General features: G+C 32.7%; 38 protein-coding genes, 1 long non-coding RNA gene, 2 other non-coding genes and 1 pseudogene across 52 annotated transcripts in view; 21 read left to right on the top strand and 21 right to left on the bottom strand.

Annotated features, from left to right (window-relative positions):
* LOC123889811 overlaps positions 1-363 on the top strand; it is a 962-nt gene extending 599 nt beyond the window's left edge. Inside the window, exon 1 of the mRNA XM_045939309.1 lies at positions 1-363. This exon is cut by the window's left edge and continues 599 nt beyond it. Coding sequence (XP_045795265.1) covers positions 1-71 — 71 coding nt within the window. The 3' untranslated portion in view covers positions 72-363.
* Positions 364-6,447: 6,084 nt separating this feature from the next.
* On the top strand, positions 6,448-11,548 carry LOC123889492 (phosphatidate phosphatase PAH1-like). Its single transcript, XM_045938841.1, has 11 exons — positions 6,448-6,663; positions 6,801-8,220; positions 8,323-8,912; positions 9,009-9,082; positions 9,761-9,845; positions 10,345-10,431; positions 10,564-10,636; positions 10,739-10,782; positions 10,890-11,018; positions 11,121-11,222; positions 11,313-11,548. Exons 2-11 carry the CDS (start codon positions 6,912-6,914, stop codon positions 11,364-11,366), a joined length of 2,547 nt encoding a protein of 848 aa, XP_045794797.1. The 5' UTR covers positions 6,448-6,663; positions 6,801-6,911; the 3' UTR covers positions 11,367-11,548.
* Positions 11,549-15,515: 3,967 nt separating this feature from the next.
* LOC123888746 (ankyrin repeat-containing protein At5g02620-like) lies at positions 15,516-19,107 on the bottom strand. Its single transcript, XM_045937901.1, has 3 exons — positions 18,122-19,107; positions 17,243-17,652; positions 15,516-16,564 (listed from the first exon to the last, which is right to left on the bottom strand). The coding sequence occupies exons 1-3, from the start codon at positions 18,414-18,416 to the stop codon at positions 15,704-15,706; spliced, it is 1,566 nt and encodes a 521-aa protein (XP_045793857.1). The 5' UTR covers positions 18,417-19,107; the 3' UTR covers positions 15,516-15,703.
* Positions 19,108-21,840: 2,733 nt separating this feature from the next.
* Positions 21,841-25,173, bottom strand: LOC123888745 (ankyrin repeat-containing protein ITN1-like). 2 transcript variants are annotated; one of them, XM_045937899.1, is made up of 5 exons: positions 24,426-25,173; positions 23,594-24,003; positions 22,549-23,394; positions 22,368-22,467; positions 21,841-22,289 (listed from the first exon to the last, which is right to left on the bottom strand). In XM_045937899.1, the coding sequence occupies exons 1-3, from the start codon at positions 24,928-24,930 to the stop codon at positions 22,570-22,572; spliced, it is 1,740 nt and encodes a 579-aa protein (XP_045793855.1). In that variant the 5' UTR covers positions 24,931-25,173; the 3' UTR covers positions 21,841-22,289; positions 22,368-22,467; positions 22,549-22,569. The 2 variants fall into 2 exon arrangements, with proteins under 2 accessions (XP_045793855.1, XP_045793856.1); XM_045937900.1 differs by having other exon boundaries at positions 22,390-22,467.
* Positions 25,174-26,330: 1,157 nt separating this feature from the next.
* TRNAR-UCG lies at positions 26,331-26,404 on the top strand. The gene has a single exon. It is a non-coding gene; the product is annotated as a tRNA-Arg (tRNA).
* A 2,695-nt stretch (positions 26,405-29,099) lies between these two features.
* On the top strand, positions 29,100-31,490 carry LOC123892757 (protein SODIUM POTASSIUM ROOT DEFECTIVE 2-like). Its single transcript, XM_045942617.1, has 3 exons — positions 29,100-30,143; positions 30,459-30,534; positions 31,064-31,490. Exons 1-3 carry the CDS (start codon positions 29,517-29,519, stop codon positions 31,222-31,224), a joined length of 864 nt encoding a protein of 287 aa, XP_045798573.1. The 5' UTR covers positions 29,100-29,516; the 3' UTR covers positions 31,225-31,490.
* A 4,124-nt stretch (positions 31,491-35,614) lies between these two features.
* On the top strand, positions 35,615-36,316 carry LOC123891666. Its single transcript, XM_045941579.1, has one exon. The coding sequence runs from the start codon at positions 35,615-35,617 to the stop codon at positions 36,314-36,316; it is 702 nt and encodes a 233-aa protein (XP_045797535.1).
* A 727-nt stretch (positions 36,317-37,043) lies between these two features.
* On the bottom strand, positions 37,044-40,524 carry LOC123890504 (probable serine/threonine-protein kinase PBL7). The gene is made up of 5 exons (XM_045940123.1): positions 39,875-40,524; positions 38,530-38,720; positions 38,217-38,406; positions 37,732-38,123; positions 37,044-37,592 (listed from the first exon to the last, which is right to left on the bottom strand). Exons 1-5 carry the CDS (start codon positions 39,984-39,986, stop codon positions 37,326-37,328), a joined length of 1,152 nt encoding a protein of 383 aa, XP_045796079.1. The 5' UTR covers positions 39,987-40,524; the 3' UTR covers positions 37,044-37,325.
* Positions 40,525-44,091: 3,567 nt separating this feature from the next.
* Positions 44,092-48,293, bottom strand: LOC123890642 (WRKY transcription factor 44-like). Of its 7 annotated transcripts, none has more exons than XM_045940281.1 (7): positions 48,101-48,293; positions 47,824-47,933; positions 46,770-47,038; positions 46,401-46,499; positions 45,187-45,833; positions 44,910-45,068; positions 44,092-44,735 (listed from the first exon to the last, which is right to left on the bottom strand). In XM_045940281.1, the coding sequence occupies exons 3-7, from the start codon at positions 46,986-46,988 to the stop codon at positions 44,564-44,566; spliced, it is 1,296 nt and encodes a 431-aa protein (XP_045796237.1). In that variant the 5' UTR covers positions 46,989-47,038; positions 47,824-47,933; positions 48,101-48,293; the 3' UTR covers positions 44,092-44,563. The 7 variants fall into 7 exon arrangements, with proteins under 7 accessions (XP_045796237.1, XP_045796238.1, XP_045796243.1 ...); XM_045940282.1 differs by having other exon boundaries at positions 44,228-44,735; positions 48,072-48,245; XM_045940287.1 differs by having other exon boundaries at positions 44,247-44,732; positions 48,101-48,263.
* A 1,183-nt stretch (positions 48,294-49,476) lies between these two features.
* Positions 49,477-51,303, top strand: LOC123892991 (60S ribosomal protein L21-1). The gene is made up of 2 exons (XM_045942902.1): positions 49,477-49,800; positions 50,919-51,303. Exons 1-2 carry the CDS (start codon positions 49,564-49,566, stop codon positions 51,174-51,176), a joined length of 495 nt encoding a protein of 164 aa, XP_045798858.1. The 5' UTR covers positions 49,477-49,563; the 3' UTR covers positions 51,177-51,303.
* Positions 51,304-54,346: 3,043 nt separating this feature from the next.
* On the bottom strand, positions 54,347-56,525 carry LOC123891580 (adenylate kinase 1, chloroplastic). The gene is made up of 4 exons (XM_045941465.1): positions 56,168-56,525; positions 55,604-55,744; positions 55,195-55,467; positions 54,347-54,860 (listed from the first exon to the last, which is right to left on the bottom strand). The coding sequence occupies exons 1-4, from the start codon at positions 56,420-56,422 to the stop codon at positions 54,717-54,719; spliced, it is 813 nt and encodes a 270-aa protein (XP_045797421.1). The 5' UTR covers positions 56,423-56,525; the 3' UTR covers positions 54,347-54,716.
* Positions 56,526-57,815: 1,290 nt separating this feature from the next.
* LOC123888542 (thioredoxin-like protein AAED1, chloroplastic) lies at positions 57,816-60,198 on the top strand. The gene is made up of 9 exons (XM_045937618.1): positions 57,816-58,076; positions 58,543-58,684; positions 58,800-58,845; positions 58,972-59,031; positions 59,108-59,144; positions 59,236-59,315; positions 59,455-59,546; positions 59,627-59,687; positions 59,808-60,198. The coding sequence occupies exons 1-9, from the start codon at positions 57,893-57,895 to the stop codon at positions 59,865-59,867; spliced, it is 762 nt and encodes a 253-aa protein (XP_045793574.1). The 5' UTR covers positions 57,816-57,892; the 3' UTR covers positions 59,868-60,198.
* A 175-nt stretch (positions 60,199-60,373) lies between these two features.
* LOC123888541 (pentatricopeptide repeat-containing protein At5g02830, chloroplastic) lies at positions 60,374-68,252 on the bottom strand. The gene is made up of 12 exons (XM_045937617.1): positions 67,684-68,252; positions 65,994-66,081; positions 65,539-65,743; positions 64,633-64,740; positions 64,017-64,181; positions 63,282-63,857; positions 63,002-63,067; positions 62,808-62,888; positions 62,315-62,412; positions 61,852-62,062; positions 61,535-61,595; positions 60,374-60,910 (listed from the first exon to the last, which is right to left on the bottom strand). The coding sequence occupies exons 1-12, from the start codon at positions 68,237-68,239 to the stop codon at positions 60,549-60,551; spliced, it is 2,577 nt and encodes an 858-aa protein (XP_045793573.1). The 5' UTR covers positions 68,240-68,252; the 3' UTR covers positions 60,374-60,548.
* A 1,298-nt stretch (positions 68,253-69,550) lies between these two features.
* Positions 69,551-71,261, bottom strand: LOC123888540. The gene is made up of 2 exons (XM_045937616.1): positions 71,013-71,261; positions 69,551-69,933 (listed from the first exon to the last, which is right to left on the bottom strand). Exons 1-2 carry the CDS (start codon positions 71,146-71,148, stop codon positions 69,662-69,664), a joined length of 408 nt encoding a protein of 135 aa, XP_045793572.1. The 5' UTR covers positions 71,149-71,261; the 3' UTR covers positions 69,551-69,661.
* A 3,148-nt stretch (positions 71,262-74,409) lies between these two features.
* Positions 74,410-77,455, top strand: LOC123893109 (APETALA2-like protein 2). The gene is made up of 10 exons (XM_045943031.1): positions 74,410-75,165; positions 75,269-75,294; positions 75,379-75,409; positions 75,487-75,574; positions 75,673-75,818; positions 75,947-75,991; positions 76,085-76,188; positions 76,311-76,453; positions 76,566-76,679; positions 76,787-77,455. The coding sequence occupies exons 1-10, from the start codon at positions 74,657-74,659 to the stop codon at positions 77,042-77,044; spliced, it is 1,464 nt and encodes a 487-aa protein (XP_045798987.1). The 5' UTR covers positions 74,410-74,656; the 3' UTR covers positions 77,045-77,455.
* An 18,289-nt stretch (positions 77,456-95,744) lies between these two features.
* On the top strand, positions 95,745-100,777 carry LOC123888943 (probable LRR receptor-like serine/threonine-protein kinase At1g67720). 2 transcript variants are annotated; one of them, XM_045938112.1, is made up of 15 exons: positions 95,745-96,010; positions 96,541-97,072; positions 97,153-97,655; positions 97,836-97,968; positions 98,084-98,155; positions 98,244-98,312; positions 98,386-98,457; positions 98,548-98,616; positions 98,795-98,949; positions 99,034-99,272; positions 99,378-99,504; positions 99,572-99,640; positions 99,755-99,941; positions 100,087-100,222; positions 100,306-100,777. In XM_045938112.1, exons 1-15 carry the CDS (start codon positions 95,926-95,928, stop codon positions 100,639-100,641), a joined length of 2,784 nt encoding a protein of 927 aa, XP_045794068.1. In that variant the 5' UTR covers positions 95,745-95,925; the 3' UTR covers positions 100,642-100,777. The 2 variants fall into 2 exon arrangements, with proteins under 2 accessions (XP_045794068.1, XP_045794066.1); XM_045938110.1 differs by having other exon boundaries at positions 95,794-96,010; positions 98,795-99,272.
* A 4,001-nt stretch (positions 100,778-104,778) lies between these two features.
* Positions 104,779-109,497, top strand: LOC123892681 (nuclear transcription factor Y subunit B-10-like). The gene is made up of 7 exons (XM_045942530.1): positions 104,779-104,969; positions 105,096-105,322; positions 105,409-105,538; positions 105,769-105,774; positions 105,892-105,963; positions 106,134-106,184; positions 109,084-109,497. Exons 2-7 carry the CDS (start codon positions 105,108-105,110, stop codon positions 109,120-109,122), a joined length of 513 nt encoding a protein of 170 aa, XP_045798486.1. The 5' UTR covers positions 104,779-104,969; positions 105,096-105,107; the 3' UTR covers positions 109,123-109,497.
* A 6,711-nt stretch (positions 109,498-116,208) lies between these two features.
* LOC123889488 (probable DNA helicase MCM8) lies at positions 116,209-123,802 on the bottom strand. The gene is made up of 17 exons (XM_045938835.1): positions 123,492-123,802; positions 122,352-122,492; positions 122,137-122,254; positions 121,796-122,018; positions 121,534-121,697; positions 121,033-121,296; positions 120,432-120,527; positions 120,164-120,316; positions 119,510-119,580; positions 119,306-119,424; positions 118,850-118,979; positions 118,121-118,172; positions 117,840-118,008; positions 117,556-117,730; positions 116,933-117,103; positions 116,730-116,843; positions 116,209-116,650 (listed from the first exon to the last, which is right to left on the bottom strand). The coding sequence occupies exons 1-17, from the start codon at positions 123,678-123,680 to the stop codon at positions 116,600-116,602; spliced, it is 2,400 nt and encodes a 799-aa protein (XP_045794791.1). The 5' UTR covers positions 123,681-123,802; the 3' UTR covers positions 116,209-116,599.
* Positions 123,803-123,860: 58 nt separating this feature from the next.
* On the top strand, positions 123,861-127,331 carry LOC123891665 (PKS-NRPS hybrid synthetase cheA-like). Its single transcript, XM_045941578.1, has 3 exons — positions 123,861-124,158; positions 124,442-126,291; positions 126,372-127,331. Exons 2-3 carry the CDS (start codon positions 124,444-124,446, stop codon positions 127,329-127,331), a joined length of 2,808 nt encoding a protein of 935 aa, XP_045797534.1. The 5' UTR covers positions 123,861-124,158; positions 124,442-124,443.
* A 1,597-nt stretch (positions 127,332-128,928) lies between these two features.
* LOC123891664 (protein MAIN-LIKE 1-like) lies at positions 128,929-131,880 on the bottom strand. The gene is made up of 4 exons (XM_045941577.1): positions 131,572-131,880; positions 130,667-131,145; positions 129,866-130,582; positions 128,929-129,786 (listed from the first exon to the last, which is right to left on the bottom strand). The coding sequence occupies exons 2-4, from the start codon at positions 131,141-131,143 to the stop codon at positions 129,007-129,009; spliced, it is 1,974 nt and encodes a 657-aa protein (XP_045797533.1). The 5' UTR covers positions 131,144-131,145; positions 131,572-131,880; the 3' UTR covers positions 128,929-129,006.
* A 1,778-nt stretch (positions 131,881-133,658) lies between these two features.
* On the bottom strand, positions 133,659-135,368 carry LOC123893097 (60S ribosomal protein L32-1). The gene is made up of 4 exons (XM_045943017.1): positions 135,255-135,368; positions 134,708-134,804; positions 134,080-134,261; positions 133,659-133,982 (listed from the first exon to the last, which is right to left on the bottom strand). The coding sequence occupies exons 2-4, from the start codon at positions 134,795-134,797 to the stop codon at positions 133,853-133,855; spliced, it is 402 nt and encodes a 133-aa protein (XP_045798973.1). The 5' UTR covers positions 134,798-134,804; positions 135,255-135,368; the 3' UTR covers positions 133,659-133,852.
* A 2,540-nt stretch (positions 135,369-137,908) lies between these two features.
* On the top strand, positions 137,909-140,467 carry LOC123891663 (annotated as a pseudogene).
* A 6,584-nt stretch (positions 140,468-147,051) lies between these two features.
* Positions 147,052-150,932, top strand: LOC123892956. Of its 2 annotated transcripts, none has more exons than XM_045942856.1 (8): positions 147,052-147,359; positions 147,465-147,632; positions 147,737-148,006; positions 148,109-148,143; positions 148,558-148,656; positions 148,795-148,936; positions 149,042-149,694; positions 149,939-150,932. In XM_045942856.1, exons 1-8 carry the CDS (start codon positions 147,230-147,232, stop codon positions 150,713-150,715), a joined length of 2,274 nt encoding a protein of 757 aa, XP_045798812.1. In that variant the 5' UTR covers positions 147,052-147,229; the 3' UTR covers positions 150,716-150,932. The 2 variants fall into 2 exon arrangements, with proteins under 2 accessions (XP_045798812.1, XP_045798813.1); XM_045942857.1 differs by having other exon boundaries at positions 147,102-147,359; positions 148,795-148,933.
* Positions 150,933-153,549: 2,617 nt separating this feature from the next.
* LOC123892955 (40S ribosomal protein S23-2) lies at positions 153,550-154,942 on the bottom strand. The gene is made up of 4 exons (XM_045942855.1): positions 154,793-154,942; positions 154,227-154,382; positions 154,008-154,134; positions 153,550-153,860 (listed from the first exon to the last, which is right to left on the bottom strand). Exons 1-4 carry the CDS (start codon positions 154,795-154,797, stop codon positions 153,720-153,722), a joined length of 429 nt encoding a protein of 142 aa, XP_045798811.1. The 5' UTR covers positions 154,798-154,942; the 3' UTR covers positions 153,550-153,719.
* On the top strand, positions 154,796-157,726 carry LOC123891662 (protein MAIN-LIKE 1-like). The gene is made up of 4 exons (XM_045941576.1): positions 154,796-154,808; positions 155,528-155,772; positions 155,991-156,674; positions 156,840-157,726. The coding sequence occupies exons 1-4, from the start codon at positions 154,796-154,798 to the stop codon at positions 157,581-157,583; spliced, it is 1,686 nt and encodes a 561-aa protein (XP_045797532.1). The 3' UTR covers positions 157,584-157,726.
* A 65-nt stretch (positions 157,727-157,791) lies between these two features.
* Positions 157,792-160,734, bottom strand: LOC123892954 (PKS-NRPS hybrid synthetase cheA-like). The gene is made up of 3 exons (XM_045942854.1): positions 159,450-160,734; positions 158,684-159,366; positions 157,792-158,582 (listed from the first exon to the last, which is right to left on the bottom strand). Exons 1-3 carry the CDS (start codon positions 160,685-160,687, stop codon positions 157,882-157,884), a joined length of 2,622 nt encoding a protein of 873 aa, XP_045798810.1. The 5' UTR covers positions 160,688-160,734; the 3' UTR covers positions 157,792-157,881.
* Positions 160,735-165,762: 5,028 nt separating this feature from the next.
* On the bottom strand, positions 165,763-170,062 carry LOC123892953 (interactor of constitutive active ROPs 2, chloroplastic). 2 transcript variants are annotated; one of them, XM_045942853.1, is made up of 4 exons: positions 169,681-170,062; positions 168,791-168,879; positions 168,409-168,595; positions 165,763-167,619 (listed from the first exon to the last, which is right to left on the bottom strand). In XM_045942853.1, the coding sequence occupies exons 2-4, from the start codon at positions 168,808-168,810 to the stop codon at positions 165,970-165,972; spliced, it is 1,857 nt and encodes a 618-aa protein (XP_045798809.1). In that variant the 5' UTR covers positions 168,811-168,879; positions 169,681-170,062; the 3' UTR covers positions 165,763-165,969. The 2 variants fall into 2 exon arrangements, with proteins under 2 accessions (XP_045798809.1, XP_045798808.1); XM_045942852.1 differs by having other exon boundaries at positions 168,409-168,604; positions 169,681-169,884.
* Positions 170,063-172,091: 2,029 nt separating this feature from the next.
* On the top strand, positions 172,092-176,368 carry LOC123892952. The gene is made up of 6 exons (XM_045942851.1): positions 172,092-172,768; positions 173,643-173,831; positions 173,993-174,232; positions 174,573-174,790; positions 175,374-175,628; positions 175,817-176,368. Exons 1-6 carry the CDS (start codon positions 172,366-172,368, stop codon positions 176,060-176,062), a joined length of 1,551 nt encoding a protein of 516 aa, XP_045798807.1. The 5' UTR covers positions 172,092-172,365; the 3' UTR covers positions 176,063-176,368.
* Positions 176,369-177,976: 1,608 nt separating this feature from the next.
* LOC123892951 (protein IQ-DOMAIN 2) lies at positions 177,977-182,072 on the bottom strand. Its single transcript, XM_045942850.1, has 6 exons — positions 181,726-182,072; positions 181,153-181,240; positions 180,753-181,058; positions 180,143-180,364; positions 179,927-180,046; positions 177,977-179,083 (listed from the first exon to the last, which is right to left on the bottom strand). Exons 2-6 carry the CDS (start codon positions 181,210-181,212, stop codon positions 178,388-178,390), a joined length of 1,404 nt encoding a protein of 467 aa, XP_045798806.1. The 5' UTR covers positions 181,213-181,240; positions 181,726-182,072; the 3' UTR covers positions 177,977-178,387.
* A 1,682-nt stretch (positions 182,073-183,754) lies between these two features.
* LOC123891661 (protein FAR1-RELATED SEQUENCE 5-like) lies at positions 183,755-186,851 on the top strand. The gene is made up of 4 exons (XM_045941575.1): positions 183,755-183,843; positions 183,967-186,218; positions 186,305-186,382; positions 186,465-186,851. Exons 2-4 carry the CDS (start codon positions 183,969-183,971, stop codon positions 186,849-186,851), a joined length of 2,715 nt encoding a protein of 904 aa, XP_045797531.1. The 5' UTR covers positions 183,755-183,843; positions 183,967-183,968.
* Positions 186,852-188,692: 1,841 nt separating this feature from the next.
* Positions 188,693-190,138, bottom strand: LOC123892950. Its single transcript, XM_045942849.1, has 3 exons — positions 189,981-190,138; positions 189,193-189,532; positions 188,693-189,095 (listed from the first exon to the last, which is right to left on the bottom strand). Exons 1-3 carry the CDS (start codon positions 190,001-190,003, stop codon positions 188,838-188,840), a joined length of 621 nt encoding a protein of 206 aa, XP_045798805.1. The 5' UTR covers positions 190,004-190,138; the 3' UTR covers positions 188,693-188,837.
* A 6,385-nt stretch (positions 190,139-196,523) lies between these two features.
* On the bottom strand, positions 196,524-200,498 carry LOC123892949. The gene is made up of 3 exons (XR_006803316.1): positions 200,253-200,498; positions 199,960-200,046; positions 196,524-196,850 (listed from the first exon to the last, which is right to left on the bottom strand). It is a non-coding gene; the product is annotated as an uncharacterized LOC123892949 (long non-coding RNA).
* A 1,443-nt stretch (positions 200,499-201,941) lies between these two features.
* LOC123892948 (beta-1,4-xylosyltransferase IRX9) lies at positions 201,942-204,994 on the bottom strand. Its single transcript, XM_045942848.1, has 3 exons — positions 204,088-204,994; positions 203,254-203,479; positions 201,942-202,387 (listed from the first exon to the last, which is right to left on the bottom strand). The coding sequence occupies exons 1-3, from the start codon at positions 204,741-204,743 to the stop codon at positions 202,253-202,255; spliced, it is 1,017 nt and encodes a 338-aa protein (XP_045798804.1). The 5' UTR covers positions 204,744-204,994; the 3' UTR covers positions 201,942-202,252.
* Positions 204,995-206,853: 1,859 nt separating this feature from the next.
* Positions 206,854-212,125, top strand: LOC123892947 (pentatricopeptide repeat-containing protein At3g53360, mitochondrial). Of its 2 annotated transcripts, none has more exons than XM_045942846.1 (3): positions 206,854-209,905; positions 210,604-211,043; positions 211,724-212,036. In XM_045942846.1, the coding sequence occupies exon 1, from the start codon at positions 207,417-207,419 to the stop codon at positions 209,655-209,657; it is 2,241 nt and encodes a 746-aa protein (XP_045798802.1). In that variant the 5' UTR covers positions 206,854-207,416; the 3' UTR covers positions 209,658-209,905; positions 210,604-211,043; positions 211,724-212,036. The 2 variants fall into 2 exon arrangements, with proteins under 2 accessions (XP_045798802.1, XP_045798803.1); XM_045942847.1 differs by having other exon boundaries at positions 206,934-209,770; positions 211,724-212,125.
* Positions 212,126-214,371: 2,246 nt separating this feature from the next.
* On the bottom strand, positions 214,372-220,660 carry LOC123892946 (DEAD-box ATP-dependent RNA helicase 57). The gene is made up of 12 exons (XM_045942845.1): positions 220,460-220,660; positions 218,982-219,099; positions 218,763-218,884; positions 218,566-218,657; positions 218,267-218,363; positions 218,040-218,120; positions 217,725-217,957; positions 216,430-216,624; positions 216,231-216,321; positions 215,676-215,798; positions 215,168-215,318; positions 214,372-214,977 (listed from the first exon to the last, which is right to left on the bottom strand). The coding sequence occupies exons 1-12, from the start codon at positions 220,538-220,540 to the stop codon at positions 214,748-214,750; spliced, it is 1,614 nt and encodes a 537-aa protein (XP_045798801.1). The 5' UTR covers positions 220,541-220,660; the 3' UTR covers positions 214,372-214,747.
* A 7,821-nt stretch (positions 220,661-228,481) lies between these two features.
* Positions 228,482-229,772, top strand: LOC123892944. Its single transcript, XM_045942843.1, has one exon. It carries the CDS (start codon positions 228,722-228,724, stop codon positions 229,649-229,651), a length of 930 nt encoding a protein of 309 aa, XP_045798799.1. The 5' UTR covers positions 228,482-228,721; the 3' UTR covers positions 229,652-229,772.
* Positions 229,773-241,747: 11,975 nt separating this feature from the next.
* On the top strand, positions 241,748-243,993 carry LOC123892943. Its single transcript, XM_045942842.1, has 3 exons — positions 241,748-242,031; positions 242,140-242,321; positions 243,809-243,993. Exons 1-3 carry the CDS (start codon positions 241,953-241,955, stop codon positions 243,827-243,829), a joined length of 282 nt encoding a protein of 93 aa, XP_045798798.1. The 5' UTR covers positions 241,748-241,952; the 3' UTR covers positions 243,830-243,993.
* A 2,593-nt stretch (positions 243,994-246,586) lies between these two features.
* On the top strand, positions 246,587-250,489 carry LOC123892942 (cell number regulator 8). The gene is made up of 3 exons (XM_045942841.1): positions 246,587-247,032; positions 247,430-247,644; positions 249,985-250,489. The coding sequence occupies exons 1-3, from the start codon at positions 246,759-246,761 to the stop codon at positions 250,222-250,224; spliced, it is 729 nt and encodes a 242-aa protein (XP_045798797.1). The 5' UTR covers positions 246,587-246,758; the 3' UTR covers positions 250,225-250,489.
* A 1,720-nt stretch (positions 250,490-252,209) lies between these two features.
* LOC123892940 (DNA-binding protein S1FA-like) lies at positions 252,210-253,665 on the bottom strand. Its single transcript, XM_045942840.1, has 2 exons — positions 253,510-253,665; positions 252,210-252,573 (listed from the first exon to the last, which is right to left on the bottom strand). Exons 1-2 carry the CDS (start codon positions 253,561-253,563, stop codon positions 252,376-252,378), a joined length of 252 nt encoding a protein of 83 aa, XP_045798796.1. The 5' UTR covers positions 253,564-253,665; the 3' UTR covers positions 252,210-252,375.
* A 1,688-nt stretch (positions 253,666-255,353) lies between these two features.
* On the bottom strand, positions 255,354-257,166 carry LOC123892939 (DNA-binding protein S1FA-like). The gene is made up of 2 exons (XM_045942839.1): positions 257,007-257,166; positions 255,354-255,745 (listed from the first exon to the last, which is right to left on the bottom strand). Exons 1-2 carry the CDS (start codon positions 257,034-257,036, stop codon positions 255,545-255,547), a joined length of 231 nt encoding a protein of 76 aa, XP_045798795.1. The 5' UTR covers positions 257,037-257,166; the 3' UTR covers positions 255,354-255,544.
* Positions 257,167-272,528: 15,362 nt separating this feature from the next.
* LOC123892938 lies at positions 272,529-274,176 on the bottom strand. Its single transcript, XM_045942838.1, has 2 exons — positions 273,516-274,176; positions 272,529-273,296 (listed from the first exon to the last, which is right to left on the bottom strand). The coding sequence occupies exons 1-2, from the start codon at positions 273,777-273,779 to the stop codon at positions 272,757-272,759; spliced, it is 804 nt and encodes a 267-aa protein (XP_045798794.1). The 5' UTR covers positions 273,780-274,176; the 3' UTR covers positions 272,529-272,756.
* Positions 274,177-275,884: 1,708 nt separating this feature from the next.
* TRNAP-AGG lies at positions 275,885-275,956 on the top strand. Its single transcript has one exon. It is a non-coding gene; the product is annotated as a tRNA-Pro (tRNA).
* Positions 275,957-280,338: the final 4,382 nt, after the last annotated feature.

Genomic DNA, 280,338 nt, shown 5'->3' with positions numbered 1-280,338 from the left:
GTATCTTCAGAAGATTCTTGTCTTGCTGTGCTAGTGTTGATGTTGTTGATCATGAAAATTATCACTTTTAATTAAGGTTTGTTTTGATGTTGTTTTCTTTTTTCTATTTATAATCAAGAGATTTAAATGATTTATGGGTGTTGTATAAGAAATAAATTTAGCTTTAATTTGTGTAAGATATAAGAATGTGGGAAATTTAAATGTAGAGTTCGAGATGTGAATGTTGGATGGTTAAACATTCCACTCGCACTAAACTTTTTTCGTGGTTGATGGTACTCTCCGAACTTGTATGTACGGTGTAAGTGTCCATTTTTGTGTTTCAAAGCTGTGAAAGAGATGACATGAGTTTATAAGTAGAGACAATATTAATTTTATAAATTGGTTTTGTATGGTTGAGTTAGATTAAATTCTTAATTTTAAGATAGATATCAGAGGTCAGCTCCCATTAGATTCTCACTATTGGGCCACCCACCTTTTATATCTAAGCATCAAGTCTAATAGTGTTGGGCGTGAGCGGATGTGTTAAGAGTCTCACTTCGGATGTGAAAGGGATTGAACATGAATTTATAAGTAGAAACAATTTACACCTTACAAGTCAATTTTGTAGAATTGAGTTAGACTTAATTCTCAATTCTAAGTAAAAACATCCTCCCCACAATCTAAATTTTTTAAAACAGGAAAATAAAGATATAGAGGTCTAGATGATAACATTCTAGTTAATACTACTCTTCATGTGTGGATCTCTTAAATCAATTGTGTGGTGTAGCAACTATGACGATTGTTTGATCTAGAAAGAGACATTTTCTCTCATTAGACCGAATAATCATCATAGTTATTGCACCATGCTATTAGGCAGAGACATAACTAGTAGGGGACTAGCACAGGTTAGATCCCTTCTAATTTTTTTTATTAGTCTAATATTATATTATTGGATTAATTTCACTTTTAATCCCTCTATTTTTATTATACTCATGAAAATGGTCCCATTTTTAATTCAACTTTTTGGCTCAATTTTGTCATTTGGTGTAAAAAAATATTTGGTATTCATTTGGTGTAAATTTAATCCCAACATATGTTTTTTCAACTAAAGTATTTTTTTTTGTACAAAAAAATGTGATTTATTAACATTGAATTTAATGACAAAATATCTCTTTTGAGATTAGAAATCACGTTTTTATGCAAAAAGTGGAAATTTTTTATGGTAAAGTGCATGAATTTAGACAAAAATTACAATAAATATGAAAATAAAAAGGTCAAAATGTTTGACCTTAAAGAAGTGGTCCACAAAATGCAGATTCATACTATTAATTTGAGATTTATCTTATACTTTGTTGTATGTTATACTTTCAAAATTTTACTTTTTTTTTTTTATTTTACTAAATTATGTTTTTAAACTCGACCCCCATAAGCAAAATTCTTGCCTCCGTTCTGTTACTAGGTACAAAGCTAAACATGGGACCAATTTGAGGCCATGAACTCCCTTTAAAGGCTTGAATTTTGATGATTTGACATACTTCTACGTCTTTTATTATAAGATATTTTTAAAGCATTTCTTTATATACAAGATCTTTTACAAATTTGTATTTGGATATTCAAAAACTAATCCAAATTAAACCACACTAAATTGGACAAAATTAGATCAGAACACTCTGTATGGACCTATAAGAGATTGTGTCAGACTAGACTTCTTTTAAATACAAAAAAGATTAAGACATTTTTAAAAACCTATTCAGATGGGGTTAGAGATCACAAATTTTCGGTTATTATTAAAGTGTCAACTAATATTACAATTTTTTTTTGTTACATGTAGAGAAAAAGAAACAATATTTTAATTTAATATTAACAAAACATTGGAAAAAAATAGCAGCAAAATAATAGTAGCAGAACAAAAATCCCTTCATGGAAAGCAAAACAACCATTAAAAGAAGAATGCATTGAACGTTTATTGGCGTAACAAGTGTAAACCCAAAAGAATAAAGGTGGTTAAATATGCACCGATATTTTTTTTTACTACAGTTTAATGTGGTTCGGAGTTCAATTGTGATATTAATGCCTCGTTTGGCCCAAATTTTTTTAGAGCTTATGCAATTTTTATATACTATTATAAGTTCGTCAAGGTAGTTTATGATAAAATAACTGATAAAATTACAATTTTCACTGGTGTGAACTTATAAAATAGCATAAACCTAATTTATATTGAATAAGCTGTTTGTATAAGCTCTAAAAAAAGTTGGGCCAAACGAGCTCTAAGTGGTTTCAGTCTCCTTCCGACCGCAATTGCAGGGGATCGAACCATGATCCGCACTACTAAATTTAGCGTCAATCCCCGCTAAACCAACTAATAATATGCAGGAAATTTTAAAGCAACAAATTCTAGCAATCAGGTCAATAAGAGTCAATAAAGATGGAGGAAATATTTAATGCGAAGAAAACTCATCCATAGCGAAGTGAATATAAACAAAGTAAAAGCTAATTCAAATTTTAGATGGAAGTGTGTAGTGTGATTTTTTAAGTAAAAATTTGTTTTTTAAGGATAGCTAATTATAGTACGAGGGAGGAGATCGATGCTTTTTGAGAAATAAAAAGGATTTTCGTGACATTTGAATTAATTTTAAATAATGGAACTGAGTGTAATTTTTCCAAAAATCAAAAGTCTTACTAATATAATGTGTGTCTTAATGTTAAAAAAATTTAAATATAGAAATTTTGTCATAATTTTTATAAGGACTTTTTGTTTGAATCAACTACTGGACGAATTATATTAATAAACACTCTATATTTAAGAGATTGTGAATTCGTGAAGGGCTTATGAAAATCACTTGGATTCACAAACCACACTTTCTTCCAAGAAAATAACTTATATAGCTGGTTGCGACATAGCATCGACGGGCCATCTGTTTTTCAGTTTCTAGCTACGGTTTGGTGGTTATGGAGAGCAAGAAATCATATGTGCATGGAAAACAAGGTTATGTCTTACTTTACTCTCAGGATGTACATCGATAATTATGCACATCTTCTTAAAAAATGCTTTTTCAATCTTAATGTGAGTCTGGACACTCGAATGGTTCGCTGGAATGCTCAGGGGGTACATGCATGATCTTGAACGTTGATGGAAGTAGTATCGATAATCCTGGAATTTCCGATTTCGGAGGCTTGATTCGGAACTCGGATGGTGCGTGGGTACAAGGTTTTGCTGGCAATATAGGATTCTCGAATATCCTTCACGCGAAATTATTGACAATTTATCACGATTTAGCTTTGGCTTGGGAGCTGGACATCAAAGAGCTTTGGTGCTATTCTGATTCCAAGATCGTTATGAAGTTGTTAGAAGATCATGTTAATGATTGACACCACTATGCAGCTATTATTTATAATATCAAGGATCTCCTTGCTAAAGACTGGAGGGTTAAAATTGTCCACACCCTTCGAGAGGGCAACGCCTGTGCGGATTATTTAGCCAACCTTGAAGCACGAAACCCTAAAGTTTATTCTCCAATAGCTATTCCACCTAATGGAATGAGTCTCCTTCTGCTAGCTGATGCTTGCGAGACTTTATTTTCTAGATAATTTGTTTGTTGTTTGTTTTCTCTTTTCTTTCCCTCCTTGTACGAAAAAAAAATCGAGAAACGATAAACAAAAGTCACACTACATTAACAAATTAAACACAAAAAATTTACAAACCCTCATCCCCAAACAAAACAAAGGGTTGGTGTCCAACAAGTTAAAAGCACAATCAAAACTTTTTTTACTTTCGTCTTGAACCACCACCAAACTTAAATTTTTATATTATCTATCCACATAAAGTGACCTCAAAATCATTATTATTAAACACAACATCTTTGTAAGCTTTCTAAACCATGCAAATTGTTGCCAACTAAATATAACTTGAAAGCACTTTTTAATCTTCAATAATCGAACCTGTAACCCTCTAAATTGACGAGCATATATGTACGAGCACATTATTAAGTATATGTTTGGTTAGGCGTTGGAAAATTGTAAACGCGCGTTTAGCAGTCCAAACGTGAGTTTTTTCTTTTTCAATGGTGTTTGGGTGATTGGTGTAAAATCAATTTTAAGGACCCAAACGCGATTCAAAGTGAAGCTAATATTCCTAGCTTATGCGTTATGGTAAATCGATTCTGGTTGGTGTGTCATTAAATACATACAAATATTCCTTTATTGCCCTTCTTCCTGCTTCATTGTTCTTCTTGTAGCAGTTTTTTCTTTTTCCATTTCTTTCTCCTACGTTTTTTCCTGCAATACAACTACAAAAACATTTTTTTTTGCAAGCAAACTACAGTAACCATTCTGCTGCGGCTGGTAGGTTGAAGAAGAAGAGGAAGAAAATAATTGGACTCTCTTACTTTGACCCGGCCCATTTAAATTATTTGTGTGTTTTTTATTTGGTCTTTTTTATTGGGTAATGACCATTTAAATTACTCTGACGGTCTGACCCAATTGCTACTTTTATTTTATTTAATTTTTTATAATTACTTTTATTTTATTTTAAAAAACTAGAAACATGTTTACCTTGAATTACAGCATCTTTGAATTAAGATTTTTGTTTTTAAGGATCATGAATTAACCTGAATATAATTTTCCGTTGATAAAATAATGTAAGAAAGAAAATAAATTCAATTTGAAATCTAGTTTGAAATAAATTAAAAATTAATATCCATTTTGGTAATTAAACATTCAAAAGCAATTTTAGTTCAAATTATCCAAACAACATCAAATGTTGAGAATCACGTTTACGTTAACGTATCCAAACACAAATCAATTCTGCTCAACTCACTTTTAACCAAAATCAATTCTTTCAAACTCAATTCTACCAAAATCAATTATTTCTACCTCATAACCAAACACACACTAAGAAGAGCACTTTACACACCTACCCCAATTCGACACTCCACACCAAACCTTGTAAGCACAGTCACAAAAAAAAGTGTGGTAAAGATTCAATAGAATCACAACCAAGAACACAATTTTGAGCATTTAAATTCATAATGCCCCTTGTTAAGAGATTAATTTTAGTCGGAATCCAATTAGTTATAAAACGCCAAACAAAAATAAAAACTTTAAGATGAATAATTTTATTCCAAGCCAAAGCATTATTCTTCATCGCAACAACATCATTCCAACAATTCTACCTCGCATACAAAAAGAGGACGTCTCGAACACCACCCTCCACCTCCAACCCCCTATTCCCTATTGTCACTCCCGACTCCATAAATAAACTTGCTAATCAAGAAAACAGTCCCTCAAAGAAACTTCTTTTCAACTAAGGATTATCCCAAAACAAGAAATCCACAATTACCCACTTCTCTAAATTAAAAAAAAAAAATTCTTAAACAACTCATCAATTCCATTAAAAGACCATTTTTTAATACTCCTAATATGTTTTCACCATCCGAAGTTATCCTCTATTCATATCAATTTATTACTATAAGTTAATTATAAATTTCTTACTTTGTGTTACATAAGTTAATTTCAAAACTACATTTTAAAAATAACATACAAATATTTAAGTATAGAAAATCTGATTGCTTTAAAAATTAAAACTATTTACTATATTGTATGTGTACATTTTTCTCATACAAGTAATAAGTAAAATGCATACAATTATAATTATTATATGTACTATGGCCTTTAAAAAGCCAGGCCCCCCGACAGGCATATGGTACATAACCTCCTTTATGGTTATGCACACTATGGGACATAACATAACCTATTACCTACCTTAAGATCCATGCTTTTACTAATTTATAGATCCACTCTATGTTATATTTTTTGGACACAATACACTACGTTATTAGAGTATTAGTTAAAAGAGTTTTATAATATGATAGTTTTACTTTCTGTCTAAACAATTAAAATATTGTTTTGGCCAAACCAATTTGAAGTCAAACCAAAATATTTCATGATAGAAGAAGCCAAACATGATTTTAGGCTCAAATTTTTTAACTGAACCCGCATTTCACACTCTTGATATTTTATTGTAAGATATAAAATAAAGAATTATGTTAGAAACACATTCTATTTTACACTCTTTTTTTAGAGAAGGAATTACATGCAGTCAAGATCGGTGCAGTCAACTCTTTTAAACGGTCAAAATTATTGACAACGTTACTATATGCCCCCTCCTACCGCGTATAATCCAGATCCATTTTTATAGATTGAAAATTCATATAAATCCTACACTATAAAAGAGTAAAAACTTGATGACGAGATCCTGACTTTTGTGAATGAAAAAAAAATCAGTTCATAAAAGGTAATTTATCTTTTGTGTCTCATAAATTATCAGACACAAATTAATCACAATTAAATAACAGTAAAAATTTCGTATCTATTAAACATAAAGAAAAAACTCGACGATAAGAACCACGAGGTGGCGCACACACATAGTAGCATGGCTAGTATTATATGAAATGACTAAAAAGCCCTCATGGGGTTGAAATTATGGGAATAGAGAAAGATTAGTTAGGAAGAAATGCATATATTTAATGCTAGTTCCTGATTTTGTCTGTTTTATCCAATTTTCCAACCCATTGCAAAGAAAAATCTTATAACTTGGTAGTAGCCCACAACAAATTAAAACTGCATTCAAAGAAGTACTGCAAGAAACCTCATTGTAGCTATCTCCCACAAGCAATCCCTTAATCTGTAAGTCTCTTCTCTTCAAATTTCAGTTAGACATTTTATCAAACATTTCATATGAATGTTAGTTCTTTTCAAATTTCAGTAACTTCAATTTGACTTAGTCAAAATTCATTGAATCTTTCATTTTCTTTTGTTGCAAGAATTCATAATCATTGTAAAGAAACCAAGAAATTCAGTTATATTCACATTCTTGGGTCAAACTCAAGAATCTTTGAGACTTTGTGTTTTGGGCTCCCAAAATACTGTACAGAATGAGTGTGATGGAAAAAGTTAGAAACTTGATAGGAGGTGTTTATTCAGTTGCTACCCCTTTTCACCCCTTTGGTGGTGCTGTTGATGTCATTGTTGTTCAACAACAAGATGGGAGTTTTAGGAGTACGCCGTGGTATGTTCGGTTTGGTAAATTTCAAGGTGTTCTTAAAGGTGCCGAAAAGATTGTTCGGATAAATGTTAATGGGGTTGAAGCAAATTTTCATATGTATCTTGATAATTCCGGTGAGGCTTATTTTGTAAAAGAAGTGGATGACAATGAAGTTGCTACTAACTCTGATTCTACTGATAATAGACTTGATGAAATTATATCTGATTCAGGGGTGCTTCAGTTGACAGATGTAGATCATTCTTCAGTTTCGCCAAAATTTCAAAAGTCAGAATCTGATCTTGATCGGAGGTTTTATGATTTTCAAGATGATCAGCCCACAATTGAAGGTTCAGCTGATTTGTTGGAATACGAGCGTAGTCAACATGACAATCTAGATGGAGAGAATCCGGGGGTGACCTTGGTTAGTGTTGACGGTCATAAATTTACAGTCCCTATCTTAGAATCAGAGCCAACTGAAGAAAATTTGCAGTTGAATATTCCTCAAATTCATTTGGTTCCAGGTGAAGGGACTGATTTCGATGAAGGGAATGAGGAGTTTGGTTCTGGCGAAAATGTATGCGCTGCTGATTATGTTAGTGGGAAGGATGATTCAACTGATGTTCCATCCAGTATTTATAGCTCTAATATCGATAATTGTACTTCCGAGGTTCAGCCGGAAGATTGCCAAAGAAAAGAGGGGCCTATTTGTCACACAGAGGAAACTGACACAGAAGAAGCCACATCATGTATAAAGACGGAGAATGTCTTCAAAAGTTGTTTAGACTTCCATGAACTTGCTCAGCAGCAGGATGAAAATGACAATTTACAAGATAAAACGACGTCCTCGTTGGTGGATCAAAATTCAGCAAAGGAACCTAATGAAAACTGTTCAAATGTTGATGAAAATGAACAAGAAAACATCAAACAATCTAGACATATTGACGAGTTATCTTCCCTTAGCGGGGCTACTTCTTCACACGACAGTAATTCTCCAAAACTAAAAGTAGAACTTCAAGGGGTTGATAAAGATGCATCAGTGGAAGTTGACACTGGTTCTGGCAGTCATTCTGGTACTAATGACGTGGAGGGGAATGATAATCAACAAACCATTGTACTTGAAAATACTAGTGAGGAAGATATTGTAACGGCACCTCAGACAATAACTTCCAATGAGGAGGATCAAAGGCATTTTGGTTTGAGTAAGGACTAAGAATTGTGCTTCGAATTATTTTATCTTTTATTATATAGCTATTATTTGACTAAGTCAATTGTTTATTTAATTTTCTAATTAAATTTTGCAGGATTTGATATCTCACTTTGTGGTCACAAACTTAAGGCGGGTATGGGTTTTATCGCAGCTGCTGAAGTGTTTGAAGCACATCGAATATCGGCTGAGGAATTTAGAGTCTCTGCACCATCTATAACTAAGAATGAAAATCTTATTGTGAAGTTCAGAGAGAGCTATCTACCGTGGGAAAAGGCCGCCCCTCTTGTTCTTGGAATGGTAGCATTTGATTTAGACTTACCTGTTGGCCCTGAAGATACAATTCCTGTGGGACAGGATGATACGTTGAAGTCCAGCGTTGATGATCCTGGACCATCTTCATCGGGACATAGGTGGAGATTCTGGCCTCTTGCTTTTCGAAAAGTGAAGACCGCTGAGCACACTAGTAGTGATGAATCAAGTGAAGATATATTTGTAGATTCCGCATCTGATTTTTTCGGTTCTGTTGGTGAGCCATCTCCAACCTCTGGTAGTCGTGAGTCTCCTCGCAAGCAATTTGTAAGGACAAATGTTCCCTCTAGTGAGATGATAGCATCATTGAATCTCAAAGATGGTCAAAATATGGTAACATTCAGTTACTCTACAAGGGTTCTAGGAAAACAAAAGGTTTGGCATTCTATAACAACCAAGTTCCCATATCACTATATATACATTGGTTGGGCATTTAGCTTATTTCAGTGTGAATTTTTAATTACATTACAGGTTGATGCTCATGTATACTTATGGAAGTGGAATGCAAGAATAGTAATTTCAGATGTGGATGGAACTATTACCAAGTAAGACTAGCGACAGAACTTCTTAGGCTATTAACTATTCTTTTAAACTTGACAAAATTACTGCTTTGAGATTGTTCTTTACATTATCTCTGTTCATTACTTCCCTACTTAATTGGACCTTTATTTTATAAAATGAAATCCCAGTTTGAACTTACCACGCAAATTTCGGTTAATTTTTTACACTTCAAAATATTTTACTTCATGAAAGAAAATAGGAAAATCAAATGCAGGTTCTGGTATATGGTTTGGCTTTGAGTAATCTTACGGTGCATTAAAAATAATTTCATTCAGTCAAAGTGAGATAAATGTAAACATCTATCTTTAATGGTGTGCACATTTCCCGGTGACCGTTTCTGTAAATTTTGAAAAGAAAATAATTGTATTCTTTAACTTTTTCTGGCTATTTTTGGTGATGATTAACGGACTAGTAACTACTCTGGCAGTTTCTGGTTCTGTATGTAGATAGTTGGATTTCAACCAGATGTGTTCTAATTGATTACATTTGTTAATAGACTAGACAGACATGTTTTAGTGCAAGCTGAACAAAATTAAGAAAAAATTGCAGCTGGAACAGTCTATGGACATATTCGTTTTATTTTAAAAAGCAAATTTATTAATCATTTATAATACTAGCACAAAAAATGCTAGATTCATATTTTACTATTTTCTTCCTTTCAGATCTGATGTTTTGGGGCAGGTCATGCCTTTAGTTGGAAAAGATTGGAACCAGACTGGAGTGACAAGGCTTTTCTCTGCTATTAAGGTATGTATTTAATTGTACATTCCCATCTATATTTGTTGAGATGGAGGTAAATGGTAGAAGACATTTCAAGGGTAATTCTTTAAAAAGCATCTTGTGTCTTGATAAGAATTTAAAGCAATTTCTTTGGAACCTAAAGCCTGGTCAAGTCTGGTTGTGCTCTATGAGCAATCACAGTCACGGTTAATGTAAAAGACTAGTCAGATAATTGCTCTTTTGCAGCCATATAACTGAAATGCTACATCTGTAGTCCTCTTTTATGACTTTACAATGTTAACACGTCTTTCCCTGTTTCTCTTTGCACACCTAATGAACATTTGATTTAGTGCTATATTTTTGCTTACCTTCCATTTAGTGGTTATCAGCACTCTGCGTTACCTTGTCTGTCTGTTTGATATGAAATGTTCCCCAGTATGCTTGTTGTTATCATTATACCTATTGCTTGATTGAATTTTATCTAAATAAGATTCATGTCTAATACTAGATTCTGATTGTGTTCTAGGAAAATGGATACCAGCTACTGTTTTTGAGTGCCCGTGCTATTGTCCAGGCTTATCTAACCAGGAAGTTTTTGGTTAACCTGAAACAGGTATTCAAAAACAATCTGGCTTTCTGTAATGCATACCCTTATTTTCATTTTTTTAATCCTTGCATCTTGACAGCCCAGTTATCATTGTTAAAATACTGCATTAGCTGATACCTGAAGTTTGTATATTTGCAGGATGGAAAAAACTTACCAAAAGGTCCTATGGTTATTTCACCTGATGGATTATTTCCCTCTCTTTACCGAGAAAGTAAGGAAATTTTAATGTGAGAGAAATTAAGGTTATTTTTTTATATTTTATATATACACATATCTGACTTGTATAAATTTTTGTCTTATTTACTTATGACAGTAATAAAAAGAGCTCCTCATGAGTTCAAGATTGCTTGTCTAGAGGTAATTTCCTAAACACAAATCCTCATCACTAATATGCAACTTGAAAACTCCATTAAAAGGTATTTTCTTACTAACACCATGCATGTTTGGGTAATGATGTTTTGCAGGATATCAAAAGACTTTTCCCTTCTGATTATAACCCTTTCTATGCGGGGTTCGGTAATAGAGACACAGATGAACTTAGTTACAGTAAGATAGGAATTCCAAAGGGCAAAATATTTATCATTAACCCTAAGGTATGCATCCATCCTGGATTATTGTTATTTCTGACAAAGTGACAATTGCTATTTTCCTTAGTTTTCACAGGATACTAACTAAAGGTTTATGAACACTAATAGGGTGAGGTGGCAATAAATGATCGTAAGATCGATGCAAAATCTTATACATCACTACACACATTAGTCAATGACATGTTCCCGCCTACGTCTTTGCTTGAACAGGTAAGAAATCATCTCTACAAAACCGGGTTGATTGCCTACTTTTGAACTTCAAAACTAACAAATTTGGTCTGCAATTTCCATTTGTGGCAGGAGGACTTCAACTCTTGGAATTTTTGGAGGGTGCCTTTACCAGATATTGATTAGTTCTATGTTCATTTCAGTTAGAGTTTTTACTAGGATTCTTTGGCAGAGGGCTATCCAAGATGTTAACAGAAATGCTATATTTTCGACCTACATGACACAGTTGTGTTATGCTTGTAAAATGTAAAGTAACTTACTACACTGAAATTCATTAATGACATACATACAAGTTTCTCAGGGGTTCACAATTTTCCCAAATCATTATTTTTCTTGCCACCTAATTTAAAAATGTGCCACGTCATTGCTTTTTGGATAAAAAATATGGGTTGAGGCCAAAATTGCAAAAAATGTGATAATTGAGGGACCAAAATGTTTAATTTTAAGATAGGAAGACCATTTTTTGTGAGATTGCCAAAATAAGGGATAAAGTATGCAATTAAGTCTTTATCATCAATTAATTGAAGTCATGTTAATTGAAGTATGAATTAACCGTACGTATAAGGGGGGTGAGATGAATAAATATAAACTATTTTGCATATATTAATTAATAATATAACTTAAACAATTTTCAACCATGGTAATTTTTTAATATTTAACTTTACAGTGAAGATCAAGCTCACTTAATTATGTGCATGTGGATGATAGACAACATATTCTCAAGAGAGAACCATACATGTTAAAAACATCATATATGGACAATTAAGATTAGAATTTGGATATCAGCGACACAAGTAGTAGATACTTGGGTCCCTTAACCATTTGGTCGTGGGTTCGATTTTCGGCTAGTGCACATGGAGAAACATTTATTGGGAGAGACCAACCCCTTAAATAGATCTCAGTCACCTCGAGGGAATTAGTCTCTGCAGTTGTAGAAAGTAGAAGAGAATATATTTTCACGAGAAAGTTGATCTTAAAAGTATAATGTTTGTTTTCGATTCTTCTTTATTTTAAATTGTCGTATGCTGAAAGACAATTTTTTTCCTTCTGTAAATGTGCCCCTAACCACGCATTTTTTTCCGTTTGTATTGGAAACATCATAAACAAACACGTTAACAATTATATTTGGACGACTGAGATTTTATTCATTAACATTGATCTTGGCTTTATGTATGAATCATCAACACAATTTTACGTAAACCTAATTCTACAACGTATAGTAGGAGAAAGTCTATTTTCACGAGAAAGTTAATCTTAAAAGTAGAATGTTTGTTTTCGATTCTTCTTTATTTTGAACTGTCGTGTGCTAAAAGACAATTTTTTTCCTTCTGTAAATGTGCCCATAACCACACATTTTTTCCGTTTGTATTGGAAACATCATAAACAAACATGTTACCGATTATATTTGAACGATTGAGATTTGATTCATTAACATTGATCTTGGGTTTATATATGAATCATCAACACAGTTTTACGTAAACCTAGTTTTAATCACCAATTACGTTCTCATGATAAAGTTATAAAGACTATCGAGTGTTCTCCATATTACACGAGTACACGCTATCGATTTCTTGGCTTGCCTCGCAAATTCGCCATCACATGGTTTGCATTTTCTTCTATTCTCATCCTCAATGCGTATTCATGGTTTTGTGAAATATATCGTTAAAATGTACCAAGAAGCAATATTCAATTAAATGTTTATGTAAAATTATTTTACATTGTCACCGTAAATTAAATTCTTTTATTTTAACAACTTTTCAAACCCCAATTACGAAAAATAATAAATAACTCCGATGCGTATAAAAATAAATAAAAGCAAGTTGTAATTGCTCTCGAAATAATAATAACATTTTTTTTCTTTGGTTTTAACCCTTCAATTTTTAGAGGAAGAGGATCCCAGTAGTCCAAAGTAGGGATATCAACGGAGCTAATATTGAGTGGAGAGTATTTTATCACTCCCTTCCCCCGCCATCTAAAATACTCCCCATATCCATCTCCACCATTCCCCACTTTGGGGGCTATTTTTCCTCTATCCCCATCCCCGCGGTTCAACACAGTTCTCGCGGGGATCTATCAACATTAAAAAAATATATTAAATTTATATTATTTTCAATCAAACTAATTGTAAAAGAAAAATAAAATTTATTTAGGAAACAATTAAAAAATTGGAGACATTAATGTGAGTCTTGTGATAATAATAAATATCTCATGTAAACAAATTTATACACATATTATGTGAAAATATAAATAAATATATATAAAGTACCCCCGTCTCAAAATATAAGCAAAAATAAGTTAAAGAAACTTGATGTATTTGGTTAAAGATTTGAACCAAATACATTCACTTTTGTTGACCAACTTTTGCTTATATTTTAGGAGGGAGGGAGTATATCAATTATGAATATATGTTATATTAATAAAGTGTTCGGGGATGAAATCTCCGCGGAGCGGGGGATAAAACTCCATTACCATCTCCAAACCTTTTTCGGGGGGATTTTCTCCCCCATTCCCACGAGGAAAAATTCCTCGTCTTTGTGTCCTTAAACGGGACAATCCCCACAGGAAGCCTCATATACAGATCAACTTGACATCCCTAATTCAGAGTTTAGCCAAAAGATAAGGAATATCTTCTTTTTAAAAAAGATATATTTATACGTCTTTAACAAAACAATAAAAATTGCATAAAAAAATAAGAAAATAAAAATAGTAAAAGAGGAGTACAATTAATTATAACTTATACTTTTTTTTCTTTCCAATTTTTTAAATAAATAATTTTTTTTTTCCCTTATATATAAACACCCTTAGGCCACATCTTTCCTCACAAATAACATGAAAGAATACATTGTTCCTTTGCTCTTTCCCTTTAGAAAATAAGCTCAATTTCCCATTAGGCCATAACCATATATCCATTTTTTCAAAAACACAAATAGAGATCAATACCTTCATCACTCACATGAAATGGCCACACATAAGGTACCATTGGTTCGTATAGATGAAGAGTACATTGACATGCTAATGAGTCCTTATACCAAACTATCTCCTCAACAACAAAACAAAGACTTGTTAATGCCTCTTCCTAAGCTCCCTAAGAAGGTGAAACATGCTAAGAAATCCATGCTGGTTCAAAAGCTGAACTCTTATAAAGCTTACTTAAAATCTTTGTTTGCAAAAACTGCCTGTTCAGCTGATAAGTCTAATGTAGCTGAATCGACTTACAAGCCAAAATGTAACCAGAATGATGAGGGTGGTAAGAGAAAATCATTTCAGAATTTTAACGATGAAAACAATGTCGTTAACCAAAACAGGAGATCTTCATCTTCAACTTTTTCGATCAACTTGAATTCTGAGATGGAAGGTTCAATTGTGGATGCTATTGCGCATTGTAAGCAGTCTCAGCAGGGGAGCGGTTCAGCTTCAAACAAAGACTTGCATGCATGATGTCAAGGCTTGCTGAAAGTTAGCTTCGGAAACTGCAGACCCGGTGGAAAGTAAGAAACGGACAAAATTTGGCTCGAGTGTGTTCAAGAAGAATGGATTTTATATTTGAAATAAAGTTTGTCTATTAATGATGTTTAATGCCGTAATTATCAGAAGTATTAAAAAATGTATTAAAATAATAATATAAGATATCAAGATTTATGTTGAAATTATTAATGTACCAAAAAAAATGTTGAAATTATTATATATATTTTTGGTTTTAAGTTTCATCTACCTGCAATTGAGAGATTAATAATTCCTTTAAGAGTGTGGAGCACATTTAAAAGTTTGTTTCTTCCAAATTATAAATTTTGATAAGCATGAAGAAGGGCGAATCACGATAGTTTGCAGTTGTAATTTTCTGCAGATGTAGATCACACGCATACTAATCAATCTTGATCAGACAGCCTGTGATCCACAATTGCAGAAAATGCGGCAACACGCAATTGTGTTAAACCTAAATCCGCAGCAAACTATTCAAACCATGCCAATTTGATAGTTTATCTTGATTCTTTTGATTGGTCATGCTTATATAAGAAACAAAATCTGTTATCATCAGCACAGTGGAATGCAATGACTTCAAAATGATGCACTGCTGTGACAAAGTTGATCACAGGCTACCAACAATCAACGTCTAAGAATTTTATACGTTGATTGTTCTTTTGACTAGGAGCGAGTAGTAATTCTTAGAAAAATTACAATTATATATACCAAATATTTCACTAATTGCATAGTTGTTGCCAGCCATAATAGCTTTAGTATAAAAAATTGTGTTATATATGACAGTTAACCAATAGGTTTGAATGATTTTCAAATGAATCTAAATATTGTGAAAATGAGCATGATCCAATAATTCAATGTAAAATGACATATTTACTTATCATCTATACTATGAATACATTCTTTGCCTGTATTTTCGAAAGGCATGCTACAGAGCAGTAAATGCCTGCATCTATGTTAGCATAATTTGACAAAAAAAATCAAATTTATATTGCGTACACTGTTTTATACTCATTCTCGGAAGCTGACATAGCTGACATAGCCAATGAATGCCTACTGCTTGTCATTGTTCTTTGACTTCGTAATCTGGAGGCCTCGAGTCGGTGAGCAATCACCCAATAACAAAGTGTTCCTAGAGTAGCCGCCATAATCACCGTTCCTAGAGCCGTGGCTGCAATAGCCAATTCTTTCTGATCCCCAACAACTATGTATGACATTGCAAGGAATGCCACAGAAATTAACACACATGCTATCCACATTAACTTATTTATAATTGCCGTCATTTGTTTCTTTGCTTCCCTCTCAATAACAACCACCGATGTTTGGACAATCACAACAGCTAATGATATGAAAAGGGCCGTAGAATCAAATATTACGAATATCAGGAACTCAATATTTGGAGCAATATTGGCTTCCCCAGGAGACATTCCAGGCGCGAGATTCTCAGTGTTCTCAGGATACTGGCCCGGGACAGTAAATATGGCAGCAAAAGCAACTGTTGCAATGAGGACAGCAACAACGGTGTTGGAGTTGATTGCATTGTTAAGCCCCTCAGCATGCATCTTGTTAATTCGCTTTGCTATGCCTTTCATTCGTCTTTGCGTTTTAAATGTGTGTTCCAGCTGGTTATGCACCCCACTTTTTATGTCACTCACAGTTCGTTTGAGTTCAAGGGCTCTGTTTGCTGAAGGCGATTTGATGGATCTAGCATTTTGAGCTCCACGGTCCTGCAAATATTTGGCAATGTCCAAGCGACCAGTTCTCTCTGCAATATCCAAAGCTGTTTCTCCAGATTTATTAATAACATCAGTGTCTATTTCTTTGCATTCTAGTAGCTTCTGAACAATCTGCAAGATTAGCACAAGAATCCTAAGATAAGTTTGCATACTACGGTTGCAGGATAACGCGACCTAATATACTGCTCAAGTTGCTCAACTAGAAGTTAAACTCAGGACTACTACAAACAGTTGAGGATAGTACTTTTTCAAAAAAAAAGTTGAGGATAGTAAAATTTGCAAGGAATGTAAAACTTATTTCAAAACAAAAAACACCACACTTTCTATCAACTATTATGTTTATTTACACCAACCATTTACCAGACGACAATAACTGAATTCATTACTTGCATTTACAACTCTAGTGACATGCATACGTACACCGTACAGCCACCACAGGTGTCGAAAAACTAAGTTGATAGTTTATATATCTTTTATCAACCAGGCACAACATACACAGGTAGAAATTCCTTTTGAATGTTTTCTCACTTTTTGAATTAATAAAATATTCTAATAATATCATTCTTGTTAATATATGGTATTTTTTTTTTGATGCAATGTTAATATATGGTACAAAAGCATACATTTTCTGACGTATCAAAGAGAAATAGTATTCTTGAACTAATGAGGATATCGAGTTTATGTTGTTTAAGGTCTTGGAAGATGAAGAACTCTATAGTCCAATGTCTAGTAGTAAAGAACACAAGTTCAGTGCTTCATAAGAAAGAGAAAAAAAGGCATTTTTCAAACCTGTAGACGACCCTTCCGAGTTGTTATATGCAGAGCAGTGTTTCCCTTGGCATCCACCATATTAGCAAAAGATGGGTTCAGTTTCAAAAGCTCGTCTACTACCTCCAGATTTTGTCCTTTAACAGCCATATGGAGGGCAGTTTGCCCCTTCTTATCGATTCTCATTGCAATTTCAGGTTCGCTGTTAAGCAGGGCCTTGATGACCTCCACATGTCCATTTCTTGCAGCAGAATGAAATGCAGTTTTCCCGTTGCTCTTCGCAATAGTTACGACGCTACTACTTTTCTCTAATAGAAAATTTACTATTTCAATATGTCCTTGCGACACAGCAGTGTGCAGTGCAGTCGTGTTTGTCAGATCAACCGTCATTGAAATTTCAGGAAATGCCTCCGTGAGCACCTTCAATATCTCTACAAACAAAAAACAAGAACTCAGACAGATTCCAAAGATTAAATTGGTGAAAACTCGTAAGTTTATAAATCGTGTGATCAATAAAATAAGGGTCAATGGGAAACCAAGAAAGCTGGCATACATAACGATTTCGTATATTTGGAAACAAGAGCTCAAATCATAGTTCAAAACATAACCAAATTCCTTGCCGCATCGAGCAACCAATTGATAATAACCATTCATCAAAATTTAGTTTAATCAGCTTAAAAGTAAAATCAAATGGATTAATCAAACACCCTAAGGCCTAATCATATGTTAGAGCAATGATGTACTTGTATGGACCACAAAAGATACAACCAAGATATGAAATTATTGTTACTATTTCAGTTACCTTAATTGCAGTAAATCCAAAACCATGAAAACAATATATAGTAAAGATCCTACACCTAACTTCTAAGCATTGTATACATTTAAATTTAACAAACATACCCAAGTTTCCATTTTTAGCAGCAACATGAAATGCATCAAATCCATTTCTAGCTTTCAAGCTAGCCAATCCAACATCATGATATTTGATCAATTCCTTAACTATATCAAGATGACCATTTTCAGCAGCTATATATAAAGCAGTTTCACCAGAATTATTTTGCTTAGAAAATAACTCCTTTAACTCTTCTTCACCTTGATTCTCAGAGATTGTTTCCAACACCGATTCCGAATTTCCAACTCGAATAGCCGAGTGCAAGTGAGAATCACCCCTTAAACCTGTCAATTGTTTCTTCATCTTTCTCTAAGAAAGTTCTTACCTTTCCTACTTTTATGAAATCCCAACTTATCAAAGTTCACATTTTTCTCAACACATAATCAAGTTACAATTATTGAATATCTCCCATATTATCTATCAATAAGGGGAAAAGTAAAACCCTAAAATTGGGATACCAAAATTGATATTGATTGAAAAAATCTACAAAATTGAGGAATTGGGTTTTGTTGATTGTTTATAGAAATGAAAAGAAAACAGTCAAACACCAACCAACAAATTCATAAACAAGAAACTATAACATATGTTTGTTGTTTTTGTTGTTATTAAGGTGGTGGTGTTTCTAAGATCTAGAAAGTGAAGAAGTAAAATAGTATCAGTAAGATATTTAGAAATGGATTAGTGGTAATTAAGCAACATAAACAATAATAAATCCAATTATTGGAAGCATAATAATCAATATGCTTCAAATGAATAGGGAAAACAAAATGCACCAAAGTGAGGTTTGGTTTTTTGGTTGGTTTGGTAAATGTTGAACTTTAGCTATACATTATACAGGTCCCATATTGTTTTTGCGTGTATTTTCCACTTAGTAAGACTACAATGATGTTTGCATTTTTATTTGTTTTTTTTTCTTAATTTCTTTTTCTGGTTCTGTCCTATGTGACCTCAAAGTTCCGTTTTCCTTTTTGCTATGTTGATTGATAGTTTAGTATTATTATGCAGATGTTAATGTTGATTCTACGTTGTACTAATGCAATGTGCTGTATCAAATTTGTTTGACTTCACTGTTAGATTAAGACTTGGTACTAATTTAATGGTAAAAAAACTTATGCAAAAATACTATTTTACTTTTTGTATTAATATAGAGTATCGTGTGCTTTTGAGGGAGAATATAGTATTTTTATATGTTTTGTATGTTTAATCTCTTGAATTTTACTTTTTGTACCACTTAGAGCTCAAGAATTCAAAAGTTTGAAACTCTAAATCAGGGTCTTGAATATGCCACTGTCCAACTCGCAATGGCTAATGAATTTATAAATAGCTATATGATTTCGACATTAGTGAGTGTCGTTTATAATATAATGACTTTTCTATCAATATGGAACAACTTCTCTTCAGTATCTATATAAACAAGTCGTTCACAACATAACAAAATACGGTATTTTTACTCAAAATTTTTCTAGCTTTTCTTTACTTCATAGAAATACCACTCTATCATTATAAATAAAAAAAAAAAACCACTCTATTATCAGTAATAATAGTAGATAACAAACCTTACATGGTGGCTAATGATTTGTAATAATGAGTCAATATGATATTGGTAGCAAATGGAGTTGAAATCTGACCAAAATAGTTGTGAAAATGACTATGAACAAAATGGTAACCATACGTAATGTTTTCCCGTACGTACAGCCGCCCTAGTAGAAGAATCAAGACGATGTTCTACAATCCATATGGCCTTGTTGTCATATAATATAATATAATATAATCCAATAATATAAACAAATTCCTTTCATATTTTAATGATTTTTTTTTTTCAAAAACCAACAATTACAAAATACTAATACACAGCCAACTGGCCAGCACCCCCATCCCATAACAACATATCAAATATTATTTATAGTTGAACGGTATAGAATATAGATTTTAAATTAAATATGCTTAGCTTATAAAATAAAATAAAATATGCTTAGGCATTTCATTCTTGCAAGCCTCATGTTTGAGAGGCGATAGACCATCATAACCGTTGATTTGAGATAAAATGGTTCAAATTTAAAATACAGTTGCACACTATAGTCAATCATAACCGTTGATTTGAGATAGACGGTTCAAATTTAAAATACAGTTTTATAAATAAAAACAATATCAGCCGCTTATTAGAGATCAATTGCAGGTGTAATAGAGATTAGAGAGAACTAATTGGTGTAGGTGTTGTATTGGGTGTTTGAGATTTGAGGCCACGCCAATGCCACTTCCCTCATTTTTCTTCTTACTCATCAACAACCATCGTTTTCAATCACTTTCAGTTTTGCCAAACACCAAATCCCATATATAACTGTTTGTCTCCTTGTTCACACTTGCACTCAGCTAACCTGCCTTAGGCTATGTTTGGATTGATGGTACATAACGGAATGGAGCGGAATGGAATAAGATGGAATGGAGCGGAGCGGGATGGAATGGAGCATAAAATGTATTCCATTGTTTGGACATTTTGTATTCCATCCCATACACCCCAAATTGGAGGGGAAGAAAAATAAGAGAAAATGATGGAATGGGATGGAATCCATACCATCACATACCACTCCATTCCATTCATTTTTAAAGAATCCAAACAATGGAACTTCACTTCATACCACCACATACCACTCCATTCCATCTCATACCACCAATCCAAACAAAGCCTTAGTGTCCCTGTTTGACCGTCTTTGCATGACAAGATTTGTCAAATTAAAATGCAAGTTATACAAATACATTAAAACACTTTTACAAATACTTTTATTTATTTAATTGTCGATATTAATAATATTTGTCAAAGTGTCTCATAAGTCCTAGCTCAACTGACAAAAAATGTCGAAATTGTTAGGCTGAACGTCGTGACCCAGATTCGAACTCGTGATCTCACAATTATATAAGTTTAATTTCACTAGATTATCATTTCATCTAAGACCGGAAAATAAAAATTTGCCAAAGTAATGAGACAATTACTTCTTTTTGAAACTGTGGTTTTAAATATTTTTTCTACTGATTATTTGACGAAATTTTGTACGAGCTACCTACCTTTTGGATTTTAGTAGCTTGCTATGGAGTAATAGATGTATGATCTTTTTACACGACTTTGAACTACTTTTTACTATGGGTCTATTTGCCGAGTCAAAAAAGCTAGCTTTTAGCTTTTGTCTTATGGCTTATAAGCTAAAAGACATGTTTGGATCACAGCAAAATTTCCTAAACACTATAGTTAATATGGAATTTCCTTAATTTTAAGTTAATCTCAATAAAAGCTACCCTATAAATTTAAAACTATATTTGGTTGATCAAAGAAGGCGGATGAAATGAATGAAAATAAATAGAAAATCAGATAGTACTTTTTAGTTGTTTGGATGGATAGAAAGTGAAAATAAATAAATACAATACTTTTATTTGATTCCTTTTTTAAGTCTAGAATCACTTTTGAGTTTTGACTCCAAACGCATAAAGATTCCTTTTATAAGTCTAGAATCACTTTTTGACTCCTCTTATCATAAAACTAAGGAGAGCGGGGAAAAACTTTCCTCCCAAGCCATATCCTTTGGACTCATGGCTTTCCCATGTCATACCAACTAATCACCACAACCTCGAGAAATGTAAAGCATTCAGCTAAATCAGATCAGGTATAGGAAAAAAGACACCAGACCAAAAAAAAAAAGACACCAGACACAAGAAAACCATATATGTAATCATCATATGATTCAACTTTCAACAATTTCATTTTCTTTTCATTAGATATAAATGGTTATTTTTCATTTTGTCTCCATTGAATGAACCCTCAACCCTTTATTCCTAGGAAGTGACTTTGAGACTTGATGCTGACCTTCTCAAATTCTATCTCCTTACAAAACTCAAAACTACCCCATAAGTAATTATTTTATGAAAAATTTGAATATTTTATCCTCTTTAACATCATAGTTATTGATTGGAATGTTTGATGATTGTCCTTTTGGACAATTTTATCAGCAATCAACAATTAAAATTGACATAGTGTAAGTTTCAGAAGGTGCTAAAAGCGTGTTCCTTGCCTAACAAGAAAGGAGTAGCTAAGAGATCAAGGATGTGGACCTCACGGCAGATTTCATCTCAACCAACACAAGCTAGTTGTTTCCTCTTTATGGTGCTTTACTGCGCCTTGGACTACACCTAACAAAACAAGCGCAAAATATTATGTTGACGGCATAAATGATAAATATGACAACTAATGTCTGGTGTGAAACCAACCTTCTAAGAAAGTGTAACTGACCGATTTGGCTCTCTTCGTTCTTTCCCTTTTAAACACAGCCAAGAAGCCATTTACTTCCATAAAAGCCATCTTTTTTCTCTATAAACAAAATAAACCTTAGAGGAGTCATTTTCACTGTTTGTCATATAAAAAAACATTGAACAAGGGTATCAAACTTACATTGTAAGTGCAAATTGAACATTAAATAGCATAAATTGGATTTACTTCTGATTCAGAATCAGAATTACGCATTGAATATGTTCCATTCCTTGATAGCTTCTCTTTTTTCCTCTCTCTTCGGTGACGTTTTGATTTGACAACATAGTATGTCATTGCACTAAGAACACCACCCATTATAATCGCCCCAACAACAGTAACAAGGATTGCAGCCCACTGGCTGCGCCGACCAACTACTATATAAGATGCTGCAATGAATGAAATTGAAGTACAGACAGAGGCTAACCACATCATCTTATTGATCACCTCCACAACCCTCCTCTCGGACTTTATCTCCCCTCTGACAACTGTTATTTGAACTACCACCACAGCCAAAGAAGTGAAAAGCGCAATAGCATTAGCAATAAAGAAGGTCTTGAAAGATGTTTTGTGCACCATCACAGCCTTCCCTTGATTATCATCCCCACCAGGGACCGTGAAAAGCGCTGCAAATGCCACAGTTGCAAATAGTACTGAAACCACAGTTACAGAGTTGGTAGCATTGTTGATTCCTGCTCTATGCAACTTGCGTAGCTCCTTGGCAATCCCATTCACATTCTTGTTTGTTTTTCGAGTTTGTTCAAGCTGAAAAGACACATCTTTCTTAATCTGTGTCATGGTTTTCCTTAACTCGTCCCTTGGCTGGTTGAGATCATTGGCTTTAACTGCACCATAACGAATCAGGGAGTCCTTAATCTCCAAAATTTCTTCCGATATTGGAAGTGCTTCCGCAAGGTCAAGAGCTGTTTTGCGGTCTCTTGTGAGGGCATTCACATTGGTGTCACGTTGAAGCAATAACTCGTTCACTATCTGTATGAATTTTTGCATGTCATAACTACTTCACTCTTATTGTTAAAATCATATATTCCTCAAAGTAAATACACTATTGAATATATAAAAATATATAAACTACAGGACATATATATAATTAGCGATCTCCTCATGGTTTTACAGTTATACTATTGTATGTAGCTTATCATTGTTTAAAGTTGAGCATCTACGATATTACCTCTACCCTCTTCTTCCTGGTGGCTACATGCAAAGCAGTGTTTCCAAACTTATCAGGAAGCATGACACTTGCAGCATCAGCAGCAAGAAGCAACTTCACCACTTCACAGTTAACCCCTTTGACAGCCATATGAAGCGAAGTTTGTCCTTTCTTATCAGTCCTTCGAGCAAGTTGCGGATCCTTCCCTAACAAAATCTTGACAACATCAACATAACCTTGACGTGCAGCTAAATGGAGTGCATTCTTTCCATTGGATCTAGCTATCTCCAACTGACTAGGATCATATGATAGTAAGAGTTCAACAACATCCGCATGCCCTCTTGTAGCTGCAGATACAAGAGGAGTTGCATTTGACTGTGCAAATGTCTTAATTAGCTCCGGATCATGGTCTAGCAAGAACTGCACAATATCTGCCCCAACACAACAATATATAATAACAGTGTCTAAAAAAAAACTAATAAACAATATCTAAATCATAACCTAACTGTTTACATAAACAACTTATTTAATACCTTATATCACATGTGTTTATTTTTTAAATTTTATTTTGGGTTACACGAAGTTACCACCGTCATTACAGATGACTAATCTCCGTCACGGAACCTGTGGGACACAAAAGTGGATTATCTACTCCCAACCGAATTCTTTCCATACACACAGGAGCCAAAAATCGAACCCCTGACCACCTCCTGCTTAAGGGGCCCAAGACCCTTACCACTTGGACCAATTCATTGTTGGCATATCATATGTGTTTATAACATAAGTGTTCATGTGTATGCTATTCTATAACAAAATATAAAATAAAGTTATTTTATTTTCATAATTATTGTACCTTTGTGACCTTGGTTTGCTGCAATATGCAAAGGATCAAAACCAGAACGGTTTTTAAAAGAAAGTGCTTCTTTGGTTGTATAAGGAAGAAGCTCTTTAACAACATCAAACTGTCCTTTATCAGCAGCTGTAAACAAAGCAGTTTCACCCAACTCATTAACCTCATTAACAATAGCAGACCTAATTTCAGCAACCTCAGCATCAAACTCAGCACCACTTAACGTTCCCATCATTTGATCATCAATTTCAGCCAAAATCTGCCTAACCGCACTAGCATCGCCGCGTTGCGCAGCGAGATGAAGTTCGGTATCATTATGTCTGCCGGTAACCTGTTTGACATATTTTTTCTTACTATTGGTGTTATCGAGACGTTTGCCTGAATTAGAAATGAGGGATTTGTTGGAGTTAGAGACGAGAAGGGCTTTTCCGGAAGTGGAGAGGAATAGGGTGGGTCTTGGGGTGGTTGGGGTGTTGGGTTCGGAAATAGGACCGCCGTGATAATCCATTTATTGTGGTGGTGGTGGTGGTGGTGGTCGGCGTGAGAATGTTGGGAAGTGCTACGGCGGGGATTGGATTGGGATTGGGATTGGGATTGGGTGACCCATTCCTCCAGAATCCTCGAGAACACAATGCGTCCAATCCCTTCTCCTCTGTTGTTTCGATCTGCTGCACCATTAGCGGAAGGAAACTCCTTACCAAATATTGTTGCTTTCTTTGGTCCTTTCTTCCCTCATATATCGAACCATTTCATTTCATATTTCATATCACCTCTTTATATATAGTGTCTATTATTTATTTATTTATTATTCTCATTTTTATTTATCAAGTTTATTATTAGTAAGGTAGCTACCACGAACATTATTAGAGTGACCGAGATTCGAATCACGGATTTCATGTTTTCTCGCATTTAAATGTGTGAGTCTTGACATTAGGCTATTTGACAAAAAAAATTATGATTTGTTTGAAATAAGAAGGAGAGTTTGAGTTCGAATAAAACATTTATATCGGTTGACACTAATTTACAAAAGTGAGTTGGACACCACACTTTTACCGAAAACCTTAAAATGTTAAGTTTATGGGTTATCTTACTTATAAACCATTCGAGATTCACTTTTTCATCTGATGTGGGACTCAACTCACACTTGAAATATCAACCGTGTTAATCTCATATTCTTATGTAGAAGCTTAAAATCAGCAACTCTACCATGTGAATTTATATTCAACTCAACTCCCGTATAACCTTTTGATCTAGCTAACGTGAAACATTCATATAAACTCATAACAAATCCACTACATATTACATTTTCCAATCATTTGGAGAAAAACCACAAAACCAATTTTCATCCATCTTTACCTCATGTCACCACTCACCATGCCACCATAATTCGATATCATCCATCCCTTACTAGCTTCATATGTATTCCAACTTAATCCACCTCATTGTTGAAAAGGCCAACTAACCTTAACCTGCATCTTACCACTACATGCCCCTTCAATTTCCTACTGCTGCATCGAAAGAACATAATTTCCTACTGCCTTATGAGATATTAGCTTGTTAGACACATTCAAAGGCTCATTGATTTTTATTGCGAAGTTGTAGTGCACCATTCTTATCGTGGAGCAAACTTTTGTGTGGATACATTGACAAATTACGGGTGTTTATTGGATCAAAAGATGAAATTTTAAGAGTCTTATCCGGTGAATTTTAGTCATTTGTTAATTACTAATGTAATGGGGAGAATTTCTTCCGCTAGATTACTCATGTGTAATCTTTTTTCTCTTTGAGCTCTAGCCCTCTATGTTATAAAAAATAAAATAAAACATGTCATAAATTGGCTTTGGTGCCAGTGCATTTTGATGAACGATAAACTATATATAGCTTAATAAAACACTATTTAACACCAAAGACCGCATAGCGCAGTGGATTAGCGCGTTTGACTTCGGATCAAAAGGTCGTGGGTTCGACTCCCACTGTGGTCGTTCAATATTTTTTTTTTTCTAATCTAAAATAGACAGTGGAACGAAGCATTTCCTTGGGCCTAGATGTTTTTTGATATGACGGCCCATTTGCATTCAACAACACTCTCGTTAAAGCCCAAACAGTTTTTTCCACTTCATAATAATTCTCTCTTTTTTCTTTCTGAAAGTATTTCATAAACATAAACGGAATTGAAGCCTTTAAGTAACATAAAAAAAAAAATGGTTGGGAGGTTGAATATGGTTAGTCTAAGCTCTTTGATAAAGATTAATACTATTATCAAAAAAATTGATGAATATATTTCACGCCAATATTAATTCGTAAAGAATTCTCAGAGAACCTTAAAAGATCAACAAAAGTTGACGAATATTTCACACCAATATTAATTTGACTCTACCGGTGTGTCTATATGTTTTTCAGCGTTTAATCATCGGAGAATGGAGATCGACAAAAGTTTGACAAATTGTCACTCTCGTGTATGGATAGAAGACTAGTGAAAACTCTAACTAGTAATATCGACCATGATCGTGCCTTTAATAAGTGAGTTGAAGTTTAGGACATAATATGAGTTTTTAAGACCAATGAGTGAATCGTTTCAAAGTGACGTGGAAATAGAGTCAAATTTTCTTTGATGGGTCAATTATTTTTTTTAAGCTGATAGAATAAAACATATGTAGGGGTATAAAATAAACCAAACCCAAAATAAAATATTGTTATGAAAATTACTCCTAGAGCCGATATAAAAGATTTTTGGAAAACTGGAATAAAGGGGAAAAGGGAAGAGAGAATTTTAGCTATCGATTAAAAATGGAATAAGCAAGGAAAAGTAAAGAGGAAAAGAGAAGGAAGAAAGCTATAGAAGCATCCGATTCTATGGAGTTATGGAGAAAACTTTTTTTTGTGTTCTAAGTTTAATGGTAAGAGAGAAAGAAAGTAGCTTTGCATCTCATCCATCCACAACAAAGCAAAATTCCAAATGGTTTACTAACTGGCCGAATTTGTTCCATTAGAATCTTAATAATACCTTTATTGTGTTCAAGTGCCACTAGAATCAAATGTTTATGCTAGCTACTTTGATGTTTTCCTAGTTTCCTTGATCTTTTGCAGGAGTAAACGTATTGTTAAAGAAGTTTCACATCAGTTGCGACAACATCAGTTGTGAGAACATCTGAATATGTGTTTTTAAGTGAGACAGTCATCACCTTACAAGCTGATTTTGTAAGTTAAGTTAGGTTCAACTCTAAATTATAAGATGATATCAAAACATTTTTCACAATATGTTGGATAGTCGGCTATCATCAGATTTTTTTATTGAGTCATTCACCATTTATATTTGCACACTAACCCCAACATCGTTGGGCACGAGGGGTGTGTTAATAGCGAGCAACCTTAGTACTAATCATGCATTATATCATTTATATGGATCAAATGTTTATGCCAACTAGTTTGATGTTTTCCTAATTTCCTTGATCTTTTGCAATGAGTAAATGCATGTTTGATATCCTAACGGGTTTGTGAGGATCATAGCGAGCAACCGTAATACTAAACATACATTATATGAAATATTAGTAGTTTGAAATTCGGCTAAAAAGTAATTAAAACGTGAAAAAAGTATTATTTTTGTCAAAGACTGAACTCGGCTAGATCACTTTCGTCGATGGAATCTGACCAAATGTTCAATTCTAAAAAGGATTTTAGGACAACTTGCTATCATGTGACTTGGTAAGTACTGAATTGATAAGCCATGTCCAACAAGCATGCAGGGTCACACAGTGTATTAACTAAATTAACAGTGTTTTGTGCCAGCAATTTTTTTATCCTTTTACTTCAAGCCAGTGCTTCAAACGGAAATTCATGTCGCTGGAATTTCACGTCAAGCCAATAGAATCATTTTTATAAGGAATGATTACAAATTAGAATAGTATATTAGTGTTATGCAACATTTGAGAGCAGTAATAATTACAAACACCCGTGAAATAAAATAGTACTCTTATGTCGTGGAATATGTATACATTTATCTTTTTATATGTGATATAGAGATAAAAAAGATAATCTAAAGTCTAAACTATATTGAAAGTAAATACATTTATATGAATATGAGACAAAAATGTTCATACATGTAGGTTAAATATTATTTTTTTACTATATTATAGATACAAAGTTTCCATCCCCCGCCATTAATGGTGACTTCATAAAATTGATGAACTTCCACTCTTTTAATAGGAAATATAACCATTTATATATGCAGGACATTCTTCCTTTCTTTTCTGTATTGACATCAATACATTTTTAACGTATAGTGAATGGAATACTACTATAATGATATTATCTTTACTAGCATACTTTGTTTATTAGTAGATTTTCTAGTGATTAGGATTTCATAAATTTCTATTATAGTTTTACATTGAAAAAACATATTAAATTGAAATGTATTGTCAATTTAAGAATAGTTTACACATATATCATCCGAGGGTGGATATAGAAACTTATTATAACACCATTATATTTTATACTAGTATATTACGACCAACATGTGACATAACTGATAGATATTTAACTCTCTTAATCATGTAGTCTACGGTTGGATCATTGCCATAACCCAATGCGAATGCAAATAAATTTGATTCGGATATGAACCTCTACAACTGTGGGTAGAAGATACTTGGATTTTATATATGATAAATCAGATGTCATTTTGTTGATTGTTGATACTTGATCATTGAGAGGTCCTCGTCTTTGATCGTTCATTAGAACAAAATTCACACTCGATTGATCAAATAGATTAGTCCACTATAGTTTAGTTGATGGCTATCGAAACCTTATGAGGGTTTGATTTCTCACTTCTCTACACTTAAAAAGTAAAACCTACTAGTCTGTCATATCACTAACTATTTGAAAAAGAAAAAAAAAAACTCTACTTAAACAAAGAATCTAAATTGAATTATGAATTTTCCACTTCCATACCTCTTATCTCTTTCTCTGTTTTGTTTCTCTCCATTTCAGTCCCTCACTCACACTCCTCAAAATACCATACCACACCAACCTTCCTTATATCTTCCTTCATAACAGAATCTCTACAAACAATCACTTCTTCTGATTAATCATAATCCAAACATGAAAGGCATTGAAATCTTCTGTGCATCACAAGCCTCAACAGCAATATGTCTTACCACTGATCATGCATCCTCCTCTTCTTCATCTTCTTCCAACACCATTCATTTTGGTGGTAGAGCCCTCGATCGTCACAACCCGATCATCACAGATCCAAAAAGAACACCAGCAAGAGATTTCACTTCCCCTAGTTCTTCTTCTCAATCACCCATCAACCCAAAACCTCTCCATGATCACAAAAAATCCAAGAAAAAGAAAAATGTAACAAAGGCTACTCATGATCAGAAGAAGAAAACTACTACTACGACTACTACTGCTGCGGAAAAATTAACTGAACATGTTGCTAATAATTACTCTTCAAAACCAATTAATAGTATTTTAAGAAGGAGTTGGGTTAAGCCACCTTCTGATTTAATCACTCCTCCTACTATTTCATCAAGATATTTGCTTGGTGACACAATTTCTTTGGATGGTGTTGGTGGTGTATTAGATTATGACCCTGTTTTGAGTTTAAACAAGGTTGATGATAACAAAAAGAAAGCTCAAATTTTTCATGAAGATGAAAAGAATTATTCATCTAAACAACAACACTCTAGTTCCTCTGTTTCAAAGTCTGATTCCTCAAACCAGGTTAATATCCATCTCTATCTGAATTCTGTTCATATGTGTATAAGCAAGATTTTCATTGTACAGTATGCTATGAAGCACATACACTTCTTAGATTAAGCGTCTTCTGGTGCCGGACCCTGGTGTCAGACCCGTGTCAATGTCTAACACAACACCAACACATATATGATTTTCTTATATCATTATCTGTATGAACATGTCAGTGTTTGTGTTGTGTCTGGTTTATGGTGTTTGTGCTTTATAGATAATATGGACTCAACATCAAGTGAGTGTTGTCTCATCATGTATGATGTGATTTTTGAATGAATTTTGTTGCAGGTTGTGGTATTGAGGGTTTCTCTGCACTGTAAAGGTTGTGAAGGGAAGGTTAGGAAACATCTCTCTAGAATGCAAGGTATGCAAATCACATGAGAACGTTTCTCATAATTTTTTCAATAGTTCAAATCATAAATCAAATGGTATTGAAGAATATTTAGTAAAAAACTAGTTCTTAAATTTCAAGCTAATCATCTATCTATCTATAAGTTATTTTTGTCATTTTCACATATAAGAAATAGTCTTAGTAATTTAGAATTCGGCAAGGAATAACTAAAATCTGATAAACATTTGTTCCATTCAGGATTTAAATCTAAGTTTTATTGAACAATTCCTTAACTAAATTTCATTAATCACGTCTCGTGAGCTTAACTCAGTCGGTAGAAACATCATATTTTATATGCAGGGACAAGGGGTTTGAATCTCGGACACTCCACTTATCCACTTTAAGAGTAAAATTCGTAACCACTAGACTACTTGACAAAAAAAAATCATTAATCGCACGAGTCTTATTAATTGCCAAAAAAAACTTTTCTTTATATCCCAATATTTACATGGTTACAATTGTTTATTGAAGTTTTCTTTTGTATTGGTAATTAAATTGGCAGGGGTTACATCCTTCAACATAGACTTTGCAGCAAAGAAGGTAACAGTTGTTGGAGATGTGACTCCATTGAGTGTAATGGCAAGCATATCAAAGGTCAAGACCGCACAAATTTGGCCAGAATCACCAATTGGATCTACAGGTGCTGCTGAATCAAAGAAATAGATTGTTGGTGTTTTTGAATGCTTTGAGTCTAAATCAGGTAGTAGTTTAATTAGTATAAATGTGAACGTTAGCAAGTGAAGTTGTGGCTTGAAGAGATATTAGAAGGAACTTTATCTTTGTATAAGGATTGGCTTATGCCGTTTTTGAGGCACATGCCTTGGTGCTTGCTTTATAACTGCCCATCTTCTTTGTAGAATGACCTAATTTTTTTTTTTATATATTATTTGTATAAGTGGTAAGGTGGAAGTCAATTGAAACCGATTTTCATAAAGGACCAAACTTATGTACAGTTCCATATACACAGTTTTTACTGTGCTAGATACATGGGGGAAGTTATTTTTATTTAAAAACATTTTTCTTTTTCTTTTTTTAATTAAAAAATATAAATAACTACCTTTTTGTGAGAGGAACAGGAAAAACAGCATCTAAAGAAATGCATATAAGTTTTCTCCTTTCATAAATGAGTTTGATTTAGGGGTGGGCAAAAAAAACTAAAAACTAAACCGAACTGCAGAACTAAACCGAACCAAACCAAAAAAAAAACTGAACCATAACTAACAGTTTTAAAACTAAAATGAAACAGTTTGGTTCGGTTCCTGATTATCAGTTTGGTTCGATTCAGTTCTCTTAATGGCTCAGTTCTTTTTAGTCAAAAGTTAGTTATAGTTTGGTTCAGAACCATAAAACCAAACCATTTTAACAGTTCGGTTCGATTCGGTTTAAAAGACAAACGGTTCAGTTCGGTTATTATGAATTTTGAAAACAGTTTGGTTCAGTTCGGTTCGATTTTCCTTAAAAACCGAACCATGCCCACCCCTAGTTTGATGTGTGGATATAAGGAGTGGGTCATATTAGGGGTGTACGTGGGCCGGATTGAGTTGGGTTTGGCCAAAACCAAAACCCGAACCACATAGGGTACTCCGGATTGGGTCCAAGAAAATAACCACCCGTTATAACATTGGGCCGGGTTGGGTAAACCCACTAATTTCCGGGTTGGATTGGGTTGGGTAGTGGGTTACCCAAATGATTTTTCTATTTTTTTTTAATATAAAATGATAGTATCAAAGTAATAAATTACTTGCAATTTGCAGAATTGCAGATGTTCATCATAAAATAATCATACCAAATGTTCAAGAGACTAAAATTGCACTAAGCAAATCAAAATAGAGAGAGTGATCCGTTGAAGTTTTTAGAAATTAGAGAGAGTGAGAATCTGAGACTGAGTATTGTTATTATATAACCAGAGAAAGAGATTATTATATAATCAGAGAAAGAGAAATAATTTAGGGATTTTGCCTTTTTGATTGCCATCATCGATCTACTCTTCTTATTTTGGAAGTTGGAATACATTAATTTGGGTTTCTCTTTCTTTGTACCAGTAATAATGAAAAAAAAAACGGCACAAAAGCTAAAAAGTAGGAAAACTTTTGGGGTTTCCATTTAAAAAATAAATCAAAACCAGGTCAAGTGGGTTTTTGAGTCCGGGTCCGGGTTTGCCCATAACCCGATTTTTTTTAGTGGGTTTTCTAGTTTTGGGATCTATATCCACCCAATTACCCGACCCAATCCACTTTTTTGAGTTGGGTTGGGTGGGTTTGACCGGGTCAAGTGGGTTTGTCCAACCCATGTACACCCCTAGGTCATATAAGATATTAGGATCAAATAATATTATATTATTCTTTCCGGTCTAAAATATAAGCAAGGATTATCTTTTAAATTCATTGAATATTTAATATATTTGATCTATATTTTAGTTATTCTATGAACCTAGAAAAAGAACATTTGCTTATATTTGAGAGCAAAATAGTAGATTTTTTTAGAGAGTCTAAATCATTCTTACAAATTGACTCGTAAAATAAAAGATATCACTTTTTGTAAATTCATTTCGAAACAAAATTAGTCATTTCTTTCTAACTGTATCCTAAGAACATTATTATATTTTGACATGTTAAATGAATAACAAAACAAAAACCCAAAAAATCCTCATCTAGAGAATGTAGGTGTTTAGTGATATCCTCCAACTCTGAGAACAGGAAAAAACACAACAGTAAAAATATTACTAATGAAGTTAGTATGTTAGCTTATAAATTACTAGAATGTAGATTAATCTTGTAAACTAGTTTTTTAAAAATATATATTTTAGCTTGCATAAAAATATATTAACGTAAATTTTATTTGTATGTCTATTTTTTATAACGTTGTTTAATATAATTTAATTTTATCATAATTTATTTTATTTTAATAAATTTATTACTTTTATTATCAAAATTATTTTTTTTACTTTTTAATATTTTTTGAATTTTCAATATTTTTTAGGACAAAACTTAGAAACAGTATGTTATCCACGTTAAACCCAATCCTCTCATTATTCTGTTAACCCCCCCCCCCCCCCCCCCCCCCCCCCCGTTTTATCTCTGTTACCCAAATTTCCTCGTTGAGTTTTCCAGAGAAAATACACACATAACATAGGATAAGTATACCACATCAGCATTGATAAGTGCCAAATATTAGTAAAAATACACTTTGAATTTGGGCACTTGATAACATGTTTTGAAGGAAAAACAAGTAAAACTTCCCTATTTTATGAAGATATTATCATGATCAAAAGTTTTTCAAATCCAAACATTTTGTTAGGAATTGCTGAAAAATGTGCAAAAATTGAAGCCTTCGCTCAGCGAAGTCTGGCGAACATTGGCGAGCAAAGTCAGTGCTCCAAGGGTCCATGGCGAGAGTTGGCGAGCCTCAGCGAACAACATCAAGAAAGTTCGCTCAGCGAACCTTGGCGAGAGTTGGCGAACTCAGGCAGAGTGTTCTGGGTAGCTGGCGAGAGTTGGCGAGCAGTGGCGAAGAAATGCTGAGTAAGGCTGTTTTGTGCTACGTGTCAGAAAACCTTTAGGTGAAGTAACAATTTCGCTCAGCGAACCTAATATTCGCTCAGCGAATTCAGCAATTCAGAAAGTCTATAAATAGCCATATGTTATTTGAATCAAAGGTTAAAATAATCACTTATTAAATTTCAAAGTTTAGACATAGATTTTGAGTTTAATAACCACTTCAAATATCGGAACTTAAAGCTATTATGTCGATTAATGATTCGAGACATCGAAGGTTAATGAATTTAATAGATTTCACGGCGTAATCCGGACACGGATACGTTCGACGTGTGATATGTGGTAATAATGATTGGTGAATGAAATATATATACTAATGGTTGATTGATACATGTTAATGAGATAACGAGTCTAAATCCCGACAATTTCTTTTCTATGAAAGTTTAACCTTTTTAATATCTCGCACTTTTTATGTTTTTAAACAAAAATCTCACAAAATCCGCACTTAAAATCATGATCTTGAGAATTAACGTTTAATATCGCACTAGTCGTTGTGGATACGATATATATTGAAAATACTTGCTTTTTGTACTTTCATCAAGCATAGGCCAAAAAAAATTATAATATGGAACATTAAGCACAAGAAACAGAATATAGGATTATACCACAACAGAAATATCAAATGTCTTCTCTTTATCTGTTTCTAATACTAATCTCCTTCCCTATTTTCACTCAACTGCCTTCGTTTTATTTCTCACTCTTACTTCTAGACTCTAGTCTGGACACTTGATAAGGATTAACTAGTTTCTTATAATATACGGAGTAATTATTAATTTATCTTTGTTAATTACTATAAAAAAAAAAAAATAGATGAAGACATTTTTGTCCTGGAAGATGATGATAATATATTGAGTGTATTAACATTAAGATGTAAAATCTGTTTGAATAAGTTATCATTATAAATAAATTCTTCAAAGAAAAAAAAAAGTTATCATTTAAAAAAAACAAACTTTTTGAATTAATGTATAACTAACATATCCTACATATTGAAGGATAACTCTATCTGTATGATATCAAGTATATCCAAATTAATACCTAGTTCAGTTGATATATATATATATATATATATATATATATATATATATATATATATATATATATAATCTTCCTTCCTTCAAATCATTCAAACCACCAAATCCAATCTCCCTCTTTTCTTTCTTTCTTTCTTTCTTTCTTTCTTTTCTTTCTTTCAGTTTCTTGCTGCACAAGAAAGAAAGAAGAGCAACTCAAAGATGACTAACCATGATCATTCTGATGATGCTCTTCATCATGAAAACATTGATGCATCATGGTTAACACTCTCACTTCCACAACCAGCTTCATCCTCTTCATCATCATCATCATCATCACCACCACCATCACCACCATATTCATCATCGTCGTCGTTGTCAACACCATCACCATCATCCACAACATCTTCATCAACATCATCATCACCCCATCCACTAACACCCTCCACAGACCTTCCTATTACTCTGAAAACATTCCTTAATTCAAACATGGTGAACCATGATGCTGCTGCTGCACGTTCTTGTGATGCATCATGGTTTACACTTTCACAACCATCATCATCATCACCAACTTGGCCTTCACCATTTGAATACACGCCGTTAACACCTCCAACATGCCTCCCTATTCATCCTCAAACAATCTTTCCCCTCCAAATTATCTCTCCAGCTCAACAACACTCTAAGCCATATCCTGATCTATCTAAAGAAAAAGATTCTCATCAAGAAAAACAAGAACAAGATCATGTTTCTCTTCCTAATCCTATCACTAGCACCAGCAATAAAAAGGTGTCGGGACGTCGTAAATGCAGTCAACCATCTTCTTGTCCCGCGAAAAAGAGAAAACTAAAGACTGAGACAGTACTAAAGAGTGAGACAGTACCACCACCATTCCCATGGACAACTTCAAAGCGCGCCACCGTGCACACACTCGACCACTTGCTATCCGAATTGAAACTGCAGACTATCTCTGGAACTCTTCAATGCAAATTCTGCAACTTTCAACAAGACAATATTCAATTTGATTTGGTTGAAAAGTTCGAGAAAGTGAAAAGGTTCATCGAGGAGAATATACACGAGATGCATGACCGTGCACCGGATGCATGGACTAACCCAGTGCTGCCAAGATGCGAGAGTTGCAGAAAAGAGAAAGCAATGGAGCCATTGATTACAAAGAAGAGAAACATCAACTAGTTGTTCATGCTGTTGGGAGAGATGATTGGATGCTGCAAGCTTAAGCAGTTGAAGTATTTCTGCAAACACAATGATATACACAGAACAGGTGCAAGAAATAGATTGATATATCTAACCTATTTAGGTTTATGCAAACAGCTACAACCAGAAGGACCCTTCAATCCATAGACTACAAATTCAATATTTTTGGTTTGATCTTCATCAGTACTAGTATCTCCTAGACGCTTAAGAATGGCGCTTTTTTATGAACTTTGTAGTGTGATAGTTTTTCCTTTTTGAGTGAACATTTTGTTACCCTATTGGGTGTGTCAGTTTTTATCTTAATGATCATAGTTACTTTGTTATTTCTTTTGCTTGAATGAACGTAGTTTACTTTGAATAAGTAGTAGTATTTGTTATTTTAGATTACGACTTATCAGTTGAATTTTGATCTATGAATGAATACGTAAATTTGATGCATAAATAAAGTGTTCGTCCAAAACTGCAACAATAAAGAAAACAATAACATAAACTAAGATGAATTATGAATATAGTGATCATGATTCTAAACACATTGGCATGTCGTAGATATCCCAAATTTAGAAAGGAACCTATGCTACTAGCCTACTACAAATGAAGTTTAGATCATCGATCGATCTTAATATATTAGAACAATCTTTGGTGAATGGCAGGGACATGAAATTGTGGAAAGCTTACTAATAAGAATGAGAATGAATAAGAACATCAATTATGAATTAAAAAAATTGCTCATTAATAAATAAATATTTAGAGAAAATAACATCTTAGCTCTAAATAGAAATAGGAGCAGTTTTGAACACCAAAAAGTCGAACAAAATTCCACAGGTTTTTTTCGCAACTATCCATATTCTATGAGCTGAGAGAACACCACAAAAGACGATTGATATTAACATCTATAAACCTATATTTTGAAGCATGTTGTGACCGCATTAAACAACATATTTGAAATTTTCACTGGACTATTTTATACCCCCAAACATTGAGCTCCATGTTATCGCCCCCTCCGGACTCTAGAGGGAGTACCAGGAGAGAGGCGAGAGTTTTGGACCGTCTGTGTATTGTGATCATGTCTTTGCGAAGCAAGGTAAGACAAAGCTGTGACAACATCAGCTATAACCGGACGCATATTAGCTTGTTCTTGAACACACATTGCTGCAACAGCAAGAGCCTGGTATAGCCCTCTCGAAGGATACTGACCTTGAAGCATAGGATCAGCCATTTGCGAAAATTTCCTTCGATCTTTGAACAACGGTCTAGCCTGCAATTATATCACAGTAGTCCATTCCAAAATTATTACTCAAATGAAGATTAAAAACAAACCATCTAACAAATCTCATTATGAAGTGCTTCAATAATCAAAGGCCATTTAAAAAGCCAAAAACTGAAGACTTTCTTACCCATGCAACAAGATTCTGCTCTGCTGCAGATTTCGAATTGTCAATAGCTTTCCTTCCTGTAATTATTTCGAGAAGGACTACACCAAAGCTATAAACATCTGATTTGAGAGTAAGTTGACCGGTCATTGCATACTCTGGAGCACAATATCCATAGGTGCCCATAACCCTTGTCGATACATGGGTGTTTTCTCCGACCGGGCCAAGTTTGGCCAAGCCAAAATCAGATAACTTGGGGTGATACCCTTCGCCAAGCAAAATGTTGGAGCATTTCAAATCTCGGTATATGACCGGAGGATTAGCTTTGTCATGTAGATACTCCAATCCCTTTGCAGCCCCAGCGGCTATTTTCATTCGCATGTTCCAGTCAAGTCGTTTCTTGGTAGGAGATAAATCTGCAAATCAAACACATATAATCCATAAATAACAAGACGAGAGAGAGAGAGAGAGAGAGAGAGAGAGAGATTTGCATAGTTGAAATGAAATACCATGCAAGTGGTCTTCCAAGGATCCTAATGACATATATTCATAAACTAGAAGCCTCTGATCTCCATCAGCACAATAACCGATAAGGTTGACAAGGTTAGGATGGTGAAGTAGACTTAACATCAACACTTCAACAAGGAATTCTCTATTCCCTTGGAGACCATTTCGATCAAGTTGCTTGATTGCGACAACCTATATTCAATATTAGAAAGGATGAAACATATTATTACAAACTCAACCTTTCTGAAGAGTTCAATGTTGGCAACATTCAATCTATTATATTTTAGAAATTAAATCATGATAAACTATATTGACCTGATTAATACTTTCGAGATGCCCTTTGTATACTCTACCAAAGCCTCCCTCCCCCAAAAGACATTCAGCTCTAAAATTTCTAGTTGCAATTGCCAACTCGCGGAATGAGAAAGTTTGTGCTGCAATGTGTTCATTGTTCCCATGTTTAGATGTATCCTTGGAATTTGTTGATGAATTCCGCTTCAATTTCCCTGTAATCAAGTGATGTAAGAACAACAATTTAATACCATATATGTTTCGCTTTCAAAGCTCCGAAAAACAAATAACTAAATATTATTAGTATAATATGAATCATGAACTGATTTTACACACACACTGCATCGTTTCAAAGTCATCGCCACGGTGCATACAATTTTGAGTTAGGATTATATTGTGTGACTGAGAAGCTATACAGCTGCAAGAAAATAAAATAAAACAGAAGCCTCATATTATTACATCCGTCCCTAAATATATGACCTTGTTAATATTTGGTTGTTTTTCTAAGCTTACCTTTAAGGAGACAGAATTGATTTATATTCCTCATACTAGTATTGTTACTTAATTATTGGTTAGTACAAAAGGGTCTTATAAAAAAGGACAATACTTTTTTTCCCCAAGATTGTCCGATATTTAGGGATGGACCAAATATTCAGAAAATATAACAAGATGATTTAAGCTGAGAGAAGTCTTCTATACAAATTTTGCTTGGTACCATGTTCACTCTAATATGAAAATTATGGATTGCCTATTCTCCATTCTCATACACTTTAGAGCTTCAACAGAATCACGGTGCCATTGTGACTTTACCAAACCCACCAGAGTTTTTACAACAACAATTTTCATATTCTGACTTGATAAATCAGTAGAAACCGGGGACTAATCCTACACAACTACATTTCTGTCAATTCATAGTCGATGTCAGACTAACTACTCGGACTTGAATCCAACAGGCATAACATAAGCCTAAAACACTGTAATAGACATGTTTAGATTGTTATGATCTGTATATATCAAATGTAAATGTTTCTCTTGCTGCTAGTTTTGTACCCTCTTATAAACTCCACCATATCAAACACCAACCCTCAAAGCCAAAAAAAAAAAAAAAACAGCCATGTTTGGTCAATCACTAAAAAGATTGCAGTCCTTAACCACATCAAATTCCACCTAAAAAAATTATACTTTAAAAAAAAAATTGCAAGAAACCCTAAATAGATCAATTCGTACAAAAATAATACAAAAAAACAACATATTGATAAAGTGAAAAGCTCAATTATTTCCAATAGGGTCTCTCACAAATCACAATCACAACCATAAACCCAATTGATGAATCTTCAAAACCAATCAAAAAGAAAAATTTTAGCAGTACCTTGAGAAGCTGGAGTAGTTTTAATTTGACGAGTGAGACTGTCTTGAACTTCCATCTTCTTCACAATCTTCTTCTTTGTTCCTGAATTTCCAGAACATGGAATCCAACCCATTTTTCCTCTTCCCAAGAACAAATTCAACGACCCTTTGAAGAACCGACCCGACCCAGAACACGGTGCTCAAGTAGCAACTACGGCAACTTTGAAAAGATCCTCTTTTTCTCTCTTTTTCTCTCTCTCTCTCTCTCTCTCTCTGGCTATGTCACTTTTATCATGTGTTTATGTTTTCGGTTTTATGTTTTTTTGTCTTTAAATTTTTAGTTTAAGACCATTAATTTAGTCATTGGTTTATGTTTTTGGTCGGAAAACATCATAATTGGTTCAAATGCGTTTCACTGGATCACCTCCTAAACCAACTTCAAAATAATTTATTTTATTTTTTTGACAAAACTTCAAAATAATTTAGTCTATAGAATAATTGGCTTTTATTTTTTCTAATTTGGTTAAGTATAAAATAATTGCTTTTGAATTAAGTCAAAGTTATTAATTTATTTATTTGTGTCATAACATGTCATGCTAGCCACTACTCTATGCTCCTTACTGTCTCAACCTTAAGAATCTAAAAATAAATATTATACCTAATACATTAATTAGAATAAGTCCTAAACTTCCTTCAAAAAAAAAAAGTCCTAAACTATATGGAGAAAATTATATGGCACAGATTTCTTTTTCCTTAATCAAGGTCTAGGTTCGATTTCAACCTTAAGCATGTAGTAGTGTTAGATAAGTTTGATTCGTAAAACAACAAAAACGGGACAAAACAAAATAATACAGGACAGAACAAAACTGTATCGAAGAGATATATGATGATAATATCTTTATATTCGAAAATAAAATAGGTATTTTCGTAATTTTTATAGTTGTATTGTAGACAAAAAGTTGTCATGTTGTTCAGCGTGTCCCTTACTACCTAATTTGTTTAGTCCCATAACCAGTTCAAATCAAACAGTGTACAACAAAAGTTGTTCAGTCTAGTCTCTGTTTTTTAGCCGATCAAACGCACTTATCATTCATTTAGATCCTATAAAGTTTAGGTATTAATCCATGCGGTTACGAAATACCTTATTTATAAAAAAAAATGTGATGACCATTTAATTTATATATATATTGTAGCAATGTATAATTCAATTATCATAGTTTTGGCCGACTTTGAAAATTCAACTTTCTTGACAATAATAAGTGAACAACCACAAGTACTAATAGCTGTAAATTTTGAAGACATTCCAAAAATTATTGGTACAAGACATAAGATGGGGCTCATGACACCATCTAAAATAAGTTCATGTTAGTTTCTTTCATTTTCACTTTTCTACCTAATGAGAAGTAGTTATTTAGAGGGAAACCAACTGCATTAAGAAAAGAAAAATTGAAGGGAAAAAACCAAGGGAGTAGGACAAAGTTTGGATATGTTTCGATCTTTCCATGGTTAACTTAAGTGAAGGAGGTTGCAAAATAATAGTGTACAAAGAAAGTGAATTTGGCAATTTCACAATGGATCATATTCAAAATTATGAAAGAAATTTTTACGGTTCAATCTCCGACTCTTATGTAAAAAAATAAAAAATAGTTGAAAAAGGGAAATTCGTATTTTACAAATTCTTTGAAGCATTATTGTTCCTTGGAGGGACAATTTTTTATTTTTTCTATTCTACATTTTTTAAAAATAGGAAAAAAATAGTTTTTCTATTTTAAAAAAGTGTAAAAAAAATTTCATTCAAATATAAAAAAATCTATTTATTAAAAATTTCATTCAAGTAGTAAGGATTTTAGGTCTCTTAAACACATAGTAAAAAATTTGAATTTTAAATTATACGTATAAAATAAAAATCGATTGAAGGGAAAAGGAAAAACAGAAAAAACTATCGGTCGCGAAGATATGCGACACTCATAACAGAGTTTAACTGGAGGATAAGAACCATCAATAGTTTGCTCGTAGATCTTATCTCAAGCTTTGCTAAATAGTCCGCATACATATTATCTCTATGAGTAAATGACACACTTGAGAAATTTTTCAATAGAGCTATATTGAAAATTGTAATAAAAAAAAATGTTTCTTCATATAAAGAATAGCAAAAACAGCAGATATCAAACTGCATATAAATTTTGTCCCTAAGAAAAATTAGTACATCAAAACACTTGGCATGAACTAAACGGCTCTCTAAGAAAGTGCCATCTGTTATAGTGATAGTCATACAACACGTTACACAATTATGTATTTCCTTTTCCCTTCTTTAATAAAAATCAATTATTCATGCTAGATTTGGTAGAGAAAGATCATGGTTTATATCCACAACTGTAATTAAGAAGAGCTAAAACAACTTGATGACAGAACTAACTGACCCTCGAACCAAATTAGGCGATTCAATGGATATGATACTGGTGGTGAAAACAAAACAAAAAAATTAATGACACCAATCGTTAGTTGTTTCAGTGTTGATTAGACCACAATTCGTCCATCACAACTGCGATCGAAGAGAACCGGAATCACTTAATACCAGAAATGACCCCAAATCAAATTAAATGGACCAACAGACCGGATATGAGACCGATTTGGATCTTCGGGGAATAAATCCGAGACAATCCTCTACTTCAAGCGGGAAATTCAAGTGAAAGAATGAATTTCGGTGGGAGGAATAGATTAGAATAATTTTAGAGAACCCTAGAACACGAGAGAGAATAATTTGTGAAATATTTTCTATTATGATTTCCTTTGCTCACAATCACAACAGAGCTAATATAGCAAAATTTGTTACTCGATTGGCCTACATGGCCAGCTCATCAATTCAAAACAAAATTGTAAACTTATCTTTTATATTATAAGCTTGTATACACAAGCAAACTCTAAACCCTAATTTGTTTTCCATATTTTTCCTCCATTTTATCTTGCAATTTTTATTAAAAAATAATACAATTTTGTCTTGACTAGGATTCAAACTCGTAACCCTTCAATGCAAGGCAATATTTCCAACCATTATGGCAACTATACCAATTATGATTAAAATTATGTGCAATAATTGATAAGCACCATCAATTTTAAAAGTATATCATATCAAAATTATTGTTGACTATATTATTCATCGCGAAATATTTTTATGTCTTTCCTGATCAATGATTTTTTTTCTACCGGATCATAAATTTAGAGAATAATTATCATGTAAGATTTGGAAAGTTATTATCACGTGTAATTTGAAAAGTTATTATCAAACTCAATTCTACTAAATCAATTTTTTTGCAATACAACCAAACACAACCATAGTCATGTCACTAATCACATTCATTATTTTGTTTTTAATATTGCAGATTTAATATTAACCGATGATCAATTGATATAATATGCACTAGCAGACCAATTGTGATTTAAATTATGTCCACAAAGTGTTAAGCTCCATCAACTTTCATAGGAAAGATTTCATACGACAATTAAGCACCATCAATTTTCATTGCACAATTTAAACAATTAAAAACCGATAATCTCTTATATTATAAGCTTGCTAACATAAGTTAACCCTAAACCAAAATTTTTTCCCCTCATTTTCTCTTTGTTTTTATTGCAGCTTTATATTAAAAATATACAGATTTGTCATCGAACCTGCATCTCTTACTTACAATAAAACATTTTAACCGCTAAAACATGTGCTTCAATTATGAAAGAATTTAGGAATCCTAATATGTTAACCCTGTTTTCAATAAATTTGAACGGCGGAATTAATCACAATTTTTATTTATTTATGGATGTCTACTTAAGTTTATGTTCTTGATTACGTCTTTAATTTTTTTTTAACCTTTAATTATCATCAATTTTTGAACCTTTAGTTATCAGCAATTTTTTTTTAATAAGTAAACAAAACGATGGGGTTCAAAAATTATTTAAAAAATATATAAAATATAAAATAAGCACATAAACAAATATAGAATAATTAGTCCATGAAATTCCCTATACTCTTATTGAAAATGCTCTTAGAATTTTTGTATTTTATTTTTTATTATTACATATTACACCTAATTAGACTCATGCACCGCATGGGTCAAAGTTCTAGTTAACAGTAAAATCAAATTATAAACTATAAATAGTTATTTTTACTATGGTATTTCCTGTGACAGGATATTTGTAGTGAAAACAAAACAAAATCAATTTAATGAACAACAAGTTTAGGGTGCATTTGTTTTATTTATTTTTTAAATGGATTTTTATAATGTATTATTTTTGCGTGAAAGAATTTTTAGTTAATCACTTCATCACAATCACCTGGTTAAACTATTGTCTTAACTAATAAAACATGAAGTGTACTCCTACATTTTATTTAAAAGAAGTTATTTTATCATAGCAATCGGTATATTAATAATTTCCTTAAAATATACACATTACATTACATTACATTAATAGATAAATACTATGAGACAGAGGAAAGCACTGATAAATAGGTTCATCTCATGGTGATTGCATTGCAGTGGCTTACAATAAAATTGATTACCATATTAATTAATCATGTTCCAAAATAACTATAACGTTATTTTTTTTTACGAGAAAACGTACGACACAAACTTCCTAAGAGGTCATTCATCCAGTATAATTCTCGCTCAAGTATACTTAACTGCAGAACATAACTATAATGTTATTGAGTCAGTATCGTTTATGAAGCCTGTGAATCTTTTTCAGAAGACAAAGTTGTTGTTGTGTTCTTGAGTGGCATCTCATGGTTGTGTTTTCCTTCATATGTAGTCACAAATGATTTTGGATCATCTATTGCTCTTTCCACATGTTTGCGAACGTTACACTTGATATTAGTACATCTATAGTAACTTCTACAAGATAAAGAAATTTAATATTGTTACAAAAATAATAAGATGAGATCAAAGAAAAAATATATTAGGATCAATGCATTGCAGAATTCGCAACCTTCGTCTACAAGTAATCTTGAAGCAACTAATTTATAAAATTTAATTTGAAGAAGAAAAGTATATATAGGAAGTATGAACCTGGGATATGGATTTCCCTTCACCACCTTCTGCCCATATTTCCTCCAGCGAAAGCCGTCTCCAAGGATTTCAGAATCCACAGAATTTTGCATCACAATGCGCGGCTCTACTAAACCTTCCTCTGATACTGCCCCTTCATTGGATTGATTCTCATTTTTCCTGATGAACAATGCACAAACATAATTAACTTAATGCTGAAAAAATTGTGTTAAAAATATCATATCTACTGAACATGAAGCTGCATATACGACGAGTTAAAACTATAAATATTTTTCACCTTCTTTTACTTCTAGGATCATCTTCTTCTGCTTCAAATCCTTTGCTTCCTTCCACACATTCCCCACTTAGACCGCATGAATTTTCTAGACCAGAATCATTAGGCTGTGAAGCTTTGACATCATTCTCCATTCTTCCTTCAATCCTTTCATTCTGATTATTATTCAATATATCTTGAACCAATCCATCAGAAACCATTCCTGATCCTTGTGACGCTCCCGCGTTACGCTTTTGAAGTTGCGGCTTTCCATGATTGTGTTCACCTTTATAAACAATTTCTGCAATCTCACCATCAAATGATCTTTCAACTTTCTTTTTAACTGGACAGTTAGGATGTGTGCACTTGTAATAACTTCGAGGATACTCGCTTCCTTTTACTTGCTTCTGTCCATATTTTCTCCAGTTATATCCATCATAAGAAGGTTTATCAACATTCATTGTGGATGGTGTTAGAGCTTTTTGATCCTCTTCCATGTTCTGCTGTGCCGTCTTACAAGGTTCAGTGACCTGCTGGTATGTTTCTTTTGGAATGGTAATGTTCTGATGAAAATTTGAGCTCAAATTGGATCTAAATTTGTCATGGTTTAAATGTTGAAGATTGGTGTCCACTGATTGCTGTGATTGTTGCTGATTAGTACTGCAAATTCCCTTAACCAAAAGAACAGAAAGAGATATAAGTATTGATTTTAAAGCCTATTAACAATCATGGACACAAGTATAAAGGATGGTTTTTGGAAATTTCTATTATAATTTAATTTTGGAGCTAACTCAACCTCGTAAGCTAGCTCATAGAGTGAGGGTTTGTCCCGCACTTATAAACACTGTTCATATCATACCATTGTCCAATGCGCTGATGTCCAGAACACGGCATATGGTGCTTAAAGTTTGCATGCCTGACAGGTGGCCCAACAGATTTAAGATAGGCTTAAGCTAGCTTATCGTATGCGAGTTGCCCTCGCTTATAACCCTTGTTCATATCACATTCAATGTCCAGAACACCACATTTGGAGCGTAAAGTTTGCAGAATTGGACGTTTGGAGGTGGCCTAACAGATCTAAGATTTGGACCTAACTTAACTCTATATGCTAACTTATACGAGTTGCCCTTGCTTATAACCATTGTTCATGCTTAATATGAATCTCAAAAATCTCAAAAAATCTAAGATTCATATGCATGAGAAAAAGAAGAGTACTATGTGTGTGTAAATATACTGACCATGTTTGCCAATAGAGAGACGGTTGTCTTTGACACAAATTTTGCCGTTGGCTTGTAAATGAGAGACTGATTGGCGTCAGGTTTGGGATCCATGTCAGACTGTAATTGTAAAAAACATAACAGATGTTAGAACTAGAAACCAAGAAGCACTTCAAAACAGTATCATAATGTTTTAAAAACTGAATGAGACGTTAAACCAGCGTGACCTCTAGGTCATGATTCAACCGCCTTATTTGAATCAGGACTAAACCACAATCAAACCATCAAAATAATCGAACCGTATTAAAGGCTTGTTGAATTGGTTCAACCCTTCCAATTCCGTTCGGATTTTAAAACAATATGGTTTAATTTATTGCACTGAATGTTCACCTGAGAAGAAATAGAACCAGCATGGGAGGGATTCAATGTTGGCTTGAACCTCACTGTTTTTGGTCTAATGGCAGAAATTGTAGTTTGAGAAGATGCAATTGGAGGAGTGTCATTGATTGCACCTACTAGAAGCTCTGAGAAAGATTTGTAAGTAGAACATTTTGGTCTTGAAGCAACTGGTTTGGCAACAACTACTCTTTCTACTTCTTCAATATCCATCACTATTTCCTATGTTTTGCAATGTATGATTCTGTTTGCAAGACTTTCACCTTCAAAAACAAAACTGATAAAGATTACTTGGTAGGCATGTATAATTAAATAACATTAAAAGTTGCAAACTAAAGTACTGAAATATGTTTAATTATAGTTCCTAACACAACTGTTTATATTATTTTAAAAGCTTCAATAACTCAAAGTTTCAAAGGACAATAATACAGCAACCATAATCATAGTAGACTATAAAGTCCTAGTAATGTAGCTATAAACGATTTAAATGATTCCTTTTCAATATTATCTATCGATCAGGCCTACACTACCCTTTGATAATAGAAAAGCGGGTGGATCTATGTGTATGTTTCGTTCACCGGAGATAAAAATTTATGTGTATCTATCAGTCAGGCCTACACTACCCCCTTGATAATAGGAAAGCGGGTGAATCTTTGTGTATGTTTGGTTCACCGGTGATAAAATTTTATTTTGCTGAATTGATTATGTAAAAATTATTCTGGCTAACTAAAAGTGATTTCAATGTAAAGTTATCTATATGTGAATATATTCATGTAAAATTGAGTTGAACAAAATCAACTAGAAGTAAAAACTCCACATTCTAACTTCAAGTTAGATACAATTCTATAACTAAAGGCAATTCTAATCAAGAACATGTCAGAATATAAATTATACACCTTTAAAATTAATGTTGACTCGGATAACATGTTGGACATATAAGGTGAGTTCTAAAGAAACTCTGACCATTTATTTAAGGGACCAATTATGTTTCTTATGGATACTATTAAGATAACAAAGTGAGAAGAAAAACATCAACAAACAAACTAACCTGAAGAAAACCAAATATATGAGAAACTTTAACTTGCTAAATAGAGGTAGCTTGGCTGCGGTTACTTCTCATTTCCCAAAATATATAAAACTGAGTTTAATCAACCACTCCTGCATTACAAAGCTCAAAATTTCATAACAAAAAAACAAATGTTGCTATAATATAAAAATTAAATAAAAAATGAGAGCTTCGTTATCATTTATTAATACTACTACATAAAAAAAATACTAGTGTACTTATTTTATTACACTATTATGTGTATATGCTAGATACAAACCAGACAGAGAATGAGTGAGAGAAGATAGGAGAAGAAGTGGTTTGATTCCAAAAATGAATGGGACACATGCTGTGGTGGTTACATTAGATTTACAGTGAACAAATAATAAAACTGAAAATGGATGGATGAAACATTGTTGTTATTGGGAATTGTGATATATTATTAAGATTAAGTGTTGGTTGTTCCAACCCCCGCCATTGTACGGACAACTAACTGTCAATGTTTCTATAGCTTTGACTGGTTGTTCAAGTTCATTTTCATAGACATAGTGCCCATCATGAAGATTTTTTCTGGCATTAATATTTCTTCTTCCCTTATTACAAGACATTAAATTTACCGGCTGTTGTAATGAGATGCTGCCTGCCTTGTCTACCCATAAATTTCTTTTTTAAAGAGTCTAACAATAATCAATCAAACCACGGAAAAATCTGATTGAACTTCTTTACAAAAAAATGTAAGTATTACAAAATTGTGAAGCGTGATCACTAATAATATTTAATAGATTAAAGTGACTAAAATTCAAAGATAGTTTTAGTGACTAAAATATATATGATCGTCAGATAGTTTAGTGACTAAAATTCAACTATTAAAGTGAATAAGTGAAGTATATGAAATTCAAATCCAACTTCTAGTTATAAAATGAGGTGTTCCTACCGATCAAACTAAGTTGACAAGACCAAAAAATAATATATCTATTTACCGGATAAAAAACTTTTTAACCCATTAATGCCGTGTCAAAAAATAAATAGGGAATTGCTATTCGTCCCCTTAATTGCTTAGAGCCCTCCCAAAAAAATTTAAATTTCCCCTAAGTGTCTATCGGGGGTTAATATCCGGTGACATCTTACCAAGAGATAAAATCCAATAAACTAAAATGCAGAACGCAAATGTATAATTTTAACACCTACCATATTATATCTCCCGGTAGTTATGAATTTTAACACCTACCAGATTTTATCTCTTGGTAGGCCTGAAATCACTTTTCTTATGTCTACTAAGGGTTAAAACCTGGTGGACCTTTGTCAAAACAAAAAAAAAACTGATGGAACTTACCAGGAGATAAAATTCGGTAGGCTAAAATGCAGACCCCAAATGTCTAATTTTAACACCTACCGGGTTATATCTCTCCGGTAGTTATGAATTTTAACATCTACCGGATTTTAAAATAATCAAAAGGTGGGAGGGAATTGCATTTTACCCTGCCAGATTTTATCTCCCAGTAGATACTTTTAGAGCATTTTTGGAAATTTGGGGGCTCTAAGTTATGAAAAAGGGGGGCTGAAGAGCAATTGTCAAATAAATGTAAGAAAAAAAATCCAGCCCATTAACAGAAACCAAATAGAAAAGCCCAATAAAAAAGCCTAATCCATCATCCACAATTCCTTAAGGTTTGTTTGTTTGGACGAGAGAGGTTAACAAAAGCTTCTTCCGGCGACTAGACAGAAACGAAAGAGTAGAAAAAAATGCCGGCTGGTCATGGTTTAAGATCTCGCACTCGAGACTCTTTCTCTCGTCCATTTAGGAAGAAAGGTACAATCGCTCTTGCTACTTATCTCAGAACCTATCACATCGGCGATTATGTTGATGTTAGGGTTAACGGCGCCATTCACAAAGGTATGCCTCACAAGTTCTACCATGGTCGTACCGGCCGTGTCTGGAACGTTACCAAACGTGCTATTGGTGTTGAAGTTAACAAGCAGGTTTAAATCGCATCTCAAACTCGTTTACCAATTTTATTTAGTTTCCTAGTTTTTTTGGTTATAGCTGAAATGTTAGTTGATAGTAGATGATAGCTTATAGCTGAAAAGTTACTAAAATGAAATTAAAGTGTTTGCCAAATTTAGTTGTTGTAACTGTAAGATGACATAAGTATATGTTTAGTGGCTAGTTATTGATATTTTTAAAGAAATAAAGAAATAATAAAATGAAAATAATAAGGGTAGAATGGGATAAAATGTAAAAGCCATAAGCTATAAGCTCAGATGCTACTTGAAATAGCATCTCAAAAAAAGCTATAAGCTAATTGGGAAGCTTACCAAACACGTCTCATTTTGATTAAACAAGCTTATATGTTAGTCCAATTAGCTATAAGCTAGCTTGTTGAATTTACCAAACTGAAACTAAGTATATGTGTAATCGCTTTCATTTCATAATTTTGGTGATATTTTGTTATTTTGTATGTTTTATTCTATGTGTATTTGCTTTTGTTGTAATTTTAGTGATATTTTGTTTTGTTCCCGGTATTATTTTATTTTCTTGTTCTTCAATTTGTTACTTGATTCTTGTTTGGATTATCACTTATAGGTTAGGTTTTCAATTTCAAATGAAATAATTATTTGCATCTTGTAAGGTTTATAGGTGGGATTTAAGCTGTTCTATTATGTGCCATTAGGTACTTTAATGTATACGATTTTTATTCAAATCTTCTTGGTGTTCACTTTTGATGTTTAAGTTAGGGAATCCATTTCTGATGTTTAATTGCTTGTTTGCTACCTAGTTTTTTGGTTCAGTCTGTGTATTTTTGCATTATTTGATTATGTTAGTTATATTTTGTTATTATCTTGCATCATTTTATTGATTTGTTCTCTGTTTCAATTCGTTGATTCTGTTTGGATGAGCGCATTGAATTTGAATGTTGTAAGTATATTTGGGAGAAGTTAGGTAATAGGTCTGTTTTTTAATTCTTGAGAATACTTGTGTTTATTGCAAAATTATTTCACTCCAAAGTTTTAACAAGTTTTGTGAAACAGTTTATGGACTCTGGTTCTTCTTCTGCGTGTGTTTAACATCTTGAACTGTTGTTGTGTATGTGGTCCAGGTTAGGAACAAGATTTTGAGGAAGAGGATTCATGTCCGTGTGGAGCACGTTATGCCTTCTAGGTGCACTGAGGAGTTCCGTTTGAGGAAGATTAAGAACGATCAACTCAAGGCTGAGGCCAAGGCCAAGGGTGAGGTCATAAGCACCAAGAGAAAGCCAGAAGGACCCAAACCTGGTTTCATGGTTGAAGGAGCTACATTGGAAACAGTTACTCCAATTCCATATGATGTGGTTAATGATCTCAAGGGAGGTTACTAATTTTGTTAATGTTTGTTAGACTGAGATTTTGTTTGGAAATTTTATCATCGTTTGTAGTCATTCAAACATCATCAGACTCGAGTTTTGTTTTGTTTATTTAGTTTGAATACATCTATATTATCAATTATTCTCCAGATTTTATCTCTTTAATAATGTGATTTATGAATATTGCTTTGCTGCATTGCTGCTAATGTGGTTGAAGATGTTATAAAAGATATTGAGCAAGTGATTTTCATCAAACTAATTTATAAGATTTTTAACAATAGTTTAGTACGATCACTCGGCCAAAGAGGGTTACAGTCACTTGAAGTTTAGATACTTCGAACAGGTTTCTTGCACATTGCTGTCAATTACTTCAGATATTGTAATGTTGTCTTACAAATGTAATTGTGCTCAGGTTAAAGAGCGAATGGGTATTTTGAGCGAGATGAGATCTTGTCTATATTTTAAAATAAATCATCATCTCTATTATTATAGTTTTTAATAGAAATGAAGAGGATATCAACTCAACTGTTTGTGTACCATAAAGGAAGTATAAAATCATCCATAGGTTAACCGATTTTACCGCCCTTCGTGACATATTGGATGTTGCATTCACAAGAAATTTGTTGTGAAGAACTTGCTTTGATTTACATACTATCTTTACAATTTTGTTAAAGAATAGAGCATGCTACATTTGAATATTTGATACTCCCTCATGTAAGTTATGGATGCGAAGTATATTTGGTAAAGAATAGAGCATACCTTTGATACCTCCTTGTATGTTTTGTTATAATATATGAGAGGTTACAAGCATTATCCTTTGTTTTAAAATTCAAAATTTTTTTTTTATACTTTACTTATCTGGTCAAACACTAGATTATCGGGATTCCTTTTCTCTGGAAACCTAAAGGTTAATACAAAAAAATAAAATCTAAATTCAACTCGAATTTATTATAAGTAAGACTTCAATTGAATAATTCCACGTCAAAACAAGTCAATCACAGTTAGTAATCTATCATTAAAAAGGCCCCAAGTACGTAGTGATGTCTCAGAGAGAGACACCAATTTGTTCCAAGTAACATCACAAACTGGCGAGTTCTCAAAGTTGGCATAATCTCAAGTTATTATATGATAAGCTTCTTTGACTTAATAAACTTCACCTAAATTCTGGTTCTAAATCCAAGCATATTTTCCATTTTCTTGCAAAGAAACGTTTAGCCAGAAAAAACCTATACCCCACTAAGTCCTCCATTGAAATTACTTTTTCTCAACTCCTAACTCCCACCGCTCAATCCAACTCCAGAGTTAAACACATCATCCACTAATACCTGCTTGTTACCAGATAAACTAAAAAATCTACCAAACTTATCCTTAAGCACCATATATCTCGCCCACAAATCAAATAATAAAAGAAAATCGTTAAAAGTAGCGGATATTATAAAAATGAAAAATTTAGAAGACAAAAAAAACTCCAAACAAGACATTTTCAAGATTTTACAAATAAGTAGTGGACGTCATGAAAATGATAACATTGAAAAACAAAACACTCTCGTAACATGGAATTTTTAGTTTCAAGATTTTAACACCATGTTTTTTAAGAGGACTGATTTTACCATTTAAAAAAAGTTAGCAGCGCAGCTTGTTGCCCATTTACCTTTCATTAAAGTGTAATTATCATACGATATATAAATAAAAGTATAAGTGATTGACAAAATAATTAATATTTTATGTTGATTTTCTTGTTGGTTTCTCTATCCCACAAGAAAAGTGATTCTTAATTCTTTGGGAAAGAGTTTTCTTTCCTTTCTTCAAAGAAAAGTGCTTTTTTCATCTCAACTTTACCATTCCTCTTATATTTAGAGGCAAAATTATTTTCTTAAAGAATGCTTAAAATTTGAGACAAAAAGACCATATCATGTTCAAGACTTAGCCGAACACTAAAGGTAGACTCCACAAAGATTTCACCAAGATGTGAGAAACTAACTCCAGTTGTGAAAATTCTTGTATAATTAGATAAAATCCTCTCCAAAGTATTATCTAGAATTTATACTCCTGATATAGCTGATAAAATTCAAGTGAAACAGACCGCAGTTCCACCATAACCAATCACTCTTGGGAGCTCCAAACTTGTATTGCAAAAACAAATATAACAATTTTATAAAGGAAAGTGCAGATGCAACAGGCAAGTAAAATTAATTATACCATTTTATTCCCATAAAAAGAAATTAACCATTCCTAAATTCTTAAATCAATGGCAAAAGACTACAAATATAACCATATAAAATGTAGGGCATAATCTATCTTGCACCAAGAAAACTTATGCAGTCAAGAGCTGGTATTGTGCCTTGTTTTAGTTTAGCAGCAGTTTAAACTTCCCAGCTGGCAAATACTAAAGCCAACCAGCTCGGCCAGCTGCAACATTATACAATTGGACCGGGTTAGGGGGGATAATTGAATGCTTCAAAACAGATGTATCAACTAAAGGAAAACAATTCAGACAAAGAATCAGACATGTGAAATGCACATAACTGATAACAAAAACGAATTGCTATAATACGAACTCACATTGAACCTTTGGTGTAATGCCATGTAAAACAAAGCATAGTCAATACAAAGGAATCGTTGGTGAGTATTTGTGAAATCATCAAGCACAAAAAGAGACTAGATCAATTAGAATTACCTGGAAATTACACCAGCAAAAAGTCTTCTGTATGGACTAATGCTGATTAACATTTGAAAGTTTGGGAAAAAATCTAGAAGGAAAAGGGACTTAAAGGAACACAAGAGTAACTAAAAAGTAACAGCATAAAATGTACGGCACAATCTATCTTGCACCATGAAACTTATGCAGTCAAGAGCTGGTACTGTGCCATGTCTTATTTTAGCAGCAGTTTAAACTTCCTGGTTGGCAAATACTAAAGCCAACCAGCTCGGCCCGCTGCAATGTAATAGACCTCCACCCTGTCACAATCTGGATACGGGAGGAGGAGGATCACTGAATATTTTTGAAAACCATGTATCAAATAATATTAAAGAAAAAAAACCAGACAGGAATCAGATATGTGAAATACTCATTACTGCAAAAATAATAAGAGAATTGCAAGAATCTGCACTAACATTGAACTTGAACCTACAAACATATGGTATTCAAAACAAAGTATAGTCAACGAAAAGGAGTCATTGGTGAGTATTGTGAAATAAGTAAGCTAAGTTAATAGCGTCCATAACAGTTACAACACAATAATTCTGTGCCAATCCTGTTGAAACTTATTGCAAACAAACATCTATGCAACAAGCCAACAACTATGTCGGAAACTCTGTTCCCAACAACAATAAATAACATTGTAGTATATAACTGGAATAAAATATGGAATTCCAAATTGGGTATAAGTTTCATCAGATTATGACACTTTCTGATATCATTATTTATTCAAATAATTCTAATTTGAGAAGCCGACCTTCGTTGGTTCTATTTCCTGCAAAATTTTACAACATGCAGTATCCGCATGCAAAGAATGAAATACTTAATAACTTAAATATATGGTACACTTTTATATCTTATGCTGCAGCAGACTGCTTCTCTTCATAATCATCTAGATTAAGAGCTTGCAGCAACTTCGGCCAAGATTCCGGGATCCCTCCAGGCAGCTCAAACTCCAATAGTTTTCCTCTGCTACGATAAAATCCCTCCACAGGTTGACTCTGCAGTCATGATAGAGAACAAATCATAAACACTAAGGAATGAAAGAGAACAAAGTTACAAAAAGAGATTGCAAGAGACAGAAAATTAAACAAGCATTTATCAACTTCACTCAGAACTATCAATGCGCCATAATTAAGATGCATATATATATATATATATATATATATATATATATATATGTGTGTGTGTGTGTGTGTGTGTGTGTGTGTGTGTGTGTGTAAACAAATTTATTTATTTTTTTATATTTTTCATCTGTGTGTAAACAAAATTGCTTATTGACATCCCTCAACAACAACAACGGCAGCAAATAATAATGATAAGAGGGAAAAATACCAATTCATTGTATATACGAAGCCTTTCTTTGACTACTAGTTCAGTATCATCGGCACGAGTAATGAGCTTAGACATGCAATGCTCAGGAGGAAGAAGTGGAGCCATACTCATACCAGGAGCTCCATTCTCACCCTTTATGTCAATGGAAGCGATGTTAAAATTTCCTCCACACTGACTGCAAGTTCTCCTACCAAGGCATTTTGCAAGGAGTGCTTCTTCTCGGAGCTTCAGATTGACCACCAAGTCAATGTCAGTCACTCCTTCCAAAATTTCCTGAGATCACAAAAAAGTAATGCAAAATTAATCATATTTTAAATAACTTGTAAATTTACTAGTATCAATATAAAAAGTTCTTATAAACTACGACACGGGTGAGGGGTTAACAACAATTAAGTACAAAGATACTCACTGCTTGCTTTATCGTTCGAGGAAAACCATCAAGAATGAAACCTGATTCGCCTTTAGCTTGTCCATCAGCCAGTCTCTTAGACAACAAGTTCATAATAATTTCATCTGACACTAATTGACCTTGATTTACAATTTCTGATAGCTGCAAAATGAGACAAAAATTGAAAATCAGAGCAATTTTTTTTTATAAGTGACATGTGGAAACTTGTGATCCCTAATTACAGCTTATTACATGCAACAGAATTCAAATATTTAAAATCACCATGATTTGAGTCCAAAGCACAATTTTTTTAGACTATTTCATAAGAAATTGCGCAAATCATGCATTAGGGTTCATGAATTTGAAACATTGACTACATTAAAAGACAAATCACAAGCCAGAAATTAATCCCTTTTAGTGAATCTACTAATCGATTTGAGTTCTACACAGCACAACACATCAAATAATAAAAACAACAACAACCCAAAATCAAATTCAACCAACAAAACCAAATCATGCAACAAAAAAGTATCTTTTTTTTTTGTAATTTTGAATCAAAAAAACAAAAAGGGAAAAAGATGAAACCTGGGAAGAAAGTGGGCCATTAGAGGAAAGCTCATGACGAACAAGATCTCCGGTTGCGATGTGAGGAACGCCGAGGAATTTACAGAGACGGCTGGCGTAGGTGCCTTTACCGACGCCGGGACAGCCTAAAAAGACCCACTGAATATTCCTATTTTGAGAGGGTGGCGCGTGAGTATTAGTGGAGGAGAATCCACGCGCCAAGGAATAAAAAGGTGTTGTTGTTGTGCGTTTAACGAGGCGGGTTATGGCCGCCATCGGAATCGCAGCGAAGGTAGTAAGCTCAAAGACAGGAAAAAGGAAGAAAGAGATGTAAGATGCAGGCTGTACTGCTATGTCTATACGATGACCTAATAATTACCGGTTTTTTTTTCTGCTTAATAAATAAATAAATAAATCACGTGTTTTATTTATTTTTATTTTCTTTATAAAATTTTCCTGTCAAATTTCAGTAGGAGCTTACGTAATTTTTTCGGATTGATGAGTAGTTTTTTTTTTAAGAAAAAAATCAATATCAAATTATCAATATTAATAATTGATAATTTTTTACATTTGTTTTTTTTTTCAAACTTTTTTTTTCAAAAAAATTGATAATTTTTTTTATCATTATATTGATACGAAATTTTCATTACCGTTAACTATGACTAATCTCTTTCGAAGAATTTGTGTGGCACATAAAGTAGGTTCTTTCCTTTCGAGTCCCAATCAAACTTTTTTCATGAGTCAGAAATCGAACGTCTGACCACATACTTAAGAGGAGGACAGTCACATTTACCATTTCGATCAATTCATGTTGATACATCTTTTTGACAATAGTTTTGGTACATCATTAAATATAAAGAATTTTATATGTATTGCTAAATTATTTTTCTCAATTAAAAATTAAAAGGTTAACTGCTATTTTGCTAAAAGTTAAAAGGAGAAATAAAATGTTGGAGAAGGATGTAGAATTTTGTTTTGTAGTAGATTATTCAAATCTCGTGAATTGATTTTTTTTTCTTTTGATTATGAGATGAGTTTAATTTTTTTTTACACAAGCAAACTCAATATATTTTATCCATAATAATAAATTCAATATAAGATGGATAATAATTATAATTTTGATGATTAGCGATAAAACGAATCATTTGAGTTAATTTATGAACTACTCAGTTTGTTTTGCCGCATGACATAACTGACCTTCCAATAAGTTACTGCACATATCTATAATAATACCAAACTCTGAGTTTAATTTTTAACCACACATGGTACTTAGTATTGTGCTAATAATATATTCTTTAATATATATATATAAAAAGAGGATACATAAGTTTTGGTGTGGACTTTTCATAATACCAATAATACCCTTGATTTTTTTTAGTAGCAAAAAAAAATTATTAACAAACTTACCATAACATAAGACAATCTTTTTTTAACAGCAAAAATCTTTTATTAACAAACTCACCATAACATAATACATATCTTTTTTTTTGGACATAAGTTAGACACAGACGGACGTGGAGCGCGCTTGTCTGTCCCGCTAATAATAATAATAATAATAATAATAATAATAATAATAATAATAATAATAATAATAATAATAATAATAATAATAATAATAATAATGTATAGAATTTTGAAAGAATTATTATGTCATAGAACATGCCACGTTTGATGATTTTGTCATGGTTCCAATCTTAATGATGCAAACAAAATTTTGTAGTTGCGGTTCCTAACTCCACATTTTCCATGGCGTGCTCTCCTTCTACAACACTTTTCTCAAATTCTCTTCACATTAACCAAATTGCAAATCCCAGTAAACTGTTACATCTATATTCTACCACACTTTCACTAAACCAAAACCTTCCAATATATTCTAAGAATCCACTCAAACTTTCAACTACCACCATACCCTTTGCTTCTGGTTCTGCAGGCAAGTTTTGTCTCACTCACTCTTTGTTCTTTTCCCTTTGTTGATGAATCTAATTTCAAAGGATGACAAATATGAGATGATAAGAAGAGTACATATAACTTATTATGTAGTAGTATAAGTTATTTCTATAACAAAGGATATAATAAAGTTGAATTGTTTTCATATAAGCTATAAGTTGTTTTCATAAGTATTATGGAGAATTTATGGACTTCTTTTAAGAACAGTTTATAGACATGTCATAAGTTGTTTACATAAGTTGTGTCTCAAACAGTCTCACATGTTTGTGGCAGTAGATAAGTTCAAATAAGTCAATTCAAACATGTCCAATTGCATTGCAGAGGAATTATCCTATTATACTTTCGGTTTTCTTTACGCATACATTGTCTATATATCTTCATTTCTGTATATTGAACACTTTCCTTTTTTATAGCTAAGAATTGTTTCAATGTGTGGTGGATATGAACAGGAGTTGAGTCTCCAGTGTTAAGTGAGGATAACTCAAGTTCACTGGATTTGGTGAAAGTGTTTGATTTGGAAGGAAATGGAATTCCAATTTCTGACTTGTGGAAAGATAGGAAAGCCGTTGTGGCATTTGCTCGTCACTTCGGGTGATTTTCTCTTGTTTGATTCACAAATCAAGCTTACCCTTTAGCTTAATCTAATTAGCTCTTGTAATTGAGTTGTGTAACAAAGTAACAATTGCGTATGTATGTACTTTTACAGGTGTGTACTTTGCCGCAAAAGGGCTGATTATCTTGCATCCAAGAAGGTAAAGTTTTCAGCTCGTCTTATACTATCTTCTGAGATTTGATCGATTGTGTCAGCGTGATATTGCTTCCTTATGTTGCAAGCTGTATTTTATATTCTCTACTTCTGATCATGCTCTATCAAACAGGATATAATGGATGCATCCGGTGTAGCACTTGTATTGATTGGACCTGGCAACATTGATCAGGTATGCTGCATTTTCTGCAGTCTCCTAACATCTTAGAATGCTGGACTTTTGTACCTAATACCTATATTTAATACAGGCCAAAGCCTTTGCCGAGCAAACAAAATTCAAAGGAGGTAACTGAAAAACTGATCTAATGCTTGTGCTAGTTTCTGTAATGTAGTCTTCTTATATCGCCACTTAACAGAACCTTGTTACCTGTTTTAGAAATCTATGCAGACCCTGCTCAAGCTTCATATGAGGCCTTGAGATTTGTTTCTGGAGTTCTTACCACATTTACCCCCAAAGTAAGAGGAACAGCCTAATCTTTTATTAAAAAATAATTCATAAAAAAACACCTGTGATTGAATGATATACGTTTATGAATCGAAATTTTCGTTAACTATACAAATGACACCTATGTTAATTTTAGCCATTACCCTACAGGCAGGTCTTAAGATAATAGAATTGTACATGCAAGGTTATAGACAAGATTGGAAACTATCATTTGAAAAGGATACTGTTAGCAGAGGAGGCTGGTATGTAAATCGACACTTGATTGAATTATGATCTTCGTTCTGTGGTTTTCCTTAATATTATGAACTTTGTACTGTGGCAGGCAACAAGGAGGAATTATAGTTGCAGGTCCTGGTAAAGGTAACATCTCATATATTCACAAGGTATGTACATGAAACCCTATACTCGACTTTTTATAGAATACGCCTTCCTTGGAATATTTCATGGTATACATGTTTAACATTTTTATGATATCATTATGGGAAATGTGTTCACATGAGCAGGACAAAGAAGCAGGCGATGACCCGGAAATTGAAGATATCTTAAAAGCATGTTGCTTGTGAAGAAGAGACGGGGGCTTCTTTTTTCATGCTTCATGAAGTGTGCGCAATACCATCTCATCATAGAGCTTTGTACACTATATCGTCTAAAAGCACTGATCTTAGGTTCAGATGGTGAGACAATAGTAGAGTCATCCTCCAATATTTACCTGGTTAGATAAAAAAAGATGAAAGTATGGAACCTATTCTATTGCTTGTTTCAAAATCTTGTATATAATAATATTTTCTGTTTACAGTCGAATGTACTGTACTTCTAAAGAAAATTGTGTTCAATAACGTTCGAAAATTATGTTAAGCGTCCTAGCCTATGTGCACTTGCATGGCCAGTTATCCATTTTTGTGTCCCGAGACATGTTTATTTGAGAAGCTACAAATTGTCGTGCGGTGGATTTTTCTTCTTCATATTGTTATTCTTATTTCAGTAAGCGAGGGAATTGGGAACAGAATGCTTTTAATTTGCTCGAGTTAACCTTGCAATTCAGAATAAGTACAACCGAGAAAAAGAATACTGAAGAAAAAATATGATTTTATTCCATGACAGTTTATATTTTAGATACAAAATACATTTGCAGCTATACCATGATTATATATACACATCGAAGCAGCCATTGCGAGGAAAAGAATGGCATATCTAACATTTGTACATAATTCCTACGGGTTCTTACATAAACAATGAAGAGATTATCAACTCTGAAAAACATTAAAGAGGTTGTCCAAAACTTTCCTCTGCAACCAATGGTGTAGTGATTTTTTGGTGACCTTCAGTCTTTGCAGAACTGCAGGTCTCCTTGTGTGAAACCCCATTGTTGTGGTTAATGCATTCTCTCCTGGCAGTGCTTCTATGGTTTGATTTGAAAGTTTTGGGGTCCTTAACTTTGGTGTGTCACTTGGTGCAAATCTGGTTCTGGCTGGAATAACCTCAAGTCCCAATTCATTTCTAAGAAGTTTCATCATGGCCTCTTGCACTTCTAATATGTTTTTGGATGGACTTTCATCGGCTTTGGTAGCTCCTATGATGATCAATATGTCATCATTCACCGAATGCCCTGTATTCATAAAGGCCAACAGCATATGTTAGGTCATGATTGGATAAAGATATTAATTAAACACTTAGATCAAAAGCCCTTATCATATAAGTGCTTATGCATAAGCTGTTTCTATGGAAAAAATAAAACAAAACGGTTTTATATAAGCTATAAACTATAAACTGTGTTCATAAGCTATCAAATAAGTTGAAAACAGTTTATGGACATGTTATAAACTATTTCTATAAGCTCTTCCAAACAGACTCACAAGTATTTATAGTTTTATACCAATAGATAAGTTCAAATAACCTAATCCAAACAAGCTCTTAGCAACACTTTTTTGGGGTCTCTACTTGCTTACTTCGTTAGTTCATATGACTATGAATGCTTATGTAGACAAAAGGCAAAAACTTGTTTTCATAAGCTATCAATAAGTTGAAAACAGTTTATGGACATGCTATAAGCTACAGACAAGTATTTATATCTATAGATAAGTTCAAATAAGCTAATCCAAACAAGCTCTTAGCAACACTTTTTTGGGGTCTCTACTTGCTTACTCGTTAGTTCATATAACTATGAATGCTTATGTAGACAAAAGGCCATGAAAAAAATGAGACAATGGCATTGTAATGTAGCATTACATACCAATAGCATAGTTCTCTTTGATCATTCGAAGAACTGCAAGAATGACCAAGCGAGCTTCAACCTATTGACACAGAAGGTTTGATGAGGAAAAAATTAAGAATTAAGACTCCATAAAGATCAAATATTTTGCATACAAGCTATATTGTTTTATTTTCTAAATTGAAGAGTTGTAACAGAAAGTCAGAAACCAATTTTTTAGATAAGATATGGAAACAAATGAAATCCTTTTTTAAGAAAAATTATCAACAATTTTTTTAGCTTTGGGCCATGCTTGAGACAGGTTTATGGAAAATAATAGCTGAGGAATTTATTTGCACCTTTGTGAGTCCTTGAACATCAATTGCCAAGATGTCAGCTACTCTCTTTAATAGATGTGCCGCAATTGTTTCAAGAAGTATACTCTGAGGTCTCTCTATTTCAGATGTCTTGCTGGTAGAATATTCTCCTTTGTAATCTTCGTTGTCTTGTATTACTCCTTCACACCACTCCTCAATCAGCCCCTCCAGATAGTAGTCATTGGCTTTGTACCTATAACATATACGCTATTTAGTTCAAAACCGAAGCAATGCCCGTGTCAAAGGATATTCTGGCCTTTTTATTATATGTAGCATCAAGTGCTGCTTTGTATGCTTATAGCTTGAAAGTTGAAACCATTAATCGGGTATACCTTTTCGTGAAACCATTAAACATGGACCAAACATGGTACGCGTGACATTTCTCAGGTACACATCAAAAAGATAATTAGTCCATATTAATTATAGAGAATATAGGCCAACATACCCCGCCTTTCGCATATCCTGATATACAACCAAGCACTGTTGCACTTCACGTAAGGATCCGTATTTACTGCGTGCCCTTAGAAGTGTATTATATGTCACCTGAGAAGATAATTAAAAAAAACCAACAGAGATTAACTTCATGAAGCATATCCTTCTTTTTTTTTTCCCTCCCAATCCAGGAAAGTTAAAATTTTCAAAAGTTATGAGGTCCTAACAAATATTCTAACCAGTTCCACTGTAATCCCTTCTAACTACCTACCTTATCTAACTAATAAGCTAACTGACTAACATAACAGATATCCTTATTAATCTTAATGATACATCCTGATAGAAACAATGAGCAGATACATCAACCATGCTATGTATATTTTAGATGATTTTAATGGATGAGGAATCTTAGAGCAGCACCATCCAAATCGCATTGAGTTAGAGGATAGATCTAAATTTATGATTTTGTGAAAAATAGAAGTGCAACAAGATAACAACTCACTCACCAAATTTGGATGTGTTCCGTAGCTTTTCATTTCTTCATATAATTTTAATGCTTGCGTAAAATTCTTACTTTCAACACAAACCTGTAAACCAAATGAAAAATTCCTATATGTCAAAAACCAAGTAATTTTGAGATTGTGAAAAATGTCCCCTTCAAGTGTAGAACTAATTTTATAAAATGACGTCAGGTTTGGACCTTAATGGCTGTTGTATATGCAACAACATCAGGTTTAATTCCAGAATCCACCATGGTTCTCAAAATCTGCAAGAGGACATGGTCATCTTATCAGAGAACTGATATCATATTATAATTTATACCCAAAAATGGTCAAATATAATAACTGATAAGAAACCAATAATTTCCTTGTGGCAATGTAACCAAAGTACCAATTCAAACGCAACTTGACCGACAAGGTTTCCAAAACATTGTGCAAAACCAAAACAAAAATGTTACACTCTAATTAGTTAAATTTTACCTCCATGGCACCCTCCACATTTTCTGATCCTCCGCATATATCTATCAAAATAGACCAGCTTATTTGATTAGGGGAAAGACCTACTGTTCTCATCTCGTTGATTAACGCTTTTGCATGATAGTAATTAGTACCACAGGCCTTCAGTAAAATATTGTATGTTGACGTAGTTGGTTTGAAAGGGAACCTCTCAGTAAAATTCAAGATATGTGAACTAGAAATGCCTTTTGGCAATGTGGTAACATTATCCATATCTCCCTGCTCTGAATTACTATTGTAGTTTTCACCAGAGGACACTAGCATCTTATTTCCCTTCCAAGAATTGAAAAACCGAAAAGCCCTGTCATATTGGCAGCCTTCAACGCATGCATGTAAAATGATGTTGAAACACTGTGTATTAGGTTCACAGCCTGCCGACAGCATTTCTTCAAATAACTGAATTGTCTGCTCTACAAGCCCTGCATGCGCACATGCACTGATTAATGATGACCATGCAACAGTATTAAGAGAAACACCAGCAGACTGCATGTCACGCTTGATTCTTAGAGCCATTTGCCACAATTTTGCATCTGCAAAAACCTGAAGTTGGCATCGGTCAGGACATGCCAAATAGTTTGTACAAGAATGTGTGACATATTCCTTCAGTGTCAGTGCATAGGATTGAAGAAGGTCCTAGTAGGTACCATGCAAAATCAATGAAATTGTGGAGATTCCATGTATTGATCTTCAGTAATATACCTTTATAATTGTGCTGTAGGTAAAAACATCTAATTTAAGATGTCCCACTGATTCCAAATGCTTGAGTTCCTTATACATGTCTTGGGCCAAGTCAACTCTTCCAGCAACACAGCATGATTTCAGTAGGATGTTATAGGATGCCATATCTGGTTTCAGGCCTAGCTTCTGGATTTGTAGAAGGAATTTAGCAAATATATAGCATTGGCTAAGATGAACAGAAACTTCAATGTTTATGTCAACTCTTGGTATCAAAATGAAAGCATATCCTTTCAATTAATATGTAAAGTTATGCAGAAGATAATCTAATTAGCCTTCTTTTCTCATTTTTCAAGGGAAACAGAATCGATGGTGGTGTATAGACGTGTCTTGCTTGACGTAGTTTATTTAGCACATGAAAGAAAATTTCATGAGAAGACAGGAACAGTAAGAATAAGTGATGCCTTAAGCAAGTTTTTAGAATCACGGTCAAACTAGCTATGCCTATGCATAAATAAACATATCTATTCTAGAATTCTGTTTTCTTTTCTTCTTTTTTTGTGGGGAACCGGGGGGGGTGTTCATGCTTTGCATTTGTGTGTGTGTGGGGGGGTAAGGCATAATAGACGGTAGGATTCACCTGCATATTCTGATATAGATTTAACGAGTAGTTGAAATCATGGGCATTCGCATTCATGAGACTGTTGAACACATATATATTTGGAGTGATTTCCTGATTAAGCAAATCCTGCGCCAGAAAATGTGCAAGGTGAACGCTATAATACGCAACTTAGAAGTGAAAAATAGTACAAGACTTTAACAGAATAATCAAGTTTAAACTTCATCTTTTGAAAATCTAAGACAATGCTTTAGGAAACATGCAAAAGCTAAATCACAGAATAAGTTGAGAAGTTATTAAAATTTAATTACTACTTCTATGTCTCTAGGGCCTAGCCTAAGGAATAATGGTGTAAGAGCTTTACTTAGTCACTGAAGCCAAATGGACAAGACTTTAATTTGATTTGGTTTTTAGGTGCTCGAAGAAGTTTGATATGTCCCCAAGATTTAATTCCTGGCTCCGCCCCTGCACATATTATTCTTGCTATAAGCTTAACGCCATTCTTTCTTTGTACCTCTAACTGTATTAATAGTTGTTTACTCAATCGTATCATTTCTCTTGCCATTTCTTCCCACATAACAGGACTCTAATTTAACTAAAATATGGTGATTGAGGAGATTACATATTTACTGAGTAAGTAGTTTAAAATAATCCATATAGTGTAGCACCGAGGTGCTAAAATTTTACTATTTTATGTTTATTGTAAGTCCATGTCTCACGGAATTCTCAATAAAGAGAAAAGGGGCAAGACTCGAGCAAAAGAGAGAATAAACTAATAGGTTGTAACTTGTAAATAAAGTGCATTTGCATCATAGCAACATCTGGGAATGTAAAGTACTAAAATAAAACCCATAATTCAATAGGACATTTGCTTTAAGTCTCGGCATACAAGTTTGAGTAAGAAAATGTAAACTGATTGAAAAGTACCTCATATATGTACCTAGATTTCATGAAATCGCCACAGAGACCACAAGTGTCAATTATTGCCCGGTATATGTACATATTGGGTCTTTCCAATTTCTTCTTCATTGCATCATAAGCTTTCAGAGCAGAAGCTAAATCCCTACTTTTGCCAAATTCAGATATGATGTTGCAAAATAATATGTGCGCCTTTGGAAGAAGGGACGCATACCTGAAAAGTGTAACACTATCATATAAAACAAATCTGACTATATAAAGAATAGTAACATATATAAAGTATTTAAAAAACCACAGGAACCAGTAGTTTAGAAAACATATATAAATTTAATCACGCAAAAGAAAACATAAGCCGCAGAAGTGTAAAACTATTAATTAGAAACCGAAGACTAGACAACACATTTCAATAGCATCATCAGCATCAATGTGCTTAAGAAATTGAATCAATATAAAATCATACACACCTCACAGCTAAAGTTGGTTTACGACTAAGAACACATCTTTTTATAATGTAAGATGGCCGAACAAGTTGTGCAATTGATAACTGGAAACCTGCAGGAAGAAATCCATGTATTTTAATTCATCACCACATCAAAAAATGTTAATCATAAAGAAACTACTCCATTTGTAACATAAACATTATAGCTCTGTTTGACAAGACCAAACCACTAGCTTATTTTGGATAGCTTACAACGTACAAGCTCGTATCATTAAAGTAAAACTATTTGGCAACGGTATGTTCTCACAAACATAAAGGCTTTATCAATTTGTTCAGCCGCTAATCTTACCAAACACTTCAAATTCAATCTACTAGTTTATCAGCTATCTTCTAATTTATCTACTTCTAGAATTGGGAGTTGGGCGTAACTCAACCCTACAAAACCGGCTTGTAAGGTGACGATTACCCTCACTTATAAACATATATTCATGTCATCTTACAACCGATGTGGGACTCTTAACATCTACAATCAACTAACTTCAAATACATGTATTTTTAATTTATCACCACATTGAATAAATGTCAATCATAAAGAAACTACCCCATTCAAAAACTGTCAAATTACCGATTATCCCAAAAGCTTAAGCTTTTAGGATAGGGCCACATCAATGGTTTTATATTATTTCTAACACGCCCCCTCACGCAAGAGCCCACTTGGGCCTGAAGCGTGGATAAAGCATAGGTCCACCTACCATATGCTTAAATTTCACTTTTTAATTAGAAAGTGAGGGGAGCGGGGATCGAACTTTAGACCACTTAGTCATAGAGGCTCTGATACCATGTCAAATAACCGATTATCCCAAAAGCTTAAGCTTTTTGGATAGGGCCACATCAATGGTTTTATATTATTTCTAACAAAAACATTATAGCTTTGTTTGGCAAGGCCAAACCACTAGCTTATTGAAGATAGCTTATAGAGTATAAGTTTGTAAAATTAAAGCTGTAACACTCTTTTCTCATCTCACGAGCTTAAAGGCTTTATCAATTTGCTCAGCCATTAATTTCACCAAACACTTCAAATTCAGGGTTGTTTGTTTCAGCTTTAAAAAAATGGATTTTTCCTTTGTATTTTTTTAAATAGATTTTCAAAATATTACAAGTTTTTTTATATTCGTTTTTTCTAAATTGAAACACTAATTTTGACATCATATAACATAAACACACATTATTGGAGATTAAAACATAGTCAAAATCACAATTTTTTGAAAAAGTTGTATTTCAAAAATGATTTTTATGAAAATCTATTTGAAATAGCTTCAAAATTAAATGATTTTTCGAAATTTTGATATCCAAATTTTTTTTCAATAAAATGATCAAATACCTAAAATAACATTTTAAGAATAACTATTCAAACCAAATTTTCATTTGAAACTTTTATAAAAAAAAAATTGTAAACTTTTTTTACTCAAAATTATGTAACACTACGAGAATCTATTTTGAAAAAATCTATAACAAACAGACCCTCAATCTACTAGTTTATCAGCTATCAACTAACTTATTGATTATCCGCTAATTTATCAGCAATACACAGAACCTATTACCTCACTCATCTTAAAAAGAAATTCAATCATAAATGTTAAATTTACAAAGAATAAACATCTCTAGATTCTAGAATTGATTGCTATTAAAGAAAAACCAGAAAATAGAAAAATTACGTGAGAGAACCTCCATCAATTCAACAGCTTCTTCAATGTGACCACATGAAACCATATGACAACACTCATTTGCAATGGTAGAAGCATGAAGATGAGTAGACAAAGAAACTTCACCAAGACCCTCCTCCACTTTATTCAAAGCATCAATCACAGTCCTAACATTTCTGTCTTTAATACCCATAAGAACAGCATTAGCTAAGAGTTCAGCATCCACATCAGAATCAACAGTTTCAAATTCTTTGAGAAAAAGAGGGGTTTGAAGAAGAGTAGTGGAAGTGTTCTTGGGAGATAAAGGAGGGAACTTTTGAAGAGAGGTTTTGTGGGGTTTGATTGTATGACGGTGTTGTGGAGTGGAAGAAGATGATGATGAAGATGGTGGTTGTGGGTTGGGAGGAGGAGTGATGATGGAAGAACCGAGGATAACAAAAACTCTCATCCTTTGTGCAACGTTTTGTGAAGTGTAGTTGAATGAATGAGTGAAGAAAATGAGGTTTATATGATGGTTTTGGATTGGTTTTTTTTGTATGGATTGAAATGATAGTGTCCTTAGGAACATTATCGTACCAACAAAATGTAGGATTTTTTAGAAAGATTATTTTCTTGTAGAAAAAATAATTTTTTAAGGAAAGATAATTTTTTAGTAAAATGTGTTTATCAATCAAAATCTTGAAATTAACTGATAATCGACTGTATTAACTGTAATCTCGTTAGTTTGTTTCTACATAAACTCTATACTAAAAAATGAATAACTTTCGGTACTCCTATTTTGATAAGGTATGTTTCATTAAAATGAGAGGGGAACTAAAAAAAATGTTGACTTTTAAAATAAAATGACTAAAAAGCTGATTTTAGAAAAAGGGCGATCAAAACTTTAAAAATATCAAAATAGAAGGACCAAAAGTACATTTAAGTCTAATAATTAAAGAAAATAAATTTACAATGATCAATTCGATAAAGTCTTGTTGTGAAAAATTGAAGTTATTAATCACTCTCTTTGAATCCAACTTAAACTCCACCGATCTTAAATTCAGCTCGTGTACCCGATTAAGAATGAAATGCAACTCATTTCATGAAAAAAAAATTTAAGGGTTTTACTTCCTTTACTAGATAAAATAACGGTTTATGTAACCAAAAAAAAAAAAAGATAAAATAACGGTTTTTAAAAATATGTTACTTTAAGTAACATTTGACTGTTAATATAGTAGATTATAGTGTATTCTCTACGTCTTTAATTTTTGGTTCTTTCTTTAATATAGGAGAACTCGGATTCGACTCCTGTGTGGAATAATTTCTTAGTCAAATTTTACTTATCTCGCGGCCGAACTCTGGACTACTAGGACCCCTTTGCCCTAGGAACCAGAGGATTATAAAAAAAAAAAAACACTCTTTTCACATGTGCTAACAATGTTTTTACAAACAATTTCCACATTTAATTTACCTTTGGAAAATGAAAATTATTTTTCTCCATTTTATGATATATCATTAAGAGGATAACTATATAAAAGTATTGTACAAAAAAAAAACTATATAAAAGTAACAAATATTTTTGACAAACTTATTACTCTAACTATTTTCTTAATACTCGTGAATTTGTTTGGAGATCTTATAGGAGTAATAAAGAAAAAGAGAGTATCCTTTTATTTGTATCAATTTTACATTCACTATTTTAATTGAACAAATGACAATGTTTTTTGTCATATTATATTTATCAATTAGTACAACCATTAAATTAATCAAACATTTGAAATTAATCAACCGACTTATCTAGTACTCTACTATCAAGTATCAACTACTCCCTCGACCTTAGACATATTTTATTTACATGAACTATAAAATACTAGAGCCCTTTCCACTAAGAACCGAAGGATTAACACAAAAAAAAATATAGAAACGCGAAGAACCGGAGAAGCCATCAGTTACAATAATATGCATTTTGTGTGAGACAAATATTTCACTATTTCCAAATTCTATATTTCAATTACTTATTGATTGGTGCAAGAAGGGTGTACAACAAAAGAAATATGAGAATTATAAGTGCTCCACCTAGAGTAAAAGTAGGACTATTCCAAAACTTGAGGTTTGATCTCTCTGTTCTCTTGATAGGATCAACCTCTTCAGAAAGTGGGAAATCTGAACGCCTGGGATTCCAGCTTACATACTTATTTGGAGAAAAATTTGAGAAGAGAGTTTTTTTCCCTTGCTTCTTAAAGTTTGACCATGCCTTGTCCCAATCAGTTGAAGATTTATCACCTGAGACATTTAACAAAAAGTTAGAATCAACATGAAGATTACATATGTTCGGTCGGACTGTCAGTCAGTGAGTTTGGCAAAATTACGAAGTGCTGCCTGCAAAAAGCTACACTTCAGAACTACGACAAAATTATGATATTGTCTTCATTTCAAATATGGACTCGCCGTCACGCTAAACATGTACTTAATTTAACAAACTCCCTTTGATATGAAACAGTTGATCAAAATTAATTGGACAAACAAGAGATTCATGAAACCAGATTGAAACATAAACTGAAATGCGCGCAGAGTAAAAAATTGCAGAAAGTAGACGGACACACAAGATTTATATGAGATTCGAAACAATTTGAATCCTATATAGTCACTGAAGTCAATCATATCGCTATGATCATACCAAATGTTGCAGCACCGGTGTAACGTGACTTTCTAGGAAGAAAATCACAACTTCCTTACTTGAACACTCTATGTTCTCTTGTGATCAATGATTCTATGAAATCTCTCTCATACTACCCTTTTACAAGGATACATCATAGGTACAAAGTTAGTTATAATCGAATCAATAACTAACTTATTCAACAAGCTAAACAGGCTCAACTAATTAACTAACCAAAAAATCCACTAGAACTAACACCCTTCTTGTAAATACATTGTGATATAATCATGATAGTCAAGTATACTTGAGGACCAAGTTATTACTAATATTATGATCTCTAAGGCAAAGTCATTTTCCAACAAATTATTATGGTGATTTTAGCAATTTCAGATTAAAAAAAAAAAAAAAACCTTATGCAGCATTTGTTTTGAAAAATATAGAATTATTTTTTTTGTCTCCGTCATAAACTCACACACAACTGCGAGGTTCGGATTTGAACCTGGATGAAGGTATACAGCCTAACAATATCAGCATTTGTCAACTGTCCAAAAATAACTAACTAGTGACATTAATTTGGTCTCCGTACACTAACATGATAATGTTACTCTGAATTTCTAAATTGAGAAAATCTTCACTCAGCAAAGAAAACTAAAATGAACAATAAATAAATTGAATAAAAGATTGAATATATTGATAAGAAGAATACCTTTGTTATCGTTATCGGCGTTTCTACTAGGATCCCTTTTGGAACATAGAAATTTGGAGGAAAAATAAGAAGATCGTAAAGTTTGGGTTGTTGAAGAGAAACGAGGTGATATTGAAATGCATGTGTGAATATCCATTTGATTTGAATGATAGCAATGAATGAAGATTGCAATTTGGTTCTTCCTTTGCTGCACTCATCAAAACACTTTCTTATCTTTTGCCAATCTCACATTATTACACGTGTATCTCGTTCTGTGATTCAATGTCTATTTATTTTTAAATAAATGGCAGCCAATACAAAACAAAAACACAAATAATTAAATGTTAAATTATATATTTTCCCCATTAATTTTTTTTTATTTTTTTTTGTTTTGGTTTCTTATATATATTTTGGTTTTTTTTTTTATCATACTATACTTATGCCCAGGGATAACTAAAATAAAATGTGAATATCTAATAGATAGAGTTCGTATGTTATATTGTAAACTGTCTTTTATTGAAAAGTGATGTGATAGTAACAAAACAATCACGTTTTTACAATATTTCCTACTTGAGTTGTGAACTCAGTTCACACCTTAAATAACAACAGAATATTTTGAGAAATTCACCAGGCGAGCAAATACTTATATGGGCACGAAAAGAAAATTTTCTTTTAATAGGAGGCTTGCATATTTAATGGGCTTAGACGCTTAGTGAAGTGAGGTCAAAACATGTTCCTTATTAAATGGGATTACCACTTACCAACAACAACAAAAAAAAACTCAAATGAAAAAATGTAAATTACTTTAACCTACTCCTCATCTTCATCTTACTCGTTATATTGATACTCTCTTTAGCTATCTTAAAATATAAATAAAAATTGGTTAACAAAAATAATATATTTTATGCAAACTTTTTTAACTCATTTTTTGTTATATTTTAGAACGGAAAGAGTATACCATTAAATCATCTCTAAACTTAAAATCAAACATAAAAAACTAATAACACTATTTTGGATTAATATGTGTGATGTGCTTTTGTTTTCTTTTTTCCCATCCATGTCACAGCCTTATTCCATTTTCTCAAATTCCATCATGTATTAAGTCTATTTAATTAAACTGAGGCATTTGGTTTAATTGCATGTTCAAAATGGAATTCAACTTGTAATGTATAGGCTAAAAGGAATGTATAAGTTAATGAAAAAAATTAAAATACTAGTGAAAAAACTCATATTTGAGAAAACAAATCTTGTTTTGATTTTTTGAGAAAGAAGTTTGTTTTGATCTTGCCATATGAAAAAAAAAACATTTCGATGAAAAACGCAGAGTCTTTGTGAACCTCAATGCATGTGTGTGGTTTTATTCATCTGGTTCGACTTCTCATTTACTTGTTCATATGACTTCATAATCGTTCTTTCATATTTTTGACAGCGATGACTTCTTCCAAAACCACTAGACATCTTTGTGTTTTGGTCACTCCATCATTATCTCATTTGAGATCTAATATATTTGTTGGTGTTTATGGTTTTCCTGTTATATTTAATTGCTTGTTTTCTTTCTAGTTTGATTCAAGATTTTACTATATGGTTGTTTTAATGTATGAGAAAGACTTTGTTTCGTCAATGTCATCAACTATCACTAAATTCAAAATCCTTTCGTAAATGACTTGTCAACATGTAGTTGAATTGATCATATTAAAGATCATCTAAAGACAAAATGAACAAACACCTTAAAATATTATTTTCTTTTAAAAATATGAGTTTAAAGATTGCAGATCTTGTATTCGTAACCTTTAGCCATATATGTGATAGAAATTTGTTTAATCTTTAGAATTAAGATTTTGGTTAGTTAATTTTTCATTAGTTTTCGAAATATTCATATAAACTAGCATCTATCTCTCTAATGAACAAGACCCTATCTCTTATTTTTACATAAACATCACTTGTGTCCTAACATAAGGTCACGTTGATTACTTTATTTAAAAAACAAGTTTTAAATAAAACTTTTTTTTTTTAAATAATGTGATAACCTTTTAGTAATAGTATTTTTTTTTACACATTTTAGTAATAGTATTAGTAAGCATTTTTATTAACAAAATTCATACCATATATAATAGCAACAATATGCCCGAAAACTTTTAATAAAAAATCTAGATAATATATCACTATATTTATTTTTTTCCTTACATGAATGGCCAAGAAAGAATCCATGGACAAAAGGGGTGTGCTGAGGAACAAAAGGAGGCCAATGTACTGACAAAGTGACATTGTCACCACAAAGAGTGTCCAAATATGAGACGTAGAGCCCAATTTTGTCATTCAAAAACAAAGTTTTGTCTCATTCCATTTAATTAATATGTGCAGGAATTCGGGTTCGAATTCAGAACACTTCGCTTATTCACCTTTAAAGTGAATTTTTTAGCTACTAAACTACGTCACAAAAAAAATCTCCATTTGCATTAACAATTACAACTATTTCTTGTACTTTAGTATAGTTTACACTCACTCTTGTACATTTCCCTTTTGTGACCAAAAAAGACAAAGCACACACTTGACACTAATAAATTTATTTATTTTAATTTTAATTACAATTTCTAGTACACACACAATTTTATTTTAGTACATCATAACAATGTATATATTATTAAATTAGATATGTCAATATCAACTTAGGTTAAATCTAACAGAAGATATAAACTACTACAAACATAGTGAATTAGATTCAAATATCAACTTAGAAATATATATATTCACATTTAAAAGAAATTTTAGATGACACTAATTTGGTCACACTATTTAGACACACACTTAAAAAAAATTAAAAATAATTAGATCATATATATATATATGTTCAAGTTGGCACTTGCTGACTGAGCGGGTGTAGGCTGTTGGTCAGGGGTTCGATCCTTGGCAGCAGCAATTGTAGTATTTTCTTTGTAAATAAGTTGGTGGTACTTATAAACCATCAACTTTTTATTAAAAATATATATATATATATATATATATATATATATATATATATATATATATATATATATATATATATATATATATATATATATATATATATATATATATGTTCAAATAATGTATGTAAAGAATTACGAACACGAAAGATATTTTTTCACTTACTTTTTTAGATAAGTATTTTAATTGTTAGAATTTCATATTTTTAAGACGAATAAAATGATTGTACAATTGCTGCTGCCAAGGATCGAACCCCTGATCAACAGCCTACACCCGCTCAGTCAGCAAGTGCCAACATGATAAATATTTCTTTCAAAAAAATGTCATTAAATACGTGAATACCAGATTACCAGTCTTAAGCCAAGTATTTTTGTTCCTTTGTAGGCCCTGACCCTCTTTCAGCTACCAATAAATAGAACCTCAAAAGTGTGAAAAAAATAAGGAAACAAAATAAATTAATTAATTAATCCATTATTATATTAGTATAAGGTAAGTGGCAAAGAAAAGGAATTAAGCTCAGTTCACACTCACATTGGTGATGCAACTTTCGTTCATGCTACGAACACTCACACAATGAACAAGTGAAACTGAGAGCATTATTTTCCTTTGAATCCTTCTCTTTCATTCTAACTAACTAAACAAACTCACTTTATATTTTTTCCCTCCAAACTTCAATAACTAAATCGTAACAAACTCTAACAATGTTGGATCTCAATCTCAACGCTCATTCCGCTTTTGATAACTACACTTTCCCACTCTCCTCCGCCACCGCACAAATGGAAAGCTCCGGCAGCTTTGATTCATCCGTCGTCAACACCGCCGACACTGAAGATTCATCCTCTTACGGCGATGCCTACGCTTACAACTTCGCCATACTCAACAACAACACCAACAACAACAGTTCCGTTGAGAACGGTTCAATCTCCGGTGAACTTCAAGTTCAACACTCCGGCGCCGGTGAATCTGGTGTACGGACAATTCAGCTTTTTCCAGCTAACGAATCTGGATTAATCTCGCCGTCTGAAAATAGAGGATGGATGAAGATGAATTTTCCGTCGGATCATCACGGCGGTGTACCGGAGCATACTGTTGTTGTTGCTCCACGACCACAGCAAGTGAAGAAGAGTCGCCGTGGACCGAGGTCACGAAGCTCGCAGTATCGTGGCGTTACTTTCTACCGGAGAACAGGACGATGGGAATCGCATATTTGGTTAGCATTTAGTAATCGATTATATTCTGTTTTTCACTTTTCACTTTTACACGCTAGTGTTGTTTGTTTCTGAATCCACTCTACTCTTTTTCTTTTTTGGTAGGGATTGTGGAAAACAAGTTTACTTAGGTGAGAAAGCAACACAACACCGTTGATTTGAAATTGTGATTGATGATTTCATTTTGTTGATCGTTATTGATTTGTTATTTTCAGGTGGATTTGACACTGCACATGCTGCAGCAAGGTGATTTTCATATTCAGTTTGAAATGTTTTTGATGGATTGATTTTTGTTTATTTGTTCTATGTTGATTGATTTTTAGAGCTTATGATCGAGCTGCGATCAAGTTTCGTGGAGTTGATGCGGATATTAATTTCAATGTTAGCGATTATGATGAAGATATAAAGCAGGTTTGTGATTGTGAGCATTTGTTGTTGTGATTGATCTTATTTGAAATCTGAATGTGAGTTCTAATTGTAGCTTTAACTTTGATTCTATTGTTGTGTAGATGAGTAACTTTACCAAGGAAGAGTTTGTGCATATTCTGCGTAGACAGAGTACTGGTTTCTCAAGGGGAAGCTCTAAATACAGGGGAGTTACTCTGCATAAATGTGGAAGATGGGAAGCTCGTATGGGACAGTTTCTTGGGAAGAAGTGAGAAGATCCTTTAGTTTAATTTGATTAATATTAGTTGACACTAAAATGCTTGATCTAATTTGTGATAAACAATTATTCAGTTCTTAATTTTATTGATCTGGGTTTATTTCTTGCTTGTGTTGTAGGTATATATATCTCGGGCTTTTCGATAGCGAGATAGACGCCGCAAGGTTTAATTTAATTAGATTCTTTCACTTCTATATTTTCTTTTCTACATGTTATTGTTGTGATATTTATTGAATTGTTTGCTGTATTAATTCAAGAGCCTATGATAAGGCTGCTATAAAATGCAATGGAAGAGAAGCAGTGACAAATTTTGAGGCTAGTACTTATGAAGGAGAGTTAATTTCCCATTGTGATAATGCAGGTACTATTGGTTTAGTTTACCGTTGAGGCTTATTTATTTTTTTGGTTTTATAATCTGCTTAGTGATTTAGCTATGAAGTGAAATATATTAACATCACATTGATTTTGTGCTTTATTTATCAGATAGCAAGCAGAATCTTGATCTGAACTTAGCTATAGCTCCTCCTTCTAACTCTGATGTTCAAATGATGAACATGCAACACAATGGAAGTGGTTTACAAGTTCAGCGTAGCTGGGATGATATGCCTGTTGATAAGAGTGTTATGGTAAGGTTCAAAAATGTTGTTATATTTATATCCATTCTGTACTTTAATTTCACATGAATTCAAAGTTTGCATACTTTAACTTACACAACACATTTTAAATTTGCTTCAATAGTTTGAGGACTCTGGGTCAAGATCAGTCAATGTTCAGTCACCTTATGGTTTTTCCATATCATCTGAGAATCAACCTCCAGTTTGGAGTGGTAGCAATTACTTTCCCATGTGTAAGGTGATTTTCATAAAATCCTAGTTATCATACTAATTTTGCTTATGAATTACTAAGTGTCCTCTTTTGGTTATGAATTATAATTATTCAAAGTTTGTTTCTATTTACAGGAAAGAGCAATAGAGAATAGGATGGAATCTTCTCCAGTTCCAAATTGGGCATGGCAACTTCAAAGTCCTTATAACAATGGGTCAACTTTGATTCCACCTAATTTCTCTGCTGCAGCATCATCAGGATTCCCTTCAAATACAACAATACCAACAGCTGCAGATAGTCAAATTCATTTTGCAAACATGAATTTCCACCCTCATTTTCCTCCTCAAATGACTAACTCCAGCACCATACCCCCTTTCTACTGCAGAAGCTGAACTATAGCTCCCAAAGTAAAAACCAATTCCAAATCTTCTAGACATCTAGTCTTTGTATCAAAGGATAAGAATATCAATATGGTTAAAAAACTTGTAGGGACTAAAAGTAGGAATTGAAATTGCTTAGTTCAATTCAAGTGATAGCTTTCACCATTTATCCTTTAAATATACCTATTTTCTTCCGTGTAAAAAAAAAAGCCCTGCCACCAAGGCATGGTGTAAAACTCTGCTTTTGCTTTTATGAGACAATTCTAATGAGGAAATTAAAGCATTTCCATTCCCTTCCTTTGGTATGTATCATCTTTCACTCTCCGGGCCTTTCTATCTTGAAAATATGATGTTGATCGTTTGAAGAGATTGATTGAACTGTACAGTGATCCACATGCTAATTAAATTAAATTCCCATATTAATTTGTGGGTTACTACAGTATAATTTTGAGATTATCATAATTCATAAGTGTTGTTTGGTTATTAGTAGTATCCACCACCATTTGTTATTGCCGACATATCACTTCACAATATTTGGCTTTGACACTCACGGCACATGGTTATTGTTATATTTAAGGCAACACCAAAGGTGTCTTTTAGGTTTTTTGTTATGATGCCTTGCCCTATACCAAAAGTTAATACTCCATATGTGTTGTGCGCATGGTAGGATGTCTAAATCACTTTACATAGGAGTACTACTAGTTTCTCGTTATACTTCCTTACTTCTTTCACATTTTTTTATTAATCTTAATTACTACACCTTTCACTATCAAAAGTCAGTTGTTAGTAGTACCAGTAAATGTGCACAAGCATCATTGTCAGAGTTAGGAAACTCTGTCCAAGAAGATAATGAAAGCTTACTTTGCATACAAATCTTTAACAGGGCGTTTAACGATTTCCAATTTGTATATACCACCGGGAGTTCTTTTCCGTCTGTATGGGTCAAGCTGCCGATAGGGGGAATACTATTTTGGCCTTTATTAGTTTAATCAAAACAAAATTTATACTACTAGTATATTTTATCCAATTTTAATTCAGATAAATTAATTTTTTGATTTATTTTTGCTTATAATTAAAGTTCCATAAGAGATAAAATTGCGTATAGAAAAAAATTTAATTGAGTTCCATTTTATGTAGTCTTCAATAATAAGGTTCATGATGCACATATGTTTATATTTAAAAAAAATGTAAAATGTTAACGAGCGTCCCTGGACACTCTTTAAGCATTTTAAATAGTAGTAAGTTCTTTAAGCATTTTAAATAGTAGTAAGTTTTTCTGTCAAAAAAAAATAATAATAAGTTTTTGTGAAATTTTTATGAAAATAAAAACATATTAAAAATTGAAATATTTCACTTTTTAAATATACTATTTCTTAAATTGAATGCTTAAAAAAATTTCACTTTTTTAATATACTTTTTGGCCGTGTTGTAGCCGGATTTTGAACTTGTTGAGTTAGAATAAACTCGAATTCAAAGATAATACTCGTTTTAAAATGAATGATGTTTAAGATTGTAATTTCTCTATTTATTTGAAGGTTGTTCAATATAATAGTGTTTCGGGTTGGCCGAGAGCTCAATACAATAGAGGCCCAATTACATGGGAGGTGTGTTGCCCTCGACCATAGATAAAAAATTCGACCACGGATGAGAGCGTATAGTTCTAATACATGTTATCAAGCATTAGATAAATGACACTCATAGAAGACATTTGTAACTCATTTCTTGCACATGAAGGACCACAACTTATGATTATTCCTCGAATATCATTATATATACATGCATGCACTTTCTACCTCAATTTAACATTTTCTCTCACCTTAAACACTAACTAACTTGAGCATTGAAGTGTTAACAATGTTGCAGTATCTTCCCCTCCCCCCTTTGTTGGTGCTTGAAGATCACATAACATTCAAATGATTCAATCCAATATAGATCTGAGTATTCGATCGCACCAGAGAAACATTTTCATCTGAGCACTCAATTCAAATAGATTACCGACAAAAGACAACTTATTTCGTATTTGGCATGATTATTTTTGGACCAAAATTAATGTTTTTGTTCTGTTGTATGTACTGTAGTAATTAGAGGCCACGTGTAGAAGCAGGGGTTATCTACATTCTGTCCCTTTCCTTCCTTGTAGTAAAGCAATTCCGCATTCCTCGGCTTTTGTCAGTGCCTTAGTATATCGTACACCTGCAATTGCCAATTTTATAAATGACCTTAATAAATACTCCCTATAGCAAGACAACAATGGGGCCAAAAGGGAAAGTAAAAAAGAAGAAGGAGATGCATCTCTCTCTGTACTCACTACTGTAATGTTAATTACTCCTAATATTAATTTTCCTTTTTTTGAAAACTTATATCCGGTCATAGCACAGACTAATTTAAGAGAATCAATTTTACCGCCTATTTGCGAGGAGCTTCATTTAAAGCCAAAGTTTTTATTTTCTGTATGGGTTTAGTCACCGAAATTGGCACCAGAGGGAATCGAACCTGATACCTTAAAAGGATCATACTTTAAGGACTCAAGTCAATACCACCAGATCAACTCAAGTGGGTTCGTAATATTATTAAATCTGTATCATAAGCAGCAACAAAAGCCTGAACCTCATCTACTACTGTAGTAGTTTCTTTACATGTGAATAGTTAAAAGTTGATTATTCTAGCAGCAGCCCCACACACATTAACACTTTCTCTATAAAATAGCTGACCTATCAAATCTGTACTAAGTTTACTGTCCCACCCTATACTATACTACTATCTCTGTTCTGTTTGTGTGTTATCTACAAACTTCAATGTTGCGAATGAATGGGCTAATCTGAAACTGTTGGTAGTAACTTTGGTTTAGTATAGTTGACAGTTGTTTGTTTAATCTTTTCCTATTGTTGGGCTCTATGCTAGACTAACTAGGGTGTGGTGTGCTACATTATATACATCACTTTGCAATATGACTATTCAACCACCTCAAATTGTTCGTTCATTCACATCATGATTGGATTTGGAACTGTCCATCCATTTACTATAGCTGAGCTGTGTAACAATAACATCATTGTATATATCCAGGACCCATTATTAGTACAAAAATCTTGTTCCGTTTTTTTTTTTCTTTGTTCAGCCCCTAATTAGATTAGATTAGATTAGATTAGATTGGATGGTAAATTCTAATATGGATTATTTCATTAAGTTGTTTATGGTGGATCAGTCATAAATAATATTATAATAATATGAATTTTACAAAATTTATCGTTGGATTAAAAGTTTATATCATATAGATCATCCATAGAATAATTTAGAAAAATTGAAAATCATTTGATATGATATTGAGACACATTAAGATTAACGATTTATTAAATAACGTAAATCTTGATGGGTCTCAATAACATATCAAATGATTTTCAAAAAAATTTAAAAAATTTATGGATGATCTATACGATATAAACTTTCAATCCAACAATGAATTTCGTAAAATTCATATTCGGTAGATCATTTGTCCGCGGTGGACCACTTGTAAAGGTGGTCCACCGTAGCATTAGCCTGGATTGGGTTGGAACTTGAAACTCAAACTTAATTGTATTTGTATTAGGTTTATGTTCTTTAATTTTGACGCCTAATGAATTTCTTAAATATCATCCGCTATTTAAGTAGGAGATGGTTTTTTTTTTTTTCTCAAATTTTTCATTTTATAATATCCGCTATTTAAGTAGCGGAAGAGTAAAAATAGAGCTTGTGAAAAATTTATAAGGCGCCAAAAAAAACTTTCTTATATTTAGTACTCCTTATGGGAGGTATTTGACCCAATGTAATTTTCTAAAGATGATATTTGCAAAATCACATTGGATCACCATAACATATTTTTTCATAATATCAAAAAATATTTTTATCGATAGTTCAATAAATTTTATCATTAAATTAAAATATCACATCACATTTTGTGTGATTTAATAATAAACCATATCAATCAAATAGTAAAGGGTCAAGCTAAAGAAAGTCGAAAAAAAAAAAATAAGAAATTTTCTCTGTTGAAACAAACATTATTTATATTTACCTAGCATTTTTTAATTGTAAAAAAAGTTTGGTCATTATGAATTGACCGTAATATGAGATTAACACTGCTAAATTTTTAACCCACTTAGATTGGTTTAAGTGATGTTGGCTTCAGATCTTGAAGTATGTTTCTATTAATGTCTTTAATTTTTATTCAATTTCAGGAGACTATTCCATACAGAGCCAATAAAAATTTGGTTTTAAATGGGGTCTCACAATTGAACGGTGAAATTAGTCTTCTTAAATTAGCCAAGCATTGGATCGGATACCAAATTTTAACAACAAAAAAAACTGCTCCTACATATATATAATGAGATGTCGAAGTTCGACCGCCAGATAAGTAAAACCTCGCCAAAAATTATTCCCATCAAGAGTTGAACTCCAATTCTCCCGAATAATTCGTCTTAAGAAGAGCTGTTAACTACTTGAGATCAATATCTTTGGTCAATTACCGGTGAACTTTGTTAAAACTACTGCTAAGAACCAAAACCTATGAGTCAAAATAGCAAAATAGATTTAGATTAGATCGACAAATTTCATATACCATGTTTATATATTTTAAGACTAAATTGAAATAGTATATAAGTTAACAATTAAATTGATGCTTCATTCATTGATAGATACTTATATGCATTAACTAAGATACTATATACTACTATAATCCCTCTTCTATATTTGAAACATATAATAGAAGTTAAATATGGGGCTAATGCTACGGTAGACCACCTTTATAAATGGTCTACCGTGGACAAGTAATCTACCGAATATGAATTTTACGAAATTCACTGTTGGATTGAAAGTTTATATCGTATAGATCATCCATAAATTTTTAAAATTTTTTTTAAAATCATTTCATATGTTATTGAGACTCATCAAGATTTACGTTATTTAATAAACCGTTAATCTTGATGTGTCTCAATAACATATCAAATGATTTTCAATTTTTCTAAATTTTTCTATGGATGATCTATACGATATAAACTTTGAATTCAACGGTGAATTTTGTAAAATTCGTATTCATTATAATATTATTCATGACTTGATGAAGTGGTCCATATTAAAATTTACATAGTGTGTTTATCAATTCTAAACCTAAAAAAACCATTTAATTAAGCTGTAGTTTGTTTTGTCCATTCAGCAAAAACAAAATAAGAAGTCTGAATTTAATTTATATATTCCATAGGAGCCTTACCACTACCTTCAAGACTTGTTGTGTCTGATCTCATCACTGCTTACTAGTAAAACTACTAGTGATACAATCACACTGCTTTTAGGTCTAATAAAATCTCGCGTGCTTTTAACCAAGCTAGTTGTAGTGGAAGAAAATTGTTAATTTTTTTTTCTTCACCACAATATTTGGTCCACTGAACTGCCCATCTGATTCGGAAGTCAGTTATAACATTAAGTCATTTTAGCCTTCTTTCAATCGCAGTTACAGAGAATCGAACCATGCCTCCGATTGTAAACTATTCTTTGTTCTCTTGTTACTCACTAAATTAACATTAAATTGGTATGTCATACATATATTATTGGCATGGCCCTTCACTGTGGGATGCATTCAAAGCATCAAAGCGACATGTCTGCAAAGTAACACTATGCAAATACAAACAAGGAGTTACACTTACACCAACCTATATGTCACAAAATTAAATTTCCTTGTATATATTTAATATTTGCCAGAAAATAATTAATTACAATTGAACTACATACACTTCACAACCGCAAAATAGCAAAGATCATAGGTTACCTACACATTTACTAATACTAGTACTATAACTACAGTAATAATGATAGTTTACTTTATAAAAATATTTTGGAATTTTATATTTAAATAAATGTTCATTTTAAATTGCGAAAAATGAGATGAAAAACTTGTGCAGTGAATTGTGATAAAAAAAAAAGATAAAGAACAAAATAATAGATTGATCAAAGTGGATAATGACTAATGAGCTTGATACTTGATTCTGCTTGTATATCAATAAAGTTTGGTTGAAAGGAAAGATTGCAACAGAAATTAGTCACTGATGAAAAAATTCATAACTATAACATGTTAACTCAACGGAAATTAAGAAGAATGCTTTTTTAGGAAAAAAAAAAATTTATAAAATAAAATGATGAGCAAATTATGAATCTGTATATTATTTTTAATGTTTATTAATTGAAATTAAAATAAGAACAAGAAATATAAGAAGTAAACATACCCCTATAATATTTCGCTTCATTCAGGTCTATTTTTTTTAAAAGGCTAAAATTTTATAAATGACTTGGCTTAAGTGATGATGGAGATTTATGAAATATTATGCTAAGTATATATATTTCAAAAATTATTAGGTTTAATTGCACTATATATATACTATAATTAATTGATAAATATATTTCATTTCTTCACTACAAAAATGGGGGGAAGTTTTATGTGAAGTTAGCTACATACAGTAGCAAAACCACTTATTAAAACATTAAAAACGAATCTATAAGTGGCTAACTCAATTTGAGATGTCATTCATATTAGACACACCCTGACTCCATAACAACGAAACCGAATTTATTTTATATATACTTTCTTCATAGTATAATATATTTTTTCGTTCACGAAATGTCAATTTTGTAGTAATAGTTTAACATTGTAACTTTCTACGTAAAACAAGAGGGATCACCTAGACGGTGATGGGAACTCAAAGTGTGGTGTTGCAATATTTCTTTTCTAACACTCATTCTCTTAGTAAATGGTGTATTAATCTGTTTGATTGTATAGCTAGCTAAATAGTTTCGGGTGGTATATTGCTAGATAGTTCAACTGAGTTTGACTTGATTTGATTTTTGTTTAGGTTTAATACTATATGTACCTTACTAAGTTGATAGAATACCTATATATTGTACTTATTCCTTTATATATAGTTAAAAAAAAAAAAAAAAAAACTCATTCTATTTGTTAGGATGCAATTGAGCTTGTTTTCTCCTTTTAAAGTAGACTTCTTCGGTGCTAGACCCAAATATTTGAATTGGGCCTTTAAGACTCGTACCATCACACATAACTTTAATGTACCGGTACATTCGAGTTATTTTAATGGATCATAGATGTTCCCTTTTTAACATCATGATATTGGTATGAAGTTTTCACCACCATTAGCGATGACTAATTTCAATCGGAAAATCTTTTGGGCACACAAGATGAGTTCTCCCCTTCCAACCGAATTTTCTCCACACGCATTAGTCAGGAATCGAATCCCTGACCACATGTTTAAAGGGACCAGACTCTTACTACTTAGACCAATTTATTGTTAGTGACATGTTCAAATTCTATCAGAGATAATTATATTACGCATGAGCCAAACGTTAAACCTTATAAATTAAAAGAGAAATGTTATATGACAATAAAGTAACAAACAAAAATACAACATGCACCGTACTATTCAGTACAAGAATCAGTACTATACTATTCACGGAAGAATCAGGTCTAGAAACAATTCTATATACTCTCCAAAACAACATAAACATATGCTAATACACACACATAATGTCCAACCACATGCATGTACTCTTTAGACTTTGGTACCATTGGTAAAATCAAATTTTCACATGCTAACTAATGTTCCTGTTAAAAATAGTAGTATAATTATTTTAAATTTATGTAATCAATATTTTTAAAATATTAAAAAAAAAGTTTATGACACTTAGAAAACGTCCTTAGCTTGGAAAATTCTTTTACAGGCATAAATATAAATAAGAGGTGTTAGGCAACACCCACAAACAAACAAAAATTAAAGAAAAAAAAATAAAATGATGTTGATTGATTTGACTATATTGTTTTTTATTTAAATTTTTGTATTAGTGTGTGTGCGTCCAAATAAAATATGATTTGGATTTGTGCCTATCCAAGTCTTTCATCCTTAAGCTGTGGCTCCAAAATACTGGCCCACACGTTGGATTAATTATTTAAAGCAAACTTTTTGGGTCAGAAATGAATTGAAAAATTGGTTTGGGATAAATAAGAGTGTCCTTGTCCCCTAATGTATCTATCATTTCCATTGATGAGGTTGTTTTATTGTTGGATCTTTAGACAAAACCGTGTATGCATGCATGCATGCATGTGTATGTCATATCATGCGAGAACATTGAGTTTGCTCTATTTCTCGTTGAATATTTTGGAGCATCTTTATATATCTCATTTCTTATATTCCATTTCTGGCCAAACATGGTCGTTGAATTTAATTTTCAACACACAATCACTAATATTAGCGCAGCAATAGCAGCATGCATGCATGCATGCAACTCCACTGCATCAACTTATCTTCCACGTTTCATCTTTCAGCTATTGAAGAGTAATTGGTAAACACAATTTGCCTTGATTCAAGCTGTAAAGTGATTCACACATTTAACCATTGGGTTTTTGTGCTCTCTCTAGCTATATATAGTTTAATTTTAAAGGAGTAATTGTATGCACTTCATTTCATATAGCAATTTTTAACTTATAAACCTTTAATTAATTGTTAAAAACGTTAATCAATTAGCAATTATGAAAATTGATATTGTTCTGAACAGAACTCGAAATTATATACGAAGAGGATAAAAGAGAGGTAGATGACTCACAGTGGTGGATTAGTGAAAGGATGCTCCGGGTTGAAGGTCGGAATTCGGGCAATTAATGGAGACGGTCGGACATGGTGAGGGGGGGGAGGGAGTATAACGCTCTGACGCTCAGTCAGTATAATGTTTAAGGTGGAGATTGAGTTTACAGTGAAAGCATATACCTTAAGAGGTGGTTGAGGGTTGTATATATATATAGTCCAATGGATGTGGCATTGAGTCGATGGATATATATGACTTTAGGCTTGGTACGTTCAGCCCAAATTATATCTCAAAGCACCACAAAACAATTCACATTATATGCTATATTTTGTATTATTACGTGTGCTTAGTGTTAAAGATTTGATTAAAATTAGAAGGAATAATTAAAATCCATATCAGTTCTCTTCTTTAATGTTCAAGTTATAAAATGAATTTTTTTTCTCTCATCTCATAAGTTCTAACCCTAGCCGTCACCTTTTTTTTTCTTCTTAGTTTATCAAAGAGGTGTGATTTCAGGTCAAATCTTGACCTAAAATCACCCCTCCAAATTGTTTTTTCTTTCTCGTTATTAAATAAGTGTGATTTTTCACATATTTGTTTGGTTTTGTGTTATTTGTTATCCCGTCCTTGTGCGGTGTATTCTGTTGTGCCGTCTCTGTGCGGTGTATTTTGTTTTCCCGTCTTTGTGCGGTGTTCATTTGTTTCAGGTTGAAGGATTAGATCCGATCAAGTACAAATCTATCCAATGTCGACTTTTGTGTCATAAACGCTGCAGATCTGGGGGCATGGACATTCCAGACACTTCAATATAGTCATATATGTAGGCTTATGTAATTTGCCGTTTTTATGCTATTAACATGGATGCTGTGAGTTTGTTTGCAGATTCATCCTTTTTGTTTTTAGCAAATTTGAATTTGTATTACATCGATGTACTCTATCAGTTTGAATGAATGAATATCTTTTATTTTTAGTCAAAAAAATTAAAATCCATATCAATTTATTTTATTTTATCTCTTACAATTTTATATATTCATTTAAATATAAAAACACAATTTATGGAAGCAACAACAATATGCCAAAATAAATTCGTCAAAAAAAAATAAAATTTCCCAAAAAAAAAAAATTATTAAATTTATAATTTAATTACCTTTTTTCCTGTGGGGACGTGACTATGTACATAGACAAGTCATTATAAATGACATTTGGACCCACTTGATGTCACATTTTTGCATTTATATTCCCAAAACTATATAATAATGGAGGAAATGGAAAGAATTGGAAATGGAGAGGATCCTAACTCCTTAAAATATAGATAATAATTATTGTAAATGCATAAAAAATAAATTCAAAAAACAAGAAAGAAGATTTGAGAGTTCTAGAAAGAAAGAAAGGAAAAAAAAAAAGGTTTTGAAGGAAAATGTCACTTCTTCCTTGTGTTGAAGGAATGGGTAATCCTCTACTATATACCAGTCAACCATTATCAGTTACATGATCAGCAAGATCATATTGTGAAATCATGTAGCAGTATTTGTCGGCTGCCATCTCACACAGCTCACATTATGCAATTATATGTTTGGCTAATGAAATGAAATTTCGAACACATCATTATTAAATAAAACTTTTTTACTGTAATTGTTGACTGAATTTAATCCACATACAAGGCAAAAATTGTCCTACTAGATAGTTTTATTTTTTAAAGTAGTTTTAATTTAAAAATTACCTATATTTGATTTTTTTTTTTTTTTTTTTTTACAATTCTTAATCATATAAAAATACCAATTTTCAAAACGACCTCTGAAATATTTATTTATAGAACATGTCATTTTTTGTGCGAAGAAAATGAAATGAAATTAATAGTTGAAAATTGCTCTTCTGGCCTCAAAACTTATGATATTACCTCTAAGGTTATTTTGGAACCTCCCTCTAAGGTTATTTTGGAACATAGGTTCAAAAATACGCATAATTTTGTAACTTTGGATACAAAATAGCTTTTTTTGAGATTTTTTTTATAATTTTGAAACGTAGGTTCCGAACAGATAATGAATGTTTTAAACCATTTTTTAAAATTTTAAAGCATGTCTATTTACCTATATGTTTTGGAATTTAAATTCAGAAATATGTTTTTATCCTAGGATCCGAACTTATGAACGTAGGTTCCAAACTAGATTGATATGTAGAAATCTGTAGTTTTCTTATGTTGTTGTTATGCAGGGACGGATCCAGAAACTAATCAAATCGGGGGCTGACCATTTTCTTAATAAATATTACATAAAATTTAATTGTAATTTATATAAATAGAGATCAAATTATACCGATATAAAACTATTTTACATTGATTTATTTATCGGAATTAATTTACACTATGATTATTAATAGAAATTATAGTCAATTAATAATAATTATGTATAAAATAACAACTTTAAATATAGTATATACAACATTAGGGGTGGGAGGGAGGGGCCAAAGCCCACCCTTGCCACACCTTGAATTTGTCCCTGTTGTTATGATCGTTAACTATAATTCACCCTTCGGAACATAGGTCTTGAATTTAAGCGATTTCTGAACATAAGATCCTAAAATATACCCAATTTGTAACGTAGTATCCAAAACAAATTGAGATAATCAAGGGGTATTTTTTAGGTTTGGGGGGGGGGGGGGCGTTGGACGAAATGTGAGGGCTTAAAGAGAAATTTTCTTAATAGTTTGTGCAATTCATAAATTTGAAAGAAGAGACAATAGTTAATGTGAATTGTCTTCTCCCCAATTAAGACTCTTTATTCTCTTGAAAAATACTTTTTTGCCTTAAAAAGTTCGGAACGTATTTTTCGAAATTTTTTTGCTGTTGAAATTAATATTTTACACTGGTAAAAGTTCGAAAAATAAATTCCGAACTATTTTGCATGGACATAAAAGTCTTTTTGGGCGGGGTGTGGGGTGGGGGAGAGCCTTAGGGAGAAACGATAATTTTTCTAAGATGTTTTCTCTTCCCCCCTCCCATGAATTTTTTATACCCTTTAATATTCCAATTTTGCCCTTGCAGAAAAATTCGGTTCGCAGAAACCGAATTTTTTCTAGTGCAAATTCAGAGTAAATTTCGGTTTTTAGAAACCGAAATTTGTTTTCAAGGCAAAAAAAAACTTCGATTTCTACGAACCGAAGTTTTTTCAAGGGCAAAATTGGAAATTCAGGGGGGATAAAAGATTCATGGGGGGTGGGGAGAGAAAACATCCTTTTTCTAATGTGAGATGCAAATTAAAGTCCGCTTCAGAAAGTGTAGGCAAAAATTAAAATGGGCCAAAAATATTGGCCCATGTTACCCACAGATTCTTAATATACCCCTATATTGGTTCAATTATACCACTAAGTTTAATTTCATCACATTTTCAGAAATTTCGTCAACCATTTCCATTTTTTCCCAGTCACATTCTCTAGTAATATTTACATTACACTTTTTTTAAACCACTAAAATTAATAATTACCGTACTTGTCAAGTTAATATTTTTCTCCTTTTTCCGGATTTAAATCAACGACCTGCAATTCATTTAACCCTTATTTCAATAGATAATAACATTGTTTCATAATACTATAATTCAATCGGTGTCGACTAAGAATATTATTATAGAGGTCGGAGTTCGAAATTCAATTTTTTTTACTTCTACACACTTTTTTGACGCACTTCTACACACTTAAAATATCATAAACTTATAGTTTAGAGATAAGAATGCGAGGGAGTATATTTTCATGATGTTTTCTCTCTAGACCTCCGTGTTTCTTTTATACCCCTGAATTTTCAATTTTGCCCTTGCAGAAAAATTCGGTTCGCAGAAACCGAAGTTTTTTTTTTGCCTTGAAAATAAATTTCGGTTTCTAAAAACCAAAATTTACTCTGAATTTGAACTAGAAAAAATTCGGTTTCTGAGAACTGAATTTTTCTGCAAAGGCAAAATTAGAATATTGAGGGGTATAAAAGAATCAGGGGGTCGGGAGAAAAAACATCTATTTTCAAGGGGTAAACAACTAAACATATGTCCTCAACTATATTCATTCTCAAATATGGGCCGAACGCTCGCTCTTAAACATGATGCGTATTTGAGTATTTGACCAAAAAAAATAGGGGAATTTCTTTGTCTACCCCCTATAATAATAGGGTGTCTCTACGCATAAGCCTATGTAGTGCGTATAATAAAAAAAGACTTTCTTAAAAATTAATGTTATTAAAATACCATTTACTGCTTGTAATAAAAATAAAATAAAAAACTTTCTTAAAACTTAAAACTACCCAAGACAAGTACAGATCTACCTTATAATTTGGAAATGAAAAAGGAAAATGGGTGTATACATATGTAATGTTTTTGATTCCAACAAAAGTCCAAAAGCAAAAGTTAGGCGCATGCAACAAAAAAAACATTATAATTCATTTTGTCATCTTTTTGAAAGTTATAAAATGCTACGGTCACAAACAGCTTCATACCCCACGTTGGAGTAGTATTTTTGCATCTTATAAGATACGTAATGACTAATGAGGGAATAGTGTATGTATACATAAAAAAAGATAAATGGATGAAAAATAAAGTAGTAAGAAATTAGTGATGTGATTTTGATAAAAAAAAAAGAACTATTATAGATAAGATAAGTTAACATGAAAATTTAAAAGCATTTTTGTTTAGGTCAATTATATTTTAGTACTAGTATGAAAAAGATTGATTAATTGTGCTTTTTAGGAAGGTCGCTAAAATGGGTGATTAAGCATGATAGAAAAGGCATTGTGCATATAATGGTCATTTTGTTTCATCCTCTTCTTAAAAAGGTGCAGCCATCCATGTCTTAGTCTTTGACAATAATTTGCCATTGGATTTTTTTTATCCTTCTTGATTAAGAAACGCATTTTCCATATATTTAAATATGTATAGTATACATATACTCATAAAATTGTAGAAACCAATCCTTCCAAAAAAAGTATACTAAGAAATATTTTTGCATGAGTTATTATCTGTCGATTTAGATCATACGATATAAAAATAATAATTAAATTCCATGTTTATTAAAAAAATGTTTATCAAAAAAATGTTTGTTCATGATATATAAAAATTCCAGTTAGTCTCCAGAAATTTAAAATCTACCATCAATTTTATATACATTCATCTGATAATAGTTTTTTAATTCACAAACTCAACTCGTATCATATATAAAATATTTGAGTTCAATTTCACTCATCGATATAAATACTTTAAAACGTCTTTGTTGTTGTTATATATTTAGGAAAGTGATTAAAAAAATATATACTATTAATATAAAATTATTTTACACTAACACAACGCATAATCTCTTTTTACTTGAAAATTGTGTCGGACTCTAACACAACGCATATACACTATTAATATAAAATTATTGTTGCTTGGATTTTCTTTGAATCCGAACTGTTGTGATAAATGACAATGAATGTTAGAGTCTGTTGATACTTTTACGATAAAATTTGTTATAACATGTTTTTACAACGTGTGGTAATTTCGATGTTATTTCCTTGCATTTACTAGCAGCTATTAGAAAGCTTTGAAAGAATGATTTACCAGCAAAAGTGAGAGTGTTTGATGGCGTTTACTGCTAGAGAAATTACTTACCATAATTGCCCTAGCACTTAGAGGCATTGAAGTTTCACGTATGATTTAAATTGTTTTTCAACTATCTTCACAACTAGTCTTCTTTGAAAGTTTCACTGAACATTGTTTACAACGATTAGCATGTAGGATATTATTACTTTATGCACTTTGGTTTCCATGGTGAAAACTAAAAAGGGATAAAAATTTATCATTTAATTTGGTTGGCAACATCGTATAGTGTATTGACAAATGATGAACAATATCATCTTTAGAGACGAAGAAGCAATTTTTTAGGGCATACTCAATTGGATTAAAATTATCACTTGGTATTGATTCTTAGATGTCGCCATTGTAATTTTATTTTATTTTTTTAATTGGTGTAATAATTCCTTACCCATTCCATCATTTGTTTACATAAAAACAAAAAAAACACATAATCTATTTTTATTTAAAAATTGTGAAATATGACTAACAAATTAAAGAATGGTTACGAAATATAGGATATACATACAGTGTAAAACTAACAACATTATTCCGTTAAATCACTCGCCTTCTTCTTAATACGATATAAAAATTAGATTATTATTATTAGAAAAATGTTAAGTAGTGTCCCAGACACCAACATACCAAACACCAACATACTAATAAAAAAAGTTTATCTTAAAAGTTGTTTATTCAATACCTTAAAAATATAAAAACAATGGAGGGTTCATCGATTCAGACATTGGATTTACTCAAAACCGATCCAAACCGGTCCAATTACACGAAAGGATGGGAGGACTTTGGAGGAAATGGGGAAGTTGGAGAAAAAACAGAGTGATCTTCTGTATTTTTTTTTTTTAAAGAGTTTTTTTTGTAGATAATGATAAATGAATACAATATTATTAATATATTTTTAATATCAAGTATTATGACAACACGTGCATTTTGGGTTTCACTTTTTGGGTGAGGTTAGAAGAATTGGGTAGAGGTCCTAAAAACACATGTCATTTTAATATACTCCAAGTCTCCAACAAGGCCATGGGCAACTTGTTTTTACATCTTTTGATAGCATTGACACTAACATTAACCAAACTAAATAACAATTGTTCTAAGCATAAAATATGACTTTATTAAAAATGTTTAAAAATTTGTGTTTTTGCTTCTTCATTTGTGCAATATAGGTCTGGAATTTGAAAGGCACCTCTCGTGCAGAGTGCTAATTTGACCTTCAATATCAAATCCCGATAGATGATTCTTCAACTTGCCTCAGCGATGAATTTTATAAGCCATTATGTAAATATAGTACCCAATTCCGACCGAGCCCAAAGCCACTTGATGTTTTTGGCACGCTGACAACAATATACCTTGCATTTGTCCCCGATTGACGAAACTGTGTCCAATTTGCTCGTAGGCAGTTTTAGTAAGCCACCGCTATGACAACAGTCGGCAATAATCGTAAACACATATTTACATTCATCGCGATTTATAACAAACAATTGCAAATCTTTTCCTTCACAAGCACAACCACAAGTTCTCCAAAAATTAATAATATTATTTTTACAAACTCACTTTACTTTATTTCATTTATCCGTAAAAAAAATAAAATTTATTTCATTTACATAAAATACAAGAAGTACAACGTAAAAACTGAGCACAAATAATTAACAAAAAAAATATGCCCAACAATAATTGACAAGCTAAATTATAATATGGATAAAAATAGTACTTTAATAAGTGTAGAACTTGTTTAAAATCATGTTTGGCCCATCTTCTCGTTTTTTAAGTGAAAAAATGTTTCAAAAAAAGTTAGGTCGGTATAGTAGTGAGGGTTTAAATAGAATGTACAAGTTCATCACGTTGACTTTATTGTAGATCTAATTTTGATTGCAAAAATAAAAAACCTACATTTTACGAGTTTTACCTGTGATACCCAACTTATCACTCGTAAAAGGAGCTGGGTAACCTTTTTTGTTAAGATATCCATGTCCATTGTAGTAGAATAGTAGAACATCTCCCGATTTAGTTATTTCTTCGAAATAATTTAGTTGTCAAATTATTGCATCACAACTGACCATATCAAGCTGGCTGTGTTTGTCATCAATGATTTTACAAATGTTTTGTGGAAGAAATCCACAATGCTTAATTATGCATTTTTCGAACCGGCGGCAACTAATATGTGATTCAATCATATTCGGTTCATTAGATTTCACGGCTACGAGTAATGCTCGTTTTGTCATGTTGTCAAAAAAATAGGATTATTGTCAATAAATTGTTTGGGTATTATGAGGTTGGGTATCCTATTCCTAGTGTGTCTAGTAGTGCATCCTCAAGTCATTATACACAAAATAGCACAAATAGTTAAACTTTTGATGAAAGTGAGGATGATGTTGATTAGGATGATGCATTTAATTTGAAAATGAAGCAAAAACAAGTTGATGTGAAAAAGAGTGAGTTAGAGAGGTATCTTGCAGCCGACAATGAAGATTGTAAGGATCCTTCATTTAATATTTTGGCTTGGTGGAAAGGAAAATCTACAAAGTATCGTGTCCTTTTCGCATGGCTAGAGATATTTTGGCTATACCGGTTTCTACTGTTTCTTCTGAGTCGGCTTTTAGTACGGGTGGTTGGGTACTTGATACATTTCGTAGTTGTTTGAATTCCAATACCGTTGAAGCGTTAATTTGGACCCAAAATTGGATAAGAAAACCTAAAGTGATTGATTTACGACAACAAATGGATGAAGTGCAACAACATGAAGAAGATATAAAAAAATTTAAACTTTTTCTTTTTATTGTTTACTTTGTTGATATCATCAAAATAATCGTGTGTGTTTGTTTATTGTATGTTTAAATTATTGGAAATTGTCGGAATACGCCTTACAAGTGGTGAAGTCAACATTTATGGGATGATGGCATGATGGTCTAGAAGCATTGGTGATTTTAGTTGGGACTTGAAGAACTTATGGTTGTATTATGCATTTTATGTTTGTATTATGGTTATATTTGAAGAACTTATGGTTGTATTATGCATTTTATGTCTGATGAACTATTATGAACTTAATGGTTGTATTGTGTATTTGATGAACTTATGAGAATTGTATTTTGGATTTGATTTTAATATGGTTGTTTTATGTATTTGATGAATTTATGGAAAAAGAGATGTTATTTTGTATTTGTTGTATATCGGGAAAAAAAATAGCACGGAAATACATCGGAAATAATGATCGGAAAAAATGCCATATAAAACCGATCAAAGTATCCGAACCAAACCGACGAGTTTGGCTCAGATTCACTTTTGAAAAACACTAAAAATCGAACCGAACTAAACCAATCGAAGGTTCATTGATTCGGACATCTGATTCACTCAGAATCGATCCAACCTGGTCCAATTACACGATAGGATGGGAGGACTTTAGAGGAAATGTGGAAGTTGCTGAAAAAATAGAGTGGTTGCCTTCCGGTTCGGGGTCGTTTAGTGCAAAAAGGAATACCATGTAATAATAAATATCCTCATTGTGATAGCTATGCAGAGAATGAGTGACATTGCTTTTTCAGTTGTGAAACAGCCTATGAAGTGTGGCTAGAAACTGATGAATGACAGCAGATAAATCATTTCATGACAGACGCGAGAGGATTTGTATCGATGATGTTTGAGATGATTGAAAAGATTGAACTTGTAACCATGTCAAAAATTGCTATGATGCTTTGGACAATTTGGTGGAGAAGAAATAAAAAATGTTGGCAAGATAGAAGTCCAACAATCTTTGAGGTTAGGAGAAGAGCAAAAGAGAATTTGCAAGATTGGTTGAAGGTACAACAACAGAAAAATACGAGCTGCAGAAACATAGCACCAGAGGATTATAAGTGGACAAAACCATCTCGAGGGATGATTAAGTGTAACATCGACTCTGCGTGTTATATGGAGCAAAATATCTACAATGTTGGAGCATGCATTTGTAATGAACAAGGCCAATTTGTACAAGCTTACGCGAAGCGATCTGCAGGCTGCCCAAATATTGCAGAAGCCGAAGCCATGGGCCTGCTAGAAGTATTACGTTGGTTGAAGAGTACAAATAGAACAAGTACACCAATTGTCATTGAAAAAGATTGTATGCAAGTAGCAAAAGCCATTCTAGCAAAACCAGTAAACAAGACTGAATTTGGCAGCATAATTGAGTTGTGACTTAGAATATTAGCTGAGTTTGATAACTGCAAGGTCAGTTTCGTTAGGCGACAAGCCAATCGAGTAGCTCATGAATTAGCTCAGGCGACTCGTATTTTAGCTAGTCCTCAAGTTTATAATTTTTGTCCACCTTGTATTGAACTTATCATTATGAATGAAATGCACTAAATTTGTTTGCGTAAAAAAAAAAGTTAATTTTATCATAAATTTTCTTTTTTAGTATGTTTAACGAGTATCCTAACCCATATTTTTATTAGATATAGTGTAAAATTAAATACTTATTCATTAAAATCAAATTAAATACAGAGTATATTTGTTGATACACAGGAACATGGATATTGGGTACTATACTATATGCATATGCACTACAGCAATATACTAGTACTATAATATTTGGTAAAGGTGGTTTTTTTGGTGTCCCTTTGGAGTTGGCACTGAGAGATATATATATATATAAAGTGGCTTTCTATCTTCTCTGTTGATTTCCACCATTTTCATGGTTCCATCTTCACACACTGGAAAATGGAGAGTCCCATACCCTTCTTCTTCTACTCCTCTCTCGCACTCTCACTTTTTCTTCCTTTCTCCTCTTCTCAGATCATGCAAGGTTATCTCTTTTCTTCTCTGTTTTATATATTACTATTTCTTTTCATGTCTCTTCAATGCCCTAAGCTGTTGTTTTAGATGAAAAATCTATACTTTTCTTACTCTTCAATTTAAAAATCTTATTTTTTTTTCCATAGAAGCAACTCAACTATAATCAATAATCATTGTCACTTTGTCATTTAGTGCATACATAAAAGTTACTAAGAAACTAAGGTTTAAGCTTTGATGTTTTTGATTTAGGGTTGTCTGGACTGACTTATTTGAGTTTATCCACTTACATAAGCACTTGTGAGATTGTTTGGAAGAGCTTATGGAAATGGCTTATGACATGTTGATAATTTTGTGTTCAACTTATTTCCATAAGTTCTTTAGGATAGCTTGATAAAACAGCTTATAGCTTATATGAAAATAATTTGTCTTTATTATATGATATCATTGATATGCGCTTAAGCTACAATTAAGTTGTTTGTCCAAACCAGGCCTTAGATACATTTAGGACATTTTGCTGAGTAAGTATGTGATTTTGAGCAGGTTTTATAAGTTTGGATTGCGGAGGTACAGAAAGTTTCACCGATGAAATTGGTCTTGAATGGACTCCTGATAATAAGGTTAATTATGGTGAAACAAGTACTATATCGGTTGCGAATGAGACACGAAAGCAATACACGACACTACGGCACTTTCCTGCGGATTCCAGGAAATATTGCTACACGCTCGATGTTGTCAGTAGGACAAGGTACCTACTAAGGGCCAGTTTCTTGTATGGCAACTTTGACACAAACAATTTTTATCCGAAATTTGACATCTCGGTCGGTGCTACCCACTGGTCAACAATTGTTATTTCTGATGCGAATAGTATAGAAACGAGAGAGCTAATATTTTTGGCTTCAAGTTCAACTGTTAGTGTATGTTTATCAAATGCAACAACTGGGCAACCATTTATATCTACGCTTGAACTTCGACAATTCAACGGTTCAATTTATTTTACACAATATGAGCAACAGTTTTACCTTAGTGTCTCTGCAAGGATCAATTTTGGTGCGGAGAGTGATGCTCCAATCAGGTATCTTAAGCCATTCTATATCATGTGGTTTTGAGACTTTTTTTTTTCCTTATAAGAGGCTTACATATCTTCGGTTTCAGGTATCCTGATGACCCTTTTGATAGAATTTGGGAGTCTGATTCTGTGAAGAAAGCAAATTATCTTGTTGATGTTGCTGCTGGAACTGAGAAAATTTCTACCAATTTGCCAATTTTTGTTAACAGTGAAATGCCACCAATGAAAGTGATGCAGACTGCCGTAGTTGGTACAGCTGGATCTCTAACTTACCGATTAAATTTGGAAGGTTTTCCTGGCAATGCTTGGGCAGTCACTTATTTTGCAGAGATCGAAGATTTGCGTCCAAACGAGTCTAGAAAATTCAGGCTTGTGCTTCCAGGCCAGGCTGAACTTAGCAAGGCTATTGTAAATATCGAAGAAAATGCTCTAGGGAAGTATCGGCTTTATGAACCAGGATATACCAATTTAACCCTACCCTTTGTGCTTTCCTTTAAATTTGGCAAGACATCTGATTCATCCAAGGGACCTCTCGTAAATGCTATGGAGATAAATAAGTATCTTGAGAAAAATGAAGGTTCACCAGATGGTAAGTCCCTCAATCACTCAATGAGAAGCTTAATCTGATTGTTGTTTGGCTTATTTGAAACTGTGTAGAATAGAAAATCCATTAAAGCAATATGTTGGTTGAAATGCAAAATGTTACGAGGTAGACGTTGTTTGAGGCATTAGAAAATTTTAAGTTGTAGACGGGTTGCATATTTTGCAGTTGCAGCTATTTCTGGAGTGCTTTCTCGCTACTCTTCAGCAAACTGGACACAAGAAGGAGGCGATCCATGTCTTCCTGTTCCATGGTCATGGGTCCGCTGTAGCTCAGATCCACAACCAAGTATAATTTCAATGTAATGGTTAATCTTTTTTAGGTTTTAACTATGCCTATATGTGGATTCCTTTCTATTGATAACGGATAAGTGCAAGTGAGTTATAATTGTTGCCTTGTGTCTCTTGTGGTGGTAGCTCGTTATCCGGTAAAAACTTGACTGGGAATATTCCTTCAGATATTACCAAATTGGTTGGTCTGGTTGAACTGTAAGTTTCATCATGCTTTCTATTCTCGTCTCTTGTTTAATATGTCCAGCTTATATTGTGACGGGTGAAATTTTATTCATGGATACAGATGGCTTGATGGAAATATGTTGACTGGCCCAATACCAGATTTTACCGGGTGCACAGATTTAAAGATCATGTAATTCCTGATAACTTCTTTTCTTCATCATGCTATGTAGTATTCAGTTAATTACAACCTTTTCCTCTTACAGTCATCTCGAAAATAATCAGTTCACGGGCGTGCTCCCAGATTCTTTGGCGAATCTTCCAAGTTTGAGGGAACTGTAAGCTATCTTGAACGTAGTATTACTTGTGTTGCTTCATTCATTTGTTTTATTTTGTTCTAATACCGTTAATGCCTATGATGTTTGCAGATATGTTCAAAATAATATGTTATCTGGAACAGTGCCATCAAATCTTCTAAGCAAGGATTTGGTTTTTAAGTGAGTACAGTTTTTACTTTCTAACTTAAGCATAAGATGAAATTGTGCAGCATTACACATGAGAAAGTGGTTCAAATTAATTTAAGTTTTTTTAGAGCATTATCTTCTGTTCCAAATTTTTGAATTTCCTCTAAATCATATTTACACGACAACCACTAATTGTTTTCCCCGTCATCAGCTACTCTGGAAACATTAACCTCCATAGAGGAAGCAAAATAAAGAGCCATATGTATATTATTATTGGTTCAGCAGTTGGTGCTTCTGTTCTACTTTTGGCTACTGTTATATCTTGCTTGGTTATTCATAAAGGCAAGAGAAGATATTATGAGAAAGGTAGGATTCTAAGCACAATTATGTATTCCGTTGTCAGATATTTGAGACGATCAAACATGATTTACTTGTTTGCACTCTTTATAGACCACATAGTTTCTGTCCCTACTCAAAGGCTAGCTTCTTGGAAGAGTGATGATCCTGCAGAAGCTGCTCACTGCTTCAGTTTAGCTGAAATTGAAAGTGCTACAAACAACTTTGAGAAAAGAATTGGTTCTGGTGGTTTTGGAATTGTATACTATGGGAAACTGAAAGAAGGAAAAGAGATAGCAGTTAAAGTTCTAAGGAATAATTCCTATCAAGGCAAGCGCGAGTTCTCAAATGAGGTAACTTGCCTTAAATAAACCTTTCTAAATATTTCAACATTGCACTATCCTTATTACTTTGGTTAAATGAATTGATGAGTTATATTATATCTTTCTTTGAACCAGGTGACTCTTCTATCAAGAATACATCACAGAAACTTGGTACAACTTCTTGGATATTGCCGAGAAGAAGAGAATAGTATACTTGTGTACGAGTTCATGCATAATGGCACTCTCAAGGAACATCTTTATGGTAAGCCTACACGATTTAAATCTAAGAACAGAAGTCAGTGTCCTGATATTTGTCGAACTTCTTGCAGGCTCTTTAGAGAACGGACGGAGTATCAATTGGATTAAACGCCTTGAGATCGCAGAGGATGCTGCCAAAGGTCTACATTTTATAAATTTTAACGCTATGTGTTATTTAAGATGATAGAATCAAATATCCCTTCCCATATGATAAACTACATGTTATTAACTACATCACTCTCATGCTTGTCTAGGAATTGAATACCTTCATACAGGTTGTAATCCTGTAGTTATCCATAGAGACTTGAAAAGCAGCAATATTCTTCTTGACAGGCAGATGAAAGCCAAGGTTTCAGATTTCGGTCTTTCCAAACTTGCTGTTGATGGAGTCTCCCATGTTTCAAGCATAGTTCGCGGGACAGTAGGATACCTGGATCCTGAGTAAGGAGGCCTTTTGTCTATTTTCCATGAACATTTGTGTTTTAGCAAACAAAGTTTATTATTTCTTGCTCATTTTTTAATAACTTATGGTCTAAGTAACCTTAAATATTGTCTTAATTTTTTATTTCTTTCTTTCTCAATATAGGTACTATATTTCCCAACAGCTAACTGACAAGAGTGATGTTTATAGCTTTGGCGTAATTCTTCTAGAACTCATATCTGGTCAAGAAGCAATATCGAATGAAAGTTTTGGTCTTCATTGTCGAAACATAGTCCAATGGGTGAGTTTTAATTTTTCTACAAACTTAAATTTTGCAATTCGGAGTACTAAAAAGTGTATTTTTCTGCATCAATTGTTTCATAGGCCAAATTACACATTGAGTGTGGAGATATACAAGGCATTATTGATCCCTTGCTAGGTAACAAGTATGACCTACAATCAATGTGGAAAATAGCAGAGAAAGCATTGATGTGTGTTCAACCACATGGTGATATGCGGCCATCGATTTCAGAAGTTTTAAAGGAGATCCAAGATGCAATATCTATTGAGAGAGAAGCTGAATCATTAAGAGAAGGCAATTCTGATGAGGCGTCGCGAAATTCTTTTCATTCTTCCATGAATATAGGTTCAATGGATCTTGGTAGAGCTGAGAGTTTCCTTTCAATTGATGAATCCGTTGCACAGCCTACGGCAAGATAGATTTTTCTTTTCTGATAAAAAACAGAATATTTTTCTATTATTTTTTTCTCTGATTTTCTATTTTTCTAGTGTGTTCATATTGTGTATGTTAATTATATTTAATGTGTTATGCATTTCCAAAATCAATGTTGCTGTATACAACTAACTATACATTGAATTGTTATGTTGCAGTTTTTATTTGTTTGCTGAGCATAGGGGTAATTTTTATCCATGATGCTATGCAAACAAATAAAAGTATGACCTCAATTTCTTTTTTGTTGCATTTGGGTTATGATTATGAACACTTTTACATGATATTGATTAAATAGTTTTATAAGTATTATTTTTAAATTTAATAATGAACAACTATTAAATGAATGTTGAAAATAGAAATTACATTTAAAGTTGAAGATGATATTTTAGTTTACTTATTATACATCTCATTTTACCATATTAACGGTAAGACTACTTCATCTTCAACATTTTTTGTTTACCAAAATTCTTCAACATAATTAAGGAATACGCAAAATGACAAACTTTTAGATTAGATATCAATGTGTTAGACTATTGGTCAAAAACAGAGTGTTAGACTAGACTTTCAAAATGCTATAACAATCAAATTCTATGATCAGTAAGGAAGGACAACGGATAGTATCCATGGATCGGGAAGACCAACTCATTTAAAGAAACGGACCGGTGGCGACAACGAAAGGAAATATAAGGGAGAATTGTCTAAAAAATTGTCTCGAATAGTTGTATAAATATTATTTTTCTTAAAAAAATAGAGGGAGTATAAATTTTAAATTGCTATATTCTTTAATGAAGGGTATTTTTATTTAAAATGGAATATAAGACTACCTCTAGTTTTTTTTTTCTTTTGTTTTTTTTATGTAAGAGTGTGTAGCAATTTGAAAGTACCTATAAGTATAATGAAGGGCGAAGGGGTATACCGTATATGCAATGCAACAAATTTTCTGAATAAGAGAGGAGCAAGCAAACAACGTTGTGTGAAAATGTCACAAGTGCTGAGTCACAAACAGCCAACACGTGGTCGAATAACACACCTTGTTAGAATCTTAAATGACATTCAGCCCAGAAATACCACAAACTTTTTTTTTCTTCCATAATTTTTCTAATGGCAGGCTCTTTTATTTGTAACTAAGATATGCATAAAATATTATATTCCCTCGGACCCTAAACATAACAAAAAATGGACAAAGGTGACAATTGAAGCACTCTAACATTCGTTAATGCTAAAAGTTTTTAAGATAAAAATTACATAGTCAATTGTGGAAAGACATTTATATAGATCCCAGAGAGAAGTTGTTCACCGGTGAAAGGGGTCATTACGAACGGCAAAAGTTAATATGCATAAGCCTTTTCTTATGTATGGTGCATAAGTCATTCACAGCCATCAGATAATTTTACACATGTAATAATCATAATTGAAGAACTTTCTATTTTTGCTTGCTCAATTTCGGCCACATTTTACATGCGATTCGATCGCCGATTTCGAAAACTAATACCGGAAACATTCATAAAATCGAACGACGATCAAAACGGTATAAAGAACGTCGAGTTTCGTTGATTATTGAGGGAGAACGAACCGGGTCGACGAACCGGGTCGACGTGACCCGTTTCTGCAGAAAATGGGTGAGGAAGATGATTAATAGTGACGCACGTCCACGCCCACTCTCACTGGCGGCGCGTGGGGGCGCGTGCGGTGCCAAGGAGACCCCAAATGTTTTTATTATTTTTACATAAAAATAGTAAATAATTTTCTGAGAATTTTGGGACCGATTTGGTATTTTTCTGAGACCTGGAACTATTTTTAGTTAATTAAATGAGGTAAATATGCTTTTATAAATATAAGATATTAATAAAAATTTCCCAAAATTTTATTTAGGGTATTTTGAATTATTTGGAACGGTTGAGGATACCTCACTCTCTTCGGTTTTATATCGTCTTAAAAATTTAAATTTATTTCACAATTTTTATTAAGGGTTAAATATGTTTTTGGAGAACAACTCTTTGAAACCATTCCACAGCAAAAATGGTTTCATACCGTTATACACTGAAACCATTAGTCTAGTTAAATGGTTTCATGGCGTTATACACCGAAACCATTATTATAGTTAAATGGTTTTATATGAGCATTAGTGTCAACATGTTATACACTGAAACCATTAGTCTTGTTAATTGGTTTCAAGATGTTATACACTGAAACCATTTGTCTAGTTAAATGGTTTGATACCGTTATACACTGAAACCATTATTATAGTTAAATGGTTTTATATGAGCATTAGTGTCAAGATGTTATACATTGAAACCATTAGTCCTTTTAATTGGTTTCAAGATGTTATACACTGAAACCATTTGTCTAGTTAAATGGTTTCATACTGTTATACACTGAAACCATTATTCTAGTTAAATGGTTTCATAGCGTTATACACTGAAACCATTAGTCTTGTTATTTGGTTTCAAGATGTTATACACTAAAATCATTAGTCTAGTTAAATGGTTTCATAGCGTTATACACTGAAACCATTATTTTAGTTAAATGGTTTCATATGGGCATTAATGCCAAGATGTTATACACTGAAACCATTGTTATTAAGTAAAACATCACATAACCATTTTACAAAACCATGCTACATAAAACAAAAAATCATATAAAGCAATTAGGGTTAGTTTAGTTGAAAAAAATTTGGATAGTATGCATGAGATATTGGATTCGATCATTTTTTTATTGTAAAGAAAAATCGATATATATATATATATATATATGTAATTAATGTATGAAATTTTATTTATATTGTGATTATGATTGATAAAACTTAAAATTAAATTGTATGTTTGACAAGTATGCTTTATATATACATGAACCATTCGTTATTATGTTGGGCTTCGAGGGGGTGTATGACGAAAATTAATTAAAAATGGATTTTTATAATATATACTTCAAAGGAACAAAAATTATTATTTAATTGGAAACGGGGGGCGCGCTAAAAATTTGGGGGAGGGGTGCGCTAGAAGTTTGGAGGAGGGAAAAAAATTGGGGGCGCGCTAGAAATCTAGGGGAGGAAAAAAAAAATTGGGGGGCTCACAAGAAATCTAGGAGAAAAAGGAAAAAAAAACTTGGGGGTGCGCTAAGCAAAAGGGGGGCGCGCAAGTAATGGGATAGTATATGGGGGGCGCGCGAGTAATGGATTGCCTAATTTTGGGCTTAGGCTGACCTTTGGTTGACTTTTGATGTAGGAAGCAAATATGGTGGGTGTAGGAAGCAAGTTTATGCATGGTGCATAAGTTTAGGCTTATGCACCATAACCACACCCATTACGAACAATGCATTGTCAATAATTTGATATGTTGGTTGTAAACGGTTCATTGACCGCTGAGGCGTTATCAGTTGCAAGTGATCTAATGTAGATGGAGAGATTTTTGTGGAATTAGACATTAGGATGATGAGCTTTAAAGCGATGACTAATCAACCCATTGAATTCACGTCGGTTCAAAACAATCAACAATAGAAAAACATGCTTATAAAAAAAAAAATAATAGAAAAACATCATATTTAATTTTTTTGATGTCAACAAATCAGCTCTCTTTATTTTTGTTAAATTATGCAATTACAACAATTAATTTTTGAATGTTACTAAAATTCAATTTATCTTTCTTAAAATATACATTTTTATATACACCAACCAATAATCAAATTTCATATATCAAATAATTATTAATTAAAGATTTCAATATTATTGTCCCATAAGTGTAGCTCAAATGGTAGCTATAAGAGACATTATTGGAGTGGTCGGAGTTCGAACCTTGAATTTCACATTTCTCCATATTTAAATGTGCCACTAGACTACTTGACAAAAAAAAATTCAATAATACTATTTGTATCTTGTTGGATATTTATTTAGTTGAATTTTTTTTTGTTTTTTTTTACTAGAGAATATTTTTTTAGGTTAAATAATTTTTTTGACAAATTTTTTAGGTTAAATAATTAGTTATTATATATTTTAACTTTTTATAGGTAAGATGAACGGTATCTAGAATTTTCATCACTCAAAAAAATAAAAATCAAAACAAATAAAAACAAAACAAAATTAAAAAGGTTAGGAAAAAGAAAAAAACACACGGGGTCAAAAAAAGCAAACAAGAGTGTGTTGTGCTTGTGGTGTTTTGTTTTGTTTGTAATAAAAGAGAACGAACGGTGGTGATAGGTCTCCTTCTCTCATCTCAATCGTCTCCTCCTTCCTCTCTTTTCCAGCGTCCGATTCCCACTCCATTCTTCCCGATCTCATCTTAATCACACACCAACACGCGCCAAATACAAATTTATTCAGGTATCATATTATCCCTCCAAAACTAACTTAACCTCTTTTCTCTCTCAAATCTCAAATTAGGGTTTCACTTTCACCTCTTTCTCTTCAATTCTTCAATTTCAACATGTTTTTCCTTTCTCATATTAGGGTTCCGCCGATATGTCCGAAGCTCCGGCGAGTCCTGGCGGTGGTAGCCACGAAAGCGGCGAACACAGTCCTCGTTCTAACATCCGTGAACAAGATAGGTTTCTTCCAATTGCTAACATCAGTCGTATCATGAAAAAAGCTCTTCCTGCTAATGGCAAAATTGCTAAAGATGCTAAAGAAACTGTTCAGGAATGTGTTTCTGAGTTCATAAGCTTCATTACTAGCGAGTAGGTTTTGTTAATTTTGTTTGATTTTTTATTTTATTTTTTTTGGTTATACAGTGATTTGATTGTGAATTTGTTGAATTGTGTAGGGCCTCTGATAAGTGTCAGAGAGAGAAGAGGAAGACGATTAACGGCGATGATTTGCTTTGGGCTATGGCTACTCTAGGGTTTGAGGATTATATTGATCCTCTTAAGATTTACCTTACAAGATACAGAGAGGTTATTGTTAATTTCAATTTACTGTTTTTCTAAATTTTCAATTTTTTTTTTTGCTTTTACTTTACATACTTTTCTGGTCCCAGTAAAAATAAATGAGAATTGAATCCTCTGACACCGTATACGGAATGATTTTTATGCTTTTAGATTTATTATTTCTGTTGTGCTTTTCACTGATGGTAATTTTTTTTCTTCATTGTTTTGAAATCATGGGTCAATTGGAAATGTTGCAGATGGAGGTAATTTCAAATCCTTACTTATCTACGTCGATTTACGATTGTTCTTATCGACTAGGTTTTTGTGAGTTTTTATGTTCTTACATCTATGTTATGTCTTTTTAATTTGTGGTGTTCCAGGGTGATACTAAGGGCTCTGCTAAGGGTGACACATCTGCTAAGAAAGATGTTCAACAAGGTTCCAACCCTCAGGTAGTAAACACACACACACACACACACACACACACACACACACACACACACACACACACACGCACACATACACATGTATTATGCACGATTTTATTGCTGGTGAACACACACTTACTGAGGGGAAAAATAATAAATGTATCCGTTTTTGACATATTTTGTTGAAATTGCAGCTTGCTCATCAAGGTTCTTTCTCACAAGGAGTTTCTTATGCAAATGCTCAGGTAACTCTATTCTCTTTGTAAAATGCTGGGCTGTTGTGCTAAATGTTAATAAATGAAAATGCCAATGCTATTGCTGAAATTATTAATTGGAACGTCAATATAAAAATATAATGATATATTTTTCTCGACTTTACATCAATATTGCCCCCTACTTACACCCCAATGCATAAAAATATTAATCATGACAGAACTAAAATGTGACTTATACTCACTGATACTTCCGTTTTACAGATCTTTGATATGTTTAAATCCCATTTTCTGTAAAGACTTTTTTAGTTAGCTTTTATTACAATGTTTCATGCATTGTTTGCTTTCATACTATTTTGGTTCGATAATTTAATCTGCCCATAGAAAAGGGTCCATGTTACAATTGAAGGTCCTGATAACCCATCAATGAGTTGGTTCCTTTTGGTTGGTAGCACACATCAATGCACCCATCTAAGAAAGTTGTGTGGGCTACAGTGTATTATTTAGGTTGAAAGGGACTCTTTCTTTCTCTACTCTGTACTCTCTCTCATTTTCTTAAGTTTCTTTTTGGTTTTGTGATTATTTAGTATGTAGTCCATCCTTGAAGGACAGTTTTTTGTATCTTCTTGGGTTCTGAGAGTTGTTTTAGATTCTTCTTCCCACATTAATTCTATTAACAATAAAAAATGTTAATGCTGCTATAAAGTCCCTGGGCTTTCTAAAGTAAACAATTTTACAAAATGCATTAGGATTAAATGGGGTTTTGTAGATCTAATAATTGTTCGCTGGAGATTTTCCTAATGGTACAGACCCCAATGAAAAAATTGGCTAGTCAGTCTGGGTGTGTGAATTTTGGGGATATTGTTATCATATGTGAACTTATGTAATAACTATTTCAATTCAGTAAGTTATTTGTGTTTGAATACGTATGTTGGAACATTTGTTTTTTTCACTGTAAAAATAAAGTTTGATGGGAACGGATGGGGAATAGGCTTTGCATAAACCGTTCCATAAACTGTATAGGTGAGTTTATTAGAATAAGATGGGAACAGCTTATGAGTATATTAATATTATAATTTATAAGCTATTTTTATAAACTATAACCCAACTAATTTTTTCCAAACTATATATTTAATCCAACAAGGGATCTCTTTAGTCATGGTTGGGCACAACAAAAGTCAGGTCTTTTTCCTATGGACTGCTCTCTAAGCTTGGCTGTTGGAATTTTGATTTGGATAGCCGGATCTTAGCTCCCCAATTGTATTGTTACCAAACTATTCACTAAGTTTTGGCGGGCTAATTTAACTTGACCTATTTTTTGGATCACAAAGGACATATGATTATAACTTATAATTGATTGAATAGGTAAAGTCAGGATATTTTTTGAAAATTATTTATTGGTATTTATCATCCTGTGCTTCTTTTCAGTTTCAAATCTACCAAAACACTAGAGCAGCAATGCTCTTATCTATGCACTAGAGCATGGCCACCGCCACCTGAAAATGGTGCTTCATTTCTGCCCATTGCTATGACTGGGACTTGGAAGACCTAAAAAAATATATATATTGGAGTCAATTAGAACCTCAAAATTAAAATACATATAGAAATTAGTCAAGTCCCTGCAATCTATGGTTTATATATGAAACCTGAAAAACAACCATGAAAATCATCTCAAAGACAATCTATGACCCCAACAAACTACTCATAAACCCAGTATCCAACAACTGTTATCAACATACTTAACCATTGTTAATCATGCTACTATTTCCCATCCTCGCTGGAGCACAGACCAGCAAAAAGCTACAAATCCAACACACTGGACCCCAAATCTGCTCCAACATTTGGAGGCAGCGCTCCTCAACCATAGCTCGACCCAAGTTCCTCAAATCCCTTCAGTGCACTGTGCCGCTGTGATAGGCCTCTGTTTGTGCTTCTATGAACACGATGCTCAGAGTCATATCCTAATCTCTAAAAGGACCAATTTATAATTTGATAATTTATAAATACTGATATATGAAAGATTTTGAATTAATTTGTAATACTTTCTATTATAGCCATTCCTGCTATACAATTGAAGTCTAGAAACCACTATTAGAACTATATTTTCAGTGCTGGAACAATGGTTTTGAAATTAACTGTGTTTTTTAAAATAATTGTTACTCAACCGTTAAAGGTGGAATTGGTGATGTTAATTCAGATTAAACTTTTCGGGATTGCTTTTCCCCACATGAGACAGATTGGTTTGATCAAGCTCATAAGTAGAGCCTATCCCAAAAAACTAGCTTATTTGGTGGATAGTCTGATAGCTCATGTACCACCTCACTGTCTTGATACATGTGGATCATGACATTGCATACCGCTTCAAAAGTTGGTGCCACTGTGTCACTTGCGACATGAAATCTAAAATTATATATACTAGCACCCCATGTCAAAAAACCAGCTTATTAGATACTGAATTTCACTTCGACACTTCTAAGTCTATCCTTTTCCTAGGTTACTTCCTTGTAGGTTGTCCCTTTTTCATTGGCCGACTTTTTGCGTGGAAGTAAAAATTTACGACTTGAACTCTTGTGAGCACACCCATCCCAAAAGATGCCATATTTTACGGGAGAGCCTTTATCTGTTAAAACATGTCTTTATGTTAGAGGCCAACCATGTTTGAGGAGCTATCAGACACTAGATGTATGTCTTTTCTGTTGGGGGCTTTGAACCGCAGTTTGATGCATCGGGTTTAGACTAGCCTCTCCTCTTGGCCCATCCACCATGAGAGAGCTGTGTGGCTTAACGAGCGTACATAATATTGAACATTCATGATATGGATGTTTTTCCTCTTCAGTTTATAATTTTATCAGTTTAAGGATTTTGTTGACACAGGCAATATAATATGGATATGATTTTTTTGTACTGATGTTTTTTTATTCTTCAATCTCAGGGTCAACATATGATGGTTCCTATGCAAGGCCCAGAATAGGTAATAAGCCAATTGACCTGCTTACGGCGGTTGTTGTGTTTACAGTGCTGGTAGAGCTTTACTGAATGTTCTCGGCATAATTGAATGTATTTTATGTTATATTAATACCGACATAAGACACATTAGTTCTTGTGTCCTGATTTTTTTAAATTAAGGTTTGTATATTATGTCTGGAGTGAAATTATTATTTCAAAGTTACATTTGTAAGTGTTGGAGCCATGTTAGTCTGATTCCTTCTGGCGGCTTGGCAAAGGCTGTAGAATTTAGGTAACTGATTGTAAGCATAATTGTTTTCCTTTTTAAAGCTTATTTGGGTGTACAATCATGGATGAAGATGGTTTGAGTATTTAAAATACATTTGTTAGACATTTGGAAGTGATGTGGTATTTTATTTTGAAACGGCATGTGGTATTTTTATTAAGCATTTTAAATGAGTTTTTCTTGACCAAGAAAAAAGAGATTTTGAATCAGCTAGATTTCGTTGATTATAAAGTGCCTCTCTCACCTTCAAAGGAGGGTCATTATAAAGATTCATATTGGTTTACATCTCGTGTTTGCAAGAATATCCTGATTCGTCTGATTAAGGCAAACCTCCTAGTTAAGCTTCAATAGACTCCTAATTTTCTTCAGAGTCCACTTGTACTTCCAATCTCTGCCATATATGTTGTTGTAGGACTACCAAATTTGGAGAGTCCTGCCATCCAAACTCCATTCTCATTTCTGAATATCCATCCCCCCACACCCAACAACACCATCTTCCACCTTTGCAGTTCCATCGGTATTCAGCCGTACACACCCAGGTGGAGGAAGCTGCCATTGAATTCCTCTGACTTCTGTGTCGCGTATTTGTTCATAACCTCTCAAGGCCTTCGTGTTATTGTACTCCTTCACCAAATCAAGGATAAAGTAACAATGCTTCCAAGGACTAACATAGTTCGGATCATGAGTCCTTTTATTTCTCCATTTGCAAAGCCAATAACATCTAGTTGACCACAGTGCATCCCATTGCAAGTCCTGGGTTTCCCATCGATATTGTCAGGTTTGCTTCAATCCATTGATGCAATTGTTCAACGAAAAAGCTCCCTCTATGATCATCATCAAGTAGGTGTTGCCAAACCTCAATAGCTAGTGGACAATCTCTTAAAACATGCAAGACAAAATTTAATTTGAAGTAAAATGATACGTGTTTAGATGATTTTTTTCTATAAGGTTGAACTTTTCATATACAATTTTTAAATCTAATGTGAACATATGTTAACATTTAGTTAAACAGTGTTTTGGGATTCGACTTTGCTAAAGTAAATAATTGAAGTCATTGATTAACAAATTAAAAGTATATAGGTACACTATTCTTTGCTAAAGTAAATAATTGAAGTCATTGTAACAAATTAAAAGTATATAGGTACAGTATTCTTTCTAATGATGCATTTGTTTGGTCTTTTTTTTTGGAGAAATAATTTTTCCAGCAGCGAAAGTGAAATTGTTTCATTTGAAAAAAAATTGTTCACCATCAATTTTGGGATGGATAAAATTGATCTGAGTTAAAAAATTGTTTTAACTTTTCTCGAGTAAAAAAAGCGTGGAAATAAAAAGAGGTAAGTTGATGATGTGATGTTTTTGGCTTTTTGCCATAATACTAATGGTTTTGTCGATTTTTTTTTGTCTTTTAGTGATTTGATTTATAGGAGAGAAAATTATTTCCAGAAAAAAAAAATCAACTTTTTTGTTTTAAATTGTAAGTAAAAAAATAACTCCATTTTTATTACTTTTTTGATTTATATTTACTTATTCTCATGAAATTAAATGTAAATTGCCTTTAATTTTTCTCTCTCATTCCTTTTTCCTATAATCAATAACTAATATAATTTATTTTTACGTTTTATCATAAAACTTATTTTAAGGAAATACATATAAAAAATCATACTTCAAAGTTTTATATTTTGTTTTTTTAATAAGTGTGATTTTTTTTACTTTTTAGTTATAATTTGAAACGAGAAGAGTAAGTAAAAATTGATGTTTTAGCCGGACTTAGAGCATGTTTGTTACAATTTTTTTAAAAAGGTAAATTTTTTAAATAATTATTTTTATAGAATAATTATTTAAAACATCATAATATAAAGGAAAAATCAATAAACAGTTTTAAAATGAGAAGTTGTTACAAGTTCTAAAAGAAATTAAAGGAGAGTAAAATAAAGATCAAAAGATAGGGGTGTTTTAGAGGCAAAAAAATATACTCCAATTTTAAAGGAGTATATATTATGGTTTTAAGTTCCAATTAAACGGGGAAAATACACTCCATACGATTATCAGTACGATTATCTGCAAAACACTGTGACTTTACAAAACCTAAATATCTTGATGGCGGTTGGCATTACACTTGACATTGAATTTAGAATTGATTCTGCATTCTTACGCTAATTCTTATCGTTTTAATCTTATTACATCTTAAGGTCATCAGTATGATTGTGGTTGACATTACACTTGACATTGAATTTAGATTTGATTCTACCTTCTTACGCTAATCCTTATCATTTTAATCTTATTACATCTTTTACCGAGCATCAATATTCCTCTAATGTTTAGCACCAATTTTATTTTGCTTAGATTTTATTATTAGAAATTAATATTATTAAAGTAATATGATGCATTTAAATCCAAATGTAATTTTATCCTATTAAAGTAATATTCAAGACTGTCTCCAATGTGTTTTTGAAAAATTCAATATCATCTTCACCTATGGATTTTGGAGTGAATGGATATTGAGGGTTATAGTGGTTTTTCGATACTGTTACAAACTAATTATGTTTTATTGATTTGATATTAATGTTGCTCTTTACTCGAATCTATTATGTCATAGAATATTTTTAGTTGTAACAAAAAAAAAAACTTAGTGACTAAAAATTCTTTTGAGAGTTTAATAACCACAAATATTTGTATAATTTATGATTGGTCATGCCGACTTCATCTAGAACAATTAGCAAAAATCCACATGGATTAATGATTTCTTTAAAAAAAAATGTTCCTATTTAATTTACCAATGAAAAACTAAAATTGTTTTTCTCCATAGTATGATATAAAAAATTGCATGAGGTGAATATGTAGCAATACACATTTTGAACAAATTTATTACCACAAATGTCTTTATTAATATCAGTGAAATTTATCAAAGGGTCTTATAAGAAAGGACTAACTTATACCCAACACTTTTAGAATTTCATTTTGAAATAATAAACTTGAGTATTTTGTGTTTTCTAAATTGAGAATGATTATATTACTACATATTTCAATTTGTAATATTACTAATAGGTTAAAAATTGAGTAAATAATAATAATAAAATAATAATTTAAAAATTTACAATAAAGGAATTCTATGATGAAAAAGTTTTTGATTTAGAGAAACGAAAATTGACTTTATACAATTTATTGAAGAACATAAGATCTAGAGAGAAAAATAAAATTGACCATTTCTACGTTTCTAAGATATAAATAATAGATGCAAATGTTAAAAACATTTATTTTACAATGAATAAAACATGATATTTTTTTTATAGATAAATAATTAAAGTGAAATGATGATACTTTGTTCCATAAAATTTTAGGACTCAAAGAGCATCTATAAAAATATTTATGTTTATCTCCTATAAAACATGATATTTTGTAGCAAAGAAATAAACTGTGTCATAACTCATTCTTCAATGTGAACAACTCATTCTCTAATCATATGATACAACAGAAATGCTATTGGGACACAAAATCCAAACAAAAATACAACAAATAAAGGGTATAATGGTCAATTGCTTTTCAGTATACCTTTAGTATTTTTATTTTTATTTTCCTTCTCACTTCCAGTTCCACTGCGCAAACACAGAAACACGCGAGAACCTTCACTTCTCATCGCAACCTTCATCGTTCCTTCATCGTTTTCCTTCTCACTTCTCTTATTCTTCCAAAAACAATCTCCACCTTCATCGATTCATCTTCATCTTCATCTTGCTCACACATCTTCAAACCCTAAATTGTTGTTCTTAACACCTCTGTCACCCAGGCTCGAACACTAGATTTGTCGCCCTCACGCCCTTCTTCTACGCCTTTAGTTGACGGAACGAGAGAAATTACCACGCAAGGAGCTTTCTGCCAACCCCTTCATTGACGACGTCCAACCCTCATACACTAAATTGCTTTTAGTTTGAAACCCTAAATTGCTTTTTCAATTAATTTATCGTTCTTTTAGTTCGACGTTCAACCTCCTTGATTTTTTCAATTGCTTGTGTTTATACAATGTGTAACCTTGTAAATTTCAGGTGTTGTTTTCTTTGAGCTTTCCCCTGTGGACTAAACTATTTGATTGGATTTTAGTGTGATATCCAATATAGTATCATCTTTCAGTTTTCATTGGTTTGTTTGTTCGTTCTCCTAATCTTAATATTGTTTATTGTTTATTTTGAGGTGTGTTCATTTCAGCTAATTTATTTCTTAAATAAAGATAAAAATTGAAGTTTGTAAATTAATCCATGTTTGCATTATTTTCTTGCCATATAATAAATTAGGTTGTTCTATCTTTCTGTGATTTTAACCGTAGATTGTTGAGCATCTTTGCCACATGAAAAAGTATTAATCTGTTAATCTTGTTGTGTTTAAACAGTTGGAATGGTCCTTGTAAAAGAATGGCTACTCAAATGCATCTTCTCCATAAATTTGCAGGTTACAATTTAGGTGATGTTTTTAAATTTAAGTAAAAAAGCTAAGTTTATAACCGGCAATTAGCTTTTTTACTTAAATTTAAAAACATCACCTAAATTGTAACCTGCAAATTTATGGAGAAGATGCATTTGAGTAGCCATTCTTTTACAAGGACCATTCCAACTGTTTAAACACAACAAGATTAACAGATTAATACTTTTTCATGTGGCAAAGATGCTCAACAATCTACGGTTAAAATCACAGAAAGATAGAACAACCTAATTTATTATATGGCAAGAAAATAATGCAAACATGGATTAATTTACAAACTTCAATTTTTATCTTTATTTAAGAAATAAATTAGCTGAAATGAACACACCTCAAAATAAACAATAAACAATATTAAGATTAGGAGAACGAACAAACAAACCAATGAAAACTGAAAGATGATACCTATATTGGATATCACACTAAAATCCAATCAAATAGTTTAGTCCACAGGGGAAAGCTCAAAGAAAACAACACCTGAAATTTACAAGGTTACACATTGTATAAACACAAGCAATTGAAAAAATCAAGGAGGTTGAACGTCGAACTAAAAGAACGATAAATTAATTGAAAAAGCAATTTAGGGTTTCAAACTAAAAGCAATTTAGTGTATGAGGGTTGGACGTCGTCAATGAAGGGGTTGGCAGAAAGCTCCTTGCGTGGTAATTTCTCTCGTTCCGTCAACTAAAGGCGTAGAAGAAGGGCGTGAGGGCGACAAATCTAGTGTTCGAGCCTGGGTGACAGAGGTGTTAAGAACAACAATTTAGGGTTTGAAGATGTGTGAGCAAGATGAAGATGAAGATGAATCGATGAAGGTGGAGATTGTTTTTGGAAGAATAAGAGAAGTGAGAAGGAAAACGATGAAGGAACGATGAAGGAACGATGAAGGTTGCGATGAGAAGTGAAGGTTCTCGCGTGTTTCTGTGTTTGCGCAGTGGAACTGGAAGTGAGAAGGAAAACAAAAATAAAAATACTAAAGGTATACTGAAAAGCAATTGACCATTATACCCTTTATTTGTTGTATTTTTGTTTGGATTTTGTGTCCCAATAGCATTTCTGATGATACAAAGAGAAGGAGAATTTTCATTCTACGAATAAAAGATATATTTGTGTCCAGAGAAAAACGTGATATTAGATGTATCATAGCACATTCATCTTAAAGTATAATTTTTATGACTCATTATCTAATCATGATTTTGCAAATAGCAATAAAAGTTTCATTCGTGTGAATACCCGTTTTAGTCAATGAAAATAAATAAAAAACAACTTTTTCTCTTCATTAAAAATAAAAATTGCATTGATGCATTCCAATAAGGTGATTAGTAATTCTAAGTGAGTTCAACGCGAGAAATAATGAAAATGAAGGTAAGTCGGTGATGAAAGTTCAACAGAATATTAAATTAATGAATAATCTTATAATTGTAATCCCATAATGAAAATTATGGATGTAGATTCTCACTAAAGCTTCATAATCTACCAAAGTGACAAGATAATACCAGATATTATGAGGTCAAAATCTGATTTTCCTACATGTGACAGATTGGTTTGATTATTTTCTCATGCTTATGACTCAAGCAAGCTCATAAGGAGAGCCTATCCCATAAAACTAGCTTATTGGGTGGATAGTCTGATAGCTCATGTACCTCACTGTCTTCAATACATGTGGATCATGACATTGCATACCACTTCAAAAGTTGGTACCACATTATATACTGCTAAGAAACTTCTTTGAAAATTACTTTGTTTATACAAATTTTACTGTAATTGATTTTCTTATGCTTACTTCTTATTTAGGTGAAATTTTAATAGAATAATTGAGTATTTTTTCATTGTTGAACTGGCAACTTTAAAAAAAATAAAGCGGGACAAAATAATAAAATAGATGAAGACAGAAAGGGTTAGGGTCCTTTGGAAGGGAGACAATATTGTGAATAAGAGAAAGAGTATGAATTTCAGATTCCAGATCCATAAACACATCAGTTTAAAATTCATAAACACCTCTTAAAAAATATCTAAGAGGTGATCCATGGATTAGGTGCATATTTGTCACCATAATTCCCAATCAACATTGCAAGTAAAAATCTCTAAAAAAGAAAAAGAATAAAAGTGAGGGAGTATGTAAGGATTGATACATTGTCGCCACATATCTAGCTCCTCTAAAGTAACAATTCACTTTAAAATATATAAAGTGAGTGATACCCATTAATTAATTAACATATCAAAATTAAGTAGAGATACATCAACAGCCCTTAATTTTGCCAATTTACATTTTAATCACTTTAGAGGATGAAAACCTCTGTCGTCACATTAACTCCCAATCAACAATATAAATTTAGCATTGTTTGGGTCATGCTAGCAGGGGCACTATTTAGCATTTTATTTTATTATTTGTTTACTTGATGGCAAACAAATATGTTTTTGAATGATGGCAAATAAATATTTAAGTGGTTAAGGATTCAAATTCTAACTATTGAGAATGAAAAAAAAAACTGGTTGGTAAAGGACTCTGTCTTTAAAGATTGCACAATGCAACTAAACTGCCCAGAAATTACTACATGAAAGATTACCAGATCAATTTCATCGTCCCCTCGTAAAATTGCATATTCGATTACAGTCATCAGAAGATGAAGCACATTCCCAGTATTTCAGGGAAGGGAAATTCAGTACAGGTACACCTTTTTTGTCGGATTCTTAAACACAACAAATTAATGAAAAGCCCCTGTAGTCCGGTACATAACTTAACTTCAGTTTAGCCCCTTGACTTAGATGATTGGCTCCGCGAGTAAGAAGAGGATAACACCTGCACATGTCAAAACGATTCTATAAGATGGAAATCATCAAACAAACCGTTAGAGTGGAGAGTAAAAATCTCATCTCACCTGGTATGTTTTTGGTCCTTTTTTGATTAGATAACCAACGATGTTCAAATTTTCAATGAAAGTATCCATATCAGGTACTTTCAAGGAAATCCTATCTGCCAGACTGTATATTTCCTGAAAAGTAAACAACAGATACGTCTTTTATTGAAGACAAAACCCTTGACAGCAAATGCAAGGAAAAATAGAATGCAGTAAGCACATACAGATACTGAAAAACAATCTTTCTGTTCCAGCTCTGATTGCTTATTGAGGGCATTTAGAAAGCGTTTTGCTTCTTTCTGCTGACTCATCCCCCCACTTCGACCAAAATCCACAACACCGTGTTCATCAACATATTTATCATACAGGGATTCCTTCATGATTTCAACAACATCCTGCACCATCAATGATAATGTCATTACAGGAATGACTCGATGAATTCATGACAAGAAAAAAGTTGGTTGTTTAAACTTTATGGACAGAAAACAATTCCACTGTTGACATACTCCTCAGTTGGTATTTCAAAGTCTATAAAATTAGTGTTGTGTGACATTAAAGTAGAGGCTAGAAATTATTTTGACATGTTTGACGCTGTATTGAAACCTTTTGAGTAAAATGCATTGATTTCCTAGTTTTGAAAAAAGGAAGGAAATTTTGTTGACCTCTGTTTGCCTTTCATCTATTTGCAAAGATTATCAATGTTTAAAAGAGCTTTTCATCTATATATCAATGATGGCATTTTGGCTGCTCCAAATTAGCCTTCACTTGTACTTCATTGAAGTTGAAGAACCAAAAGAGGATTGGTGCTCGTAACATTGTTCAGGTCATACTATAATGTAATACTAACCATTGCATCTTGGGCCGTTATTTCTACTCTCAAGTCCAGCCGAGCACGAGCTTCAGCTAGCCTTACTAGACTTTCCAGCTGCCTTGCTGTTATAGGAGTACCATCAGCCGAAACGTTATGATCTCTAAGTTTTAGGTAAAAATTTTGTATGATATCTGCTGCTGGCTTGGACATCCTTATTAAGAGAAATCAGAAGAGAGGAAGAAATTAAATACTTTGAAATTTCCTGAGGGAATACTTAGACCAGAGTCAGAAGGTAGATATGACATTGATGATTGAACAACCTGGGAAAGACAAAACTCCTTGCATAAGCAATGTATTTGCGAAGAAGTTGACCGGGTAATGGAGCGAATTTGCTATCTTTTCGTCTGTCAAGTTTCAACCTTGAAATTAAAGAACCAGATCTAACACTCAAATCTACCACTTCAACATTCTGTGATGCAGAAGGTGGATCTGGTCAAGAAGAATATATTCCATTAGTGAATCTGGATTTGCCAAAATACAGGATGATCTACTCTAGCTAATCTAAAATATAATGTAAGAGGGGGAGGAGAGGAGAGAAAACCTCCACGTCGCTTTTTAGATGCATGTGAGAGTTGCCCGCTCCCAGCATGAAGCTGCGTGATACATTTGAAACATCAATCTTTAGTACCAACAGAACCGTATAGAAACACAGGATCAAATGAAAAATAATAAACCAAGAAGATTTGTATACTGTGAGAAAAAGATTTGTCGTGCAGCATAAACACCTAGATATAACATGCAGAAAACACATATGATTGCATCTAAGCCATTTGGCAAACTTATTTCCTTTTCAATATTCTTATAACTCTCCTCGTATTTTTCTGTTGGTATGTGTGTGTATCATGTCGTATCTTTAATACATCATAAGTTCAAATCTATTTACCAACTTAAGTCATTTACTTGAGAAGAAGAGTAGCTTCTACATCAAGAAATCCAGGACAAAATAAGAAGGGATTAACCTAGAATAATTATGCAGAAATAAAAATGACCAACAGTTAATAATTCATATCCTTGACACAAGCAGATACATTTGTTGTGTTAACTGTTAAAGAAACTAAAGTTTGTAGATAGCCTCATCTAGCAACTGAAAAATTCAAACCATTAATGGAAACTCAGTAGTACACTTAATCATCATTACCATAGTCGTTATTTATTAAAATGCATCATGATGAGAAGCAAATATGTCATTCCCATCAACCATGAATAAGATATGAACGTCATGTGTACAAAAGTGAACACCAACACAAAGTAAGAAGACAGTAAGACTTACCGACATAATGTGCTCCGAAACTCGCTTGTCCAAAAGTTCATCAGGCTTGTCCAGCAATATGAAAATTAAATCAAAACGGGACAATAGTGCAGCGCTCATTTTTAAATTTTCATTTACAGTTTTTGCCCGGCTGCGATTTCCATTTAAAGAAATTGTCAGAAGAAATTATTTGCTTAATTACATGACTAGCATTATGTGATAGTAAAGAGGGTATGTTTGGAGTGGTGGTAGAATGGAGTGGAATGAAATAGGCTAGTTATATTTTAAAAACTTGACGTTCGATCATTCCATTCCACTCTTTACCATTCTATTCCACCAATCCAAACATACCACCTGATTGAAAGAGAAAATTAAAATAAGGGATAATAGTGAACTTATATAACTTACTAAGAATGTTTAAAATAAAAATAGGACACTAAGGAAAATTACTGGGATAATGAATATTAAAAATGTTACTTATAATGACCACCGACGGGGTTTGCAGCTGCTAAGACAGAAGTCCGGGATGATAAACTAGCTACCAATCCTGCCTTTGCAATAGAGACACATTGTTGCTCCATTGCCTCCAGCAAAGCCTGTATTGTTACAAATTTTCAATAAGGCTTCAGTTAAGATATAGTAAGTAACCAGAAATGGATCACCAGTAACCAGAGAACAAACCTGATGCTCTGAGGTCATTTTATCAAACTCATCAATACAGCACAATCCACTGTCAGCCAGCACCATAGCACCTGTCAGGAATTGCAACAATTATTCACAGAAAATAAGAAGTAATTTTTGCAAATGATCACGGAAAAATCAGTTAGACCCAAGCATATCCTTATCAATAGCATACAAAAAATAACATTTCCCCCTCTTCTCCACTATATCAAAAAGTCATTATGTCAGACACTATCCAAGATAAACTAACAAAAATATGAAGAGCGTAAGAAAATAGAGACAGGCACCAGAAAACTATGTCAACATTCAGCCTACCAACAAGGAAGCAACCCATGGTCCCATACAACTTGGCCAGAAAAGAACTGCAGATAACTTAGCTTCCTGACTTATCGAACATACACTTTAAATTCCACATTTATCATAAAGAAACAAAGATTTTTAACATATTGAACACAGAAGAACAACTTGCAGAAGTAAAAAATAAAAGGTAACACCACCAAAACACAATTCCAAGTCATATTCCATAAAGAGGAGTACTATAAATTATGACCAATGACTAGTAAACAAGTATTTCTGGAAATATTGCAGTGCACATTGAATCGCAAGTTCACAATTTCATTGAGTGCAACATAAAAAGAATTTAAAAGCACATACCTGCCTCAAAAGCATAGTCATTTGTCATAGGATCCTTAACTACAGCTACTGTGAGGCCAGCTTTGGTTGTGGCATTACCACAAACATAAATACCGCGTGGAGAAACAGCTGCTGCTGCTTGTAACAACTGGCTCTTACCTAGACCAGGATCACCTAGAAAATTGAAATTGCAATACAGCCAGTTTGTAAATTTTTATCCTGTCTCAGTTTTGCAAATTTCTAATTGAAGGTTTGATTTCATTCAAAGTTGCAAAGAGATTAAGCATACCTACAATTAAGACATGAATATCTCCCCTCACAGGAACCTTATTCTGATCCATAGAATGCTTTCGTACACCGCCAAATAATGCTAGAGTTATCCCAGCTGTCAAAGTAACAGCAAACTATTATTAGATTCCCACCTCGATTGCCAACTTTGTAACATATGCCCCAAATGACATTGAAGTATCAGAAATAGCTTGAGCACATTCTTTTCCCAAACAATTACCAACAATGCACATGCCAATCATGAGATCAATAAGTCATGAAAGTGAACAAAAATATGATGGACTGGTGAGATTGTGAACCTTCCTAAGGAACTAGCAAGGTTATACTAACAATTACGGAAGACATAAGAAACTGGTCATAAAACATGTAACTAAAAGGGCGGACAAGGGCATGAAACTTATGTCACTGCGTGCTCTAAGAAAAAGCAAGTGTAGGCAACCTCGCCCTGAGCAGAGATGCTATTTCCAGCAACAGAACCAATGAACGCCAGCACAGTGTCACAAGACAGCAATGTTACATTGTGGCATTGCGCTAAGGCTCGCCCTCTCACCAAACAAGTGACTGAGGGAGGAGGCACATTTCATAACGAGATGCATATTTACCTTTAACAAGCTCGTGCCCATAGATGGAAGGGCATATAGAGTGAAGGATTTGCCGAAATAAATCTGAACGGTGCTCCCCCGCAAATTTCACAACAAATTCTAAATCCTTTGAAGAAAATGAAAACAAATCAGACAGCTCAGTTGGTCTTGCATTTGCATTAGAGTCTTGTGAATCATCAGATATGGACTGTGACTTTGAATTTATTATGGATACAGCTTCAAGATACAAATAGTAAAATCCTTGGTTTCTGTTCTTCGACTTTCCTGAAAGCACGGATATATGCCTCAAAAAAGAATAAATTTTCATTTTATGTAAAATAGTTGAAATATTTAAAGCAGGGCAACATATATTTAAACAAATAAAGAAGATTATAACGGTTTAACATATATTTCAGGTACAATTATAGCTTGCTTTCACATCAACATCTGAGCAAGTTATAACTTGTAATACAAGCCAGCATGCAAGGTGGATAACTAAAACCAGCAGTTATAAAATCATACCTCCTCCAATATCCATGTAATTGTTAATTCCTCTGATAATTCCTGCAACCGTCACCACATCTCCAGGAATGCATGAATCAACGAGATCTTGGGTAAGTTCACATTCCACTGTTCGAGGCACTCGTCCTTCCTCATGATCTTCATGCTTTAATAATTCTTGAACTCTAGTCCACACATGCATTGAAAACGGGTCTCAAAATGAATGACCTGGTAGCCAAAGTATGTAAAACAATAGAGATTATGAATCAAGATCTAGGCTCACCTTATTTTCTGAAAATCAATAGTTTGAGCAGTAGATCGCAATGGATTGAAGATTTTGCTTTTGCAGCCATTCAAATTGCAAGCTGATGGTGGTGAATATTTTCCGTCAGGAAATATGCGTGTAATACTTTGTTTGCACTTACTGCATTCAAAACTCATTTCTACCACAAGAGGTCTAACAGTGCTGGCTTTCACAGTGGTACCACGCACTGAGACAAGCTTGTCTGTCAAATCAGCAAATGATGTTAAAATGCCTCTTTTTATACATACAATGGGAAATATCCAAATATAGCTAGCATGCATGTGTGGGGGTGGGGGCGCTACAATGATCTTATTATATACCTATATAAGCTGCTTTTAAGTTCTTCAGGGCAATCATAGTTTCAGGACAGTTATGAAGACGGATGTCTACTTTTGCAGCAAGCTCCAGCTTGTCATTCTCCCATTCAGAAAGCAGAACCTGTTTCCAGTTTATTGTTATTCAAGTCATATAAAACCTTGGTAAATCATAAGATATGGACTTGTTTGTGAAATAACAGAAGCGACTTCAAGCATACCTTATGAATGGCAGCACTCATGCATAAGAGAGCAATTTTAGGCTTCTCCATTAACATTTCATAAAACTCCTCAACATGACACGTATTTTTGAGCTGCTGAAAATCAAGTGACAATACATAGTTTCCAAATTCATTTTTCACCTGTCAGCATAATTCAAAAGTTATACTTATACCCGGGATGGATAATAACAGAAATCAAAGAATTTTCCTATTTCAGTCACCTAAAAAGATAGTAAAACGAATAAATCACTTCTACAGTTTAAACTATATAAAATACATGCATCCAACAGAAACGTTCTTGGAAAACTTTAAAATCCAGGGAAGGGGAAACAATTCAAGCGCTTAAGAGATAGGAGGTGTCTGAAGAAACTTATATGGACTTATTTTATGATATAAGCACTTACTAAAAGTTTAAAAGAGCTTATGAAAATAATTTATGATACATTCATAAGCTGTTTTTAGCTTACTTTCATGTTCTTTTCCAATCTTACTCCAAACCGTGTTGGATCTAGGGCCGGTTTGGATTAGTTTATTTTTGAGCTTATGCAAACAACTTATGCAATTTTTATGTATTATTATAAGTTTGTTAAGATAGTTTATGATAAAATAGCTTATAAAAAGACAATTTTCACTAGTGTGAACTTATAAAATAGCATAAAACCTAATTTATATTGCATAAGCTGTTTGCATAAGCTCAAAAATAAGGTAATCCAAACAGGCCCCTAGTTTATCTTCATTCCATCTTCAATTCTAAAAATAATTTGTACATAAACTCTTATAAATAAGAGCTTATTGAATAAGCACTTAATTGTATATCCGAACGTGATAAGCACTTATTCTTAGTAGCTCCAAATGTTCTCAAAACACTACACATTCTTTTAGTCACAAATTAAAGCTACAAAAATTAAATTGAAAAAGAATAAAATTGCACTGTCAAACCAATCCTTGCTCTATTCTATTTCTTTGTACTATACTCGGTATCAGTAATCTAAGTTTTCATAATTTAACTTGAAACTAGAAACCTAATAATATTAGCATATAGTATTAATTGAAAATTGAAATTACTAACTAACATAGAAAAGCGATTAAACTTTTAACAAATTTGTATAATAATTGAAAAGTAGAGAGTGGTTGAAATACCTGAGAAACGATGTTTTGGCCTTGAGAAGAAAAGAAGGAAAAAAGAGAAGAAGTGAGTTTGAGCCAGGTTTCTTCAACAGTGAAGAGTTGTTGAGGAAAGTAAAAATCCATTAATTCGTATGTATCCATGGAAAATGATCCGGATCCATATCGGATCATCTTATCCGTTTCTTGTGAAGTTCTGTTCATTCCGTTTCCGGCGAACTCCTCTCACCGTGTTCAGAGTGATTTTCGCGGGAAAATGTGAAGTAGAAATAAAGGAACTTCCATTCTGGACCTGTTTTAACGATTGGGCCTTTGCACTGAACCGCCAGTGTGCCAAAAAAAGGAAATGGAATAACATGTGGAACGAAAATTTCTCTTCGCACCCACCCATTTTCTCGCGCACCCCCCAAACTTCCAAAATTGCCCCTGCAATGTTGACTTCGGGGACTACGACTCGAATTTTTTTTGGTTCGGAAAACGTTTTCCGCTCGCTCTTTTTTCGGAAAACGTTTTCCGAACGACTGGGTTTTATACCAGAACGTTACAGCTTTCTCTCATTCACCTAATCACTCCATCTAAAACTCTCACCCAACAAAAATTTTGTTTCCTTCGAATTTTGGCTCAAAATCAAGATTGCAACCTTGCCTAGACGTTTCAATACTCGTGGAGGCTCCAAATCCAGGTAAATTTTAGTTTGAACCGTTGTTTTTTTTGATATCCATGCTATATGTAGACTGTCATTCGTAACCCTTTTCTGACAAAATCGCTCGGAAAACGTTTTCCGAACAAACCTCAAAAACGGTCGGAACGTGTTTTCCGAATGTCTGGGAGTTTGAATTTTCAAATTTGCAGCTACTGTACTATTTTATATGATCATTTTTTATTTCCACATTAATCTAACAATTCATAATGGAATGCCTATTTGTGTTATTCATAATAACAAGATATAAATGTGTTATGTGTAGATATGGATGATGATCACGAGCTTCCAAAAAAGTCGAGGGAGGTTGTACTTGGCTTACGTAAACAAGATCCGGTAGAAGATGCCGAACCTATCAACTGTGCAATTCCAGTCAAATATGAAGCTACTGAGTGTGAAGCACCAGCTATTCACATTGATACAAGTGAGCATTTTGTGCCGGAAGAAACATATAAGGATCGAGATGAGTTGATTAAGTGGGTTAAGGGTCAAGCTGAAAAGTTACATTTTACAGTTGTAACTGTAAGATCGGACCAAGGATTGGTAAGTGGGAAGCCAAGTTTTGTGTTGGGTTGTGAAAGGGGAGGTGCGTACAGACCATCGAACTACAAGGCAAAGAAAAAGGTATCAATCGAAGAGAGGGGATCGAGGAAAATTGGTTGTCCGTTTAGACTCCGTGGTTATTTGCCGAAATCAAAGGAGTGGAATCTTACAATTGTGTCCGGCATTCACAACCATGTGTTGGATAAAGCTTTAGAAGGTCACCTAGTTGCGGGGCGTTTGAAACCCGAAGAGAAGGAGATGGTTGTCGAAATGACCGGAAATCAAATCCCACCTAGAAACATCATGTCTACATTGAAAAAGAGAAATCCAGATAGTGCGACAAGCATCAAGCAATTGTACAATGCCAAGCATAGATTGAAACTTGCAGCTCGGGGGCCGAGGAGTGAAATGCAACAACTTTTGAAATGTTTGGAGGAAAACAACTATTATTTCGAAGTTCGAACAGTTGGTGAGTCTGATACTATTCAAGACCTTTTTTTTGCACATCGTAAATCTATCGAACTGTTCAATACTTTTAGCGATGTTTTGCTTATGGATTCCACATATAAAACCAACCGGTACAAAATGCCATTGTTTGAGATTGTTGGCTGCACATCGACTAATAAGACATTTGGACTTGGTTTTGCTTTTCTAAGTAATGAAAAACATGACAATTTTGTTTGGGCTCTACAACAAGTGCAGCAACTTTTAGTGGACGAAAACAGTGCACCGAAGGTTATTGTGACTGACCGGGATGCCGCATTGATGAGTGCTATTCCCGATGTATTTCCAAATGCAACACCGCTAGTTTGTCGCTTTCATGTTAAGAAAAATGTCTCGGCTAGGTGCAGCGTGCTTTGTAAGATCAAACATGGTGAGGAGGAGAAGCAAGGGGACGTTGTTAAAAACATAATGTCTCAGTTTTACGAAGTGTTGAATTCTCCAACCGAGGAAGCATATTCTGAAGCGGTCTTAAAGTTTAGAACCGTATGCGAAAGGTGGCCTAGATTTTATAACTATGTCAAAAAAACGGTTCTAGACACTGATGAAAAGAAAGTTGTGAGCGCGTGGACAAACCGTGTAATGCATTTTGGTAATACTACAACAAACCGAGCTGAGTCATCACATGCTGTGCTAAAAAAATACTTGTTAGATACAAATGGTGATTTTGTCAAGGTTTGGGGAGCAATACATGATATGTTGGTTAACCAACACACTGAGATTCAAGCAACTTTTGGGATCAGTCTGTCGTTACAAGAGCACAGATATGATGATAATCCGATGTACAATTTAGTGGTTTATAAGGTTTCAAGAACTGCATTGGGTTACATTCATGAAGAAGCCAAGAGGGCTGAGGAAGTTGGCATGGATAGCAAAAAGTGTGGTTGTGTGTTACAACGCACCCATGGATTGCCGTGTGCTTGTGTTCTTGCTAAAAAAATTCGCCACAACCGACCTATTAGGCTGGATGAGATTAACAACCATTGGAAGAAGTTGGTTTTCAATGACCGGGAGGATGTTGAACAACAAGTTGATGACTATTCTTGCTTGGCGGAGTGGAACGCTATTCAGGTTCGTCTACAACTAATAAAATTATCAATAAGTATTTATATAATGTGTTAGAATGATAATTACTTATATATTTTTTTTAGGAGCGTTTGAGAACAGTCGATGTCCCAATGAAAATACAAATTAGAGAACAGCTGCGACAGATTGCATTCCCACAGTCTACGTCATTGAAACCTCCGGTTGTGGTTGGAAAGAATAAAGGGGTAAAAAGAAAGGGTGCTTGCGGGGAAAGTTCGATGACTCGGTCTCCTTCCTATTGGGAGCATGTGGAGGTGCAATTTCCGCCTAGCCAATCATCACAAGCAACACCATCGTCTTCCAAACAAAAGGGTGCACGTACCGGTAAAGTTAATCCAATCGAAGATCGACATATTCCATTTCTTGATGCAATGCCATTGTTCATGCATTCGCATATTGAGGATATAGTTGATGTCGATGGTGATGGTTTCTGCGGATTTCGTGTTATTGCTTTGGATACTCGCAATAATCAAGCTGATTATGAGCTAATTAGACTAAACTTGCAAAAGGAGCTAAGTAAGCACAAGGACGAATATTTGACGATATTTGGTTCTATGGAGCGTTATCAATATCTATATGACGCTTTCTTTCCACCGACGAGAAGGTCTAGTCGGCGCATGGCACCTAGAGAAAAGTGGCTAACGTTTCCAGACATGGGGCACATCATTGCCTCATACTTCAACAAGGTAGTAGTGTTGCTGACTAAGAGTGAAAGGTCTGGAGCTAGTGAAACTTTTTTTCCATTGCGAGGCACTCCTCCACAAGACCCGGATTCTAAGATTTTATGTATCGGAGGGGTTCCAGATCATTTTGTATATGTTAAGTTGAAGCAACATTGTCCATTACCTCCGACCTGTAAGACGTGGACTAAGTATTGTACGCAGGAAGCTTCTTCGTGGCAGAGTAGTTTCGTGGATAGACAAGCGGATTTCGTGGCATTGATGGATAATGAAAAAGGCGCTGTTGTTCCGAGACGTAAACTTCAAAAGGGAGACTCTAAAGAATGTCCAATCGATTGCTTGTAGTTTATGTTATTTAACTTAATTAATGTTTTTTGATTTAGCGCGATTGCGGCGTAGAATGTCACTTTAGGATGTCACTCTAGACTCATTTTGTAAGTGAACACATTTTGAACAAATTTTGTAAAGTAGGTGAACATTGGACATTTTGAACACATTATGTAATATTCGATGTTCGATTTGATTGTCGAAATATTTATTTGTATTGGTGCACGTCTGTTTTTGATGATTATAAATGTGGCTTAAACAAGTTATTTGCGAGAAATACAATATTCAGAGTAGTAGGTACTCCACTACTTGGTTCTGTCCAGCAACTGGTTTTTATGAATAACAGTCCCAGTAATTCGGAAAATATAATCCGATCAAATTGTCTACTCCTAAAAATTCAGTTTCTGCGTTCCGAATTGACCTGTTATACGAAATGCAGAGTTTCTTTCTCCTAATTATAGTTATATTTTACCGTCGAGATCGCACCGACACTTTTAATGGTCGAGAATGCACCGACACTTTTAACGATCGAGATCACACCGACACTTTTAACGGTCGAGATCCCACCGACACTTTTAACGGCCGAGAACCCACCGACACTTTTAACCAAGGTTTAATATAAATACGTCTATGCATATTCAGTTCTAAAAAATACATGTTTACAAAATGAATGTTTCAACTCGTCCAATTCCTAATTCTGTACCAAAAGCGCATCAGTTTTCTGTCAAGTTTCGCGGCAATGACCAGCCGTTTTACATTGAATTGAATAACACTTTAACAACTCTTCGCTCTCTCAAACACAGGATTGAAGTCATGTATCATTATAAATATGCAAGGCAGATCAAAATCGATAAACTAGCGTATTCGGAGTCATACATCGATCTGGCATCGGACCATGTTGGAGGATACGATGATGCACCACGGAAATACGAGTGGCATGAGTTGAAGAATGATGAAGATGTGGAAGAAATGTTCAACTGCATAGAGATTGATCCAAAATTTCCCCGTATGTATGCTACATTAATAGTTGCAAAATGATGCACATCCCGTTGAACATGTTTTATTTGTATGGGTTTATTTCTATTGTATAAGTTTATTTCCTTAATGTATTGACGTCTGATTTTAATGTATTCGCGATTTAATATAATCAATGTCGTATGGTTTTTGAAGTATCGTAATGTGTTAAATAATAAAAAGTTCAAGATTAAATTTTGTCGGTGTAGTTTATAGATGTGTATTTTGGAATTGTTAAAAATTACCGCAATTATTAAAAATTTCCTTTGCTTCTTCTTTTATTTTAAAACTCCCAGTAATTCGGAAACTATAATCCGAACAAATGTGTCAACCGTTCGGAACGCAGAATCTTTTTTTTTTGAGACGTTAAAAAGTTCGGAAAACATTTTCCGAATTCTGGGCACACATGATCAGAACATTTTGACTTATGTTATAACCAAGTTATGTTATATAACTTAATTCAAAAACCTGTAAAACTTCAATAATCCATCCAATAATCAAAGTTAGATGTCCCAAACATAAATTGTGATACACAGGTACGCAAAACACATTATGCAAACGAAATTATATATATCAAAGTTAGATGTCCCAAACATATTACAATCTAATCAAAGTGACTTAACACATTACAAAATTTAAAAGTAAACAAATTAAAATTCAAATACACACAAACTAGTTATCACTGAGTATTAAAGCGTCTTGCAGCATCATGTGGGTCAAATCTTCCTCTACCCGGTAGTCTGCGCCTTGATCGATACAAAAATGCTGGTTCGACAAACCCAAGCACCCTGTTCACAGTTTCATAAATCGGAGTTCCTGGCAATGCCTCATTTGCTTCAAGTGCGCGTCGTAGCTCAGTTCTGACATTGCGGCATATATCGAAAGTATCGGGAACTGACTGCGATTCTTGTTCCTCTATCAGTACCTCTAAGTTTGCTGGTCTAGGTGGTGCTTCCGGGGCAGCGATCGGACGCATAATCGGATGGGAGACTTTGTAGAACCATGATATATAGCCAGGTACATGATCCCATGCTCTCACAACAGTCGGTCCTCTCATTTCTTCGTCAATCATTCTCATCTCAACTTCTTCCATAAACACTCGATCAATCTGCAACAAACTCATCCCAGCTGGAGCACCCGCAGCAGGGTCTCTTGGAATGCCTTGAACATGACCAAATTGTCGCAGCACACGTTCAGGTAAATGTTTTGCCTTCAATGACCCGCACCTCAACCAACCAGAAAACCAGCAAACATCAATCAAGGGTCTCACATGACGGTGACCATCGTATGGACAAAATTCAAAATCAGAAACCTGCATGTTATCCAAAAATTGCCTATACAGGACAGGATCCCTATGTCCTTGTCCAGTGCTGAAGGTGGCATTACGTGGCATCTCCTCTCTGTAGTTCGGATCTCTACGCCACACAGTCATTTTTGGAAAGTGCATCATTATCCATCCCTACAAACAAAAACAATAAAATTAAATTATTTCGAAAAGTATAATTATGAAAATAGATGACAACCAAAATACTAATTACCTGATAAAAGGACAAGTATCCGGCTACTTGCATACCACCGGCCTTGCACGAATCATCCAAATAGTGCTGCAGATATGTTAAAGCAGCCACACCCCAATTCCACTGATTCACATCCGACAAATCCTGAAAGTAGCTCAAATAAACTACGTCGACGTAGAATTGGCTTTTGTTGCTGAAAATGGTAGTGCACACCAAAAACAGCAAAAAAGCCCTAATACACTGCTGCCTCAACACCGTAATTTCATGCATCGGTCGGTTTTCACTCACAGCTTTGTCAATTTCCTCCCATCTTGTAGTGTACACAAATGCTAGCCCTCCATAAGTTATATGCGGACCGTGTGTATCAATAAAAAATTCCCAACATTTGGATTCAGGCACTCCAAGATATGTATTCACAAGTTCAACTCCTTCAGCTCTTGATATCTTTCTGTGGTTCAACAGCTTTCCCTCGATCGGTAGATGTAACAGACATTGGACGTCATCCAATGTGATGCCAACCTCACCTATTGGTATGTGAAAGGTGCTAGTCTCCGAATGCCATCTTTCGGCAAATGCAGTGAGAACCCCGTGGTCTATTATGCTGTAATTGGTCCTCGTTAGCGGCTCTAAGCCGGTTGCTTCTATGGCTCTCCAAAACCAGTCCACATTCCGATCCATTTTTGGAAGGTTGATAACCCTCTTCCCGTTGGTAATGGCCCGCATACTTTTCTTCAAAATCTGAAAATTAATACATAAATTTATATCAAGATATAAAAACAAATAATTATTTAATAAATCATATGCAATTAATAATTTATATACCTTTTCATCACCAGGCTCTGCATTCCATATCGGAATTGCCCTATGTTTGTGGTATTCCGTTAATAAGGAAAAATTACTAGGTCCTCCCGGATAGCCATCCTCTGGTTGCAAATTGGGTGCATGTGGTGGTTGATGTGGTGCTTCATGTGGTGGTTGTTGTTGCATTTGTTGTTCCCGTGGTTCTTCATCTTCATCTTCATCGAGCCAGTCTGCATCATCGGCCAAATATTGACCAACATTTACATTCCCATCCTCAGCTGCATCTACGTCAACATCATCAACTTGTTGTCGCCTTGAACGTGATCGTGTCGCACCTGACCCCCCCGCTTCATTATCATGTGTTCCTTGAGACGGAGGTTGTCCTTGTCTACGACGACCTCTTTTAGCAGGAGGATTGCCGGCAGCAGCCTCTCGTCGAGCAGAAGAATGTGCCTGACTCGGTCTACCAAGCCTGCTTCTTCCAATATTGTGTTCCATATCTAAACAAAAATAAAAACAAAACAAAACACCATGATAAATAATTCAACAATATTTGGTTATTTCCAAACTCAAACATATACATTATGCATTCCATTCTAATTCAGTAGTTTTCACGAATTATATTGCACACAATTTCAAGCATATGCATTACCAATCTTCATTCACACATTTTTACAAACACATAGAGTACGAAATCCAAATCTACAACATATGCTTGAGTTTATGCTACAAGTCAGCCAAACACTTGTCTTAAAAAACGAATGATCAACAATTTAATCACTTAATAACGAATGAATTTTCATATGAACAATGGATAACAACAAAATTTTGATGCAAATGAAACTTGATGAAAATTGGATGAAATTTGTTGAGGAAAATTGGAATTGGATGACAATTAATAAGAATTCGAGATAACAGTAACTTACTAATTGATCAGAGGTTGATGATATTTGTTGATGTAGATGCAAGCTATGCGTTCCTTTTCTCCCTTTGCAACCCTAACCTTTCGCAGAAAATGGAAGAAAATAGAAACTGACAAGAGGTCTTAACGTTCTGGTATAAAACCCAGTTGTTCGGAAAACGTTTTCCGAAAAACGAGCGAGCGGAAAACGTTTTCCGAAAAAAGAGCGAGCGGAAAACGTTTTCCGAACCAAAAAAAATTCGAGTCGTAGTCCCCGAAGTCAACATTGCAGGGGCAATTTTGGAAGTTTGGGGGGTGCGCGAGAAAATGGGTGGGTGCGAAGAGAAATTTTCATGTGGAACGTATTGTAAATAAAAATAATTTTGTAGTCCCTACAAAATTTTGTTTTGCATTTTCATAAAGGAAATACATTTTTTAGTCCTTCAAAATATTTTGGTATACCATTGGAAAATTCAAAATTGCAATTCCTTTCCTTCAAAATATTTTCATAAAGGAAACATGTTTTTTCGTGGCAGTAGCTGCAAGGACAAGCTAATATGCAATAGTTCAAGTTTAAATCTAGAATTTCAAATTTAAAATGTGAGTCTAGCCGCTAATATGCCTTGAATTTTTTTATTTATCCAACACCAAATTAGATACTTTAACCATTTCAATAATTGAACTCGTATTATGATCTTGCTGACCAAAAATCAAATTATTCGGATACTTCCATATAGATCACATGTACTCCCTCCGTCCCAAAATTTAAATAAATATGAGTCAAAGAAACTTGATGTATTTTGTTAAAGATTTGGAAACAAATACATTCACTTTTGTTGACCAATTTTTATTTATATTTTGTTGCAATCGGGAATTTTTTTATAATTTCTATGATAAACAGTCAAGGAATTCAAAGCTTCCTCAAAATCTTCTGCTAGTTTTCACCTCTTTCCACCAACACAGCTTTTGGAAAAGAGATCCTCAAGTATGAAAGTTGCAAGGATGAAGAGGAAGAACATTATTAGCCAAAAAAGCTATGCAATACAAATGGTTCTATCTTGGTAAACGTGTGAAAATGGTTCTAACAGAAATACAAGCTCTAAGAACGGTGGAGCACTGCCGCTGGGAGACTGAGATCAGGGTGCAGTGCAAGATTCACAGTAAATTTAATTTGTTGACTCCAAAATCCACAGTAAGAGAAGGGGAGGGGATGGTGGAGAGAAGTTGGAGCTACTCTTTTTTCTTTTTTGACTAAAAATTATGAGCTGATTCCTCTAAATCTAATGATGATTGTTGTTAACTACTAGTAGACCACAATAGTCAAAAACATTTACTTCTCCATTCTCTCTTGATCAATGGTAACAAACCAGACTCTCAAGTGTAATTTACAATTGAGAGAATCCATTCCCCACATACAATGATATGAATTTCTTGATAATCAAAATAGAGGACTAAGACAATAAGATACGCGACTTTTCAAGGAGTATGACTATGTCATACTGTTTTGTTAGCCGAAGATAAAGAGGATGTTGATGCAATTATGCAAGTAGCATGCCTTTCAAAAAAGCAGTTGAGGAAAAATTTGACCAACAGTTTAGAAAGTTAGTGGTTGCATTTTTTGGTAATGAACCACACATGAAAAATCGAGTTCTTATTCTTAAAACATACGTAATATTTAGTCTGCGAAGACAAATTAGATTATATATTGCAGTGAGGCAGAGTCGTAGATACAATCTTGAAGAAAACACAAAAGAAATTATGAAGCATAACAAATTCAGTGTTGGTATTCATTACAAGACTCAAGACAGCTGCAATGCACGGAAGAAGATCATAAACACAGATCTTAAGTGAAACCTATTAATTTGAATTGGCAACCTAGCTCCCTATTGTGCAATACCAGAACACCCCTTCAACCTTATCCATTACTGAGTTGAACAATGGTGGAAACTCAGAAAACCATTGATCATATGACCATTGCAAATCATTGAAAAGTCAAAACCTCTTTAAAATTTTCTTATATAAGATTGAACAAATTGATTTCAAGGGCTAGGTTATGCCACATTATCGCAGAAAAAAAAACAGGGACGCAAAAAGCAATCAGGGCAAAAAAAATATGGGAAGAGAGCATTAGATGACTATTAATATGAATGTCAACAGACTCAAAATAAATAATAACTCAAGCAGTCAATTCTAAAAGCTCTAGATTCAAAATTGCAATCCATCAAACAACTAAGATAAAGGTTTTCTGCAAAGTTTGTATCATAAACAACAAAAGCAAATAAATTTGATATATATTGCAAAAGCAATCACTCGTCCTCTTGGCTGCGCAACCTAGCAAGCTTGTTGGTGACAACAACATCCAACTGTGCTGCACGTTCAACAATCTCCTTTCTCTTCCTTGTTGACACATTGTGTGCAATCTCAGCACAGTATGTTCTGATGTTTTCCATGTAAAAAAAACAAAGTCAGGATATTCCATAACTAATAAGGAAATGAGAAATTGAGAATCAAAATGCAAACTAAAATCTGTTACCTGTTATGCATCATGAGAAGTTCCAGATCCTTAACATTGTGAACAAGAAACTTCTTGAATCCATTGGGCAGATAGTGGCGGGTCTTCTTGTCTGATCCATAACCAATGTTGGGCATCAAAGTAACTCCCTTAAACTTTCTTCTCACTCGAGAATCAATACCCTTTGGCCTGCGCCAGCTTGGCTACATACCAAAACAGAAATAAGTTACAAAAGTTATAAAACGATGGAATCAATTAGCTCGAATATTCAACTAGTAGGAGTGGGTAGAAACATGGACATGTTTTAGTTTCAAACTCCAAAACAAAAATTGGTACAGACCAAGACCTATCACCGAACAGGTTAAATACAAAACAATGTCAAACATGGAAATGGCAAAACATTGTCATCAGAAATATTAAATTATACTATAGGAATCGGCAGAGTAAAGCTTCATACTACATGAATCGGGTTAAATATTTTACGGTTGAATACAAAACTTGCTTTTAACTATAATAGCAGGGTATTACATTATGATAGTGGACAAATGAGCCTAAGAAATTAAAAGCACCAAACATAACTGAGGTTTCTCAAATTGATTTCCAGACATGCTCGACATCGTTTGATAAAATACACACAGAATCGACATACCTTAACACATATTTTCCTGTCACTTTGAGGCCTAATGAACCTCTTGACACGCTTCTTCACGATCTTCTTGTCTAACAAAGGAACGGCCATCTTGTCTCTATAAAACACATAAAAATATTAAAAAACCATAAAGAAATACTGTAAATAAAAACGAGGTCAAAAAAATAGAGATCTAAACATAGAACATATATTACTGCAAACAAATGCATAAGCAATAAATCCAACAGAAAACCTAATATGAAATGGATGTTATTAGTAAAAAAAAAAACTGTGAAATTGCTATTAACAAAAAAGGTGGTTAATCTCGCATTGAGAAAGAACCAAAGGTGTATAACATTTATTAAATTGATAATAGATTGGAATGAAAATCTAATCGTTAAGCACGTTGGAAAAACATGGAACTGAATTGGGAATCAACACAGCACATAGTAAATAGATTAAAACAAAGTGTGGCATCACTAAGGAAAAAAGATCAAAAATCGATTACTTGATACAGCGAAAGGAGAAATGAAAAATTGGAGAAGTGAGAGTGGAGCTAAGACGGTACCTTTCTGAAGCCTCCTCCTTACTGTGAAGAACGAAACAGAAACGATGATGTGATAAGAACGCTTTTTATATCAACAGCGGCTACAAAACCCTAATCCTTTTTTTTATTTTAAAAAATGATTGATTGTAAACTTGGGTCGGGTTTGAAGGCCCAATATCAATTGCCCATTATTCGAAGTGGAAACAAGTGTTGGTTGATCCAACCTTCTCTTTCTACCAGACAAATTTATTTGAAGTTAATAAATAAAAAAATTTGTTTTATTTTTATAGAAAAAGAGAAGAAAAGAAAAATTCTCTTGAGAAATAAAAAGTTTCACCCATGTCAATTCTAAAAAGATTAAAAATATCTTTTGACGGAGAAGTGTGAATTAATAGACATTTGAAGAAGCCTCGAACTTTGTAAAAAGTTTGTAAGTTGGTTTATCTCTCTAAGATTGTGACAACTTGTAACATAAATGTGAGAAATCAGTCAGCTGATGTTTTTAACAAGGTTGATAAGTGACACATAGTAACATGAATGTGAAAAATCAGTCCATTGATCTCTTTAACGATACAGATGATGCAAGAATGACTATTATTATTCACTTGATGAAACTATCAACCGAATTGTCATTGGAATTGGAAGAAAATCAAGACTTGAAGGTTTTTACCATAGTCCAAATGTTGAAAGAGAGCCGATTTAAGAAATTTCAAATAAAAAAAATATCCCTGAATTTTCACCTGTCAACCTTTTCCTGTTTAATACCATATCATTTTTAACCGCAAAAATAGTTTGGAAAATAAGTTCCGAAATTAGCAAGGAAAAAGATGTAACTTCATGGGGATAAGAGAGTGTTGGGGGAAGAAAAATTTTCGATTCTGCATGGATTTTTAAACAGTCCATACTAAAGAGTTGATCAATCAGGTCGACCCATTGACATCAGTCGTATCTAACAACACCTAAAACACGAGCAATTTACCTCAATGCGAGATTAACCACCTAATATTCGCAATTTACCTCTCTCATTACTTAGCGTCTGTTTGGTTTGGAGTTTCACAACCCCAAACGTGAGTCTTCTCTTTGCAAACGCGATTCTGCAATTTAATGGCTTGTTTGGCTAAACTCAAAATTGGATCTCTTTCACGCGATTTCCTTCCCAGACATGAGTAAACTTGAAGCCAGTATTCCTAACTTTTGCGTCAACGAAACGTGATTCAGACTTTTTGGGTGGCAGGTATTCTTTTATTTATTACCCATAAATTATTCTTAATTTTCCAACACAAACAATTACTCGTGGAAAGAAACATACGCGTCTTCTTCCTCCTTCACTACTACACATCAACTCAACTTCAATTTCTTCTTTGAGAAAGGATTTCTTTGCATCTGTTTTCAGATTTGGTGAATCTGCACATGACCTTTTATTTATTTTTGCCAATTGTTGTCATTACTCATGTTAGATTGGTGTTTGTTGGATGAATTTATTGCTATTGTTTCTTCTATGCATAGTATGTGTTTGATAAAAAGTCTCTAAGAAGAAAACAAGGTCTTGCTTTATTTTAGGTTTTTAAGTTCTGTTATTATTGGTCTCGAATGTTGATGCATTTATGTTTCTAAGTTTTGTTATTGTTGGACTCAAATGTTGATACTACTTAAAAAATAAATGCAAGTGTTTAGTCTTAGAGATTTGGACTCATTTTTTAAAAAATAGTTATGTTATTATGTTTCTTGGTATAGTGCGTTAGACATAAGTTTTCTTAAAAAAACATACAGACCTGAAAGATCGGTAGAATAATAATCAAGTCGGTGCTTATTTGTTTCAATAACTTGGCCTCTATTATGTAGAACAGTAATCAAGCCAATGACCAGTATGGATACATTATTGTGTTTTATATATACATTATTGTGTTGTAACGGGAAGGGTAATTTATTCTGTATGTTAGTTTGGCAGGTAATGGTGTTGTAATGTTCTTAATTGCCATCATATTTTGTTTAGTTTTGGATAGCAGTCTGTCCTAAGTAACTCTGTAATTTTATAAGGCATTCCTTATGCCTTTTTAATAAAATTCCTTTCTTTTGCCGCTGCAAAAAAAATACATATGCAGTATTTGCTCTTAGAGCTTTGGTCTACTGCTTAAAAACAAATCATGTTCTTGTTGTTGCAGTGAGTTTATATATATATATATGGGGAGGGATCAAATTACACCGGTGTAACATTTGAGTAATGTTACACCGCTCAATAACGCTTTAACGAATTCAAATTTTACAAAATCCACCGTTGGATTGAAAGCTTATATCGTATAGATCATTCATGTTGAATTTTACAAAAATCTAAAATCGTTTGATATGTTATTGAGACCGATAAAGATTAATGGTTTATGCGTTTTTATTGAATACCGTTAATCTTGATCTATCTCAAAAACATATCAAACGATTTTAGATTTTTGTAAAATTTAACATGGATGATCTATACGATATAAGTTTTCAATCCAACGGTGGATTTTGTAAAATATGTATTCGTTAAAACGTTATTGAGCGGTGTAACATTACTCAAATGTTACACCGGTGTAATTGGCGTTGATCTTGGAGCTTTGGTCTAGTATTTGGCTTGTTGTAGTATTTGGCGTTGTTTTAAGTATAAGTTTTTTCATTTTCCATTCTACTTGTGTATATATAGTATGGATACACATAAGAAGAAAGTTTTGGCGGTTCCCCCTTCAACTAATGAGCACTTCCTCAAAGCATGTTTCGATCATGTTACCAAGGGTGAACGCATCGGTACTAGTTTTACTAAAAAAGGGTGGAAAGGCATTGTTTCCCAATTCAATGCTTTAATCGGAAGGAAACATGACAAGCTAAAATTGAAGAATATGTATGATAATTTGAGAAAGGAACAGAGAGTATGATATAAGTTATTTGGAAAAGTTACTGGATTAGAGTGGAATAGTGAGAAAAATACTGTTGATGCACCAGATGCGTGGTGGGAGAACAAAGTATTGGTATGTGTATCACAAATATGTTGTTTAATAATAATTTTAGATTTATTGTGATTCTTATTTGATGGTGGTTATGAAATGCAGGAAAATCCTCTTTATGGAAAATTTAGAGACAATGGACTTCCATTTGCTCACGAATTAACCATACTTTTCAAGGATGTAGTGGCTAATGGAGAGTTTGCTTTTGCACCATCAAGTGGCATATTACCACCTAATGAGTACTCGGGTAACGATGATGAGGATGAGTATCGCCCATGCCTAAAGAATCTTGGTTTGGATGTGGAGGAAGGCTCGGGTGATAGTGAAGATGCAAGTGTTGGAGCAACAACCGAATTTGCAAATATTAATTTGAATACTTCACAAGGAGCTTCTAGCCAAGTTAGTGGACAAAAGAGAAAGAGAGTTAGTGGTGCTGAAAAGAAAGACAAGAAAAAATTCACTCCTTCGGTCGCAATAGCTGAGGCTGTTAAAGAGATTGCAGAGACTTGCAAGTCACGAAATGATGCCATATTCAATGCTTCTATTGGTGATGTGATGGCTGAAATCCAATCTATGGATGAAGTTATGTGTGATCTATAATTTCATACATTGTGTTGTCAACTAATGATGTTTAAGCCATCGAGGGAGATGTTTGTATCATTGCGAGGAATGGAGGAGAGAAGGTTGATTTGGCTTTAAGTTTGCAGCATTTAACCCTTTGCAATTTATGAAGACGTAACTGGATTGACTTAAGAATGGAAATTGTCTCTTTGATTTGGCTCAATTTGTTAGGATTTTCTTATGTCTAGTTTAAGTCTTACTATGTATTAGGACTTATTAATGTGTTAGGATTTGCTTATGTCTAGGTTATGTCTTCCTTATGTATTACGACTTACTAATGTGTTAGGATTTGCTTATCTTTATTTTAAGTCTTATTTATGTGTATTTTGTATTGTGGTTAACAATTTGAATGAAGTAGATTATACATTGTTGTCTTGTATTGATGTTTAGGCTGCTGCTAATTTACCTCTGCTTTGCTGCATAAAAAAAGGAAAGAAAAAAGAGTATATGGTGTTGAGTTTTTTTCCTTTTGGTTGCTACTCTCTTGTTCATTGTATTGTATCTTTCCTTTTGCTGCTACTCTCTTGTTTCATTTATATATGAGTTTCTTATGCTGCTCTCTTATGATAGGTTGCTCTCTATTAAAATGAATGGTTTGAATGAACACTTGGAACAAGATGGTGATGATGATGATGATATTTTTGAAGAAGCTTCTCTTTTGGCTGCACTAGTTGGTGAGTATGCAGTAAATAATTTATGCAAAAAAACGTGTAGAACTAGTGAACTAACCGGTCATTAATGGGTTCAAGAAATATTACAAGGGAATCCCACTCGTTGTTATGAAATGTTTCGAATGGAAAAACATATTTTTAACAAATTATGTACTGAATTAATAGAACATGGTTTAAAGTCTTCTAAACGTATGGAAGTTGAAGAAATGGTTGCAATGTTTCTAGTCGTTGTAGGCCATGAGGTAGGCAATAGAATGATTCAAGAAAGATTTCAACACTCGGGTGAAACAGTAAGTAGACATTTTCATCGAGTTCTTCATGTTTGCCTTAAGTTGTCCTTCAAATATATCATACCCGAAGATCCTATGTTTCGTGATTGTCATGCCAAAGTAAAAAATGACCAACGTTATTGGCCATTTTTTAAGAATGCTATAGGAGCGATTGACGGTACACATGTGTCATGTGTAGTTAGTGCTAGTGACCAAACCAAGTTTATCGGAAGAAAAGGGTATCCAACACAAGATATTATGGCTGTATGTGATTGGAATATGTGCTTCACTTTGTGTTAGCTGGTTGGGAAGGTACTGCCCATTATGCTCGTGTTTTTGATCAAGCTCTTACAAAGAAAGAACTTAATTTTCCACATCCTCCTCCGGGTATGTTCTTTTATGTTACTAGAAATGATTTGTTATATTAATTGTTATCACATTTTATTAATTACTTTATTTTTGTAGGTAAGTTTTATTTGGTAGATTTTGGGTATCCAACACCAGTAGGATACATTGGTCCTTATAGATGTGAACGCTACCATCTTCCCGAGTTTAGACGTTCAAATGGATTTGAAAATCATAATGAAGTATTCAATTATTACCACACAAGTTTAAGATGCATAATAGAAAGAACTTTTGGGGTGTGGAAGAATAGATTTGCAATCCTACGTTGCATGCCGAAGTTCAAATATGTAACATAAGTTTAAGTATATGCCTTTATTTAAATATTATATTTAACTAATTAATTTTTGGTAATTTTTGTTTTATGTTTTATGAAAAAATACACTAAAATTCAATTTGTGTTATGAATAATATAGATGTGGATGTCCATTAGTCTAGGCTCATATTCTTGGCCCATGTAATCTCCTATATATATGACTATCTCACAATGTAAAAGACACACCTTGAATAGAACAATACAATAGTCTATTCCTTTCTCTTCTCCCTTTCTCTCATTCTTCTCTATTCTAGTTATTCTCTAGAAATAGTTTATAACACGTTATCAGCACGATAGTCTTTCTCCCCTCTCTAGAAAGGTATAGCAACCATGAGAGGTGATAATTTTATTTCTTGTATTTTCTATTCTATTTTTTTCGTTTTTTTTTTTTTCATATTGATTCACAGCCTACGATCCAGAAGTATCGTAGTGAAATTTTTAAAATATGAATCCTGAAGATTCATAGTATGATGAAATTTTAAAATATGAATCCTGAAGATTCATAAACCTACGCTTCTAAAATATCAATCCCTGAAGGATTGAAAAAAAAAAACTGATTTGATCTATTATATAGTTCTTAAAGAACTTAAAAATCCAAATTTTATTCTCCATGAAATCTTGATGAATTCAATTGGGACACATCCCTGAAGGATTGTACCAATATATGTATTCCTATTACATTATAATATATGTTATACAGTTCCTGAAGAACTCAATGTTGTATGCATTCCTGAAGAATTGCATAAATGATTAATTTTACATTATAATGATGTTATATAGTTCTTGAAGAACTTCTTATAAATTATTTCTTATGAATTCCAGAAGAATTCAAAATACATATACATGCATCCCTGAAGGATAGCTTTATCAAATTTTTTTAGAGTTTTGGCTATTTATAATTTTTATTGAATTTATTTTATTTATTGTTATAATAATAATAATAATAATAAAAATAATAATAATAATAATAGTGTATAATCTATGCATATCATGCTGATTAAAAATAAATAATAATAATAATAATAATAATAATAATAATAATAATAATAATAATAATAATTTAATATGTATCATCATATTGTAAAGCTAAAGCATAAAAATATTCCAATTTATTTTCAATAAGATACTAATTAATCTCATTCATAGCATATGTTACATTATAATTATTATTAATTTCATTATGTTACTATTTAATTTGCATTATAAAATTTTAGTACGTTACATTATATTAGTATTAATAAAAATAATTGGAATTATCTTTTATTAGACTGTGTTTACTATGTTTATCTAATTATTTGCTTAATTTTGTTATTTGATGATAGTATATATCAATGATAAATGAATGAAAAATCATTCCCAGAAGTGAATGAAATCTAACCCACTGATGTTACTCCATTCCCAGAAGTGAATGTAGTAACACACGATTACCATGAAAAAAAAAATTGTGGTCATGGTCGTGGTAATAGTCATGACTGTGTTAATTTTAAAATTTCGGCTTCTCACTAGAAGTGAAAAAAATAATGAAAAAAAAGAGTAAAAAGTGGGCAAATTAGTTCCTGAAGAACTAAAGAAGAAAAAGGGAAAATCCAATTGAATGCACAAGGAATAAATTATTCTTAATCATTATGAAGATCACTTGTGATATAGTTCTTGAAGAACTAATGCTTTAATAATAATGATCTCCGATGGATTACTCAAAGAATATGAATTTCCCGAACCATTGTTAATGAAAAATTATTTGTATAGTTCTTGAAGAACTTAAAATTCAATATTAAAGCATTTCTTGTAGTATCGCTCAAGAACAATTTTTCATAATCAATGTTTATAAATATTGGTGGTATAATTCTTGAAGAACTAATATTTTAATTTCCCTAAAGATATAGTTCTTGAATAAGCAAAAGTTTAATATCAAGTATTCCAGAAGGATTGGAAAATTGTAATTTTACATAGCCATTGTTGATAGAGATATATTGTTAAGTTCCTGAAGAACTTACAAAATTTTACAACATGATTACAATCTATATGATATATTTGATCTTGGTATAAGGTGAACCAAAATTAAAAGGAAATCAATAGAAGAATTATTTATGTCTCTTGAATATGCTCTTGAAGTAGCAACTTTGAAAAGAAAAAAAAGTTCAAGAATATTTTGTATATCCATTGTTGTACATACATTGGATGGATATTATTGATATATTAAACTCGTGATTGAATGCATGGTTCAAACGTTTTTTTTCTTCCTCTCATAATAATGATTATTCTTTGCTCTTAAAAAAAAAAACAAATTATTCCTTGCAAACATAAATTGATTTTAATTATTCGGTTACATATTTAAATCAATTGATTGATTTTAATTTTAAAATCTTTTAATTGTTACTATATTTTAATTTCTAATTCTACTTAAATCCACATAAAAAAAAATTTGTTATACTTTATTTTTACTCTTTTAATTCTCATACAAATAAATTATTACTATTTTTTTATTGTGTTCCACCGAAAAATTTTTTTTTGTAGAAACATATTTGTTTAGCTTGAAAATATTCATCGATACTACTATTCATGAAAAATTAAATTTTAGATTTGGTAGTACGAAAATTATTGAAGACTCCAGAAGAGTCAATGCATTGTTATATCGAGAAACAAAGTTGCACTTTGCTAATGTATTTTATATTTTAAGTCTTAAAGAAATTTGTTACCGAAGGATATTCACATAAATGAATATCATATTGAAACAAGAAACGACGGAGATATTTTATCTCTATATTACGAGACATATTATCAACTTTTATCTCTAGTTTGTGGTGTACTTATGATATTAGTGCAACTTAAGCACATGTTCAAGTAAACCAGAAGTTTACAAATAAATCATATTAATTTTGTCATTGGCAAGATCAGTTGGGTCATTTCTGGTCTATTATGATGCGAAAAATTTCTATGGATATGTATTGAATGGCCAGAAGTTCATTTAATCTAATAATTTTTATGTGTTACTAGTTCCCAAAGGAAATTGATAAATTAAGTAAATGAACATCTTTTAATTTTTAGAATATATATAAGGTGATATTTGTAAATCAATACACCGATCATGTGGACCGATTAGATTTCTAAAATTTGAATTGATGCATCAACCTAATGGTCACATGTATGTTTGTTATAAACTCACAACCAGAAGTTTGTGAGATTATTTTTAAGAGATCATTTTATATATATTATTCTAGAAAGTATTTGATAAATATCATATGTTAATTGAAATTTATACCAAACATCTTGTGAAATATGTTCATACAAACAAAAAATAATGGACCTGAAGATTCATTCTAAGTTATAGTTGGGAACACTCAAACATGTATGTTGAGATATTGAATAGCATCATGCCAACAAATTATTATATACATAAGCTCTCCCCTAATTTATTTGAATTTTAGTTTATAAACCTAATTTCCCATATAAACATTTTTGGATGTGTTGGGTACGTCTCAATTGCTCCAATATAATGCATTTAAATGGGTAGTAAAAGAATATTGGGAAAATAATTTTTATATGAATCTCCAAAGTGAGCTAATAATTGGAGATTTTTTTACAGCTTTATGGGCTGATTATCAATTGGTGAATTAGTTTTCCCAATATTAGGGGGAGATAATAAGCAGCTAAAAATATGAACTAGAAGTTCAATTGAAATGTTTTGAAATAAATTAATAATTGTTATTTTGATCCTCTTAGAAATCAATATGAACCAGAAGTTCAAAAGATAACTCATTTGCAAAGTTTATGAAATCAATCAACAGCTGCTAATGCTCCAATAAAAATGAATGTCCCTGTTGGACAATCTAATATTGCAAATGATTCCTAACCACGCGTGAAGCATGGTAAGCAAATCGGTTCCAAAGATAAAAATCCTCAAATAAGAAAAGGAGCTAAAAACAAAGATGACCCGAGTGAGGATATGAAAATAGTATTTGACATAATTAATTTTCCAGTTCCAGAAGAACTTATCAGGTACCTGTAATTTACGAAAATATAGAGATCTCGACAAACTATGTCATGAATGGAATACGATGGAACCGAGATGAAGTCAACGTTGACAATATTTTTGCACATAATAAAGCGTTATATATGTGATAAATGACAATGAGGATCATAAATCAAAGTCTATTAAGGATTATAGACAATGAAATGATTGACTAAATAAGATAGACGCAATTGATACAAAATTAAACTAGCTTTGCAAAGCGAAATGTTTTTGGACCAGTAGTCCATTTCATCTGCAGATGGAGATAAATCGATATGAATAAGTTTTCAAGAGAAAAATAATAAAAACAAAATGTTTAGAGTTTGAATTGTTATTCAAGTATATTGATAAATGTCAATCATTGATTTTCAAGAAGCATATTCACCTGAAGTGAATTCAAAAATTAATTAAGTTGAGTAGCATCTGAAATACTCAATTCATGTGAAATATGTGTTTTAACGTATTTGACTGGCTCACTTGATAATGATGATCCCTGAAGGATTTAGTTATATTTGACAATGAATTATTTATATCTGAGGCTTATATTAATGATAAAATATCATCTAAACTCCCGAAGAGCTTATGAGATATTCTCATTTAAATTTATAATTTAAATAAGATTATATAGCAAAAGTGTTAAAACAGTTTGACATTGACAAATCTAATTTGTTGTATACTAAAAATGGTTGCAATGTCATTTGATGCGTCATGCCTCAAGAAAATGATGAACAATTTGAATTGGTCCTGAAGTACCATATCTTAATTCAATTAAGCTCACTAATATATTTGCTATAATTTCGTAGTATTTTATTTTTGCCTATTCATCCAACCCAAATGTTGAAGTAAAGCAAAACATACAATTATTTATACTTTAAAGAAACAACAATATCATCCAATCATGTGAAGATTTTAAGCACTACATCAAGCAAGCTGAGAAGATGTTTTTGTTGAGGATTGTAATTCAACACATACAAGAAATTCGTTGTTTTATTACAAAATGATGGTTCCTGCAACAACTCAACATGAAGATAATATCAGACGCAATGCTAATTTAGAGAAGACTATAATAAAGAAGATATGACAAATTTTTCTACAGAGTCAACTTTTAGTAAAACTTTGGAGCAGCTAGTACAGAAGATTATTTGATTGAAGATTATTTGATTTTTCATCTCATGTATAATAATTGTCTTTATGAGGGGGAGATATAAATATGTTCTGCACTCTTTTTTCCTTCACCGTGGTTTTGTCCCACTGGGTTTTCCTGGTAAGGTTTTTAACGAGGCAGTTCACACACAAAGGATGTTGTACTATTTTTCCTTCACTATGATTTTTCCCACTGGGTTTTTAATAGTAAGGTTTTAATGAGACATATCATCGATGGACATCCAAGGGGGAGTGTTATGAATAATATAGATGTGGATGTCCATTAGTCTAGGCCCATATTCTTGGCCCATGTAATCTCCTATATATATGACTATCTCACAATGTAAAAGACACACCTTGAATAGAACAATACAATAGTCTATTCCTTTCTCTTCTCCCTTTCTCTCATTCTTCTCTATTCTAGTTATTCTCTAGAAATAGTTTATAACAATTTGGTAATTATAGATACAAAAGCAATTTTGTTTCAAATTATCCAAACAACATTAAATTTTGAAAACCACTTTTACATTAATGTATCCAAACATAAATCAATTCTGCTTAACTCAATTTTACCAAAATCAATTCTATCAAACTCAATTCTGTTAAAATCAATTCTACCCGACGCAGAACCAAACATACACTTAGGATGTGAATGTGTAAATAACCAAAAATTTGGGGAAAAAACGTTTACATTCTAGGATGCAAATTCTGAAGTGAGTTCACATCCTCTTCACCCTTCTCTTACCTCCCATAAAACAATTTTGAATGAAATAAGTTAAATTAACAATTGCAGTCTTATCAGCTATTGTAGTTTTGATACATCCATATTGTAAGTCAAATGTAAATTTGGTCATATCAAATAAAGTAACAATTCAATATAGTCATCTTTACTTACGATGGTATGTGTGTGATTGATCGATGTTATAATAGTCCCTTCAGTGCAAATTAAAATATGATATTAGATAGTAATCACATTTTTATAAGATTCACTAGTTAAAGTGCAAACTCAGTTTGCACTTTAAATAATTTCATTTTGCATCCCATTTTGCAAAAATGCGAACTCTTATTTTTCATAATATATTCATTAATGGGGCACAAACATTGGACTTGAATCAAATAAAATTGTCACTCACACAATAGATGCGCATTCTTTGTTCGAGAGGGTTTTTTTTTTTTTTTATAATCAAAAAATTATTATAAGGGAGTACAAAGGGGTACTCGAACCCTTACAACAAAGAGCACTAAACTAAGTGTTCAGAATACAAGACATGAGATTTAAACACAAAAAAAAAGGAGTACAAGTCCTACGCCCATACAACTAGTGAACCACAACCAAGAATGAAGTTTGATTGTCTCAAATAACGACGAAACATCCGGAATATTTATATTATCTCTCAGCAAATTATTACACCACTGATTCGCCGATAAGTCATACTTTTTATTTATTTTTGAAATATTTTAAAACTAATAAATCTGTCTTGAATCCACTAGCCGCTACTCCAAAGTTCAAATTTCTGAAATAAAAAACGCTCCCACTCTTTCATCACCCTCACATCAATTTCACGCCGAAACCAGAACCATTCACCGGCGACAATGATTTCCGAATCAGAAGCTTCTTCGAGAAAGAACGATGTCAAAGATCGACGCCTCAGCATCATCGACTTTTTGTCCGCCGATGATTCGCTTCTCGAACCCAATTCTCCCAATCACCAACAAAATTCAGGTCAATTTTATTTTCATTTCTTTAATTTTTCATTGCATATTTTCAGATCAAACGAATCTGATTCAATGAAAACTGAAAATTTTATTCTACTGTGTTATTGTTCAGAAAACGAAGCTTGGTACACTCCGAATTCAAAAAAGTTTGAAGACGCTGCTACCAAAATTGAACAGTGGGAAAATGAACCTCTAACATCTGAAACAAAGACAAAGAAAAACCCTAAGTGCAATTTGCGAAAGAGTTTAGCTTGGGATAACGCTTTTTTCACTAATGCTGGTACTTTTGATTTCTCTCTTGCAATTTTTCGTTTTAATTTTTTTTTTTAATTTAATTAGGGTTTTGAGCATGTTAGTTTGTGTTTGATTGATGTTTATATTTAGGGGTTTTGGATGCTGAGGAATTGTCTAGTATAATTGAGGGTGTTGAGAAGGAAGAATTACCAAGAATTGAAGAGGATGTGTACAAATCATGTGATTCCGTTTCGACGCTAGGGAGCGATTGTTTGACTCTTGAAAGTGTTGAATTGGAGGGTGATTTCTTTGAAGATGTTAGAGCTTCGATTCAGAAATCTAGCCATAAGTCCAAACTTGCATCTGCTGCCACCAGAGTGTCGTCTACCTCTCGGCTTCCAGGGTTACAAACTCGTGACTGTGAGTCTTGTCTTCATGGCGACCTATTTAAAATAGATTGTGTGCTGATTTATCTTTATTTAGTTCAATTGATGATTCCTTGATGTGTGTTTTTTTTTTCAGCTTCTAGAAAAGTTAGTGCAGTTCCTTGCGACAAGGTAACTTAAATTTACATTAATGATAGTAAATGACTAAAGATATTTCTGTTGCACACTTGCACTTGCATGTATGTACACACATTGAAACAGCAATATCTTCTCTTACTGAGTAGGATTATTTACATTGTCCTATGATCCTATCATTAACAATGTTTATATCATGATCCTATCATGGACAATGTTTATATCAAGATTACTTAAAGATGTGCCACCTTAGTGGGCTGGTTCAGCTGTGGATAGTTTCCTTCTTTCAAAACTTAGGCTGCAATTCCACCTTTCGAACTTTGACCCTATCACAAAGGCACCTATTATCAATTCTAGACATAGGTGCCATGGAGGGATGAAGAATTTGTGGTGCCTTCTGTTTTGGTAAACAATAAAATTCTGTTTGGAGTAACTTTCTATTGATTTTAGATGAAGGTCCCACCTGCTTCTAGGAATCCAACAGCTGTTATGAGAGGAATTGGGAAGTCGACAAACAAGAATAATTCTACTTTCACACAGATTCCACAGGTATGCTACTAAATTAAACTGCTGAAGTGCTTTTTCTAATTACACTGTCTCCTGATTGACAGAAGCACTCAGAAGTCATGAAATGAGATTTTAAGTGACTATGTATATATCCTGACCAATTTTCTTACTATGAAAAAGCCCGTCGCTACGAGAAGGGAGTCATCTATTTCAAAACTATCGAAGGTACCAGCAAAGCCTAGTGCAAGTTCCACAATTTCATCCAAGAGAGTATCACTTAGTGATAAATCTGAAATGGACAAGGCAAAACTCATAAACGGTGGTTAGAATTTCCATTATCATGATTTACATTTATTAGTTCTCAATTTGGCATAACCGATGCCTCTCTGAGTTGTAGTCAATTTTTATTTTTATTTGAACTCTTCAGGTAGAGTCAGTTCAATGTCAAAGGCATCTGTTATTGGAGGTTCGCGGGGTACAGTGCCTAAGCCCACGGTATTATCCAAATTAAATTCCGGTCAGTTGGTATCAACCAAGACAAAATCAGCAACTTCCACATCTTCTGGTGTCAATTTATCTGATAATATTGGTAAATCTCCATTAAATTCCGGAAGAAAAAAAGTTATTGCCGTAACTACAAAGGTACCCTCATCTCGCCCTCCTGTCAGAACCCCATCAGGATTTGCTTCAAGAAATAAATCTGAATCTGGGAATTCTAGTCTCTCAAGCTTGATTTCTGTCAACAAGCTTTCTTCTAGTGTTTCACCCGCTAGCTCTGTTAGTGACTGGTCTTCAGAGGCATCCGTATCAACTTCTATTCCTACACACGTATGTGATAGTTTAAGGTCCAGCATTGATAGTACCTCCAGCAGAAAGGTTTTATCATACATTAATGTGGACCAAGGTGTAAATTCTCAAACTCCTCGGAGTGATATGAGCTTAGAAAATCGGGAGGCTCAGCACACTGGAATTATCAGTCAAAGTGTAACGACTGCTTCTGTGGCGGCGGTTATTCCCACAGCTCTTGCAAAACCTTCAGGCCTGCGACTGCCTTCACCAAAAATTGGTTTCTTTGATGGGGTGGGTTTTTCTGCCTTTTTATGTTTGATATAGTCATAATCTTAGTTTGAGGGTACATTTTCTGGAGAAGTTTGTATCATTATGATTTTGGTCACACACCTTGAAAGCCATACATTAGTTTTTCCGGGTGGAATACGTGCTTGTGCTTCTATTTCTAAAAACTATGACTTTTCTTTTTTCCAATTTATATCTTCATCTCTTTATCACATAGCATTTGTTGAAACGGTGTCATAATGTTATGTAGGTTAAATCCTCAGTGCGCACTCCACGTGGGGGAGCTCAACCACACTCTGCTGTGCCTCATAGCTTGCTAAAACGCGGAGCAGGAAGTCCAAGTGAAGGCCAAAACAAAGCAAAGCTTGGAAAGCTGCAAGCAGTGAGATCTATCACACCAACTCAAAGCAAAAAACCGAATAACCTGCAAAGCCAGCATCCAAATCATGTTGGTGAATCATTAGATGTTGCAATTAAGACATCTAGTGCAGAGCATAATGTCAAAACCTCTTCTGAAATGCTCAATGGTGCTAATAAAAATGTTGAATATACATCACTTTCACATGAAATGGAGAAAACTGGTAATGATTTGAGTCCACTTACCCGTGTCGATCACCAGGGAAATGTCTATCATGATGATCAAGTTGATTGTTTGATCAAACAAGTTGGACTTATGGACATAAATTCTAAGACACAGGTAAATATCAACGGCGATTCTCTTTCTTTTTGTGAGACTGATGTCAGCTTCCAAGATAAATCCAATGCTATGGAGTTATCAACTCACAAAGAGCTTTTTGATCATCCTAAAAACCAGCAATTATTGAAGGGTTCGTCTACTCCATATCTCTGTGTCACTCCAACAACCAGCATTGATATGGCAGCTTCAGTAAGAAGACCCTTTGCAGCAAAAGATTCATTTTGCAATATGGATTGCAGTGTTTTTACAGAACCAACAGTTTCAGAGGTAAAACAGGCCAACTTACCTTTGCCCGAAAGCATTACGAAAGAAAAAGCTGAGATGATATGATCAAGTTGAACTTTACTGCTTTGCACTAAAAGTGCAACTGTAGAAGTCTTGATCTTGGTGTACTGTGTTCAGATTACAAATACCAAGTCTTTAAGTACTTATTGTACTGTTTATTTGTGTTTGACGGGTATCTATTTTTCCATGGGTTAACTGCCATGAATGTTTTCTGGATCAGATATTTTGAATGGGAAAAAATGAACTGGTGTTATTTATCAGACATTTTGAATGTGGTGTTATGTATCCTATTTCATTTTCTCATCATTTGAATTTAAATGCATGATATATGATATTTCAATCTCTCTCCCTCTCTCTCTCTCTTCAATAAAATAGTTTTAAAATAATCACGAGTGAGATTAAGCGAGATTAGAGCTGTCAAATGGGCTGGCCCAGCCCGGTGGGCCATTATTGGGCTAGCAATTATCAAGCACGGCTCGGCCCGATTATTATTGGGCTAGCAATTATCAAGCCCGGCTCGGCCTTTGTGGGCCAACTGGGCTAATGGCCCAGCCCGGCCCATTCCATTTTACTTTTTTTTCTTCTTCATTTTCTTCAATATTTTTTATATTATTTTGATGTATTAGTTCTTCATAATCATCAATTTTATTGAGATATTATTTGATGCAAGTGTAAATAATTTTTACATCAACACTAAATATCAATTAAACTCTAATTTTAGGTAAATATATCCCCTTTTATTAAGCTTGCACGTTTAAATATATTTTTTATAATAATTTATCAATTAAATTGATCATTTGTGTTTTTATCAATTAAATGATGGGCTAATGGGTCAGCCCAAAGTCTGGTGGGCTAGCCCAACCCGGTTTCATATGGGCTAAATGAGCTTGGCTCGAAAAAGCCCAATTATATTTTGGGCTGTGTTTTGAGGCCCGGCCCGCCCAAGACAATGGGCTAATGGGTCGGCCCATCAGCCAGACCCATTTTTGACAGCTCTTAAGCGAGATAAAGAGGAAGAAGAGATATGTAGAGGAGAGTGACAAAGGTTCCATTTTCGGATCAAAGCTAACGGACTTGGAGCTCATCAAAAATTTACCCAAACATATATCTCAAATGATCCATATGAATATCTAGTGCACGTGTGGATTCACTTTTATATCTACGACGAGCCATTCTAATTATAAAACTTCAACAAAAGTACAATACCATTATAATTTTACCAAACTCATTGTTCATCCCAACATATACGAAGAAGTCAATTGTACAATCCCACTTCTCTATAAAAACATTTTTCATTTATTTAGAAAATACTAATAGATATAGGCTTAACTACACATTTGGTCCCTTACGTTTAAAAAGTATCAATTTGGTCCCTTACGTTTATTTTAGGTTTCAAGTTAGTCTTTTCCGTTAGTTTTGTCACTAACACCGTTTGAACAGTACACGTGTCAGCGTGTCCAAGTGCCACGTGTCAGTCCACATATGTAAATTGACGGCCACATGTGACAAAATTGACGGAAAGGACTAACTTGAAACCTAAAATAAACGTAAGGGACCAAATTGATACTTTTTAAACGTAAGAGACCAAATTGAAACCTAAAGTAAACGTAAGGGACCAAATGTATAGTTAAGCCAATAGATATAAGACTTCTTGCTACAGAGATTGAAAAAGACATATATCTGTGTGTAAATCCATCACACAAATTTGTCATAAGTAGTTCGTTATAAAAAAAAATAAAAAAAACTCAATTTGTCCAAAAAAAATCTCAAAACAGTAAATCAAGTTTAGAACCACCCACAAATCTAAAACATGACAATAGATAGTGTTTGTAATCTTCACACCCAAAATTTATTGAAAATATCTTGAGATGTGCGGGTTAAATATTGATTTCATAACAGTACAAAATGATAGAGAAATAGAAGGGGATATGAATGGTTGAATTCAAATTATGAAATTAAGTCAGAAGAGAATGTTACACAAGGTATAAACGATATACAAATGGTGGAAACTCAGTTTATGGTATAGGACTATAGGTTTGTAAATGGAAGTAATGTAAATTCTATAGTAAGGAAAATAATCAAATTGCTAAAGGTATGATTTGACCTACCTTGTTGACAATTCTAGCTAGTGCACTAGTCGTATCAAGTAATATACAAAAATGTCGATCCCTCGAGGATTGTGACAATCAAGCAAAGTAAATGGACATGTTACTTAGTAAACGAAAAATGAATAGATTGGGGGATTTTTGCATATCAAACTTTGTATCGAAACTTAAAACAAAAATTGACTAAGCAAGTGATGTTGTATACTACGAAAAGCCTAACCACGAATCCCACAACCCTTTGCAAAATTGGGTGTGAAAAATATTTTACTTGATTAAAAAAATCATAAAAAAGGTTATTTGGCGGAAAACACGGCATGATTTTGTTCGTGGTTTTCGTTTTTACAGTTTATCCATATATAAAAATGTTCGTTTTAATGAAAAATTTACTTCTTTTAACTTCCAAAGATGAACCTCTGACTAATTATATAATCAAGAAGTCTTAATCCATTGCATACAGTACATCTCAATAATGAACATTTCGATAATTGAAATCATCACCAACATAATTGCATACTAGAGAACTAAAACCCTAATACAACAAATCTACATTTGATTACTCAGAAAAGATCCGGCTGATCTTCTAAGTTAATATATATTTTTTTTTTATCTTCTAAGATAATTGACAACTATTTGTCAAAAAAAAAATAGATAATTGACAAATAAGGCTCTAAACTTATAAAAAAGTAAAAGGACAACAATGTGCAGTTTTATTTCCAGTAATTATCGAAGGCAAAAGAAACAAAAACAAGCACAATAAAAGAGAGACATCAAGAGGAAATATAAAATAAAATTAATATATAATCATTTTAATCAAAGGAAATTCGGAAAGATTACTACCGCGGATACAAAATTGTTGATCCAACTCATTTAATCTCATGAAGCAAAATTCATAATAAATTTCAGGTGAAACAAAAGAAAAAATAGAAGGAAGCCATCCTACAACTTTAAGACCTGGGTTTCTCCTTCTTCTCCTTGAAAAGAGCCAGGAGAGAGACACCGGAAACCTTCACAACCTTGAATCTGACACCAGGAATATCACCAACGGCGTGACCTTTACGTCCAAATCCAGCAATCAAAACTTCATCCTACAACCATCATCAACAACCATATTATCAAATCAGTAGATTTCAAAAACATTAACAGATTTCACAGCATAAAAGCGAAAACATAAACAACAGAGTCATAGCATTGAACACATCAAAACAGCAAATAACATGATCATCATCACTCACATTCTCTTCAATGTAATTCAAGCAACCATCATTTGGCACAAAGGCAGCTATCTTCTTCCCATTTTTGATGAGTTGAACTCGGGCACATTTACGAATGGCTGAATTAGGCTGCTTAGCTTCAATACCACTGCACACAAAGTAACATAATAATTCTTAACACCAAAAGCTCAATAACCAAAAATTATTCAAATTAACAGCAAAATGATAAATTAATCTCACATCTTTTCAAGAACAATTCCCTTAGCATGAGATGATCCAGCAAAAGGCTTGTTCCATTCTTTCCCTAAATGAGATTTTTTATATTGCTTATCTGCCCAGCGTTGCTTAATTCGCTGTTTCCTCATCTTGCGAGCCGCTCCCATTCCTCGTGTCTTCCTGCAGAAGAACAAAAACAATAAATCTGTATCTCCTATGAAGATAGATTAAAATAAATTCGTAGTTCCTTTGCTTAATTAAAGGAGTAACAAATTCAAAAAATATCATGCCCAAAATTAACTAAAAAATCTCATCATAAACACAAAATGTTCAATCAAATTATTTAACAAAATGCAACAAGTTCAAACATGCTTTTATATGAATCTAATTACACGTTACAAGTTCGATGCGAACATCACAAATTAATTACAATAATCACCTACTTCATGTTTTTATATTCCAAAATATAACAACAACAACATGAAGAAAAATCGATCGAATTGAGAATGAAACATGATACTAATTCGAAGAACGTAATAACATTAGCACGATTAATAAGAATGATTATAAAGAATGTAACGTTGCATTACCCCATGGTGATTGAAAGTTGGTTATGCTCGGATAGAGTTTGATGGATGAATGAATGAACTCGGGGAAGAGAGTGTAGCGGCAGAATAAAACCTAAGAACTGTAATTTTTGAAGGGTTTCGTGGTTATATAAAAGGAAGAGGAATAAGTCAAAAACAATATTGTTGGGCTTTATTGGGTCCGGGCTTCTTTGCGGGTTTACCCTTCCCTATTTAAGTGCGAAAAATTTTTTTCCTACCCCAACAATCTTCACTTTACCCCAACAATCCTATTTGAAATGACAAATATACCCTCATATATAATGTAAAACTGGAAAAAAAAAATCATTATTTACCCTAGTCAAAAAAGTGTTCCGGTGTGAGTTCGGCGAATTTGAGCGAGTAAGTACAATTTTACATACCGGTACACTTTTTCGAAGTGTGCCGGTTCGATTTCCTTACCGGTACACTTGAAAACAAGTGTTCCGGTATGAATATTCATACCGGTACACTTGAAAAAAAGTGTACCGGTATGCATATTCATACCGGAACACTTTTTTTCAAGTGTACCGGTATGAATATTCATACCGGAACACTTTTTTCAAGTGTACCGGTATGAATATTCATACCGGAACACTTGACAAAAAGTGTACCGGTAAAGACGATTTCTGCGTATCATATTACATACCGGTACACTTTTAAAAAAGTGTACCGGTTCACAGTGAATTTTTTTTTTAAAATTTTTTTTTTTTTTTTCAGTGGTGCGTACAAGAGGAGGAGACGGTAGAATTAGGCATAACAGAGGACGCGGAGAGTCTCGGCCACATCAGGAGGAGCCGGAAGACGATGAGATGCCGCCAGTGCATCAGGAGCAGGTTGAGGAGCAGGTTGAGGAGGAGGCTGAGCAGCAGGCTGTGCAGCAGGCTTGGCCTGGAGGGCCGATCGATACGAGTCTTTTGACTCGATACGAGCATCATGTTGCTCGTCATGTATGGTTTGGTCAGGTACTACTTTGTTTTTTTTGTTATTATTTGTTAAGTTATATTGATCATTTTTTTTAATTTGTATTGTTTATACTCTCGTTACAACTGTTAAATCCTTATTTTACATACAAATTTAGTGTTAAAATATTATTATAGTTCATTTTCAATGTCTTATGATATGCATCCAATTATCCGGTCTAATTTATTATTCACAATGTTTTTTTATTAAATATATGTAGGAACGTGTCGAAGGTGACAAAATTGAGCTACGAATAGTATCTTTAGGAAGAAAGTTAGCTGACAGGATTCCTGATCACCATCCTCAAGTTATTCAAGGGTGGTTGAATATTTCGGGGTTGTGCTGGCTTGAGCGGACTAGCTTGAAATTTACCGATCCGCAGCTTATATCCGCATTTGTTGAGAGGTGGCACCCTGAGACATCGTCATTTCACATGCCGTTCGGCGAGATGACTATTACTTTGGACGATGTGGCATGTCTTCTGCATCTACCTGTTAGGGGTCAGTTTTATACTCCTGTATCAGTTTCTCAAGAACAAGCTGCGGAACTTGCAGTTGAGTTGTTAGGAGAGGAGTATGAATTTGCATTGCGAGAGACTGTAGCGCAGAGGGGTGGTTATTTTTCACAGCAGTGGCTATATGAGAGTTATAATAGGAATGCCAATTTCTACGGGAAATATGACTGCGCAGCTAGGGCATGGATGTTGATGTTGGTGGGATCTACCATTCTGGCCGATAAGAGTTATACACGTGTGGATGCCAAATGGCTACTTCTGTTTAGTGATTTGTCTGCAGTCCATACATATTCGTGGGCCAATATTGCATTAGTTTGTTTATACGATAACTTGAACGATGCATCCATGTTTTCTACGAGGGCCCTTGCAGGGTATGCGACACTTCTTCAGGTATGCGACACTCACTACAAAGACATAATTTAAATATTGCGTAATTAAATTTTTTTTCTCTTTGCTGTGCAATTAAATTTTGTTTTTATCTTTATTGCGTAATTTAATTTTCTTTTCTCTTTGTTGCGTTGTTAACAATTTTCTTTTTTTTCTTTTTTGTAACAGTGTTGGATCCACGAGTATTTTCCTACCCTTGGTAGGCGGGCTCAGTCGGATCTTAATTGTGATAATCCTGGATTTCCTCGAGCTATGCGGTGGATGTATAAGCAAGGGAAGACCAAGCTCCCCGAGTATCGGCCTATATTGGATGCACTGACCCCTGATGACGTGATATGGCGTCCGTTTGAGACTCACAGAGGTAGCATTCCTTTTGATCTGATTACTCTGTATAGTGGTCATCTGCGTGGATCCACGGTAGTTCCTTACTTGCCCGAGAGGTGTATTAGGCAATTTGGATTTGTACAGTATATACCACCACCACCACCTCTAGCTCCTGCCTACTCTGATATTGATAGCGACTGGATTGGTTATCACGCGTCCGTTGATCGGATCCTTCAGCCGACACGTCCAGTGACATATGCTAGTGAGACTGTACCTGATTACATGTCCTGGTACTATAGGGTATCACATCCTAGACTGTGTCGCCCTGTTGATGGACCACATGGAGCACCACCAGTTCCGCACTATGCACCTGCACCTGCACCTGCACCTGCACCAGATGCCCCAGTAGACGATGCACCAGCAGATGATGCACCACAAGAAACTGCACTACAGCGTGAGCGGAGATGGAGAGGTATGGCTCGAGGCGCGCTTGAGACATTTCTTACGAGGATAGACGCTGATAGGGATGATGAGGATTTTGAGGAGCTTTTTTTTGCACTAGATGTATGTCGTGGTGCATACCCATGACTAGTTTTTTATTGTTATGTTTTTTTGAACACCGGTTTATGTACTTTTATTTTTGGATTGTGTATTTTGTTGAACTATTTTTACTATATCGTGTACTTTATTTAGATTATGAACTTTATCGATCAAATGTTTTTTATACTTCAATAATTATTTTTTGACACAAATAACGTTGCTAAAGTAGGCATTGCATTTTATTGACATAAAATATTTTTTAACACAATAAACGTTAATAACGAATTTAGATATTTGATAAAACATAAGTAATATAAATATTCGACATAAAATAAACAATTAAAAATTATTCAACAGACATAACACCACTAAGAGGTTTCACCGGAGGATTTAGAAGGTTCCAATATTGTAGGCGTCCGTTTAAGTTTGACATCCAAGACTTTGCTTCATGTGAACAAAATTTCTTCCAATCAGCTGTAACTTCGGGCAACGGAAACCCCTTTGACATGTTTACCGGAACCCAATGATTTCCATTGACAAAACCAATACAAAAAAACCTTGCTGAAGAGGAATATGAAGTCATCATAGGAAAGAAAGTCTTACTAGGTTTACCCAACGTGACGAGAACGACATTATACCTATTTGCTACCAAGTAACCCATAGCAGGTATGGTGAACCATCTAGTTGCTACCAACGAATCTCTCACAACCTGCAAATCTTGTCTGAATAATTTCTCATACAAATTGTTATTATTTCTAAGCTCTTCATCTAACTCCCGGCGGACGATGGACCAACCTTCCTCTGTGTAACCAAGTAAAGATGCAACAGCTCTAAAACCACAATTTCCATCTTCAAGCACATCAGCAATGTCAACAATATGTGGATGCATATGATCAGGAAATTGCCCCAAATATTTCTGAGATGTCAGTTTTTTAGACATCTGAGATAGTTGTTTCTGAGATGGTTGAGATTGTTGCTTCTGAGAGGGTTGAGATAGTTCCTTCTGAGATGTTTGTGATTGTTGTGTACACAACCTCTTCGATGTACCTAGATTTATGTAAAAACAAAAAAAGTTGAATATATAATAATATAATATTGACATAAAAATATAAGCAATAACTATATTATCAAAAAAATAAATTAGTCACCTTGTGAATCACCATATTCTCTTTCAACGTGTTCAAAGTATGATGGATCACGATACACATCATAACCTTTTGGTGCTTTGCCTTTATTTTTGTTCTTCACTCCTCCTCTGGTTTTTATTTTTTCAGGTGGTGGACACAATGAACTTGAGGCTGGATAAGCAAGTTCAAACACTTTACTCTTCAACGCTCTTTTACCAACAATATCAAGTGACCGAAATCGAGTCCATATGGCCTCCATTGCATTACTCATGTCCAACTCATATCCATCCTCTGTGTCATCCTCCAATGGTTCTTCCATAGTTAATTTCTTCCAGTGACCGTGAACTGAATCTAACGGTATCGGTACACCGCTGGTTGTATATCCACTCAATTCACAAGCACAAGGCAACTCACATGTTGACCTAAGTTTGCAACCACACAAGTTTTTATTTGTTCCAACAATGTCAATTCTCTCCATCTCATCAGAAATTAGTGTCATAGCAGCCCTGGAGACAAAGTTTCTCAAATATTGAAAAAATGGACTGCTATGTGTCTTTTCTGTATAGTAAAAACTTTTTTGAAAAGACTTCTTTATTTTGTCAACTTCTAGTCTTATGTTGTCATTCATGCCTTCCAAACACTTGCATAAGTCTCCTTTGCTGTGTTCCAACATTTTCTTCAGTCTCCAATGTGCAGACTCGACTCTAAATATCAAATTGCAAACAATAGTCAATTAAACGCCAAAAAAAGAAAAATATAATTTCAATTTAAAATAAAAAAATTATACCTATTAGTCGTTGTGTTTCCTAAATGCATCACTCGATTGGTCCATGCTTCAACAAATTGTTCTTTGTGAGGGGCCAACCAGGTGTTATTGACATATTCGACAAAATTGCTTGAATTAACACATGCTTGCTGAAACGCATTCAACCGTTGCTGATACTCCACCTCATCCGGACTTTGAACAACATCTCTCCACAAATTTTTCACCTTCTGTTTCATATCCTTAGGTATTTGCACGGTGCATCTCGCATTCACATTTTTGATTATGTGCCACGTACAAAGCATATTAGTAGTATGTGGAAATATATCTTTAATTGCATTCATCAAAGCAAACTCCCTATCAGTCAAAATTACTCTAGGAAATATATCTTGCTTTGTAATCAATTGCTTCAGCTTACCTAACGCCCAATGATAATTGTCCGTCTTCTCAGATTCCATGTAAGCAAATCCAACAGCAAATGTCATGTTAGTTGACGTTATGCCAGCAATTTCAAGCAGTGGCTGTCTATATTTATTAGTTTTGTACGTGCAGTCCATAACCAAAACAATGGGAAACAAGTTCAACAACTTGATTGAATCTGGATGCGCCCAAAAAATATCACTCAAAACATCGGAGCCATCATCTTTTCTTCTATTCCAGCTGACATATTTTGCATCATCTAACAACTGTAGCAAGTGTTGCAGCTCTGTTCTGGAACCTCTTTCCTGTATTTGCATCATGTGTCTTTTCCTATATACAAGTGTGGCATCAACAACAGACTCTGGATTTTGATCTTTCAAATCTAAAACAATGTGTCTTGGTGCTACTTTACGCTTTGTCAAATCTTGAACACGTTTGTTTTCATCAGCGGTTAAACGTGCCTTGCGAGGATGACCATGATATTGGTCAGGTAGCCCGTGGTTGTGAACTCCATGAATAACCTGAACTTTCCATCCTGAACCATCTGTTGAAGGTGCAGCTCTAATTTTAAATGGACAGTTACACTTTTTCGATGCAGATGTCGTGGAACTTTCTGAAGAGTCATACTTTCCACCTTTGTCACAACCCAAAATCAACTTGTCATTTCTTCCTCTTATTCCGTTCTTTTTATCCGACCGAGTAATGATAATACCGACTTTATTGGCATCTCCAACATCTCGAGCCCATTTGACAACATCATCTGGGGTAGCAAATTTTTGATGAGTTGTAAAAACATCCGTAGTATCTACCAACATTTGACTTGTATCGCCGAGATAAGCCATATCTGTTTAAAAATAAAAAAATAAATTAAAATTAAAAAAATTAAGAATAACATACCGGTACACTTATTACATACCGGAACACTTTGACTACCGGAACACTCTAAAAAAGTGTACCGGTATGTATAATGATAAACGAAATATAATTACCATACCGGTACACTTTTTAAAAAGTGTGCCGGTAACATTAACGTACCGGTACACTTTTTAAAAAGTGTTCCGGTAACATAAACATACCGGAACACTGTTAAAAAAGTGTACCGGTATAATTAACATACCGGAACACTGTTAAAAAAGTGTACCGGTAAAGTTAACTTACCGGTATGGATAATTGCTTACCGGAACAATTTTTCGTGAGGATAAAAATTCTACCGGAACAGTATAATACGACAAAAATTGTTTTTTTAAAATATATTAATTTTTAATAAGGGTATATTGGGTATTTTTAAAAAAATGTTGGGGTAAAGTGAAGATTGTTGGGGTAGGAAAAAAATTTTTCTTTAAGTGCATACATCGTCGTAAGAATGAAATTTTTTTTTTTGAGAAATTTTGCCAATATCGTCTGCTATTTAATTAGCGGACTAGACGGTAGTCAAGTATCTTCTTCTATTTCTTTTTTTTTTTTAGTAGTTTAGTTTTAGTTATTTCGTGTGTAACCAACCGCATAGTCTTTCGTCGACTACTCATATCACATCCACCAGTGTTATTTAGTCAACATTATTAGGTGCGATATGGTAATTGACGAAAGACTTTTTGTGTCTAAATTGAGAATGATAATTTCTTTTACACTCATCTCTTTTGTTGTTGGCGTAAAAATAGGGGTTAATTAGTTATATTATATACTTTTTTGTCTTTTGCCTCTTGAGTTTATTATATTCTTTTCTGAATTTGGAATCTTATGGCTGGTTGTAGATTATAATTCCAATGGCGGGTAAAAAGAGGAAATGTACATGGGATACAGTTCACGAAAATGTTGTTCATTCTGTGATCAAAATACTTCAGGAAAAAAAAAAAAACGACGCTGGAAAGCTGGTCATTTAAAGAGTAGTGTATGATTATATGAAGCAATACCGGAGAAAGGACTCAAATACTATCCACATAAATTCTTGTTTAGGGTGTTGCTTCATATAATCTTACACTACCATTTTAGTGATCAGCTTTCCAATGTTGTTATTTTTTTGATGTATTTTGATAACAACATCTTCGTGAATTATATCCCATCCCATGTATCTTTCCTCTTTTTATCGGCCATTGAAATTAGAATATACGACAAGCCATAAGATTCCAAATTCATAGAAGAAATAATGATAATAAAATCAGCAAGATGCAAAAGAAGAAAAAAAGAAAGAAAAAAAACATTAAAAAATGTAAGTAAAATTATAAAATCCTAATATGAAATATTCCAAAATGTTTGGCTCCCGAAACTACCATTGCAAACACCACAACAACCAACGCTAAAAAAAAAATCAAATTTGCTTTTATTTAGATATATAAGTCTAAGATAAAACGTAAAATATAGTTCTCCATATTGACTATGTATCTATGCAAGATGTATTGGCATCAGCAGCGGAGCTAGGACCCTGGGTTAGGGGTGCAAACTATATAAACATAAATATATATGAATTAAAAAAAAACATTTTCTTTTTTGCATTATAAATAATAGAAACTTAAAACTTAAATCATGATTTTTTAGGTTTAATTGCATATTTAGTCATTTATGTTTATTTTAGGTTTCATTCGGTCTCTTACGTTTAAAAAATTTTAAGTTTGTCCCTTATGTTATCGATGTCAACATAAGTCCATCATTTTCGTTAGATTTTGAGTTAATTTTTTTTTAACTTTTTGTTAAATTTTGAATTAATATCTTCTAAAACTTTCGCATAGTACTCTCTTAAATTGTCCGCGTATCCAAATCCATTGTGAGCGTGTATAAGAGTGGATTATGGGTGCAAACTTAATTTTTTAGGGGTTTCAAAATGAAAAAATATAGGATAGTATGTACAATTTTTTAAAGTTCTGCTGCAGCTGCACCCTCTCAGATGTAACCACCCATTTTGTCATCACATAAAATAAAATTCTTTATGAAAAAAAAGCGCTCTCGATTCAATTTGGTAGAACGTGAGTCTCCAAAACCCGATGTTGTAGATTCGCAACATTAATCGAGTACCGAATAAAAACAATAGATCATGATAATCAATGCAAAAACAAAATATATCATAAAGATGAGCATCTCTTGAGTATTACCTGTTGAGATTATGAAATAAGAATTACTATAGATATTGAATATCACAATTGACAACATTGAATGACCAACATTAAGAAACACAAGACAACTTATATTGGGTTTCATTTTTGCAGAAACAAAAATTTCAAGAGCAGTATAAATAAATGCTCCATGCACTATATTTTTTTGTCCTACAGTAATGTGATCTAAAAGTTAATTACGTAGATGAGACATGATGAAGCCTTGATATGTGACACGATACCGATACGATACGATATTGATACGTCGATACGGGAAAATTTTCAAAATTCCCGATACGATACGTCTAAGATACATTATTTAAAAATTAAATTTAAAATTAAATATATAAATGCATAATATATAAACATAATTAAAATCGATAATGATAAAAATTAACATTCGAATTACTCAAAATAAGAAAACAAGTGACAATTACATATATTAAGTTAAGTACTACCCAAAAAAGGGGGTGAGATGAGTAACTCAACTGATTAAGCTAGTTGAGGTAAGCGTTAAGGAGTTGGAGGTCCAGAGTTCAAGTCATGACATGGAGAAAAACTAATAAAGACATAGTTGGTAACATCATACTCTAACATTAAATACTTAAGAGAAAATATGAATTGTATCAGTCTCCTCTCCTACGTTTCCATCATCAAAGAGCATTAATTATCCGATACGTATCAGAGAAGTATCCGACAAGTATTGGTTATACTTTATTTTAAAAAATAATATTAATTGCTGATACTTCTCCGATACGTGTATCGGAAAATATCGGACGAGTATCGGTATCGAGTACGTATCGGATATGATATTTTGCTATTTTTAAAGTATCGGGGCTTCGGAGTTCCTACTATGTGCTTAAATTTTATTTTATTTTATGAAAACAAAAGAACTACGAAAGAGGTAGGTTACAATAGAATAAATCCTTCATTATATTACATGTAGTCCTTAATATAAGGAACAAGTTTGTTTTTTAGGTTTAATGAAATATTAATATATCTCATCAATAATATAAACCAAATACGTCAATCACTCATTGAACATTTGAACTTAAAAAGTGAGTTTTTGTTTTTTTCAGTAGTAAAAAAAAACAAAATCATTCTTCTCGTATGACTTGTACTCGTATCAAGTAGCTAGGTAAGATGCATATGTCTCATTTTCATACCATTAACTTTTAGGGTCCGTTTGATGCACAGGATAAGAGACATGATAGGATAACTATATCATATCCTGTCTCAATCCAGTGTTTGGTGACACAACAAGATATAATAAGTTAATCCTGAAGTTTATCCTATCCTGTTTCTCTAGTTAAAATTCTTATCCTGAATTTGAGCTGGGTTACCAGCAGGATATGATAAGAAAAAAAAATCGTTGATTTATTCTATAAAATATATTTTAAAATAAAAAATAAAAAATTGAAAATTAATAAAATAATTTGATAGTAAATTAATAATAAAATAATTAATTTTTAAATATATATGTGATTTTCTCACAAGGGTAATTTTGTAATTTATATAATCTAAAAAATCAAAATTCTCCTAAAATTACAATATTTTAAATTAAAATAATTATTAAAAAATTGCAAAATAAGAATATTAATTTAAATTTAATAACAACTTAAATATAATTCTTTTGCAATGGTAGTTTTATTATTTACATATATCATATATTTATTTAGCTTATCTAACATGTATAATTGAGTTATTTATTTGATCATGATTCATATAAAAAACTTAATTTGTTTATTTTCTCATGATTTGTATTTAAAATTTAAAGTTATTTGATTACTTTTTCTTTTTGTACAATTACTTATTTATATTTATATTTATAAAATTCAAAGTATTACAATATAATTTTTAACAAATAACAATTGTTTTACGAGGGTAATTTTGTCATTTAAATATGTTATGTATCTTATCATATTGGTATGAATAAATATGTATTAAAAATATGATATAATAGTAATCATGTTTGTTATCCTGTGTGCACCAAACACATGATATGATAACTGAGGATAATTGTTATCCTGATATCCTATGCTATCACTATCCTGTTGTATATCCTATTCTGTCACTATCCTAGCACCAAACGGTCCCTTAAGTTTTAAAACACGCTACTCTAAGAAAAAGATAGCTCATGAAACATTGGTTCACGATGTTGCGGCCAACTTTACTGCTCTTGTCATTTTGTTTTTGTAAAAACATAACTCTTTTTTTACATCCCAATTTGAGTTGTGTTTCTTAATGGTCGTCGTTCATATAATTCTCTTGTCAATTGTGATGTTTATATCTTTAACCATTATCTTTTCATTACTGCAACAAAGATTACTCTTTACTCCATTGGTCATTCTTTATGTTCATGAAATAAATTGGTGTTATGGATTATTGCTTGTTTTATGCACAAATTTTAGAGAGGAGATATTGAAAAGGAAACAAAAAAGTTTGATTTTTAATAACTTAGCTTTGTTGATCAAAGACTTTCATTTTTTAGGAAAAAATCTGAAACCGAAATCCGTATTGTAGTACTAGTAGTAGGTGCAGAATTTTTTATTTTTTATTATGTTTGTTTACAATTTGTAATTTTGTGGTTAAAGATGAATATAATTGAAATAAAGACATATTTTATGATCACTTATCTTTTGATAACCTTTTTTTTTACACTAACATCTGTTTTTACTGATATCTTTTGACAACTTTATTGATTAGTTTTCATAGTTTTTATTGAATTTATTTATAGTTGTATAGTTGTGTACTTATTAATCCCTTGACTTTCTTTTGGTCACATGTCTTCAAAATATTACAAGAACTCAAACCACTATTAACTAAGATTTGAATTGAAACAATACTGAACTCACATCACATTGGCCTCAAGTAGGAATTTCAAAACACATTTTCATACAAATCTTGTCACTTGCTAAGGTTGTAATGACAAAAAAACAATAAGATAAATGGTCATGTCTTGTGAAAGTTGGTACCAACTACTACTAATACCTAACAATAAGAATAAAGGAGTACAATGAAACAACATAGTAAGTAACAGCTTAATGATGATTCTTCCTCCACAACACTCCAATCTTCTTCAACATGTTTTTATTTTTCTTCTTTGGAGATTCATCGTCCGTGTCTTCCAAATAAGGAGAATTCATCGTCTTGCTACTAATAGAATTGAAGCTACTGTCAAGTGAGCCGTTTTTTCCTACACATTTACCATTGTTTCCAGTAGTAGAAAGTATGGACGCGGCTGCTTCAGCTGCCTTTCTCCACTGATCAGACTGAACTTTCAATCTCCTTAATTCGGCTTCCAACTCTGAATTTGCAGCCTGAGCAGCGTCTAACTGTTCTGTCACTCGAGACACTCTTCTGTTACTTCTATCTGCTTCTTCAGTTGCATAACTAAGTTTTGCCAAAGCCTCTTTCTCTGCAGCCTTTGCTGTTTCAACCGACGTAACAGCCTCGTCGGTGATTTTATTCTTCTCCAACTCCTTTATCTCCATCTTGAGGATACTGTTTTCTTCGGTTACATTTTGCAGCAAGATCTCTCTATCTAATAATTTTTCCTTCCACTCTGCAATATCAGTATCCAACTGTTTGAGTTCTGCAGCAAGTTTAGATTCCCTTTCAGCAGATTTGTTTTCATTGTGCCCCTCATTCTCCGATGACATACTTCGTAATTGAGATTCCTTTTCCATCAGACTCGCTTTCAGCTCTTCAATATCAGCTTTAGTTTTCTGCAATTCTTTGTTTAACTCAGCCTCTCTCTGATCGGATTCTGATTTTGTACGTTCAAGTTGTTCATAAGCACTTCTAATTTGCAATGTGCTCTGGATATACTCCTCTTGGTATCTTATCTCGGCAGCATCCAATGCAGACTTCAATTGCCCTACTTCAGATTTGACAGAGTTAAGCTCGGCCTTGAGCTGGTTTATCTCCTCATTTTCTCGAGAAAGTTCCTTTTCATTGGTTGAATCTGGTATGTTCTTATCGGCACCGTTAAGCAAACCAGCCTCGAGTTTGCTCACAAGCTCCTCTAATGATTTTTCTTGAGATCTTGATTTCTCTAACTCCAAAGCTAAGGACTCATAAGCTTCTGTTGCTTTTATACCATCTGCTCGAAGTGTTTCCACCGTCTTATTTACTGTTTCCAACTGCATTTGCATTTTGCCGATTACTTCTAAAGCTCGGGATTCGGATTCTTTGCAATCACTTGCCTCATTTTTTAATTTTTCCATAATAGAGATAGCTTCACCAAGATCCATCCTCAAGTCCTGAATCTCAGCATGATCCGACTCAGCATTGTTAGTTTGAGTAGATTCGGACTCGCAAGCTCTTTCAAGTTGACTTTTCAATTTCTGTATTTCATTCATGGCAGATGCCAAAGCAGATGAATCCATCGAGTGCTGCTTCTGGACAGCCTCAAGTTCAGATTGCCATGCTCGATCTCGATCCTGAGAAATTTTACTGAGTTCTTGAAGCCGTGCTTCTTCGGAAGCGGAAAGGTCTGAAAATTGTTGATGAGATTCCTCCAGCTCTTTCGACAAGGATAGTATCTGCTTCTTTGCTTCTTCGGCATCCTCTTGAGCTTTTCGCTTCCATGACTCTGATGAGTTAAGTTGATCCTTAGCACACTTCAGATCTTCTTGAAGCTTAGCAATCTGCGATTCCAATTCCTGAACCTTGCTAGGTCGCTTCTTCTAAAGCCAGAAAAAGGGGCACATTATCATGTGAATAATAAAATAAAACTATGAATATTATAAATATTCTGGATTTTGTATATACATATATTATAAAAAATGTTCTAAAATAATTGTTATGCTTTTCAATGTAACATTAATTTTTTTTTCTTTCAATTCTACCCCTAAATTACAACTTTTGAGTCATTATATTCTAGACTAAATTGCACTTTTGGCCACCTAACTTTCACAAACTTGCGATAATAACACTTTTGGCTCCCTAACTTTCACAAACTTGCAGTTTTGGAAAGTTAGGGGGATAAAATTACAAGGTTGTGAAAGTTAGGGGGCCAAACATGCTATTTTGAAAGTTAAGGTGACAAAATTGCAAGTTCGTGAAAGTTAGGGGGCCAAAAGTGCAATTTAGCCTATATTCTACATTTATACAACAACCAAGCATTGTCCCACTAAGTGAGGTTGATTACATGGATCAAACGGCGCCATAAATGTTCTATCATATTTTTCTATGCAACTAATTTATTCAACTGTACATTTAAGACAATGATTAATAACAAATAGTTAATAAGTATAGTTTTGTAAAATTACAACACTCTTTCATCTATTGATAACTTCTCTTAATGTGTGAAAAACCTAGGACAAATTATTTTGGAAAGGAGGCGCTAAACAGTTATTGTATATCATCAAGGAGTTTGACAATAGCCATATACATGATATAAGACATGATATAAGACAGGTCTAATTAAAGTGGGGTAATTAATTCAGATCTAGCCAAGAACTAATTTCAAATACCTCAGATATTGGACTGTGTGATAACCTGCGTTCATTTACTTTCGGACTCATGTCTTTTGGCGTCTTTCTTATGGGGTTTGGAGACGAGGAGGCTGAGTTAGAACCAGAGTTTGGCGTCTTCAACTGGCGAGCAGTCCGAGGGGTTGCAGCAGGCGATTTCCTTTGAGACATTTCCGAAGCACTGGTTCTGCAAGTGCTATCCACAAGCCAATTAGCAATCATAAACAAATGTAGACTAATTGTGAACGAAAACCATCTTCAAATAGCACATGAAGTAGTCAAGTGACGAGATGAAACTCATTCGTCCTAATTTTAGTCGCAAGATGGCACAACATATTGGTATGCAGGAAACATGTTAAAATTAAAATACTAACAATCTTACCTTGCTTTTGGTGTCTGCATAATTGAATGTTTCAAGAGATAATAATGCAATGAAAAGCCTTGTTCTTCAAAGCACCTGACACACTATTCCTGCAATAAGAATCAAAGATTAAGTGAAAAATAAAAAGATAAAGGAATTTGATTTATACTTTATAATTATATAGTACTAGTACTAGAAAAAAGCAAATTGAATCAAGTATTCAACAAAAAAGGCCAACAAACAAAACTTATAAAACCCTTCAAGGAAACTCCAAGTAAACAAACTCCACTACCACCAACCAACCAATGAACCAAATCCAAAACACACATAAATAGCTAAAATAAATAAACAGAACCAAGTACCAAAATCATTAAATAACTACCATCATTAAATAAATTTAACAAAAGAAACAATCTTTATAGTATTTCACAATTAACTTTCATTTTATTAATCTTCCCCTCCTTTTACATTGACCTCAGAAAATGAAACAAAATACACATGTTTGAAGAATTCCCAGATCTACAACAAGTACTTTGAAAACAAAAGAATAGTAAAAATGCACAAAGGAAAAAAAAAACATAGATTCTGTTCCAACAACATTAAAAGCAAACTAAAGTTACTATGTCTCTAAGTGAGAGACCAAAAAAAAAAACAGGAAAATTTGTCTGCATGTTGTGTTGACTAGAGAAAGCACCAAGCATCTTTGAACACACAAATAAAAATAAAATAAAAACTAAAAAAAAAAAGTAAATAAACTCAAAAATGTTGTCTTTAACAAACAGAAAAAACAAAATCCAGAATTTACACAAAGAGAATGTCTTTCTTCAGCTGATAACATAAAATTAGCTACAAAAATGTTAAAAAAACAGAAAAGAAAAGAAACTACAGTGAAGTGGAAATAAAACACTGACCAGAATGTTGAAGTTGAAGTGGAAATGGGAAGAGAGGGAAACCCTAGAGAGAAAGGGTGGGTTGGTGGGTGTTGTTGTTCTTCTTCCAAGTTGAGTTTTGGATTGTTGTGATGTGGTTTTGCTCACTTCCCGAGTTACTCTCACACACACACACACTACTGTATCACTGTGTCAGAGTATAGTAGCATAGTAGCCAACAGGGAAAAAACAACACTTTGGAACTCAGTTAACGTTAATTACACTACACGCTCTTTTTCTTATTCATTCACGCGCCTTCTTCACGCTCCAGTTTTTATGGGACCAACTAGTTCAAGTACTGAAAAAACTTTGTTTTTTTGTGATTTGCGAGGGAGACTTCAAACTCCAAACTTCGCATCTGGATACGGGTCCGCATAAAAAATAGTCCTATTAAATATAAGTTTAATTGTTCTATACCGTCGGTGTAATTTTGTTTTACACATATATTTAATGATGTGTTGCTATATTATTTAATAAATGTGACACATCATGTGTTTTTAATTACTATACATGATGTATCGATATATTATTGGACGTATGTGCAAAATAACTTTAGACTGACGGTGCATATAAATTAAATTCATTAAATATAGTGTCATGCTAATCAGTTTTTCGAACAATTGTTAATTAATCATATTAAAAAGTTAAGGACCATGGTCTTTGTTTTTTTTTTTAATCGACCAAAGTCTTTGTTGGTCTTCTTCTAGCTCCGTCCCTGATAAAAATGAATTAGTCTCTCACTAAGTAATGAACCGATGTTCAAATTTCAACGGAAAAAGACGCTCTCGATAATATGCATTCACACATAGAACAAGATAATATATATTTTTACATTATTAATTTAATATCATTTTAAAATAAATGAACTTGATTAACATTTTGTAATTTTATAAATCACTTGAGAATATCGATGATGTCGGGAGATTACATTGATAAAACCATTTTTTATTTTTTTGAAAATGAAATTCAGTTTTTATTAAAAAGTTTTGAAGGATATTTGTTCGATTTTGCAAGATTTATGGGTAAGAAAATTAGGTATAGGGGGGGGGTGAAGTATTTTTTCCATGGCCGAGCTAAGGTCCAGAGATGAATCCAGGACAAGTTTGAGGCCCAAAATGTTTCACTTTTAACAAACCCTAAACGTAGGTGAAGCCCACATGTTTTTGTCAAAAATGAACATGGCATTGTTGTCCCGTAATGCAGCAACCATTAAATAATTTACTAAATCATTTTAATTAATTGAATAAATAAAGTATATAAAAAGGAAATATCCCAAGGATATTGTACATCCCTGGAGAGGAGAGAGAGGCACATGCAAGTGCAAATGCAATGCATGCCTCAGCACTGACACTGCAACCGACAACTGCACGCGAACAATTCTACACTCAACTGCCCAACCAGACACGCGCCGACTAATTTCCTTTCTTCTCTCTCACGTGGCGATATCGCCATATCCACTCTTTTTCCACCAATTCTTCAGTACTGTTTTTTCTTCTTTTTATGACCACTACTCCTAATAATTTCGTAATTTTCTTCTTCTTTTATAATGAATTTATTTATGGAAAATGCTACCGGTGCCCCCGGGACAATGGTTAAGGTAACTAAAGATAGTATTATTATCTTGAAACTTGTGAAGTCAACATTTTAAAAGTTCAAATTTTTGTTTTTTCAATGCAATTTTTTTCTTTTCATTTCCTTTTTAGTTCCTTAACTAGTGCCCCGGGGGCACTAGTTAGCATGACCCTTTATTTATTACTAAATTAGTATAGATCAAATAATAACCTATTTTCAATATTTGTTTTTAATGAAACTAATAAAATTCAACATAAATATTTTCAACTAACTTTGCAAGCATCAAAGATTTAAAATGGCCAAAGTTTAAGGTCCGTAACTTGCGCGCATTAATGGTCCATTTGGACGAAAAGAAAAAAAATTATGAAAATTAATAGATAAACTTGGACTAAAAATTAATGATGAACTTGAACTAAAGAGTATTCAGAAACACTGTTTAGCAAGACCCAATATTTAAATATTATATGAGTTATTTTATTTTAATTATTGGATGCATGTGTAAAATAATTTTACTGTGACGATACATATAAATTAAATTCTTATAGTATTTTTGAATCAAGTAGCTTAGTGGTAGAAAATTCAACTTAAATATAAATAAGGGAAATATATAAGATTCGAACCCAAACTCTTACTTATATATAAAATTGAACTAAGTTGACGGAGACTTCAAACAAACAATAAACCTCAAAGATTGATTATTGACATTATAATAACACATTAATAAACCTCAAACAAACATATCAACCGTTGGATCTTTATTATTAAGATAAAGATTAAGATTAGATTATTGACTGCAATGATGTGCAGTATCAGTGCTTAGTTGGAATCCATCCACTCTCCCCACACATTTTCACTACACAATAACCGCCCTATTACACTCTACATACACACTCACTTTTTGTTTCTTTTCTTCCTAAAATAACCTTTTTCTAATGAATCACACTCCTTTAATTATTTCCTCTATTTAAAAACTTAGCTTCAGAATTACGCATAAAAAAAAAAGAAAGAGTTAGTCGCACTAGCACTTCATTTTCTCACACACACACACACACACGCTGTGAGCCTGTGACTGTGTAATGATATTGAGTTGAAGAAATGGCGGAAGTGAGAGGAACCAGAACCACGTGGTGGAGCGAGGAACTAGCAAGTTTAATGGAGAATCCGATACAAGAAACAACACCTTCAACGACGTCGTTTGAGGTTAGAAAATCGGAGGAAGTTATAACTGAATCGGGTGCTGGAGAAGAGAGTTTGAAGGAACATGCGGTTGGATTTTTGATGGCTTGGTGTGAGATACTTATGGAGTTAGGTAGAGGATGTAGAGATATTCTTCAACAGAATTTCTTCAATCAAGATTCTTATGTTGTTAAGAAGTTGAATGGACCTTTTTCTAAGGTTTCTAAGAGATTAAACTTTTTGAATGATTTTTTGCCTGAAGATCGTGATCCTCTTCATGCTTGGTCTATTGTTTTAACCGTTTTTCTTCTTGCTTTCGCAGGTTGTTGCTAAATCCATTTCCATCTCTTAATTAATTATTTAATTACTTTTTATTTGCTACAGTATTAGTATTAGTACTAGTTTTAGTTTAATTTCCTTGTTTGTTAGTTGCAATAAATTTTAATTTCAATTTAATAACCTAGTAGAGTGTTTGTTTGAGGTTGAGCTCTATTGTTTGTAATTCTGTTTGATGACTAGGCTTTGTTGCTATTTTTGTGGATTTTGTTTGTTGTTGAATATTTTGTATATGCTGTTGACTAGGTCTTTCGTTGGAGATGAAATTATATATTGATTCATATGTAGTACACTGTAGGATTGGTTTGATGTTGTTAATGTTATGTTTTAATTTCAAGTCTTATTATGTGAATCTGTTGTGCTGTTTTGTTGATTGATTTCCGAAAGGATCATAAGATTATTCATTTCACCGGTGAATAATCCCTCTATTCCTAATTATAAGTAGAAGTGAGTCAAAGAAAATTGATGTATCCGGTCCAAATTAATTTTGGTTTTGTAAGTCCTTTAATGTTTGTATGCGTTTATAAAGAGATTATTACAATATACAGTATGTGCTCATAATAAATGTATTACTTATACTACATTATGTGGCTTCAATTTTCAATGAGTGGATTAATTTCTATAAATGCAAGTCAAATATTTTCAGGGTACTACGTATTTCTTTATGGCATATATGAATCTTTGTGTTTTCTACTTGTTGATTTTCTGTCTCTGTACAAATTCAGTCAAGTATAATTTTATATTCTATGGATTTTGGGAGAAAAATGATATTTAAATGCTTACAGATGATCTTTGCCATGGTTATGCAATCTTGGCCTAGTATAAGGGTGGCTGACTTTTGATTATTAAATTGTTTGCAGCTATAAGTGTAGATTCTAATCACAAAACTTTAACCAAGGTGATGACGGTGCGCATACATCCTCCTATTGCTAGCCGCATATTGCTTCCAGATGGTAGGTATATGGCTTATCATGATCAAGGTGTTGCAGCTGGAAGAGCTAGATTTTCCCTTGTTGCTCCACATTCTTTTCTTTCATCTCGGCTTGCAGGTAAAGTATAATCAAGAGTTTCCGATGATAAAAAACCAGCATTTGTAAGAATTGCATACTTATTATCCTTATAAGGATTCAAAAACTTATTCACTACGAAAATTGAGTACTTATCTTCTAACATTTTCTACTGCCTTATTTTTATCCTTCTATAATGGTAGGTATTCCTGGAGTTAAAGCATCATTACTTGAAGAGTACGGTGTTCGTTTGGTCACTTATGATCTTCCTGGTTTTGGGGAGAGTGATCCGCATCCCAACCGAAATTTCAATTCATCAGCTTTGGATATGTTGCATCTAGTCAATGCTGTCAATGTAACTGATAAGTTCTGGGTACTATGCCACTCAAGTGGATGCATTCATACTTGGGCTTCGCTCAGATATATTCCTGAGAGAATTGCAGGTCGTTCCTCCTTTTCAAAATTCTAATGTCTCGATACCTTTGATTTGTTCATCTTAATCTCTCATCTGAAATGGGCTTATAAGTTATAGCAAATTAGTAATGTGAATATTTTGTGAAATAATGAGTTGTGATTTGTGACTATCTCCATTCATGTAAGTTTTTGGGAAAGAAAGTGAAAAAATAAATGTCAATTGTGGTTATACACCAATGTTATAATTATAATTTATAGTTGATTACCTACCTCTGTTGAGCATGTTTAACAATCTTTTTTCAACCTGCTAAACATAGAAAAGTGATACGTGGATTTTGATATGATTTGTAATATTACCTGAAATTGCAGGTGCAGCAATGTTAGCCCCTATGGTTAATCCATATGAGTCACACATGACTAAAGATGAGATGAAAAGAACTTGGGAGAAGTGGCTGCCAAAGAGAAAATATATGTATTCTTTGGCGTATAGATTTCCAAAGCTTCTCTCTTTTTTTTATCGGAAAAGTTTCTTGCCAGAAAAGCATGACCGGATTGACAAGCAATTTTCACTTTCACTAGGAAAGAAGGTCAGTTGTGATAACCTTGAATTATGTTGAAAGGGATAAAACGAGTGTCTTTTTTTTACTCTTTATCTATTTATTTTTTATTTCAGCAATAGATATAAACACTCTCCTTAACTCCCAATAGCTAAGTTTGAATTATGGTTGCTGAAAAAATTATGGTGTCATTCAGCATTCTGTTTGAATCAACTGTCCATCATGCATCAGCTGGTTGATTTTGAAACTAGTGCCATCCAATATACGTGTCCTTTTCAAAATTCATTTTTTTGTAAAACACTGAAGCTACTTCATTTGAATAAGAGATACTAAAGCCGCAGAGGGTTAGTAGTACTATCTGTCTCACTAACATTTGACAGAAAATATTTACCATTATTATTATAACTTCGGTTTGTGTTAAAATGTATTCCTCTTTTTCCTGCCTCCTTCGGTGGAACTGACTTTTGAATGTAAAATGTGAAGCTGAATTTTGAATATAAATGTAAATAAAAACTCTACTAGGGCAAGTTACTAGTACATCAATTCTCAATAAGCAGTTCTGTAGATTAGGGCAATTACAATTTTTTGACGAATCAAATTCATAAATGTTCAGGATGAAATTCTCGTTGAAGAACCTGAATTTGAAGAATTTTGGCAGAGGGATCTGGAGGAGTCGGTTCGCCAGGGAAACTTGCGGCCATGTCTAGAGGAAGCTGTTTTGCAGGTATCCAAATGGGATTTTGACATTGAAGAACTTCATGTGCATAAGAAGTGTCGAACAGGGAGCTTACTTCTTTGGTTGAAGTCCATGTACGGTCAGGCAGAATGTGAATTAGCAGGATATCTTGGCCGTATTCACATATGGCAGGTTTGAACATTTTGTTCTTTGGATATTGCTGTCAAGATTATTCTGTATATTCTTTCATTATATCTATTTTATTAAGTACTCCTACTAAGTAAAACAGTTTTTCAACTTAATTTTTTGACTTTGATTTCAGCTTGTTACAAGGTACTAGTACTATGAATCTTACATTTCCCTTTTCAATTCTCAAACAGGGATTGGATGATCGGGTGGTCCCTCCATCAATGACAGAGTACATAGAAAGGGTGTTGCCAGAGGCAGTAATCCATAAGCTTCCAAATGAGGGCCACTTCTCCTATTTCTTTTTCTGCGATGAATGCCACAGGAAAATATTTGCCACTCTTTTTGGAACACCTCAAGGTCCGTTTGAACAACAGGAGGAAACTGCGTTAGAGAAAAACACAGAAGATGCTTTACAAGTATCTGTTTCTGATAAATGATGGGAAAACTGCTGATATACACGAGTTCGATTTGGATGTAAATAACACAGGCGGCTCCTATGCACAGTAAAGCTTCAAAGAAGAGAGTTTACACAAGGATTCTTAAGTTTTGAACCACAAGAGCTTTTGGAGATATAGGTAAAAAGTGTGCCACCTACATTGTCTTTACTAACCTTCCACAGTTCCACTGTCCTGAAGCAAACTGTATCTTAACTGCCTTCTTGGTTTAGAGTGTTTATTCGATTGACCGTTAACTCAGCGGCAAAACCATGCCTGTTACTTAATACCACTTCTTATTTCTCTCTCCTCTCTTTTATCATTTTCTCATATTTTCAGTTTGAATTTTGCATGGGGGGTTTGATGAGTATAGGGTTTATCTTTTTCTATAAGAAATGAAGTGTGCGCAAAGGCGAACTTCATTACTATAGTAATAGTGTGTGCAAAGGCAATCATTTCTAAAATGCGCGAAATAATAATTGAGTCTTTGTATGTCTAAAAAATTAGTACTTGTGATGGATTATTTTCTTTTAAAAGAAACTATAGTTACTTGCCAGTTGCCACCAGACATGAAGCAATCAGCAAATTATGCAGATTGAATATTTGTTAGTGTAGCTTAAGCATATAATCAAATCAAAATCATAATTACTGAGCAAGCGTATCAAAATTCCAACTTTTTCTTCCTTCAACTGGAATCCTTCTGCTTTAAAAAAGTAAAGGATAGAAACAATTCAAAAGGAATCTAGATGAAGCTTGCTTAAACGTCAAGCTAAGCAGTAAATAAAGGCCCAAGAAAAAGCCAAATGTGAATGAATACATGTAAAGACTAAAGTTGAAACCAACATTAGTGGTTTCTGTCTTTGACCAAGTAATTTGTATCCTTACATTGTTATGAGAACGAGATTAACTCGGGAGACATGATTGCAACTACTATTAGACTTTCCCTTTGATAGCATGGCCCACTTATATCTCATCTAGTACTGTTACAGTATTTTAATTGTTTTTAAATTCATTAACCAGGAACAATTTATAACTGATAATAATCCAAGTACAAAAGTTGCAAATCTTCATAGATGCAATGCAAAAAACAAAATGTGCCAACTGTTTAAACAGAGTGGCACACAAAGTTACTACTGTGTGCTACATTTGGTCCACACATTTAGTTGTAGTGTTTTTGTTAACTTTAAGATGAAAGTATGCATCTAACAATCAGACAAAACATGTTTTGTTATTTATTCAACATATTTTAAACAACTGAGATTTCAAATTAATTGACAAAAATGGGCCAATTATCTTGCAAAATGATGTAGAGAGAGAGAGAGAGAGAGAGAGAGAGAGAGAGAGAGAGAGAGAGAGAGAGAGAGAGCGAGAGAGAGAGAGAGAGAGAGAGAGAGAGAGAGAGAGAGAGAGAGATTAGGCATAGTAGTACTGATGTTAGCTGGAATACCCCACTTCAACTACCAATTGTTGATAAATAAATAAATAGTTAAATTAAATAGTATATATTTCCCCAAACCCCACCACCAAGAAAAAGAAAGCTGGAAAAACCAGCAAAAGATGGATCAAATAAATGTGCATGTTAGCATTAGAGTTGCAGATGCTTAAGTTAAAAATAAGCTCTTGAAGCTGTTCAGTGGTGCTAATCACGTTGCCACTTCTTGCTTCGTTAAACCTCATGTTTTATATTATTTAACTAGCATAGACACCGGCGACTAAGCATGTGTTTTCTTTCATTGGTTGGGCGAAACAAAAGATAGATAAATAGATTGATAGATTGGTTATATGGATGAGAACTACCAAGTCCTGAAGGAACTATCAGAGTATAAAAGCAATGTAAGCTATCTTAAGTTTTAATCTTCAAAGTAAACGATAATATAATCAAATAAACGAGACAAAGAAATCATATTTGTACTTATATCACATTAAGAATCAAGATCTTTATATACTATTTCAGTTTATGGTGAACAAAAAACAAAGAAAAGAGAACTTTAACCAGAATCATACTATACTAGTCATTGATTGGTGAAGCAAAGAAAGAAAGGATTCTGACAGCTGACTGACTCATTCTTTTGCACAAGATCATCATCATGAGCTAAAATTTTCTGCTTAGAGATTGCAAATGAAAATACAAACAGATGAATATATAGTAAGTAAAACAATTTTCACCCCAATTAAAAGCATCCATGAAATGTTAGGATACACATAAAAATAGGACAAATAAATAAATATAAAGAACACTCAATTTAAATGAACTTTTGTTTTATTACTTCACCAATATATCTTCAATCCTGATTTAATAATTTTAATCCTTTCATTCTGGTTATATAATCAACTTGCCACACCATTGCCCACTGTGAACTCTGCATTTATGGCGGTTTCTACCTTTGGTGGACCTGAATGACGCCTTGTCCTGACGGGTGAAGCCGGGAAAGAAAGACGCTTCTTTGCAGTCCCAAAGGATCCCTTGTCTTGTTTGCCATTTTCTGTAGCTAATGGACTTTGACTCTGTGTCCTCGACCTAGCTTTCGCAGATTGAGTCGGCACCATATAACTCGGAACTGATGGAGAGCTAGCAAGACTCTCATCATCTCTAACTGATGACCCGGCAATTGAGTGCCTACGGAACCCTGACTGTACACTGGCCATGCTTTTTGAGTCATCTTCCATAACCCAGCTTCCCTTTGGACTCGCCTTCTTCAGTTTCCTTGCAACTCCTGCAGAACCTGGCTTAGTAGGAGTTGAATTGGACTGAACACTAGGTGAGCCGGGATTTTGGCTGGCTGCTGGAGAATGTATTTCGGAATTTAGCTGGAAACGAGCAAACGATTTGCTGATTTCTCCACCAGCAATGCCACGGCTTGAACTTTTAACAGATGAATGATCATTCAATTCTTTATCGGTAAGGCCACGGCTCTCCCAAGGTCGGGCAGCCATCCATCGTTCTAGCCAGCTCCAGCCCCATGTAGGATTGGTTGGATCCACGAACATTGGATTCATAGATCTAGACGAGTTCTTCCCATTTTGCTGTCACAATATTACATTAGTAAAATAAAAAATCATAGGAAGAAACTTCTATTAATTTGAAATAATATATTAGGTCATAACATAATAGTATGCCGTTTTACTGTGGCAGTGAGAAATGAGAATGCAAAGGTTTAAGCAGAGGAAATGGTTATGAAGATAGTGACAAGACAAAAGGATTCATGCATTTAACAAGCCTAAGGAAAGAGTGAGAATAATTTGTTTCATTTCATGTTTTTAACTATAGTTACAAAAAGTCGCTAATTTCACGTATTGATTTTAAATACTTGAATAGGAAAGAGTTATTTTTCCCTTGTATTCATCTTATATATAGATCTTCATTCTTCAAAAATAGGAAATGAAGTAAAATGTGACGTTTTTGTTATTATTAGCATAAAGAAGAAACTTAAAAAATATTCTCAAACTAAATACTACGCAATACATTTAGGTAAAAAGAGAAACAACTTCAAGTGATAAGGAAACAGCAAATAAAGTACGTGAATTGACTCGCACCTAAAGCAAGCTTTCACTATAAATTGTAAAGTAAGACATCTCAACCGTTGATGAGAAAATCAACGTTTGATATTTTAACTTATCTATGATTTGTTATGCATCAGTATACAGTATTAACCTTTTGTTTTTCCATCAATGGCTGAAATGTTAGGATATTCTTTAAAGTAAATTACCCACTTTAGAGGAGCTCTAGTATACAACATAACATGAAATCTAAGGTTCTCATTTTTTAGTTCTTGAAATTACGTGAAATATTTCCGCAGGTCTTCCAATCCATCTAAACTTTTTCATCTATTTCATCGCATATGTAAGTTCAAAAGAGAAATAGAAAACCTGATGAGTGAACGCATAAGCCAATGCTCTTTCTCTTCTCATAGTAGCCTCATACTTGCTCAATAATTTGGCTTCAATTTGTTCTTTTGATTGTATGCTATCATCCCATTCCTCTCCAATCTATAACAGCATTACAAACACAGTCAAATAAGTGTTCGCCCAATGTCAACAGATTAGCATTTCAAAAAATAAAAAGTACGGAAAAGAAATACAGACCCGCATGGTCTCAAGTTCTCTTGCATGCTTCTGTAAGAGCTGTCTCTGTAAAGCCTGATTCTCCTCTAACATTCTAACCCTCCTAGAACGAATCTGAGATTGCACACGAGCTAATGTCTGCATTGAGCGGAGGGTACTCATGGCTTGCCGTTTTACAACGGGCCCTTCCATCAATGTTTTCAATCTGACCAGCCCTCGTAAAGCCCGCAATGCTCTTCTCGCCTAAATGATTTTAAAAGAAAGATTAGTTTGGAAGGCATTTCAAATAATTTTTCTTTTGCAGCAATTATTGATCGCCTCTTACAGCCTCATAACTCCATATATATAGAATACATTCAATGAGCATATATAACTTTTTTTTCTGTGGATTGTTCAATTTTAAAGAATACATTCAATGAAGATATATACATCTATGAGTAAAAATTTGATGATATACTGTTAAAGTAAGACTTTTTACTCAATTAACAAACAAGAAATTATCACATTATTAGGATTAGTGTTGTATCCTTTTTTTTCATAAATTCGCCAGATATTTTGTGTAGGTATTTTGGAAAACAAAAAAGACCTCATCGAACGAATTCGAAAACGAGGTAGAGTTTGCAACACATACCAAGTATCCCCGAAAAGCTGTCTGAATCTTGATTGCAGCCACTTCGTCCTTTGGTTTACCGGGAAAACGAGAAACTACGACGGCTTCGGTCCTAATAACTGCTGCCTGAACAGAAGGACCAGGTTTGTCATCAACCACGGAAGTTGTAATTTCAGCAACATGATGGTGACTGATTTGATTTTCAATATCAGTTAATTTAATATCTTCCGGTGGAGGAAGAGGCGGTGCTGTATCAGTTCCTAAGGAAGGGTCCGAAGTCTGCAATTTTTCCTTCCCAAACCATTTCTTCTTTGATTTACTTGATTTCTGCAACAACAAAAAAATGAAAAATTATAAGAAAAACATCGCCGAGAATTGAGCTCGGATATATAAATTTTATCCAAATATCATATCTTCTTACCTTTGAATCAGGGCTGAGAGCTTTCTTCACATTAGAAAACCAATTTCCCTTCTTCCCCATTATCTTCTTGGCATTCCTTAATTAGATCCTTTATATCATACAAAGAAGAAAATAATTGAAGATCTAAAACCTCACTATCCATAATATTTTTTTAAATAACAAAAAAATCCAATGAAATTAGCTTATATATTATTAAATGTCCTTAAAATATAATCATTTTTTTGATGGAAAAGAACAATAAGGTTCTGCAAGAGAAAAACATCATGAACATAATAATACACAGTTTTATGCCAACAAGTACTATTCAAACTACTAATCCTTCCCTAATTTATATCAATTATAAATTAATTAATTCTATATGAATCAAATTTGGAAAACCAATCAAGGACTTTCTAATTCTCATTCCTTTTATAAAATTGAATCAAGTAATAAAAATACTAAATTTATCCCCCCTTTCACATTTTTACATCAAAGTAACACTAGAGTGTAAAGATTCAACTGCTTAAATAGTTAAATTACAGTGAAATTGGAAAGAAATTGAAGTAAAAATTGAGGGTCCAGTGAGAATAATACCTGAAGTGAAACAAAGATCTGAAATGACCCAATTAGTAACTGAAGAAAAAAGATTGTAACTTGAAGAAGAAGATCAAAGTTGAACCAACCAAACAACACCTTTCAAAAACCAGATCTTGCCAAATGCCAAACAGAAAAGAAAGAGAAAAGAAAAGAACAGAAATTGTTTTGTTTGAATAATAACAACAGCTGTTTCTGCTAATATTGTAACATTGCCACTTGGGTTGGTCCCATTGGGCCCCACTAGTTGGTTTACTTGTTCAAATTATTAATCAAAGATTAACGTTATCACTAATTTGTGATTATTTATGGTGATGTTGTATTGTATGACCTGGTGTTAAGCAGACGAAGAAAAAAAACAAATTTTTCTTGTCTTAAACTATAAATAAATAAAAAAAAATTTTTTTTTATCATTTTTAAAATTCACTTTTAAACTATAAATAAGTCGGTGTAGTGCTGATGTGATCCTAAAGTTCTATCTCTTAACTAGAAGAATTAGTTCGGTCATGGAATAAAAAGAACCAATTAATTTTGGTTGAAAATGTCATTTTTCGTAGGTTTTGATTTGTCGACTTGTTTTTATTATAACTAGAGTTCTACTTGTTCGATTGACATAATCTTTGATGCATCGAAAAACATATTGAATTCTCTATAATTCGTATGTTGAACTCAAGATCCAGTTCGACTTCATCAATGGTGTAAAATGGGTTTAGAATGGAAGACATGGTAAATAATCAAAGAGCATTCAATGGAAAGAAAAGATGGTGCTGCCTATCATCAAAGGAAATAATGTTCTAAGTGTAACCGTTCATGTATTTCATGCATTTATTCAGCCTTAGGCAATTACTTTAGTTTATTGGCTGAATTTATGATAAATTTTACGACTTTTCATTGTCTTATCTTGTAATCACGTGGTATCATATTCTTTTATATAGGAGATGCAAGAACATGAATAAAATAAGTAGAATTTGGATTAAGTATACACTTTGTGTGTTTTTGAGCTTTGCTCGTTGGTTATGGATTGAACCATCTATCGATCTTATCAAGAAATCATGTTTCTTGTGGCGATCCTCACTTGGTTTATCATTATTTTTGGATTAGAATTGTGATTGCCTTTATTTTTGTCTAGTTCCATCCATTATTTTTATCCTTATCTAATTATCAAGTTTTTCCTCCATCAAGTGCGCATCTAGGAGAGCTTTTGGGAGTTCATGATGGTCTTTGTCTTGCTTGTGACAAAGGTGCCACAAAGGTAAAGATGTATGTCTATTCGAATGTTGTAGTGCACACTCCTAATGTTGGTAGTATTGTGGGATGTCGTCTTATTCAAGAGATTTGTCATTTGCTAGCTTTGAATTGGAAGATAAAGATGTGTCATATACTATATAATATACAAGTATGAACCGTTTTCAATGTGCAACATAACATGTTAGGCTAATGGGAGAGTGTGGATTCCCTTTAGTGTACTTTTGACTCGAGAGGGAGCAATTTTCATCTCTCCCATTAAAATCTTATCCATTCATGTTAGGATTACATAATTGGAGAGAATCCATTCAATGCTAATAGTACTTAATTTTACTACTCTCATGCAAGTACCAATAAGAGGATACATTATTTTACTATTAGTATTATATAAAGGGTGCTTCTATGGTGAGGCCAGGAAAATGACCTCTTTAGTGAGATCGCCACTGTGGCCAATAGAAAAGTAAGTGGACTTATTCAACTGCCACATAGGATAATACAATGCATGTCACTTACCATGCATCTCCACATCTATTAAAATTGCAAATAAGTCCCTACCATTAAAATTGTTACATAAATTATCTCAACATTTATGTAAATTACATCAACATTAATATTGTTTTATTAATTATAATGATGTTGTAAAAATCAAATTATTATCAAAACGCAAATTATAAAGAAAATATTCATCTTCTTCATTCTTCTGTTCATCAACATCGTAATATCTCACCTCACCACCCAACCTTCGTCCGCCATTGTTGAATCAACTGAACTTTTCTATTCTTAACAACACTGCATACGAGCTAGCCATTGATGTTATCGCATTGAATCTCCGACCATAAATATACAATCGAGGGCGACAAGTGCGACATTCAGGTAATTTGGGAATTAGGGTTTACAATTCAAAAAATAATAAAATTTGGGAATTAGGGATATAGATGTGGAATACTTCGATGAATATTTATGTTGTTTGACATATTGTGTTAATTCATGATATAGATATGGAACACACCGACGAATCTGTTGACGTTGAGTCCAGAGACCTTCATTCCACTAAAGGTACTGATACGTATGATTTAGAATCGAATGCCGACGAGGATGACAGTTATTCAGGATCCAGTGGGGATGAAAGGTCAGAGACTGAAAGTTCCGAGACTGGCGAAGATGCATCTGATAATATTGGAGCTGCAGTTCATAGTGAGGTAAATTTTGATTCAATTACTTCTGATGAGATTCGAGCCATGGAATTTGCTACTGTTAGTGAAGCTTATGAATTTTATTACCGGTATGGTAAATGTAAGGGTTTTGCTATTAGGAAAGCTTCTAGTAGGATAAAAGAGTTAGATGGTAATAAAGTAACACAAATGAAGCAGTTTGTTTGCAACAGACATGGTTTAAGAGAGAAGAAACATTTAACCAGGTTAGATAGGAAAGTAGAACATAGACGTTTGAGCCGTACAAATTGTGAAGCTAGGTTTCGTGTGCAATACAGAAAACAAAAGGATAGATATGTAGTTACTGCTTTCGTAGAGTGTCATAACCATGAATTAACCCCAGCTAGGTTTGTTCACCTGCACCCTGTTTATCGTAAAATATCTGAAGCAGATAAGGCTCAGATTGATGGTCTTCAAACACGTGGAATTAGAACTTGTCATATAATGGGGTACATGATTGCCCAGAAGGGTGGATATGCTAGTGTTGGATTTACAAAGAAAGATTTGTACAATTATTTTGATAAAAAAATGCGTGAGTGTATTAAAGATGGTGATGTTGTCGCTTCTTTAAATTATCTTAATGTAAAGTCGTCTACTGATCCCATGCTATATGCTGAGTATGCCGTCGACAATAGTAATGGACGAATGAGGTCTCTATTTTGGGCTGATGGCAGTAGCAGATCAGACTACTTTTGTTTTGGTGATGTGCTTGCCTTTGACACGACTTACCGGAAGAATAAATACAACTATCCATTGGTTGTATTTTCAGGGTGTAACCACCATTCTCAGACAGTAATTTTTGGTGCTGCATTGGTAGCAGATGAAACGACGGAGACGTACAAGTGGGTGTTGAATTGTTTTTTAGAGTGCATGGAAGGTAAACAACCAAAAGCAGTGGTAACAGATGGAGATGGGGCAATGAGGGAGGCCATAAAACAGATTTTTCCCGATGCCACCCACAGGTTATGTGCTTGGCATTTGAATAAGAATGCAGTTGAGAATGTGAAAGACAATCCAGAATTTTTGGACGGTTTTCAAAAAGCCATGTACTCAAATTTCACAAAGGATGAATTTGAAGAGTATTGGTCAGAGCTAATTAAAGAAACTGAAGTGGAACAACATCCATGGGTTGTCAAAACTTATGAGAATAGGTCACTATGGGCAACTGGATATCTACGTGATCAGTTTTTTGGACGTATAAGGACTACGTCTCAATGTGAAGCTGTTAATGCAATAATAAAGACTTATGTCAGGACGAAAGGCTGCATTTTTGAATTCATGCATAATTTTGATCAGGTTTTGAGAGATTACAGAAATAATGAATTGGAAGCTGATTTTAAGTCAAAGTTTACGGTACCTGTGTTGACAACTCAACTGCGTGTGATTGAGAGTGATGCCGCCAATACTTATACTGCGGAGATTTTCAAAGAAGTTAAAGAGCAAATTCTGAAGGCTGGTGCATTGATAGTTAAGCATAAAAGTGATCACGGGGATACAAAGATTTATACATTAACAAAATTTTGTAACGATACATATGAAAGGAAAGTTGTATTTGATGGTACCACATTGCAATGTTCGTGTAAGTTGTTTGATTCTCGCGGTGTTCCATGTTCTCATATATTTTATGTCATGAAGGATGAACATGTTGATCATATTCCTAGGCCCTTGGTATTGTCGCGATGGACCAAGGATGCCAAAATTGAGTATTTGAACAACATGGAATGTAATGGTGATGTTGATTCGAACGTAGTTGAGGAAGCTCGTTTTGGTGCATATTGTTCGGCCTTTACAAGTTTTTGCAAAGAAGCTGCAAAAAAGAATGGTGTGTATGGCCAAATTTTGGATGACATTATGAAATTACAAAAAAAGTACTGCATTAATGATGATCCTATTATTGGGACACAAAATCCAGCAGTCGGTGATCCGGTGGCGGTTAAGAGTAAAGGTGCTCCAAAGAAAAAAAAGAAAGAACCAAAATCTGTCAGGCGATGTGGAAAATGCAACGCTACAACTCATAATGCGAGGACATGTTCCGAGGTTATTTCAATAACTCGTGATTACTTAGTTATAGTTACTGTTTGATTTGTTATTAAACATTATAGTTGATATGTTTAAACTTGCAGGGTACACAAAAAGCGACAGAACCAATAGTTGATTTGCAGTCGGTGTCGATATCTGATGCTATAAGCCAAATGGATGAGGTATAATATGTTTTATTAAATATTTTGTGTTATTATGTGAAATTTAATAATAATTATTTTGTCATTATTTTTTTATAATCAGAAAAAGAAAAGAAAAGCAACCTGCAATGTTGACAGAAGTGTGCAAAAGAAGGGTTCACGTCCACCGATACACCGTGGCGCTAAGGCCACAGTGACAACACAAGCAGACACAAATGGATGTTACAATCAAATGCATTTCCAAGCACAGATGGATGTTACAGGCACAAGCAGACATTTAAATGCAATGTGTGGAGTTCAACCTGTTATGCCGATGGTACCTCATATGTTTCAACCAATGCATTTGCAACCCGTATACCCAATGTATGGAATGAGTGTTGGGCAAACTGCAAGTTCGTGCTACGGTATGCTACAACAGAGTGTCGGGCAATCTTCACGTTCGTGCTACAGTCTGCTACAACAAGTTGAAAAGGCTGCTACTAATGATTGAGTATTTTAGTAGTAGTATAATTGAATGCATTTTGATAATGTTGATGTACAATTCTGGTTTAATTATGTTTGTGGATAAATTGTTTGGGATTTCATGTTTGTTTTGATTTACTTGGAGAAATTGGTACAATAGTGATTCATGACTGTTATTTATGCTTTAATATGAGTTACATGTTTAGAAAGCTTATAAAATTGGCTTTTATACCAGTATAACGCAGGTTTGAGTCATGTTTGCAACATTCGGTTATTTAATGTTATTTTGTAAAGAAAAAAAATAACAAAAATGGCACCAACCAGTTTCGAACTCGAGATCTACATGAATTGAACGGTAAACACTACCACTAGGCTGTCATTAATTCTTTTGTAAAGTTTTCATTTGTGTTGATATAATTATGTTTATTTGACGCATGCTCTGCACCCAGACATAGTTTCAAATACGGCTATAAAGACCTCTCATTCATTAATGTTTCGAAAACCCTAGTTTCCCAATACTCATCTCTTCTCTCCATCCAATTCGAAATACAGATTTATTGTTTCCCAAAAATCCCTAATTTCGCAATTTGTCCCAACAATGTCTTCTTCATCTGTTGCAAATTCAATGGCAGTCGAAATCCCAGAATGTGGTTGCAAAAATCCAATGAGGTTGTACATATCCAATTCAGGCGAAAATCCTAAGCGTAGATATTGGAAATGTCGAACTCATGGGGTAGGTTTGCTAACAGATCGTTTTATACTTGGTAGATCTATTTCGATCATGATTTAATTTGGTGAGTATAACATTTTGATGATTGAAATATAATTTGCAGGGAGCTCGAAGTTGTAATCTTTTCATATGGGATGATGAAATTGAAGGCCACCCTCCCTATGTGCGTCCAACTGCTAGTCCAAATGTTCGTGAATCACAAACTCAACCCAGTCGTGGTTGCACATGCTCAGAGTTGTTCAAAGATGTGGTTTCAATTGTTAAAGAAATTCAATTCAATAAGGGAGAGAAGATGAAGATGAAACTACAAAACGAGAGATCGACAGCAAAGATGTTTAGGAATTTGTTGATTTGTTCTTGGATTATTTTCTTTTTTTATGTTAAAATGTTTACCTAATTAATGTAATTTTTTTTTTTTTAATAACGATTCTAATCTCAGAAAAATATTGATGGATTGTTGTTTTTTCTCTTTTTTCTTTTTTGTTCCAACCGTGATAAGTGATAAGGAATAGGATTAGTTAGAGTGATTATAGGGTTGTGAATAGATTATTGTGTGTTTCAACTTCCAAAACTGATAGGAATAGGATTGGTTAGAGTGATTATATGGTTGTGAATTGATTATTGTGTGTTTCAACTTCCAAAACTGAAAAACTAGTAATTATAGGGATAAGACATAGGATTGGTTAGCGTGATTATAGGATTGGTTAGCTGGATTATAGGATTTATGGAGTGCTTATAGGGCTGCTGTGGAGTAATTATTGCGTGTTTCAACTTCTAAACATGAGTAAATTTGAAAAAAGCAAACCTATTTAACAAGCTTTATCTGGACATAAAGTTTTTCGATGGAATTCATTCATTATGGGTATCAAGTAATTATAGCTCTTAAACTTCCAAAACTGAATGAAATTCCAGTTTATTTAGTGTTTCATTAAATCAAATGTTTAACTCTTTGAAAACTAGTGGAACAAATGCCTCAACCACACAAAGGGTAAGCAAGCTAAATAATAACGACTTACGCCAAATAATAACGAATCACGCCATATGTATCGTAACTTAAACGATAATAATAAAACGAAACTTTTTAAAATAGAATTGAAATTGCATATGTCGACGAACACGTATGTGATCGTCAACTGATGTCTGGCTACTGATAAAAGTAGCATTTTTACAATTAAAAAGTTCAACAACTACTTAAAACAAACATAAGTACTTAACAAGAGCTAATTAAACAGTAGCAAACAGTTTGGACGAGGATATCAAACATTGATCCATCTGGGCATCAATTCAGCGGGTGCGAGGCTTCTGGCGCATCAATGAAACAACCATTAAGTTATAAGGTGGTTTCAGAGAAAAGTGGAGGACGTCACCAACTTTAGGCCTGTGCACTTCAACAAAGTCATACCAACCATCTCCAATGTATCTCTGCGACGAGCGTCCCGGATCCAAAATAGCACAGTCATATGTACGTTTCGTCTCTGCAGATCGCAAGTAAATGTCGCACTTGTCTTTTAGAGCACGCTTCACAACCCACGCAGGAATGTGCTGTACCAAATATAAGATAATCAACATTATTAGTCAGTAAGACAAAGTAAATAACAAGTGATACATAATTGAGAATGCACCAAATGTGAACTAATACCAGTGTTTGTTTCCTCTTCAAATTCTGCATAGCTGGTGTAACTTGTGTTATCCATTCACAGATTTCATTCCTGTCCTTAATCACTCTTTGAGCAACATTGTTATCCACCCTCCTCTTACCAGCATTGTTAGCAACATTGTTAGCAGTCCTTTGAGCAACATTGTTAGCAGTCCTTTGAGCAACATTGTTAGCAACACTATTAGCAACCCTATTAGCATCCCTATTAGCAACCCTCCTCTCAAACCTCTGAGACCTCTGATAAACATTATCACCTTCGTCATCTGAACTTAACCATATTACGTCAACAGGCTCTGGTTTGACTGGGTTCATACTTACATTCCTAAATCAACATAAATAAACAACATCATCATATAGTACCAGTGCATGAACACAGAACATAACCAATAATCACCAACAACGTCTGATAATGATAACATCGTTTACAAATAAGACAACACATTGGAAGTATAACATAGCATCAACGTTTCAGATCTTGGTAATTGAAGGTAAATAAACATCGTTTAAAAAAAAAAAAAAAAAATCTACTATCAAATCACTTTATCAACATGCAGATCTTGTTGAATGCATTTACTCTCAAATCACTTTATCATGTAACTAAGTCTTTATAAACAATAACGAAGCAATTCTCCTACTTAGGAATTTACTCATGAATGAACTTAATGAACTTAGTAGATACGAACAGTATCAATGAAACCAACGACAACAAAGAACACAAATAGGATGTAAATCGATAACAAAAACGATGACAAAAAGTAAGAAGGACAAACCTTTGTCTGGACGAGGACGCCATTCGTTGTCGTTGCGCCGGTTGCTCCGTTTTTCCGCCTCGGACGCTTAACAAGAATGGTAAGGGTTTCACACGATGAAGTGGTTCCCTTTGTTGGAGAATGAAAAAGTTTTTTTAGGTTGCAATGATGAATGATATCTATTCCAACAAAAGGAAGCCTTTTTGGTTTCCACGCATATGTGGTGTGGTAATAGTACCTGTTTGGAAGAAAACTTTTTGGTTTCCACGCAGGTGTGTGTTTGTTTGTACTTAATTTTTTAAATTTTTAACGTGAATAGTAAAAATTTAAAAAAAAATTCAACATGGGAATTTAGGTTCTTTGACTTAACATTTGACCCTAATGCTAATGACTTAGATATTTACTCACCGGAGTAAATACACGGGGATGACTTCGAAATCGGAGTAGTTCAATTTTTTAGGTTCTTTGACTTAACATTTGACCCTAATGCTAATGACTTAGATATTTACTCACCGGAGTAAATACACGGGGATGACTTCGAAATCGGAGTAGTTCAATTTTTTAGGTTCTTTGACTTAACATTTGACCCTAATGCTAATGACTTAGATATTTACTCACCGGAGTAAATACACGGGGATGACTTCGAAATCGGAGTAGTTCAATTTTTTAGGTTCTTTGACTTAACATTTGACCCTAATGCTAATGACTTAGATATTTACTCACCGGAGTAAATACACGGGGATGACTTCGAAATCGGAGTAGTTCAATTTTTTTCAATTTTTTAGGTTCTTTGACTTAACATTTGACCCTAATGCTAATGACTTAGATATTTACTCACCGGAGTAAATACACGGGGATGACTTCGAAATCGGAGTAGTTCAATTTTTTAGGTTCTTTGACTTAACATTTGACCCTAATGCTAATGACTTAGATATTTACTCACCGGAGTAAATACACGGGGATGACTTCGAAATCGGAGTAGTTCAATTTTTTAGGTTCTTTGACTTAACATTTGACCCTAATGCTAATGACTTAGATATTTACTCACCGGAGTAAATACACGGGGATGACTTCGAAATCGGAGTAGTTCAATTTTTTAGGTTCTTTGACTTAACATTTGACCATAATGCTAATGACTTAGATATTTACTCACCGGAGTAAATACACGGGGATGACTTCGAAATCGGAGTAGTTCAATTTTTTAGGTTCTTTGACTTAACATTTGACCATAATGCTAATGACTTAGATATTTACTCACCGGAGTAAATACACGGGGATGACTTCGAAATCGGAGTAGTTCAATTTTTTAGGTTCTTTGACTTAACATTTGACCCTAATGCTAATGACTTAGATATTTACTCACCGGAGTAAATACACGGGGATGACTTCGAAATCGGAGTAGTTCAATTTTTTAGGGTCTTTGACTTAACATTTGACCCTAATGCTAATGACTTAGATATTTACTCACCGGAGTAAATACACGGGGATGACTTCGAAATCGGAGTAGTTCAATTTTTTAGGTTCTTTGACTTAACATTTGACCATAATGCTAATGACTTAGATATTTACTCACCGGAGTAAATACACGGGGATGACTTCGAAATCGGAGTAGTTCAATTTTTTAGGTTCTTTGACTTAACATTTGACCCTAATGCTAATGACTTAGATATTTACTCACCGGAGTAAATACACGGGGATGACTTCGAAATCGGAGTAGTTCAATTTTTTAGGTTCTTTGACTTAACATTTGACCCTAATGCTAATGACTTAGATATTTACTCACCGGAGTAAATACACGGGGATGACTTCGAAATCGGAGTAGTTCAATTTTTTAGGTTCTTTGACTTAACATTTGACCCTAATGCTAATGACTTAGATATTTACTCACCGGAGTAAATACACGGGGATGACTTCGAAATCGGAGTAGTTCAATTTTTTAGGTTCTTTGACTTAACATTTGACCCTAATGCTAATGACTTAGATATTTACTCACCGGAGTAAATACACGGGGATGACTTCGAAATCGGAGTAGTTCAATTTTTTAGGTTCTTTGACTTTAAATTTCAAACGACTAATTATTTTAAATTTAAAAAAATTCTTGTATTAAATTTCAATTTTAAATTAAACGAGTGATGTATCCAATGCAACAACTGCTAACGCGTTTACATCATCCAAGGTTCCATGTCTATTCGTTTTAATCGGACGGTCACTATTTTAGGAAGTCAGAAAGTAAACTATTTAATGTCAACCATTAGATGACATTAAATGTTGATCCTACGATCCAAAACATGTGTTGCATAACACTGTAAATGTTTGTAGACCCAAACCAATTAAACGATTCAAACGAGTAATTTGATACAGTGTTACTTCCCACTTTCCAGTACCAATCGTTTCATGGCGCCTTACCACAATTAATTTTGCTAACCAAAATCATCATTACAAACCATTATCTTTCTTCTCCCGAGAAAGATAATTACCCAAAAATCTGTTCTTCCTCTTACCAAGACACTACCAGTCCCTTCATTTCTCCACTTTCTCACACGCCATTTTTTTCTTCTTTTTTCCTTCTCCCTTCAACTTCCGGCGTTCTTACCAAACCCACTGCGACGATAATCAAGGGAAAAAAATGGTGGAAACTCTTGCCGATGTTCTTCGAAAGCCAGCAAGGGATTATTTTTTGACTGTTCATGTTGCAGGAGAGGTAAGTTTGGTACTATGTTTCGTTGATTTCTTCGTTTGGATCATATTTAAGTTAAACACAGTATAAATATGATTTTTTTAAAAATTGCATGATGTTCAAACCATAGATTAGAAAACAGAGCATGTTATATGTTGATTTATTTCGTTTTGAAACTGGGTCTAGATCTTACAATGATTTTGACAAGTTAGATTAAAAAAAATTAAAAAAACAGAGCATGTCACAAATCTTTGGCCAAAAAACAGAGCATGTTATGTGTGATGTTAATTTTATTTGTTTTCGTTTGATTTAGTGTTGGGTTATTGTTTTAAGGTACTATAAATTATGATTTGTTTCGGTTTGTAAATGACTATGAAGGTAACTATGATTTGTTTCGATTTATTCTCTAGGTCGAGGGCGAGGTTGAACGCAGTTTTTATGAAAACTGTAAGTCTGAGTTGGGAGAATTTTGGTTTCTGTTTGATTCCAAAGGTCTTCAACTCTGCGTAGAGTTCAACGATGATGATGATGTCCTTAGAATTACGGACGGTTGGATGACTATACGAGAACATTACAATTTTCAAGGTCATCATCCAATTCTCTTCAAATTTTTGGGGAACAATCAGTTCCAGATCATTCCCAAAGAGGACCCAATTACACCTGATAAATTCCCTACTTGGCATACCCAATCACGAGCTCTCCGGAAAGCTGTTACCTTCGAAATTACTATGAAGGATGATCCTGAAATTGTTCCATATTTGGTTGGTATCTCAATCCAATTGTTTTTGATAATGTTTAAATTGATTATCCGAATTTGAGACAAATTGATGCTTATCAAATTTCTTTTATCTGTTGCAGATATTGCCAGACGATTTGGGGGAGTACTTGAGTGACACGATGTTGGATGAGATCTATATTATTGGAACAATCAGAGAAAAGCATAAGTGTGAGCTACAGTATCAAATGGATCCGTTCGTGGTATCGATCATTAGGGGATGGAGGGAAGTTGTTGCCATTAACGGATTTAAAGTTGGAGACCGCCTACTATTCAACACATCTAACATATATGATGACCATACCTTTTATGTGAGGAGCTTAAATTGATATTTAAGTTGATTTCAAAGTTTGTAACTATTAGTATTTTGATTATATTTTGTGAAACTTGATGTTTGCCGGGTATCGTTTTAGAAAACTTGATGTTTGCCGACGATGTTGCATGTATTTTGGTAGTTTGTGATTATAATGACAATTGAAAAATTGTAATTTATTTTTAATTATTAAGTTTTCTTTTTTGATGTTATTTGAGTTATGAATTAGGAAGCACCGACACACCTTACATCAACACGTGTCCGTGTCAGACACGTGTCGGTGTCCTCGTCCGAAACCCACACCGACACTTATGAACTCATACAAATATAGCTCGGTGTATAATCACATACGACCAATAGCCCAACATAAGGCCATAGGTTAGTATCTTATTTAAAAAAAAAACGAAGTAATGCAGATATTTTAAAACTAAATTAAGGTCAGAATTCGAAATTTAATATTTTTTTTTTAATTATTAAGTTTTTTTTGATGTTATTTGAGTTATGAATTAGGAAGCACCGACACACCTTACATTACGCGTGTCCGTCTCAGACACGTGTCGGTGTCCTCGTCCGAAACCCACACCGACACTTAGATATTTAATTCGTTTCCACCGGGTAAATACAAACCGTCCAGTACACACTTACCATTTTGTACGTTTTTTGCATGACCTAATAATCATAGACACAACCATTTAATCAGACGGTTATTAGTGGCCAAGTCACATAGTCACTCATTTAATCACAAAGTCAACAGTTTAATCATAACCCTTAGATCACAGACTATTTGGATCCAACGATAATTAATATTTAGCAAGTCCAGGGGTAAATGTTTGTTATATCTAACCAATTCAACGTTTCAGAGACACTGTTACTCGTTAATGGAGTACAAACTAACCGGTTCCTCTTCTTTTCGATGAAACAACACGCCAATTAATTTTACAAACCAATGTCATTATTACACACATTGGTAATCGAAACTCACTTAGCCAAAAACCTTCTCTTTTCATCTGCCGAACCACCAACCTTACCAACAAAGGCCATTTCTGTTTTTCAGTTCATCCCCTCCGTTTCTCATCGATCTTACAAAAAATCTGTGAAAAAAATGGCCGAAAATGTTGTTGAAGTTATGCAGAGACCAGCACTAAGTTATTTTATGACGGTTCACGTGAAAGGAGAGGTATTTTTTCCTTATCCCTTCATCCATTGATTTTATGTTTTTTTGACATTATGTTATGTTTTCATGAGTAAAAAACAGAGCTTTTTGTGTCTCACACAATAGACTAAAAACAGAGCAATTTTAAAAGTTGAGGGAGAGTTCGAAACAGAGTTTTTATTTTTTTTTCCGTTTTAGACAATCGCATGAACATTTTACCCTGTATTGTTGTCTATACGACTGGAAAATTGATGAACCAATCGTAAAGTGTCTCTAGGACTGCAAAATTTACCAAAATGTTGTTATCTGTTAAGCAAAAATCATTACTGCAAAATTATGTTGGTCTTATATTGATTTGTTTTGTTAGACGATAATTACTACCAGATTTAAATCAGTTTCTATTGTCTATCAATTATGTAGGTCGAGGCCGAGGTCGAACGAGAGTTCTATAGAGAATACAAAAATGAACTGGGGAATGTTTGGCGCCTGTATGACTTCAACTACAATTCCAAATGTGTGATCTTTGAGGTTGAGTTCAGCAACTATGATGATGTACCCAAAATCACCAATGGTTGGATGACTTTAAGAACCTACTACGAATTCGATTCTCATCATCAGATTTTTTTCAAATACTTGGGAACAAATCAATTCCAGATCATTCCATCATTTAACCGAATAACTCCGGACCAATTCCCTACTTGGCACAGCAAATCACGATCTCTCCGAAAAGCTGTTTCATTCACAATGACCATTACAGAGGATGCTGAAATTGATCCAGAATTGGTTGGTAATCAGTCCAGTTATTATAATTTTTTGTTTCACTTAATTACGATTTGCAAAATTATGATTATAACTTATGTTGTTGATGCAGACGTTACCGAGGGAAATGGGGGAATACTTGTGGTACACAATGTTGGATGAGGTTACCATGATTGGAGCAAATGGAGAAAAATATAAGTGTTCGTTGCGTTATCAGAGGAACCCGTTCGTCGTTACGATTTGGAGGGGTTGGCCGGAGGTTGTGGGAATCAATGGATTTAAAGTTGGAGATCGTATACAATTCAATACATACAATATCTATGAGGACCATGCTATGACAGTGAGGAGCATAAGTTGATTTGAATGTGAAGTTATTAGTTTAATTGTAGTTTTATTGTTTGTTTACTTTAATTTGTGTTTACTGTAATTTGTGTGTCCCTGTACTATTCAGGATGACAAAGTTTGTGTAATGACATTTTATATTTTATTGCCTTTATATATCATATCGAACGTTATATATGCCAACGTAGTTTCATTGTCCTTATATTTGAAAACTATCGAATGTTTCCAATTTTTTATGTAATTTCAGTTGTCGGCGAAATTTAAGCCGGTTATTTTTTTAATTTACAATAAAACTACTAAATATTTTATATGACATACGAAATTGGACAAAATTATATTAATTTTTTTTTATATATTTGATACTAATTACGTAACACTAAAATAAACTTTGTTTTTATATTCGACAATTTATTATAAATTCACAATTTATACAAAAATAAACCAACGAGATACCATAACATAATAGTAAAAAAATAAAAAAATATATATATTTTTTTTTTAAAGCTTGACAACAAAACGTGATTTCTCCATTTACCTAATGAAAATTGAAGAGTTCATTATTTTTGAGTCACGCTAATCCATGTTACAATTTACATTGAGCACACAAAAACCTACCCTAATCATGTTTTACAAGCCACAAGCAAAATGTTTCAACTTCCAAAATAACCTACAACCTATTAACTCCTACTATTAACTCCAACCGTTCAGTTACCATTAATTTCGATTACAACACAAAGGAAGAAAGCAACTTAATTTTACTTCCTAGCTTCAGTTGCAATCCTAAACACCTGCTCCTCTTCTCAACTTCATATTCTTCAAAATGAGAAGACCTTCTCCTCCCAGGCCAAGTAGACGCACCAAACAAAAAATACCTGAAACAGATGCAACAAACAATACAGTTAAGATGACAACAAAGACTACCACTCACTCTATTGAAATTAGTAAGCATTACTCTGAGACTGAAACTCGCAAAGATAGCTTCGAAAAAAAGGTTATTGACCTATCATCCAGGTAATGTTTGCAGATATATTTTACCTATGGTTGTTGTCATTCCTCTTCCGTCTTATATTCTTCAACTTAGGGACTTTGGCAATGTATTTTGCTAATGAACCCTAATTTTACTTTCTTTTTATAAATCAGAACCATTTTTAACTATACTTTATTTTTTTAAATCAGAACCATTTTAAACTCTACAAATATGGACAAATTTTTTAGTTAAAAACTCTGCAAATACTTAGACAATACTTAAGTTTTGACTACAACCCAAAAGCTGTCACACACCACATACTAAGAGCAACACCCTGTGATAGTATGTTTACTGAATTTTTAGGTTCTTTGGTATCGTATTTTTAATTAGTTTGTATCATACTACATTTTTAGGGTTTATAACGGGTTCATATGGTTAGTTGTAGTTTTTTAGGTTTGTATGTACCACTAATGGTTTGTTCATCTGGTCCATAAGGGGTTCATATGGTTAGTTGTAGTTTTTTTGGGTTTGTATGTACCACTAATGGTTTGTTCAAATGGTTCATAAGGGGTTCATCTGGTTAGTTGTAGTTTTTTTAGGTTTGTATGTTCATCTGACTTTATTTGTTTGTGCAGTAAATACAATAGTAGCCGAAGGATCGATGAAAGCGACAACGAAACAGATTACGAGTCCACCGCCTCGACTCCTGAGATGGACCGTAAACGTCCGGTTAAAAAACGGGCAGAAACAACTAGAAAAATAACCAAGCCAATTTTTAATATGACCAAGGGAACAACATCTGCCCCACCAAAAATGAAGCCTAACGATGACGGAGAGGTTTTTATTGATGCATATCAGTTAGACAGGATTAGGAGGAATCTATTCTGTCAACCAGAACAAGATGATGACCATGATTTTAACTTAAACTTCCATCCAACAAGTGCGTTTGGATACGAGGGTGCCGACGTTCCTTTTTATATTCCTGAAGTAAGACTTAACTAATTTCATTTTTTTTAACTACAACAAAGCAAACCTTTATATGAATTTTATTTACTTACCATAGTTTTAATTTTATACCTATTTAATAACAGTGGATGCCAATGACGTTTCGACCGACTCAAAAAATGCAATTGAACGACATATGTACTTACACAGCTGCATACATCTTTATGAAAGATGATCATCAGCTACTGGGGTCAGTCTTTATGAAAGATGATCATCAGCTGCATACATCTTTATGAAAGATGATCCACATTGCATTTCATAATAACTAACATTGCACACCAACTATTGTTTGTAGTGATGAGGTTCTGGTTAGAACTACATCAGGTGTCTTTGGAGATAGGAAAACACTTAAGTCTCTTATGCCTAGATGCCCTGTTGACCAAGAGGTTATATTTTTTTTTAATTACAATGTTCCATACAGAAGTTTAATATAATTTATATCTAATATCATTTATATTTATCTGTACAGATTCTTAATCTAGTAGTTGCCAGATCAAATTGGCTTCAGGATAAAATGGGCAAAACAAGGAGGGTTTGGTATATGCCTACGGATTTTGCGGTGATTGCCACTAACCCAACTATTAAATTTACATCTGTTAAGTATTAATTATTGACTTAAATTACATCTTTTTTTAAGCAATATGCTCTGGAATCCAAACACTCAGCTGATCAAGTTAGGGTAAAATATCAACATAACTTCCTGAAACCAAAAAGTCATGTTTCCAAGGTTAACATTTTACTTTACAACAATATTTGTTAAGTAGCTTTTGATAATTATGTTCGCATGACTAAATATTAGATTGTTTACAGATTTTTATCCCTATAAACGACGAAGGATCACACTGGTATCTACTGGTTGTTGATTTGTTGGATAGAAAACTTTTATGGTTGGACTCTATGCCTACTGAAGAAAGATATCATAACAGACGTCATTCCATAATGACAGTGGTATATATTCTTATCTATACTTTATTGTTACCTACTAAGTTTTACATTCAAATATATGCTTTTTTTTTCAAAATTGGTTTTCCAATATTCTCAGGCTATATTTCTGGAGAAAATACTGCTTCATGATTCAATTGGTGTACTGGATCCTAAGTTGCATCAATATTTAATCACAAACTATAACCTTATTCAGCCTACTGGCCTCGCACATCAGCGACCAGGCTCGTACGTCTCATAAAACCCTTTTTATATTTTAAATTTATTGAACTTTACCTGTGAGTATAACACTTGCTTTGTAATGACTGCCTATAGAAACGACTGTGGAGTATGGGTGGCAAAATGGATGATTGAGTGTGCATTCATGAATGAGTATCAAAACGTAACTGTAAGTTAAACTAATGGTCATTATATATTATTTCTTATACATTGTCCCTCTAATTATATTTCTAATTTAACTAACTGTTTTTATTACTGTAATCTCAGGTTGTTACAGCCACAAGGATGAAACTAGCTCTTTTTATCTGTCAATCAGCTAATAATGTGATGGTGAATGAACTCGTGTTGAGGGCTGCAAAACATTGGGATGTTCAGTGGAAGAAAAGGAAGGCGTTGGTTAAAGTTTGAAATTGTGTTCTACGGTGGTTAAGGCGTGAAACTTTGGGGCATTATGCTTGATTTGATTTTTAATTTGAATTTTGGGTTGTAATTTGGATAATTTGATATGTCTGTCGTGGTTTTCGATATTTTTGTGTCGACATTGGTTGTATTTTCAGTTTTTTCAAGTGTTTTGGCTGTTACGTTGGTTGCGTACTATGTTTGATTTTCAATGTTATGTTTGGAATTTGGATATTATCTTGGATATAAACAGTACTTTGTCCAGTACTTGGGTTTGTGCTATACACATAACATTATTTTGCAAATTACTAGTACATTACTAATTTGGAACTACTAATTTTTTTGACACATTACGAGTACTCCAGCATAATTCAAAACTCACTAAGAAAAAGTTACATGAACACATACACACACACATAACATTTTTGGACTTTAAATATTAAACATACCTCTTTTGTCTGGCTAATGAAACCTAACGTTAGCTTTCACCTGCTCTCCTTCATCTCTAACTCTTCTATGGTGCATATTCATCCAAACTGTTTGAAATTAAAATGAAACATATGTTACTATCTAACAAAACAAGTCAATATAAAGCAATCAATCACAAATTTATCATTGTATATAAATATGAATGTATACATTTGTTAAGATCGTGCATGTAAAATTGAACTCTATTACAAGGCATTATCTACGATATCATTGTATAACTCAAATTACAAAGCTTTAAGGTACATTGTATAACCTTGAATTGTAACACAATGCTTTACATTATTACTCAGCTTAAATATAGATCATTGTTGTATAAACTAGTTGAGCTTATCTCAATTTTACAGGCAACTATTTCCTATGCAACAATTTCCTATGCTAAGCCCTTCAACTTCAAACTTGTCAATTGTTTTCTCCGTTGTTTCCTTTCTATACTGAGAATATCAGACCATGCGTTTTCTCAGTAGAGAAATCATAGTTGACTTCACAACAGCAGCTATTCAATTGAAACACATACAAAGTGTTAACACAGTATCAACATGTAAATTTCCAATTCAAATCAAACACTACACATTCACTTTTGATTAAACTTTTCAATATAATATCTTCAAATTCAGAATTTAATCATTTGAAACATACAAACCCTAATCCCCAATTCCATAATTTTCTGGGTAACAACTACAATCATAGTCAATTTTAAATACAACCCTAATCCCCAATTCCATAATTTTCTGGGTAACAACTACAATCATAGTCAATTTTAAATACAACCCTAATCCCCAAATTGATCGTTTCTGGGTAACAAATCAATTTCGATTTTAAATACAAACCTAATTCCAAATCGATCGTTTTCTGGCTAACAATAAATACCCCAATTCAATGAAAATTAAAATAAAGATAATTTTGCGAACAACATATCTGTGACAGGACACGAGGACGTTGCAGTAATGCTTCAAACCAGTAGAACGACAATGGAAGAGTTACAATAAGATCGAACGGTCTATGAGGACAAAAAAGAATACGATGGAGAAGATGAAGTACAAAGATAACACGACGGAGAAGATGGAGAAGATGGAGAAGATGGAGGATGAAGAACAGGTGGAATTCAGGGATGAAGAAGAAAGAACAATACGATGGAGGATGAAGAATGGGTCGGCTTTAGGGTTTTCAATTACAAAATAAATTTTGTCAAATAAAACACATTGTAAATTTTTATCTAACTAATTTTAAATGACAATTAAAACTTGTTTTTATTTGTAAATTTGTAAATTATTCTAAATAATTGTTAAGTTTATGAGGGACTTGTGTGCAATAATTAAACTTTTCATTAAAAAGTCTTATCATGTACCTTCATTACAATGTAAAGCTGATGTGGCATCACTTAAAATTCTATTGGGCAATTCAATTGACCTCACTAAAGAGGCCATTTTACTGACCTCACGCTAGAATTTTCCTTATATAAATACTTGACAAGACCAATGTCTTTGAGAATGAGAGTTTTGTCAGCACCGCAAAGTCCTAATATCCAGATGGTTCAAACTGAAAAATTGAGGGGATTCAAAGTGATAAAAAAGTAGATTTGCAGTGTAACTTTTAATAGTCAGGGCTTCACTTGCGCCCCCTCAAGTGTAGGTGGCACCGCCCCTGTTTGAAGGTGCCGGACTATCCCAAATTTGATCGAAAATTAAATTTCGAATATCAATAAAATTTTACGATTTTTTTTTCAAGCTAAAACATGTGAATCGCATTAAAGACCGATAAGTAACCACATGAAGTCATGAATGCATGGCCACAAGAAAGGTGTGCTGATTTTGAATTCATTTTCATCTTACTACAGTATTTTCTTTTGTTGGTCAATATTCATCTTACTATTTCTATTTGTAAGTGTAAGAGGTCTGAATATCCACTAGTTTGATGAATAAATTCTAGAACAAAGAAAGAAAAATAGACAACAAATTTAATTTGCTTGCTCGAGAATCTTTATGTTACAAAAATAATCCAATATGCTTTAAATGTTTTGCTTCATAGCATAACTCTCTTACATAAGCTAACAAAATTTTTGAAAAAAAAGAAGCAAAAATCAATAAAAATATATACGGAAGACAATTACAAAGATAAGAAAAAAAAATGAATAAATTTCATATATTTTGTACTCCATAGGAAAGCAATATGGCCAATTTCTGAATTGCTTCAACATTCATTATTTTCCCTATCATTTATCAATCTTTAACTAATATCATGTATAGTAATTAAAAATTAGTGCTTGGAAATGATGCGTGCATAAAAAAAGTTGAAACGCCATAGCAAGATTTTGGAGCAATCATCTGGTGGAATTCCCTTCAACTTAGCCTCATCTTCTAGTACTACTTGCTTCACAAACTTGATTGAATTCTAGAATAACCAAAAAATAGTAGCCTCATAATTAGGTCAAAAAATAAATAAAATAGCAACAAATATCTTTTGGTAGAGGTTATTCATTAATTTATAGTGAAAAGTGACATATGATGAGTATAGTGGATTTCTTGTCACTTTGCAAAATTGCAATTCATGTGAACTAATATTGAAAGTGGATTTTATCTTATCTTGTCTTGGAGTAAAAGGAAGCTACATGCATTATCACATATTGAGTAGAAAACACTACATAATTAGTGTTTTTTTTTATTCAATTAGTTCAACTAGTCAATCAGATTGTAATTATTACCTAATATAATTTTTTCTTGCGTACGTTTTTTTTCCTTTCTAAGGTTGTTGGAGGAGGATGGACAAACGTTATTTAAACGCAAGTAAAATTTGAAGCATTGAGGACATGATCATGTTTATTTATTTAAGGTTTGGAATGTATAAACTAACTTACCTTGGTGATTACGATATGTCCTATTTTAGAATGAGTTTTAACAAAATAATCAATTAGTTTAACCCTTCTTTTTTATCTATAAAATTTGTTTTCCGGAGATAAGGGTGAGAATAGGTTGGGTCGAGACTTAGATTTTGCAAGATCTAAGTCTGATGTGATCAATAAATCTAAAGACAAAAATGATTGAACAAAGCTAAACTTTGCAAGATCTAAGTCTGGTAAAAAAAACTCTAAGGTCACTAGGTTTGGTCTGTCATATGTCATATGATGATATGATTATTTTAATAGACTCACGAGCTAATAGACCGATGATATTATGTTCCATTTCCTTGTAATAAAAATTTATGGTGAGAGGATGATGTTACGATTCAAACTCGAGTCATGCTCAAATCATAATATTTACCTGAGAAGTGTCTTTAACTGAGGAAGTGCGGCCCCATCTCTCAGGGTCCCAAAGAATAGAGCTATTGAATGCAAAACTTGAGATATGAATGGGAGAAGTAATTGTCTCATTGTTCATAATCCTTAAATGCCATCCAATGACTTTAGATGAGTCACATACAGGTCCTTCAATTATCACTCTTTTTCTGTTTGCAAGTAATAGTGCTGTTGGCCATGTCCCAAAGACCCTGCTCAATTGTCAAATGAACACATAATAATTTAGATTCAAGCACATTTTGATCCCAAAAAAAATAAGAAAAATCATTAGATTTTTTATTTTTTTTAAAAAAAAATTCACCTAAAAAGTGTGAAATATTATGTGAGATGATTATTATCATTATTTTTATTATTACAGTGAATCACCAATTTATTTTTGAAAGTGTAAAATATCTAACAATTTGGCATTGAAATCAACAAAAATATCATATGATCTATAAAATTATTTTGATCGCATTAGTCCTTTTAAATTGACAATTTCGGCCTAAAATTGTTTCTGAAGAACTAATGCGATCAATAATTTTCAACTTTAGCGAACATTTTGAAATTTTGTGAATATAAGAAACCCAATTGATTGGCTGGTCTCTACAATTTGAAAGAATTAATAAATTGAATATTCACTACAAATAAATAAAAATAAAAAAGTAGTTTATTTTCTAAAACTTCCACCTACTAGCTACCTTAAAATTAGAACACACACTAAGCCATAATATATAACAAATTAAAATTATAAAATAAATAATTTAAATATAGAACTAAAATTAGTGTAGCAAATTATAGAAGGGATGAAAAAACATACTCAATATCTCTAAGCTGTTGAAAGAATTGAAGATCATAAACATTAGAAAGACCAGCAAAGTGAACAATTCCACTCAATCTATGATGTTCAATGTGACCAAGTGCTAAATTTCTCTGATGATTCAATTCATCTTCTAAGTCCATAAATTCTTCACTATAAACCACATGTCTATACATAATACCAGTTTTCCTTAATATTTCCGGCAATTCCGTCGAATCGGTTTTCGCTTCGACAACAATCCAAAGCAATGGTTGATCAACAAGCTTAATAGTATTTGCCAACCTTCTTAAAAAAACATTTTGATAAGGTAATTTTGTGCTTGTTGGTGTTACTATGATTACAAGTCTTTTAGGCTTCAATTGAGGTAATAATTTTACATGCAATTTAGTTGTTGTTGCTTTTGTTTTTTGGCTATGAATTTGTGGTGCTGATGCTATCCAACTTTTGTTAACATTTTTTGTTGAAATTTGAGAAGGTTGAGGTGCTACAAATTTTGTTACATTTGAAGCTAAAATTTCAATTTTGCTAGGAAAAATTAAAGATTTACCTGATGGAGCTAAACCTGTAAAAAAACCCATCACAAAACATAGAGAAAAATGAAGCATTGCTTTTTTCCATAAATGAGTTTTTTTCTTTGACCTTTCTAATGAACCCATCTTCTGAAAGAAAGAAAAAAATAAGTTTGACCAAAAAATTGAGGTTGGGAATGGAATAAAATTGAGAAATTGTTGGAATAGAATGAAGAGAAGGGTTATTTAATAATGTAATATAAAGTATAAACTATAGGTGCATGGGGCAGCACTATATTTGTTAAGAAAAACGTTTGAAATATTGATGTTATGATTGATACTGCCAAACTAAATAATTAACTTATGTTTGGAGGTATTTCATAGGTAAGGAATTGCTTCACTTGGTTGTGACTTGAAGTAAAAGTAACATATATTTGTATATGCATAAAATATGAAAAAAGAATTGCTATTAGCTAGTGTGAGTGCATATGTTGCTATCTTATACCAAATAGCTGTTGGGATGGTACCGATCCATCTATTCAATAATATATGTAATAGTATGTAGTATTATGTGTGCATTTAACTATTATTAGTTGTTATTCTTTTTTTTGGTACAAAGTGATTATTATTGCATATAGTAATTAGGCTATGGTGTGTTGGAGGTTTAATTTTATAATTTATAATTTGGGGTTGACTAGTCTTTTTTTAAAACCAATTTTGAGGGTTGACTAATCTAATTAGATGTCTTCTCTCCCCACCCTCCGTGAATCTTTTATCCCCCCTGAGTTTCTAATTTTGCCCTTGAAAAAACTTCGGTTCGTAGAAACCGAAGTTTTTTTTTGCCTTGAAAACAAATTTCGGTTTCTAAAAACTGAAATTTACTCTGAATTTGCACTAGAAAAAATTCGGTTTATGCGAACCGAATTTTTCACAAGGGCAAAATTGGAATATTGGGGGGTATAAAAGATTCATGGGAGGGGGGAAGAGAAAACATCATCTAATTAGAGGAATGTGCATAAAAATTATTTAAACATTGACTGTGGAATTTTTTGGCAGAATAATTATGAGCCCAATGATTCTTTTGGCAGTTGGTTACTACAATAAATACAGTATTTATTTTCATTTGATTACTTTTTATGCCACCAATTTTTACTAAACACACCACCCTTCCTCTTTCCCCCAAAGTACCCTCTCATTTATGAACACCCCTTAACCCACTTGGATCGGTCTGGTGGTATTGGTTTGAAACATGAGAGTGTGCTCCTAGGCTCGATTTTCTTTGGTGCTAATTTAGATGGACTAATTTAACTTCTTCAAAAAAAAATTATCAACATCCCTTGTTGTTGCTCCCTATATATAATTTAGAATTTAAATTCCAAAACTACATTAAGAAAAAAAAACACTTTTTTTTACCAAACATTAAAAATAAACTTTTAAAAATTAAAGAATTGTACAACACTTAAAGCATCTAAAATGGAGCTTTTCCATTTTAGTTCTTAGACATATCTCACACATAGACATAACTTATTTATAAATATAATGGTTACTAAAAAATATTCTCACAAAATTTTAAATGTCAATGGTGATTATAAAAATAAGAAATTTGAGAGGAAAAAAAAAACCTATAACATAAAATTTTAAAAATTTTAAATGTCAACTATTTAAGTAACGGATAAGGGTATTTTTGTAATTTTATAGCGTGTGCAAGAAAATAGGTAGGATGCCAAAATAAATTTTTATTACCTAGTTATACATTATAGATCATCTTTAACTTAGGCCCAACACAAGAAATAAAATAGGCTAGCTTCTCTTTAGGCCCTCATGTTTCTTTTCGGCCCCTAAAACACATGAAAAAATTCGATTTCTATTTATCGAAATTTTTTTTAGTGTAAATAGGGAGCCTAAAGAGAAGCTATCATAAAATAAAAAGAAGAAAAATGATAAAAATTGGTGGGTCCTTTTGTAAGGAGATTTACTTTTTGCCGTCTCGCGAGCTGGAGGCTCACTCCCTGATCAGAGTGAAACTACTTTGGATTCTTGCTTATTTTATCCTTCCGTTACTTAGCGGACGTTATAAAATTGAAAATTTTTGAAGAAAAAACACTCTACCAAGATTTTTAGTTTTTTACTAAATAGCAGACATTATAAAAATATGAAATTTGAGAAGAAAAAAAAAAAATCTCATAGCATGAAAATTTCTCATTATAATATAATCCACTACTTAAGTAGCAGATGTTATTAAAATGAGATTTTTGAGAGAAAAACACTCTCCTATATAGAATCTATTACTTAAGTAGTGAAGGAAAATTTTTTGATAATTTCGTAGGACGCCTGAAAATAAAAAATCATCACAAAAGTAAATCTATTTTGTAAATTCCAGCACACGAGCACAACAATACAACAAACACAAATACACGCTGGTAAAAACAAACACTGTGGACCCAAAAAAACACAGAAATTTTCAGGTGCGTTATATTCAGTTCTCACATTTTGCAATTCAGAAATATTTATCCATAAATTTCCTATAATTTTGAGTTGTCAAACTAGCTTACCATCAGTCATTGTGCACATATACAGCTTTTCCAACTCCTTAGATGTTCAAATTTTCTAATGCAATTTTGTTGCATAGTAGATGCTTGTAAAATTGCCACAAAGAGCTTATAGGAACTTTATTTTAGCATAATACAGCATTGTTAATGACACCCTCATGTTAATCTTTCATGCCTTAATTAGCATTTGAAACACTCAACCATCTTGCCCTTTTAAGGTTCTTAAATATAACGAGTTTTGCTTCTTTTGCTTTTCAAATATCCCATCTCTATGACCATTCGAAACCTAATTCGATGTATGCATACTTATGTAAGATCAGAGCTACCAGCCGATAGTTGCATCAGCTTGATGTGTAAGCAACAGCATTACAAGGAAGCGCTTGAAGCGTTTGATTTTCATCTGAAGAATTTGAATATCCATTTTGAACCAAGCACCTATACGAGTCTAGTTTTGGCTTGTGCCAACTTTAGATCTCTTGAATACGCCAAGAAAATCCATAATCACATTTTAAAATCCAGTTACCAACCAAACATTGTTCTCCAAAATCATATGATTAATATGTATGGAAAATGTGGTTCTATGAAGGATGCTAGAAATGTTTTTGATACAATGCAGCTGCGAAATGTGGTCTCTTGGACTTCAATGATTTCTGGATACTCACAAAACGGTCAAGAAAACGATGCTATCGTCATGTATATTCAAATGGCGCGGTCGGGTCAGTTTCCGGACCAGTTAACCTTTGGAAGCATAATTAAGGCTTGCTGCATTGCAGGGGATGTAGAATTAGGCAGGCAACTTCATGCCCATGTAAATAAATCATGGTTTGGTCATCACTTGATTCCCCAAAATGCACTTATTTCAATGTACACAAATTTTGGACAAATTGCACATGCCTCAAATGTATTTACAATGATTTCTACAAAGGATTTAATTTCTTGGGGTTCCATGATTACAGGATATACTCAACAAGGTTATAGGATAGAAGCTTTATATCTTTTCCGAGATATGCTCAGGCAGGGTTTTTATCAGCCAAATGAGTTCATATTTGGCAGTGTTTTCAGTGCTTGCAGCAACCTTCTTCAAGTTGAATATGGAAAGCAAGTACATGGTATGTGTGTTAAATTTGGTTTACGCAGGAACGTTTTTGTTGGATGCTCTCTCTGTGACATGTATGCGAAATTTGGATTCTTACCTGCAGCAAAGATGGCATTCTGTCAGATTAAAAGCCCTGATATAGTGTCATGGAATGCAATTATTGCAGCATTTGCTGACAGTGGTGATGCTAATGAAGCCATAGATTTTTTCCGCCAGGTGATGCATATGGGACTGATCCCAGACAGCGTTACTTTTATTTCATTACTTTGCGCTTGTGAGAGCCCCACGACACTCAACCAAGGCATGCAAATTCATTCTTACGCTGTGAAAATAGGTTTCAATAAGGAAGTAACCGTATGCAACTCATTGCTAACCATGTACACGAAGTGCTCAAATCTACACGATGCATTGAATGTTTTCAGAGATATAAGCGGAAATGCGAACTTAGTTTCTTGGAATGCAATTCTTTCAGCATGCTTCCAGCACAAGCAAGAAGGAGAGACTTTCGTATTATTTAAACAAATGCTTTTTTCTGAAAATAAGCCTGACAGTATCACCATAACTACTTTATTAGGAACTTGTGCTGAACTGACATCTTTAGGAGTTGGGAATCAAGTCCATTGCTTTAGTATTAAAAGTGGGCTAGTGCTTGATGTTTCTGTGTGCAATGGATTGATTGACATGTATGCGAAATGTGGATCACTTAAACAAGCTCGAGATGTTTTTGATTCAACACAAAACCCGGATATAGTCTCATGGAGTAGTTTAATTGTTGGCTATGCTCAGTTTGGGCTTGGACATGAAGCTCTAAATCTCTTTAGCATCATGACGAATCTTGGCTTTCGGCCTAATGAAGTCACATATCTTGGCGCTCTCAGCGCGTGCAGTCACATTGGATTAGTTGACGAAGGCTGGTGCTTATATAAATCCATGGAAACGGAACACGGGATTCCACCTACAAGAGAGCACTTCTCTTGCATGGTTGATTTGCTTGCTCGCGCTGGATGTTTGCGCGAAGCAGAAACTTTTATTCAGAAATCAGGATTTGACCCTGACATTACTACATGGAAAACTATACTTGCTGCTTGTAAAACTCATAATAATAATGTTGACATCGCAGAGCGAGCTGCAGAAAATATACTGAAACTTGATTCTTCCAATTCTGCTGCAATGGTGATGCTTTCTAACATACATGCTTCTGCTGGTAATTGGGAAGATGTTGCTAAACTAAGGAACTTAATGAAACAAATGGGTATACAAAAGGTTCCTGGTCAAAGCTGGATAGAAGTTAAGGATAAGATTCATGTATTCTTCTCAGAAGATAGTTCACATCCACAAAGGAGCAATATATACACAATGCTTGAAGATTTATGGTTGCAGATTCTGGATGATGGTTATGATCCTTGCCAACATTAGCATTTGGTAGAAAAACAAGTTGGAAATTTGTAGTTGGCACTGATTATCTGATGCATGGTTTTCTTCACGAGTTATATTCTGTCAAATACATTTGTCACTTGTAGCTGTTAATGGTACATTTTTTTTTTTTACACAGTGAGAAAGACAAATTAATTGATTTTGAACCCAGCCTTTCTGACGCTGCTGTTTGCCGTTTTTGTTGTGCTCCTCAATCCCAATTTTTTCTTTTGAATCGTGTTGCTTTCCAAGTAAGGGCCCGTTTGCATTGACTTATTTATGAGCTTATACGAAACAACTTATACAAATAAATAAGCTTTTATATTATAAGTTTTTCAAGGTAGTTTATGAGACAACAACTTATAAAGATACAATTTTTGTTAGTGAAAACTTATGAATTAACATAAAAATTTATTTATTTGCTTATATGTCGATGCCTTTTCACCAATAGCTCAAAGTATAGTTTATTCTTTTTCTGTGTTTGTATTTTTTTCCATGCATTTAGTTCATCAGTAAGAATCCATGATCCGTAGGTTAAGTGGAACAAAGTCTTTTGGAAACTATTTTATCCAAAATCAAATTCTAAGTACTACTTATACAACATAAAATGTAAAGGGATAATTGACCTATACTCGGAATGTACAGAAGTTCCAAGTCATGCAGATTGGGTCAATTACCTCGATACTGCGAAGAAAGCCATCATAATTCAGGCATTACTCTTACTTTTTATTGTGCAGTTATTTTTGTTCATTAAAATAATTTGTGGTGTAAGGTGGTGAATCGGTGATATGAGAAAAAATAAGATGTGATGTAAGGTGTGTTGTGGTTCGACTTTAGTAATTTTCTTTTACTGATACATGGTTTGAAATGTTTCTACTGCTGAAACCAACTAAGTTGATTTTTCTTGCCCTTTATAATGATATCATTTCTTTTCAATTTTATTGTGTAGGTAGTGATGACTCCTCTCAATTCAATCTAGCCAACCAGCAACACCGCCAAATGATGATGATGATATTATGTGTCACTATAGTAAAAAAATTGGCCATAAGGATGATCCTAAGACGAAGACTGAAATTGAATCATATTTTAAAGAAGAGCGAGTATCTTACAATCCATCAGTTGATCTTGACATCTTAGGTTGGTGGAAAGCCAACTCAACTAGGTACCCTATTTTGGCAAGCATAGCACGAGAGGTGCTAGCTATTCCTGCCACTATTGTAGCTTCAGAGTCTGCATTCAGCACTGGTCGAAGGGTTGCTAGTGACCACCGGACTTGCCTAACGCCCAAAATGGTGGAAGCACTTGTTTGTACACAAGACTGGTTGAAAGGAGCATCTCCCTCATTATTTTCTCATGAGGACATTGATGAGATCCATAGATTAGAGCAAGGTACATTTACTTATATTTGTCATTTACTTATATTTTTCAGTTACATGGGTTGAATGACAACTTTCTTTCCCTGCATACACTAGGGATTACCTTATAATGTTCTTTCTTTGTGGAATATGAATTTGGTTGATGAATTTATGTATGTGAGTGAATAACCTTACCTTATAATGTCGAGGTAACGCTTTTAATGCAATTATCTTTGCTGAGTTCATGTGTTCAGGCCTGCATTAGCTTTGTGTTCTGCTGTTTGTGCTTTTGGTTCTGGTGTGATTTTCTGTTGAGTTTCTGTTGTGTTTCCTGCTGTCAAGTTACTGATTTTTGGTGCTATTGTAGCTTCTGTTCTGTTTCTGTTTTGGGGTTGTTTCTAGATGTGGCAGGTCCAGTTTTATTGTGCTTTTTGTGTTGCTAGTTTTGATATCAAGGATGCTTGTGTGTGTATGTGGCTCATTGGTTTTAGATTTGTGGGATTGGGTTTATCTTGTTGTGGTAGCAGGTCTGTTTATGCTTTTCTTTTTATCTCGTTAGGTAGTATCTCCTTTTTTTTTACATGGGAAATTAGTTGAGATATGATTTTAGGCATACTCACAAAATCAAGTGCAAATGGGAGTGTTTTTATAAGGGTTTGCATACATGTTTAGGTTTTATTCATGAAAAGTAATTATATCACTCTATGAATGCAGAGATCACATGTTCAGGATCTGCCATGGCCAACCTTGATGATGTAGTCCTTGCAAATTGAAGAGAAAAAACTTTTGGTTGTTTTGAAGTTATGTTTCAACACTTGGTGTTTAGTTAAGTTGAAGAGGAAAAGCTTTTGGTTGTTTTGAAGTTCATGTTTCAACACTTGGTGTTTATTTAAGTTGAAGAGGAAAAGTTTTTGGTTGTTTTGAAGTTCATGATTCAACATGCATATGTAACAAAATCAAATTTTGTGCGGTTCTTCAACTTATTGCATATGTAGCAAATTTGAATTTACAGGTCTATAAATCAATATTTCCAGTTCATTCATCTATAAGCTATATATTGATTATTGGTGTATGTTTGAATTCTCTAAAAAATGGTAAAAAAAAAAAAAACCAAAAAAGAGGTGTAACAGTTCGGTTAACCATAAAGACAGTTAAGTTCAATGTGCTTAACAGTTCGGTTCGGTTACGAATTAAAAACCGGTTAACTGAACCATAAGTACAATTCAGTTCGGTTTGGCAATAAACCATAACAGTTTGGTTCGATTCTTTGGCTGAACTGGACCATGAACAGCCCTAATTGTTGCTATCAACTCTCCCATTTTCACCGTGTTAAATTACCATTTTTTAGAGACGGGCTATTATAAATTTTAGTAGTAAATGCATATAGTTACTAACTAGTATCCAAATGCGCCTACTAGTTTGAGCAGATTCAACTTTAAACATGCAACTGCTGCAATGACTTTAGTTTGCATATAAATCAAAATACGAAAAGTAGGTCTATAGATTGTTGATCTTCGACTATTACCTTCAATCCTTCATTATAACCATAAATATTTTAAAGTTGAATTCCATAAGAAAATCAAAGAATTTTATTGATGCATAATACCACTTCTTATCAAAAGTATAGCATAAACTCACAGAGAATCAGCACAAGGAGTCAAGGAATGAAGAATAACAGGAAAAAGTTTCCCCGATGCTATCTTATTTAGCAAAAGGAATGAAAAATAGCAGCTAAAGGAGTGTACCGTCACAGAAGATAATTTCACATTTAATATACAATTGGTTGATACAGACAGATCAAAGTATAGCTCAGTATGTGATATTTAAACTACAACATAAGTGACAAAGAGGGGGCAGCTATAGAATATTTCCAAATATGAGTTATTTTGTTGATTTGGGATATAAGAAGAATTGTCATTATTTTGTATATAATTTGACCAAGAATTATGGTGATTGGGGTTCATTGTCAAATTAAATGCGTAGAAAAATAATTAAAGAGATAGAATAAATAGTTAAGACTAGATGTGAATGAAAAAATAAAATGAAGTGAGATATCTATTTATAAGATGAAGACATGATTCACAATTTTTAAAATAGAATGTAAGTAGCTGTTGCATTCAATTTCCTTGTTGCATTCAATATTTAATTTATTTATTATAATTTAAAAAGTAATGATTTAATTGGTTGAAGAAAAAAAGTCACGTGCACTTCCAGGTGGCAATAAGAGCCGTTGGTGGACAGAGAAGCGCGTTTCATTTAGGAATGTTGCACAAGGAGCGGCAATTATCCATCTTCTGACAAGGAGCGTCTCTTTGCAGTAAGGAATGGTACCACTACCAAAAGCACCAATAATGGTGCTCTAACAACTTCTCTCGCTTGAAACATCTCGTGTATATATATATATATATATATATATATATATATATATATATATATATATATATATATATCAATGTCTTTTCACCAATAGCTCAAAGTATAGTTTATTCCTTTTTTGTTTGTATTTTTTTTTCTAGGCATTTAGTTCATCGGTAAGAATCCATGATCGGTAGGTTAAAGTGGAACAAAGTCTTTTGGAAACTATTTCATCCCAAAATCAAATTCTAAGTACTACTTATACAACATAAAATGTAAAAGAGATAATTGACCTTGGGGACTGGGATTATGTGACTTTTGCGCTCAAAAGTCACCATAACTTTTGCTTCTTTTAATTCGTTGGATACATCTAATGATTCAAGTTAAGTCTTTTGGCCTGTTCCCTTGTTACACCGCAAGTTAAAATGATTTCCTCCTAAAAAAGAGTCTTCTCTTCATAGTCTTTCTCTTAGTTGTCTTGATGGGTGATGATGAATTTCTGGATTTTCGGGTTTGAGGTTTGATGAATTTCTAGGTTGATATCAGCACGATGATGATGATGATGATGGAAGGAGGAAAGTGCGATTGAGGATTGAAGGTTGAAGGAGGTGGAAGAGGTTTCTGCTCATCTTTCCCAGATCAATTTTATTAAAAAATAAAGTGCAGGAAAGGAGGCATAACTTAGATCACATGCTTGATCGGAGGGGTGAGATAGGCTCAAAGCCAGCCCGACTTTCCCACTTTAAAGTCATGGAATCCCAATGCAATTGACCTATAGTCCGAATGTACGGAAGTTCCCAGACATGCACATTGGGTCAATTACCTCGAAAATGCAAAGAACGCCATCATAAATGCATTTGTGAAAACATTGAGAATTTTGAGTTTGGTCACCACAGAAGCTAAGAATTCAGGCTTTGATTTGTGCATACAGGGTGTGAAATCAATTCATCTTAGTAGAAACTAAACATCATAATTTACCAACAAATCATCTTAGTAGAGAATGTAAATGTGGTTCCAAACATACAATAAATGAAAGAGTTTCGAAGTTTATCAAATCAGACATTTAAGGGTCAACAAAATTGTATGTTAGCTACAAAGGGAGACACAAAAATTCCCATTTAATACAAGTAAGAGATAACACTTGGGATATCTGGAATGGTGGTGGCAACTGACAAGAAAAAACTATATATGATTATATCATGGTTTGATCTTACGTAGGCATTAGGCAACATTGCTTGTGTATTGTTTCTATCAACTCTCCCTTTTTCACCATGTTAAATTACCATTTTTTAGAGTCGGGGAATTATAAACTTTAACATTTTTGCATACTTGCATGATCTATGAATAAATAAACAGCTGGGAAATTCTCTGCTGTTTTAGGCTTTATAGATCAGGTTTTGTTGAGTTTTCCTTTTCGACTACAGGTTTGGTTGAGATAGAATCTCTGTTGGGCCGGTGCTTCTTCCACTTCTTTTTCTGTAACTCCGTCAACCAGGATGGAACTTCACAACCTGAGGATGCCATTATATTAGCTACATTCCGCAAGAATGGAATATCCTCCTCTGTGTAAAATGTAATCGCTTCGCCACTCCTCCCTGCTCTGCCAGAACGACCTGTTGAAAAATCAACACTTTTATTTAGCAAAAAATATTATCAAATTATATTTGAAAATTAATGTATTGAAGAATATATATACTAATTAAAAAAAAAAAGGTTCAATGACCATGAATGAATAATACGAATCACAACCCCCCTCTAATTTTTTTCTCAAATCTGAAATAATGTTAATGCCATGGCACTAACCAATTCTGTGGATATATGCCGATGCAGAATCTGGGAAGTCATAATTGATCACACAGTTAATGCCTTTGAAATCCATTCCCCGAGCAACCACATCAGTGGCAATCAAAACCCATGTTTTACCAGCTCTGAAGTTGTCAACTGCATTTTCTCGCTGTATAGAATTCAAGAGATTAGAAAGAGTACATCATAGTTAAAGCTAAATTAACAGATATGATTTTGTGTTGAAAAAGCTATTGCTACTGATAAGAGATTAAAAGTTTAAAACAGGTTTGAATATTCATGTTTAGTAATGAGGATCAGAATAGTCAAGTACAAAAACATTTGCACAAACAAGGAATATTATAATTTGATATCTTCACCATACAAATATTATGGACCAGATTTGGGCATATACTTCTCCAGTTTCTTTTTTTTTATTTTGCGTTTCTTGGCTGAAGGGAAAATGATTCAGATTTCCTTCATAATTTCCAACAAGAAACTTATTTTGTTCAATGGGATTGAGAACTACCTCATCTTGAGACAAATCCGAATGGATGACATCAACTCTAATATTGTCGAATGCAAGTTCCCCATACAGCTCCTTGGCTCGCTCCTTGCTTTGGACAAATATCAATACTGGAGGATTTAAACTCTTCAAGATATTGAAGGTGAAAAGAAAGAAGAAAAAAAAGGTCAACAAATGCAAGCAACAAAATAATAACATTAGGAATGAGTAAATAGGAGTGCTGAAATATTATGTTCCCCTTTCAAAGGCAAGTGTTGCAATAACAAGTGTTCAAAGCCATTACATGTTATATTACATTCACAATACATTATGTAACACCAAACTAGAATAAGGTGAATGTTAAATTATATGCATGCAGCGCACAATCAAGAACAAACAAGATATAAATTAATAATAGGACATGCTTATTGATGATAAATTGCAATGAGGTTTCTAATTACTTATCAAAAAGACCTACACTGACCAAGGTCAAGTTGTGAGACAAACAACCTATTGAAGCAGAAGAAAAACAAACTGACTTAATGGCTTTAATCTTAAAGCACTCATTGAGTATCATACCTCTGCAAAACTTTGCCGAATTGCTATAAGTTTTCCTTCTTCGCTTCCCGTAAAAACCAACTTTTGCTTAATTGTTTCAGAAGCCATATTCCTGATTCCCATAAAAGCATTAGACGTCATCTTTTACAATAACGTGAAGAATAGTCTTAAAGTAATGCTCATGAGCCTAATATTCTATAAAATTTTGCTTTGAACTTACTTCCTGCCAACAATTACCCGAACAGCATCATGCATCAGTTCTCGAGCACGATCTTCAACAAAATCAGGTAAAGTAGCACTGAACAGAGAGCGTATTATTGAGGGATTTGTGCATGCTTTGATAATAGAATCAATCTGCGTGAACAACCCAGGCTCAAATAGCTTATCAGACTCATCAAGGACAAGATACTCAACTCTGCAGCAACCAAAAGAGTTGAAAGAAAAAAGTATCAACACAACTATTTGGTAAATCACGTTGCATATCTAGTGTCTACTACTACTGACGTTGCAGACACAATGTAGAATACAGCTAAAAGCAGCATGCAAAATTTTAAAGTGCATGAAACATATTTGTTGCATACAATCAAATTGATCATTAAATTACATAGCACCTATTTGAGAGGCAAACAAACGCTGAATTTTTTTGACGAATATTCAACAGATATTATGTTCTCCCATCTTATATGAAGATATAATCTTTCAGAAATAATTTTGTGCTCCTGAACTAGTGTCTGTTTGTTTCAATGTTAAATGGGCTCCAACCGGTTATTCGATCATATGGAAGTAGACATTGCTTGCTTCTCAATAAACACTGTTTTGGAATGTGTTTAGACTTGATACAGAATCACTGACCATATTTTAAAATTTAGTTTTTGCTGGTTAGGTCTATGGTTTGTGAGTTAACTGAACGATCAACAGGTTATTTGCGTCTACTTCATTTAGTCCACAGGGCAATGAAGTAAATGCATATAGTTACTAGTATCCAAATGCGCCTACTAGTATGAGTGGATTCAACTTTAAACAAGCAACGGCTACAATGACTTTAATTTGCATATAAATAAAAATATGAAAAGCAGGTCTATAGATTGTTGATCTTCGACTATTACCTTTAATCCTTCATTATAACCATAAATATTTTAAAGTTGAATTCCATAAGAAAATCAAAGAATTTTATTGATACACAATACCACTTCTTATCAAAAGTAAAACATAAACTCACAAAGAATCAACACAAGGAATGAAGAATAACAGGAAAAGTTTCCCCAATACTATCATATTTTAGCAAAAGGAATGAAAAATAGCAGCTAATACAGACAGATAATTTCACACTTAGTATGCAATTGGTTAATACCGACAGATAAAAGTATAGCTCAGTATGTGATATTTAAACTACAGCATAAGTGACAAAGAGGGAGCAGCTATAACCATCTCCATAGGTATTTAATGATTACTTGATTAGTTTTTTAAGAATTTGAAGTTTAAATCAATAAGACTAAAATTTTGATTATTACACACCTGCTGAGATCAACCTTTTTCTTCTTGATAGCCAAGCGTAATCGAAGTGGCGTGGATATAAGTATGTCACAAGAAAATTTTGAAAAATCAGCATTTCTTAAAAGACTTTTTGTCATTAACTTGATGCGGAACTTTTCCCCTTTGGCAAGCTTTTTGCACTCTCGATATGTTTGACCAGATAATTCACGACTGTGACAAATAATAACAGCTCGAACGCCGCCTTTTGCATGAGCCTGTAAACAAAATTGATTATTGGAGCCCATGACACAGGATACCGGAAGCAACAACGACAGCTGGACAATATATAACCAATACCTTGAGCTTCATGAGCATGGGACACACAAATGCAAGGGTTTTTCCAGAGCCAGTTGGGGCACAGGCAAAACATTCACGATCCTATCCCATACCAGTGAAGGAAAATATCAGTAAAAATAATATTGTGATAATATATTGCACACAATATCAAGTTTGCATGAATCAAAACCAAGATCAAACTACAGCAACAATATTCTGAAGAACATAATGTCCAATGCAATTCATACCTGTAAGAGTACTGGAATAGCCTGTCGTTGGATTGGTGTTGGTTCTCTGAATCCAAGTTCTGCCAGATTCCGTAATAAATAGGACGGACATTTATATCTGTAATAAACAATTACTTTAGATTCTGAACCGTCAATACCATGTTCATTTAAATATATAATAATAATAATAATAATAATAATAATAATAATAATAATAATGATAATAATAATAATATAATAATAATAATAATAATAATAATAATAATAATAATAATAATAATAATAATAATAATAATAATAATATCATCAGAAAACATAACCTTGTATTCAACTCGTCAAAGCTTTGAAGTGGGGAAGACACATTGTAACCGGAGACATGAATGTTATGATTCTTTCTGAAGATTGCATCACGCTAGAAAGATAACAAATGAAAGTGAATGGTGGGAAAATTAGTGCACAAACTTAAGAATACAGAGTTCTATAACTATATATTGCACAAAACATAAAGGACCTAAACCTCAAGTTGCTTATTTTGTTCTTTCTTCAGCCGAATGGACTCATCCTCGTTGTCATCGACTTTGACTTCTTTGTTTGACTTGGATGTGGAACTTCGGAACACACTGAATCCGTCAACCGCTTCTTTTATCCACTCATAGAAACGAAGCAAATGTGAGATAAAGAACGATTAATACAAGTGATGATCACATAGAATGGAAAGATATTAGAATGGGATTACCTGAAGAGGTTTTCTTGCGCTTTCTCTTCTTAGCAGAAACAGCTTCTATTGTTTCCTTGTTTTCTTCATCTTCTATCACACTCTGAATCTTCACCAAACTGTTGTCGGTATCTTTTTTCTTTTTCAAAAAATAATAATGATCAGTGTTTCACAATGATTAAAAAATGAATTAGATAAGAGAGTTGCTACATATTACCAAGTCATGGAACATAAAACACACGAACACATGTAGAACCATCTCTCTCAAAACACACAAACAAATGTGGAACCATCTCTCTCATGTGCATAACTTATTTGTTTGATTAAGATTAAAAAAATATGTGAAACCCTCCAAAACAGAAATCTGTCTCTTTGGGGATCGATATCTTTCAAACCATGCAGAAAATATTGTTTTCCATTTCATGCTTCATTTTATTTCTTTGTTAATGTGTGTTTTCATTTTGTTAACCCTGGTATCTGGTTATCTGCTCTATTGGACGTTATTTCAAGAATACAGTGTGCAGTATTTTCAATTTTGTGAATCGTAAACTTCATTATCTAATCAGATGACTCTTCAAAGACTTCCAAAATTCTTAAAAATACAGTCTTTGCAGAAAACTCCTGTGTCATAAGGATGCCTTCTCAACATCAATGGTGTATGAAATAACTGCTGTTAAGTTCTATATTAAAAAAAATATCTTGCTGCTATGATTGGCAAAGGTACAGAAGATAACTCTGCTCCAAATTTTCATGGTTGAAAGAGAAATAACATACAACATGGAATGTTATCGGTTAAAGAGAATAAAGAACTATGGAAAGCATAAGAAAGTCGATTTTAGATATATTTGGATTACTTTTCGGCTTTCGGGTCTTGTTTATGCAAGTAACCAGCATTTTCTCTTAACCAAGTTGAAAGCACAAATACAAAAAATACAAAAGGGAGGCCCATGACAAGATAGTTTACATTGTGAACCGACTATAAAAATGTGACCTTGTGTGGTATTACTATATAGCAGTAGAAAATATAATGTGGGTAAATTTAAATCAGTTGAATTCAATAAAAAATCTCTAAAGCATTCAAGAAAAAACATAAAAGGAATTAGCACAAGTGAGACTGTTTGAGAAGAGCTTACGAAAACAGCTTACTTTCATAAGCATTACATGTCTATAAGTTGTTTTCAGCATACATTCACAAGTTTTTCAAGATAACTTGTGAAAACAGCTTATAGTTTATTGGAACAGTTTGACTTCATTTTATCTTTTGTTGTAGAAATAGCTTATAGCTTATACATAAGCACTTACACAGAACTTAATAAATAAATCGAATATCAAGCATTGCATTAGGAAGCGATTAATTAATATAATCATATGCACAAAACAGAACTTCATTGCTTAAACATCCATTAATAATATTCCGTAAACACATTATTCGTGCGTTTCGTACCATTAGGAATTTGTAAATAGGTAAATAAGATGACAAAGAGATATTGAAATGATACCTGAAACCTAGCAATATCGGTGCCGAATTTCTTTCTATCGAAACGAATGCCGGCGAACAAAAACGACGAGTCATTAGCCATGGTGAATACAGTTACGGTTGCCGGTGCCACCGTTCTTTAACCTGTTGCGGCGGACACGAACGCTTTCCCTCGCACGCTCGCTTCTCAGTTCTCTTTTCTCTGTTTGACAGTGAGCAAAATAATTTGTTGGAGTGACAACAACCCAGGTTTATTGGGCTTTGGGCCTTAAACCTACTAACAACTGGACTTGCTTTTAACATTCATTTAAATTCTTTTCTACACCTCCTTTTCAGATTAAAAATACTGTTTTTGAAAAGAAAACAAAATATTGGAATGCATTAGGAACATTCTTTAAATTAAATTAGCGATTTATAATATTTTTTTCAAAAAAAAATGGTGTCAAAAAAGTAGGTTTTTGGCTAATAAAAATGTAGTAGTTTTTCTTTTTTTTTAATTACAAAGAGGGCTTAAAGCCCAAAATGTAGTAGTTTTTCAAAATGTTTTTATTGTATTGTGAAAATTATTTCCATAGGTTAGTCTTGGACCTTCAATTTTTTGATAGGTCAAGTTTATATTTGACTAAATCTAACTCGACCTAGCCTATTTCCAATCATATCCAACCTAATATATTTTAGGTTGAAATGAGCTGCAAAATAAGTTGTCTGTTGGAGCTCCGGATCAACTTCCTTAGACATATTTTTGTAATGAAAAATGTTATTTGGACAATAATTTTGTTGTCAAGACAATGTATTTATATACGGTGTTTCTAATTAGTTTTTTTTCTTTGCCTTTGAGTCAAATTAATAATTATAGATAATATATATTTATATTTATATGATCTTAAATACGTTGTTAATTTTTTTATCTCTTGCAATTTATGCCGATAAGATTTTGCAATTTAGTGTAGACAGTACAATTTGACACATCTACATATAGCTAATTTTAGGTAACAATTGTCTGGGGGGCCATGAGGCCATTGCTGTTTGATAGTTCAGCTACGTTCACAAGTGGTAGTGCAGTAGTGCTAGTTAGAAATGATAGTACTAATAGAGAAGGTACCTCAGTCTGAAAAGCTTCTTACTTTTACGTTCTCTTGTTAGGGGGTTACTCCTCCCGCAAGGCAAGGGATATAGACTCCAAAATCTCTATAGTATTGCATTTGGATTTTACGAGGTACTTACCAAAAGGATAAGGTTAGGAAAATATTGTTAAGATTTTTATTTATAATTTGTAATTTTTTTTCTTGTGAGCTTAATTATGAAAGTTCAAGAGAGTCAATGTTGATTTCAAAACTCATCAAACACCTGCAAGTAAGGTTCTCGTGTCAATAATGGAAATCGCCATGCAAAATATAGATACATTGTTGTTAACGAATCTTTAACATAGGGTTGGTTTACTCACTGTATGGTGGATAGTACACAAAGTTGTAACAAGAGCATAGTGGTAATAAGGTCTTGACGTATTGCAGCAGTTGTTTAAATTTTCGCAAGCCGTTCATTGCCTTTAGCATAAGTATTATTTTATTTTTACCGATGAAATCAAAGATCGAACTCATAACCTCTAGCATATTATTTAAATCATCCATCATTAGACCAAACCTAACAGCTTGATACTAATTCAAATTTGATTTAAATGGCTATTCGTTGTCATCCCATGGATGATGACATTTTTCGTATGTAAAGATGTATGTTCTGGTGAACACTCGAGGGGTTATATTATTGAAGAATGATGTTGTACATAGTTCTTTGTGTAGAAAAATACATGGTTTTCCAGTACGATCAAAAAGAAAATATATATATATATATATATATATATATATATATATATATATATATATATATATATATATATATATATATATATATATATATATATATATATATATCCTTTTACAATCATTCAGAGCTGGTATTTATAGGCCTTTCATCTTCACATTGTAGTGGGCCACCTTCTCCATTCCACCACCCCACTCCTTGTTGGATCATGGGAAAGTGAGCGGTTATTTCCTGCCTCATGCGTGATCATGGAGTAGTAGGGTGATATTTTCCTGATAGTGAGTATGATCATGGGAGGATGAAGTAGCGCTTCCTTGCTTGCTTGTAAACAGAGAACAGTTTCTTCCCGCCTTTTCTCTATTTAAATTCTTTGGACTTAGATGTGATGGGCCGCTTGCTATTGGGCCTATACAAAACATTTCTTGGATCGTCGCCCAGTCCAAAAGGATTTAAGAATGTTCAATAATTAAATTATTTTAATCTTAAGAGACAATTGAATCGAACCATGACTAAAGGTTTGTTTGAATTAATTTATTTTTGAGTTTATGCAAAATAGCTTATGAAAATAAATAAGTTTTATGTATTTTTATAAATTTGTTAAGAGGTGTTTATGAAAAAATAGCTTTTAAATTTTTTCGTTAGTGTCTTGTCAAAAAAAAATTCGTTAGTGGAAAAGAAAAATGTATCAAACAATGTGCCGAAAACAATGTATGTATATAGGGAGGAGGTTGTCTCTAGTGATATTTCCTCCCATTAAATCTAAACCCTTCATTTTATTTTTTCACAATTGTTTAATGATGACAAAAAAAAGAAGGGTGAATATCAACACTAGATATTCTCCGGTGAGATATCCACGGGAGACAATCCTCCCCCATGTATATAGTAGAATATGGTGTTTGAGCTTGGACATTGGTGTTTGATAAGAAAATAGCTTGCAACTTCTGGAAGCACTATTTTTGGAAGACAATCACCCCGCAAGTGTCGACTTTATTGAATTACTTTTTAAAATTTATTGAATTACTAATGTACTCCTCCGTCCTAAAATATAAACAAATATGAGTCAAAGAAATGTAATGTATTTGGTTAAAAATTTAGACCAAATACATTTACTTTTGTTGACCTACTTTTGGTGTATATTGTCTTAGTCTATATATATATATATATAAGGTATGATAATACACTACTAGATAATGTAGAATCGAATCTTATTAAGGTATGATAATTCAATTGATTGATTTGATTCAATGTAAAATTTAGGCTAAATTGCATTTTTTGCTCATAAGTTTTACAAAGTTGCGATTTTAGCTCCCTATGTTTCAAATAGTAATTTTGGCCCCTATGGTTACCCTCTTTTGCAAAAGGTCAATTTTGACCAAGTTAACGCTGATGTGACAAATCACTTAAGTGACTCAGCTGCCACATCAACTTTTTTTTTTTACCACCTAATACTTAACAAAAAAAAATAGTGGTTTTTCCTGCTTTTTGTGCAAGATACTAAGTTGTTTGGAACAATATAGTGGTTTTTCATTGTTTACCTCTAGAGCATGGCAAGAAAGAATGCCATGGTTTATATTTTTTACTGTTTCTTTCCTCACAGTGTTGGTGAACTAAGAGAGTGTTCACCAAATTTTTGTTTCATTTTAAAAAAAAAAAAAATTGAACAAAATTTTTAAAAAAATTACATATAATATAACTATATAAGCAAAATTGGCAGGTAAAGTAATAAGGCCGTGACAATCAAGGCCAGTTCCGAGATTTTGGAGGCCCAGGACAAATAATAAAAATAATACCTAATAAAAAATATAACTTTTTTTACGCAAATTTTTTTTTAAAAGAACATCATTTATTAAATATGACTAGGTCTTACAACACGCGCGCGATACCATTGCGGCTGGAAGAGAGTCGAACTAGTTGTAATTTTTATGTTACGAACTATACTTAACTAATTATATTAATGATGGGCCAAAAAAAAATTGAGACCCAATATTTTGGAGGCCCTGCACTGGAGGTCTGGTTGCCTTGACCCAAAACTTGGTGACAATATAAATTTAAATTTGCACATTAAAGTTGAAAAACTGAAGTTAACTTAAATATTTTATCTAAAATTAAATATGAACATAAATTTGAGTCACCTAAGACCATCTCCAATTGTGTAGTATCTATTAGGTACTCATGATACTTATTAGGTACTACCATTGGAGCACAACACATTTTAGTACTTAATAGGTACCAATTCTAATATAAGAACTCTCTCTCTGTTCTTTTTATGGGACCCACTTTATTTAATATATTCAAAAAATAAAAAAATCACAACTTTTAAATTGGCATAAAAATTTAATGTCAACCATATATAGACGTTGGTAGTCATTGTTTGTTCTTTTTACCGTTGGAAAAAAAATAAATAATCCTATCATATAAATCAAAACCAAATTGAAGGATTCTACTCCTCTCAAAATTACCATTTTATTAATTATTTTAAATTATTTTTTAATTATGTAATTCTTAAAATTTGGCAATATTATTTTAAATTAAATTTCGAATTTTAATTATTTTTTCGAATTATAAAAAAAATAGACCATACTAATTTTGTAATGTTATCATTAATTCAATCAATTTATATTATAAAATAGATAATTAAATATATTGTAATGATGTGAAGTTATTGATGGGATCAATTTTAGAACTTTTTAAGAAATGCTCCATTGGAGGGGTTAATTTCCTATTAGGTACTATTATTAAAAAAATAATAAATTGATGATGTGTCCATGTGAGACCATTTAAATACTAAAAAATATAGTGCTCCATTGTGGATGCTCTAACTCTTCTAAATAAGTAACACCTCAGTTATGGTGCAACTTACTACATCCAACCCCACTGGTAGACTTCTTGTACTGGAACAGCAGGGCATGTTATAGTTACGAAGAAGATCAGTAAAAACACTGAGACAAGACTGTCATGAGAGAGATCAAAATCCAACCATGGTTCATGTATTAATTTTTCCTACTGTAACAAATATAATCTATATTTTGTTTCGTATTTCATTTTTTCTTTTGCATATTTTGTATTTTAATTAGGATTTGATTTATATACTGTACAAAAATTACTCATTTGATTTTCTCTAGTATCAATTTGAAATTCGAATGGACTAATCCAAAAACAAAAAGACCGAAAAATTATTTTGCATATACATCAAATCATGATATCTAAACATTTTTTTTTACAGCCATGATATGTAACATTTAAAACTATATATTTTTTTTTGACAAAATTTAAAACTATATTTTAAAAAGAGTTTAATGGAGATGCACCGACGGTGTAAAATAGTTTTACACGACAATCTAATGTAAATAATTATCATTTTGCCATGTCATATTGAGAAAGTGGGATGAAGTAGAATGACGTGACGAAAAACATGATTGGTATTGGTTAACAATATAAAATTATTTTATATTGTCAGATCATATTTCTTTTTCTCTTTTAAAAAACAAACTTATAAAAGTGACACTATAATATAATTTTATTATATGCATGTATAAAAAAGTTTTACACTATCGGTACATAATAGTTAATCTATTTTAATAATAAGTACAATTTTTATATTTTTACCGAGGAAATACAAATAGGTAAAAATTTAAAATGTAAATTAGTAGTTGTTGTAAACGGACAAGGAAAAAAAAAATCTACCCCAACAATTGTCAATCTACCCCCAACATTAATTTTGAATGGACGAATTTACCCTCATATATAAATTAAAACCCTGAAGAAAAAAATTTGGTTACCGGAACACACTTTGGAAAAAAGTGTTCTGATATGTAAATTTTTTTTTGGTTACCGGAACACTTTAGTATATAAAATATTTCTAATTTTTTTTACCTGAACACTTTGAAAAAAAAAGTGTAGGTATGTAAAAATTTTCCAAATTTATTTTGTTATCTACACACTTTGGAAAAAAATGTTCAGGTATGTAAAAATTTTCTATTTTTTTTTGTTACCTGAACACTTTGAAAAAAAGTGTGTAGGTAACAAAATAAATTTGGAAAGATTTTACATACCTACACACTTTTTTCAAAGTGTTCAGTTAACAAAAAAAAATTAGAAAACTTTTACATACCTAAACACTTTTTTTCAAAGTGTGTAGGTAACAAAATAAATTTGGAAAAATTTTACATACCTACACACTTTTTTTCAAAGTGTTTAGGTAACAAAAAAAAATTAAAAAAATTTTACATACCTGAACACTTTTTTCCAAAGTGTGTAGGTAACAAAATAAATTTGAAAAAATTTTACATACCTACACACTTTTTTTCAAAGTGTTCAGGTAACAAAATTTACATATCAGAACACTTTTTTCCAAAGTGTTCCGGTAACCAAATTTTTTTCTTCAGGGTTTTGTTTATATATGAGGGTAAATTCGTCCATTCAAAATTAATGTTGGGGTAGATTGACAATTGTTGGGGTAGAAAAAAAAAATTTCACGGACAAGTCACGCTTGCTAATATGCATGACCCATATTTGAAGGTAATGTTAAGTGGTTCACCGTGGACAAGTGATCTACTGAATACGAATTTTAAAAATTTTATCGTTAGATTGAAAATTTATATCATATAGATCATTCATAAAAAAAAATTAGAAAAATTAAAAATCATTTTATATGTTATTGAGACTCATCAAAATTACGATATTTAATAAACCGTTAATCATGATGGATATCAATAACATATCAAACGATTTTAAATTTTTCTATGAATGATCTAAATGTAGATGCAACAGGTTCGAGGTGGTGTGTGTATTCACGACAGTCGAGGTAGATTTCTATTGGCAGGTCCTAATGTCATCATCAATGGAAGGCTCAATACAATTGAAGGAGAAGTTTCGACCATGAAGGAAGCTATTAGCGAAGTTATACAAAGAGGCTTCTCTCAAGTTATTTTAAAAGTGAATCATAAATTCTTATTGATGTCATTTCATCTAGTCGACAAGGATCCTATGAATCTAGTGTTTTAATCTGGAATGTTAAGTCTTTGTTATCATTAGTTCCTAACTAGGAAGTAAAGTTTGTAAAACATCAAGCGAGTATAGTCGCTCATACTTTTAGCTAGGGTGACATATTATATGACTAGTTGTTGTATTTCCGAGTCGACTCCTCTTTGTATTGACAACAATTTGATTAATGAAATAAGTTGAATTTGTGCTTCCAAAATAAAAAAGTTTTGCATTGAACTTACATATACTCCTTTTTAAGAAAGACTTGCGTATGCAATTCTTATCCCAAGATATCTCATTTCACATTCCTACACCGACTTGAGTGCGAGAACAAAAACAAGAATCTTGCATCCCACACCCTAAAAAATCAAAATAATAAAAATAATAATAGAAATATACTTTTTTACGAGAAAAAGCTAAAGTGAATTGATGATTCATCAATCTAAAATATAAGATTCCTTATGACTCTTAAAACACATACAAATGTATTTCTATTTACATCCCTTCAAAAACACAATCACGGCTCGAACCCATACTAAGTAAATGTATACAAACTAAATCTATAATGCACATATGAGACTACTATACACAAAATTATTTTCAGAATTAGATCAATAAGTCTTGACTAGATCAAATTAGATATGATGTTATAAATTGATCAAATGACGACACATATTGATCTATAGTGAAAACAAATTTGTATGGAATAAAAAACTTGTTTCAATATCCACAATTTATAGTTCAGTTGAGAAAAATGTCAAAATTATTAAATCGAACACTATAATCGAAATTCGAGTTTCGATCTCTTTACTTTGTATACTTCCCCCGTCCCACAATGAGTGAGCCAGTTGACTGCGTCACGCATGTCAATGCATAACTTTGACGATTAATATTTTTAATTGTATAATAGTAAAAATTATAAAAATATGATATTTTGAAAATACTCATCGAGATAAATCCAACAACATCTTATATGCTAATATTTGTTTTTATTTATTAGTAGAAAAATAGAGTCAAAATAAGATATGTGAATAATGCATATAATCAAAATGACTCCCTGATTTTGGGACGGAGGGAGGATGTTTTTTTTGACGGATTTACTTTGAATATTTGAATTTTCAATAACTTGTCATTTTATCGATATATAAAAATAAAAATGAAATTTTTTTTTCAGTCGTAAACAAAATCATTATTACAATAAAGAAAAATATATAATAATTGAGAGTAAAGCGTATTTCCCCACCCATCCGTGCAATACAAAGATGAAAATAAAATAGAAGATGTCCACAGCAAAAAAACAAAAATAGGAAAAAGCTTTTTGCAGAAGAGAAACCAAGTAAGCTTCCGAAACCAGCCACACCATATCTCTTACTCAACATCTCTCAACCCCTATCAAACCAAACCAAACCAAACCCAAATCTCTCAAACAAACATCATCATATAATTATTAACATATACTATTTCAAGTCCAAAAAACACAAACATGAAGCTAACATCGAAAACCATTTCAAGTCCAGCTCGTACAGAAAAATTTCCACCACCATTAATGAGATTCTTAAGAACCAATGCAGGAAGTAGAAGCAGTAGAAGGTCAAGGTCAAGTCCCATGTTTGTACTTCGTAAAAAAAATACCACCACTATTGAAACTCTAGAACCTTCTTCTCCTAAAGTCACTTGCATGGGTCAAGTTAGAGCCAAACGCTCCTCAAAATCAAAATCAAAATCAAAATCAAAACAGAAACAAACCCCCAAAACTAACCGCTGGTGGATTAAAAAGCCCAGCCCATGCCGTTGTCGGCCCGTTTGGCCCAAATGGAATTTCTTTAGAAGAAAAAAACCGTCAAAACCTAAACAAGATTCAGTTATTAATATTATTACATCAGAGTGTAACAATAATTTCAACATAGAAGAAGAAAGAGTGAGTGTTATTAGTGTTGAATCTGTTGATAATGGTTTTGGTTCAAATTCTCCTCCGAAAAATGCTTTGCTATTAACGAGGTGTAGATCTGCACCGTATAGATCTTCTTCTCTTGCGAGTAGGTTTTGGAGTTCACCTTTGAGAAGTGAAGAAACAGAGTCTACTTCGGTTGATGATGATGATAATGATAATGAGAAATCGAGTTCGCAATCGATGCAGAGAGAGTCGATTTCTGATAAAGAGGATTCGGTAGGTGAAAGAATTGGTTCAGATTTGGAAAATGTTGAAGAGTTGTTGTTGAAGAGAAGGGTAAAAAAGGAAGAAGATGAAGAATGTGCGGTGGCGGTGGCGCGTCCTGTTGTACTGACTAGGTGTAAATCGGAACCGGCGAGAGTAGATTACAGAATTGCCCCTGAGGTAAATATTAATTTGTGGAAAAAGACAAGGTTGGGTTTTGCTGTTACTTCTTCTCCTCTCCACATAATTTCTGATTAATTAATTAATTAATTATTATATTACTTTATCTGATTAATTTTTTTTCTTCTTCATTATTATTATTACTACAAAATCAGTTGAATATAATGATCCTCTGTTTTTTATGCTTTGTGTTGATAAGTTGATATAATTGCTTGCTTTATACACCTGAAAAGCTGAAGCTGTACGATTTCATTTATTTCATTCATTCAGTAATCTGTGTGACATCTGGTAACGTAATGTATGTGTCGTACGTTTAAAAGAGTAGTAGACAATACCCACCCACATCTTTACATTTATGGCTAATGCTACGGTGGACCACCTTCACATGTGGTCCATCGTGGATAAGTGATCTACCGAATATTAATTTTACGAAATTCACTGTTGGATTGAAAATTTATATCGTATAGATCATCATAAACTTTTTAAATTTTTTTGAAAATTATTTGATATGTTATTGAGACCCATCAAGATTTACGTTATTTAATAAACCGTTAATTTTGATGTGTTTCAATAACATATAAAATGATTTTCAATTTTTCTAAATTTTTCTATGGATGATCTATACGATATAAACTTTCAATTTAACGGTGGATTTTGTAAAATTCGTATTCGCTATAATGTTATTCATGACTGGTCCACTATGGACCACTTGATGAAGTAGTCCATATTAGAATTTACCTTGCATTTATATATTAAATTAAAATAAACAAATAATTCCCCTGTTTATTTATTTATTTATTTATAAAAAACAAATCACTGATTTTGCTTACGAAAAATAAACTCCGTTAGAATCTCTTTTTAGGAATCAAAGGGACCCATCTTTAGGATACACAAATAACATAGTTTTTATCGAATTTATTAAATATTTTTTTAGTTTCTTTATTTGACAATAAATATTTTTATAAGTTTATTGTCTCTTACTTATGTTGGTTTCATTTTTGGAGAAAAAGAAAATTGAATTGATTTTAGAGATGTAGAATTGATTTTGACGGATTTCTCGGTTCACGCTTTTTTACAAGATACTCTTTACGTAACATTTTATAAGTAAATTTCAACTTTTTAGATCAATTGCATAACTAATATATTTAGACTATATTTTAGTCCATATACAATTCATTTTTTGTTAAAATTGATTTTACAACCCAATTTAGTTATATTCAATTCATTTTTAGTTAAAATTGATTTTACAAACCAATTTAGTTTTGTATCCCTTAACTATATAACTATGTGTTGCGAATGAAAGTTATGCAAGTATATACCGTCAAACTATAACAAAGTATACACAGTCAATTCTATAATACACGTGTCTTTTTTTTTTTATAGATGTGTTAACTCGAATAAACCGAACCGACCAACCTGTAATCCATATAAATTGACACCCGACAAAATCAAAATTTAAAATGATCGATAATGGATTAAAAATTTACACTTGGTTTTTCTCGAATGAATCATTTTAGGCACCAAATCTTCACGATGCTCTACCCTAACCAATAACCCTACAAAGTCACCAGACACCTCTTTGCACCCTCGGTGCAACAAGAATTGGTTTGAGAATATACAGGTAATGGAATCTCTTGGTGTTGGATGGGATTGTGGGAATTGGCAGCTGTAGCCTGTAGTTAATAACCTTAACTTCATTGAGTTCTGCTGCAATTTGCTTTCACGTGCTGGTTTTTTGTTTGTTTAATTATTTTTAATAATTTCATTTGTTTTGATTATATTAATAGGACAGTATCACTTTTATTTCTTACTCAATTTATGCTAAAATCCAAATATAATTTAACGAAGAGATAAGTAAATGCAGGAACACTGTTTGGAATAAGATTTGGGAACTTTGTTTTTTTATAGAATAAATGATTCTCTAACTTCTGATATATAGGGGGAAAAGGAAAGGAGATGTGATAAATGTTGGAATATGAATGATGAATTGAATGGATAATTTGGAGAGATTTGAGAGAGGATTGAATGGAAGAGTTTTAGAGAAAAGGTAAGTTTTTTATTGATATGAAAAAATAGGTACAAGAGGCTCTTTATATAGATAACCCCTTCAACAGGAAACAGAAAATTGAAACTAACTAACAAACACTAACCAACTTGTAACTAACTAACAATCATGCAAACAAACTCAAACTAACTAACTAACAAACTTCTTCTACAAGCAAGCTAACTAGATATGATAGGATCATTTGAATTAATCTCTACAACATGCCACCTTAAATCAAATGTTCCAAAGACACAACTCCAATTTTGTTTCTCAATCCAATGAACCTGTCATGCTTCAAGCTTTTGGTTAAGATGTCAGCTTCTTGTATCTCAGTAGAGCAATGAGACAATACAATCTTCTTAGCAGCAACTTGAAACCTTATGAAATGAAACCTTGTTTCTATATGCTTGCTTCTGCCATGAGAAATAGGATTTCTTGCAAGATTGATTGCTGATTGATTATCAACAAGTAGCTGTATAGGTTCAGTTAAGTCAATTCCAATATCTTTGAGTAGAGATTCTAACCATAGGCCTTGACAAGCAGCAAAGGCACAAGCTATGTATTCAGCTTCACAGGATGAGAGTGCAATGACTGGTTGCTTCCTTGAACACCATGAGATTGGAGCATTTAGGTATTTGAAAATGTAGCCTGTTGTGCTTCTTCTATCAACACGATCACCACACCAATCAGAGTCTGAGAATCCTTCTAATTTGTCTACTGCATTGTTGACACACCTAGGAAATAAAATGCCATAGTTCATTGTACCTTGCACATATCTCATGATCCTCTTTACTGCAGTTAGGTGAGACTGTTTTGGAGTATCTACAAATCTGCTCACAACTCCAACTGCAAAAGAAAGGTCAGGTCTACTATTGCATAGGTACCTCAGAGATCCAACTATTTGTTTATAAAGAGTAGCATTCACTTCTTCACCAGTGTCATCCAATTCCAGTTTCAAATTGACTTCCATTGGAGTAGTTGCAGGGTTGCATCCATACATATTGAACTTTAATAGAATCTCTTTCATGTATTTCTGCTGATGCAATAAGATACCTTTAGTTGTATCTTCAAATTGTAAGCCTAGAAAATAGCTCAATTTGCCTAAGTCTGTCATTTCAAACTCTGAGTGCATCAATTTCTTGAATGCAGCAATATCACTAGCATTACTACCAGTGATTAAAAGATCATCAACATATAGACAGATGATTAACACATTATTGGGGTCAGAGTAGTGTCTCACATATATACCATATTCTACTACACTTTTCCTGAAGCCAATTTGAGTCAAAAATCCATCTATTCTTTTATTCCATGCTCTAGGTGTCTGCTTCAGGCCATATAGAGCTTTATTCAATTTATACACCATTCCTTCTTTACCTTTCATGATGAATCCTGGAGGTTGTGACACATAAACTTCTTCATCCAATGATCCATTGAGAAAAGCTGACTTTACATCCATTTGAGACAAAGACCACTTCTTTGCACTTGCAATTGCAATGACTAGTCTAATTGTTTCAATTCTGGCAACTGGTGCATAAACTTCATCATAATCTAGACCAGCTTTCTGCAAAAAACCTTTTGCCACTAACCTTGCTTTATGCTTTGCAACTGATCCATCTGAGTTGAGTTTTACTTTAAACACCCATTTCACTGCTATCTGGTGTTTGTTTGATGGTAGATCAGTCAGATACCATGTGTTGTTTCTCTCAATAGCTTCAATTTCTTCAGTCATGGCTTGCTTCCAGACTTTGCTTGCTATGGCATCTTCAATGTTAACTGGCTCAGTGTCAACAAATAATGCAAAGTGTACAAGGTCACCTTCTGCATCAATTGCATCATCAGCATAAACTTCACAATCTAGTAGTCTTGTGGATGGAATTCTAGTCCTCTTAGAACCAGCTGGTATAGTACTAACAACATTTCCATTTTATCATCCAACTGGAGCATATAGATTATATGATCCAGTGAAAGAAAAGATTGAAATTGGCAGAGATGTGGTAGTGTGTGAATCAGAGAATTGGGATTGGAAAGGTAAAAGTACTACTGTGATTAATCCATTGTTGAGTGACATAGATGATGATGCTGAAATCACCACTGCATTGCCATGTGAACTTGTGCTAGCTCCATTATTTGCAGTGGTGATTTCAGCATCATCATCTATGTCACTCAACAATGGATTAATCACAGTAGTACTTTTACCTTTCCAATCCCAATTCTCTGATTCACACACTACCACATCTCTGCCAATTTCAATCTTTTCTTTCACTGGATCATATAATCTATATGCTCCAGTTGGATGATAACCAACCAGTATCACTTGTTTGCTCTTGTCTTGCAGTTTTGTTCTTCTTTGATCAGGAATGTGACTGTAGCATAGAGCACCAAACACTCTAAGATGCTTTACTGTTGGCTTTCTTCCACTCCATATTTCTTCTGGTACTGATTTGGTCAACCTTTTAGTTGGGCATTTGTTGAGAATGTACACAGCAGTGCTTGCTGCCTCACCCCACAAATAACTAGGTAGTGATTTTTCTCTAATCATGCTCCTAACCATATTCAACACAGTCCTGTTTCTCCTTTCTGCCAACCCATTGTGTTGAGGAGTGTAGGGAGCTGTAATTTCATGTTCAATTCCTTGTTCAACAAGAAATTGTTTGAATTCATTTGATGTGTACTCTCCTCCTCCATCAGTTCTCAGAATCTTAATGGATTTTTCACTGTATTTCTCAACTTTCTTCTTGAATTTTCTAAACACATCAAATGATTCACTTTTGACTTTAATCAAGTAAATCCACATCATTCTGCTGAATTCATCTACAAATGAAATGAAGTACTTGTTACCTCCAAGTGATGGTACTTCAAATGGTCCACAGACATCTGAGTGAATCACTTCAAGCAGATTACTTGCACGTGAAGGCAACTCTGACTTGAATGATTTTCTGCTTTGCTTTCCAATCATGCACACTTGACACACTTTCTCAGGAATCTTGATGATTGGTAGACCATTCACCATTTTATTTGTGCCCAAATCTTTCAAACTTTTGAAGTTTAAATGACCATACCTAGCATGCCAGATCCAGTTTTCATCTAGTGTCTCTGTTGCACTTAAACACATCACCTTAGCAGTAGTGAGATTGATTTGAAAAGTCCTATTCTTTGACAATGGAGTTTTCAGAATCAAATTTTGCTCTGCATCATATAGTGCTAAGACTTTGTTCTTCATCTCAACTTCAAAGCCTTTCTGAATTAATTGACCAAGACTAAGTAGATTACTCTTCATACCTGGCACATACAGTACATCTTCCATGATCACATTGTTTCCATCATCTTTGTCTATCACTAGTTTTCCAATTCCTTCTGCCTGTATTGTTCTATCATCTGCAAATCTCACTTTGCTTTTTCTTGTGGCATCTATCTCAATCAGCCACTCTTTATGACTTGTCATGTGATTTGAACAACCAGTGTCAAGAAACCAGTGATTACCTTGATGTGAATCTTCACTCAATGTGGCCATCATCACTTTTACTTCACTTTCATCATCATCATCAGATGAATCTTCTTCTTGCACAACATTTGCTTCTTCTTTGTATTTCTTTTTACCCTTTCCTTTGTTCTCCTTATTGAACCAACATTCTTCTGCAAAATGTCCTTTCTTTCCACAGCAGTAGCACTTCAAGTTCTTCTTGAATTTGTTAGGATTCACATTACCTCCTCCTCCTTTGTTTGAGGATTCAGCTTTGTCATTCCCATTAGAACCTGCAACTTGAGAATCTTTCTTGTTCTTACCCCACTGTTTCTTGCCATTCTTGCTCTTTGAATGTGCATACAGTGCTTGATTTGAATCTTTCTCAGTGTTAGCACTTCTTTCACTGAATCTTATTTCTCTAGCTTGCAGTGTGCTTAATAACTCTGCTGGTGTCACAGTTGTGATATCTTTGGTTTCTTCTATTGTGCAGACAATGTAATCAAACCTAGAAGGAAGAGATCTCAATACCTTTTCACAGAATTGTTGATCAGTTATTCTTTCACCATTCTGTGCCATTGGATTAGTGATTGTCCTCAACCTATTGAAGAAATCTTCAATCTTTTCGTCCTCTTCCATCTCCATGTGTTCATACTTTCTTCTTAAAGCTTGCAACTTCACCTTCTTGACTTTGTCACCACCATTGTGACATCTTTCTAGTGTATCCCAGGCCTCTTTTGCAGATGTGCATGTTGCAATCTTGTCAAAATTGACCTCATCAATGCTCTGATGAATGAGGTATGTTGCCTTGCAATCTTTCTTCTTGATGTTTCTGTGTGCAATTCTTTGAGCCTCTGTTGGATTATCCACAAGTGCAGTGACACCTTCAGTGATCACTTCTTGCACTTCTTGAAACCCAAATATTGCTTGCATTTGAACATTCCATCTATCCCAATTATTATCCTTCAATTTTGGTAGCTGTGTTGGCAGATTTGTTGATGCCATCATTACTCTCTTGATGATCAACAACTATGGATGGTTGAATCAGAACCAGCTGAATCAGAACCTATGCTCTGGATACCAATTTGTTGGAATATGAATGATGAATTGAATGGATAATTTGGAGAGATTTGAGAGAGGATTGAATGGAAGAGTTTTAGAGAAAAGGTAAGTTTTTTATTGATATGAAAAAATAGGTACAAGAGGCTCTTTATATAGATAACCCCTTCAACAGGAAACAGAAAATTGAAACTAACTAACAAACACTAACCAACTTGTAACTAACTAACAATCATGCAAACAAACTCAAACTAACTAACTAACAAACTTCTTCTACAAGCAAGCTAACTAGATATGATAGGATCATTTGAATTAATCTCTACAACAATAAATAATTCAATGAAAAAGAAAAGAGAAAGAAAAATAAGGGTAAAAGGAGGTTTGAGAAAGGAAAAAAAGGTGTAAAGAAAGAAAGAGAATTTTTTTTTTTTGGTTACATAAGAGAAAATAAAGAAAAAACAAGACAACAATGAGATTATTCCCTAATAAACTCTACACCCCAAGCATCCTTCAAAAGAGGTCTCAACACAGATCACTAGATGGAGTAGAGATCTTCACCAAAGGCGAGTTCCAGATAGCATCCATTTTTGCCAAAACATCCGCACAAGCATTTCCCTCACGTAGTGTGTGAGTAATAACCACCTCCCAGTCATTTTCTAGCATCCTCCGAATACTATGAATCTCATTAGCAAAACAGTGATGCGCTGTGACCCCTTGCCTGATTAAATTAACTGCGAGCAACAAAGAACTTTACGGTAACCATTCTCCCAACACAACTTTAATCCTTGCCATATAACCATGATTTCAGCACATAAAATATTTTCTACTGTTGCAGCTCCATAATAACCCCAAATAAAATCACCATGATTGTCTCTTAGCAACCCGCCATAACCTGCAGAATTTGTCGAACTCAGCAAGCTCCCATCTACATTAAGACACACGGACGGGACCAACATTTGGGTACAAAATTTAAACACTCACATAAAAAGAAGTAAATAGAAAAAAAAAAAAAAAAATAATATAATACAATTTTTAAAAATACGTAATGATATAAATTTCATGTGTGTGAACAAATAAGTTATATTCAGGGTCGGGTGGAGCCGAGGCCCAACAAGTTTGGGCAGTTCCCCGAGCTCTGGTAAATTTTTTTGGTATTTTTAACTATTAGTTTAGGAGAAAATTGAGATTTTTTGTAGGACTATTTATATATTATGTCACATGTGAAATTTTGTTCAGATTCTATAATTTTTCTAACTCCGCCATTGTTAAGGGACTGTGTCTAATACAAATATTTGTGCAAATAATTTAAACACTTGTATGTGTAAAAGGTAAAAAAACAAAAAATAATATATTTTTTAAAATAATTAAACAATATATATTTTTTATTTGTGTCCAAATACTTCGTTACCAAGCAAAACTCTTCCATGATCTATCTATCATCTATCCTTGGATGCTCTGACCAACTGTCTTACTGGAGTACAAAGTGCAAAGTTAATAACTTAATATATCCAAGATATCTTTATGACTCTGTCTGGGGTTGTCTCCTCTCATTTTTTTAATACCTGTGTTTATTTCTTTTAATTCAATTTTGATGCCAATATTTTACTTTCTTTTGACATTAAAATAAATATTTGTGATGCATTGAGAAGCTCAGAAGCACAGCATGATAAAAAATAACAGCAGCTTATACGCTGTACCTCACCAATTAGACTGTAATTTTATTACGTTATTATGTTATGCAGTACTAGTAGAATTTTTTATTAGTAAGTAAAACAATGTTTTAGATCAATGTATTATTATATTTAAGTTTGCTAATAAAAATTTGTAGACATTACAAACAAGGTATTGGAAGAGTTGACATATATGATTCTCTACCATGAATTCTCGTCGTCCATTTGCGAGGTAGTCAAGCATGAATAATTGACGACATTTATTCTCAGTCGTTCAATAAGGGCCTGAGTCTTGAGAATACTTTGAAATGTCAGGATACTACTACTTACCTCTAAAACCTTCATTCCAAATAAGGGAATACTTAGTTTATACTGCCTTGTGAAAAGAGGCTAAAATGAAGTACACTTGCTTTTTATTGCTGAATGTGATTTCAATATTCCTAGCACAAATAGAAAATCACATTCAGCAAAGGAATTTTGAACCTAGGATTGGCCTGAACTTTGGGCACAAACTTAAATATTATTTTCTTCTGTATACATTTTCCCTACCCCAGTTGATGTAAGTAAAATCAATGTCTTGAATTTTCCGTTTGTTAATGGCATGGCATGTGACACTTTGGAATTGCATTTATAATAAGATGAAGTGACAGCATAGTTGATAATAATAGGTGGTCCATTTATATCCACGCAATGGTAATTAAGCTTACTGCATTAGTCATTAAGTCTCGTTCATTTGATGGACCACTGAACGGAATATTTTAACCTTTTGTTTGTGACAAGAACGGAATATTTGAACCAGGGCCGTCTCCGAGTATTTAGAGGTCCTGGGCAAAAAATAAAAATGGACCCCTTATAAAAAATATAATATATCTAAATTGTAAACAATTTTAATAACATAAAAAATAATCATTCATTGTTGTGACTAATAAAAAAAAGTCATATTGTAATCAATATTATCAAAATACATTTTAGCTACTTAAAAAAAGCCCCCCTTCTAGCATTTTTTGAAGCAAATTCATCAACCAAATCTTCATATTGTATATTCTCCAACAAGTCATTGAGAGATCGAGAAAGAGAGGAGAAGGGAGGACGAAAAATTCCCCTTTAGTTTCACGGTGCGGTGACGAAATTGGTGATTCGGTGAAGGGAGATGAGGAGGTGAAAGACGCTGAAGTTGATCAAGGGTGAAGAAGGGGTGAAAGAGAAAGTGGTTTAAACGCAATATACCACTTTTCTAATTATGTTTTTTTTTTTTTTTATCTAATTATGAAATATATTTTTGTTTTTTTTTTTATCTAATTATGAACTATATTTTTGTTTTTTTTTTATCTAATTATGAATTTTTTTTTGTCTAATTATGTTTTGTTGGGCCATAAATGTTGCTGGGCCATTATTGTTGCTATTTACACCCCCCCAATATTACTACCTATTACCATTTTTTTTTTGTGGCCCCTTTTTTTTGTGGCCCTGGGCTGGAGGCCTGGAAGCCCAGGCCCAAAACCGGCCCTGATTTGAACCTCACCAAGCTATTTTGAACCTTGTTCATCATTTACTTTTCCCCATTGATTGAGGCATTGCACCACACGGGAAAGTTGAATGTTATTATGTAGTTGAATGTTATATGAATATTCCCTACAAATAATTCTTGGTCAAATTTTATTTATTTCGTAACCGAATTATAGATTGTCAGAACCGCTTCTTCCGAGATTCGAGGATTAATTAAAAAAAAATATAACTCAAAAGAGTACCAGAAATCCAGAATTGAAACACATAAGTAAAGAAATGAATGAATCAAAATATACGTCTAATGCCTTAACACTTGAAATTTGAAACATTGTTTGATATAACCAAACATTGAGTACAAAGCTACTAGTACTAGGGTATAATTTTGTCAACTTAACTATGTATACTGTTCTAGGCCGGGCATAGATGCTCGAGCACCGGAGTATGTCGAACAATAATGTCCCGAGCTAGCCTATCACGAGGAGCTCGCGAGCCTTGCTCGATTCACCAACAGTCTGATACTCTCACGTATCATAACGGTCGTAAACCGGAATGATGATCATTTACTGCACATCAAGGCTTCCAAGCCGTTTTTCGGCAGCCACTTGATGACCATTAATGCCATCAAGGGTCCTGGCCCAGCGCTGGGGGCTATATATACGCAACTCCTTGTCATTTGTAAGGTACGCATTATTTTAGCACAGAAAACCTTCACTTCACCTCACTGACTTGAGCGTCGGAGTGCCTGCAGGTACACAACCCCCCCCCCCCCCCCCGTTTCAACAGGGGCTTCACCAACATCAACGCCGGCGCGGTCGCACTTCTGATCAGGAAGATCATATACCAAGCGCCAATCTTCTCAAAACAATTTAACATGTGTTTGGTTTAGCGGTGATTTGGATGCAGTCGCACGTTTAGAGAGAAGCTTAAATATTTAGCTTCAACAAACCACGATTAAAAGGGAATTAAGATGTAAGAAATCAAATTTGGACGTGAAACCAAATAACTAAGAAAAGTTTTCAACCCACCACAATATTTCTCCCCTATCTCTCAAAAAATTCAGAAAACGTTTTCCGAATTTTTTAAAGTGTAAATTTTACACTAGAAAAACACTTCGAAACGTATTTTTCGAATTTTTTTGCGTGTTATGGGGTAGAGGAGAAATGTTGTGGTGGGTTGATTTGGCTTCATGAAAAAACATGCTTCAAGAAATGTGGATCCAATCCAACTGATGTAAAGTATACATAATTTGATTGATTAATCGACAAAAAGCAAATATGTTATGTGTTATTGATTAATCGACAAAAAGCAAAGATGTTATGTGTTGCAACCATCATCAACCAACAAATCAACGGCCACCTTCGAATCAAACTCAATATCAATAGAATGCTAACCCCGGCATTAAAGCTAATTTCAGCCCTTAAACATAATCCCATAACCCAGCCATGGTAATTGTAAAATCCACACGTTGATTGCTCTACAAATTCTACCTCAACTAATAAAGATACCAAAATTATTAGGTCAAATGTCGTGAACATGTCCCCGAAAATAGTTTGTCTTGAACATGTTCAAGAAAACAGTTTGTCTTAAGGTGTGCTCAGATACATTTGGCGAGCACACATTCATTGTAAGGAGCTTCCATACTTTAAATACACGCATGACCTGATCAGAGATGTTCTTAAACTTCAGGCATATGAGACAATATCCTCTCAAGTTTTTTCTCTGAATTTTTCTCAATTGTCTAATCTTACCCCTTATTTTCTCTATTTATTTTAAAATTATAAAATTCTTTCATTGTATATTTCAAGGATTTATATGTAACACATTATTTACTCAAATGTTTTTCCACTTGAGAGAATCCTCATCCATTGACATAGGAAAAATACTCAAATGGACACAAGAATTTATCATAAAATTTTGTCACACTCATATAAATATACATTTTATTTAATTATTTAAAAAATATACATCATCTAATTTTTTTCTTCTCTTTTTACCTTTCTTCAATTTTATGAGTGACTAACGCCCTGTTAGGATTAATTTATTTTTGAGCTTATGCAAATAACTTATGCAATTTTTATGTATTATTATAAGTTTGTCAAGGTAGTTTATGATAAAATAGCTTATAAAAATATAATTTTCACTTGTGTGAACTTATAAAATAGCATAAAACCTAATTTATATTACATAAACTATTTGATAAGCTCAGAAATAAGCTAATCTAAATTGAGCCTAAATCTTATGATCAAACTTGCTTAAAAAATCTCATGATCAAACTCTTTTGACCATAGCGGAGTTTCTCTAGACATAGTTATGGAAGCATTAATGTCACAAACCAACACATCCACGTCGGTACCTCTTAACTTATTGCTGTGTTGATAGTGACGGTTTCCATATTGCCAAATAAGCTGAAATTATAAAAACTTATACTCAACTGTATTTTGCCTCTTGGTCCTGCCTTGACCATATGTAGTTATGTTTCTTCCATACATTAGTCCCCACTCCTTAAAACTTAAAACCCTTCTTCTTATTTTCTAATTTCCACCCTATAAATCACAAAATAATCCTACTATTTTCTTCTACTAATCTTCTTTTACTTCTAAGTAGTTTTTTATTTGAAAACACTCAAGAAAATTGTGCATGTCATACATGGATCTAAGACCCTCCACCTTCATCATCAATTGCTTCCTTCTCTTTCTCATAGTCACTTTCTCTAGAGGTTAATTAATTAATCTGCACCTGATTTTATACTATTATATGCTTGTTTATATTCTATATTTTTATTATTAAATAAATTATTTGTTGGTGTTATGTTGTAAAATTTTAGGGGGATCGGAAACATTGGATTCAGAGATTTATGAGATTGATTATAAAGGTCCTGAGACTCACTCGTTTGTGCCTCCACCTGATCATTCCCATGGTAACCCTCATTCACCTCATCACAAAACCCCTGCAGCTGCAACCAAAGTTATGGGTTTAGTGGATATTGATGTTACCATGAAACAAAAGGCAAGTTTTTAATTAAATTATGTGCTTATTCATCATGATCTTTGATCTCGGAATTTTATCGAGAATGGATCGATATTAGAAATTGTAGTAATGTGCAGATTATACTTTAAGTGATTGGTGGTTACTGGTTAGATGAGTTTAAGAAATCATTTTCATTTCTTAAAAAAATAAAGAAAGATGGTTTTGTGTGTTCCACTGATTTTTTGACGAAAATTAATCACTGCTATTGGACGATAAATTTTTTGTATCTATAACATGATAATCTAAAAAAAAGACCACCGCTATAATTAAACTCTAAAGGTGCGTTTGGTCTAGGAATGTTATTGAGAATGGATCGATATTAGACATTGTAGTAATGTGCATATTTACTTTAGAGTGTGTTTGGATGGAGATTCTAGAAATTCAAGTGATTTTAAATATTAGGCAATTCAAGGGATTTTTTGGATTTTCAGCCGATTTAGCGTTTATCGTCGATTTTAGGTTTTTTTGGCTAATTTTAGGTTTTACGATTAATTAGTAATTTTTAAAAGTTTATAGAGAAGAAGGAATTTCAAATTCTTTGGTTTTAGGTGTTATTTTGAAATTTTCTAAATTTAACTTGAACAAAATACTTCATAAATTTCTATCATTTTGAAAATTCTTCAAATTTTCATCCAAACAATGGAATTCACCTCAAATCATTTCAATTCCCTCAAAACATTCCTTTACCTCAAAAAATTCCCCCATCCAAACACACTCTTAAGTGATTAGTGGTTAGATGAGTGTTAGAAAATAGGAAAGACTACTATTGTTGGTATGAAAAAAGTTCAGTTGGGAGAGAAGAATCACTTTGATATTTCACCAATTTTTCTACGAAATTTAATCTATCATTATGGGCGGTGAAAATTTCGTAACCTATAAAAAAGACCACTACTTTAATTGAACTCTTTATTAGAATTCGTTTTTTTTAAGAACTAAGACCATCTCCAATGGTAGTACCTATTAGGTACTTATATAGGTACTTATTAGGTACTACCATTGGAGCAAAATTCATTGAGTACTTAATAGGTACTGCTTCTCAAATTGGTACCCTCTCTCTCCTCATTATAATATATTTTTGTGGGACCTACTTATAAAGATGTAGTGTTATTATGAGATATAAAGTTATTAGTGGGACTAATTTAGAACTTTTTAAGAGGTGCTGGGTTGGAGGGATTGAGTACTTATTAGGTACTATTATTAAAAAATAATAAATGAGTGATGTATACACGTGTGATCCAATTAAGTACTCAAATTTAGGGAGCTATATTGTGGATGCTCTAAAGAGTTTGAGAAAAATTCTCACTATTATGACAGAATGTAACGAAACTCTCAATTTATTGCTTTGAGCAAATAGAGAAAATCCTAAATACATACTACAAGGAGTATATATATACACACACTTAATTTTCTTTTTCATTTTTTTCTCAAATATATTTTATTGTTAATGCTTCTGTTCTGTGTTGCAGGTTAAGGAAATCCATGGATGAAAAGCTTTACAATTACATGTGATCTATGATATCGTGCTCGTGTATGGATGCAAATATATAATAGTATTCTACTTAAATGAGACTTTAAGATTCTCTTCAATACTACGAACTATGTTTCTTAAGTTACGATTACTCTAACTAATTGAAAATTAGTGATTGAAGAAGTATAGTTCATGTGATAGAACTCAACCAATCCTACTAGTTGTGACTGAGGAATTCAGAATCACACGGACTAATCATACCATTCAATATCAGTCCAATTAATTAAAATAGTGAATTGCATTTTTCCAAAATTTGAAGTCACATAAACAAGCTTGTTGTCAAATTAATTAATTGTGACTGATTAGTCACATGAACTAATCATACTGATCTTAACTGTTGATCAGAACAGGTAGAAGGCCAGCTGGAAGTCCGTTGAGCAGGTGGTAGGCAGAAATCCGAGCAGATGATCCACGGAGGGGGGGTTGTACCTGCAGGTGCTCCGATGCCAAAGTCAGACAAGGAATAGAGAGCAAAAGAGATACTAGAGAGAAGTTAGAGAGAGAGAGAGTAATTGTGATAATGAATAGTGTTCTACCTTGCTCTCCCAAGAGGGAGAGTATTTATAGCCCCCAGCTCTGGGCCAAAGGTCCTCTTAGTGGGCTGGACTAGCCAAGGCCCATTAAGAGGGACTGCCAAGATATCACCCTTAGATAGTGGGTAGGGTAGTAATTTTACCCTATCTTGGTGGAGAGGTTGTGCCATGCTGACATGGAGGTGATTGGGCAAGCCATGTGGACTTGGTGAAGGTCTAGGTGGACTAGCATTAGTCTAGTCCAGAACACATACCATTCAATATCATCTATTTTAATTAATTGAACTTATAAACAACTAGAAATTCAAATTTTGACAATATGACAATTCAACCTCACCTAATTGAACAAACACTTAAATATGTAAGTATACGTGCACGACTTATAAAAAACATGGCAATAAGTTCACATTTCTTACAAGAACATTAGCAATATCATATACTTAATAAATTAAGAGTTTAATTGATACGCACTGACGGTGTAAAATAGTTTTACACAATTGTCCAATAAATAATTATAATTTTGCCATGTTATGTCAAGAAAGTGGGGTGATGTGGCGGAAAACATAGTTGATATTGGTTAATAGTGTAAAATTATTTTAGACTGATGCATATCAATTAAATCCATAAATCAATGTAATCACCACAACTATATGAAAATAAGAGTTACATTAATTACTCCAAAAAAAAAATTACATTAATTATAATTTGAAATTCACGCACCTGCGAAAATTTCAAAATACTTTACTCGTTAGTTAAGTTGTGGACTCGCGTTTTACCAAAATTTGTTTTGTTCTTATAAGGTTTGTTAGTTTAATCATAGAGAACTTGTTGTAAAAACTTTGATTGGCTACCAAAACTATTGTGACATAACATGAATCAATCACATGCATCCTTAAATTCTACAAATTGAAACATTTTTTTTCCGACCGACTCACTCACTCAATCATACAATGTTTAGATCAAAATATTTCACGGGATGAGAGAAGAGTTCACATTTTAATTTGTGAATGATATTTAATTCAAAATATTTTTATGAGGGGGCTAGAGAATAACGAGGAGGACAAAATGATGAAACTTTTATAAGGTTCACTAATTCAATTGAAAATTTTAAATAGTGAATTATATTTTTTTCAAATTTTTCAAATTTTACCGGTTAATTTATGTATATCGTCAGTGTAAAATTATTTTACACACGCGTTCAATAATATACTGACACATCATGCATGTATGGTATTTAAAAATACATGAGGTGTCAAATTCATTAAATGATGTGGCAACACATCATTGGATGTATGTGTAAAAAATATTTACACTGACAATACACAACAATTAAACTCTTAATATAAATAAGTGGATTTCATTATTTCACATAGATTAAAATTTCTTTTGTGTGTGTTTTTGTGATTTCGTCGTCCCGTCTTTGTGTGGTGTTTGCTTCTCCGTCTTGTTATGCTGTTCGTTTGATTGAATTGGAAGATCAAACATCGATCAACTATTGATTCACACGGTTATTAAGTTCGTCAACGATGTAAATCCAGAGATATAAATATTCCAATTATTTTGATTTTATTACATTATTTATAGGCATGAGTATGTCATTTTATGCTATTAACTTGAATGTTGTAAGTTTGTATGGGCTACCCGTTTGAAAAACCCCAAATATCTAAAGATACTCCGTAATTAAATACTGCGTAATACTCCCTCCGGTCATTTTTATAAGAACACTTTGAAAAAATTACACAGACCAAGGAAACACATTTAACATAGTTATTTTCATTTAATACTCTTACAAATTAAAATTTATTCCATGTATAACCTTATTTAATTCCTCTTTATTCAACTAACTTACTTATTTTTAAATTCTCTCTCATAATAAATAATGACATAAGTGAAATTGAACATTTAAAACATTTAAAAATTGGTCAAAGTTTCTTATAAAAAAGACAAATTTTTTTCCTAAAGTGTTCCTTATAAAAAGGACCGGAGGGAGTTATGTTAACTTGATGGGTTATGTTAACTACTCATAATTAATTGATGGGTTATGTTAACTTGTGCTCTAAAGACACATGTTAAGCTACCTAAAAATAGAAATATAGTATTTAATAATAGAAAAAATTTAATGTTTAGAGAATTGAATACACCACAAGTTCAATAAATTTTTTCCACATTTATATTCTTATCATAATGACACAAGTTAACATTCACCGATTAATCAATTAAAAGTTAAAACATTTCATTTTCAGATAAAAAAAGAAAAAAACTCTTTTCTCCGTAATTTCTCTCTTCCTCATCGATTCATCTTCTCCTCCATATTATATATTGAGTTTCTTTGAACCAATCAATCCATCATCAACAATGGCTGAAAACAAGAAGCTCAATCACGAGGAAGAGTCAAGTCCTCTTCTTCATCAACAACAACAACCACCTAAAGCTGAACAACAACAACCACCTAAAGCTGAACAACAACAACAGACGCAGCAGCCTCCTTTTCATGGATGGACCGCCGATGGGCTTCCTATGGGCCATGGAAGCGTCATGGGCCAGCCCATTCCTCGTTCTCAATGGAGTTCTAGCGTCTGCGCTTGTCTTGGTCAAAGCGATCATTTCTGTAGCAGCGATCTTGAAGTTTGTAAGTCTCATTCTCTTTTACGGATCTTTCATTTTTTATTCACATTTTATTAATCAATTTGATAATTCTTTGAGGCAATTTTGTTCTGTCTTGAAATTGGGGGGTTTTGATTGGAATTTTAGGGTTCAATTTTTCATATACAAGAATACATCCCTTTGTTAGTAGAATTATTCAAAATATTATGTATTTCTGTGAATCTTTTCTTAAATTGAATCTGGATTTTGTACGTTTGTTATGTGTGGAATTATATTCCCTAACCCTAGATCAAGCGATTTAATTGTGTTTATTATATCAAAATAGCATTTTTTTTTTTTGTATATTGTTGTCAAGAAACAATAGGGCTTGTGGATATCGAACATCTAGCTCTACTTGACATGTTGAAATTGATACTTGCTAGGTCTTCTTGGGAGTGTGGCTCCTTGTGTGCTGTATGGGACCAATGTTGAAAGACTTGGATCTAATCCCGAATCTAATCCGGGGACATTTGCCAATCATTGTTTGCATTATTCTGGTCTCTATGTAATTGGGAATTCCTGCTGTGGTTGGAATGCTCTTGCACCTTGGTTTTCATATACCAGCCGTACTGCAATTCGTCGCAGGTTCAATTTAGAGGTTAGTTGCTTTTTTTTTTCTTTGCCTCTTACTATGTATGTAGTGTTGATATGTCATGAAACCCTCTCATAGAAATTAGTATAAATATACCAATGAAACTGTTTATTGACCAAACATTGAAACACAATATCAACACTGGGAATAAATTTCACTAGAGTAGTTACAAACAAGACAGGTAACTATCAGAATTATACAAATGACTGCTGGGAATTTAAACCATCCTCTAGGAATTAGAGAGCCTAGTCTCTCCCAAACCACATAAAAAACAACTGAATGAGAAATTTATCTAAGGCAGAATTGTAGGTGATCAGAAGCCCTGAGTGGTAGTGGTAGTCAAAGTTTGGTTCAAATAAGAATTGTCGGTGATCAAAATCCCTGAATGAACACTACTAGTTTTGTTACATCATGAACCGAATCAAACCAGTTGTTTGGTTCGGAACACCAGTTTGAAATCCTATGAACTGTACTAATTTTCGAATTTTTTTTCTGAATGTGATCCTTAACTATTTTACTGAACAGTCTGTTTTTCAAATTGGTTCTCAGCAGTATAGTTCTACTTTTCAAAACTGGTTCTCTAGTTCCTAATTTGTGAACATATTAAACCACTATCGAGAATAACAACTACAAAATATTACAAAGGCACAATACTTTTCAAATACGTGAATAGTTAATAAAAATGGAACACTGAAGCTGGAAAATGGCCAATGCTGAAAGGGCACTTTTCTTTAATAAAGACAAGGAAAGACACTTCTTGTGCTTGATGGGATTGAGAAGCCTAGTAAATATAATAGGAAAAATGCAACCAGGAATGAAAGATTTGGGAATCTATGATTCATGAAAGAGGGGAAGATGATTTTTGAGTTTGGGATTTGCAATTTACGGTTGATGTGAGGTTAGAAACTGAGACTTGAGAGCACAAGAGAGATCGGAAGCATTGTAGTTTGTATTTTTAATGTTCACCAAATTGTATTAAAAAATAAAGTTTAGGTTCGGTTCGTAAACTGTGACGAGAAGGTTGTTTATTTTATAAATGGTTTTTTGAACACTTCTACTGCGTGGGCAAGGTATTTCCATCACTGTCAACAACTAACTGTCATAAAAAACCTTAAAAACTGGGGGAAGTTCTGTTGTAAATTGTAAGATACAAGGAGACACAAAATGAGATAAGAGTATAGATGGCAGTTATGTAAGCGGTGACTTAGGAGTAGACAAGAGAGGTCAAAGCCTTTAGAATGCTACTGTACATTTTCCCCCCTTCAGTTCAGTCTTCTAATTCATTGCAATCCATCTATATAGCTGCTGCTACCACACTGATATCCATTGTTATATGGAAATATTACAGTGCATGTACTTTTGGTGTTTGATCTGGTCCAGTTCCCATCAAAATGTGTTTTTTTTGTGACAAAGAGCGCCCAAGCCGAAAAATGTTTTAAATGTGATAATATGACATGCCTATCCCCAATAATGTTGTTGTTTTCTTGACTTCATTTAAATTGATCAACCTGTGCACTTTAAACCTCGTCATATTTTATTTACAATAAAGCATTGACACTAACAGCAGGCACGTACACCACGACTAGATACTATGCAACATGAAAATTAGGTCTTCTACTCTGTTAAGCTGAAACATTTGAATTCCCCATCTTTTTTGTTCTCTATCTTTTTAAAATATCAAAATTCAATTATTTTAACGTGCATTGCTGTTTGCAAAATGATTTTGGACTCGAGAATTTTTCCATGTGGTAATTTGTCCAGAAGTATGTTGTAAAGGTTGTCCGAGTAGTTTTAATACAATGGATATGTCAAGTAGGGAGCCTTTACTGAGTTGATTTAGTTTGTGTTCTTGTAGAGAGTTGTTTTAGTTTGTATTATGTATTATGTATTGAGAGTAATCTTAATCTGTAGTCTTCTTAATGAAGATAATTTTGTCTGTATCTTTACCATGAAATAGTCATATCATTGGGATATTTTTATCTAGATTTTGTAGGGAGTTGATTGGTCAGTCAGCACTCAGCATGCTTGAAGTTTTGTTAGGTTAAATTCAAGTGTATTCAGCATCAATTTTGCATTTGCTTAAAATTATTTATAGTGTGTCCCCAAGTGCTTTATATTTATATTTCCTTGCTTCATAGATGAAAAGGCTATTTACTTAAATCCCAGATTAGTACAAGTGAGATTTGCCTTTCTGTTCCAACCTCTTCCTCCGCCTGCTCCCTCCTCTCTCACTCTCTTCTCTGCCACTGCCTCAAACACAGAAATCACATTCCTATATTATTATCTTATGAGAATGATAATGATAGTCCATTCTTGTATTAACTATTTGTAGTCCTTGGAAATCAGGGAAGTTGCGAGGCACTGAATAGGTCATGTGGGTGCTGCGGAAGCTTTTTGGAAGATGAGGTGAAGCGTGAACAGAACGAGTTGGTATGTGACCTTGCAACTCACGTATTTTGTCATCTCTGTGCTCTCTGTCAAGAAGGACGTGAGCTCCGTCGCAGAGTGCCCCACCCTGGCTTCAATGTGCAACCAGTATTGGTTATGATTCCCCCAGGAGAGCAGAGCATGGGTCGTGGGGCTTGAAAAATATCCTTTCCCATCTTGGAAGTGATATTATCGTGTATGTTACTGTGGCCTCTATACAATTTGATGCTGTTGAACAGTTAAAGAGCATCATTGTTATTTGAATTTGGTATAAATAAGAACATAAAACATTATATTTTCAGTTTGTTTTCCTACTACTGTTCTGTATTATATATATACATTTGTTTATTCTGGTCTATGCATAATTATTTGGTTCTATGAACTGAATGAATCAAAATTTATTATGAAAGGCCTGGTTCCTGTATGGTTATGTACTTTTTCTTAGTTTTTTCTGAATAAATATTTAAAGGAGTATAATGTGAACAATTGATTCTTCAGGCCGGAAGCCAACTACTTAAATATACCAGTGGAATTGGTATCTAAAAAATGATAATAGAACAATAACACTGTATCCATATAAAACATTTTTCATTTGAGACATTTTTTTAAGTAAAAAAAACCTAAGTGTAACATAGGATAGAATATAGCATTTAAATTTGTCATTGGTATGTATTTATAATATAAACTATAAATTTGTTGTGTTTGATGTTGAGCATATTAAAAATTTGACAGAATGAGATGCAATATAAAAGTGATATTTTTTTGGGTGTAGTAGACTCACTATAAGTGTGCACAAGGTTTAAGGCTAAATTGATTTTTTTTGTCCCTTAACTTCATCACAAAACCCAGAAGAAGAAAAAAAAATGCAATAAACCCATCAATTCATCACCGAACCCCCTTCATCAATTTCTTTGCAACCCACACCATTCCGTTTCTTCAATTTCACTCCCTATATATTGTTCCTAATTTCTTGACCAAAAAAAATGGAAAATGTTAAATAGGGCACCAATATTGTTCCTAATTCAAAACTAATAAATATCAAATCTTTTTCAATCAAACAAAACCTCTCAACACAACAACAATTTGGGAGAAAAGCAATGGTTTTCTATTGAAGAGTAAACATGTACATGCCTTGAGATTTAGTAAACATGTTCATGTATTTCAATGTCTTCAAATATAGAACTTTGTGGCTTGCATAAGCATAAACGAATATTTTAGTGAGAAATTTTTTGTTACAATGTAAACTCATTTCTTTTAGCTAGTATTTTAATACCTTTTTTTTTTATTTATCATTATACTTATTTAATCATTTGACGTCCATTGCTACCAACGTTACTATGAGACTCGCCATTTGCACCAAGAGTGAGTTTTCAAATAAGAAGCAAGGTGGTTTAGAGGTTTTTATGTTGTGGAACCAATTTTAAGGAACATGCAAATAAGAGAAATTGAAGAAAGGGAATGGAATGAAAGGGGGTGATGAATGAGTTGATGAAATTCTGGATTTGGTAATGAAAGTGATGAAGATTAACATATTTTGATAAAATTTAAGGGAAAGGGATTTATTTGGCCGACATAGTAAAGTTAGGGGATCAAAATGAAACAACAAATAATTAAAGGATCAAAAGTAAAAATAAAAAATGTTAAATGTCAAAATATATCGTAAACTATTGGTCAGAAAATTCTCCTCGAAGACGAATAAATTGGAGTAGTGGGTACAATGTAATGAGGAATGAGGAATGAGGATTCAAGAGAAGTTCTGTTTGTCAGTTGCAAGGTCAAATGCCGATTTACACTGTTCGCGCTGCACCTCATCTTCCAAAAAGCTTCCGCAGCACCCACATGACCTATTAAGTGTCTCACAACTTCCCTAATTTCCAAGGACCACAAATAGTTAATACAAGAACTGATTATCATTATCATTCTCATTCTCATAAGATAATAATATAGGAATGTGATTTCTGTGTTTGAGGCAGTGGCAGAGAATCCTTCCACCAATTATGAGAGAATAAAAAATGAGTCTTCAAGGGGAAGTAATGGGGGAATGTTTCCCTCAAATATTCTCTGATCCTTTATATTTCCCTCATTGTTTGTTAGTTCGTCATCCAAAAATAACGCCAATTATAATCAGAAAGGAAGCAAAAAGATTATTTAAACCACGAAATATATTGCTAAAACACTGACTAACTTTAAGCTCTCTTCAGTAACACACAAGATGGAAACATGAAAATTAACTAAAGACACCGCAGAACGAGAATTCTTTTAAGAGTACAAGGTAATTCACATTACATAGAACATTTTAGTACAACAGCTCTACTCTCCTGGTGCGGAGACGCCTTGCTTCAGTCTCTCCTTTTTCATCTTCTTTTTCGAGACTGGCTTCTTTTTTCTTGGAGGGATGGTCTTCTGTGCATAAATGTAGAGCGCGTAATTTCCAATGAGGAATGTCAATAGCAACCCACCAACAACCAGGAGAACTATTAAGCCTGGGTTGAACCCTTGAGATGCATTCTGAGAAATAAAATAAAAAACACTTTAATAAGGCCACTTCAGAGCAATAAGCAGAAAAGAAACTGTAAATTTTTTTATCAGGAAAGTAGACATGTAATTCACCACCACTTACAACCAACCAACAATGTATACAAATGGTATGAATTACAGAGCAATTATGGAATGGCTACAAGGTGCAACTTCTTTTAATCTTCTTAAAAGTTAAAACTATTGCTCAAAAAATGTGAGAAAAACATTTAAAATATCCAAGAAATAATTTTCCATGACATAGAAAAATGTTACTCTCTGACTAGAAGAGACTGCATTTTCTAAATGCATTTGAAAAGTAAGAAGCAATTAGTTTTCACCATTTCATTTTAAAAAGTCTCACCCTTTCACTATATAAAGGGGTCATATGCAAAGAGCTGAGAGGTATCTCAATAGAAAAGAAATAGGTGAGAGATCACTTGTGTAGTGAGTGTGTTTCTAATGAATGTATATCATATCTTATAAATACCCTAGTACACAAATTGAAGCTTCCCCAAAACTTGTATTGTTATTTTGAGATAACATTGTGGATGCAGGCAAAAGGGAATGAATCACAAACATTGTGGATACAGTAACATTTGAACCTCTTGCCAGAATTTTACTCCCTCTAGTCCTAATTATAAGAAAAAATTCGATTTGTAGATACATTGAAAATTTGATGTATTTGGTCTATATTATAGTCTAGATACAACAAACTTTGAATGTATGTGAATCTTTTCTTATAATTAGGATCGGAGAATTCCTAGAATTAGAATCGCTACGAATTTTGCATGATTATCAGGAAGGTAAAACATTGAGCAATTTCGTGAATGACTCAAACTATGAAAGATTAAAAACAACACAGAAAATTGCAGAGTGGCATGCAAGCAAAGATGATGATATATAAGAAGAGAAGAGAGTAGAAAGTACCACGCGATCGAAGGAAGGAGGAATTTTATCGGAAAAATCAAAGTCATCAGCCATGGTTGAACTTGAAGCTTAGAATCTGTGAGTGTGTGAGTGATTGTGCCACAAAAATGTTGTATATATAAGAAAGAAAACACGAATCCAAGGTTTGAAAAAGAAGATTATTATTATTATTACAGTAACCACGTCGATATATTATCCAGTGGCTTACATTTTAACTTCTATTGGTTGTTTATTTCTTTCATGACGCCAAAATTAAATACACGTCACCTGTCATAATTATTAAATTAAAGTATAAATTACACGTCACTTTTTTATTACAGATAAAATACAGGCTAGTTTATTACACACAAAGAGACAAAGAAAGTGAAAAATGAAGATAAATATGGATTGGGATTATTTGTGGTAAAAAAAAAAAAACACAATTACACACAATTTTTAATCTCGGTTGTTGTAAATATGAGATTCAACAATTCTGATTATATATGGTACAAATTTTGGTAATTTGTATATTGGCCGTTTATTTTAAATTGGACGGTCCATATTAATTATTGTGTTACACGGTAACTATGTGGAATCCAAATCCAGATAAATATGTAGGAAAAAGATAGACGGATAGAGATATGTCTTTCTTTCCTTAAAGCTAAACAATCTCAATTTTATATCAATCTCAACCATTGATACATCTTTTTCTTTTCTAATATATATTTTGTCTTTTAGACAAATCTAGAAAATAATAACTAAGATAATTGTGGAGAGATAAGATAAGATATTCGAGTTGGACTCAAGTTTTGTTGGATAGAATTTTTTTTTACAATGAGAACCAAGTCAAATATAGGGCTAACTAAGTAGTTTAAATTTTAGGGGTCTTTTATGTTAAAATATTCCAATAGTAATGCAGTGGAATACCCTCAAGGGTTAAAAAAGTCTGGCTGGGACAATTTGCAATAGCAAAGAGACACTAAGTGGCTGAAACAAGTCATGTTGTTGGGGTAAATGGAGCCAGGGTATTCAGCATTACCATGATGATGGTGGGTCATGTTAAGTAAGAGGAAGGTATGCAATTCATGAGACTGGCGAGTTGTATTGTCCCTATTGGATCTGAAAAATAAACTACTATCAACCTTTGGTATCAGCTCAAAACCATAGCTGACAGATATTATGATATACCTATTAGCTATGGTTTTGAGCTGATACCAAAGGTTGATAGTAGTTTATGAAGGGATGGAGGATGGTGTAGGTGTTCTTTTATGCAGTAAGTACTTTATGCAGTAAGTACTAAGTAGTACTAGTAGCACATGGATCTTCTATTAACATATATTAATTTGATTATAAGTTTATAACAGTAGTTTGTTGTAAGGGTCGATTTTGGGTCACAATATTTGCTAATGCATGTTGCAGAATGGTTCACCTGAGTACAAAATTTGGGTTGGGTGTGGCTGATGGTGGCAATTAGTGTTTAGTATCACGATGGGTATGCTATAATCATGGTCTGTGATTTGCCAGATTCACGATGGCTCACCGTGATTATGACAAAATCTACCATAATACCAAATATGCACCAAGTTCATTAGTATGGCAGGTTATGTCGTTATTATGCGCATTGGAGGAGCGGGTCCTGAAAAGGGTGTTATGGAAGGATCGATGATACCAGAAGCCAATCTATTTTGTGCAGAATCTGCTATTCTGGTTGAACCAAAGTCCATATATCCATTTTTCTTATATAATAAGACCACAATGAGTATATATTACTAACAAACACAGAATATATCTTTGCTATTTTTACAGCAGGATCTATAAAACAAATAAGCTATTGTAAGAAAGGAGTCTAGAAAATTGATTAATCAAATCAAACCACCAAATAGCCTGTCCCAAATATATTGCTAAAGTACTAAATTAATGTAACTAAGCTTTCTGTCAGTAACACACACAGGATGGAAACATGAAAATTAACTCAAGAAAACACCACAGAACTAGATTTTTAAACAGTACAGGGTAATCCAATCCATATTCCATACAACAATTGAGTGCATTGCCTCTACTCTCCAGGTGCAGAGACTCCTTGCTTCAATCTCTCCTTTTTCATCTTCTTTTTGGAGATGGGCTTCTTTTTTCTAGGAGGGATGGTCTTCTGTGCATAAACGTAGAGCACATAATTTCCAATGAGGAATGTCAATAGCAACCCTCCAACAACCAGAAGAACAATTAAGCCTGGGTTGAACCCTTGAGATCCGGCATTCTACACATTTCCCCAAGAGCAAGAAAATCACTTGAATAAGGTCATATCAGAGAATAAAAAGAAATTGTAAAAGCAATACAAATAATAATATTTCAAAAGGAAATTTGACATGTAAATGTAATTAACCACCACTCACAACCATTATGTATAAAAATAAGATATGAATTGTAGAGCAACTAAAGAATGAGTACAAATGGTGGCAACTTATTTTAATTTTCATAAAACTATTGCTCATAAAATGTGGTAAAAGCAATTAGATTTTTAGAAACAAAAAGAGAAATGGTTTTTCCCATGAAATTCAAAGAAGAATACTCGGATTTGTAGGATGATACACAGTTCACAAAACCTGATTTCTTATTTCGAGTGTTTTTGTGGACACGTGCAAAAGGGACCGAATCACAAATTATGCTTCTTTCACTATTTTCTTTGTAATGCATCTTGTGTGTGTATTTCTATCGTTGATCCTTAGTGTGCGTACAATTTTCCTCAACACAAAGACTTATTTGAGATTGACAATAAGAGTTACGAATATGATCAATATATAGTGAAAAATTAAATCAGCATATCATTAATAAATTACTAATAAATATAGAATAATTATACATGAATGAAAGGCAAACGGACAATAAGCTGAATGACAAAACCAATCCTATGAAAAACAACATTCATAAACCTAGGAGTCACAACATTGTTATGCATAACCTTTTGAACATTTTGCAGAAGACTCACGACCTCTGGTGCTAGGAAACTAATAGTGTCAAACGTAAATGGAATATGTATATTGATTTGAAAACCTCCATAACATGCTACAACCTTTAACTAATAAAACTAATGCTATACATTCTCCAGCATATCATAATCATCATCATGATGATCTAAAATCTAAGTCATGGAATAGATTAACATCAAATAGCAATGGAACAAAATACTACCACCTTAAAAGAATGTAATAAATAAAAAACTAGGAGATAAACATGATTAAATTGTTAAATCTAAATGTGAACATTAACCTTAACGAAAATGTGAAAAAATTCCTAATTAAATTTTGAATGGATCCACAAGTTATTAGGCATATAATTGAATAATTGTGCGACGGATCTTGATCGAGAAGGTAAAAAAATGATAACAATTGAAAGCATGAAAGAACAAAACACACACATAAGGGGCATGCAAGGGTTGATCCATGAATTTAAGATCTGAATGTGGAAAAAAGGAGCATTGAATTGGATTGATCGGATCTAAGAAGAGAAGAGAAGATTACCGCGTTAGGGGGGACTTTATCGGCGGCCATGGCTGCTGTTTTGTGGCAAAAGACAAACGGAGACTTTGTTGAATCCGAGTGAGTGAGTGAGTTTGGTTTGAAAAAAAGCTTATTTCATTACATAACAAAGAAAACCAGATCGAAATGGATGTATGTACCAACCAACAAATAATATTGTACTAGTATAACTTACCCGTGCTATCGCCCGGGTTAATGTTCTATGAAAAATATAGATCATTTTTTTTCACACATGAAAAATATGGATTATTAAAATTTTAATATTGTGATTTTTTTTAATTATTTGTAAAATTAATTTTATATTTAATGTAATAGTTTATTTAAATATGATAAAAGATCCAAATTTTAGAGATTTTAAGGAGAAATGGCATAATGGAGAGTGATACTCCACTCCCCGTTCCCAACTCACATGTTCATATATTTGTTATTTTATTTTCATAAAAAAAATGTCATTATGCAAAAACTAATCTAACGGTTAATATATTTGTTCTTAATCGTCATCTCTCTCCTTTAGACATTTGTTTTCTTCAGGAGTATTTTATCTCATGTCCCCGTGTGAAAAAATTTCACATTTGAGAAGCAAAATGGTGCGATTTTAATTTTAATATTATTTATTTAAAAGTAATGAACAGTAGAATTGTTTGTCATTTGCTTGACACAAAAAAAAATTATATAATTTTTTTAAGCATATCTCATTTGTTAATGTGAAAATTTTAAAAAATGTATCTATTTATTTTTATTTTTATTTGTTTATTTTACAGTGATGTATGGAGAATAAAAATAAAGTAATACATGATATTATTGCTTTTAATTCTTTTTTTATATATATATATAAAATCATTGTTACTTTCCATGCTTTCAATTGATATCGTATTTTTTATATAATAAAATCTACAAATGTATGTCTCACCCCGTGTAAGTTATTTTTTGTTTAATACCTCCATGTAGGTTATTTTTTTTATCAATACCCCCGTATTTTAATATTTTGTTTGGTACAAATCACTATGTATTTTTTTTTATTAGAAAAACCACATTAAGGTAAACCATAATTAATCTATATATATAATTCCTAGATAGTTCTCCTACTATCCATCTTAACCCTAATCCACATCACTCATTTACATCCAATTAAATCACACAATAATGCCACATCACTTCCTTATATTATATCATTTTCATCTCTATTTTTTTTTCCACATCACTTCCTTATATTATATCATTCTCATCTCTATTTTTTTTTTTGTTTTTATATTATATCAATCTCATAATAAATAATAAAGAATTATGATTCTTCAATTATCCAAAAATTGATGTCACAAGATGTTACAATTTTCTACATTATTATTGAATTATACCTCTCCAATTATCCAAAAATTGATGTCACAAGATGTTACACTTTTCTACATTATTATAATATTTCTTAGTGACAATGAAGATGAACATAGTTGAATTCTCTTTCAACATTTATCCCATTTAAATGTCAACCGTTTTCATAGAAACAACAAAGAGTTTATAATTTAGTCACACAAAAAAATACGAAGAGTATATACATTATTGACTTAATTACATTATAATTTTAGAGAAGAGTGAAGGTTATGCAAAAAGTTAGGTTATGGAATTGAAATATATAATAATCATTATCATTATCATATTTCATTCAATTTTAGTGTGTCGCCTATGCGTTGCACTATTGCATTGGCTGGCGCACCCCACAAAAAAAAAATATTTCATTCAATTTTGATGGTCTGTACTCATTCTCTATACATATAGGTATATATATTGGTTGGAGGAAGTGATAAGTACATCACTTTTATATTATTATTATTATTATTATTATTATTATTATAATTTTTATTTTATAATACTTATTGTTACAATTTATACGAATAATTTTTCAACATTATAATATAAAATATCACATAACACCTGTGCATCGCACAGGTGTGGGACTAGTAGAATAATAAAATGAAATAGAAAAATAATCTATGAAGTCAATTACTTCATTCCTTTTATATTTCAGACAATGACACCTTTTTCTCTACTTGATAAGTATGAAGTTTAAGAATAATTTTTTTTAAGCATATCAATTTCTCAATTCCACATTTTTCCAATTCATTCTATAGTATAGTCATTCGAGGAGTTTCTATTATTTTATCAGTGTATTTGTTAAATATCACATGAAAAATTAGACAAATAAAAAAATAATGAGTAAAAAAATAGAGTACAACATTTATTTATAAATAATAGTAAAAAAACATTTATAAGCATGATTTAAATCCAATAAAAAATAATATGAACAACAATTCTTTTTTAATAAGTAAACATATGATTAAAAAAATGACAATAAAATATAAAAAATATAAATAAATACTTAAAACTCTAAGAAATGATATTATAGATACTTTCTGCGTCCCAAAATATAAGCAAAAATTGATCAACTAAAGTGAATAAAAGTGAAATTAAACATTTGAAACATTTAAAAATTAGTCCAAGTTTCTTAGAAAAATGACCAATTTATCTAGACGATATATTTCACCATTCGAAATTATAAGTTTTTTTCTCAACTTATAAAGGAAAAACCATTTTTTTAGTTAATATCTAAAGATGACAACTATTTGAAATTGTACAATTATTTTAATTTTAATTTATTTTTTTTGGAAAAATTATTTTCCTTTAATTAGAATTAGAATTATTTGAATCGATTTTTTTTATTGAATTGAATTATTTTTGTATTAGAATTATTTGAATTGAATATTTCCTTTTTAAATAGAAAAATTAATGTCATGTATTTTTTCTGACGCAACTATAATGTCATCTATTAGAATATTAAGAATAAAAAAATATTGTTGAACATTTTTTAAACGAAGCAAAAATCTAAACATTGAATACTGTTCAAAATAATTTATAAGAATAAAATATTTCTATATATATTTATAATTTAGCATTGATTATTAAAGGAAACTCTTAAATCTATATCAAAAAATGTAAAAGTTCTAGTTAAATGACACGTAGGCTGTGAAAGCGTCATTGAATGACATGTAGGATGATTTTTTGAGAAGTTTTGAGAGACCGCCACATATGAAGTTTATCATGAGAGAGAAACTCTCAAACATATAAATAATAGATTAAAAATTTATTATTCTTGTAACAAAAAATATATTATTTTATTGTACAAAATTATATTAGTATGAAATTAAATCTGGTGGAGAGTGATTTTCTGCTTCCTGTGTTTTTTCTCCCACCCCCGTAGAAATTATGAAAATTATTATTCTATTGTACAAAATTATATTAGTATGGAATTGAACAGGGTGGAGAGTGAATTCCCGCTTCTCGTGTTTTCTCTGTCATCCCCGTAGAAATTACGAAAAAAGAATTAGGGTCTTGTATTAATATATAAATATAAATATAAGTCTCACGTAAATTACCAAAAAATTATGCATTAATATATGTGTATAAATATGGACCCTCGTATAAATTACAAAAAAGAAAAAGACACTCATATTAATATAAGTGTAAAGATAAGTCTCAGTAAAAATTACAAAAACATAGGTATCTCGTATTAATTATATGTGTATGATAAATATAGGTTCCCATAGAAAGAAAAATAAAATAGGTCATCTGTCTCGTTTTAATAAACCTCGTATTAACACATACGAAACAATATAACTCCGTAAAAATTATAAAATATAACCCCTTTCGCCTCTTATACTGCCTAGTATGCTCTAATCTAGGCCTTTCATTTTTTTTTCTCTTCAGTTATATTCCTTTTTTTATTTGTAGACATTCAACCATTGAATTACCAAAAGGAGAGAGGGCTGAACAATAATAGCATGACAGGATCCAATTTTGTGATCTTTCACCCTCCGTTCCCAACAATATTGGTATTTGTTTCCCCGTCCCCATAGAAATTATTAGAAAAACAGCGTCTTATACTGATATATGAATATAAATATAAGTTTCATGTAAATAAAAATAAATAAATTGGTACTTGTATAAATATATGAGTATAAATATTGACCAAGTGTAAATTAAAAAAAATAAAAGCACACACGTATTAATATGAGTGTAACTATAAGTTCAATAAAAATTATAAAAAAAATAGGTCTCCCGTATTAATATGAGTAGAAATATAGGTTCTCATAGAAAGTAAAAAAAAAATACTCGTATTAATATATAGGTTCTTGTAGAAAAAAAAAACTCTCAGTCCCGTATTAAAACATCCGGATAAATATATTCTCGTAGAATATCACATACAATTTGGTTCGATGAGAATGTTTACTCTAAAATAGACCAAATACATTAAACACTTTATGAACCAAAAAAGTAAATTTTTTCTTATAAAAAGACCGGAAAAAGTAATCTAGGTAAAATGATCATATACAATTTGGTTCGATGAGAATTTTTTCATATAAAATGATCTAGGTTTGTCAAAAAAAAAATGATCTAGGTAAATAAATAATATAAACTTTTTTACATGCAATTTAATTACTCCCTCCATTTTTATTTAAGTGTCAGGTTATGAATAGTAACACTAATTAAGAAAGTAGATTTTTTATTTCTTATCTTCCTATTATACCCTAATTAGTGTTTACAATGTAAGTAATATTTATTCTGAAACAGATATAATATATTTTAAAATATTTAAGTCATAAAATACAATGTAAAATTTTGTTTAAAATAATCATATAAACGTTTTTATGCCAATTATTAAAAATTTATTTATTTTTGACTAAATAAAAAAAAACTTAGTCTATAGTATCTAGTCCACCGTACATATCAATTTGGTTTGGGGGTCTATTTGCAATAATGTAAATTAACTGACAATAAAACTTAAGAAAATTCCAATTTTTTTTTTACTATAAGAAAATTCCAAATTGAAAATACTGATTATTGTCAAATAAGTAGAGGAACTTCAACTTGAAAATTTGATTTAATGATAATTGTCATATTGTCAAATAAAATTTCAATTGACTTTATATGAATTAATATGGCACACGAATTAATGCTCATTGAAAATGTGTGAGAGAATGATATGTGAGCAAATACTTGCAGTAAAACATGGATTTATATATTTTCTTGAGAAGAAACACTTAAACGTATAATATATAGATATAGATAGGGATAAAAACACTTACATAAGAAATGAGGATTACTGTTTTTCTCATGAGTTTTTGAGATTGAATCTCAAACTATAAAAATTGGCTTATAATTAAGATCCATACCATAATTTTATTGCTCAAAAACATATTCTATATATTTTCTTTTACTAAGAAACCAACTTTATTATAGTATAAAAAAAGATCAACTTTAAAATAATTTATTTTTGGTTGGTTCAAATAAATCCTCGTATAACATTATAATATTTTCGTCAAAAATATTTTCTAATATTGCATTCAAATGATATAAATTACAAAATACAATTTGTATAAACAAAAAAAATTATAAACTACAATCATTGAACCTAAAACTACAAATCGACTATATAGTAGACATAATGAAATCAAATACTGAAATCTGGCGTTGAAGTTGTTATTGCATGAAAAATTATCCTTGTAATTGTTCCATCTAAAATCACGATTATGCCCCCAGGATAATGAATCAATATGGATTTAACGCTTAAAAGATCACCTGCGGAATCACATGAAAAAGAAAATTAGAGATCATGAGATCAAATATAAAAGAAAATTCAAAAGAAAAAAAAAAAAGAAAAGAAAGAATCAATGATCGATGATAAGACATTGTCAACTTTGTAATCAGTTGTAGACCGTTACGCGAAAGAAATCATTTCTAGTACTATTATTCTCAAGATAACAAAGTATCAAAGAGAAAGAAGAAGAAAAAAAAAATAGAAGGCAAGGAAGAATTTTGAAAATTAACCATGATTCAAAAAATTGTGCGTAAAGTGTGAAACTCAAAAGTACTATTTATAGACAAAAATATTAAATAATCAAAATAATTATAAATATTCCCTTAAATTATGCATGTAGCAACTGAACAAAATTTGTGCATTAATTCTTGAATTTATACTTTTGAATTTGGAATTTTGAATTAGAAACAAAATCATACAAATTTAAAGCCACGATTTGTGTGTTAATGACCATATATTTGACTTTTTGTATACACACACATTAATGACAGTAAACAATTTTATTAAAAAATTCGTTTGTCAATTATCATGATTTGTTTGTTAATTATTTCCTTAAAAAATCTTATATTTTTTTTGTTGAATAATAAAAAAATTCTACACAACAACTTTATTTAAAATAAAAAACTGTATAAATATATTTAATTTTTCGAAATATAATTTATTTTTGTGTATATGGAGAGCATGCATTACTTCTTAACATGTATTATATAATAACATTTAGAATAAAATATCTTTATATTATTTTAGCGTATATGGAGCATGTATTATATTTTAACATGTATCATATAATAACATTGAGAATAAAATATCTTTATATTATTGTACATAGATTATATAATAATATTGATGATAAAGTATATTTTTCAAAATTGGGATTTGGGTTTTAAAACAATTCTATATTAAAAAAATAAAAAATAACACAATAAGCCTTGAAAGGTAATATAAATATAAAATTGTATTATAAAGTTGTATTGTTATAATATATTTCTATTTAATTGTATTATAAAATATTTATATTTTTCAACTAAATATTTTGATAGTCAATCATAATTAATTATGATTTTTCAATTTATAATTTATTTCTATTTTGCATTTCCTTTTTGAATTTCTATGAAAATTGAGTAGAATAACCATGAAAGGTTAAGAGCATGACAAATCATCCTTCAAAGAATAAGAGAATGCCACGCGTGTATTGAGGAACTGTGAGCTTGACATCTAAGAATTTGATATGGAGAGAGAAACTCGCAAACTAATAAATAATAGATTTTATAATTTATTATTGGATATGTAATGTAGTTATTTTATTTTTTTTACCAAATATAATTTTTTACTGTACAAAGATTATCCTTAGCTTGAAACCAAAAATAATATTGTATCCTTAGCTTCAACCCGTCCGTTGCACGGGTTTGATTAGAATGTTTTAAAAAAAAGTTGCGTTTTATAATAAATTGTATTGAAAATGATAATTTTTTTAGATGTGTTGAATTATTCTTCGATTATAAAAGTGACTTTTAAAATATATTTAATTTTTTTTCTCCATTCAAGTGAATCTATAATATAGATAGATAGATAGATAGATAGATAGATAAAAATTGTTTTACACACAGACAATGTGTCATTCAAGTGTATATAGAAATTAATAGAAGTGCATTCGATTAGTGTATTATATTAAAAATTTGTTTTATTAATCTTATTTTTTTTGGGTTTGATTTATATATCTTCAAATTAGTGTAATTTTTATTTTAATGTATTTTTTGTTTTTATGAAAATATAGTGGATCATTTTAATACATTCTCTATATCTATCATTCTTTGTATCTCTCTATCTTTATCTTAATTATACTTCAATCTCATTATTATTTTATATGAAAAAATGGTTGATACTTGTCATGACCTTTAATTTATAAGAATAAGATGACATGTTAATTAATCATAAATTATTTTGAAGTATTAATTTTTTTATACTTTAAAGAGACTTTTTATATTAGACTAAATATTCAAAGAACTTTCGAAACAACTTTGCATGCATGTGTAGTGTAAATAGTATTTTATAGGGTTATTAAATATATTTTTAATCCTCTAAATATATTTCAAATTAAAGTCAAAACACTATTAAAATGAAAGATGTAATCTTCATATCAAAGTCGCAATATTACCAAAACATTTCATTGTCATTCTGCTTGAATAAATTTGTCATATCGCTGATCAAACAAAACGATGAGATTATGAGTTTGCTAATCATGCGAAAAGATACTGCACTAAAAATGAATATCTTATTTATTTTAATTTTGATCGGTTTGATATTATTTTGGCAGCTTACGGTTCACATCATGAATTCACATCGACTTATCATAAAGAAAAAAACTTTGTCATAAAGACATACTATAGTATAGTCTACTAATATATTTTTAAGAATCGACATTGACTTATATCCACTATCCTCTCTATGTTTCTCGCATTTTCTCTCTCAATTCTCTATATCTTTATCTTAATTATATTTCAATCTCTTTATTAATAATAATAATAATAATAATAATTTATTATTATTATTATATAAAAAATATAGACACTTGTCTTTGACCTTTATAAACTCAATTAGTATTTTTAGGTAAATATAGTGTTTTTATTTGACAATACAAAAAATAGATATTTAAAGAGCTTTGAAATCAATTTTGTCAAATTTTATATTTGAGCTAGACTTCAAAAGAACATTTTTAATAAAAGAATATATTTTTTAAAAGAGAAAATAAATCATATATGTTCTAATATTCTTCAGATAAATAAGGAATTTTATCTTAAACCTCTAGCATTTATAATCCTCAATTCATAATATCTTTTTCTTTTTTCCTTATGAATTTGATAAAATAAAAATAAAAAACACAAAATGAATAAATATGGCTAATGATGTCAAATTAATATAAAGAATATATAAGGGCAGAGTTATCCTTTCAATTATACTAATAAGTAATCACCACTAACTCTTCTTTTCCCTCAATTAATTGGTAACAATCATTTGTTATTCTTAAACATTGTCTCTTTCATTTCTACTTCATTTTTTCCTATCATTATATTATAATATATTTCGTTTACCGAAATGAAAATTCTCTTTCTACAATTGCATTTGCATGTCCGTAAAGGTTAGTTATTATATAAAAATGTAGTTGTATTTACATTAAAAATTAAAATTTTATTTTATAATTTGCCCAATTTTTATATAATAGAGTAACTTTAATTAGTTCCTACCATGCCATAATAACCAATGAAGAGCCAAGACATAAGACAGACATGAAAGAGAGGGAAAAACTACAACACATAATTGAAAATGCATCACCGAAGAGTTATTTAGAGGAAATGGTAAAGACCCAAAATCCAAAATTTGTACCACAAACATGTAGTAGCCTTGTATGAAATCATATAGTTATATACACAACAGTTAAGGATAGAAAAAAAAGTATTTCAAAGGTTGGTATAATAAAGTTATTTTTAAATTTAATAGGAAAATTAATTAAAATTGTAACTGTCCAACTATTGTAAATTAAAATTTTACATGAATACAATGAGTGAGTAAATAACCATAATTAAGAAATAAGAGTTAAGAAATATAGAAAAAATAGTATTGCAAAGGTTGGTGTGAGAAAGTTATCTTTTAAAAATCCATCTCTACATAAGGCTAAATATTTTTAAGATAGATTTCAACCTCATTAGTTAGACCAAAAGTGGCTTCTCTACACGGATTAGTTTGACAAAAAGTATGTTAGTACCACATATACTAAAGCTCTCAATGACAATATTTATTGTTGACATAGATGTTTGGTCTATACCATCAAAAACAATAGAATGAGATCTTGTCATAACCGTATAAACTTCACATCATATTTAACACGAATTTCTCAAAAAGCATCTGTTAAAAAGTCAGTACCACAAATATACTTTATAAAAATTGATTTTAAATTCGGTACCACACTTACTAAAGCTCCCAATGGCTATATTTCATGTTAACAATAGATATATAATTTATACCTTCATAAGAAACAATAGAATAAGATCATTACAAATGTATAAAAATATTATGTTACAAATTAAAATTCTAAGTAAATTATATCTCTTCAACATCTCAAGAACTAAAAACATAAATTACAAAAAGGAAAAAGAGAAATAGTATATTATCTCTTCTGTCACCTTTCAAAGATGTTCACTAACGAAAAATGAGATACAGAGGCGCAATCTGGTGATCTGCAAACACAAAAAAAAGAGTCAAATCATTTTATTTTAAAATGTTATGCATCAAAACTAAAAGCAAAATTGCAAAAATAAAAAGAAATGGGTTTCAATGGAAGACATGTTTGGTCTATACCATCAAAAACAATAGAATGAGATCTTGTCATAACCGTATAAACTTCACATCATATTTAACATGTATTTCTCAAAAAGCATCTGTTAAAAAGTCAGTACCACAAATATACTTTACAAAAATTGATTTTAAATTCGGTACCACACTTACTAAAGCTCCCAATGACTATATTTCATGTTAACAATAGATATATAGTTTATACCTTCGTAAGAAACAATAGAATAAGATCATTACAAATGTATAAAAATATTATGTTACAAATTAAAATTCTAAGTAAATTATATCTCTTCAACATCTCAAGAACTAAAAACATAAATTACAAAAAGGAAAAAGAGAAATAGTATATTATCTCTTCTGTCACCTTTCAAAGATGTTCACTAACGAAAAATGAGATACAGAGAGCAAAATTGCAAAAATAAAAAGAAATGAGTTTCAATGGAAGACATGAAGGTGTTCTCTAATTATATGATCTTTCAAACCTTATAAGTTACATATATGAGGCAATTAGAGGAGCTAAACAATTACATAACTTTGACTCTAAAATGTATGTATATATCTTTAAATGTTTTGCGTGACATCTTTGATTGGCAACCTTGTTTCGTCCTACAGCTCATCAGCTTATGGCAACCTTGTTTCATCCTACTTCTTCATTGATTAGATTTAGCACCACACATGAAGTGAAAATTTGTGAAAAATCATTTCGTTCAATGCAAAGAAGGAAAAAAAGAGTATATACAATAACTTTAGTAGAAATGAAGAACAAAATAAATAACTTTAGAAATACCTTTTCATTGATTAACACCACAACTGAAGTAAAACATTATTTCTTTCAGCCTGAAAATGAAAAGGAAAAAAATGTGAGAGAGAAATCAATATACAACAATTTTAGTCCAAATGAACATAGTAGTTTCAATAGCACCATGGAAAGGTGGATGGTGGTGGCTATATACAGTGACAATGAATCTGAAAAATTGTGCATTAAATATTTTCATTTTGTAAGTTATATTTGGAGGAATGTTAAGAGATAGATCTAATTAGTGTAATTAAAGAGTTGGAGAGTGTTTTAAGTTTTTAAGTTCTAACAATCTTTTACTTTTATTTTTTTTAGAATTGAAGCAGTATTTTTTTTATGGGAAGGGATGCATAATAGACTAATGCATTAAAATATATTTGGATTGATTAGTGTAGGATAAAAATTCATTAAAATATTTAATTAGTGTAAAATTAATGCAATAAATTAAGAAAATGGGAAGAAGAATTTTAAAGGTCAAGAATGAAAAACGTGAAGAATTTTTCTATTTCAAAGAGTTATATAGTCTATATATTATTATATATTTAATGAATAATGAGAAAGTTAATTGAGGGTTATATTAGAAAGTACATATAAGCATGCAATGTAATGATATATGACACATAAGCATCAACTATTGCTTAGAAAAAAGAAAAAAAATGGGAAGCTTTGTTAGGCTGCCACATCAGCAAAAAAAAGTTTGCTTTACAATTATATATATATAATATATATAGAATATAGATAGATAGATAGATAGATTGTATCCACTGTTTGAGTAAAAGGTATTTTCAAAAGGGTCTTTCAGCCAATTTGACTACATAAATTTGTTAACAAAATAAAATAGAATAAATAACACATAAAATTTTAAAGAAAAGTAATATAATACGGAAAATGCTAACAGTCATTCAGTGGAATTGGATTACATGCAAGCGGTCGGACCGTATGCAGCCAACAATTTTGAATCGTCTGATTAAGATTAGACGGTTCAGACCTTAAGATAATTTTTTATTTTTGTTTATTATAAAATTTTGTGATGATATTTAGACCGTCCAATTTTACTTACTATACCATTTTCTGACTGCACATAATCCATATCCCCTTGAAACCCTAGCTAAGAAGATTAATAAATATAGTAAAATAGTCTTCGAACTCGTGTAATTTATTAATTCAAAATATAGAAAATATTGTTTTCAATACAAAACTGACCTCTTCTAGTTTTTGAACTAGCGGAAAGCCCGAAACACTAGTAAACATGACTCATATAATAAACAACTTAATTTCATTTCTCAAATTTTATAATATTTTAGTTTTAGAATTCAACTTTTTTTTAGTAGTTCATAAATTATTCTCACTAATGCTTTGACCTGTTTTGCTATAGTAAATTCATGTAAGACTAACAATTTTTAAAGGAATTAACTTTTACCACCTCTAATTTGTGAAAATTAATTTGCATGGCATAAGATTTACTTTTAGATGTGTGCATTTGAAGTCATATTGAAGGGAAGGGTGGGAATTTTTCCTCATATTTCTAAATTGAGCTAGGTTGGACCAAAATATGATTTTTTTTTTCATTCTATCAATTTTCTCGCACGCCCTACAAATTTATAAAAATATATCTATCCGCTATCTAAACTTAGTAGCTGATAACCCCCAAATACACTCTGCCAAAAAAAAATTATAATGTCCACTACTTAAGTAACAGACTTCATTTACAAAATTTATGAAAAATATCTCATTTTTATAACGTCTGCTACTTAAGTAGTCGTTCGGGAACCCACTTGGGTTGGTGCATTGGTATTGGCGCCAATTTGGGTAGGCTAATTTAGCTTCTTCAAAAAAAAAAAAATAGTCGTTCGGTACTTAAATAGTGGAATGATAAAAATGAAAATGCATATGGCACACGAAAAGTAGGTCGGGCGAAAAAAGATCTTCCAAAATATTCCATGCTTTAATTTGTTAGCCCAATAAATATTTTATATTGACAAATTGGGCTTGTCCCATTTTCACATCCTATTGACTTTGCAAGATCAAGAATGATTAGGTTAGGCATCGAGAGGCATAGGTTGACGGAGGTAGGTTGATTAGGTTTGGCAATTAAACCAAAGCATAAGTTAAAAGAGAGATAAAAGGAACAAACATTATTTATTTGTTTAGTTCAATTTAAATTGACCTATATATTTTGGGGTGAGATGAGTAGTTCAACTCGTTTGAGCTAAGAGTGAAAGAAGTTAAAGAGTAAAGGTTCAAGACAAAGTTAGACTCAATTCAAATTTTAAGATGGTATCAAAGTCCATTTCGGATTACCTACTATTTATATTCACACATCAAGCCAATAATGTTGAGTGTGAGAGGTGTATAGAAAAAATTAAGTCCGATGTCTTTAAAGATAAAATTTGAGTAAACATCCACTTTCGTCCCTGAAAGTGTCACTCGCTGTCATAGTAATCCCTGAATCAACAAAAAACATTTTATAGTCCCTGATTCGTACTTCCGTTAGTCAAAATAGTCCAAAACGTTAAATTGGTAATGATGTGTCCATTTTTTCTGCCACATCATATGCTTATTGGAATGTCCACATGGTCAGGGACTAAAATGATAACAAAACCTCTTTCATCTTAAAAAGAAGAACAAAGTTAATTTTTCATCTTCTTCCTCCATTCCAAGATTACCATCAATCATCTTACTTACAAAACACAATCTAAGACTAGTTATCCAAAAAAAACACACCAAAAATAAAACTAAATTACTTCTCAAAGTCAAGTTTTATTCTACTAATCACCTCTCAACAAATCATCTTAACATTCTCAAATCTCTTAAACATATCATGCTTCACAAACTCAATCAGATCCGTACGAACAACAAATTGCAAGTGAAAAAATCCATTTTTCCTGGTAATTGATGATGATTGTGATGGTTTCCAAAGTGCATGTAATAGTTCTTCAATTTTTTCATGGTATTTGTCATTGTTTGTAATTGATGATGATGATGATGATGATTGTGATGGTTTCCAAAGTGCATGTAATAGTTCTTCAATTTTTGAAGAGTTTTACACTAATTTGTAGTGTGTTGGGTGAAATCTAAGAAAAATGGGAAAATATTGGATTTTTCATATGTGGGGTTTGAGAAAAATTTCTTTTTTGTTGTGGATTTTTTTATGCTAGCACAATTGCACGGATAGGTGGATGAATACTCTTTACTCTCAACAACAATACAACTTATTAAAGTTGGAAACCCATAAACTCGTTTCATCTTTCACCCATTTTTTCATCCATTGAGTTCATCTTCATATGTTGTTTCCTCTACTTTTGGGTGTTCAAAGCAATCTTTAATGGTTTTAAAGAAGAAAGTTAAAGAGAGAGTGAATAAAGAAGATGAAGATTTGAGTTTGTTGACTTGTTCATAGAAGATTTGAGAATGTTAAAATGATCATTTTAGTCCCTCGCCATGTGGACATGCCACTAAGCATATGATGTGGCAGAAAAAATGGACAAATTAGCAGAGTTAACACCAATTTAACGTTTTGGACCATTTTGACTAACGGAAGTACGAATCAAGGACTATAAAATGTTATTTGCTGATTCAGGGACTACTATGACAGCGAGTGACACTTTCAGGGACGAAAGTGACTGTTTACTCGATAAAATTTTATTAGAATTTATAAACAGTGACATGACTTACATCACAAACATATTTTGTAAGGTAAAGTTAGAATTAATTTAATTTCTAAAAGTTATATACTATCAATGAGTCTTTATAAGAAAAACAAAAAAGTTGCTGAGAATTAGCTTAAGAGTCCGACAACAACAAATTAAATCTTCTAATGCTTTTCTATCGTGGACTTCTAGTTGAGTTCATAAAACCCTCCTTACACAGAAAAACCAGTAACAAGCGCTTTGCCCGAAACATCCGACGTTTAAACAACTTTTCTTGAGAAGCTTTCTTCGCTGCCTCAGGCGCGAGCGCGTTTGACACCATGCGCCCTGCATTTTAGGCGTAGCAAAATGGAGTAATATTCGTTGGTGCAAAATGTAGACAAAGGGACATGAGACATGAATCAGGGAAAGTAGCTGCAAAACCATCCTTCCCACCGTAATAATGAGAGCATAAAATAGCCAAACATATTACATGAATAACTATTACAGTCATATATGGTCGCAAAAAACAATGGAACAGTTTAATCTCCACTGTTTGGTACATTGTTGATACCCTACTTGTCGGGCCAACATGTCATATAGCAGCTTAATTGGTCCCTCTTCAGTTTCTCATGTGCTTATCTTCTTGCTGCCTTATCTACCATACTTGTAATCCTTACAACAAAATTCATTAACCACATCAACAGTTAGTTAGATGAGTATTTTCGTAGACCAATGTTACTCGATAATTTTTTAGTTGCAGGGATTGAATCCGAACATTCTTCATAATACTTCTTCAGTATCTCAATTCGTAACATTAGCTACACCTTCAAAGTTGTTAGATAAGATAACACTAGTGATGTTTTAAATTTGAACCAAATTCCTTTAAAATTTAACAATCACATGATCTTATCTGACTCTGAGATATTAGTAAGTACACTTGAATATTAAGCTTATGCAAAAACATTTCTATAAAAAAAGTTTATACAAATTAAAACAAAAATTCATCAACTAGCCCCTCCACATTTGATTCCAAAAAGAACTTTCTTAAACCTACCTTTTTTATTTGTGTAGGAGACAAAAAAAGAGTTAAAGGAGAGAGGGAAACAAATATTTGCACCACTTCTCTCTTTATTTATATTTTTATTACCATACAATTATTGGTCGACCAAATTGCAGTTGCGGTTATGCTGCAAATTTTTTTATTATGGAAAATTGCGGTTGAAATTACAGTTGTGATAGGTTGCGAAGAACTCAAAATCGTTAATATTACCGCTGCAATTGCGGTCCACAATTTAAAATGATGCTAGAGCTCATTCTTGTTTGATTTCTGAGGCCACGGTTTTAGCCCAAAACCGAAGATGTTTCTTCATATTATCAGCTGAACAAGTCTTAGGAACTTTCAAATTTAGTAATGGTGAATCAGGTCTCTTTATTAGCCATGCCTCTGATAAATATGGTCTCATGATATCTCTCTTTTCTTCTTCTTCATCTTCTTCATAAACTTCAACAATATCATCATCATTTTCTGTGCCATCATCCATTAGTTGTGATTGTGACTCTGATTGGAGCAAACAAAGTCTTTGCAAGCCAGGAACAACACTAATCATTCTTGGACTAATATATTCTTTCTTGAATTGAAAACCAAGATCCATAAAACCCTTCACTTCATCAAGTTCTAGTTCCCCAAATGGTCTGCAGCTCATGGATTTCTGCAGTTTACCTTGTTTTTTCGATTTTTTCCTACGGTTTCCGGTTGGTGGCAACAATGAACATGATGATTGTGAACAGCTCAAAAGACTCATTTTGTCCAATATTTCCTTGATTTCTTCTTTGTTATCAATTGAACAATCCTTGTAATAGTAAAAATAACAAAATAAACAAAAGAAGAAGAAAGCATAATCGTGACTTCATTGATAGTACTAAGTGTATGTTTGGTATCACGGTATGTGTGTCAGAAGCTACAAGCAACACTTTGCAGCTTCTGCAAAATCACGGTGGCTTACAGTGATTCTGACACACCTACCCTGGTACCAAACATAGGTTAAATGTTCTTTGAATTGTATATATACCTGAAGAGGTAAAGAGGTTATTGACTCTGATGAGACTTGTTTATGTGAAGAAAGTGATGATTCATCTGTTGAAGTTTCTTCATCTACTAGAGGTGGCAAAGAAAGAATAGAAGATGAGGTAGAAGAAGAAGATTCTGATATGGTAACATGTTTTTCAACTTTTGTAGCAAGTAGTAGTGTTGTTGGTTTTGAGAAAAGAATGATTTGATGATACCAAAGCCTATCCATTTCACCTATAATACTTAGAGAGTATTTGTCTGCCATTAAAAGAGATTTTGATTGAGTATGCAAAAACTAGAACTCAACACTTAGTGGTTCGATAGAGTAGAGTAATGATTTGTCGGTAGATGAATATTGTGGTGGTGTTGATGAAAAGAAAGAGAAGTGAGTGAAGGCAAATGAACATGAAAATGTTGGTGTGGGACACTAAGGTTGTGGTCACTTCACTATGTATGGACATAAGAAACGGGACATGAATGCTAAACTCCACATGTTCTAATGATAAAATGACTATTTTGTCGATGCTTCCATCAACATTATGTTGGTCCGAGTGGAACTGGACTCAGATTCCTTAAGCAAGGTTTCGAGTCTGAGCCTTCTGGTTGGCAGAAGACTGAAGAGATCTCACTAAAGATGATCAGTTATGTTTCTCAGCAAAGATTAATTATCAAAACCGACGATGGATATTCCGCATATAAAAAAAAAACTTTACATGTCTCCAAACCAGAATATGATGCTCTTTCTCTATGATTGTCAAAATCATATGCTAGATAAGTTAGTTCCATGGCTTTATCACAAGCAAATTAGAGTAAAGAATAAGGAAAGGACCTAAAATAAATTATTTGGCATCTGTAAAATCCAAAAAGTTTCTTTAAGTTTGTAAAAAGGAGAAAGTGTATAAAGATATCAAAATAAGGGTTATGTGAATGAATGGATCCAAATATGGACTAGGGTATCCTAACACTACAGTTGTCAAAGAGACAAAATAAGATTTGCAAGTTGGTTAAAATTCTCAATTGAAGTTAGGATATATCAATCAATTGGACAACAAGTGTACAGTTAAATACTTGCATGATTGGTTTTTCTCCTCAGACACCATTTATTAGTTATGGGCTTAATTAAATAATAATGACAAAAAGTAATGTTGTGCAATTTTTTCTTAGATATGTCATGTGCCAACTTATTGACCTTTGGAAGTTATTAAATAAGTTCAAGTAATCATCTATTTGAATTTGATGGAAATGGATTTCATTCAGTTATTACGTAGTAGATAATCTTATCTTTAACTACAAACTTAGTGATTTTTGGTATTTTTTAGTGGAGAAATATTTTATTTGTATATGATGTCGTTTGCTCCTCATCAACTATGAGATATAAATTGAATTATTATTTTTTTAAATTAAAACTATCCTCCACGCGTAACTATAGAGACGAATCATTTTGAGGTAACTAAAATTCATTTAAGAGATTATTCTCTTTTAACAAATATTTTTTCCTACGCACCGGCCATATGTTGAATACAAGACCAAATGGTTAAGGGACTTAAGTATCCCCATCAACTATGAGATGTAAATTAAATTTTAGAGTCCGGTGAATATTTTTCTAATGGAATAAGGGTTGGTTATTGTTTGGATGATAATATACCTTATTTTCTTATGCAGCTGTATACAGTATTTTTTTTTACTATTTCAGTATCACAAGTCAATTGAAAGATCATAGATATAGAAAAGTTAAAGTGATTTAGTCTGATGTAATAGGAAGTATTCATATCCTCCAAATGAATGTGACATTCAATAGAATCAAATAATCAACACTTTTTTTCTGCTTTGAAGTTCCAACTCTTGTTACTCCTCTAGATTTGGCATTTCAGCTGGAACAACACTACATTTACAGTGTATTCCTTTACAAGTTATTCTTGCTTTATGTTAGACACTAATCTACAAATAGTAAGTATTTTCACGTGCAACTACGATGACTAATCCATCAAAATAATTGAAATCCAAATAATTGGAGATCCAAATATTTATTATTCGTTTCATTAAACAAAATATATTTATTACTCATATAATACCATATTAATAATGAGTAAAAAAATTTACAACCGCTCTTTCAGTCTTAAATTTTTCTCGATTCTTTTGAGCTTTAGAGATTGAACTCGCCTAATTTTACTTTTTTACCATAAACTTACTTAAACTTTTATCCATCCAAAAAAAAAATTATATTAGAAATATATCTTCTTTTTTATCCTAAATACTTTTTTGTAGAAATATTTTTTGGTACAATATATTTTTATTTTGATGTATAAATAAATTAAAACAGAAACTGAGCTTTGGTCAAATTGATTCTGTGCATGACAGCAACAACAAATAGGGCATTTGGTCTAGTGGTATGATTCTCGCTTAGGGTGCGAGAGGTCCCGAGTTCAATTCTCGGAATGCCCCTTTTCTTCCAAACTTTTTACCAATTCATTTAACACCCAACTGACAAGCCTCGCATCCATCATTAATTCTGAGTATAAAGCTCAAAATTAATTAGCTTGTCTTCACAAGTATTTTCTTCTAAGAAAATATGAGATTCTCAAAAATTTATTTGAATTAAAGGTTTAAAAGTTATGACCACCAAAAGCAATTCACATTCCAACCAAAAGTTAAACCATTTATTTTGGTGAGCAATTTGAATTGCATAAATAATTTTAATCAGCTTAACCTGAAGAGATAAATTGATACTCCAATTGCAAAGCCAACCCACAAGAGAAGTTAAAACTACCTCAAAAGATGCCACAAGAAGCAAATCACATGAAGCCTTACTCATCAATAAGCAATAGGAGGAGTGAACTATCTTTCTAATAAAACTATCCCTTTGATAATTCAACTCTTAAACATAACACAAAATAAGCATATAATAAGTATTTAATTAGCATGCAGATTTTTAACTAGTATGAATCGACATTTAAGCCACTAGAATTTGGTCTAGTGGTGAGGGATTATGATAGTATGATTAAGATTTTGGATTCAATCATCAGCTTATTGTAAAAAAAAAAAATTGACATTTTAAATATTTTTTTTAATAGGGTAAATAGTGTCATACCCCCCTGCAAAATAGGCGAGTTTTGCGTTACCCCCTGCAAAATATTTTTTTGAGATTACCCCCCTGCAATGTCAAGATTCCTTGCGTTACCCCCCTGGCTCAACAAGTGGACATATGACATGGACGAATCTTGACGTGGCATGACACGTGTAAATTAATTTATTTTTTATTTATTTTTAATTGCCAACTCAGTAATTATTTATTTTTTAATTAAAAAAAAATGAAAAAAACTTTTTTTTTACGGTAACTTGTTTTTTAAAGAAATCTTTTTTTTTTTAAAGAAACTTTTTTTTTAAAAAAAACTTTTTTTTAAAGAAACTTTTTTTTTTAAAGAAATTTTTTTATTTAAAGAAACTTTTTTTTTTTCGTTCCGTTCATATGCAGCGATTGTTCTTCGTTTTCAATTTGGGGGTTAGGGCAAAGCGATTGTTCTTGCGTTACTATGTGATTGCAGTTTTTTTTTTGGGTTACTCTATTATTATTAGTTATTATTATTATTATTATTAGTTTTTTGGTTACTACGTCATAAAAATATAACAACTTTTAAGTTTTTTTTTTCATTTTTTTAATTAAAAACCCACATTAATTAATGAGTTGGCAATTAAAAATAAATAAAAAATAAATTAATTTCCATGTGTCATGCCACGTCAAGATTCTTCCATGTCATATGCCCACTTGTTGAGCCAGGGGGGTAACGCAAAGAATCTTGACATTGCAGGGGGGTAATCTCAAAAAAATATTTTGCAGGGGGTAACGCAAAACTCGCCTATTTTGCAGGGGGGTATAACACTATTTACCCTTTTTAATATAAACATTGTGAATAAGTTTATACATTCATCCAATCATATTTTACGATATAAACATTAGTATATGTATAGATTTTATTATTATGAATGCATGTTTTTTTTTTTTTTTGAATCATGAATGCATGCTTATTAAACTTTATAATGGGTAAGTTTTAATATGGATCATTTCATCAACTGATCCATGGTGAACAAGTCATGAATAACATTATAACGAATACGAATTTTACAAAATTCACCGTTAGATTGAAAGTTTATATCATATAGATCATCCATAGAAAAGAAAAATTTAGAAAAATTGAAAATCATTCGTATGATGAATGATTTTCAATTTTTCTAATTTTTTTATTATTGATCTATATGATATAAACTTTCAATCAAACGGTAAATTTTGTAAAATTTGTATTCGATAGATCACTTGTCCACGGTGGACCACTTGTGAACGTGGTCCAACGTACCATTAGCCTAATGAACCTAATTCAATTGTTTAACTCTAACAATAGAGTTGTAAATTCATATATAATCTTTTTTATTATTTTTGTTTTTTATTTTATATTTTTTTATTGAAATTTTTATTCGTATAGATTGTTTTGTTCCTATCTATAATCTATTTTATTCCTATTTTTAAGCATATCATATTTTTATTATATTTATCTTATATTTTTTCTATATTTTTTTTAATATTGTTTTAGTGAAATTACAATGAAGGATATACAACTTGGAAAATGGTTATTTTAAGCATATCATCTTTTTATTGTATTTATTTTATATTTTTTTCTATACTTTTTTTATATATATTTTTAGTTAAATTATAATGAAGGATATAAAACTTGGAATATGATTAAACCTACTAAGGATAAATTAGTAACTTTGGTAGTAATTAATTTTATTATTATATTAGATAGAAGTGGATATAAAATACTAAGATATGAGGTGGAAATAATTATAATATGACAAAAAATTTATTGGATTAGGATGACATTATTTGTTAGAGATTTGTTTGTTTGTTTGATGAGGATAAAGAGGAATATATCGTTGTTTGGAGGATTATGTGAGAAAATATAGGGATACGAATTACCTTCTTGAATAATTTTTTTTTAATAAATATTATTATTAATGGTTTACATCCATGATTAAAAAGGTGCAATTTGGGAATACTCTAACCGAATCTTATTGGCGGCTAAGAGTGGGCCAAATTCGCAAGCATGTGGGCTACCCTATTAGTATCCCTCTTAATCTTTGGAGATTTAGTTGAGAAATATAACATAGATTTAGTTAAATATGTTTTTTAAAATAAAAAATATGAAAATTGGTCAGGTCGGCCCATCAGGCCATGTAGCCATTTGCTTATCGGGTCGGACTAAGTGGGTCGAGCCATGAAGTTTAACGGATCGACCCACTTAAGCCCCTTTATATGTCCTGGCACCCCGGGTCGGCCTCTTTGACAACTCTGACTGACAATATTTTTTTTTATGCAAACATTCAATTGTAATCAAGTGGTTGAACTTAAGAGGTTGATGAACTTTTGTTAAGGACAAATTATTTTGTATAACTCGAGTCAGAATATTGACTTTTAAGGCATCCAGTTCTGTTTTGAGTTTTTCTTTTTTCTCTATGTTGCTTTACTTCTTCACTTTGTCTTTGGATCTCAAAAATCTCCTATAAACAGCTGATGCATGCCCTTGGCTCTGCATTTGGAAGTTTTTTCTCCTCTAAATCTTAACAACATCATCAAGAGATGATGATGCATTCTTACCATGCTCCATGATAATAGTATCTTCTTCATTAGTCCATTTTGTTACCTTATGCCCGGTGAGATCATTTGACAAAACAATCCCAGCTAACAAAGTTCCTCTCTCGTTCTCATTTTCGTTGATGGTCTAGGTCCCGGTATCATCTAGAAGATCGTCGATTAAAGCACCATGTTTTTAAAATATATTATATTGAATATAAGCTCATCATTACATTTTTATTATAAATTTTATATTGAATTAAAGCACCAAAATAAAAAATAAATAAGTTCTTAAAAATTGATATGAAATGAGTTAATAAAATAGAATTACACTCAATGTAAGACAATATGATTTTTTTACCTGTCTTAAGATAATATATTTATGAGTTGTGATATGTTCACTCCAAAAGTAACCATGAGATGGGTTATTCTACTTAATAATTCATTATTAACAATGAATTTTATTAATCTAACCATCCGATCAAAAACTCTTATTAAGTAGATTAACTTCTCAAATTTGTATAAATTTTTTAAACTATTTAGATGCATCACTAAATAATTTCAAATGAACGTATAATAAGCTTTTAAAAAACATAAGTAAATTTAATTAAAAAATAAGTAAATATCGATGGCTAGATTACCTATAAATTTTGAATTTAATTATATAAAATTTTGTGTGTTTGATCATTAATATATTATAATCATAACAATAATCAACACTTTTGATAAATAAATAAAAACACTTTTGATAAAATAAAATTATTATTATTAATATTAATATCGAATTATTAAACGACTTAATTCGTCACTTACTCTTAGATTCAATGCATCTCTGCTACGTACATATAAATTTATTATAATGAAATAAAAAAATAAAAAAAGAAGAAGAAGAAGAAGAGTGAAATGGAAAAGTAAATTAGATGGTAAATTTTATAGCTATTATGCATGCACATATTATTCATCGATGGAATTCAAGTATTTCTGGAACCCCTCAAAGCAAATGCATGAACTGCTGTTATTCACAAATCACAATATAGTTGTGTAAAAGGCGCACTATTAGTACATGCTTTTATTTATTTTTTCGACAAAAATGCATGAACTTTTTCTTTTTACTAAAAAAAAATATATGCATGAACTGTGGTCTTATCTTCATGATAAAAGGTGTCCTATATAGGCTATATTGGATGATTTTTTATTTTAT

Source organism: Trifolium pratense, linkage group LG6 (genome assembly GCF_020283565.1).
Source record: "Trifolium pratense cultivar HEN17-A07 linkage group LG6, ARS_RC_1.1, whole genome shotgun sequence".
Classification (NCBI taxonomy): domain Eukaryota; kingdom Viridiplantae; phylum Streptophyta; class Magnoliopsida; order Fabales; family Fabaceae; genus Trifolium; species Trifolium pratense.
The sequence above is the reverse complement of the archived record's forward strand: the minus strand, read 5'-3'. Positions and strand labels throughout refer to the sequence as shown.

What these genes read in the sequence shown, in the direction of transcription:
- LOC123893109 (XM_045943031.1), top strand. Translation starts at nt 74,657, where the DNA reads ATGTTGGATCTCAATCTCAACGCTCATTCCGCTTTTGATAACTACACT. An exon ending in TTCCCATTGTGATAATGCAG is followed by an intron (nt 76,189 to 76,310) that starts GTACTATTGGTT and finishes TTTATTTATCAG; the next exon opens with ATAGCAAGCAGAATCTTGAT. An exon ending in CTGTTGATAAGAGTGTTATG is followed by an intron (nt 76,454 to 76,565) that starts GTAAGGTTCAAA and finishes TTGCTTCAATAG; the next exon opens with TTTGAGGACTCTGGGTCAAG.
- LOC123892956 (XM_045942856.1), top strand. Translation starts at nt 147,230, where the DNA reads ATGATTTCCGAATCAGAAGCTTCTTCGAGAAAGAACGATGTCAAAGAT. An exon ending in CAATCACCAACAAAATTCAG is followed by an intron (nt 147,360 to 147,464) that starts GTCAATTTTATT and finishes GTTATTGTTCAG; the next exon opens with AAAACGAAGCTTGGTACACT. An exon ending in AAATTGGTTTCTTTGATGGG is followed by an intron (nt 149,695 to 149,938) that starts GTGGGTTTTTCT and finishes AATGTTATGTAG; the next exon opens with GTTAAATCCTCAGTGCGCAC.
- LOC123892940 (XM_045942840.1), bottom strand. Translation starts at nt 253,563, where the DNA reads ATGGCTGATGACTTTGATTTTTCCGATAAAATTCCTCCTTCCTTCGAT. An exon ending in CTCCTTCCTTCGATCGCGTG is followed by an intron (nt 252,574 to 253,509) that starts GTACTTTCTACT and finishes TTTATTTCTCAG; the next exon opens with AATGCATCTCAAGGGTTCAA.
- LOC123890642 (XM_045940281.1), bottom strand. Translation starts at nt 46,988, where the DNA reads ATGGATATTGAAGAAGTAGAAAGAGTAGTTGTTGCCAAACCAGTTGCT. An exon ending in CTGGTTCTATTTCTTCTCAG is followed by an intron (nt 46,500 to 46,769) that starts GTGAACATTCAG and finishes TTACAATTACAG; the next exon opens with TCTGACATGGATCCCAAACC. An exon ending in TCTCTCTATTGGCAAACATG is followed by an intron (nt 45,834 to 46,400) that starts GTCAGTATATTT and finishes CTTTTGGTTAAG; the next exon opens with GGAATTTGCAGTACTAATCA.
- LOC123892942 (XM_045942841.1), top strand. Translation starts at nt 246,759, where the DNA reads ATGGCTGAAAACAAGAAGCTCAATCACGAGGAAGAGTCAAGTCCTCTT. An exon ending in TAGCAGCGATCTTGAAGTTT is followed by an intron (nt 247,033 to 247,429) that starts GTAAGTCTCATT and finishes GATACTTGCTAG; the next exon opens with GTCTTCTTGGGAGTGTGGCT. An exon ending in GTCGCAGGTTCAATTTAGAG is followed by an intron (nt 247,645 to 249,984) that starts GTTAGTTGCTTT and finishes CTTGGAAATCAG; the next exon opens with GGAAGTTGCGAGGCACTGAA.
- LOC123892954 (XM_045942854.1), bottom strand. Translation starts at nt 160,687, where the DNA reads ATGGCTTATCTCGGCGATACAAGTCAAATGTTGGTAGATACTACGGAT. An exon ending in GGAAACACAACGACTAATAG is followed by an intron (nt 159,367 to 159,449) that starts GTATAATTTTTT and finishes TTTGATATTTAG; the next exon opens with AGTCGAGTCTGCACATTGGA. An exon ending in AGAATATGGTGATTCACAAG is followed by an intron (nt 158,583 to 158,683) that starts GTGACTAATTTA and finishes ACATAAATCTAG; the next exon opens with GTACATCGAAGAGGTTGTGT.
- LOC123888541 (XM_045937617.1), bottom strand. Translation starts at nt 68,239, where the DNA reads ATGTTCCTAAGGACACTATCATTTCAATCCATACAAAAAAAACCAATC. An exon ending in ATGTGGAGGGTGCCATGGAG is followed by an intron (nt 63,068 to 63,281) that starts GTAAAATTTAAC and finishes GTCCTCTTGCAG; the next exon opens with ATTTTGAGAACCATGGTGGA. An exon ending in CAAAGAGAACTATGCTATTG is followed by an intron (nt 60,911 to 61,534) that starts GTATGTAATGCT and finishes TTATGAATACAG; the next exon opens with GGCATTCGGTGAATGATGAC.
- LOC123888542 (XM_045937618.1), top strand. Translation starts at nt 57,893, where the DNA reads ATGGCGTGCTCTCCTTCTACAACACTTTTCTCAAATTCTCTTCACATT. An exon ending in GCAAACAAAATTCAAAGGAG is followed by an intron (nt 59,145 to 59,235) that starts GTAACTGAAAAA and finishes TACCTGTTTTAG; the next exon opens with AAATCTATGCAGACCCTGCT. An exon ending in ACTGTTAGCAGAGGAGGCTG is followed by an intron (nt 59,547 to 59,626) that starts GTATGTAAATCG and finishes GTACTGTGGCAG; the next exon opens with GCAACAAGGAGGAATTATAG.
- LOC123892939 (XM_045942839.1), bottom strand. Translation starts at nt 257,036, where the DNA reads ATGGCCGCCGATAAAGTCCCCCCTAACGCG. An exon ending in ATAAAGTCCCCCCTAACGCG is followed by an intron (nt 255,746 to 257,006) that starts GTAATCTTCTCT and finishes GGAAATGTGTAG; the next exon opens with AATGCCGGATCTCAAGGGTT.
- LOC123891580 (XM_045941465.1), bottom strand. Translation starts at nt 56,422, where the DNA reads ATGGCGGCCATAACCCGCCTCGTTAAACGCACAACAACAACACCTTTT. An exon ending in CTCGAACGATAAAGCAAGCA is followed by an intron (nt 55,468 to 55,603) that starts GTGAGTATCTTT and finishes TTGTGATCTCAG; the next exon opens with GAAATTTTGGAAGGAGTGAC. An exon ending in TTCGTATATACAATGAATTG is followed by an intron (nt 54,861 to 55,194) that starts GTATTTTTCCCT and finishes TCATGACTGCAG; the next exon opens with AGTCAACCTGTGGAGGGATT.
- LOC123892946 (XM_045942845.1), bottom strand. Translation starts at nt 220,540, where the DNA reads ATGGCTAATGACTCGTCGTTTTTGTTCGCCGGCATTCGTTTCGATAGA. An exon ending in CTATTCCAGTACTCTTACAG is followed by an intron (nt 218,121 to 218,266) that starts GTATGAATTGCA and finishes GGTATGGGATAG; the next exon opens with GATCGTGAATGTTTTGCCTG. An exon ending in GGCATATATCCACAGAATTG is followed by an intron (nt 214,978 to 215,167) that starts GTTAGTGCCATG and finishes ATTTTTCAACAG; the next exon opens with GTCGTTCTGGCAGAGCAGGG.
- LOC123892951 (XM_045942850.1), bottom strand. Translation starts at nt 181,212, where the DNA reads ATGGGGAAGAAGGGAAATTGGTTTTCTAATGTGAAGAAAGCTCTCAGC. An exon ending in CAGCTTTTCGGGGATACTTG is followed by an intron (nt 180,365 to 180,752) that starts GTATGTGTTGCA and finishes AAAATCATTTAG; the next exon opens with GCGAGAAGAGCATTGCGGGC. An exon ending in CTTATGCGTTCACTCATCAG is followed by an intron (nt 179,084 to 179,926) that starts GTTTTCTATTTC and finishes ATATTGTGACAG; the next exon opens with CAAAATGGGAAGAACTCGTC.
- LOC123889492 (XM_045938841.1), top strand. Translation starts at nt 6,912, where the DNA reads ATGAGTGTGATGGAAAAAGTTAGAAACTTGATAGGAGGTGTTTATTCA. An exon ending in GTGGATGGAACTATTACCAA is followed by an intron (nt 9,083 to 9,760) that starts GTAAGACTAGCG and finishes TCTTCCTTTCAG; the next exon opens with ATCTGATGTTTTGGGGCAGG. An exon ending in TATTTATCATTAACCCTAAG is followed by an intron (nt 11,019 to 11,120) that starts GTATGCATCCAT and finishes GAACACTAATAG; the next exon opens with GGTGAGGTGGCAATAAATGA.
- LOC123892952 (XM_045942851.1), top strand. Translation starts at nt 172,366, where the DNA reads ATGGCGGAAGTGAGAGGAACCAGAACCACGTGGTGGAGCGAGGAACTA. An exon ending in TCTTTCATCTCGGCTTGCAG is followed by an intron (nt 173,832 to 173,992) that starts GTAAAGTATAAT and finishes CTATAATGGTAG; the next exon opens with GTATTCCTGGAGTTAAAGCA. An exon ending in GCCGTATTCACATATGGCAG is followed by an intron (nt 175,629 to 175,816) that starts GTTTGAACATTT and finishes ATTCTCAAACAG; the next exon opens with GGATTGGATGATCGGGTGGT.
- LOC123892955 (XM_045942855.1), bottom strand. An exon ending in GGAATTGTTCTTGAAAAGAT is followed by an intron (nt 154,135 to 154,226) that starts GTGAGATTAATT and finishes CTTTGTGTGCAG; the next exon opens with TGGTATTGAAGCTAAGCAGC. An exon ending in TGAATTACATTGAAGAGAAT is followed by an intron (nt 153,861 to 154,007) that starts GTGAGTGATGAT and finishes TGATGGTTGTAG; the next exon opens with GATGAAGTTTTGATTGCTGG.
- LOC123888540 (XM_045937616.1), bottom strand. Translation starts at nt 71,148, where the DNA reads ATGGATATTCACACATGCATTTCAATATCACCTCGTTTCTCTTCAACA. An exon ending in CGCCGATAACGATAACAAAG is followed by an intron (nt 69,934 to 71,012) that starts GTATTCTTCTTA and finishes TAAATGTCTCAG; the next exon opens with GTGATAAATCTTCAACTGAT.
- LOC123892953 (XM_045942852.1), bottom strand. Translation starts at nt 168,810, where the DNA reads ATGCAGACACCAAAAGCAAG. An exon ending in ATGCAGACACCAAAAGCAAG is followed by an intron (nt 168,605 to 168,790) that starts GTAAGATTGTTA and finishes GCTTGTGGATAG; the next exon opens with CACTTGCAGAACCAGTGCTT. An exon ending in CACACAGTCCAATATCTGAG is followed by an intron (nt 167,620 to 168,408) that starts GTATTTGAAATT and finishes TTCTGGCTTTAG; the next exon opens with AAGAAGCGACCTAGCAAGGT.
- LOC123892947 (XM_045942847.1), top strand. Translation starts at nt 207,417, where the DNA reads ATGACCATTCGAAACCTAATTCGATGTATGCATACTTATGTAAGATCA.
- LOC123892950 (XM_045942849.1), bottom strand. Translation starts at nt 190,003, where the DNA reads ATGGCGTCCTCGTCCAGACAAAG. An exon ending in GCGTCCTCGTCCAGACAAAG is followed by an intron (nt 189,533 to 189,980) that starts GTTTGTCCTTCT and finishes ATGTTGATTTAG; the next exon opens with GAATGTAAGTATGAACCCAG. An exon ending in TGAAGAGGAAACAAACACTG is followed by an intron (nt 189,096 to 189,192) that starts GTATTAGTTCAC and finishes TATTTGGTACAG; the next exon opens with CACATTCCTGCGTGGGTTGT.
- LOC123892757 (XM_045942617.1), top strand. Translation starts at nt 29,517, where the DNA reads ATGAAAGGCATTGAAATCTTCTGTGCATCACAAGCCTCAACAGCAATA. An exon ending in AGTCTGATTCCTCAAACCAG is followed by an intron (nt 30,144 to 30,458) that starts GTTAATATCCAT and finishes ATTTTGTTGCAG; the next exon opens with GTTGTGGTATTGAGGGTTTC. An exon ending in ACATCTCTCTAGAATGCAAG is followed by an intron (nt 30,535 to 31,063) that starts GTATGCAAATCA and finishes TTAAATTGGCAG; the next exon opens with GGGTTACATCCTTCAACATA.
- LOC123892943 (XM_045942842.1), top strand. Translation starts at nt 241,953, where the DNA reads ATGTCATACATGGATCTAAGACCCTCCACCTTCATCATCAATTGCTTC. An exon ending in CATAGTCACTTTCTCTAGAG is followed by an intron (nt 242,032 to 242,139) that starts GTTAATTAATTA and finishes GTAAAATTTTAG; the next exon opens with GGGGATCGGAAACATTGGAT. An exon ending in ATGTTACCATGAAACAAAAG is followed by an intron (nt 242,322 to 243,808) that starts GCAAGTTTTTAA and finishes TCTGTGTTGCAG; the next exon opens with GTTAAGGAAATCCATGGATG.
- LOC123892938 (XM_045942838.1), bottom strand. Translation starts at nt 273,779, where the DNA reads ATGGCAGACAAATACTCTCTAAGTATTATAGGTGAAATGGATAGGCTT. An exon ending in TAACCTCTTTACCTCTTCAG is followed by an intron (nt 273,297 to 273,515) that starts GTATATATACAA and finishes TACTATTACAAG; the next exon opens with GATTGTTCAATTGATAACAA.
- LOC123892991 (XM_045942902.1), top strand. Translation starts at nt 49,564, where the DNA reads ATGCCGGCTGGTCATGGTTTAAGATCTCGCACTCGAGACTCTTTCTCT. An exon ending in GTGTTGAAGTTAACAAGCAG is followed by an intron (nt 49,801 to 50,918) that starts GTTTAAATCGCA and finishes TATGTGGTCCAG; the next exon opens with GTTAGGAACAAGATTTTGAG.
- LOC123892944 (XM_045942843.1), top strand. Translation starts at nt 228,722, where the DNA reads ATGAAGCTAACATCGAAAACCATTTCAAGTCCAGCTCGTACAGAAAAA.
- LOC123889488 (XM_045938835.1), bottom strand. Translation starts at nt 123,680, where the DNA reads ATGAACAGAACTTCACAAGAAACGGATAAGATGATCCGATATGGATCC. An exon ending in TGGGCACGAGCTTGTTAAAG is followed by an intron (nt 120,528 to 121,032) that starts GTAAATATGCAT and finishes TTACTTTGACAG; the next exon opens with CTGGGATAACTCTAGCATTA. An exon ending in AAGGACCAAAAACATACCAG is followed by an intron (nt 116,651 to 116,729) that starts GTGAGATGAGAT and finishes TGACATGTGCAG; the next exon opens with GTGTTATCCTCTTCTTACTC.
- LOC123891666 (XM_045941579.1), top strand. Translation starts at nt 35,615, where the DNA reads ATGGTGAACCATGATGCTGCTGCTGCACGTTCTTGTGATGCATCATGG.
- LOC123892681 (XM_045942530.1), top strand. Translation starts at nt 105,108, where the DNA reads ATGTCCGAAGCTCCGGCGAGTCCTGGCGGTGGTAGCCACGAAAGCGGC. An exon ending in ATAAGCTTCATTACTAGCGA is followed by an intron (nt 105,323 to 105,408) that starts GTAGGTTTTGTT and finishes TGAATTGTGTAG; the next exon opens with GGCCTCTGATAAGTGTCAGA. An exon ending in AACAAGGTTCCAACCCTCAG is followed by an intron (nt 105,964 to 106,133) that starts GTAGTAAACACA and finishes TTGAAATTGCAG; the next exon opens with CTTGCTCATCAAGGTTCTTT.
- LOC123888746 (XM_045937901.1), bottom strand. Translation starts at nt 18,416, where the DNA reads ATGAAGAAACAATTGACAGGTTTAAGGGGTGATTCTCACTTGCACTCG. An exon ending in TGCTAAAAATGGAAACTTGG is followed by an intron (nt 17,653 to 18,121) that starts GTATGTTTGTTA and finishes TTTTGTTTGTAG; the next exon opens with AGATATTGAAGGTGCTCACG. An exon ending in CTCGGAAGGGTCGTCTACAG is followed by an intron (nt 16,565 to 17,242) that starts GTTTGAAAAATG and finishes CTAATCTTGCAG; the next exon opens with ATTGTTCAGAAGCTACTAGA.
- LOC123891665 (XM_045941578.1), top strand. Translation starts at nt 124,444, where the DNA reads ATGGATGATGATCACGAGCTTCCAAAAAAGTCGAGGGAGGTTGTACTT. An exon ending in CGGAGTGGAACGCTATTCAG is followed by an intron (nt 126,292 to 126,371) that starts GTTCGTCTACAA and finishes TATTTTTTTTAG; the next exon opens with GAGCGTTTGAGAACAGTCGA.
- LOC123890504 (XM_045940123.1), bottom strand. Translation starts at nt 39,986, where the DNA reads ATGGGTTGGATTCCATGTTCTGGAAATTCAGGAACAAAGAAGAAGATT. An exon ending in CTTGGAAGACCACTTGCATG is followed by an intron (nt 38,124 to 38,216) that starts GTATTTCATTTC and finishes TTTGATTTGCAG; the next exon opens with ATTTATCTCCTACCAAGAAA. An exon ending in AGCAGAATCTTGTTGCATGG is followed by an intron (nt 37,593 to 37,731) that starts GTAAGAAAGTCT and finishes ATATAATTGCAG; the next exon opens with GCTAGACCGTTGTTCAAAGA.
- LOC123891662 (XM_045941576.1), top strand. An exon ending in GTCATGTATGGTTTGGTCAG is followed by an intron (nt 155,773 to 155,990) that starts GTACTACTTTGT and finishes AAATATATGTAG; the next exon opens with GAACGTGTCGAAGGTGACAA. An exon ending in GGTATGCGACACTTCTTCAG is followed by an intron (nt 156,675 to 156,839) that starts GTATGCGACACT and finishes TTTTTGTAACAG; the next exon opens with TGTTGGATCCACGAGTATTT.
- LOC123888943 (XM_045938110.1), top strand. Translation starts at nt 95,926, where the DNA reads ATGGAGAGTCCCATACCCTTCTTCTTCTACTCCTCTCTCGCACTCTCA. An exon ending in TTGGTTGGTCTGGTTGAACT is followed by an intron (nt 98,156 to 98,243) that starts GTAAGTTTCATC and finishes TCATGGATACAG; the next exon opens with ATGGCTTGATGGAAATATGT. An exon ending in CTTCCAAGTTTGAGGGAACT is followed by an intron (nt 98,458 to 98,547) that starts GTAAGCTATCTT and finishes TGATGTTTGCAG; the next exon opens with ATATGTTCAAAATAATATGT.
- LOC123891661 (XM_045941575.1), top strand. Translation starts at nt 183,969, where the DNA reads ATGGAACACACCGACGAATCTGTTGACGTTGAGTCCAGAGACCTTCAT. An exon ending in ATGCGAGGACATGTTCCGAG is followed by an intron (nt 186,219 to 186,304) that starts GTTATTTCAATA and finishes TTAAACTTGCAG; the next exon opens with GGTACACAAAAAGCGACAGA. An exon ending in CTATAAGCCAAATGGATGAG is followed by an intron (nt 186,383 to 186,464) that starts GTATAATATGTT and finishes TTTTATAATCAG; the next exon opens with AAAAAGAAAAGAAAAGCAAC.
- LOC123888745 (XM_045937899.1), bottom strand. Translation starts at nt 24,930, where the DNA reads ATGGATTATCACGGCGGTCCTATTTCCGAACCCAACACCCCAACCACC. An exon ending in AGCAAACCAAGGTCACAAAG is followed by an intron (nt 24,004 to 24,425) that starts GTACAATAATTA and finishes GTGTTGGGGCAG; the next exon opens with ATATTGTGCAGTTCTTGCTA. An exon ending in CCAGGAAGAAGAGGGTAGAG is followed by an intron (nt 23,395 to 23,593) that starts GTAATATCGTAG and finishes AAATTCATACAG; the next exon opens with ATAGTGAACGAGTTATTGCT.
- LOC123893097 (XM_045943017.1), bottom strand. Translation starts at nt 134,797, where the DNA reads ATGGCCGTTCCTTTGTTAGACAAGAAGATCGTGAAGAAGCGTGTCAAG. An exon ending in ACAGGAAAATATGTGTTAAG is followed by an intron (nt 134,262 to 134,707) that starts GTATGTCGATTC and finishes TTTGGTATGTAG; the next exon opens with CCAAGCTGGCGCAGGCCAAA. An exon ending in CTTCTCATGATGCATAACAG is followed by an intron (nt 133,983 to 134,079) that starts GTAACAGATTTT and finishes GGAAAACATCAG; the next exon opens with AACATACTGTGCTGAGATTG.
- LOC123892948 (XM_045942848.1), bottom strand. Translation starts at nt 204,743, where the DNA reads ATGGGTTCATTAGAAAGGTCAAAGAAAAAAACTCATTTATGGAAAAAA. An exon ending in CAACAGCTTAGAGATATTGA is followed by an intron (nt 203,480 to 204,087) that starts GTATGTTTTTTC and finishes ACAATTGAGCAG; the next exon opens with GGTCTTTGGGACATGGCCAA. An exon ending in CAGTTAAAGACACTTCTCAG is followed by an intron (nt 202,388 to 203,253) that starts GTAAATATTATG and finishes TGGTTATTCTAG; the next exon opens with AATTCAATCAAGTTTGTGAA.
- LOC123891664 (XM_045941577.1), bottom strand. Translation starts at nt 131,143, where the DNA reads ATGGAACACAATATTGGAAGAAGCAGGCTTGGTAGACCGAGTCAGGCA. An exon ending in CAGAGCCTGGTGATGAAAAG is followed by an intron (nt 130,583 to 130,666) that starts GTATATAAATTA and finishes ATTAATTTTCAG; the next exon opens with ATTTTGAAGAAAAGTATGCG. An exon ending in GATACTTGTCCTTTTATCAG is followed by an intron (nt 129,787 to 129,865) that starts GTAATTAGTATT and finishes TTTTGTTTGTAG; the next exon opens with GGATGGATAATGATGCACTT.